This window comes from Pelophylax lessonae (assembly GCF_965119305.1).
Source record: "Pelophylax lessonae genome assembly, chromosome: 4".
Classification (NCBI taxonomy): domain Eukaryota; kingdom Metazoa; phylum Chordata; class Amphibia; order Anura; family Ranidae; genus Pelophylax; species Pelophylax lessonae.
In genome coordinates, this window is record NC_138771.1 from 469,750,380 (window position 1) to 470,038,737 (window position 288,358).

At 44.1% G+C, this 288,358-nt stretch overlaps 1 protein-coding gene across 2 annotated transcripts; it reads right to left on the minus strand.

The window, feature by feature from the left end:
- Positions 1–35,235: 35,235 nt before the first annotated feature.
- On the minus strand, positions 35,236–202,745 carry BLTP3B (bridge-like lipid transfer protein family member 3B). Of its 2 annotated transcripts, XM_082253146.1 has the most exons (21): positions 202,465–202,744; positions 148,034–148,196; positions 144,085–144,123; positions 141,730–141,821; positions 129,473–129,662; positions 126,742–126,882; positions 124,757–124,933; positions 119,336–119,516; positions 113,496–113,579; positions 105,644–105,820; positions 102,838–102,950; positions 100,651–100,792; positions 97,788–97,978; positions 86,449–87,827; positions 68,925–69,091; positions 59,348–59,490; positions 59,088–59,238; positions 50,748–51,010; positions 46,499–46,607; positions 45,340–45,548; positions 35,236–36,089 (listed from the first exon to the last, which is right to left on the minus strand). In XM_082253146.1, the coding sequence occupies exons 1-21, from the start codon at positions 202,506–202,508 to the stop codon at positions 35,967–35,969; spliced, it is 4,278 nt and encodes a 1,425-aa protein (XP_082109272.1). In that variant the 5' UTR covers positions 202,509–202,744; the 3' UTR covers positions 35,236–35,966. The 2 variants fall into 2 exon arrangements, with proteins under 2 accessions (XP_082109272.1, XP_082109273.1); XM_082253147.1 differs by lacking the exons at positions 35,236–36,089; positions 45,340–45,548 and adding an exon at positions 46,300–46,430 and having other exon boundaries at positions 46,463–46,607; positions 202,465–202,745.
- Positions 202,746–288,358: the final 85,613 nt, after the last annotated feature.

The window sequence follows — 288,358 nt, forward strand, 5'->3', positions numbered from 1 at the left end:
TATCTCAGGGACATCTTACCTTAACTTTACACTACGTTTTCTGCTCCTTGCCTGATTTATTCATCAGGGTGGCACCACTGCTTGACAGCCTGAATTTAAATGTGCCCAGGATGTGGAGGAGAATCCATGATCCTGGTAGCGAGGCCGCCTCTCAAAAAGTCAAAAGCCATTGATTTCTATCTGGCCCGTTTCCACTGCCGCGGCTTCGGTTGCGGCGACTTCAAAAGTAGTTCATGCACTACTTTTGAGCCGTCTTCAGTGCGACTTCCCTCTATAATGAGGGACAAGTCTCAGTGAAAGCCGCAAACAACTTAAGCTACGAAGTCGCGCTAGAAGTAGCACGACTTCGTAGCCGCACTAGTGGAAACCTAGCCTTAAGCAGATGACAGGTATTAAACCTTTGGGCTTTCGACCCAAAATGCCATAATCCAATTTAAGTACATTTTCTCTTTAAATCCTTTTATGGCCAGGTACGTATAGGCCATTGCGTTATTTCATCATGAGCCACACTGTAATGTTTCCTTTAACAACCAAGGTCAGAACAAAGCCTGACAGCAGAGAACAAAACAAATTAAACCTCAAGTAGCTTGAAGACGGGAAGTTCCATTATCGGAATCCGTAGGCAGCCTTGGGTCAGTCTATTTATAACTTCTTCATTTGTCCCCACTAATTTCCAATAGAATGCTTCTGTGTGGAGGGGTTGCTATTCCAGAGTGGGTGCCCATGCTGGCATGTACAAAAAAAGGGATTACTGATTATGTTTTCACATAAACAACTTCAAAGACCTCCGTCTTAGTAAAATGACTGGAATATTTGAAGGCTGGATCATTTTAACTAAATTTATACCACTAAGTTCTGCCGTTTTGGCAGCTATAAATGGCAAATCCACAAGCGCTAGAAAGTTTAAAGGGAATTAGGCTGGACAAGAATATTAAAGTAGCCTTTGAAGATTTAAGGTGCAGTCTGTCAACCTAGTCCTCTCTTCACTACCTAGTTGCATCATTCCTCTAGCTCTGGGAGTCATGCATTCAATTGTCATTTTTGCAAAGCATCATGGAACATGTAGTTCTACAGCAGCTGGAGGGCCGCAGTTGCCCAACTCTGAATTAGTAAGTCACAGATGTGGAGTAAGCATACGGAACAGGAGTTTGTAGTTTCAGTGGCTGCATGCTTGCTTGGGGTCAGTGGCTTCCTTGGTAATTAAATCCCAACTCAAACACATTTTTTGAATTGTATTTTTTCGAATTTTTAACAAAAGCTAGTTTCTGGAAAGTACAGTACATCATTCCAATAGGTATACATTTTAGGTTACATCAAACCAGTATACAGTAAATGTACATGAGGCAATGTCAACAGTTGGGTTACAATGAAGAGAGCCCATTGGGATCTTGACAGTTGGATATACAGAAGAAGTTCCAAAGTTCTCATAGCTGTCACCACAAATAACATTCTTGGAACATTTTCCTAGGTAAACAACATGTAAAAAAAGAAAAGGAAAAACAATTTGTAAGGATCTGCCTTCTAATAGCTGTGAGAATGTGAGCTGATAATTTTTTCGATAGGTCTAGAAAAAGGAGGCAGAAAAGGTAATGGATTGGGTTCAAAGGGAGTAATATACTCTTAACTTGTAGAAGGCTGTCAACCCTGTCCCAATATGCTTGTATCAAGGGAAATCCCCAGAAAATCTGATAAAGTGCACCAAATAATTGTGCACATCACAAAGAAACCATTTTGTATGTGTGGTAAGCAATTAGAAAGTGCTGAGGCAAGGTCTTATGATACCCAAGATGATAAGGCCAAAATGCCCCCCCCCCCCCCATTTTTGTGAACTTTCTCATCATCAAAGGTTGCAAGCCCTATCCTTTTTGCGCCCTCCTCCTGCTGAAGCACCTCTTCTGCAGTTGTTAGGGTTTATAGTCGTCCAACACACTCCCTGCATAGTGCTCCAATAAATTATATTTATATATATTTATAAAGCCGACCATACATGATGATGCAGTTTTCTTTTGGGCAACCATGAGTTGAAAATCATTTAATTCCCCTATTAATACAGCCAGTGTTGATGAGGGAATCCCTCCCGAGAGCTATTGTGTTCTCTCGGGGGGCCCTACCTGCAGGAGAACACAGTGATCATTGCTAGCGACTATAGCATTGCTAGCGGCAATAATAACATGTAAAAATCTGAGATGCTGGTTGTACATTGATGGATCAACTTCGGTACAATCAACTTTGCGATTGGATAGTTTGAATCTCGGCCAGTCTCTGTTGAACCCGAGATTCATCTAGAGCACTGTGCAGAGGGGGTGCCAGACAGGGTGAGTCTGACCACTGCTCCAATTATGCCAAATATGCAGCCTCTCAGCGAGTGGGCCTTGGCACTGAGCCGCTGTGTATTTGCGTGAACTGGGGTGAATGCAGCTGTGCCGAAAGTGTGTGCCCTGCGGGCTCCAAGGACAGTTTTTGGCGCCTAACAGAAAGCTCATGATCGCAACTGTGATTGGCCGTGACAGCCAATCACAGTGGTCACATGATCATAAACCTCGTCCCCCGGCATCTGAAACATTTTAAAGGGCTCGGAGGCACTGGCACATAGGGGTTAACAACATTCTTACTCCCTGAGCAGCACAGTTGAGAGGATCACTGTGCAGGGGGGGGGGGGTGTTAGACTGCTGGAATCCCAGACTACTCTGCAGCACTTCACCCTCACTGCATAACAAGACATTTAAAAAATGGCTTCAATTGAGTTTTAAGCCAGGATTGGGATACTCCGGCCAAAGTGTGAGCATCTTTCCTCAGATGTCCACACCACTATCTGTGTGATGCAGACATTTCCTATTGGCTGTCCAGCAATGGTGTCAATTTTAAGATCCAGAAGACTGAAGAGCAGATGATGTTTTAATGACTAGGGGTTGTTTGGCACAGACTCTAGACAAGTGGATGAGGGTCCGGCAAGGGACAAGGATGGCGGAATCAGTAAAAACATCTTCAAATACACACTTTTTTAATGTTAACATACATAGCTACATAGTAGAGTTAAAAAAAGACACAAGTCCATCTAGTTCAACCAATAAAAACCAAAAACACAACCATACAATCCCATATACACAATCCTACACTGACAGTTAATACAGAGGAAGGCAAAAAAAAACCCAGTAAAGCATGATCCAATTTTGCTCCAGCAGGGGAAAAAATTAGTGACCAGAAAAATGGCTATAGGTGGATAACGAAAACAGGACAGTACAAAAGGTTGTAACCAAGGACTATCCAGCTAAATAGGTTTCACCGACATTGTACTAATTCGATGCTAGCTCACCCAAACAGAGTCAAATGTCTCATTGCCAACATCCAATAGGATCAACATGAAACAGAAGAATCCCCCCCCCTCCCCCTGAGTGGCGGAACTTAGAGGGCAAGGAGAACATTAGTATTTCAAAATGATAAATTTAATAAATCATGTTTAAAACATAGAACATATTATAGACATACATTTATAACAAAACAGAATAGTATACAATGTAACATAGTACCACAATGGTTATACATGAGAGCTAACATATCCGAGTGGTTATAAGTCAAATTGATGCACTATTTTCCATCGCACCCAACGCGTTTCGGGGAATACCCTTCATCAGGGGTGTAGTATTAGGAAAAAGTGTGCATACATTGTTCTTCTGTCAAGAGAGTTTAAATATAAATGAAAAAATATACAAGTGACACATGACAATGCATTTACTGAAAAAGTCACAGCAGCGATATGTATTAAATTAGTAAATACCAAACTGCCAGGAGCAACGGACTAGTGGACATGTGAAAAAAAAAAGGATGTATTCCAATAGAAAGAAGACGGGGGATAAAAATAAGGAATAGATGGGGCAAAGTGCATCCCGGTTCTCTCCAAAAGCCCACAGATAGATATTATAGACACTATGAAAGGAAATCTAGTATTGTATGACCACAAAGCCAGGTGTAACTAAGATGAAACAGGCAACATGCCAAATCCATCAGTATGTCTAATGTATTCATATCCAAGAATCATAAGGAAATGGAAGGGAAAAAGAGACCGATTGTACCTTGACAGTCCGGTGGCCAAAATAGGAGGATGCTGAGGAATTTGTGCAGAGAAGTCACTTGATGCCAGAGATATTCAAACTAGTCAACTATAGTAAAAATAGGTGTTTGCCTGCCATTACATGGCGAGTGTCTTGCTGTGACTTGAGTACATACCAGTTTGGTATGTACTCATTTAATACATATCGCTGCTATGAGCGACTTTTTCAGTAAATGTATTATGTGTCACTTGTATATTTTTTCATTTATATTTAAACTCTCTTTACAGAAGAATAATGTATGCACTCTATTTCCTAATACTACACCCCTGATGAAGGGTATTACCCCGAAACGCGCTGGGTGCGATGGAAAACAGTGCATCAATTTGACTTATAACTAGGGTTGAGCGAACACCTAGATGTCCGTGTTCGACGGGTTCGGCCGAACTTTAAAAAAAAGTCCGGGTCCGTGTCCCGGACTTTTACCGAACTTTTCCCGGACACCGAACCCCATTGAAGTCAATGGGGACCCGAACTTTAAGGCACTAAAATGGCTCTAAAACACCAAAGGAAAGGGCTAGAGTGCTGCAAATGGCAGCAAAACGTAATTAAGAGCATGGCAAGTGCTCTGCAAACAAATGTGGATAGGGAAATAACTTAAAACAACAAAAAAAAAACAGAAAAATAAAACAATGTTCTTCTTCATCTCTGAAGGACGAGGCCCATATGGAGTAGGAGGGAGGTTGAGGTGGTGGTGGATGTGGCGGTGACATAGGCGTGCGCACAGGGTGTGCTGGGTGTGCCTGGGCACACCCTAATCACCTAGGGCACATAGCATTGCCAGTGAGGAGATGGGAAAGATCTCCCTGGGACCTGCTCTGCTCTATTTCTCCTTGCCTACAGGTACATGGCCCCGATACATTACTCTCCCTGCTGGCAAACACATGCATGTGTATTTCAACTTTGGGGTGCACACCTTAATGCAATAGGCTGCGCACACCTATGGGCGGTGTAGGTGGAAGCGGCGGTGGAGGAGGACCAGGGCCGGATTAACAGCATCATGGGCTTGGTGCTGAGGATTTTGAAGGGCCTTAAGGGCCGTGCCTTGCCATGCACCCAGAGGAGGAAGGGTGCAGCCATGCATGCCTAATTCAACATGGGATGCTGTCTCTGAAGCCCATAAACACATCCATGCATCGCCAACTGTCCCTCCTTGTCCGGCCTTCACGCTGTGTGGGGAGGTTCTGAGGGTGCTGCCTGGGGAAGCGAGCATAGAAGCCAGACTTCTGTGTTTACAAGTGACAGAAGAGCGGTAACAGTGAATATGGCCAACCCGGGGCCTATATAAAAGGTAGGGGCCTGGAGCTGCAGCTCCAATAGCCCCTACATTAATCTGGCCCTGAGGAGGAGGACGAGGTAGCCAACACTGCTTCTTTTCAAAAATTTTAAATGAGGGTACACCCCAAAAGAGTGAGAAAGAGCAAAAATGGAACAATGGGTGGGTAAGGTCGGTATCCATTGCTATTCTGCATAAGGTACGGAAAAGTCCCGTGGGATCCATGCCTGGTTCATTTTAATGAACGTGAGCTTGTCCACATTGTCTCTGGACAGGCGGCTGCGCTTGTCTGTTATAACGCCCCCAGCCGTGCTAAATACCCGTTCAGATAATACACTGGCTGCAGGGCACGCCAGCACCTCCAAGGCGTAAAGGGCAAGCTCAAGCCATGTGCCCAATTTGGAGACCCAGAAGTTGAAGGGGGCAGACCCGTCATTCACTACATGTAGGCGTGTGCACACATACTGCTCCACCATGTTGGTAAAATGCTGCCTCCTGCTAAGACGTTCCATCTGAGCTGCTGGTGCTGCTGTTTGTTGTGGCGTGCTGACAAAGCTTTTCCACATTTCGGCCATGCTAACCCTGCCTTCTGAGGTGCTGGCGGTGCCCTGGTTGCGTTGGCGACCTCCTCCTCCTCCTCCTCTGCCTTGTGCTTCCACTGTGGCCCCGCTGTCAGATGGGAATGCCAGCAGCATGGCGTCTACCAGCGTGCGCTTGTACTCGCGCATCTTGCGATCGCGCTCCAGTGAGTGAATTAAGGACGGTACGTTGTCCTTGTAACGGGGATCCAGCAGCGTGGCCACCCAGTAATCAGCACAAGTTAGAATGTGGGCAACTCGGCGGTCGTTGTGGAGACACTGCAGCATGTAATCGCTCATGTGTGCCAGGCTGCCCAGAGGCAACGAAAGGCTGTCCTCTGTGGGAGGTGTATCGTCCGTGTCCTCTGTATCCCCCCAGCCACGCACCAGTGATGGCCATGAGCTGGCCTGGGTGCCACCCTGCTGTGAACATGGTTCCATCTCCTCCTCCAGCTCCTCCTCCTCCTCATCCTCCAGAACTGTGCCCCTGCTGGACAATTGCGTCCCTGGCGTTTGCGTGTGCAGGAACCCACCCTCGGAGCCCCTTGCGAATGACTGCCCTGAAAGCCTTGGAAATGTTACCTCTTCATCCTCCTCCTCCTCCTCATCCTGTGCCACATCCTCTTCCATCATCGCCCGAATTGTTTTTTCAAGGAGGCATAGAAGTGGGATAGTTAAGCTGAGAACGGCGTCATTGCCACTGGCCATGTTGGTGGAGTACTCAAAACAGCGCAACAAGGCACACAGGTCTCGCATGGAGGCCCAGTTAAATTAAATAGCGGAATAGAAAATATGATCCAAAAAAAGTGTATGTATATCACACGTACACAACCACACTGGGCCCCAATTACTATTGTTTGTACCCCTAAAAGGCTAGATGAGGAGTAGGGGGAGTATGGAACAGGCAGCACCCTCAAACCTTCAGAAGTATGAGATGAACCCCAACAACTTGGAAAGGTGGATCTCTCTCACACGTACCGACACAGACTATCCCGCAATTCAATTGATCCTCAAAGGTTTTTATTGAATAGCGGAATAGGAAATATGATCAAAAAAAGTGTATGTATCTCGCACGTACACAACCACACTAGGCCCCAATTACTATTGTTTGTACCCCTAAAAGGCTAGATGAGGAGTAGGGGGGGTATGGAACAGGCAGCACCCTCAAACCTTCAGAAGTATGAGATGAACCCCAACAACTTGGAAAGGTGGATCTCTCTCACACGTACCGACACAGACTATCCCCCAATTTAACTGATCCCCAAAGGTTTTTGATTAAATAGCGGAATAGAAAATATGATCCAAAAAAAGTGTATGTATATCACACGTACACAACCACACTAGGCCCCAATTACTATTGTTTGTACCCCTAAAAGGCTAGATGAGGAGTAGGGGGGGTATGGAACAGGCAGCACCCTCAAACCTTCAGAAGTATGAGATGAACCCCAACAACTTGGAAAGGTGGATCTCTCTCACACGTACCGACACAGACTATCCCCCAATTTAACTGATCCCCAAAGGTTTTTGATTAAATAGCGGAATAGAAAATATGATCCCAAAAAAGTGTATGTATATCACACGTACACAACCACACTGGGCCCCAATTACTATTGTTTGTACCCCTAAAAGGCTAGATGAGGAGTAGGGGGAGTATGGAACAGGCAGCACCCTCAAACCTTCAGAAGTATGAGATGAACCCCAACAACTTGGAAAGGTGGATCTCTCTCACACGTACCAACACAGACTATCCCCCAATTTAACTGATCCCCAAAGGTTTTTGATTAAATAGCGGAATAGAAAATATGATCCAAAAAAAGTGTATGTATATCACACGTACACAACCACACTAGGCCCCAATTACTATTGTTTGTACCCCTAAAAGGCTAGATGAGGAGTAGGGGGAGTATGGAACAGGCAGCACCCTCAAACCTTCAGAAGTATGAGATGAACCCCAACAACTTGGAAAGGTGGATCTCTCTCACACGTACCGACACAGACTATCCCGCAATTCAATTGATCCTCAAAGGTTTTTATTGAATAGCGGAATAGGAAATATGATCAAAAAAAGTGTATGTATCTCGCACGTACACAACCACACTAGGCCCCAATTACTATTGTTTGTACCCCTAAAAGGCTAGATGAGGAGTAGGGGGGGTATGGAACAGGCAGCACCCTCAAACCTTCAGAAGTATGAGATGAACCCCAACAACTTGGAAAGGTGGATCTCTCTCACACGTACCAACACAGACTATCCCCCAATTTAACTGATCCCCAAAGGTTTTTGATTAAATAGCGGAATAGAAAATATGATCCCAAAAAAGTGTATGTATATCACACGTACACAACCACACTAGGCCCCAATTACTATTGTTTGTACCCCTAAAAGGCTAGGAGTAGGGGGAGTATGGAACAGGCAGCACCCTCAAACCTTCAGAAGTATGAGATGAACCCCAACAACTTGGAAAGGTGGATCTCTCTCACACGTACCAACACAGACTATCCCCCAATTTAACTGATCCCCAAAGGTTTTTGATTAAATAGCGGAATAGAAAATATGATCCCAAAAAAGTGTATGTATATCACACGTACACAACCACACTAGGCCCCAATTACTATTGTTTGTACCCCTAAAAGGCTAGGAGTAGGGGGAGTATGGAACAGGCAGCACCCTCAAACCTTCAGAAGTATGAGATGAACCCCAACAACTTGGAAAGGTGGATCTCTCTCACACGTACCAACACAGACTATCCCCCAATTTAACTGATCCCCAAAGGTTTTTGATTAAATAGCGGAATAGAAAATATGATCCCAAAAAAGTGTATGTATATCACACGTACACAACCACACTAGGCCCCAATTACTATTGTTTGTACCCCTAAAAGGCTAGGAGTAGGGGGAGTATGGAACAGGCAGCACCCTCAAACCTTCAGAAGTATGAGATGAACCCCAACAACTTGGAAAGGTGGATCTCTCTCACACGTACCAACACAGACTATCCCCCAATTTAACTGATCCCCAAAGGTTTTTGATTAAATAGCGGAATAGAAAATATGATCCCAAAAAAGTGTATGTATATCACACGTACACAACCACACTAGGCCCCAATTACTATTGTTTGTACCCCTAAAAGGCTAGGAGTAGGGGGAGTATGGAACAGGCAGCACCCTCAAACCTTCAGAAGTATGAGATGAACCCCAACAACTTGGAAAGGTGGATCTCTCTCACACGTACCAACACAGACTATCCCCCAATTTAACTGATCCCCAAAGGTTTTTGATTAAATAGCGGAATAGAAAATATGATCCCAAAAAAGTGTATGTATATCACACGTACACAACCACACTAGGCCCCAATTACTATTGTTTGTACCCCTAAAAGGCTAGGAGTAGGGGGAGTATGGAACAGGCAGCACCCTCAAACCTTCAGAAGTATGAGATGAACCCCAACAACTTGGAAAGGTGGATCTCTCTCACACGTACCAACACAGACTATCCCCCAATTTAACTGATCCCCAAAGGTTTTTGATTAAATAGCGGAATAGAAAATATGATCCCAAAAAAGTGTATGTATATCACACGTACACAACCACACTAGGCCCCAATTACTATTGTTTGTACCCCTAAAAGGCTAGGAGTAGGGGGAGTATGGAACAGGCAGCACCCTCAAACCTTCAGAAGTATGAGATGAACCCCAACAACTTGGAAAGGTGGATCTCTCTCACACGTACCAACACAGACTATCCCCCAATTTAACTGATCCCCAAAGGTTTTTGATTAAATAGCGGAATAGAAAATATGATCCCAAAAAAGTGTATGTATATCACACGTACACAACCACACTAGGCCCCAATTACTATTGTTTGTACCCCTAAAAGGCTAGGAGTAGGGGGAGTATGGAACAGGCAGCACCCTCAAACCTTCAGAAGTATGAGATGAACCCCAACAACTTGGAAAGGTGGATCTCTCTCACACGTACCAACACAGACTATCCCCCAATTTAACTGATCCCCAAAGGTTTTTGATTAAATAGCGGAATAGAAAATATGATCCCAAAAAAGTGTATGTATATCACACGTACACAACCACACTAGGCCCCAATTACTATTGTTTGTACCCCTAAAAGGCTAGATGAGGAGTAGGGGGAGTATGGAACAGGCAGCACCCTCAAACCTTCAGAAGTATGAGATTGTGTTCACTGTACCCCACAAAGATTGAGTTCACTGCACCCCACAATGATTGTGTTCACTGCACCCCACAAAGATTGTGTTCACTGCACCTCACAAAGATTGTGTTCACTGTACCCCCCAAAGATTGTGTTCACTGCACCCCACAAAGATTCTGTTCACTGTACCCCACAAAGATTGTGTTCACTGCACCCCAAAAAGATTGTGTTCACTGCACCCCAAAAAGGATGTTGTTCACTGCACCCCAAAAAGGATGTTGTTCACTCCACCCCAAAAAGATTGTGTTCACTGCACCCCACAAAGATTGTGTTCACTGCACCCCAAAAAGATTGTGTTCACTGCACCCCAAAAATGATTTTGTTCACTGCACCCCAAAAAGGATTTTGTTCACTGCACCCCAAAAAGGATGTTGTTCACTCCACCCCAAAAAGATTGTGTTCACTGCACCCCAAAAAGATTGTGTTCACTGCACCCCACAAAGGATTTTGTTCACTGCACCCCAAAAAGATTGTGTTCACTGCACCCCAAAAAGGATGTTGTTCACTGCACCCCAAAAAGGATTTTGTTCACTGCACCCCAAAAAGATTGTGTTCACTGCACCCCACAAAGGATTTTGTTCACTGCACACCAAAAAGGATTGTGTTCACTGCACCCCAAAAAGATTTTGTTCACTGCACCCCAAAAAGATTGTGTTCACTGCAGCCCAAAAAGATTGTGTTCACTGCAGCCCAAAAAGATTGTGTTCACTGCAGCCCAAAAAGATTGTGTTCACTGCAGCCCAAAAAGATTGTGTTCACTGCAGCTCACACACAGAAAAATGGATGTGGATCACTGACACCTGCCTATCTCCAATCCCACACCACACAGCAATATCGATTGTAGTTTGTAGAACACAGTTTCCCTAAAATTCAGCAGACTCTGTCCCTAACAGGATTGAGAAGAGATCGTAGATCAGGATTGAGTGCAGACCCCACCCCCCACACAGCAATATCGATTGTAGTTTGTAGAAGACACTGACCCTATAATTCAGCAGACTCTATCCCTAAAATGCCTACAACTCGCCCTGCCTAAACACTCCGACCTGTCCCTCAATTCTATCCGGACACAAATGGTTTTTTCCTGCCTATCTTTCCCTAATCAGCAGCCAGCACGTTGATGTGTGCTCTGTCCCTGAATCTAAGCAGCATAATGACGCCGCTGCGGCTGCCTCGAACTTATAAAGACTTGGTCACATGCTTCAGACGGCCAATCACAGCTACTGAGACATTTGCAGGCATGGCTGGGATGGCTTAAGGCACACCAGTTAAACGATTGTTGATTGGCTGTTGAAAGCCCGCCATGAAAAGAGCGCCAAAGCATGCAAAACCCGGAAATAAAACGACCGAACACGGATTTTTACCCGAACATACAGTAAAGTGTCCGTGTCCGTGTTCGGGTACAAAAAATCCAATTATTCGGTACGAACACGAATAATACAGTCCGTGTTCGCTCAACACTACTTATAACCACTCGGATTTGTTAGCTCTCATGTATATCCATTGTGGTACTATGTTACCTTGTATACTATTCTACTTTGTTATAAATGTATGTCTATAATATGTTCTATGTTTTTAACATAATTTATTAAATTTACAATTTTAAAATACTGATGTTCTCCTTGCCCTCAAAGTCCCGCCACTCAGGGGGGGATTATTTTTTTCCATGGCATTGTATTAATTACGTGCAGGCAGAGATCATATTTGGAATTTTATTATTGGGCAAACATACCCATAGATATAGAACAGAGTTCTGAATGTCCAACTGTGATTGTTTGTGACAACAATTGTGATTTAAAGCCCATCTCCACCTTTGGAACACCCCCCTTGGCCCCTGTCCTTTCCCCCAAGCGGAGGCAACTATTTGAAAAAAAAAAGTGCACATACCTTAAGGACCAATTTACATTCTTCAGTGAGCCTAAATGAATGGGCTGTCAATTCACTAAAACATCCCTAAAAGCTCTTGTGCCACAATATTTGTAACATAATGCACATGTAATGCCTTGTGCCATTCAAAACTATCGGCACACCATTGCAGCATGTAATAGGTTTGTTGCTGTGCTCAAAGCAATAGTCTAAATGGGCCTTTATTCTAGTCTTCTTGCTGGTTAAGTGAGTTGTCATTTTTTTTTGTTTCGAGTCTCACGGCAGTAGTGGGCGAAGTTTACTCCTGCACTGAATGGTGCACACATAATGATGCCCAATGAGACTGTGAGCCCAGGCCAGCATGATGGCACACCCCCAAAGGTTGTGTCCATGACATCCTGGACTTATAGGAGTAGAACCCTCTGGTCCACCCTTCCAGTAGGTTCATCTAAACCTCAGAATCTGGCAAGAACTTCTGCAGAACATTCCAGACATTTTAGGGATCAGAGAACTAGAACCAATGATAATGACTCACTTTCCTCAGTATTATACTATCGGGGAAGCATTTTTTCTTTAGTGGTCGCTCTAACGTAGCTCCAGGCACTTTACAAGAGGGCCAACACTCCACCCAGCCAGTGGGATGCTGCAGTCCAATGTGGCCTGCTTCAGTGGTGACCTTGACCTTCACCATGTTCTTCTTGTTCAGACCAACCACCCTTCCCCACAGAATCATCTCAAATTTGACACTGGCTATGCCATCATTTCCTTAGAAAGGACACCAGCCCAGCATACTCGTTTGCAGATAACAACCATGTCTTTTTAAATTTGTGTAGAAGCTATGTACATTATCAGCCATATGGTATTATATCTTAGCAGTGCTAAGTACAACAGTTTCCATGTAATAAAAAAGAACTGTTCTGTGTAGTCTATTTCTACAAAGGGGGCCCAAGCTTGCACTAGGAGGAGAGTATTTCCCATTTTTTCTCTTTCCCACTGAAGGGTAGTCCCACACTGCCCCCAAGGGAAAACACCACACCGCGCTACTGCATTGTGGTCCAGGAGTGGCCCAGTGGGTGTCACTCCACCACCAGCTCTGGACCCAATTACTTTGCATCCGTCTCAAGGCTTCCCACAGCCTCGTTATATATGCCTTCCTCAGCTAGGGTGATGGGACTTGAAGGGCCTTCTAGCAAGCCAATTTGAGACTACGCTAAAAAATTGGACTTACACCCTGTTACACCATGTGCCATTAGACACATTGTTATGGGCATTTGGCTTGTGAAAACAAGCATCCCTTTGTATAAGTGTTTTTATTGGTTTTAATTGTATAAAATAAAAAGCGTTAGTGCACTGTCTGGTGTGTCCTTTTGGTTTGTTCTATGTGCCTATCTAACGTTCTAGAGAAGGAGGAGTGACATCTATATACAGCCATGAAAGAGAGGGAGGGAAGGGACCTGGAGGAGAGTGATATTAGGCCCGCTTGATAAATAGGGGGTCGTGGGGGGCTGATGGGTGTGGTGTGCAGAGGGGAGCATGGGAACACAGACACTGGAGTGAATACTGCGCTTTAATTTTGAATAGCACTTTAAAGCACTGAAGACACTTTTGTGGAACTATACAGCACTTTATTGGACTCTCTGTTTTATATATATATATATATATATATATATATATATATACATGTTTATTTGAATGTAAATTGAATGGAAGGGATGCCTTATAGTACTGCCTCTGTATATCCAATTTGTGATATAGCTGTTGTATGTGATATTGCTACAGGGGAAGGTGTACCATAGTACTGTATAATGATTTTTGCACATAATGTTTTTATTGATATAGCAACTGATTTGACATCAGTGTTAAGTTAATATTGGTTTGGCACGGCATATTTTCTATAGGGAGAGGTGCATTATAGCACATTATGTTTGCACATTGAGTTTTTTAAGATATAGTTATAAACATAAAAAGGAAAGAATGCAGCACTTAAAAATCATAAGTGTTCACATACACCATAACACAAAATAGCAAAGTCATAAAAGTGAAAGTCCATAAATTTTATATCTTGATCATTGTCACCAGCAATATATACTAGCTGCTTTATAGAGCCCAAGCGCAGTGGTTATTATTCTTTTTATTTTTTTGAATGATGCCATTGTCAATTAACCTGGAAAATCCAGTGAAGGGGTGAACCTTTTGCAGAGAACAGTGGTGGACTGACAAGGTGAGTATTACAGCGAAAGCTGCTTTTTTATTTTAAATTAGACTTTTTTTTTTTTTTTTTAAACCAGCAGTTCTGCTTTAATGAGAATGCATGAATACATTCCTATTGTTACAATATACTATAAAAGTACAATTAAAAATGGTGTTTTATTTGAGCAGACTGACCACTCTGTTCAGAGTAGTGGTTACAAATTTTACAATTATTTTTTGATTCCCAAATTGTTTTAGTAAACCAGGAAATTAATAAGTTGCTTTCTGGTTGTCACACAGTGCAGAAGAAAGTTTTTTGTTCTCAATTATGCTACTTGCAAACTTAAATGTCTGGTGCCACCTAGAGGCAAGATCTAGAAAGACCGACATATGCATAGAAGAGTTAAAGAGGAAAAAAAGCTTCCTCTGTAACCTGTACCTATAGGTAAGCCTATGATAAGACTTACCTATAGGTACTGTAAATATCTCCTAAACATGCACCATTTAGGAGACATTTACTTTGCATACAGCCAGGGAAATCACTGGCACATGCGCTCTGAAGGAACGGCCGCCCGTGCCGTTCCTTCAGAGCCCTGTGCCGTGAATAGAGGCTCCTGCGCGGGAGTGACCTCATTGCGGCTCCGGCCAATCAGATGGCTGGAGGACGCGAAGCCGGAAGTAAGTCGGCTGAACATGTCGGCCTTGTCCCTGGCAAACGGGCAGCGATGCGGGGGCTTCGTTTTAAGGTAATTATTTCATAATGAGCTAGTATGCTATGCATACTAGCTCATTATGTCTTTGTCTTTCAGGTTTTTTTTTTCAGGTTTTTTTTTTTTTCTGAGGTTTACAACCTCTTTAAAGAGATTCTATTACCAATAGTGATGGGCTGAACACCCCCCTGTTTGGTTCGCACCAGAACATCTCTAACAGCGAAAAAGTTCTAGCGAACATCCAAACTCTAAGTCTATGGGACACAAACATGGAAAATCAAAAGTCCTCATTTTAAAGGCTTATATGCATGTTATTGCCAAAAAAATTGTATAGGGACCTGGGTACTGCCCTGGTGGACATGTACAGCATCAATCCAAAAAATGTTTTTAAAACTATCATTTTTAAAGGAGCAGTGATTTATTGATGCTTAACCAGTTCTGGACTGGAAGGATTTGCCCCCTTATTGACCAGGCCATTTTTGGCATTAGGAGGACATTGGGCACATCATCTTTGTTTGCCCCTTCCCTGCCCTTCTCCATCAGCACTGGTGGGGTTTGAGTACCATGACAGGTTTATTCTAACGCCCAGGGCAAGGATGTGGAACTGCGCCCCTTCCCCAACTATTAATGCATGTTGTAGAATGGGTTTACTGCCCTGTGGCTATTCTCTGCCCCTTGCCCAACTGTGCCCAGGGCAAGTGTCCCTCCTGCCCACACCTTTTCCCTGCCCTGAGTGAGGGAGAAAAGCTGTGGGAAAATAGAAACATTGCAATATTAGTGAGTTCCAGCATACTAAGATGTATTTGCTTCGGAAGAATAAATGACCTCTAACGTTGGGTGTCTTACGAGTGTGGATGGTGCTGTGTTTTGTAAAACTTTTAGTTTAGTTTGAAAATAATAATGGGGTTCCCCTTGGGTGCGGGACTTTAAAGGCAATAACCCATCACAAAGTAGACTCAAGTAATAAGAAAGTATAAATTTATTCAGTATAGTCAAAATAACATAATGAAAAAAGATAAAAACAAGAACAGTTGCAAATGAAATGCATGTGGCTATAATGTTACATCGCTTATGAGGAAAGATGAGAGGCGTGAGAGTTCCATATGATGAACTGACGCGTTTCGGACTTGGCCTTTTTCAGAGGTCAGTAGGAATGCATCTCAAACTATGAGTACGAGACAAAAAATGGATTTTTGTAAAATCTTACCGTAAAATCCTTTTCTCTTAAGCTCATTGACAGACGTAGTCCTCGTTGATTCAACACACTCGGTTATGCTGCCCTCTACAGGAGTAGGACTAGACAGGAAAGAAAACATTCTGGCCACACCCTAGGGGCAGACCCAGAGGGTATATCCTCTCACTTCCTGCTCTAGCAAATCAGTTATGTCACAAAGCAGTGTTTAGAGAATTTAACCCAACCCAACTCAAAAACAGAGGGGCGGGTACTACGTCTGTCAATGAGCTTAAGAGAAAAGGATTTTACGGTAAGATTTTACAAAAATCCATTTTTCTCTGTCGCTCATTGACAGACGTGGTCCTCGTTGATTCAGCACACTCGGGACGTCCCAAAGCAGTACCACAAATGAGGGGTGGGAAAATGGAAAACAAATCCATCTAGAAGGCCCAACAGGTGCCAACTAGAAGTTTCCAATGCTCATCAATTAAAGATGAGATTCAACAGAAAATTCCAACAGAAAACAACCCTCGAGGTAGACCACCGGTCTCCTCAAATTGTGGCCTGCAAACCTTGCGGCCAAATGAGGCATCCACCGATGCCATCACCTAAATCTTATAAAATTTTGTAAAGGTATATACCGACGACCAGGTGGCCGCCTTACATACCTGGACCACTGATGCCTGATGGCGGAAAGCCCAGGAGTACTGAGCGCTCGAGTGAAGTGCGCCCTAACAGGGAACGGAGGATTCCGACCCTTACTAGAATAAGCCTGTACCACCGTCTGTCTAATCCATTTGGAGATAGTCGCGGCAGATGCAGGCAACCCCTTTCTGGGGCCATCCGTGATCACAAAAAGTGAATCCGTCTTACGGAATGATTCCGTAGCCTTCAGGTATACCCTGATTGCCCGGACCACATCCAAGGAATGCAACGCATGTTCCTGATGATGATTGGGCTGAGGACACAAGGAAGGTAGTACAATATCTTCATACAGATGAAGCCTGAAACCACCTTTGGAAGAAAGGATGGCTTAGGATGAAGAACTACCTTATCCCTCTGAATCACTAAATATGGGGACTGGTCTGACAATGCAGCCAGTTCTGACACCCTGCGTGCAGAAGTAATAGCCACCAAGAAGGCCACCTTCTGGAATAAAGTAAACAAGGGAACCTCCCTGATGCTTTCAAAAGGAGGTTTCTTCAGAACCGACAACCAAATTAAAATCCCAGGGCGATAAGGGCGCGCGGACTGGTGGAGCCAGGTGCCGCACCCCCTGGATGAAATTCCGCACCAAGGACTTAATAGCCAAAGGCTTCTGAAAGAAGATTGCTAATGCTGAAACCTGACCCTTGATGGTGCTCAAGGCTAGTTTCTGCTCAACCCCCTTTCGCAGAAAGGCCAATATTCGGGTCACCGAATAGGTACGTGGAGGAATTTCTAAAGATTCGCACCACGCGATATACGTCTTCCATGTGCGATAATAGACCTTGCTGGAAGTCGCTTTCCCTGCTTTAATTAGCGTAGGAATAACTGAAGCTGACAACCCTCTGTCCTTCAGTACCTGGGTCTCAATGGCCAGGCCATTAAACCCAGCGATTGTAAAGCACAATGGAAGATCGGTCCTTGAGACAGCAGACACTCCCTGAGAAGAAGTTCCCAAGGAACGTTCGCGACTAGCATGTCCAAGTCGGCCGGACCGGCTTGACGAGGCTAGCCTAGAATTTCCAGGACAACTGGAGTTCCCTCCATCTCCATCCTGCGGAGAAATCTCAGCAGCAATCTGAGATGAGGAAATCCCTTTAATAGCTGACACTGCCTTTACAGGCCGTTCAGCGCTTCTGCTGCGTCCACTGGAGCATCGTGGGCGCGCGTTACCAATCTCCGCGCCTTCGGGATGCTGTGAAGAAGGCACAGATGGTGAAATCCTTGGCGAATGACTTACGTCATCACCCTGATATTGCCTGACTGGATCCGAACCAGGCTGCCCTAGAGCTATCTGGCCCTGGCAATCCGACAAAGTCTGATCGTTCTCTGTTCCCACACATTCTTTAGACACCTGATTCCTATCACGAGTGGTGATTTCTCCTGGTTAAACATTAGAGACCGAAGTCACCCGGCTAGAGGCTCCTTGGTCTGTCCGTTCAACCGGATCCGATTCTTGTGGGGAACTGATGCTAATCTTTGGAAAAGGTAAAGAAAATGATCTGTTCAGGGAACGGTAACTACCGCTCCCTGTAGTACTTACGCTGAACCAGCATTTTAACCACAGCACACGTCTGAGGATTACCGCTGACATAGATGCATGCCCTAATAGGGGGGTAGCATCCAAGGCTGCGTCACAGACAACCTGTAGTCCTTATATAATCTGTTCCATCAAAACAGATGTTGCCTGGGGGACACCTTTCCCCTTCAGGTCCTGGCGCACCAATCTCGCCCATTCCGTAAATGTCTGAGAACTAGATCAAATGACAATAACTGGTCTAAAGGCTGATCCTACCAGGGAAAGATAGTGCGGGACTCCGCTTCTACCTTCCGATCCACCGAATTCTTAAAGGACGAAGCGTCCTCCACTGAAAAAAACGTGGCTTTATTCAGTCTGGAAATAGGTGGATCCACCACTGGTGATACCGTCCATTTCTTAATGAGGGATTCCTCAAACGGATAGCGTCTAGTAATGCGCTTGGAACTAGTAAAGGTACGCTTAGAATGATCCCATACCTCTTTAATCTTTTTACCCAAACACTTGGGTAAAGAAAAAAACCTTCACCGTCCTGGTGGGTCTGCTAGTACCAAAGGGAAATTCCTTTTTATTTGCCTCTGCCGGAAAAACCTCAAGTCTTAAGGTTTCCCGAACCGCACAACTAGTGCGTCCACCAATGCTTCTTCCTGATTTATGGCGGAAGCATGAACGTTCTCCTCACTGTCTGAGGGAACCTTACCTGAGATAACAGCCCCTACAGAGGGGCCTGCAGCTGCAATAACCATCTCAGCATCTGAATCTGAAGTCTCAGACGATATAGGGGTAGGCGGGGGTTGCTTTCTTGACCCCCGTTTCTGACAGGCCGTCTCCACCCGAGCCACCAAAGACTTCAAAACTGCTGTGAATGCATCCATACTCTGCATCATACTCTGGTCCCGCGGCCCCCCCGAGGGAAACCGGTGGGGGTACCTGTGTGGCAGGGTCCATGATGATTCCAGATACTGCCCGGAAAAATCAATTTGCCAAAAAGAAATAAAACGCCCCTCAGTGTTGCCTGCTTAGGGACCCCTATAGAGCGAGAGAGAGAGATAGACCCCAAAGCTCACCACTTACTGCTCAGTTTCAAAATGCAACTTGTTTCAGCATTGTCTAGAACAGACAGGAAGTCTTTTGGCTGGCTTCCCGGGAAGAAAGGAGGCGGCTCCGCCCCTCTGTACGCCTTCCGGCGCCTCCCCTAGCTCCACGAGGTGTTTGGGTCACCTCAAACATGGCCGCCCCCATGCTGGAGACACGAGGCTACGCCAAAATGGCGGCCTCGTGCGAACTACCAGACAATGGCGGCCGCCTATACAGAATAGCGGCATGTCTGCAGAAGGATCTCGGCCTCACAACCCTTCACCCTCATGGTGGTCAGCGTGGTCGGCGGTACCGGACCCTGGCGGGCCGTATGCGGTCCGTGGCCGTCGGGAGGCATCTGCTTAGCTGGAGGAATGATCTGGAATGCAGTATACCTATCTAGACATCGCCCTGTGGCTTCTGACAGGTAGGATACTTTATACTATCACAGTAAAGTTCTAGTACTGCCACTGACTTCATCATTTTAACATCTTTGCAATTAGATTGTCAGCTCCCAAACCAAGCCTCCTGGCTTTTTGTTCACAAAAATCACACTCAAACAGGGGGATCTGTGACATGTTATAGGATAGAGGGAAGACCCATCCTTACCATTACAGCGAGGGGCCCGCGTTCACCACAAGACCCGTCAGGGGGAAAGGGGGAACATACTACTCACCATACCGGAACCAGGCGGGCGCCAACTCCTGACAGTACCCCTCTCCACCGAGGTGGGAGGGCAGTCGACCAGTACGGACGCCGTGACTCATGGTCTTAGGCATTTCGGCGAGACGTTTAACTCGCAGGGTCAGTCCCCGTCCAGTGGGACTATGTCGCCGCCGACCCAGCGCGGAGCTATGGCCTGCACGCGCTCGTAGGCTGAACTGGGGTGACCACTGGATCTCAACATCCAGCCCGTCGCCCAGTTCAGCTTTCTTTCTAGATCTCACAGGAACACTGGAGAAAAAAAGCTGTCTAAAAAATCTTTCCTGGCAGTCTCCATGGCAGCCTACGTGTGGGTTAACCCCGCCTCCTCTCCAATGGTATAGGACCCCCCTCTATAAATTTCAGCTTGCAGGCACAGCCAGTGTTCCTTTTTTGTCCTCCTCCAAGGACCAACTATTTGGATTATTTCCTGTTGGAATTTGGTCGGCTTACCTCAGAATGAAAAGTCGGTGTCTATGTCCAGGGCCCAGCCACGGGCGGGTGAGTGACATTTCAAAATCCCCTTTGGCTGATAACTGTGCGGTGCTTCGGATGGCCGACGGATATCCTGACAGGGTCTGAAGATTTGTCTCCTCCATGGCAGTGTTTTTGTTATGTTTGTTTGTCTCCAAACTATCTTTCTTTGCTATCCCTGGTGGCCCAATGGCGGCTGGAACGCTCCGTGCGTTCCAGCCATCTCCTTCCTGCTTCCCCTCCGCTCAGTCCGGCAGACGCATGCGCTGTATAGTAATGGAGCTCCGCTCGCTGCCTGCGCATGCGCACTTCGCCGCGATCGGAAGCGAGGCCTGGTCCGCGCATGCGCTCTTGCGATCACGGCCGGCCATCGCTGACGTCATCCTGGCGCGAAAATTTAAACGCCTGTCAGCTCCAGAGCATTTGGGAATGCACTGTGGGCATAGCGACGTCTTCCCGGTACCTTGTCCGTTTGTTTACCAGGTATGTGGGGACCGGATGCTGCATACCTTTTTGTGGTATGCAGGTGGGGGGGAGAGCGGTTGGATGCATATTAGGACAACACCTGAATGTTCCTTATTGCTTTGTAGTGATCCCTGTATGCTCTACTTCCTAGTGAGTTTGTGGTTTTGCCTGAAACATGGATCCTGCTTCACCGCCCTCTTGTGGCCAGCCCTCTCACAACAGGTGAGTGCTGGTACATTTAGAGGGATATGAAGGGAGGGATGCTGGCTCATGATTCATGGCTAAATCCTGTGTCTCCCTGGATTTCTCTTTCTCCCAGCTCCTCCAGGTCTGGTCAAGAAAGAGACCCTGTCAGGCCACGAAGAGAATCATCTTCAAGGTCAAGACGCCGTGAGTCTCCATCAGGGAGCAGACATGAGAGGAGACGCTCACATTCCTCCTCCAGACACCGCACACACCGCCACAGTAGCCATACGGCCCAGAGAGCCTGTTGGGGTTGTGGGGCGCATGTCCCGGAGGACAAGTCCCTTTGCGAGCCCTGTTTCGCTCGTGCAGCTGGTGAAAGAGAGTCTGAAGATCAGAGATTGGAATCCCTGGTGAAACGGATTGTCCAACAATCCATGAAAGAGTGGAATGCTAGTCCCACACCTGGATCCGCTACTCCCAGCTCTCCTGCTGATGCTCCTGAAGAGCAAGGTCCCTCTCAGCCAAGCTTCACTTCCGGGAAATCCTCAGAGAGCGATTCGGAAGAAGAGGAAGGTGCAGTTGGGGGTTTTGATTTTGCCCTTGTTGCACCTCTCATAAGAGCAGTCAAAGAGGCTCTGAAATGGGAAGATCCCAGTACCCCACAAGTAAAACAGAGAAGGTTTTTCAAACATTTGGGGAAAGAGCGGCTAAACTTTCCGCTCCTGTCAGAATTGAAGGATGTCATCCTAGAAGAGTGGAGTAAAGGGGACAGCAAGACCTCCTTATCCTCCAAACTGTCCAAGTTGTATCCTTTTAAATCGGAAGAAGTCAGTCACCTGGAATCAGCTCCTCTGGTTGATGCTGCAGTTTCCAGACTGGCTAAACACGTTACACTCCCGCTGGATAATGCGGTGTCCTTTAAAGACCCTCTGGATAGGAAGATGGACTTGGATTTAAAAAGAATTTATGTCACAGCCGGTGCGGCTTGTAGACCTGTGCTAGCACTAGCAGCCATGTCTAAGGCCATGGAAACCTGGGTTTCTGATGTTGAACTAAAATTAAGAAGTGTGTCTGAAGATGCAGTAGAGAACTCTCCTGTTCAGGAACTGAAGTTAGCTTCTGTGTTTCTTGGAGAAGCATCCATTGATGTGTTACGTCTCTTATCCAGATCCATGTTGGCTTCTGTCACAGCCAAACGGGCCCTGTGGTTGCGTCCCTGGCTGGCAGACCCAGCCTCTAAACAGGCTTGGTGCAAAATCCCTTTTGAAGGTTCCTCTTTATTTGGAAACAAATTGGATAATGCAATTACTAAAGTGACGGGTGGAAAGTCAGGTCTCCTTCCCCAAGATAGGCGCCTCTTTGGCCCTAAGAAGCAGCAACCAAGAAAGCAGTTTGCAGAGCGATCAAAGGATGCCCGCTCATATAGGCCTGGGCGAGATTACAGGAGAAATTGGAAGAGCAGCCAAGCATCCTCTCGTAAGCCGGTCAGAGGCTCAGCACCTTCCGGTCAAGAAACCTCGAAGTCCTTTTGAGATTGGGCCCGTTCAGACATGCCAGGTGGGGGCACGCCTGCTCCGCTTTCAGCGTGTCTGGGCGGCCTCAATCTCAGACTTCTGGACCATCAGGACAGTGTCCACAGGACACACATGGACTTTCTCAACAGATCCCGTGTCCAGATTTATTCCCACTCGCTTGCCTTCTCAGGACGAGAAAAGAAACGTTTTGCTCGACTATGTAAGCACTTTGGTAGCTCAGGGCGCAATAATTCCGGTGCCCGTGCAGGAAAGATTCCAAGGCGTATACTCGCCCCTCTTTCTAGTACAGAAGAAGAATGGATCCTGGCGCCCTGTGATAGATCTCACCTATCTCAACAGGTTCATCAAAAACGAAAAGTTCAAAATGGAAACCTTATCTACTATCCAGAAAGCAGTACTTCCAGGAGACTGGCTAGTGTCAATAGATCTCAAAGACGCGTATTTCCATGTGCCCATAGCAGTAAACTTCCACAAGTACCTTCGTTTCGCGGTAGAACATCAACACTTCCAGTTCATCTGCCTTCCTTTTGGCCTGTCCACATCCCCAAGGGTGTTTTCCAAGGTCCTTCTAGCTGTGGTGGCTCTAATCAGAACAAAGGGTGTACGTCTACATCACTACTTGGACGATCTTCTACTGTTGTCACAAGACCGGGATCAACTTTTGTTCCACAGGGACCTGGTCACTACAACTCTCATGGAGTTCGGGTGGTTGTTGAATCTTCAAAAAAGTCATCTGGAGCCCTCTCAACATCTGGTCTATCTAGGGGCTCAATTCAACACCGTTCAGAATACACTTTCTCTGCCTCTAGAGAAAATCCCGGTGGTTCGGGAGAGGATCCTTCCAGCCCTCTCATCCTCTTTTCTGACGGCATCCCAGTGTCTCAAGATCATCGGCACAATGGTCTCGACGGCCCCTATGGTCAAGTGGGCACTGTGGCGAATGCGGCCCTTTCAGAGGGGCTTCCTTCGGCAGTGGAATCCGGAAGATCACGATCAGCATATCTTTATTTCCCACAGCATGAGGAGCAGCTTATTTTGGTGGCTCCAACGCAAGAACCTGCTCAATTGCCATTCTCTAGTCCCCATCACATGGGTCATCATTACAACCGACGCCAGCAACTCTGGCTGGGGAGCCCATTGCATGACAGAGGTGGCTCAAGGGAAATGGCCCCCGCAAGCCCACTCCCCGGTTTCCAACGTCCTGGAGCTTCGTGCGGCTTTTCTAGCTCTTCAAGCTTTCCATCATCTAATAGAAGGCAAATCCGTACTTCTTCGAATGGACAACACCACGGCAGTGGCTTATGTGAAAAGACAGGGCGGTACCAGGAGTCTCTCCCTTCTTCAAGAAGTAGACCCAATCATGACATGGGCCCAAGCCCATCTGTCCAACATCTCGGCGGCCTACATTCCGGGGCCACAGAATGTTCAGGCAGATTTCCTTTCCAGAGTTCAGTTGAATCACAACGAGTGGTCTCTCCACATAGACTCATTCAAGTGGATTCTGTCCCTAGGGGTCTCACCAGAAGTAGACCTGTTTGCATCTCCATGCAACCACAAGCTAGTCCGGTACTTCACACGCAGCAAGTGTCACCAAGCATGCGGAACGGATGCTCTGACCGACAGATGGGAATTCAGCAGGGCATATGCTTTTCCCCCATTTCCCATCATCCTCAGATTTCTTCAGAGACTCCAAGCAGAAGATGTGGAGATCGTCATGGTTGCCCCTCACTGGCCGAACAGGCCCTGGTTCCCACTTCTCCTGCAACTCAGCTATCGGAGCCCGATTCCCCTGCCCATCAAACCAGACCTTCTCTCGCAGGGAACAACATTACACCCCTGCCCCGCCTTGCTCAGGTTAACGGTCTGGTTCTTGAGAGGGAGAGGTTGGAGTCACTCGGATGCCCTCCTGGGGCAATCCCTACTTTAATGAACTCTAGGAGACCTAGCACGAACAGAGTTTACTGTAGAGTCTGGTCTAGATTCTTGGTATTCACGTACCCGGAGGGAAATCATTCCCTGAATTTCGGAGTTCAAGAAGTCCTGAAGTTCCTTCAAGCAGGTCTGGATAAGTCCCTATCAGTTGGGACTCTCAGGGTGCAAATATCAGCCTTATCGGTGTTCTCAGGGTTCTCCTGGGCCAAGCATATACTCATACAACAATTCTTCAAAGGTGCGGTCAGACTCAGACCTCAGAGGAAGCCAAGGTTCCCAAAATGGGACCTTCCCCTTGTCCTTAACGTCCTTTCAAGATCTAGTTTGTCGGACTCCATTAAAGATCTTACCATTAAAACAGCCTTTTTAGTAGCAATCACTTCAGCTAAAAGAGTTTCTGAGATCAGTTCTCTTGGTTATAAAGAACCTTTTCTCACGTTTTTCCCGGACCGAGTAGTCCTAATTCCGATGCTCAATTCCAATCCGAAGGTATCATCGGTTTTTCATGAGAACCAGGAGATTGTACTTCCTACCTTTCGTTCTTCAGAGGATAATGAACCTCATCCCTTGGATGTAGGGAAAACTCTTACGGAATATCTCCAGTCAACGTCTTCTTTCAGACAATCGGATAATCTCTTCGTCCTTTTCTCAGGCAAGAATAGAGGGAAACGGGCCTCGTCAAGGTCCATTGCGGCCTGGATTGTGTCTGCCATTCAGCGAGCTTACTGTGTAGAGGGTTTGGCTCCTCCGGAGGCGGTGACAGCCCACTCGACGAGAAGCATCTCAACGTCCTGGGCGGCTTCACATCATGTTGCACCAGAAGTAGTCTGCAGAGCAGCTTCATGGTCTTCTGTAAATACGTTTATGACACATTATTGTGTGGAGCCAGCCTCCTTATCTTCAGTTAATTTTGGCTTGACTGTTTTGTCTGCTAATAATTTGAAGTAAAATTTGATTTGAAACATTCCCACCCGTGTGGTTTGGGCTAGTTATTTCCCACACGTAGGCTGCCATGGAGACTGCCAGGAAAACGGAAAATTCCTATCATACTTACCGTAATTTTCCTTTCCTGGTGGTCTCCATGGCAGCCGGAGTTCCCACCCTCTGGTCTTGGATTCGGCTAAGATATGGAACACTGGCTGTGCCTGCAAGCTGAAATTTATAGAGGGGGGTCCTATACCATTGGAGAGGAGGCGGGGTTAACCCACACGTAGGCTGCCATGGAGACCACCAGGAAAGGAAAATTACGGTAAGTATGATAGGAATTTTCCGTTTTTCTAAGAAAAAAATCCTGCCAGGACCGAAGATCCCAGCAAGGTATCTAGGTCCTTACTCCTAACTAGACAGAAAAAAACTGATTTGCTAGAGCAGGAAGTGAGAGGATATACCCTCTGGGACTGCCCCTAGGGTGTGGCCAGAACGTTTTCTTTCCTGTCTAGTCCTACTCCTGTAGAGGGCAGCATAACCGAGTGTGTTGAATCAACGAGGACTACGTCTGTCAATGAGCGACAGAGAAATATCAATAGAACATCATTGTGTATATATATATATATATATATATAGTTTGTAACAATACATTAGGTGTACAAGGCATCTTCTATATATGGGTTAGACCAAAATAGAGGGTCTTAATTGTTTTGTACAAAAAGACAAAAAAAAAAAAAGGGGGATATGAAACAACGTATATGCACCACTCATGCTGCTCAACGGGACGTATAAAGCCACTATTTAAAACAAGGCTGTCACGCATCCAAATGGAGGATCGCTGCAACTGATATAAAAAGGTATATATCCAATACTATTGGAACTTCAGCACACTGGCATTATACTCATACTGCCTATACTTCCTGATTCTCTACTTATGCATGGGGTTTTCCCTGGTGCCTTGCATAATTTTATCCTTATACCAATCCCAACACCCTCTTGCTCTATGTAGCGAACATAATTATTACCCTGCATCTTCTTTTCTTAATTCACATTCCCCCACTTTCTACATCATTTTTACTCTCATCCCTGGCACTCTATTACATTGTCCTTCTCTCAGTGTCCTCTCCACTTTTTGGCTAGTGGATTCACATCACCCCCCTCCCCTACCTCTCTTCTTTTAGTTACTATATCCCACACTCCTACCCATTGTTCCTTTATTTTAAGGAATCTCAGAGATATTATTTTCTCTACTTACTCAAGAGTCTCTCTTGCTATCAAGACCATCTTCCGGATATCTTACATCTCTACTTTGACTACAGTATGTATAACTAAAGAGAAGAGGTCTATTTGATCCTCTCTTTATGTCAATCATTTTACACATCTCCAGTATGTTTTTGAGTTTCATTCTCACATACTTACTTTCTTTTATTTCTTTCTCCCCAGACGCCCCCCTGGGACCACCTGAGATCCTCATGGGAATTAGCGCGGGATGGCCTCACTCTCCACGGAGTGATATATTACGCACATCCATCCTATACATTTTATTTTGCTTACTGGTGGCTTTTTCTCCCCTGGCTTTGGCAATTATATACCTTTTTATATCAGTTGCAGCAATCCTCCATTTCGATGCGCAACAACCTTGTTTTAAACAGTGGCTTTATACGTCCCGTTGAGCAGCATGAGTGGTGCGTATACGTTGTTTCATATCCCTCTTTTTTTTTTGTCTTTTTGTACAAAACAATTGAGATCCTCTATTTTGGTCTAACCCACATATAGCAGATGCCTTGTACGCCTAATTTATTGTTACAAACTATATATATATATATATATATATATATACACACAACTATGTTCTATTGATATTTTTTCTCATACTCATAGTTTGAGATGCATTCCTACTTACCTCTGAAAAAGGCCAAGTCCGAAACACGTCAGTTCATCATATGGAACTCTCACGCCTCTCATCTTTCCTCATAAGTGATTTAACATTATAGCCACATGCATTTCATTTGCAACTGTTCTTGTTTTTATCTTTTTTATTATGTTATTTTGATTATACTGAATAAATTTATACTTGCTTATTACTTGAGTCTACTTTGTGATGGGTTATTGCCTTTAAAGTCTTGCACCCAAGGAGAACCCCATTGTTATTTTCATGTTCTTAGGGATGTTGGCAATACCCATCTAAACCACCAGATCCGAACATCTCCATAGTTTAGTTTAGTTTGTTCACATTTTAGTATGGGGAGCCTCAAGATTGTCTATAATTTTCTAAAGTGGTTGTAAATAGTTGTATGCATTAAAATATAAAACCTTCTGTGTGCCACAGCCCCCCTAATACTTATCTGAAATCCATCTCAACCTAGCAATGTTGCATGAGAGACTCGACTGTCTGAGATTACCCTCCTCATTGGCTGAGACAGCTGTGCGGTGCCGTTGGCTCCCGCTGATGTCAATCAAAGTCAGTGACTGGACATAGGAAGCTGCGGCTCCGGCCCCCAAAGCAAACTGCTTGCTGTGGGAACAGAAGAGGAGATTCTGGGCTGCTCTGTGCAAATCTCACTTCACAGAGCAGGTAAGTATAACATGTTTACATTTTTTGACAAAAAAGGACTTTAGGCCTCTTTCACACTTGTGCGACTTGTCCTGTGACTTGGGACTACAAAGTCGCATGACGAGTCATACTCCACGATTTCCAATGAGTACTGTTCGTATCTGTGCGACTTCAACTATCAATGACTTCAAAGTAGTCCTTGCACTACTCTGGTCCGACTTTGATGCGCTTTGAGGTCCATAGACCTCAATATTACACAGGCATTGATAAAAGGTTGTGAAGGCGCCCAGCCCTAATTAAAAGATGTTAAAACCTGCTGCCCTTTTAATTGTTAAATAACAATAAATAGGTAAATAGATATATGGTAAAAAGGCGCTGGAAATCTTTAAAGTCCTGTATATATATATATATACTTGTAAAATAATTTAAAGTGTATATTTCTCAAGAAAATTCAATACAAATATCAATAGTGCAATATAAATTAAATAATTAGCAAAGTGCAAGTGCTATCCTACGATCGTGCAAAATATTTGCAAAAGGATTTTTACAGTGCTTACTTGTGCATCCGCAAAGATAAATAAAGTAGCAAAAATGATAAATATATTAAATCAAATATTGTGCCCACTATTATAGTGCTTAAAAGGGGTTAAAAAGTGCTTATAAATAATTAAATGGTAGTCCAAGTCAATTCATGCAGAAAAAATTATATAAATTCAATCGCTTGGATCCTTAGTGCTCCAGGTGATGGGGTGTGTCACTCGTTGCCTCTTACCAGATAAAAGCAGGTCGCAAGGACCCCCAACGCCTGTGATCCCTAAATTTAGGTGGATCAGACCTTTAATCGACTCCTTTCTCCAGAGTATCCTGCTCCTTACTCCTATTTGTGCGTTACTCGTACATATGAAGATACGGTCCGCATGTATAAAGACACATAAGATAGCCAGAAAATAGTGTAATACTGTTGGTTTTAATGGAAATACACAAAATAACAATAGTTGGCTTCTTACATTTAGTTGTGCCCTCCTGGCACTGGGCAATTTGTATTGATTGCTTGCGGGTATCAGGAAAAATCCTCCAAGGATCTGCAGTATCCCTCTTGTATCTCCTTTCCCCTGCTAGCATGCGGCGGTCGGCTTGCGTCCCAGCCTGCGTTTCAAATGCCCTTACTTCCTACTTTCGGGTTTAGCAGAGACCACCTGCTCTGAAGACGTCATCACGCTCTGACGAAACGCGCGTCAGGTGGAACGCACGCCGCACGCTTCCAGGTAGCCTGGTGGGACGCAAACCGGCAGTCGCCGTTACCCATTCCCAGGCAATCACCCAGAGCGGACGTGCTATTTGCTTTTTACTTGTATTTTACTTGTTTTTAACATTGGCAATAAAAACTACCATTTAACGGTACTGCACCATTAGAGCATTTTTTATTCTCCCCTGCAATTGGACTCTGAGGATTGGTCCCCAATTTCCAGGAGGCGAGGATCTTAGTGAGCCAGCAGTTAAATGAGGCTTTGTGAAGCCACAAGCTCGGAAGGTCTTGCTGCCGTATGGCAGTCAGGACCCACCAAATCCGGTGAGTTTGCACCCCTTATGCTTGAAGTTGCCGTTTTCACCAGCAATCTAAATATTGGATTCATCCCAATAGAACATTTCTGCACAAGAACACTTTATTTCTTTTGGACTTTCATTGCACGGATTACCCTTTGCTATATTTATACACAGTATTGCACTTCTCACTTTGTATTAATATTATTGCACAGTTTTACTTGTATTATTTAGTTTAGCCTTACAAGCTGGGTTAGTGTAGCCCCCCGATTCTTTTGTGAAGAATGAAGAGAAGAAATTATTTAACACTCCCACCTTCTCTCTGTCCTCTAAGGCCATATTTCCTTTGTCATCTTTTATGGGGCCAATGTGTTCTGGCCTCCCTTTCTTACTGTTTATATACTTAAAGAATTTCTTGGGGTTCTTATTACTCTCTTCCGCTTTATGTCTCTCGTGTTCTATTTTAGCCGCCTTGATTTCGTCTTTAAATTTCCTATTACACTCTTTGTAATGCTTGAATGCTGCCAATGACCCCTCAGTCTTGTATTTTTTGAAGGCCTTTTCTTTAGTATTAATATGCATTTTTATGTTGGAGTTTAGCCACCCAGGGTTTAGTTTTGCTCTTTTAAATTTATTTCCCTTTGGAATGCACTGGCCAATCCCTTTTGTTTAGTATGCTTTTTAAGCACTCCCATTTTTCCTCCGTGTTCTTTGTTCCCAGGGTTCTATCCCATTTGATATTTTCTAGCAGAGAGTGCAGTTTTTGGAAATTGGCTCTTTTGAAATTCAGTGTCTTTATATTACCCTTGTGTTTCCTATTACTATGATTAATACTGAAACTATGGTCACTGTTTGCTAAGTTGCGCCGTATCTCTATATCCGTGAGCAGGTCTGTATTGCTGGTAATCAGTAGGTCAAGTACCGCATTGTTTGTCGGTGCGTTCACCATCTGACTCATGAAATTGTCCTGCAAAACATTTAGTAACTGCCGAGCCTTGGCTGACTGTGCAGTTCCTTCTGCCCAGTCTATATCTGGATAATTAAAGTCCCCCATTATAATGACATTTCCCATCCTTGCTGCCAATCCTATCTGTAAAAGGAGGTCCGCCCCTCCTCCTCCCTCTGGTTGGGGGACCTATAACATACGCCCAGTATTACCTTCCCTATAGTGCCTTCCCTTTTAAGTTCTACCCATAGGGATTCTGCCTCATCCATAGCTGCATTATTATCATCCCTCATATTTACCTGTACACTGTTCTTAATATACAGACATACCCCTCCCCCTTTTTTACCTTCTCTATCCCTGCAATAAAGGGAATACCCCTGAATGGTCGCCATCCAATCATGAGCGCTGTCGAACCAAGTCTCTGTTATCCCCACAAAATCTAAGTCCTCCTCAAACATCAGCAGCTCCAGCTCTCCCATCTTGTTGGCCAGGCTTCTGGCATTGGTATACAAACCTCGTAATTTTGACCGGTTGCATATATCCTCGTTTGATGTTGTTTTTAGGCTGCTCTTGTGATTTTTCCCCATACCCACCTTAGGTTTAGGAGCTCTGAGCACCCTACCACTATCCCCAATTGTGCCCTCTTAATCTTGCTCCCCACTGGCTAATTCTACATCTGTACCCTCCCCCCCATCACCTAGTTTTAAAAGCCCCTCTAACTTTTTGGCCATCCTCTCACCCAGTACGGCTGCACCCTCCCCATTTAGGTGCAATCCGTCCCTACCAAAGAGCCGGTGGCCGACTGAGAAGTCAGCCCAGTTCTCCAGGAACCCGAAACCCTCCTTACTACACCAGCTCCTCAGCCACTTGTTAACTTTCCTAATCTCCCGCTGCCTCTCTGGTGTGGCTCGAGGTACAGGTAGTATTTCTGAAAATACTACCTTGGAGGTCCTACTCCTCAACTTAGCGCCTAAGTCCCTGAAATCGTTTAGGACTCTCAATCTTCCTCTGCCTATGTCATTGGTACCCACGTGTACCATGACAGCTGGGTCTTCCCCAGCCCCACCCAATAATCTGTCTACCCGATCTGTGATGTGCCGAACCCGAGCGCCCAGTAAACAGACTGTTCGGCGCTCACGGTCTTTGTGACAGATTGCACTGTCTGTCCTTCTAATGATTGAGTCCTCTACCACCAGCACCTGTCTTTCCTTTCCCTTTCTCCCAGCCTCACTGGAGGAGTTCTTCCCCTGGCAGCTAGGGGCGTCGCTCTGCTCCAGCAATGCTGGTCCCTGACTGGTTTCCCCAACATCACGCAACGGGGCGTATTTATTGGGGGTGCTTAGCAGAAACACAAGATCCCCCCCTACCCCTATCACAGAATGGCGATCTGTCTTGTTTACATAGGCAGACCACCATTCTACCTCTCTCAAGAACGATCGCCAGGTGCACGTTGATTGGCTCCCACTGTGTCCAATCACAGTGTGGGTGGCCAGGCCCCAGACGCACAAAATCACTTACAGGTATGTGATTTCGTGCAGGAGGGCCGCCCTGCTGCAGTATATCCTTGTGGGACGGTCCGGAAGAGGTTAATTATGCTTAAAGTGAAACAATAAAAATGAAAAATACCTTTACATAAATATTGTGCCTGGGGGTCCCCTTAATGTGGCTGTAAGGTGGTGCATCTGTAGCATGCATAAAACATGCTACAGCAAAAATGTAATTTCCAAAGAAAAAAAAAACGAGTCAAATCCCTTTTAAAAAGACTCGAGGTTACAATTGCCAGAAGTTGGCTATTGAAAATACTAAAAAAAAAAAAATGGCAAAGGCCCCCCCCCCCCCAGTCTTTTCCAGGCTCTTCGGGTCTGGTATGGATTTTTAACCACTTAGCAACTGTCCACCGCAGTTTTAGCCAGTGCGTGTGACCGGCAGCTCCGATGGCCGCCGACCTTTCGCGATCTCCTGCAGCTAACAGAGAAGGACAGACGGCTGATGTAAACACAGCCGTCTGTCATTCTCCCTTAGATGATCACAGAGGCTATGTGATCCTGCTATATAGGATCGCATGTCTCTGTGATCATCTCACAAATCACGCCCCTAGGGTCACATTTAACCCCTTGATCACCAGTACAGTTAACTCCTTCCCTGCCAGTGTCATTTTTACAGTAACAGTGCATATTTTTGCACCGATTACTGTAGTAATGTCACTGGTACCCCCAAAAGTGTCAAAAATTTCAGTTAGGGGTCCGATCTATCCACCGCAATGTCGCAGTCCTGAAAAAAATCGCCGCCGTGACTAGTAAAAAAAAACAAAAATTACATAAATCTTTCCCGTAGTTAGTAAACGCAATAACTTTTGCGCAAACCAATCAAAATACGGTTATTGCGATTTTTTTTTACCAAAAATATGTAGCAGAAAACAAATTGGCCTAAAATGTTAAAAAATTTTGATTTTTAAATTTTTTTTTTGAGCATTTCATATAAAAGAATGTGAAAAATATTGTTATTTTTTCAAAATTGTTGCTCTTTTTTTGCAAAAAATAAAAATCACACAGGTGATCAAATACCACCAAAAGAAAGCTCTATTTGTGGGGGAAAAAAGGACATGAATTTAGTTTGGGTACAGCGTCGCACGACCGTGCAATTGTCTGTTAAAATAATCGCAAAATAGGGCCTGGTCATTGAGCAGCCAAATCCTCCAGTCTTCTAGTGGTCAAGGGAAACCCCACGCCGAAAAAAAAAAATACGGGGACAAGGGCCTCTTCCCGACAACCCTGGGCTGTGTTTGTCGGTGTCTGCAAGGAGGGGGCTTATCGGAATCTGGAATCCCATTTAAAAAGGGGGCCCCCAGATCCCGGCCTCCCCGTATATGAATGGGTATCAGGTACATAGTAGCCCTACCCATTCACCAAAAAGTGTACAAAAGTAATAACCACACAAGACAGTTTTTGACAAATCCTTTATTAAAAAATAAAAAAAATAGCATCCGTTGATGTAAATCCATCATCAATAACGCCGACCTGAAAAAATATTAAAACAGTCTTGCCTCCTGCTGTATGCCCATTCCACACTTTGACATTTCTTATATAGGCAAGGGGCGGGCCACCTGGTTAGGTCACCCTGTGGCTCCACCCCCTTCTGACATCACACTTTTTGATGTTGTTCACAGCGCTTCACTTTTTCCACATTTTGTTATGTTACAGCCTTATTTTAAAATAGATTAAATTCATTATTTGCGAAGATGTCAAACAAACGTCTTTCACTTTGCCATAATGGGATATTGCTTGTAGAATTTTGAGGAAAATATTTAATTTAATCCATTTTGGAAAAAGGTGTAACATAACAAAATATGGAAAGAGTGAAGCGCTGTGAATACTTTCTTAGATGCACTGTACGTATTCCCAATTTTCAGGTTGTTCTCACCACATACCGAAGGCCGCATGGGCAATCCAGCAAATATATTACATGGGTACAGTCACAAGTTATGCATTTCTTAATCTCATACTTTTTACTAGTATAGTTACATAGTTGGTAAGGTTAAATAAAGAGTGTATAAGATTGAGTGGCTGTGTGTCTTCTTACACTCCCTGAGATTGACTAGCTTACTTGCTATGCTTGAATCACCATTAGGATATTTGTTTATTGCTATCATATCTCCTCTCAAGCGTCTCTTCTCAAAAGAGAATACGTTTAATGTTTGTAGTCCATCCTCGTAACTGAGGTCCTCCAGTCCCCTTATTAGCTTGGTCGCCCTTCTCTGGACTCTCTCCATTTCTAGTACATCCTTCCTGAGGATTGGTGACCAGAACTGGACAGACCCATAACAAGTATGGAGTTCCAACTTCAACAAATGCTTGCTTGTTCTGGGTCAGAAACATACTACATAGAGGAGCATGGATAAGGATAGTGGCCCAGAGCTTGCACCTGTAAAGCAAAGTTAGCAGTGGTGGCGCTTATGTTTCTGTCGTTATGGCTGCCCCTTAATACCAACTAAGGAACTAATGCATCCATTAACAAATGGCTTTTTCAGCAACAGAGAATAGGAGTTACAATAAAAAAAAAAAAAAAAAAAAAAAACACTGAAAACAAGATGCAAATGCATTGAATTATTTATTGATAGTGCAAATAAAATTTTAAAAATAATTCTTAAACAATAATAAAACAGATCTGCCTAAAGAGAATTATTATCTGATGTTATACCTTCCTTAAATAATTAAAACATTTCTTCCAAACTTTAATACTTTAAAAAAAAGTCAGAGCTTAAAGTGAACCCATGCAGGGCAAAGCAACAGATGCACTTAACTGCCTCCTCTTTAGCTGAACATATTCACCTTTTCTTTGCTTCCAGCTGCTCTAACTGGGCGACAGGTTAAAATACTCTATTTCCTGGTATGGGGAGCATTAGACTCACAGCCCCTTCCACCCATTTGACAGTGCTGGTGGAGGTCTGGGAGAGCCCTCAGCTCAGTGTAATCTCCAAATGAAGACCTGGATCTTATACAGAGCTTTCTCTCTTTGTTCCAGATAGCCAAATGGAGCTACAAGTAAGTGAAGGAAAGGTATGTGCAGTTGGGTAATTAGGTGGACCTGTTACTTTTCTCTCTATGGGCAAAGCACAGGTTCTCTTAAAAGGGGAACGCCAATAAGACTGTACTTGTAGTGTATGGTAAAGGAGAATATAAATTGAAGTCACGTCCATGCATTTTTTGTCACCTAAAAATTCTGAGGTGCAAAGCACCATCAACAACCATGGCCTGTGCCTCCAGCTCACTGCAATGGTCAGCAGTGACACCTATTGGAGTGAGATGGAAGAACAGACAGGCAGATCCCAGGACCATCCAGAGGTGAGTCTTTATGGCATTACCCTTTGACGTTTTCAGGATGACAATTAAGACAATGGAACTGCATGATTTTTCTTCTAAAGAAGGCTACATAAAACATGAAGTGTACATTCCTACAAACTTGTGCACGTGAACAAGTTGCTGTGACCCAAAGCCACCAATCGTATTTCCACACCCAGTAGAATGTAAATTCCAGATTGCTTTCTAAATATTTGGTTTCTGTGGGACACAAAAACTGCTCCGGGCACAGGTTTTAATATACATCCCTGCACAGCCTTAAACATCACGTCTACCCTTCTACTAACCAAGAAAAATAATCTTGGTGACTTCCGTTTTAGTCAATTTCTGGCCAAGATCATCTAATTGTTTCTGGAATTGACAGTTAACATATTCAGTCTTTTCATTTCATTCCAGTACAAAATCCAAGGCTACTTGATCAGGGTAAACCTCTTTATTTGATGAAGAAGGCTGTCCCTTTCCATGTGAGCCTCAGCAAGAGCCATCTTGGTTTTGGCCAGTTCGTGTTTAAGACATTCATTTTCTTCAAGGAGCTGCAAGAACAAAAACAAAGGAAGGCAATTAATATGATTTAGACTATATGCATTTTATAATACACTCCTGCTATGAGGACACTGCATATATAGTGTTTATTGTTTCTACAGACATAATTCAGAAGGGAGAGACAAAGATCCTTCCAGTGATGGCCGTGTATGTGCATTTTACATTATTTTTAATTACGCTACCTACGCTGCAAGATATGCAGCCTGATATTAAGCCTGTGATTTCCTACAGAAAGTGCTCTGCATAAAGATGTAAAGAAAACTCTGAGACAGGGAGAAGAAACATGTCACATGACTGACAGGCCATTTCTAACGGCACCCAAATGCACCATGCTAACAGACAACATGGGATATAGTGCACCAAAATGCCCAGTATTGCACTACTGTGTGTTTGTTTCTAGGTTACAAAAAAATAGTACAATCGTTTCCTCCCTTGCATGCTGCAATTTTGCATGTACCCACAGACACTAATTATGGTCTTTCTTAAATAGGCTTTGATTAAAGTGGTAGTAAACTCTCATTTCTTATTTTTACCTACAGGCAAGCTTATAATTAGGCTTACCTATAGGTAAAATGAATATCTACTAAACGTGCACCGTTTAGGAGATATTCAGGCGAGCAGCAGCCGGTGACGTCACAGACAAATGCGCTCTGAATGAATGCCATACCCGTACCATTCCTTCAGAGTGTGCCTTCAAGTCAGGAGACATCGGCCTGTTCAGAAAAAAAAAAAAACGAAAACAAGGACATTCGGCCTGTGTGTATGTCGGTCGGTCTGATAGAAGCTTCTGTAAGACGTGCATGCTGGAAAACCAGCAGCCAACCAACTCTAGATCAGTGCTCTCAGCCAATGGCAGAGATCGCTGATTGGTGTGTTCTGGCGGAGGGGCTTTTCCCTATAAGAACACAACAGCTCAGCGGGGAGATTGCTGCACTAATGTCAGATCATTAGTACAGCGTCTCCGAATGGATCCAACAGGTTTTTTTGTTCAACCCGCTGGCTTGTATAATAAAAAAAAAACCTTGTAGTGTGTACCTGGCTTTACTCTAAACTGGTAACCTGTAAAGCAGGGGTCCTCAAACTACGGCCCTCCAGCTGTTGTGGAATTACACATCCCATGAGGCATTGTAAAACTCTGATATTCACAGACATGACTAGGCATGATGGGAATTGTAGTTCCTGAACAATTGGAGGGCCATAGTTTGAAGACCCCTCCTGTAAAGGCTTTAACCACTTAAGCCCCGGAAGATTTTACCCCCTTCCTGACCAGGGCCTATTTTGCGATTCGGCACTGCGTGACTTTAACGGACAATTGCACGGTCGTGCGACGCTGTACCTAAACAAATTTGATTTCCTTTTTTTTCCCACAAACAGAGCTTTCTTTTGGTGGTATTTGATCACCTGTGCGATTTTTTGATCATGCGCTATAAACAAAAAAAGAGCCTCAATTTTGCAAAAATAACAATATTTTTCACATTTTTTTATATGAAATTCCCCCAAAAAAATGTAAAAATCAACATTTTTTAACATTTTCGGCCAATTTGTTTTATGCTACATATGTTTGGTAAAAAAAAAAAAAAATCGCAAAAAGCGTATTTTGATTGGTTTGCGCAAAAGTTATTGCGTTTACTAACAAAGGGAAAGATTTTGGTCATTTTTGTTGTTTTTTTTTTTTAACGCGTAATGGCGGCGATCTGCGATTTTTTTGCGGTACTGCGACATTGCGGCGGACAGATCGGACCCTTGACTGACATTTTTGGGGTTACCAGTGACATTTCTACAGTAATCAGTGCTATACATATGCACTGTTACTGTAAAATTACACTGGCAGTGAAGGGGTTAACTTTTTTTGAGAGGGAGGGGCTATGTGTGTCCCTAGGGGCGTGATTCTAACTGTGATTGGCTGTGGCTTGAGGTGTAGGAAAGTGATCAACGGTCCTACATAGTAGAACCGTATGATCACTATTTCTACACAGGGGAGAATGACAGGCGGCTTTGTTTACATTAGCCGCCTGCCTTTCTCCCTCTCCACCGATGATCGCGAGTGACCGGTGGACGATCGGGTCCGCCGGTCACACACGCGGGGGGCGCGGGAGCGCGCCTCCGGCGACGCGCGCTCGCTCCCTAAAGCCCTCACAGGCTAGCGACGTAGACCTACGTCGCTCTGCCTGTGAGGGGCTGACTGCCGCAGTAAATATACTGTGAGCAGTCGGCAAGCGGTTAAATTGAGATTTTAGGTACTGTAATAGGGCGCTGTTTCATGGGCATACACAATTTTTTAAAGTGTGACATGTTAGGTATCTTTTTACTTTTAGATTAAAAATCTTTTATATTTTACCAAAAAATCGGGTATTATAATGTGTTTGTGTGGAATAAAATTCATCAAAGTGTATTCTTTAAAAAAAATTGCATTTGAAAAACCTCAGTGCAAATACTATGTCACATAAAAAATTCTAACACCCACCATTTGTATCTCTAGGGCCTCGGCTTAAAAAAAATATACAGTGGGTACGGAAAGTATTCAGACCCCCTTAAATTTTTCACTCTTTGTTATATTGCAGTCATTTGCTAAAATCATTTAAGTTCATTCTTCTTCCTCATGAATGTACACATAGCACCCCATACTGACAGAAAAACACAGAATTGTTGACATTGTTGCAGATTTATTAAAAAAGAAAAACTGAAATATCACATGGTCCTAAGTATTCAGACCCTTTGCTGTGACACTCATATATTTAACTCAGGTGCTTTCCATTTCTTCTGATCATCCTTGAGATGGTTCTACACCTTCATTTGAGTCCAGCTGTGTTTGATTATACTGCTTGGACTTGATTAGGAAAGCCACACACCTGTCTATATAAGACCTTCCAGATCACAATGCATGTCAGAGCAAATGAGAATCATGAGGTCAAAGGAACTGCCTGAAGAGCTCAGAGACAGAATTGTGGCAAGGCACAGATCTGGCCAAGGTTACAAAAAGATTTCTGCTGCACTTAAGGTTCCTAAGAGCACAGTGGCCTCCATATTCCTCAAATGGAAGACGTTTGGGACGACCAGAACCCTTCCTAGAGCTGGCCGTCCGGCCAAACTGAGCTATCGGGGGAGAAGAGCCTTGGTGAGAGAGGTAAAGAAGAACCCAAAGATCACTGTGGCTGAGCTCCAGAGATGCAGTCAGGAGATGGGAGAAAGTTGCAGAAAGTCAACCATCACTGCAGCCCTCCACCAGTCGGGGCTTTATGGCAGAGTGGCCCGACGGAAGCCTCTCCTCAGTGTAAGACACATGAAAGCCCGCATGGAGTTTGCTAAAAAACACCTGAAGGACTCCAAGATGGTGAGAAATAAGATTCTCTGGTCTGATGAGACCAAAATAGAACTTTTTGGCCTTAATTCTAAGCGGTATGTGTGGAGAAAACCAGGCACTGCTCATCACCTGTCCAATACAGTCCCAACAGTGAAGCATGGTGGTGGCAGCATCATGCTGTGGGGGTGTTTTTCAGCTACAGGGACAGGACGACTGGTTGCAATCGAGGGAAAGATGAATGCGGCCAAGTACAGGGATATCCTGGACAAAAACCTTCTCCAGAGTGCTCTGGACCTCAGACTGGGCCGAAGGTTTACCTTCCAACAAGACAATGACCCTAAGCACACAGCTAAAATAACGAAGGAGTGGCTTCACAACAACTCCGTGACTGTTCTTGAATGGCCCAGCCAGAGCCCTGACTTAAACCCAATTGAGCATCTCTGGAGAGACCTAAAAATGGCTGTCCACCAACGTTTACCATCCAACCTGACAGAACTGGAGAGGATCTGCAAGGAGGAATGGCAGATGATCCCCAAATCCAGGTGTGAAAGACTTGTTGCATCTTTCCCAAAAAGACTCCTGGCTGTATTAGATCAAAAGGGGGCTTCTACTAAATACTGAGCAAAGGGTCTGAATACTTAGGACCATGTGATATTTCAGTTTTTCTTTTTTAATAAATCTGCAACAATGTCAACAATTCTGTGTTTTTCTGTCAGTATGGGGTGCTATGTGTACATTCATGAGGAAGAAGAATGAACTTAAATGATTTTAGCAAATGGCTGCAATATAACAAAGAGTGAAAAATTTAAGGGGGTCTGAATACTTTCCGTACCCACTGTATATTGTTTGGAGGTTCTAAGTAATTTTCTAGCAAAAAAATAAGTTTTAGCTAGAGAAACACTTTAAGTTATTAACTGTTGCCAGGATTGGGTGAGAGGAGGGATTTATACAAGGCAGAGGCACTAACTGGCTGCCAGCTGATCGGTTTCTAAACATGAAGGAAACAGTGAAATGGAGATGATCATTATCTGACAATGAGAGTTTATCTATGGAACACATTAGGACTTGATGCCTGGAAAGAAGCGGAAGAAAAAGGGCACTAGGAGGCCAGTCTATTAAATTAGAGCAATATTTGGAACACTTTGAGTTAGAAATTACACTTCTTTTCTCTAGAAAACTAAAACAAAGGACGTGATTGAATACTACATTTGACAGCTCCAATTTTGTTGCTTAAGCATACATTGGCTGCTTTTTTCTGCCTTAGAAAACATTTTTATTATCATGTTTTCAGGCCATTCCCAATCTAGTGTGCGAAAAACAGCATTGTAATCTGTGAAGTGTTTTTGCTCCTAAACCCTTGAGGATATCCTTTCTTTAGCTGGTTATATCCTATAATGCAATAAACACAGCAGGGTGAATTCGGAGCTACAGTGGGTGAGAACTTGAAAACCCGTGTCTTGCACGACAGGAAAAAAACAATTGTTTAATCTTAAAGTTGAATATCAGACAACACTTCTAAATACACAGATGAAATAAATGTGAGGGGGCTGTGTTACCTGGCAAACAATTAGCATTTCTATCTATTCAGTCCTGAGATTTACGCAGCAAGTCAGATGACCGCACTGGCTGAAACATATGCAGGAACAAAATGACAGTAAACTTTAGCACTTATAATCTTCGCGGATGTGTGATGTGCATATCCCAAGGAGCTGGATATCAGCTGAGGGGATGTCACATAAGCAAAGAATAAGAACGAATGCAGAAAAAATAAGGAATTAAAACGCAAAAAATGGAAATATGCAATCACGTTAAAGAAAAGGGGATGAAGGGATTGAGAAAAAGTGAATTTTATGGCAAAAGATCCACTATAAGAAATATGGTGGTGTAATTTCCCTGCCCTTAAGGCCCGTACACACGTGCAGATTGTCGGCCGAAAAGCTTCGGCCGACGACCGATCGGCCGATTTTCGGCTTGTTAGTATGATGCTTCCGACAGCGCACTTTCGGCCGAAAAGAATCTGTCATGCAAGCAGTAAAATTTTTGTATGCCGACACCAGAGCGGCCGATTGTTCGCCAGTCAATACAGAATTCGGCCGACAGACAGCAGATTTGCAAGACTGGGCATGCTCACAAAAGAAAAAACACAGGGAAAGTTAACCATCATATGACATCACTTCTGCAGTCGGCTGTAGTCGGCGGACAAAATTCTTGTGCAGTCTTTTGCACTTTTCAACAGACACGACAGCCCGGGGACAAAAGACGGCCGATCGTTCGGCCGACGATCGGTACGTGTGTACGGGGCTTTAGTCTACTGATTGGACAGTGAAGGAGCAGCAGCAGGCTTATGAGGTATTTTTCTGCACTCTGCTCCTGTCACCTTGCTGCTTATCAGGACAATTGCATGCAGCCGACCTGATTGGCTTCTAATCAGTGGCGTCTGGTGGTCAAAATTGCTGGGGGGGCGCAAACAGAAAAATGTAATAGGCATTGCTTTGCGGCAAAAAAAAGCTGTAAAAAATTGTGTGACTTTGAGGTCGCAAAAGTGTGAAAGGGGCCTTTAGTAATCAAGGTATAGTGTGCCCACTTCAATGCAGAGTGACCAACGTGCCCCCTTTCAATGCAGATAGACCAGCGTGCCCCCATTCAATGCAGAATGACCAGCGTGCCCCCCTTTCAATGCAGAATGACCAGCGTGCCCCCCTTTCAATGCAGAATGACCAGCATGCCCCCTTTCAATGCAGAATGACCAGCGTGCCCCCTTTCAATGCAGAATGACCAGCATGCCCCCATTCAATGCAGAGAGATCAGTGTGGCCCCTTTCAATGCAGAGAGACCAGCGTGCCCCCTTTCAATGCAGAGACCAGCGTGCCCCCTTTCAATGCAGAGAGACCAACGTGCCCCCTTTCAATGCAGAATGACCAGCGTGCCCCCTTTCAATGCAGAATGACCAGCGTGCCCCCACTCAATGCAGAAAGATCAGTGTGCCCCTTTCAATGCAGAGAGATCAGTGTGCCCCCTTTAAATGCAGAGAGATCAGTGTGCCCCCTTTCAATGCAGAGAGATCAGTGTGTCCCCTTTCAATGCAGAGAGATCAGTGTGCCCCCATTCAATGCAGAGTGTGCCCCCATTCAATGCAGAGAGATCAGTGTGCCCTCATTCAATGCAGAGAGATCAGTGTGCCCCCTTTTAATGCAGAGAGATCAGTGTGCCCCCTTTAAATGCAGAGAGATCAGTGTGCCCCCTTTCAATGCAGAGAGATCAGTGTGTCCCCTTTCAATGCAGAGAGATCAGTGTGCCCCCATTCAATGCAGAGTGTGCCCCCATTCAATGCAGAGAGATCAGTGTGCCCTCATTCAATGCAGAGAGATCAGTGTGCCCCCTTTTAATGCAGAGAGATCAGTGTGCCCCTTTTCAATGCAGAGAAATCAGTGTGCCACCTTTCAATGCAGAGAGATCAGTGTGCCCCCTTTCAATGCAGAGAGATCAGTGTGCCCCCTTTAAATGCAGAGAGATCAGTGTTCTCCCTTCAATGCAGAGATCAGTGTGCCCCCATTCAATGCAGAGAGATCAGTGTGCCCCCTTTCAATGCAGAGAGATCATCGAGCCCCCATTCAATGCAGAGTGACCAGCGCAGCGTGCCGTGCCCCCCCCCCCCCGAGACCAGTGCACTTACCTGCAGCTTCTCCGCAGTCCCCCAGCGTCTCCTCGAGTCCTCCCGCCTCCTCCTCGGCCAATGGCATGGTTTTGCCTTTTGGCCAATCAGGAAGCGGGTCTCGGACCCGCTTCCTGATTGGCCAGGAGGAGGATACATGTGACAATAGCGAATTTATATTGTCACACAATGGGTGGGCTTGGGGCGCACTGCTCTGCCCCTCAGGTCCACCCTTTTCTGAAGCCTATTAGAGCCTCTGGCTCTAATCAGGTGACTCAGAAAAAAAAAAACCCATTGAGCTCCCAACGCACCGGCCGCCACTGCTTCTAATGCTTTCTGCTGTATAGGGACTACAAGCAGGGCAGCCATCAGACATTTTAAGGCCCTGTATACAGCTTTAGGCCTGGGCCTGACCACCAACATTCCCCAGGGCCTGTCCACTAGCTGTCCCACCGAGTTTGCCCATTGGCCAGCCCACCGAGTCCTTCAGGGCATCAAATTTTAATTTTAACACACTTACAACTTAATATATGAAAATGAATTTAATCCATCAAAAAGTGAAATATGTTCAGCAAGGAGACAGACTAATCCAGTAAAAAGACATTCCAATCCAGCAAAGGGAGAGCCCCATACATTCAGCAAAAATACATCTCCATATAGTGATCAAAGAGACAGACTAATCCAGCAAAGAGACATGCTTATATAGCAGAGAAGCAGCCCAATCCAGCAAAGTGACAATTACAGCACAGGTCCACATCTAGCAACATTGTCGACCAATTTACCATTGTGATGGTCTAATAACTGGTCTCCAGACCAGTCCACCAAGAGCACTGAGCAGTCCTACAGGCTACGCACAGCGCAGCTCTTCCACATGGCTGAGGTGTGACTGGCATGGTAGCCAAACCAGCATCTGGTCTGCAGGGAGAGACGGAGTGCAGATGATATCACTCCGCCTTACCCCTGCAGCCGAAGTGAGCTGCATCGGCCCACTCCGCAGCTACTGTCACCGAACAATGTTCAGTTATTCCTGCTTTAGCAATTGCTAGTTACTAAAGCAGCAACAACTTGGTCTCATTGGTTGGGGCCCAGGTGGCCGGGCCCCTCGGAATGCCCAGGCCCCCTACATGTGTATGGGCTGACCCCCCTCCCCAATGGCAGCCCTGACTGCAAGAAGTCAAGACAGATTCAGGTACTTACACTGTAATAAAAATAAAAAAATAATAGATTTATTGATGTATTCATGGGTACAGATTTGTAATTTGAATATTTAATACTTGCACAGAGTTCACTGTTAAAAGGAAAACTGAAATCCCATTAAAATGCAAGAAGATATGGCAAGTTTATCTTCTCTGGTGATATAAATACGGCTGCTCACTGGGTAACATTTCTGAAGTGTGTTCCTAACTTTAGCAAGCAGCACAGAGACATAAATATTTCATTTCTAACTGCTGATTAATCTAGAGCGTTCCGCAAAGGGCGTCAATGTCCCCCAGGACACGAGAGGTGAACTAGGACTCAATCCGATCGTCTGATTAATCTGGAGCACTTCAAAGACATAAGTGATTTTTATGATAATTAATTTTGGACAAAGACTTCGCTGCTTAAGCAAACAGTTTTTTTGAGTGCGTTCACAATTTCCTATCTAACTTCTGAAGGATTTCTAAGTGCTCAGAAGATTAGCTCAGCATATTGCCGAGCTTCAGAACAGTTAAATTTTTATCATTAAAAGAAGATAAAGTAAGGATAATATTTAAGGGTCTATTGCAGCTAAAAACGGAAAATACGTGGATTTTTGGGGATTTAAAGAGGAAGTAAACCCTCCTCTACAACTTGTACCTATAGGTAAGCCTATGATAAGGCTTACCTATAGGTGCTGTAACTATCTCCTGAACATGCCCGTCTTCCGGGATCGCGGCATCCCGGCCATCTGATTGGCCGGAGCCGCAGTGACGTCACTCCCACGCACGCGTGCGAGAGCCGGCAGTCACGGCACGGGGCTCTGAAGGAACGGCCGCTCGTAGGGACAGAAAAGTTTAGAAAATATTTTTCTAGCTGGAGAATCTTCAGAATCCAACATTTCCAGGTATGACGGATTCCTTGCCCCGTTCCACTCAGTGGTTCCAACCTCTGGTCTTTACATCATTACCGTGTCTCAGAGTTTTATAAAAGTAACCACAGAGCACAGCAGGAGACTAAGAAGCTGACTGTGGAAGGCAAGAAAACTGCCTTTTCTGCAGGGTGCACGATAAGTAAATGTTTTTTCAGTGCTGCTTGCAGGACACCTTACCTGTTCTGTACTAATAGCCATTGCTTTCCGATTGAAGCTTTTATTCCCTTCTAGTGGTTCGGCCTGTACAGGGTTATCACAAAGTGTCTGTGTGCATTTTGTAGCGCTGCTTCTGTGCTGTATACTTTTGGTATTGTCACAGTTTATGGAACCTATATGGTTCAATTCTTTGTTATTTGAGGTGGAGCTAGTGCTTGCATCTGGATTACCTGTGAACAGGAAAGGAAAAAATAAGAAAAGAGAACAAGGAAAAATTACAGATTAAACCAAATCTACACTCAAAGCCATGTAAGCACCTTTTTTGGGGTATAAAATATGAGTTAAGAATACAGTTGTACATAAGGGTCTTGTTCACATGGACATACTACTGCGTAAGCTAGTGCTAGGACTGTGTTTGCCCACATGGGGATACAAAGGTTTTCCATCTACCCCCCTGCAGGAAGACCCAGTCATGTAAATGGGACACAATGGTTGCATGGACACAGACTCTGCGCTCAAATTGACAACCGTACGGGAGCACAGCCCCCAACACACATTGTCTGGGTTCAGCGCTGTTCACCTGCATAAGCAAGTTTTGCTTTTAGTTCTATTCTAAAGGAAACCTGCCATGAAAGAAGCATGAAGCCTTCTGTAGATGGCCATACGTTCTGAAAATACTAGTTACCTGGCTACTATGATATTGCGATTGGCTTCATGATATCTGAGTCACTGACCTGGAACACTTTTTATTAACACACATCTCCGTACATTGTCCTATAATAGCAAACTACAGTTTCTAGATGCATGGCTTCTTTTATTGGTAATATAACCCTCAGAATACAAGAATGGAGCAGTTGCAATTCCAGGTTTGATTACCAGGTGGCGCTGGCACAGAAATCACAAAATGTAGCTCCAGGCACAGCTACAACATGGAAATAGCATTTCTAGGCAGCCCCATTTGCTGGTCAAATATGTAATTGTGGGTACATTCATATATTACATCGAGCCCCAAGTCAAGCAAATACAACAGGAATTTAGCATTATACAAGGGCTGTGTTGGTGCAGTGACAAATGAAAGAGTCTCCATGTAAATGGGTTCTCTTTATCTGATCCTCCCTGATTAAAATAACACTGCAAGTCTGACCATTCCCAATACAGAAGGGAAAGAATGGAAACCTACCTCTGACACAAAATGATCCATCATCAGATCGCTCTACCAAGAGATTCTCGATATTGAACGTTAATGGCTCTGGCTGTTGCTCACTGTTGTTATTCCGTGGACTGTCATCCTAAAAGGCAAAAAGAGGCTTTAGAATTTAAGTGTAATACAATGGTCATTGCACAGACTACGACACATGTTGCCCATTTTACAGATTCAATGATATTATTTGGATATCTGTCCTGCCTTGGCCCAGGGCTCATGGGAGGCAGGAACAATGTGGCTGGGCATCATTTAACCCAACAGAACAGCAGGACTGGAGATGCTGCTGTTCTGTACAGAGCTGATTTTTTTTTTTTTTTTTTAAGATCTGCTGGGTGATCCACTAAACATTTTGTTTTTTTCCCAAGCAAAACACTTTGGCTTTAAAATATTATCTGGTGACTCTGCCATGAATTTCCTCAAGCAGGCATCTTCTCTAATAGGGCGACAACGCTATGTCCCCATCTAATAGGGTGACAACGCTATGTCCCCATCTCCAAAATGCCCTTTTGTGTTGCCAACCTGTCACACATTCGACTAAAGGAGACTACAAGTGGCTATTGTCACCATCAGAAAATATGACCCAATAAATGACATGCAGCCATCACTGATGTGTATGTAGACAGGATGAGGCTGCAAAAAGGCTTCACGGTGTTCAGTAGTGCTTAAGTGCAACAAAGGAGAAATAAAAGATTAAAAATATATATTTTATACATTTAAAACAACAAAAAAAGTCCATTATACAGTGCTTTAGCAAACCAATCATTGTTCAGTTACAGTTTATATCTACTTTAAAAAGACTACAGTTTCCCTTTAACACAGATTTATTTTTTTTACATTCCTCTACTATCTCTTGAACGTAAACCTTAATACTATACTTTCTCTTTACCATGAAATAAAGGCTCCCGATTGGCCTGCATGTTATGTATTCATGAGAGTTATTGGTAAGCAACGTATAGTATGCACCAGTGGTATATGCAATAAAACAAATTACACAGTAATAGAATAATCCATTATAGGTGGTGATTCATGGGTGTCCTCTATAAATATTACCTGTAGACGTGGCATCAGGAGATTCAGGAAACCACAGGGGTTTCACAGGTACTGGCCAATATACCGTAATAGATTTCTGCCTGTGGTGAATCATTTCTAATCTAATATCCCCAGCTTGCCAGAGAGGGGAATATCAAGAAGGATGCTTATTGTATTGCTGTAACTGCAGGATTTTTTTTAGTTACTATTTTGAAATGCCTAGCTGGTAATTTAAAGCTGAACCCAGGCAGATATCAGAAAACACAATTTAATCCAATAACATAATTTAAAGTGTATTTCCACTTTTGCAGTCAAATTTGAGAAACCCCCCACTCTATTTGTTATGTATTCCCAGTCACTCAGCATACCTAAAAATCTATTGGAAAAAAATATTTTTTACCTTTCTAGTTGTTTCTTTGGAGCAGGTATATACAGAAGACTTTATTAACAGCTTCAAATTGTTTAGAATAACTTGTAATTTACAAGTTTTTTTTAATGTGCATTAACATGCAATGTACCACCCAAGCGTGAGTTCTTTACCAGTGTTAGGACAGTTGGCATGAGCATCTATTTTACAACTGATAATGAGATCTGCCAGTACAGTACAGACAGGGTTAATAATGGTATACACAAGTCCCCAGCCCACCATAAACCAGAAAGCTGGATTGGAATTTCCAGCAATTAAAAAAAGTGAGCAGTAATTTTTAAATATTTATTTTAAGTTAAAGCAAAACTTTACCCAAAAGCGGAAGTACTTCTTTTCCTTCTACTCCGTTCACATAACAGGGTCCCAGAAGGCTAAGGGGCCATTCACAAATCACAGTGCAGCTTGCGCATGGGCAGTGAGCAGCCAACTGGGAAGACGCAAAGAGTCAGACCTCGCTGCCCACAGTTAAGATGCTGGTGCCAGGGACCAAAGACCAGTGAAGAAACCGGTTCAGATGAGAACAGAGCTGGATCCCTGGACAGGTGAGCATCTATTTATTTAAAGTCAGAAGCTACAGCTTTTGTAGCTGCTGGCTTTTAATTAAAAAATAAATAAAATAAAAAATGATTGAAGCTCCTCTTTGAACTATGGCTATGTGAATAGATACATGTAACAAAAGAAGTGTAATCACAATTTGGCTGCAAAAACGAAAATACATTTTTTAAAAACCACAATTAACGTCTTGCATGAAGTGTCAGTGCTGTAATTCAGTACAGACATATGCTGAAAATATGTTTATGGAGAGGATAGCACTGGGATGGCTGTATAAATGTAGGTGGCAGCGCCTTGACCAGGCCATACTGCTTAACTGCATTGGAGGTCAGGAATGTGGCTATGCTGTCTGGCATTGTATTGGAATCACTGGATGGGGCGAACAAAAATACAAATCATTTAGCAGGTAACATTCACACATATAGTATGTATGTCATTTCTCTATTTAGCCATTTGCCTGTAGTTAACATATCATTTTTTTTCACTGCTTCTTGCATTCGCACCCCTGGCCACTGTGGCTGAAAGGGGTGCAGTTGGGGTGGGGGTAGTAAAAGCACATCTTAATTATGGGGTTTTACAACCCCTAAACTGCAAATGAACCTTTACTGTTCTGAGCCCCATATAAGGCTGCTTTTACACTGATATGCTGCAGTTTACCTGCACCGTGGGTTAGCTGCACTTTGCCATAGACTTCTATTATATTCTACAGTGCACCAAACCTGCAGCTTTGTAATAGAAGTCTATGGCTAAGCGCAGCAAACCCGCAAGAAAGATGCAGGTAAACTGCACTGCACCTGTGGTGTGGGTAAACGGTAGCGTATCAGTGTGAAAGCAATCCTATACTATTATGCCCAGTGTATTACTTCACACTGACCTGAAGAGCTCTTCTTTCCTGCTTTAGGCACCACTCTGGAGACTGCGAGCCGGGATAAGAGGTGGAGTGCAGTTGGTATCACTCCACATGTGATAGGAGCCAGCACTACTGAGGAGACATCGGCTTATGTGGATCTTGCTCCCTACTACAGCTCCAACTTTACAAGTAGTCCCTCTGCATTGCACTCTATTTAATGCTCTGGGATGGTGGGGCAGCAAGCCCAGACCGCAACCTACCAGTCACCTGGCCGCAATCCACTGGTGGATCACGATTTACAGGTTGCTGACCCCTGATCTAAATCAACATATTACCATTATCGTATGTCATATATGCAAAGTTTAAACTGAGGATGGTGTTAATGGGTTCACTGTACTGAATATTTTAGGTCATCCATTTACTTGTTTTTATGTTTTTTTCCAATGGTTTTAATCATTTGTAATAAAATTCATGTGTTTTATCGAAAACTGTGTATGAGTAATTTTTTCTGAAGGCGAGAGAGCACCTTTAAAGTCCTACTTACTTCGATTTTTCTTTTTTCATGGTAAAAATAAGTGGAGACCCTCCAATTATTGAGTTAAGGTGTTTTGGTGAAGGGTACTGTTAATGATACAGCATTTACACAGATTGCGCACTTTCAACCTTGTGGAACAGTTCCCCTAACATAATTGTATGTCTGTACAAAAAGCTAGCTCCATTGGGTTTGGTGTGGGTGAACTTGTGTCCTGACCTAAACCCTACTGAACACCTTTGGGATGAATTGGATTGTGAGCCAGGCTTTCTTGTCCAGTACCTGACCTCACAAATTCTTCTTTAGCTGAAGGGGCCCATATTTCAACAGGCACACACAAAAAACCAGTGGAAAGCCTTCCTAGAAGAGTGAAGACAGTGTTATAGCAGCAAAGGAAGGCCAACTCCATAGTCATACCCATAGTTGGTACATAGCATGTACGGTTAGTGTGTTGCCATGTGCTGCATCGCATGTCTGTTAACAAGGTTTGCTGGGATGCCATTCAGAATGAACAACATTGCAAGAATCTTGCTGACATACTGTACATCAGAACGAATGGCACCGTTTGCATCAAACCCATGCAACACACATTTCGCTAATGCTAGTGTGACTGGGCCTATAATGTGTAAAAAGCCAATAAAAGGGACAGTTTATATATCTGCAATACCCTCATGAAAAAATAGGACAGCAACTGTAAAATAAAAAAAAAAAAACAGTGCAAGTCCCAAAAAACTACTTTTAGGTACACGTTACACAGGTATGTTGTTAATAAACATATATCAGAATTTCTCTTTAATTTACTGTTGGAAGTAGCAGTAAATGTTTTTCTATTAACCTGTAAATGTAGCCTGACTCTCTGAACCCTAATCTTCATTGGCATGACTTCAGCCACAGAGTCGTCTTCCACAAAATGACGGATATTTGCCAGAGTAGAGGTGAGGAACTCGGAGGTAAAATCTGTCACTTGGCACTGTAGGAATCCGTTCTCTGCTGCTAATAAAGAATACCGCTTAGCGCTAGGACCAGTCTCTAGTCTCAGGCTGATTTCAGGAGTAGTTTCTTTCTCTTCTATAGACGATGAGGACTTTTGATCAGAACCTGATTGAGAAAACAGAGAAATTAAAATTGATATTTGAAAATCCTCTAACAAAATCAAAATGTGCATGTTATTTCAGCTCAACAACTGTACACGCAAGGACACCCAGCCACTAAGGGGATGTGTGGCTTTTGCTCTGTGCGTCCCTCTTTCGCTGCCTGTGTAAGCGGTGCTCGAAATGCTGCGTGTAAAGCTATAGTAGAAGCACGCAGGAAGAACATATTAAACAGCGAGTGCGTCAATGTGGCCAGGGCACACTTTTGAACGTAAATGCAGTGAAGGATCTTTTTTTTTTTTTTTTTTTTTTAAGAAAAAAAACAGCAAATGGAAGTTCTATGATCCATTTTATAAACAAAAATGTCACTTTAAGTAAACATGCTGTTAGTAGTACTTTTGCGTCTATTAAGAAATAATGTAACATTTTTGTGCTTCTGTGTGGTCATTCCTCTTCTTATCGTGTCAAAACAGATTGGAACAGAACCAGGAATAAGTTCATTTCCCATGATGCAATGCAAGCTTTCCATGCTCTGCTGTCAGTCTGCATGAATGTAGAGTAGGGGGTATGCGTAAACACATCATGTCAAGTTGCAAATTAGCTGCTCTGCCACTGCAGGGAAAGTGCTAATTGACTGCTTTTAGTTATTTTAACAGTTTCTCATTTTAGAACAATATCCTGCTATTTAATTAGACCAGCACATTTAGGAAGTTACTTTTAGGCTTCTAAAAAGTGGCTGGTCGTGACACCTAAACCTTATCCTCGAAATGTATCTAAAACCTTTTTTTTTTTTTAACAGAGTTGGGAAAGGTTAGAAGCTGTTTGTTTTTTTTACTGCCATTTGTGCTATCTAGATTCACCCTCTCTATGTGTCCTGGTAATCACCAGAATTGGAAGGATTGTTCAAGATTTTGATTGACCTCCCACACAAGATAAATGGGAAAAAAATAAAAATTACACCAAAAGTAAACCTAAAATCAAGCTCCAGTTAAAAATCATACTTTCCCTTCCTTCCCCTGGCACTCCAGCCATTGAGAGAAGAGGCAGGAAGTCCTGACACGCTTGGTATCTGAGCAACTAATCACTAGGGCTGGCACTCTCTCCGTCCCCATGAGCTCGGTACCCGAACAGCCAATTACCAAAACTGGCCCTCTCTCCTCGCCCCCAAGAGAGCTCAGTACCTTAGTGTCCAATCACCAAGTTTCAGAACTGCCACATGGCAGAAAGGCGAGTCCCTCCTTCTGAAAATACAAGTTCCCTGGCTGTCATGCTCTCTCCCCACCTGCAAGAGCTTGGTAACTGAGTCCAACACTAGGTGGAGCTATGACCTTTGACCTCTGAGCGAATAAACTCCTGACCTTTGACCTTTAGGGTGTGTCCATGACCTGGGGTGGGTCCATGATCCATTTCCTGTGTCAAAACCATCCCCTGTGTCATTACCGGCAATAGGCAACCCTAACCCTAACCCCTAACCCTAACCCCTAACCCTAACCCCTAACCCTAACGCTGTCCCCAACCTCTAAGGGAGCTTGGTACCTGAGAAGCCAATCACCAAGGTTGGCATGCTCTCCCCACACCCAAAGCAGCTGGGTATCTATGCAGCCAATAACCAGGGTTCACACGATCTCCATGCCCCAAAGAACTTGGTACCTGAGTAGCCAATGACCAGAGTTGGCACCCTCTCCCCATACCCAAGAGAGCTGGGTACCTGAGCAGCCAGTCATTAGGGCTGGCACTTCCTGATCCCACTAAGAGCTTGGTACCTGAACAGCCAATCACCAGAGCTGGAACTCTCTCTCCACCTTAAGAGCTTGATACTTGAGCAGCCAATCACCTTTGCTGACATTCGCGCCTCGCCCCCAGGGGAGCTGAGAACCGGAGAGGATAATCACCAAACACTGGCACTTTTTCTTGGCACACAAGAGAGCTTGGTACCTGAGCATCCAGTCACCAGAGTTGGCATTCTCTCTCCCATCCCCAAAAGAGCTCAGTACCCAAGCAGCCAATCAACAGGGTTGGCATCATCCCCCCACCCCCAAGGGAGCTGCGTACCTTAGTGGCCAATCAACAATTGCCAGCACTGCCACATAGCAAAAAGGCGTGTCACTCCCTCTGAAAATACAAGTTCTCTGGCCGTCAAAATGACGGCCAGAGAACTTGTATGTAATGACGTCAAAAGATTTTGCATCATTGTACAGACACAAGCATGAAAATTAGAAGTTCTGACCTTGCCCTGACTTTACTTGCTGCAAGCTTGCTACAGGTCAGTTACTCAAAACACAGTGACATGGTTATTTCAGCATGGTGTCAGAAAACGGGATTTCCAGAGGGAAGACAATGACATTCTTTATACTTTACCAATTACAAACTGGAGGAACCTGTCACAGTCAATCAGAAGTCACCTTTCACTTGACAAATCACTGCTGAAAACCTAAATCTGCTTGGTTGGTGAGGATGCCCAGGCTGTGTTCTGTATTTTTATATGAAAGCTGTGCTTGTGTAGTTACAGAATGAGCCATGTTCAGTCACTTCCAATGAAACTCATCGGCTTTCTCTGCCTGTCCTGACAGATGGCTGTAAATATGCTTTTCCCATAATCCCTCACAATAGGCGTCTAAGGCAGTTTCTTCACAGATTAAAATAAGGCAATTGTTTTCACAAAGCTGTAATTCCTCTGGACTGTGCAATTTCTCTCCTGGATTTACTAGACCCCAAAACCGCTCACTGCAAAGGCTGGGAGATTAAATCTCACCCCTCCTCTACCGTTAATACAAGATCACATCTGGAGCTTTTAGTTTTAAAAAAATCTTGTACTTAGGAAAACTATAGTGGTTACGGGTCACTTTTATGTTGAGCAGCTTTATGTTCCAGTGGGGTTCGAACCACCTGTAGGATTGAATGAAGAGCGTACAATGCAGGCAATATTGACAAGCGGCTAGGAGGCTTCCTGGGCGATATCCCATCAAATTGGGGACAGGTAAGTATAAGTCTTGCATAGGGGCTGCTAACTTGACTCCCAAGAGTCCTCCCACACACTGTATTGCTATTCTAGTAATAAAAGCTGATTCTTGCAATAGGAACAAGCTATAAAAAAAAACAAAATGAATGTTGGGACATGATCTACCAGGAAGGCAGCGAGGTTTGGAGGTAAATTTTGGTCATGCCAGGATGGTCACCTTTAAAGTAGTTTTAAAGGGTATTTTTTATTTTTTTTTACATTTATGCATTCCCTGCATTAACGTAGAAAACACCCCACTACTTGCCCCCCCACCCCCATCCCTAACTACTTACCTGAGTCCTCTCTCAATTCAGTAATGTGCCTGGCTGCATCTCTTCTCTCCTTTCTTTCTCTTCTCACAGGACACACATGTAGCAGTGGAGGCATTGGCTCCTGCTGCTGTGAATCAAATCCTATAAGGAGGGAGTGGGCGCGTGGCTAAATCCATAGACGCACACAGACCAGCTCAGAATTTTGCCTGCACGGGTGCCCACATAGCACAGGGCTTGCTATGGGGGTATTCAGAGACGAGGAGCAGACAGCGTCCGCAGGGGACCACCAAAGAAAAGGCAAGAGATCAGTCTATTAAATCTCATTGTATAGTGCAGGTAAGTATATCATGTTTTTATTATAATTTTATAAACAAAATGTAGATTTTAATATCATTTTTACATGACTGCCAAGATATGCAACAGAAGCGAAAGTAAAAAGGATCTGAGAAAAACTATAAGGCTGCATTTGCACCTGAGCACAGCGATTTTCTGCCACTTTTGAGTGCTTTTGCACACATAAGCATTTCATAAGTGTATTTCAAATCACTTTACCTGTGTACCCTACCTGGGATTCAAAGCCATGACCCTATGATTGCACAACTGGCGCTATACCCCCTGCACCAACTCCAGAGTTGCTAAGCACCTTTTAAAACCTATAGTCATAGGTTTGAACCCCTAGGTAGGATACACATGTTAAATGATTGAAATAAAAAAAAAAAAAACAATTTCCGGGGTGCAGAGATACACACAGGTCGTACTGGATGTGGCAATGGACTCCTTGTCATATAGTCTGTACAGTTCTTTGTGAGTCAAAGGCTTCAGTTTTCTTGCGCTCCCCTCCTTAAAAAAAAAATTTACTGGTGCTCTGTTAAAGATGTGCCTATGGTGGTCTATACTGGAGCATTAGAACTTCCTGCTACCGGTGGTTGTACAGTTCATTCTCTCTATCCTGATCTTTTGTTAATGTAGCACCCTTGTCTTAAAGCAGGGTTGCTATTAAAATTTAGTTGCTGGGCAGTAACTAGCTTTGGCCGATTATAATACTAAGGTAAATTGGACTTTCTCTTAATCTGGGTTTGGCTGTGGTTCTCCCTTCTGTCAGTAGGTGGCACTGTTGCCTTTGACATTAGAGTGAGAAATACAGTTAAACAGGCTATTAATATATATGTCTCTCTTAGCCAATTACAGGGCAGCTGAGGCATGCTGGGAGAGAGTATTTATCTGGGGAAAGTCCAATGATCGCTCTCTTGCCGCCCGGACCAGTGCCATCTTAAGAGCATTAAAGGGCCCCGGGAAATGCAGTGCACTGGGGCCCCGCCTACACAATCACAGAGGAGAATACAAATGCAAACTACGGATAAAGCGATATTTATTGGTACAGCAGTGCCAGGCTAATGACAGCTTCCAAGTTGGGCGGCTGGGTCCGGTGAACACACACGGACAGGAGTCAGACTCGACTGTCCTTTGTGTTCCTGTTCCCGTGGAGGCAGACAGGCATTCCTGCAGTTGTAGGCTCCAAGTGGCCTAATAGCCGGGCAGGGCCAAAAGGCACTTCCCACCTTCGGTGGGATCCATACGGGATTCGGGACTAATGCTTGACTGGGGCTGGGGCTGGGTCGCTTGGCAGGTGGGGCCCCCGGGTAACTGCCCAGCATGTCCATTCGGTAAGATGGCCCTGGCCCAGACCCCCTTTGGGGTGGGTGTGTGCCACTATGCTGCTGCTGGGTAGGCCTGAAGCCTGGGGCCTAGCCACATGCCTGGGACTCTGCTGAGGAGAGCCAGTGATCTGCAGGAAAGTGAGCATCCACAGAGATCCAGCAACCTGTGTGAGTTACCTGCCTGTTTAATATAGAAGACAGCTGTCCAGCCAGTACAGACCACTAAAAGAGATTGGATCTTAGGGAGAGGAGCTCTTAGGGAGAGGAGCCTCCCAGATCAATCTGAAGTTTCATGGATACCGAAAGGGACTGTACTCAGGGGAAAGGAGATTCCTCCCAACACAGTCTAAACCTCAAGGTCTGTTATCCTGTACCGCTGTCTAAGTGCCTGTCAGTTTTGTAAACGGAGTCTGCCAATTTGACTGTTAGCTAAGGGTGTCCTGTGCCCTACCCCTCTCTCCCTTATCTTATTTTGTCCTGTTAAGAAGAAATAAAACTCTTCTGTTGTTTCAAGCATAAAAGTGACTGGCGACCATCCTTTCTTCTACTTGTATCATTACCCACCATGCCTGACAATCCACACCCACAGGATGTATATAGGCCCTCTCTGCCTCTGAGGGTCACCACCAGGCCCTAGGAGGCCCCAGGGGTCCGCTACATTAAAATAAAGAATTGAAAATAAAAAATAAAATAAGCATTGGGAATATAAAAAAAAAAAAAACAGGCAGTGTTCTAGTTTGTCCTAACCCCTTCAACTGCTACTTTTGCTAGACAGCGTACTCTGCACGTCGATATAAAATATAAAAATGAAAAAAAAAAATCATATCCTGAATGCTATCATTACATGTATTATTACCATACAGTGGTCAGAATGCATAATGTTTAGTGATAGTGGCCTTTAAGACATTCTCCGACCCAAAGGTTTCTATATCTCAGCCTACAGGGCATTTTTCAACTGCAGGTCTCTGCTGTACAAGAAATTCTGTAGCATGATGGACAATTACATATCGTTTGGCAGGTAGAAGAGTTCACATACTGTACATGTACTTTAAGGCTTTATGCACACTGGGCATTAAGCCACTGTGCATGAGATCCAAGCTGCTGGCAGCAGGGCTGAATGGTGCCTTCTACCAGCATGATGCCTTAATATGCATTTAACTGTACCTGGAGTGCTCTCATTTTCTTTTCCAATGTTTTTATTTGAATATTCAAAAAGGAAAAAACAAACCATGTTGTACAGACAATATAGAGAACGATTGTGGTTATCGTGCCACTATGTTCCTACATTTATATTTTAACATACAGTATGTATTATCTCTATCAAAATCTGTTTTTTGGCACTAATAAAAACATTGTCAGTATTGCGGAGAGTAACATCTAGGCGTTGACCTCAAGGAGGAGAAATATTGGTAGATTTTGTGGCCAGTCTTCTTGCCCTCCCCATAGAGCCAGCCTGTATATTCTTCATATTTAAAATATGAGGAAAACAATGAAAAGGAAAAACAAAATAAATTGGAAGGAAAAAGAGAAAAGACGGAACAGAAAAAGGTAAAGATGGGGTGTGAGGGTGTGATAGCATAGATTAGATTGATTTTCTTTAGGTTAGATTCAATTAGAGTAGGCTGCTCGCAATAGGCCCTCGGATGTGGCCAATATCGGTCCAACTCTGGGGTCCCCCTCCAAATATGCAATCCAAGAGCTCCAAACATTTTCAAAGAGCTTCACTTTTCCATTTAGTATTGCTGAAAGGCGTTCATTGACCATTATCAGGGATAATTTTGCCTTGAGCAGTTCATAAGGTATGACAGCCGACCTCCATGACCTCGTGATCACTATCCTTGCTGCTAGGAATATAAATCCGATTAGCAGTTTGGCATGTCTCGGGGCACTCCCCACTGCGCCCCCCCCCCCCCCAGCAGCGCCTGTTTTGGGGATTTTTGGAGATTGACCAGGGTCAGGGAATAGACAAAATTAAACACCCTAATCCAGTACTGCCTCATTTTGGGGCAGTGCAACCAAATTTGGAATGCCGTTCCCCTCTGGCCGCAACCACGGAAGCAGAGCCAAGAAGCTCCCCTTCTGGCTAGGACCATGTACCACTTTAAAAGAACCTTATAGTTTGCTTCAATGATAGAGGATAGAGGTGTTGATGAGGGCCCTGGAGGCGTTTTGTTGAAATATTTGCCATTCCTCTAATTCTAGCGATTCATTTAGGTCGGCTTCCCATTTCTCCATGAGTTCTCTCATTTTCTATGCGCAGTTTTCTTTAGGAAGATTGCTAAGCCTGGAGTGCCACCTAGTGGGCTTGAAGAGAACTTCTGGAGCCAGAGTAACTTTCAGATCCAAAGCCCTGATCTCAAATAAACTGAACACCAGTTGGAAGTGCTGGAATGTGAACCTACAGTAATAAACCAACATCAAAGCCAACATCTTTTTTTTTTTTTTTTAATGAGTTTTTTTTGAGAAAAGCGTGGCACTCACACAGTGATAGCATTTACATGGCTCAGGTATGTCCAAAAATCAAATTTATAGCATGCCCCCATTATCCTTTAGTAGTTGCAGACTGTAAAGGTAAATCATTGTAAAATAACAGGATTTTTGCCTTCGAGGCCACATTTTGCACACATTAGGGCAAACCAAAAGAATAACAAAAAAAAATAAAAATCCATGTTCTTGCAGGTAACAATATTACACCATTCAGTAGAAGCCTGACCTGAAAAACAGAAAATTTTTTCGGATCAGGCTGTCCTCAAAGCCAATTACCTGCAATAGCCTGTGGTGATCGCTGCTGGGTGCACTTTGGGTAATCTCTTGCTGTGCAGAGAGCCGCAAATAGCTGCGGCCGCTGGAAAACTGTCGTAATTGTGAAAAGGACCAGAGGCTGCACCTAGCCGCTTAGAGATGCAGCAGGAATCAGAAGATTTCGGCCGCTACAATTTACACTGGCCCTTATCGCTGGAGTGAATGTAGCCTTAGGGTTTACACATTAATGTGATCTTGTAGCCAGGTCTTATTTTAAAGCTCATTTAAAGTGCATCTTTTCTTAAATGTAAATGTTGACTGTCCATAGCCTGGCCACCGGATCACTTTTAAGTCTTCATCAGTTGGAAAATCAAGTGCGATATTACATAAATATATATGGAAAAATTCTCTTACTCATGTTGCGGTTGTTGAGGTATTGCCAAACGCTGACATTCCCAAGCTGTTTTGGAGCCACTTGATTCACTTGAAGGCAAATGGTGACATCTTCTCCCTTAATATCAATTGCACTGTTCACTCCATTTATTTTAAATACTACAACGGACATCTGCAGGGAAGCAATAAAAGGTTATCTAGGCACCAAAGTAACCTATGCATACACTAGAAGAAGGACAGTAGGGTCAGCTGGAAAAGAGGCCTAAGCCATGGACACCTACCAGCTCTTGCTTAGAGTCATTAGTGCTTTCATCAGCAGCACTGCCAACGTCCGGTGAGGAAACGCAGTACTCTTCATTCCTCAGTTCCACGCTGGCTGTGTCCACTGTGGACTGATAGTTCAAGGAGGAGAAGTCTTCCAGCCCTGATGTGATGAAATAAAAAAAATAAAAAAAAGGTTTCCAAAAGTAAAATCGGATAAAAATAAATTAAAAAAGAATTGGCACATCTCAGAGAAAATACGGATTTAGTATTAAAAGGGTGCAGCTAAGGCTTTAGTCATGTAGCCTACATAAGAGGGAAAAGCTAAATAATCAGCAGCTCTGCTTAAAATCTGGTTCTCACCTTTGGTGGAAAGCATGCGACTGATGTTGCATCGCTGATTACTTGACCAGCCAAGGCAAGAGAGCCAGGTACTGTAGTTTATACACAACAATTGATTAACAAACAATACCTCTCTTAGGTGTCCGTTTATCAAGCAGCGGTAAATTACCGCTGCCGACTTCTCCGGCATTCTCAGAGAAGATGGCTCTCCTCTGAGTCCCTGTTTATGAAACAGTGCAGATCGCTTCTCATTTTGAGGAATAAACCAATCTACAAACCCTTTGAACTGTGGAGAACGCCTCCTGTTAATATAATCTCGCGAGACATAGCGAGATTATCGTAACAGAAATTCAGTGAAACACAGAGGTGTCTGTATTTTAGGCAGTGGTGAATTACTGCTGCTGAGTATACGGGCATTCTCAGAGGAGACTGCTCTCCTCAGTACCTCACACTACACTGAATGAATAATAAAGGTAAAGTACCTCTACACAAATTATATATACACTATATAACCAAAAATATTGGGATGCCTGCCTTTACATGCACATGAACTTTAATGGCTGGGATGCCGTAGGGTTCAATATTGAGTTGGCCCACCCTTTGCACCTGTAACAGCTTCACCCCTTCTGGGAATATAAAAAAAAAAAGGAAACGGTAAAGCAGGTTAGAAACACACACATACATATACATATATATATATATATGTTTCTAGCCTGCTTCACCATTTTTTTTGGGGGGGGGGTTAGTAAAAGGCAGGGGGCTTTTTTACGGTCTTGGGGGGTCTGATTGAGGAAGAATAACCTTCCTTCATCCTCAGTTCTCTGGGGATTCTCTCTTCTCTCCTCGATTCTTCATGTCTGGGCTAGAGAATCTGGGAAAGAGAATTCTCAGCAAGATCGCCAGTGAGGTGCCGAGATTAAACCTTCATACATTGGATGTTTTCTGTTTCTGTCAATGACAGATTCTCTGTGTGCTGAGATGATCAGGGGAAAACATGATTATCCCAGTTTCATAAACTGCTAATGATCTGAGATAAGCTGCAATCATCAGGATCACAGCTCATCTCGGTTTCACAAACAGACACCTTAGTACCCTAAAGTTAAACTGTCACAGACAAATACCTTCTGAAATGTAGCTTTCACCATTGAAGATTCCCTAGGCGGCAGTAAACGTAGGTGAAAGACAATTTCCTGTAGAGACGACCAATCACCAGAACTCGCTCTGTAAGCACCATGCAACTGGTCGCCTGCACACATGTAGTTTTTCTTAATGCAACGATGACATCACTACTGTAGTCAGAACTGTCTTCGAAACAGGGACCCTGTATTCAAAGAGGCAGTTTTCTTTTAGGGGGGGAAAGCCAACAGTCAGACAGGGACCATAAAAAAATGGGATTTTTGAATTACCGTAAAATCCATTTCTCTGATCTTCATTGACGGACACAGCTCCTGATATTCTTAACCATTGGGTTTTACTGCCCCCCTACAGGAGTAGGACACTTGGCAGAAAAAAGTCTGGCTATGCCTATGGGCAGTCCCAGGGGGTATACTCCCTCTCTCTGCTATAGGTACTAAGTTTTGGTACAAGCAGTGTCAGAGAAAATACAACTCCATAGAGGGGTGGGTGCTGTGTCCGTCAATGAACACCAGAGAAATGGTTTTTACGGTAAGTCAAAATTCCCATTTTCTCTTTCGTTCATTGACGGACACAGCTCCTAATATTATTAACCATTGGGGACATCCCAAAGCAGTGTTAAACATGAGGGGGGGGGGCAACAGCAAAAAATTCCCAAGGCTAAAGACAGTAGCCAACCAGGCAACAGGGACTCAACCAAAACAACTGGAGCCCACCTGAAAAAAATTAATACAACCTCAAAGAGGACCAAGTCCTCTAAACAGCAGCCTGCAGAACCTTGCGGTCCAAAAGAGGCATCCGCAGATGCCAACATATCCACTTTATAGAACTTGTGAAAGTGTGCGCCGATGACCAGGTGGTCGCCTTGCAAACCTGCATCACTGACGCCTGATGACGGAAGGCCCAGGAGGCACTGAGCGCCCAAGTAGAGTGCGTCTGGATAGGAAAAGGAGGAACCTGACCCCTGATTAAATTGGCTTGAATCACCGTCTGTCTGATCCATCTGGGAATGGTTGTAGATGAAGCGGACAACCCTGTCCGAGACCCATCCGTAAGTACAAATACTGAGTCTCACTTCCTAAAACACTCCATGGCTGCCAGGTACACCCTAATTGCCCAAACCACATCCAAGGCATGCAAGGCAAATGTTTTGGCCTGGAACACATGGAAGGCAACAGAATGTCTTCATTAAAATGGAAATCAGAGACAAACTTTGGAAGGGATGACTGACAGGAGCGAAGAACCACCTTATCTCTGTGAACCACCAAATAAGGTGAACGACAGGATAACGCCAGCAGTCAACACAATGTGAGACAGCGTAAACAAGGGAATCTCCCGAAGAATCTCAAAGGTAAAATTCTGGAGGACCGAAAGCACCGAATTGAGGTCCCAAGGTGGCAACTGAGACCACACTGGAGGATCCAAATGGCGAACACCCTGAAAAAAAGTATGCACCAGAGAGTGTGTGGCCAAGGGTCATTGAAAGAAGACTGGCAAAGCTGACACCTGGCCAATTTCTGTTCAACTCCCCCATTAAAAGGAAAGTCAAGATCCGAGCCACCAAGAAAGAGTGAGGATGAACCCCAAGGGACTCACACCATGCGATGTACGTCTTGATGGTAGATTTCCTAGCTTTTAACAGTGTTGTCATCACCGATTCAGACCAACCCTTCAATACCTGTCTTTCAACAGCCAAGCCGTCAAAGCCAGCGACTGTAAATCAGGGTGAAAGATTGGCCTTTGGGACAGTGGATCCTCCCCGAGAGGAAGTTTCCAAGGAATGTCGGTGACCAGCTACACAAAGATCAGTGTACCAAGCCCGGCGAGGCCAGTCCAGGGCCATTAAGATGACCGGAAGCCCTTCTGCCTCGATCCTGCATAGAAGTCTTGAGAGAAGGGAAGATGTAAATCAGCCGATACTAACCCCACGGGGCCACCAGCGCGTCTGACAGAGGATCCCGTGACCGTGCCATGAACCTCTGCACCTTTGTAATGATCCGAGACACCAACAGATCCACCTCAGGGGTGCCGCACTGGAGACACAACTAATGAAATACCAGAGACTGTGGAGTCTTGTCCTATTTGATTAGAATATCCCTTGCAGGGACCTTATTTGGAACCGTGCAAATGGGACCTCCTCGAAGGTAGAAACCTTTAGGCCCTGCACTCGCATGCAAGTCCAGGGGAATGACCTTCTGCTGGACAGCAGGAGGGGAAATGAAGCCTGATTTTCTGGGGTTTGTCCAGAGGAAGGAGTACTCTGGCTAAGGGGGAGTCCAGAGTCAGACTAAGATAGTCTAGTTTCGTGGAAGGAACCAAGGCGTACTTCTTAAGATTCAGAATCCAGCCAAACTCCATCAGGGTCCGTATGGAGATCTCCAGGTTTTCCACAAGTAGGAGACTCTGCTCGCAGAAGAAGGTCATCCAAGTAGCCCAGGACCACGACCCCCTGCTGACGTAACAATGCTAGCACTGGGGCCAACACTTTTGTGAAGACCAGAGGAGCAGAGACGAGACCAATTGGTAACGCCACAAACTGATAATGCTTCTCTCCCACATCAAAGCGATGGAAGCGCTGGTGACCGGCACATATTGGAATGTGAAGGTGAGCATCCTTGATGTCGATGGAGGCAAGAAAATCCCCCTGATGCAGGGAAGCCACCACCATGTGAACAGACTCCATTCTGAACTTCTGCACCTGCACAAGCAGTTAAGCACCTTGAAGTTCTGGATTGGATGCACCTTGCCTTCCTTACTGGGGACTGTAAATAGGTTTGAGTAAAACCCCTGAAAATGTTCTGAAGTTGGAACTGGGACAATCACCCCTTGAAGTAAAAGGTCTTGCACCGCCCCAAAGCAAGCCTGCAAGCGGCCTGGGGACAGTCGCACATTGGAAGGAAAGAACCTCCCCTGGGAGTAAGAACGAAACTCAAACTTGTAGCCGGATCGTGTGACTTTGTGGACTCACTTGTCTTGTAATGGGGAAGTCCACGGGTCCGGGAACCAACAAAGATGTCCCCCCATCCCAGAAACGGGTAAGGGCGCACTTTCAAGCTGAAAGGGCCTTGTCCTTGGGTCTGGAGAAGTACGATTTGACTTGCCAGACCAAGTTCGCTTGGATCCTCCAGAGGAGACCCTGAAGGGCTTCGATCCCTTGTCAGTTGAGGAATGAAAAAAAACTTCTTATGAGCCTATAAGGAGGGCCCATGTCTACGATGAGGGTCCTTACCCTTAGTGGGCTGCGGAAGAAAATGTACTCTCCCCCCCCCCCCCCGTGAGACTTTTAATGTCGTCATCCAGGGTAGCTCCAAACAGGCAATCTCCTTGAAAGCATAGATCAATCAAGGCCTTTTTAGAAGTCTGGTCCGCAGACCAGCATTTGAGCCAAAAGACACGTCGAAGGTCCAATGTCAAAACAGAGAGCCGAGCCACTAGGTGAGCTGCATCCAAAGAGGCATCAAACTTCAGCCCCTGGCTGGACCAGATGGTCTGCCTGCTCAGCAAAGGCAGGGGGGAGCTGTTCTCCCTCCAGGTCACGGCGTAAAAGCTTAGCCCACTCGGTCAGAGTCTGCGACACCAGGGCAATGATGAATATATACTGTCAGCCAGATCCTTAAAGGTCAGGGACTCTTCAACCGGAATCATGGTTGCCTTGTTTAATCTGGAAACAGGAGGGTCCACCACCGGTGGAACAGTCCACTTCCTAAAAAGGGAATCCTCATAGGGGTATCACCTTGCAAAGCTGCTAGGGACCCCAAGGGGACACTTTGGTTGTCCCCACCCTTTAGTGACAATTCTGTCAAAATAGGTTACACCTTTGCCACTCTGGATGGCTTGTGAGTGCCAAAGGGGACCTGCGCCTCAGTCACAGCTGCGTCCTCCATATTTAAGGTCTCATGCACAGATACAATCAGTGCATCCCCCAGCACCTTTGTGTGCGCTGTTGCAGAAGTGGAGAAATCCTCTTCACTATCTGAGGATTCAGGGCGTGTGGTCGCAGACCCATGCAAGGTGACCCACGTCCACGGCGGCCGAATCAGATTTAGGATCTGAGGGGACAGATGAGGCAGGGGAAGGTGAGGGGCGCTTTTTTTTGCCAGCCCGTCGCCTAAAAGCTATCTCCACCCGGGACACAAAGGACTCCAGAACCGCTGTCAGTGCGTTGATGGATGGTTGAGACCCGTTGGGCTCCGCAGCCTCGGAGAGGGGATCAAGTGGGGAAATGTGCTCTAAAAGACTCCATGAGTCACCAGGGGGACCCCACAAAAAAGTGTTAAGCACTACTAAGGGACACCCACACCGCTCTGGCAGCACACCGGTTGCCAGTCACAGAGCCCAGACCAACCACACAGCCTCGGCAATAGTGGAGGGGGGGGGGTAGGATGGAGGGACAGGTGAGGTGGGTGCCTAACAGGAAGGAGGGGAACCCAGGGGTCTGACCATCCCATAGAGGGGCACGTGTCCACCCCAAAACCCTCCAGAGGGAGAGGAGCTACAGCTACATCAGGAGCTGTGTCCGTCAATGAATGGAAGAGAAAAACCTTTATTCCAAACAGGTAATGCCTGCTCTGTGAAATTGTTTTGACACACAGTGGGACTCTGCCCCGCCCCTGCTCCCGTGCCATTGCATTTGATTGACATCAGCGCGAGCCAATCGCTCCCACTGCTGTCAGTCTTTCCAATGAGAAGGGAAACAGCGTGCTCATGCACATAGCTGAATCAGATTAGCTCAAGTGAGGAAAAGATGGGGAGTGGGGGGCAGCTGCAGCACAGGTTTTTCACCTTAAGGCTTTAGAACCACTTCAATCATGATTAAGGTCTCCAGTGGCTGAAATGCATCAGCAGAGTTGTGCCTCATGGAGCTTTTTGTATGGTCCCTGTCTTGAGTACTGGCTTTTCTCTCATTTGGATGGACTGTAACGCCTTGCAGGAGCTGAACTTGCAGCATCAACTTTCTGCATGGCCCATATTAATTGCCTGGGTTGAGAGAAGTACGTTTTTTTTCCTTTATTCAGTTTTCTCCTTGGCTCTACACGCTTAGCTTCCCACTTATAGCTAGTTACTATTAGGGCTCATGGACATGGCTCAGTGGCGTCCTGGTTGCTAGGACCTAGGCCCCTGCCACCTTGCATCCTTGGTATTCAAGACCAATACCATACCTTTATAGTATACTGTGTTGCATGAAGTTTACAGGATCTGCAGCCAGTCCATGCAGAATTATTTAGCGATGCCAGGACTGTGACAGGACTAAGATTGGGTCTATGGCTGCATCCATCCCTGGTCTCATCAGCTTGATCGCAGGTTGTTTTGTATTAGTCTTCTCCTTCCTATTACAGCTTAGCCTACTTACCTCAGCCCAGTATTATCTTTGCTATTTCTGCCCCTACCCTTCTCCATTGCTTGTTGTCCCATATCTCTTTAGTTGTCTAGTTGTTTAGACCAGAGAGATGTACAGCAGCATGAGAATACTGCAATGTTCGTTCTCCCTGCTTTTAGTAATGTATTATTTCTGTCAGATTTTTATTCTGTGACAAGTGTGCCTGTAAACTTTTCCAGTGTTGTGTACACTAATAGAGAAGACAGGGGAGCGGTGTGCTCCTCCATCACCGTCTACACACATTCTCATGAGTCTGTGCAATCTTTGGGCACAGGACTCATGGGGAACATAGTTTTGACAGATGCCATAATTTGCTGTAAATTACATAAAACAGCCTTGTTGATCCCTACTCCTAGCTCCCAAGGGTAGAGGATTCCTTTTAGCCCTTGAGATGTCACAGATGAATGTCTCAGAAGAGGGACAAATAAATAAAACCAAAAAACAGGGGGCACTATACAGGGGAGGTAGGAGGCTAATTTCAGGTGCTGACTGGGGTTTACCTTAAATGCCAGCCATACACCAGTCGCAAAATCATTGAAACTTTTTTAAAAAACGAACACCTGGTCATGAGAGCAAACAATATTGCCATCATGTAATGACCAAATTTTGAACGCTAAATTGTTTAATGGACATAAATGAATCAGTTTATCATTATTTTTTTTTTTTTTTTTTGCTTCTGGATCACTTGTGCACAGTACTAACAGTTCAATTTGATTTCATTAACCTTTCAATTTATCGTCTGTTCAGCAGAAGTTTTCCACACTTTTCCTTCGATTTTTTTTTTTACTTTAAATTGTCACAACCGATTTTCGATTTGTGGCCATTAACTGGCTGAAAAACTAACAAACTGTCCAAATGACAGATTTTCGAATGATTTTTTTACCTAGTGTATGGGAACCATTAACAATGGTTTAAAGAAAAAAAAAAAAAAACGGCAATTACCTTGCCAAAAAAGGCTGCATAAAAACACTTGTATTAAGCGTTTTTGTGACGGCATTTAGCAGCTTCTTGCAGTGTTTAGGAGCTTTACACCGCATTCACACTGCAGCGGCACGACTTCGGTGGCGACCTGTGAAGTCGCGTGCAGCATGACTTCGGCGCGACTTGCACGGACTTCATAAAATGAATGTCTATGCAAGTCGCTCCAGGTCGCCCCGAGGTAGTACAGGAACCTTTTTCTAAGTCGGAGCGACTTGTGTCGCTCCTATTAGAACCGTTCCTGTACTAAACAATGGACCGCGACGGTGCGCGACTTGTCAGGCTGACCAAGTCGCCCGACAAGTCGTATTAGTGTGAATGGAGTCTTAGTATTTGTAAGCACTTTTACAACAAAACATGAAGAAAACAAATTTAGGAACGTTTATTGTTTTTTTTTTTGCCAGACCAAAGGGGTTTATTTCTGCCTCTAAACGCTGAGCTTAGAAATGCCTCCCTAATGTGCATGGACACATAGGATAACATTAGCTGCTTCTAGGAGGTATAAACAAAAATGCTTGAACGCCCCTAGAAGCAGCGTTTTTTTAAGCCAGTGTGCATGGACCCTAAAGCTGAAATTTAACCTGCTTACATTTTCCCTTCCCTGGTTCCCCCTTTTCCCCCACTCATCAAAATGCTAATTCAATTTTTAACTAAAACCATTCCATTTTTATTCCATACCTTATTTTAGACACAGAGACTTTTCTGCTGAGTCTCTGTGCTTTTCTATGCAATGCAGACAGATCATGGCTGGTGGAGGAGGCAGCAGGGTACATAGCTTTCTGAGGACATCACAGCAATCTGCCTCAGTATATAATGCAGAGATTTCATGCTACAACCCTTCCAACTTAGAATGCAGACAGTAAAGCCACACTTGTGCTCAGACCACAGATGTGCACCCTGTAGACAAGACTAATATAAAAGACCGGCAACACTGTGTGCTATGCTCATAAAAATCTTCTTTATTGTAAGCCCATCAGGAGTAAAAGAAATCCCACACACAGAAATCCCTGGTGGGCTGAAACGCGTCAACCCTGTGTATGGGAATGCTTTTACTCTTGATGAACTTTCAATACAGAAGATTTTTATGAGCATAGCCCATCATGTTGCAGGCCTTTTCATCTTGAATTCTGCATTAGTTTGCCTCTCAAGAGCCCTCAGGCCTAATGCAAGCAGTGGGCTGGATCTTGGGATTAATTATGCAAATGTCAACATGCCTTCATGCGTGGATGCCAGTCTGGAGGGGCAGACATTCTTAGCCAGACAGCTTATGCATGCAGACCGCCCTAGGTAATAATCACACGTGAAGCTGAGTCTATCTCTAAAAGATCTGCAATAAAATGAATGAAAGGGGCGGACCAGGTAGAGTAAGGATGGGGAGGAATGGGCTACATCAGGGATATGCAAACAGTGGCCCTCCAGCTGTTGCAGAACTACAAGTCCCATGAGGCATAGCAAGACTGACAGCCACAGGCATGACACCCAGAGGCATGATGGGACTTGTAGTTTTGCAACAACTGGAGGGCCACAGCTTGCATATCATTGGGCTACATGATGCAGGACAGACTAGGTTGCTTTTTTTGATGTTTACAGATCAACACAATACAAAGAAGGTAGTAATTGTATGTGCTGCAAAAAACAGTGTCAGTATTTCCCAGTGATCTGCTAAACATAAGGCAATCTTCACTCTGTAAAAGTGAGATTTTCCTTAAAGGATTACAAGCTAAATGATCAATGATTAGGTGTGGGCGTTTCAAACTTTTCCCTACCCGCCTCCATAGGGTCACTCCCATCGCTCTCCGCCAGGTGCTCTTCCAGCAGGTTGCTGTCTATGGAGATATTGTCCAGGGAGAACTGGGACGGGCTTCTCTTCATGTTCTTGTAAGAAACAGAGAAGGTAGGCAGGTTGGACGGACAGCGATCCTTAGGGATTCCACTTAACAAAAATACATGGAAACCAGGTTTCAAAAATCAAAACAAGTAACTTTGGAAAAAGCATAATTATAATAATAATAAAAGAAAAAACAAAAGTGGGTTATAGGAAGGAGAAATAAAAAAATAAAAAAAACAACAAATAATAATTAAAAAAAATATATCCGTTAAATCATATATATTTTTTATTTTTTAACAGACACAGAAAGCCTAAACATGCTTATGGGATCCCCTATCCTTTTATATTAAAACAGCATAAGATTATACATTCACTTTTAAATGGTATTTAACCCAAAAACAACAATTTATTATATTGCAGCTTACCGATTCGATGACGTGGTGAATGCATTCGTTTTCTTTTTTTAGGCTTTTTATTTTTTTCATTTTCACCTTGTGATCCGACCCATAAGTCTGTTATTTTTTAACTTGCTTTAACAGACCAGGCTCACCAGAAACATTATTTAACACTGACAGGGGCGCCTGCAATGGTCAACTTATGTAAAACCTTTATCCCCTCCCAAATAAATGTTGATGCAACTGCTTAAAGCAAAGTTCCACCCTATTTTTTCACTTTGGCCCCAGGCATTGCTTACCGCTATGCCATCAATGTTTAGGTTTTTTTTTTTCTAAAGTTTAATTCATTTTAGGCTTCCTGAAGTATTGCACTTCCGTATTGCAAGATACATCATATCCTCCTGTCCGCTGGCTCCTGGGATATGTGTGTCATCAATCCCGGGAGTCAATGGGCATCCTCCGCACCAGGTGCACCTCGCTTTCTTCACACTTCACAAGCGCAAGATCGGGAGGTGCATATTGGGTGTAGCCAGCTGCACCGCATCTTGGAAGAAATGCCCACACTGAAGATTGAAGCTTACAAGATCCAGAGGGGACAGTGAGTAACATAGAATTTACAAGGAACACAAACAATTACATATGTAGCTTATGCTGCATGGCATAAGCTGCAGCTATCACGGGGTGCTTAAAAAAAAAAAAAAAAACTGGAGCCCAGCTTTTCAAAAGGGTTAGCTGAAGTTCAGCTTTAAATTGTTAGGTAAAATATATTTTTTTTAAACTAAAATAACAAACATGTTATACTCACAGTGCAGTGGTATTGCACAGAGCGGCCCTGATCCCCCTCTTCTTGGTTCCGATCCCAGAGATCTTGGCTCCTCCTCTTCTTCGAGTGTCCCCATAGCAAGCTTCTTGCTATGGAGGCACACAGTATCTGCACGCTCCCGAACTGTGTTTTTTTGAAGCCCTGCTCCATAGACTTACACGGCAGGATTTCGCTCCACCCCCTACTTTCTCCTCACTGCATTTGATTGACAGCAGAACGAGCCAATGGCTCCTGCTGCTGCTCGAGTGCTATGTGAAGAGGAAGAGAGGGGAGAATAGATACAGCTGTGCAAACCACTGGATCTATTCTTCCCGATCTTCCCCTTCAAACAGGGAAGGGGGAGGACAGAGGAATAGAAAACATTTTTTACCTTAACCACTTCTGGACCGGAAGGGTTTGCCTCCTTAACCGCTTCCATACAGAGCAGTTAGACCCCCTTCCTGCCCAGACCAATTTTCAGCTTTCAGCACTCTCACACTTTGAATGACAATTGCTCAGTCATGCTACACTGTAACCAAACAAAATTTTTATCATTTTTTTCACACAAATAGAGCTTTCTTTTGGTGGTATTTGATCACAACTGGGGTTTTTTTTTTCATGATATAAGCAAAAAAATAGCAAAAATTTTGAAAAAAAAACACTTTTTTTTAGTTTCAATTATATAATTTTGCAAAAAATTATTTTTTCTTCATACATTTGGGCCAAAATTTATACTTCTACATATCTCTGGTAAAATTAAACCAAATTAGTGTATATTATTTAGTCTGTGTGAAAGTTATTGAGTCTAGAAGCTATGGTACCAATTACTGAAAATTGATCACACCAGGATAGTACAAATACCCCCCAAATGACCCCTTTTTGTAAAGTAGACAGTCCAAGGTATTTAGTAAGAGGCATGGTGAGTTTTTTGAAGTTATATTTTTTTCCCACAATTCTTGGGAAAATGAAGAAAAAAAATTTTGTTTCTTTTTTTTCCCAAAACGTTGTCAATTTATAAGCTATTTCTAACACATAGCATGTACACAGCAAAAATGACACCCCAAAATTCATTCTGCTACTCCTTCTGAGTATGGTGATACCACATGTGTGAGACTTTTACACAGCCTGGCCACAAAAAGAGACTCCACGTCCAAGTAGCACTATAAGGTGTTTTAGGAGCATAAATACACATAAAACTTTCTTACCTATCACATTTTTCAAGGCCCTAGAGCACCAATACAATGGAAAAGTCCACAAAATGACCCCATTTTGGAAAGCAAACACTCCAACGTATATTCTATGAGGCATTATGAGTCCTTTGAACATGTCATTTTTTTCCACAAGTTTTTGGAAAATGTGGGAAAAAAATAAAAACTTTTTTTTTTTTTTACACAAAGTTGTCAATTTATAGGATATTCCTAACACATAGCATGTACATAGCAAAAATGACACCCCAAAATACATTCTGCCACACCTCCTGAGTATGGCAATACCACATGTGTGAGACTTTTTCACAGCCTAGCCATATAGAGGGGCCCAACATCCAAGGAGCATCATCATGCCTCCTAGCCACTTGCCTAGGCCTATTTTTGACATTTGGTGTTTACAAGCTAAAATCAGTTGTTTTTGCTAGAAAACTACTTAGAACCCCAAAACATTATATATTTTTTTTTAGCAGAGACCCTAGAGAATAAAATGGTGATTATTGCAATATTTTTTATCACACCGTATTTGCGCAGCGGTCTTCCAAACGCAATTTTTTTGGAAAAAATTCCCTTTTTTGAATAAAAAAATAAGAAACCTGTAAAGTTAGCCCAATTTTTTTCCATAATGTGAAAGATAATGTTACGCCGAGTAAATAGATACCCAACATGTCATGCTTCAAAATTGCGCACGCTCACAGAATGGTGACAAACTTTGGTACTTAAAAATCCCCATAGGCAACATTTTAAAAATTTCTACAGGTTGCTATCTTAGAGTTACAGAGGAGGTCTCAATTTATTGCTCTTGCTCTAACGATCGCGACGATACCTCACATGTGTAGTTTGAACACTGTTTACATATGTGGGCGGGGTTTCCATATGCGTTCGCTTCTGCGCGCGAGCTCACGGGGACAGGGCGCTTTATTTTTTTTATTTTTTTTTTTTTTACTATTTATTTTATTTATTATTTTTTATTTTTACACTGTTTTTTTAAAAAAAAAATTGATCATTTTTATTTCTATTACAAGAAATGTAAACATTACTTGTAATAGAAAAAGGCACGACAGGACCTCTTTTTTGTGAGATCTGGGGTCAAAAAGTCCTCAGATCTCACAAGTACACTAAAAGATAGAAAAAAAAAAAAAAAAATTAAATAAAATGAGGAAAAAAAAAAAAGGGACCTTTAAACTGGTTGCTAGGCAACGACGTTTGCCGTAGCTCCGGTCCTCCAGGACCATAGAGTCGAGTGAGGGCAAGCTTGCCCTCACTCGACATCCTGTCTGTGAGGATCCGGGACCGGATAGTTTTCCCCGCTGCCGGCGGGTCCGGTAAGCGGGGAAAAGGACCAGAATGCGGTGGGGGGGGGGGCACCTCTTCCGCCACCCCGGAAGGGTCATCCCGCGGCGAGTCCGCCGCTGAGACCACCCTTATCAGAAAGCCAACCGTCCACCGTTTAAAAAAATATCTATATGCTGCCATAACACCGGTATTTAGGTTTAAACGGAGGACGTATATAATCCTTTTTGGACTTTGACATGGTGGCTGTATGAAGGGTGACAGGTACTCTGGTACTTTGCTGGGCAGGTGACAGGTACTCTGGTACTGATGAGCAAGTGGCAGGTACTCGAGTACTCCGATAGGCAGGTGACAGGTACTCGGGTACTCTTATGGGCAGGTGACAGGCAGGTGATAGGTACTGATGAGTAGTACTGATACTGATAGGTGATACTGATACTGTACTGATGGGTACAGATGATCAGTACTGATACTGATAGGTACTGATGGGTACTGATGAGTACTGATGAGTAGTGATGGGTACTGATGAGCAGGTGGCAAGTACTCGGGTACTTCAGGTGTCAGGTACTCGGATGAGCAGGTGGAAGGTACTCGGGTACTCTGATGGGTAGGTGACAGGTACTCGGGTACTCTGATGGGTAGGTGACAGGTACTCGGGTACTCCGATGACGGGTACTCCGGTGATGGGTACTCAAAGTACCAGAGTACCTGTCATCAGAGTACCAGTCCTCAGAGTACCCGAGTACCTGTCCTCAGAGTACCCGAGTACCTGTCCTCAGAGTACCCGAGTACCTGTCCTCAGAGTACCCGAGTACCTGTCACCAGCCCATCAGAGTACCCGAGTACCTGTCCTCAGAGTACCCGAGTACCTGTCCTCAGAGTACCCGAGTACCTGTCCTCAGAGTACCCGAGTACCTGTCACCAGCCCATCAGAGTACCCGAGTACCTGTCATCAGAGGACCTGATGAGCTGGTGACAGGTACTCGGGTACTTTGATGGGCTAGTGACAGGTGCTCTTTATTGGGAGGGGGGGGGCAATCAGTGTGTTTGGGGTGCACTGTACTTGGTAACTAGCTGTTACCACAATCTCACACGGTGACAGCTAGTTACCTGTTCTCTGTTGACATTTGTGACCGGCTGTGATTGGACACAGCCGGTCACGTGGTAAAGAGCCAATTTCATTGGCTCTTTACCTAGATCGGGGATGGGCACTGTCCGAGGGACGAGCCTCGTCCCCGATCGCCCCCGGGGGGGCGCGCATTGAGGAAGGAACGAGCGGCTCGCGCTGGAGCCGCTCATGTGATCGGCTGTGATTGACACAGCCGATCACGTGGTAAACAGCCAATTTCATTGGCTGTTTACCTTGATCGGGGTTGGGCTCAGTCCGAGGGACGAGCCTCACCCCCGATCGCCGCGCTGCGTGCCCCCGGGGGCGCGCAGTAGCGGCGAGACCGGGCGGACGTCATATGACGGCCGCCCGGATCGAAAAAGGATTCCTGCCGACGTCATTTTATAATGGCGCGGTAGGGAAGGGGTTAATGACAAGGCCAATTTTTGCAATTCGGCACTGAGTTACTTTAACTGACGATTGATGTCCTTTTTTTCCCCCCACAAGTAGAGCTTTCTTTCGGTGGTATTTGATCACCTGTGCTATTTTTATTTTTTGTGCTACAAACAAAAAAGAGCAACAATTCTGGAAAAGAAAAAATATATATTTTTCACTTTCAGCTGTATAACATTCCCCCCCCCCCCCCCCAAAAATGTAAAAAAAAAAAAAAAAAATCGCATTTTTTCATCCTCTTAGGCCAATATGTAATCTGCTACATATTTTTAGTAAAAAAAATCCCAATAAGCGTATTTTGATTATTTTTTGGTTTCGCAAACGAGGGGAAAGATTTATGTCATTTCTAATTTATTTATTTATTTTTACTAGTAATGGCAGTGATCTGCAATTTTTAGCGGGACTGTGACATTGCGGCAGACAGATCGGACCCTTAACTGATATTTTTTACACTTTTGGGGGGGAACAGTGACATTACTACAGTAATCAGTCCTAAAAATATGCACTGGTATTGTAATAATGACACTGACAGGGAAGGGGTTAACCCAGGGGTGATAAAAATGGTCCTAGGGGAGTGTTTTCTAACTGTATGGGGGAGGTATTTCTGGAATCAACACAGAGACCTGTGATCCTATATAGGAGGATCACAGGCTCTGTGTGTTCATTCCAGAGCTCTCGCTCAGCGGGGAGCGATCACAGGTGCCCAGTGGCAATCGCTGCTGCCGGTCCCATGGATCGGCTTCCCTGCTTCCTGATGGGAGCCAGCCTGCCACAGTATATCTGCAGCGGGCGGTCAGCAAGCAGTTAATGCAGGGAATGCATTAAAGTAGAAGTTTAGCCAAAAACGAAAAAACAAAATATTTGCGGCCACATTTTAACCACTTGCCGACTGCCTAACGCCGATCTACGTCGGCAGTCAGCCCCTCACAGGCAAAGTGACGTAGGGCTACGTCACTAGCTTGTGAGGGTCTAGGGAGCGAGCGCGCGCCCCCGGAGGCGCGCTCCCGCGTGGTCACGGACCCCCCCCCGCGCGTGTGACCGGCGGACCCGATGTCCGCCGGTCACTCTGCGATCGGCGGGGGAGAGGGAGAAAGTCAGGCGGCTTGTGTAAACAAGCTGCCTGTCATTCTCCCCTGTGTATGAAGGATGATCATTCGGTTCTACTATGTAGAACCGTTGATCACTCTTCATACATCTGAAGCCACAGCCAATCACAGTAGAAAGCATGCCCCTAGGGACACACATAGCCCCTCCCTTTCAAATAAAGTTAACCCCTTCACTAACTGTGTATTTTTACAGTAACAGTGCATATGTATAGCACTGATTACTGTAGAAATGTCACTGGTAACCCCAAAAGTGTCAAAAATGTCAGTCAAGGGTCCGATCTGTCCGCCGCAATGTCGCAGTACCGCAAAAAAAAAAAAATCGCAGATCGCCGCCATTACGTGTTAAAAAAAAAAACAACAAAAATGACAAAAATCTTTCGCTTTGTTAGTAAACGCGATAACTTTTGCGCAAACCAATCAAAATACGCTTTTTGCGATTTTTTTTACCAAACATAGGTAGCATAAAACAAATTGGCCGAAAATGTTAAAAAATGTTGATTTTTACATTTTTTTGGGGGGGAATTTCATATAAAAAAAATGTAAAAAATATTGTTATTTTTGCAAAATTGACGCTATTTTTTTGTTTATAGCGCATGATCAAAAAAAAAAATCGCACAGGTGATCAAATACCACCAAAAGAAAGCTCTGTTTGTGGGAAAAAAAGGACGCCAAATTCGTTTAGATACAGCGTCGCACGACCGCGCAATTGTCTGTTAAAGTCACGCAGTGCCGAATCGCAAAATACCCCCTGGTCGTTTAGCAGCCAAATCCTCCGGGGCTTAAGTGGTTAAAAATGGATTTTTGTAAAATCTTACCGTAAAATCCTTTTCTCTTAGCTCATTGACAGACGTAGTCCTCGGTGATACACCACCTTCGGGTTATGTTGCCTCCACAGGAGCAGGACTAGACAGGAAATTAAAAAGCTCTGGCCACACCCTAGGGGCAGTCCCAGAGGGTATATCCTCTCTCTCTCTGCCTCAGAAAATCAGTTATGTGAAAAGCAGTCTTTAGAGATTTTAACCCAACCCAACTCAAAAACAGAGGGGCGGGGACTACATCTGTCAATGAGCTAAGAGAAAAGGATTTTACGGTAAGATTTTACAAAAATCCATTTTTCTCTAGCGCTCATTGACAGACGTAGTCCTCGGTGATACACCACCTTCGGGACGTCCCAGAGCAGTATCACAAATGAGGGGTGGGAAAATGGAAATCAAATCCCAATCTAGAAGGCCCAACCGGTGCCAACTAGAAGTTTACAATGCTCATCCTTAATGATGAGACTCAACAAAAAAAGAGAAAATTTTTTATTTATTTTTTTTTTTTTTCAAACAGAAAAAAACCCTCGAGGTAGACCACCGGTCTCCTCAAATTGCGGCCTGCAAAACCTTGCGGCCAAATGAGGCATCCGCCGATGCCGTCACATCAATTTTATAGAATTTTGTAAAGGTATGTACCGACGACCAGGTGGCCGCCTTACATACCTGGACCACTGACGCCTGATGGCGAAAGGCCCAGGAAGTACTGAGCGCTCGAGTGGAGTGCGCCCTAACAGGGAACGGAGGACTCTGACCCTTAATAGAATAAGCCTGTACCACCGTTTGTCTAATCCATTTGGCAATGGTCGCGGCAGATGCAGGCAAACCCTTTCTGGGGCCATCCGTGATCACAAAAAGTGAATCCGTCTTACGGAATGATTCCGTAGCTTTCAGGTATACCCTGATTGCCCGAACCACATCTAAGGAATGCAACGCATGTTCCCGATGATGCTTGGGCTGAGGACACAAGGAAGGTAGTACAATATCTTCATTCAGATGAAAATCTGAAACCACCTTAGGAAGAAAAGATGGCTTAGGATGAAGTACTACCTTATCCCTATAAATCACTAGGTATGGGGACTGGCAAGATAATGCAGCCAGTTCTGACACCCTGCGAGCAGAAGTAATAGCCACCAAGAAGGCCACCTTCTGGGATAAAGTAAGCAAGGGAATCTCCCTGATGTTTTCAAAGGGAGGTTTCTGTAGAACCGACAAAACCAAATTAAGATCCCAGGGCGGTAAGGGCGCGCGGACTGGAGGAGCCAGGTGCCGCACCCCCTGGATGAAATTCCGCACCAAGGACTTGGTAGCTAAAGGTTTCTGAAAGAAGATTGCTAATGCTGAAACTTGACCCTTGATGGTGCTCAAGGCTAGCTTCTGCTCAACCCCTTGTTGCAAAAAGGCCAATATTCGAGTCACCGAATAGGTACGTGGAGGAAATCCTAAAGATTCGCACCACGCAATATAAGTCTTCCATGTGTGATAATAGACCTTGCTGGAAGTCGCTTTCCTTGCTTTAATAAGGGTAGGAATGACTGAAGTAGACAAACCTCTGTCCTTCAGTACTTGGGTCTCAATGGCCAGGCCATTAAACCCAGCGACTGTAAAGCATGATGGTAAATTGGTCCTTGAGACCACAGACACTCCCTGAGACGAAGTTCCCACGGAACGTCTGCGACTAGCATGTCCAAGTCGGCCAGGCCGGCTTGAGGAGGCCAGCCTAGAATTTCTAGGACCACTGGCGCTGATAGAATCTGAACCAGGCGTCCCTAGAGGTATCTGGCCCCGACCATCCGAGAAAGTCTGGTCGTTTTCTGTTCCCACACATTTATCAGATACCTGATTGTTATCAGGAAGGGTGATCTTTTCTGGTTGAACCTCAGGGACCGAAGTCACCCGACTAGAGGCTACTTGGCCTATCTGGTCAACCAGATCCGATTCCTGTGAGGTATAGGGACTAATCTTAGGAAAAGGTAAAGGAAAAGATCTATTCAGGGAACGGTAACTACCGCTTCCTGTAGTACTTAAATGTTGGAAGGGAAGAATCGCACCGGTAGTAGTGGTTGAAGCTCGATCTAATGTCCTGAATACCGGTGAAAACGTCCCCCCACCCTGAAACCGGGTGGGGGCGCACCTTCAGGCTGTGTACTCCTTTGCTTCGGGTTTGGCTGGGTTGGTCCTCTGCTTGTCTGACCAGCCCTTCTTGAACCCTCCTGGAGGAGTCTTGCCTTTCCCGCTAGTACCAGCCGGGCGCCCTTTATGGGCGGTAAAGAAAGGTCCTCGCTTGTTGCGAGGTCCCTTAGCTTTAGCAGCCTGTGGCAAAAAAGTGCTCTTGCCCCCAGTGGCATCCTTGATGATTTCATCTAGGTTGGCCCCAAATAGACGATTCCCCTGAAAAGGGAGATTTGTCAAGGTCTTTTTGGAACCTAGGTCAGCTGACCAGCATTTTAACCACAGCACACGTCTGAGGATCACCGCTGACATAGATGCATGCCCTAATAAGGGAGTAGTGTCCAAGGCTGCGTCACAGATAAACTGTAGCCCTTGTATAATCTGTTCCATCAAATCAGATGTCTCCTGGGGAATATCTTTTCCCCTAAGGTCTTGACGTACCATTTTCGCCCATTCCGTAAGTGTCTGGGAAACTAGACCAATAACAATTACTGGTCTAAATGCTGACCCTATCAGAGAGAAGATGGTGCGGGACTCTGCTTCCAACTTTCGATCCACCGGATCCTTAAAGGACGAAGTGTCCTCCACTGGGATAACCGTGGCTTTATTCAGCCTGGAAATAGGTGGATCCACCACTGGTGGTACCGTCCATTTCTTAATGATGGATTCCTCAAACGGATAGCGTCTAGCAATACGCTTGGAAATAGTAAAGGTACGTTTAGAATGCTCCCATTCTCCTTTTAATCTGATTACCGAAACATTTGGGTACAGGAAAAACCTTCACCGTTTTGATGGGCTTATTAGTACCAAAAGGAATGTCTGTTTCAGTTGCCTCTGCCGGTAAAGCCTCAAGTTTTAAGGTTTCCTGCACTGCCACAACTAGTGCGTCAACCAATGCTTCTTCCTGAATTATAGCAGGAGAAGAAGCGTCCTCCTCACTGTCTGAGGGGGCTTTACCTGGGATAACAGCCTTTGCAGAGGAACCTGCAACTGCAGTGACCATCTCTGAATCAGAGTCAGAGGTGTCAGATAGTATAAGGGTAGGCGGGGGTCGCTTCCTTGACCCCCGTCCCTGACAGGCCGCCTCCACCCAAGCCACCATAGACTCCAAAATTGCTGTAAATGACTCTACACTCTGTGCACCGGCGGGTCCCGTGGCCCCCTCGAGGGAAACAGGTGGGGGAATCTGTGTGGCAGGGTCCATGATAATTCCAGTCACTTCCTGGATAATATAATTCAAAAATAAAAAACTTTTTTTTTTTTTTTTTTCAGACCCCCAGCGCCACAAAAAGCCCCTTAGTGTTACCTGCTAGGGATCCCTATCGATCGAGAGAGAGAGAGAGATAGACCCCCAGGCTCACCACTTGATGCTCAGAGTTTAACTGCAACAGGTTACAGCGCTGTCTTGACAAACAGGAAGTCTTTTGGCTGGCTGCCCAGGAAGAAAGGAGGCGGCTCCGCCCCTCTGCACGCCTTCCGGCGCCTCCCCTAGCTCCACGAGGTGTTTGGATCACCTCAAACATGGCCGCCCCCATGCTGGAGACACGAGGCTACGCCAAAATGGCGGCTCGTGCGATCCAGCAAAAAAAATGGCGGCGGCCTGTACTGAATAGCGGTGTGCTGCAGGGCACACAACACTCTCTCTGCATGGGGATTTGGCGTGGTTGGCGGTACCGGCCCTGGCGGACCGCATGGCCATTCGGGAGGCCTGCTAATAGCTGGAGATCTGATTAGGAAGGCAGTCTACATATCCGTGGCTTCTGACTGGTAGGTAGCTTATTCTTATCACCGTAAGATTCCCAGAATGCCACAGATTATAATCTTTTTACATGTATACAATTAGATTGTTAGCTCCCAAACCAAGCCTCCTGGCTTTTTGCACATAAAATCACACTCAAAGTAGGAGGATCTGTGTCATTTATAGGATAGAGAGGGACTCTATCTTACCATACAGAGAGGGGCCCGCGTTCACCACAAGACCCGTCAGGGGAAAAGGGGGAACATACTACTCACCATACCGGAACCAGGCGGGCACCAACTCCTGACAGTACCCCTCTCCACCGGGGCGGGAGGGCTGTCGACCGATATGGACGCTGTGACTCATGGTCTTTGGCGTTTCAGCGAGACGTTTAACTCGCGGGGTCAGTCCTTTAAAGGGACTTTGTCGCGGCCGACCCAGCGCGGAGCTATGGCCTGCACGCGCTCGTAGGCTGAACTGGGGTGACCACCGGATCTCAACATCCAGCCCGTCGCCCAGTTCAGCTTTCTTGCTTGAAGATCTCACAGGAACACTGGAGAAAAAAAGCTGTCTAAAAAATCCTTTAAGAAAAAAATCTTGCCAGGACCTAAGATCCCAGCAAGGTATCTAGGTCCTTACTCCTAACTAGACAGAAAATAACTGATTTGCTGAGGCAGAGAGAGAGAGGATATACCCTCTGGGACTGCCCCTAGGGTGTGGCCAGAGCTTTTTAATTTCCTGTCTAGTCCTGCTCCTGTGGAGGCAACATAACCCGAAGGTGGTGTATCACCGAGGACTACGTCTGTCAATGAGCGCTAGAGAAAACTAATCTATCTAACCCTGTAAAGCAAAAATCCCTATACATACCTTTTCTGCAGCCAACCGGTCCGGTCCCACGCTGAGCTGTCAGCGGTGGCTTCACTGTGGAGGTGGGTGCAGAAGAGGCAGCCGACAACGAAAGCACCACAGTAAGTCTATGGGTGACGTCACTTCCCAGGCATTTCACAGCCATTGTCGGCTGTCTCTTCTACACAGCATCTGCTGCTGGAGACCAGAGCAGCTTCAGAAAAGGTATGTATAGGGATTTCTTCTTTACAGGGTTAGATACATTCGTTTTAGAATGTGTCTGCAAGTGATTTAGAGTTAGTTAGTTTTTGGTTTACCTTTGACTTTGAAGTTAAGTTCTGCCCCCCCTCCAAAAATTAAAAGTCAGTAGCTACTTCGGGATCACTTTGTGGCGGCCAAATCAGGCAGAAATGTGAGAAAATACCTTTTAAAACCAGGTACCCACTCCCCCCCCTCCCCCTAAAAGGTTCCAAATGTGGAAGCTGAGTGGGGGGGGGGGGGGCAGACAAGAGGAGCTTCCCCCCTTTTGTGTGGAGCTACACTTTAAGGTAAAAAGGTTTTTAGTTTTAGTATCAGTATATGTCCCATATAAATTTGTATTTGCATCTAAAGCTGGTCCTAGATCGATAGGAATGCACTTGGTTCAGCAGAATTGTGATCAACGTGCGCTCATCCCTACTGACCCAATGAGGTCAGTGTCTGATCAGTTTCTGTCGAAGGAACATACTGGAAAACCCTTGTAAATCAGCAGCTGAGGAGTATCACTGTCATAATACAGCATGGCAGCCAGGAGGGAGGGGGGGGTCAGGGCCATCTTACCGAATGGGCCCGCTGGGCAGTTGCCCGGGGGCCCCACTTGCCCAGCGACACAGCCAAGCATTAGTCCCTATTCCCGTGTGCATCCCACCGCCGAACTTAGCAGGTGGCAAGCACCTGTCGGCCCTGCACTGCTGTCAGGCCACTTGGGCCATGGAGGGGGACTCCACAACTGCAGGAATGCCTGTCCGCCTCCACGGGAACAGGCACACACAGGACAATCGAGTCTGACTCCCGTTTGTGTGTGTGTTCACCGGACCCAGCCGCCGAACTTGGAAGCTATCATTAGCCTGGCACTGCTGTACCAATAAATATCGCCTTATCAATAATTTGCATTTTTATTCTCGCGGGTGATTGTGTAGGCAGGTCCCCAGTGCACTGCATTGCCTGGGGCCCTTTCATGCTCTTAAGATGGCACTGGGGGGGGGGGGTCCCTCTATCCAATTCATGTGTGTAGATCAGTGGGCTCCAAACTGCGGCCCTTTGCTTGCCACTCTTTTTCCCACTGTTGCAAGATACTATTTCTCCCACTGACACCAACAATGCCGCACAATTCCTGCTACTGACAACAACAGAGCACTATTTCTCCCACTGACACCAATGATGGGGCACTATTTTTTCCCACTGATACCAATGATGGGGAACTGTTCCTCCCACTGACACCAATGATGGGGCACTATTCCTCCCACTGATACCAACAATGAGGCTCTATTCCTCCCACTGACACCAATGGTGAGGCACTATTCCTCCCACTGACACCAATAATGGGACACTATTCATCCCACTGACACCAACAATGAGGCTCTATTCCTCCCACTGACACCAATGATGGGGCACTGTTCCTCCCACTGACACCAATGATGGGGCACTATTCCTCCCACTGATACCAACAATGAGGCTCTATTCCTCCCACTGACACCAATGGTGAGGCACTATTCCTCCCACTGACACCAATAATGGGACACTATTCATCCCACTGACACCAACAATGAGGCTCTATTCCTCCCACTGATACCAATGATGGGGAACTGTTCCTCCCACTGACACCAATGATGGGGCACTATTCCTCCCACTGAAACCAACAATGAGGCTCTATTCCTCCCACTGACACCAATGGTGAGGCACTATTCCTCCCACTGACACCAATAATGGGACACTATTCATCCCACTGACACCAACAATGAGGCTCTATTTCTCCCACTGACACCAATGATGGGGCACTGTTCCTCCCACTGACACCAATGATGGGACACTATTCATCCCACTGACACCAACAATGAGGCTCTATTCCTCCCACTGACACCAATGGTGAGGCACTATTCCTCCCACTGACACCAATAATGGGACACTATTCCTTCTTTTAATGCCAAAGATGCGTTTTTTACTCCTACTGACACCAGGACAATTTCAACTCTCACTGGCCATAGTCCAGCCCCCCTAAAGTCTGAAGGACAGTAAAATGGCCCTTTGTTCAGAAAGTTTGGAGACCCCTGATGTAGATGGAGTTTTTTTTTTTTTTTCATTCAGCCCACTGGCCAGCTTAAAACTACCCTCTCCTCATATTGACAACTGCCGTTAGAAAGGGGTCTCTTTGCTCCTCCAGTGGGGTGCTGTCTGAGACAGGAAGTAGGTTACTGACTAGATCACAAGGTGGGAAAAAAAAAAAAAAAAACAACTAAAACTGAATGGTGCTGTGATATACAATCATTTATGGAAATGAAAAACAATGCAAGTAAGGATTTAAAATCTTAGAATTTTTTCTGTGCCTTTACCAGTAATTTTTTTTACGTTGGTGACAAGTTCTCTTTAATGTCTACAGTATAAAGCAACAGGCTCACTTTAAGGCCCCTTTCACATGATCGGATGTCCATTTTTCAGGCGGACCTGATTGGGCCACCCATTCTCCTCTATGGAGAGGCAGATGTCAGCAGAATGTGTCCGATGACACCCATCTGGCATCCAATCCGACAAGATACGGTGAAAACAGATGGATGGCGTTACATTCCATTTTCATCTGATCTCGCCATAGAGAAGAGCAGAACTCTGATAGGTCTGTCTCTGCCCATTGAGCAGAGACAGACCGAAAGGGGCCTTAAGGGTGTGTCTTGACAAAATAAAATCAAATATATTCAATAAATCTCCAACCAGTGTTACCTCCTTCCCAATACTTCCTATGAGCTACAGAACAGCCCCCCCCCTTGTGATTTTAGGATGAGGAAAAGGGGATGTTCTGTAGTCAGTCAGGACCTGGATCACCTGATGGTGGCATAGTTCTGGTGCCACCAATGGGTATCTCCCAGCAGCCAACAAATCCCAGTAATAGTCTCTACCTGATGCTGGCTGCTGGGAAGGCATATAACCCCTCCTCTAGCTTCCTTTTGTGAATCACTGTTTCACCTGTTATCCATATACCTGGTTGTTGATTATTCCTGATCCCTGCCATGATCCCGTGCCTGCCAAGTAACTGCATCCTACCTTGCTACCTCATATCTGCTCCCTGTGTTCCTGATCCCTGACTGTTCCTTGCATCTCCAGTCTTAACCTGTTTATCTGTGCTTCTCCTCTGTTTGTATCCTGTATAGTGTATTATAGTCAGTTTGCTAGTTTGGTTTTCTGTCACGTGGTTCACTATTCAAATATATTTTTAAGTTTGCCTTGTATACTGTTTGCTGTTGTTGGATGGTGTTTTGTTTCACTATTATTACATGTGATTGAACCATACTTGGTCTGATTCCTGCTTCACAGAGTGTAGCACACCGATCTGGTCATCCTTGTTGCTGGATACCTGCACTCAATTTCCTCATGGGCCTCATCAGCATATAAATTTATCCAGGGCTTTTTTTTCTCAGAGGATAGGGTTAGGAACGCAACCATGCCCCAGCCGAACCACATATTGTAGAACAGTGGGTGTCGCTAGATTACAGTGGGAAGATCGTAAAGGGGTAATAAACACTAGAATGTAAGAGTGCAGGCTTCAGGGGTGCGCTGTGCACAGAGTGCAGGCTTCAGGGGTGCTCTGTGCACAGAGTGCAGGCTTCAGAGGTGCGCTGTGCACAGAGTGCAGACTTCAGAGGTGCGCTGTGCACAGAGTGCAGACTTCAGAGGTGCGCTGTGCACAGAGTGCAGACTTCAGAGGTGCGCTGTGCACAGAGTGCAGACTTCAGAGGTTATTACACGTGTTTTCTAGGAGAAAAGTTCCTGTGTAATAATCAGTAAAATACTTGCGTATACATGAGTTTAAACGCATAAAGATGCGTATGTGTACATAATAATTAGCTTTTTCTCCTTTGTTTAGACTTATTTCCGTGCTTACAGAGATGTATACATGCATTTATACCCCAAGTTCGTAAAGCGCTTGCTCTTCGAGACAGACAAATCTGAATGCAGTGTATATTTATGTTCCATGTGTGAATAGCTCCATTGAAAACAATGCAGTTGTGTTTAGATTCGTAGTTAAAAAACACTTGCATGCCTTTTTTTTTTTTTTTTTTTTTACAGCCGTGTGAATAAAGCCTTAAATATTAAAATTGTTTAATTTATTAGAAGACTGCCTCTACATTCGGTACATGCATATTCGCCAGCACACCCTGGATCTTGCAAAAGCAGTCCAAAAGCTTTATTGCAAAAAAAAAAAATCACATAAAAAAAAATAGTGCAACATTTCGGAGCCACGCAGGAATCCTTCTCTAGGCATGTGATACAGTGCAAATAGTGAACAGAGATTTTATGTGAACATACCACCAATCAAAATCAATGCAAATTTGTGACACCTCCCTCTTGTGACATAATTTTACCGCCTGTTTTTGACTTAAGTACTCACATTACACAGAATACATGCCAATAATGTCAAATGTAAAGCCTTTATGAAACTGGGAAAACCCCAGTAAGTATAAGGATGTATTCAGTCCATGACGATCGGGTACATCAATAAGATGCACCCCAATGTCCTCTGATGAAAAGCAGAGCAGAGCGTCCCTGCTGCCAGGCAGCGCAACAAGGAGCCAATAACGGCATGCCACGTCGGCCGCTCATGTGAGGTCCGTAACGCCTCTCAGTGCTTGGCATCTTATTTTTATTTTTTCCACTTATTTTTATTTTATTTTATTTATTTTTTCATTTATTTTCCATGCATCTCATCTATTTCCTTTCCTCCTTGTACTTTTACACTTCCCTTCCCTGTTCCTTCTTATTCTCTCCATCACATAGATACCCCCTGATACTAACCTTCAATGAGCTGCCAAGTTCCACCACTGACTGTGACCTGACTGTGACCTGCGCTGCCTTCGGGGGCTCGGGGGGCAGTGGTGTATTGCGCATAAATAGTACTTTCTCCATAGGACCTAATGTAGATGCAGTAAAGTTCATATTCCCATTGCACTGCTCCTAAGTTGTCTAATCAGCAGGCTGAGGGGGAGGGCCTGGGACCAAGCTGTAATGCCTAACTGCAGTATGGGTCTGGTCCTAGTCTAGGCTTTTTTACATAGCTGCCTCAATGAGAAGATTAACGAAACAGAATTCCAAATCGTGTGTCAAGCAAGACAAGTCACATATAAGCATTTTGACTGTGTATTTTCCTGCTTGACTGGAACTACGCTTTTTTGAATATTATTAGGAACATAGTGAAAGTAGTTTGCATTTTGAGTTTACTGGACTTTTAATATAATTTTCTTTTGTTTGTTAAAAGTACATTGAACGAGTAAATCAAATTATTACCTTGTGTCAGTTTGTTTCTTCTGAGCCTCAGGGAACTGTATGCTGAGAAGTGGATCTAAAACAGGCTCTGCATCGGAGGCTTGAAGGTTAATAAGATTTTCTTCAAAATGGCTGACTGAACCGGACATGCTATCATCGCTATTGTGGGCGTCATCTAAATGGGCATCCTCTTTAACACCATTTACATTAACCAGCTGTCCCAAGACTCCATCATCTACCTTCAAAGAGGACCCTTCAACAGATCCTTCCAAACTTTCCATCCTTGGCTCAGTGTTATTAGGTAACTTTGATAGGCCAACATCCGGCAAGTCAATCCTTTTAGGTTCTAGAATTGCCCCAGAGTCACCACTGGCAGAATCAATGATTAAGTCAAGGGTTGAGTTACATATGCTATCTTCTTGTGTGCTCTCTGCTGGGGAAGCCCGTTTGTTTTCAGCAAGAGGACTTCCTTGTTGGGAAATGGGGCAGTTGGATGTATTTTCCTCTGGTAAAGGGTGCAATAATAAAGAAACCTCAGCACTTTTTAGCAGCAGACCAATGGACAGTTTGGTATCCTTAGCCGGTTTTCCAGTCACGCCCTCTACATCCTTCCGCAGATTGTCCATGACCTGCTTTAGTGATTCCTGCAGCAGCAATAAGAAAATATACTGGTAGTGATTCATTTGAGCACTCACATGTTTTTGAATATAAGCGAGGACCTGGATGTCTGCTTGGGGTGGTTCTTCAGGGGGTGGGACTGAAAAGCTACTGTCTAAGGACTGGGACTTCTGCAGTGGCAGACTCCGGCCATCCACATCTGTGCTATAGTATTGTTTTAAAAGTTTTTTTCGCTGCAGACGACCAGCAAAGTCTGTTGATTCGCTTTTGGAAAGGTTTACTAAAGTATCACCGTTGGAAACTATCTGTTTCTGAGACTGAGCGAAACGCGCAGGCTGGCAAACCCAGATGGAGAAGGGGAAGGAGTCAACAAAATTTACAGGTCGGCCTTTTCCGCTTTTAATCCCTTCATAGTCAACCCAAAACTGTGTGAAATGTATGGCCCAGATGTCCTTACCAGAGGATGTTTTCAACGCATTGGTGTCCAGCTTTGGTGCAACAAAACCTTTGTAGACATCATGCATTTTAGTGTCCTGCTCAAATGCATGTCTCTGAAATATGGGGTGCAGGAGGTCATTGCTGTCCTCTGAGCGAGGAAAGGAGGTGAATGCTTTGGAGAAGAAAGGGTAGTTTTTAAAGTCTTGGAATATGGCTTCAAGGTCTGAACGTCGACAGTTAGGGGACTGCCTTGTGTTGCTGGCGATCATTTCAGAAGTCTGGATGCTGATAGCAGTTGGCTGGTCATGGTGACAGTCCACCTTCTTTTGTGATGGTAAGATAACCTGTGTAAAAAAAAAAAGAAGAAGAAGAAAAGTCATTATAGAACTATATATTTCTATACAATCACCTATGTTTTTGCTCCTGTTTGAAAGAATAGTATCTAATCCTATGCTGCTTCTCCCTCTCCTATTTTGTTGTACAGGAACTGCAAGAGGCTAAATTCAAGCGAAATCAAGATATCCCCACTCCTTGCATTTAAATACATACATTAAAGTAGAATTTCAGGATAAACCCAACTAGCCTTGAAAATGCTCCCTCCCCTCTCCTACCATGCTGACACCTGTGTAAAAATATATACTGTACAGGTAGGTGCATCTCATAAAATTAGAATATCATCAAAAAAGTTTATTTCAGTAATTTACTTAAATAGTGAAATTCATATATATATATATATATATATATATATATATATATATATATATATATATCGATTCATTACACACAGAGTGATATATTTCAAGCATTTTTTTCTTTTAATTTTGAGGAATATGGCTTACAGCTAGTGAAAAACTGAATTTTTGTAAGAACTTACCATAAAATCCTTTTCTCTGAAGTTCGACAGACGCAGCTCTGCTTAATCATAGGCTACAGGGTTATACTTCTTCCATTAGGGATAGGCACAAGGCGTAAAAAAAGCTTGTGCATGCCTATAGGGGCTGTGACAGCAAGCATAACCCCTCAGGCTCTGCTATACTCAGAAAAAAGACCCCATAACTCAAAAGTAGAGGGGTGGGGGCTATGTCTGTCGAACTTCAGAGAAAAAGATTTTATGGTAAGTTCTTAAAAAGATCCAGCTTTCTCTATCGTTCATCGACAGATGCAGCTCTGCTTAATCATAGACTATAGGGATGTTCCAAAGCAGTACAAAACATGAGGGGTGGGAACAAGACCGGAATGAAAAACCTGAATGCCCCAATTGCCAAAACTTAGCCAACCAGGTAAAACAGAGCTCAACCAGAAACAACAGGAGCTCCCCTGAAACAACAAACTCTCAAAGAGAAACAAAAAAAGGGGGTTCTCTCTTAAACCGCAGCCTGCACAAAATTGCAGCCGAAAAAAGCATCCACTGATGCCATCACATCTACCTTGCAGAATTTTATAAAGGTATGCACAGACGACCAAGTTGCGGCCTTGCAAACTTGTAGCACCGACGCCTGATGGTGAAAATGGTGAAAAGCCCAGGAGGCAGTCAGGGCTCTAGTAGAATGTGCCTTCACTGGAAAAGGAGGGATCTGACCCTTCAGTGAATAGGCCTGTACCACTGTCTGTCTGATCCATCTGGAAATGGTTGCAGCAGATGCAGCTAGTCCTTTACGGGGTAAGTAAAAAAAGAGCGTCCAGTTTTCTGAGGACGCAGTGGTCTGTAAGTAAACCCTGATACCCCAGACCACATCCAAAGAATGTAAAACATACTCCTTAGGATGCTGAGGTTTAGGGCAAAGGGAAGGCAGTACAATGTCTTCATTATAATGAAAATCAGAAACCACCTTAGGAAGAAACGACTGATTAGGTCAAAGAACCACCTTATCTCTGTGAACCACCAGATAAGGTGAGCAGCAAGACAACGCCGCCAATTCAGATACTCTGCAGGCAGAAGTGATTGCTGCCAAGAAGGCAACCTTCTGAGATAAAGCAAGCAGCGAAATCTCCCGAATTTTCTCAAAAGGAGGCTTTTGAAGAACAAACCACACCAAATTGAGATCCCATGGGGGTAACGAGGATCGCCGCAGAGGCACAAAATGGTGCACACCTTGAATAAACATCCGGATAAGGGTATGCATGGCTAATGGGCGTTGATAATAGATAGCCAAAGCCGAAACTTGGCCTTTGATAGTACCCAAGGCCAACCGCTGTTCAACCCCTTTCTGTAGAAAAGCCAAAACCCTGGAGATAGAAAACATGCGAGGGTGCACTTTCCCTGTCACTAAGCAGAACAAACTGAGTATAGCAGAGCCTGAGAGGTTATGCTTGCTGGGACAGCCCCTATAGGTGTGGACAAGCTTTTTTTTCCTCCTAGTGCCTATCCCTAATGGGAGGAGAATAACCCTGTAGTCTAAAATTAAGCAGAGCTGCGTCTGTAGATGAACAATAGAGAAACCCAAAATTCAGTATTTTAGACAATTTGAATATTACATAAGACTAATAAAAAAAAAAAAAAGAATGTTTAATACAGAAATGGTGGCTTACTAAAAAGTATGTCCATATAAGGTATACAGTAGTATGCACTCAATACTTGGTAGGGTCTCCTTTTGCATAAATTACGGCATCAATGTGGCATGGTATGGAGACGAGCCAAGTCCTACTGGAAAATGAAATCAGCATCTCCATAATGCTGGTTAGCAGAGGGAAGCATGAAGTGCTCTAGAATTTCCTAGTAGAGGGCTGCGCTGACTTTGGACTTGATAAAACACTGTGGACCAACACCAGCAGATCTTCACACTGGACCTCATGCAACTTGGTTTCTGTGCTTCTTCACTCTTCCCCCAGACTCTGGGACCTTGATTTCAAAATGAAACACAACATTTTCTACAGTCCGTGATGACTGAGCAAACTTGCCTGACCTAAGCCCCATAGAGAATCTTCGGGGTATTGTCGAGAGAAAAAAATAGACACCAAACCCAACAATGCAGATCAAAGAAACTTGGGCTTCCATAACACCACAGCAGGGCCATACCGGCTGATCGCTCCATGCCACACCGCATTGATGAGTGCATACTGTTCTGTACATGGGTACACTTTTCAGTAAGCCAACATTTCCTAATAAAAACCCTTTTTTTTTTATTGGTCTTATGTAATATTCAAATTTTCAGAGACACTGAATTTTGGGTTTTCACTAGCTGTAAGCCATAATCATCAAAATTAAAAGAAAGAAATGCTTGAAATATATCACTGTGTGTGTAACACATCTATATAAAGTATAGGAGTTTCACTTTTTAAATTGAATTACTGAAATTAACTTTTTGATGATATTCCAATTTTATGAAATGCACCTGTATATAATTACCCATTTCCAGCCTGCTTCAGTCTGGTCACGTGACCGGCTATGCTGACTATAGGCTTTTTACTATGTGATCAGCTGTGTCCAATCACAGCTCATCACATGGTAACCAGGAAGTGCCATTTATCGGCTTTTCCTGCACGAGAAGAGGGGTCTGCGCTAATAATCAGGGCATTGATTATCAGTGCAGACCCATCAAGGGGGTCCACTAGAGCCCACCAGGGAGGCCCAATAGAGCCCACCAGGGATGCCAACCCGTGACCACCAGGGAAGCTAATCAGTGCCCATTAGGGATGCCAATCATTAATGCTTGTCAGTGCCTCCTCCTTAGTGCTGCCTATTGGTGCCATCTATTAGTGCCGCCCGTCATTGCCACCAATTAGTGCTGCCTATGAGTGTCCATCAGTGCCGCCTATGAGTGCCCATCAGTGCCACCCATCAGTACTGCCTATGAGTGCCCATCAGTGCCGCCTATCAGTGCCCATCAATGCCACCCATCAGTGCCACCGACGAGTGCCCATCAGTGCTGCTTATCAGTGCTGCCTATCAGTGCTGCATATCAATGCCACCCATCAGTGCCTATCAATGTTGCTTATCAGTGTCGCCTATCAGTGCTCATCAGTGCTGCATATTAGTGCCTTATCAGTGCCACCTTCTCAGTGCCTATCAGTGCAGCCTCATCAGTGAAGGAGAAAACATACTTATTTACAACATTTTTGGCCTTCTTTGTTTAGCAAAAAAAATAAAAAACCTAGTGGTGATCAAATACAACCAAAAGACAGCTCTATTTTTGGGGGGAAAAAATGATACAAAATGTTGTTTGGGTACCGTGTTGCATGACCGCGTAACTGTCATTGGCCTGGGCAGGAAGGGGGTGAATGTGCCATGTATTGAAGTGGTTAATCAGGGCTTGCAGCAAATGGCTGCAAGCACTGATCTATGAATTTTGGTTGGGGAGCCTCCCTGTTGTCAAAATTCAATAGAACAGAAGGTAAGATTACCGCACCAACATAGCTTGTGTTGGTACAGGGATCTGTCAGGTGTTTTCTGTTCAACCCACTGGCTGAAACCAAAAAAAAAATGGTCAGTGTGTACAAGCTTCAAAAATGTGCGTTTCAGAGCTCTAAAACAATTCCTTCCTCAGGCAACACTATGAGAAATCGATGAGTTGCTATATATGACTTTTGGAAGTATTCACAACAGTGTCATCCATTTCTAAATCATCCTATCCAGGAACCAACTGAATTGTATCACATATCCTACGGAAATCACCAAGTCACTATTTTGCTCTCAAGAGCATCATAAGGGACATTAGTAGCAGTCTGGTCACACTAAGGCGTCCATTTAAAAAAGGTATTCAAACAAGATTCACACTGTTTTTCAATTAAAACCTGCCTCTTTGTTTATATAGCCAGAGATTTCTGGCCAGCAAATGAATGGGCCCGAATGACATTACTGTTGCCACATTCCATAACAGCCACTGACAGGAAGCAAACATTCACATAAAAGTAGTAGAACTACTGCTACAACAAAGGACGTTAGGCCCCCACTGAACAAGTAAAAATCCAGCATACGGACAAAGAGCCGAAGATTAATCTGAACACCTTGAACTCATCCCTACCCCAAAATGAACCACAATAAAAAAAATTTTATAGCAGATCTATGATACAGTAAGTCATACCTTATTAAGATACAAATCAACCTTCATTAAAATAAAATTGTTTTAGACAAGACAAAAATCCTGCATTTTAGGGCCTATCTCAGCATGGATTAGGCGTCTAACGACTTTGGAGAATATTTGCTCCAGTAAGAAGCCACATAGACACCTCATCTCTACCATCTACAGTTCCATTTTATCTTCCAGTCTCATCTCTGAACTCCCAGCATGTCAGGCTTGGACAAAAGAACTGCACTGTGACTTCTCTGACGCTGATTGGGAGACTATATGCACTTTGAAGGGTGCGTTGAATGTCGCTATTCGAGAAAACGGGTTGAAGATTCTTTCACAATGGTATCGGACAATGGCAGGTGATGCAGTATATACGATACAGAGGGCTTGGATAGCCCAGGACCTTGGGTCCATATAACTGGAATATATGTTTGTGTAACCCCCTTTCCTGCCTGTAATACTTTCTCAGCCTGAAGAGAGGTTAACGCGGTCGTCATATTTGACCTGTATCCCGAGGATATACTTCTTACCAAGTGCACAGAGGAAGTTGTCTGGCTCCCGGATTATAGTTATGGTGATTATCGTAATGTGAATGCTAGATTTATTGCATCTGGGAGTGAATGTACACATAAGGACGAATAATTTAGGAAGAGGACATCCACCTGCTGAGGGGTGATTTTACCCCAAGAGGCTACAGTGGAACTATCCCCAGAAGCCTTGCCTTTGATGAAGTAGTCGGGACCCAGCATATCGGACTCGGTGCAAGAAAAATATACCCTTGAGGTCTATTTGAGGTCTATTTTAGACTTTATATGGTGAATATGGAAGCAATATCTTCCGAACGGCATATGTATCGCTGCAGCCCTGTCGCTTAATACCGGTCACTGCTAAGAAGGAAACATCGGTTTGTTATGGTCTCTCAGGCCCTGAGGAAGCCTTGAGCGAAACGCGTCGGCTTGCTGGGGACCTACCGTGACCGAACTCAGCTTGAGACCCATCTTCCCTCCTATACAGGCTTTGTCTTTTGGCTTTAATCCCTATGGGATATGTTTCTAGACCAACAGTGACATTATATGTTTTGATTTTATCTGTATGTCAGTGTGTTGCAATTATACATGCATGGTAGCCCATGCGTGTCTTTTATTCTCTTTATGTATCAATAAAATGTATTTTTGGTTTTATAATTAGTTTTGTCTCTGATCCTTCTACTCCCACTGGCCCGCAAAGCCCCGCCTTTTCTATCCCAAGTTTTTTTCATTTATTAAAAATCATGGAGGCTTTTCAGCACTGCCAGGCCTCTCTGACCATGCAAATTGATTTAGTCCGGATGGACTTGTCATTCTTGAAGCAGGACATTCATAATCTCTGACATAGGGTCACTAACGCTGAATAGCGCATTGGTGGTTTAGAAGATGTCACACGTCCTTTACAAGCCTCAGTTACTGATCTGCGAAAGAGCCAAGATGCCACTATAGATAAAATGACCGATTTGGAGGATCGCCTAAGGTGCAACAATCTCCACTTTTTGTGGTTTCCGGAAAGCTCAGAAGGTAAAAATCCTGAATCTTTTATGGAATACTGGTTAACATCTACGTTTGGTGCTTCCACATTTTCCTCATTATTTGCTATAGAAAGGGCTCACAGGGTTCCCCTGCGTCCTTTACCGCCAGGCGTGCCTCCTCGCCATATATACTCATTAAATTGCTACATTTTGGAGGTAAGGAGGCAGTTCCGAGAGCTGCCAGAGAAAAAGGCTGAGTCTCAATAAACAGCAACACAATCACTATATTTCCCGACTTCTCTGCGGCTACACAAAAACAAAGCGCAACTTTTCTTTCAATCAAGAGGAGGCTACGTGATCTACAGCTACCCTATAGTAAGCTCTACCCTGCGCAGCTGCGCATCATCTACCAAGGGAAATCTCACTTCTTTACTGATCCAAAAGATGCAACGCACTGGATGGACACCTTAGGTCCGCAAGAATTACCTCGCACCAACCGCCATCAGTCTTCCTGATCTGAGGTTTCGTGAGCATCCCTCTACATGGAGCTTATTATACCGTTTGTCCTCTGGGAGCAATGCTACATAAAGAGGACAATGTTTTGATCCTACAAATATTATGCTCTGCTGTTTTTGTCATGGCTGCCTAGATCCTGTAGTGTATGTGCTCAGATACACAATATTTGGCTGACACGTCACTTTAGAATATGATTTGGCTGAACATCCCCCCCCCCTTTATAATCTCTGAGCGGATTGGGGATGCACTGTTTACTGTTGCACTGTTGAGTCCCCCCCCCCTTTTTTTTCCTTTATACGGACCGTGTCTGCAAGACTGAACCATGTTCCCTCTGCTATGCATTCTTCGTTTTGGGAATGAAGCTCCCAAGTGTTTGGGTTTTGGGGCCGGGAGGGTCAGGGTAGTTTTTGTTTTGTGGGACTTTTTTTGTTCTCTCAATTTATTTATTATTTCCATGTCTTTCCATTTATTAGATTTAATTCTGCATTCTTCTTATTGGTATCTATGATACAACTGATGGCTATACTTGCGTATCTTATTACGGTTGTCTAATGCATTACTCTGGTATTATCCTTCAATGAAACTGTATAATGCTTACTCGTGTCTACATTACGTTTGCTCTCGTGGAACGTCAGAGGGCTCAACTCTAAAGAGATGTTCGACTACCTGGTCCGGCATAACCCGCATGTGATTCTTCTCCAGGAAACACATCTGCAAGGCTCTAGAGTTATGGCACTACATGAGTTACATGCGAAAATAGCCTACACTATTCATTCCATTTACTCCACATATGCTCATGGTACTTCTGTACTAACAGCTAAATCTGCCCCAATAACTCTAAAACATTAAAACTGACACTGGGTGCTGTTTTGTACTCCTTCTCCTTGAAATCCTAGGTAAACCATACACCATGGTTAACCTATATATTCCACCGCCATTTACAAAAATGTTATTTGACCGCATTATGAGAGTAGTGTTGGAAGTCGCTGAAGGTCCCCTGATAATGGCTGTGGATTTCAAAACAGTCCTTAATAATTCCCTTGATAGATTTGGTGGATCTATGTCACCCCATACTCCTTTAGGCTCATATTTGGACAGATTTGATCTGGTAGATTCCTAGAGATGGAAGCATGCTTCGGTACAAGAGTACTCCTGCTATTCTGATACCTATGGTACATTGTCACGTATTGATTTATGTTTGCTTTCTCAGGAAATGCTCAGTATGGTGACTGCCATTAGATAACTCCCCAGAGCAGTATCCGACCAGTCTCCTTTATTGGTGGATCTTAGTTAATTTAGGATTTGGAGGCTGAGCCCCCTATGGTTTGCTGAATCAGCAGTGACAGATCAAGTGCTTCTTTAAATGAATTCATATTGGGCTACTAACAAAAATAATGCCTTCATACCTATAACCTGAAATGCCTTTAAGGCCACTATGCGTGGCACGTTTTCAGCAGCTATTGAACAGGCCGGTAAGGCATCCCAGTCTGAATTGGTGGACGTGGAGCGTGAACTTCATGTTGCAAAGGCTCAACTGCCACCCCTACGCCTGACACCTATGCTAACTGGAGGCACAAAGCCAGAATGTTGGATTTAGTACGCCAAGAACGTACACAGAAAAAACTACTATATCAGAATCAATGTATTTTTGAATTCGGAGGCAAGAGCAGTCGCCTGCTGGCATATCTCTCTAGACCTGATTTTCAGTCCTGTACTACTCCCATAATTAAAAACTCTGAAGGAGTCCTGGTGGAACAAACTAATGACCTCGCACCTCTCCTGCAGCTGCGGCACCCCCCTTGTCTCTGCCCCCACCTTGTCTCTGTGGTCGACAGCAGAGAGGACAGAAATCCTTTGCCAGATCCTGCACTCCTCTGTGCAGCTGTAGAAAGGCTCCTCTTTGCCCCCCCCAGGACATGGGGTGCTCTGGACATCTAATCCTACAGATATAACCGGCCCTTTGAGGGCAACCATAATGCTGATGCGGCCCGCAATGAAATGGAGTTTGACACCCCTGACATAGTGGAAGCTTTTGTCACATTTTATTCCACCTTCCTACCAGAGCTCACTATAACATAGTAGAAATAGAGGACTACTTATTTGATATTCACCTCCCTAAGTTTTTGGAAAGCCAAACTTTGCTGTTGGACGCTCCTTTAACATATGAAGAAATCGGGAAAGCTAGAAATCTTTCGCACACAATAAAACGCCTGGTCTGGACGGATTCCCAGTAGAGTGGTATACACACTATAGGGAGATTCTAATTCCACATCTGCTTTGAGTATATAATTATGCTAATGTTGAGCATATAGGATTACAGTAATGGTTTATATCTCCATCAATGAAAAGAGTTAAAAAAATAAATAAAAATACCACACTAAGCAGGAAAGCACACCATGGTCAGTACTCTAGCTGTGCTGGAAACTCAGCCTGCTCTCCTCCATTGATCAGACTTGCCCTGACACCGCCTCCCTGCACAGCCTTTCACTGGGTTGAGAAGTTCAGTATACTGCTGTTTCTCCTCCCCCAGTGCTTATGCAGCTGAGAGCAGAGGGAATGTGATCACTTATAAAAAGGGAAAAATGTATTTATAAAGGTTTTTTATACCCATACACAAATGTTTTGCCTTTCATTTTTATCTGAATAGGTTGTTTAACAAGGTGATCATTTACAATCACCTTAGGTTAGAGACAGCCAAGCAAATAGAACTTTCAGAAGGAGGTCATCATTAGCAGGCCCTGGTATTTCTTTAATGACTGGTCTGCTTTAAAGTTCTGCACCTTTAGCTCCCAGCCACTACACTGGTTCCCATCACTGAATAGGTCTACTTTAGGCTCATAGCATAAGGTCTGCAGTGGTTAGCGTGGTCCTAAACATACACAGAAAGTAGTTTTATGGGGATTACAGTAAGCCAAATGAGATCTAGCTTGCAATCTGATCCAACACATCCAAAACAAAAATACATGATGTAGGAAAGCAATTTTTTTTTTATTTACAACTTAATTTGTAGTTCTCCTTTAAGCATCTCAATTCCCTTGTGTTTGGCACAATCAAAAAGCGCCCCTGGATAGAAAATGCCCCGCATTTCCCGTAATCACATTGGCAAAATAAGAATAGATTTTATAACATCATTATAAGTTACCATGCTGTGCTCTCATAAAATATACATAGTAAGTAAATATCATTCATGCATGGATTAGAGGAACAGCCTGGAATATCAGACTGAATTATTCAGCAGTGTTTGTTCTCCCTGCAATAACCTAAGATCGGAGAATTACCTTCAGCATCAGACCGTCCACCCGAACGTCAATGTGCTCATCGTTGGAGCTGTCACTGAGTTTGTACATAGCCATGAACTGGTCGACGCTCTGCCTCAAGTCCAGAATGAACTGGTTTAGCCACAGGATGCTCCTTTCATCCACAGTGATCTGCAGTGCATTCAGCTGTACATAGAGGTTGGAACTTGGAACTAAGAAAAAAATCATAAGTGCTTTCATTATAACAGTTAAGTCAAATCCAAAAAAGTCAGCTGTATACAGTATGTTTGGATCACTATATACCTGTATATTAGCTAACTCTGTAGCTAGTAATGAATCAATCACACAGACATCATAGGACATACTTAAAGCAACCATGTGCGTAAACTGAAACACCCAATAAAAATGTTACCTGAAAAAAAGATAGTGGAGGTTTACTGCTTCTGCCACCTGTACTGGTGCTCCATTTAAGAGAATTCGCCAGCTGAAGCCTTTTTCAGAAACCCACACATCTGGAAGAGTTTATTCCTTGGTCCCCTGCAACGATCCGTGGTTTCTACCACTGACCCCCTCATCACTGCAGGATACAACTGTGATGTACTTGTCAATTGGAGGACTTCCTGATTGTTGCAGGGGACCAGGAGATGGACACTCCCGAAAGAGGGTTTTACGATGATTCCTCTTCAACAGCGTGCAGAGGCACGGGTGGGTTTTAGGAGGTAAGTATCCTCTATCTTCTTTACAGGTACAGGTTTTGTGTGAGTTTCAGTTTGCTGAAAAGGTAATCTGCACTATTAACACATCTTAATGCCCTGCATATATCAAGGCCAGTCAAGCACGTTCCCAAATGTATATTTTAACATTTTTGCATTGCTATCTCCTATGGGAAGATCTCATTGCAAGCACATGTCAAGGGATGCTGGAAATGTCCTTTGTCACATACCAATGGAACAAGGGGCTTTGTCTCTTCTCCCCCTTTTTTTTTTTTTTTTTAAAGTGTTCAACTACCAGTTAACAGTAACAGAACAGTTAATTTCTACCACAAAAGCAACTATTGTTTGAAATATGAAGCTTGACAGCTGTTATGCTATGAGGCTTGTTATTGTAGGCTGGGTTCACTATGGAAAACAGGGGTTATCAAGCAGAAGTTAAATGAGGTTACAGAGCTAGGAAAAACTTTAGTAGATCAAAACTACTAATGGAAAAGTTCCTACATCCTACCATGCAATGCATACACAGCAACTACAATTCTGTAAATAAAAACGGTATATGAAGTTTTTCTATTAGTTTCATTTTATCTTTCTATATTATAGTTTCCTTCTAAACTACTGTACTTATATGTAGTTTTTATATTTGCTTCTTGCCTCTTCTTACGTTAGTTGGGGTTTTCCTTGGAACCCCCTGAGTAATAAAAATTATATATAAAAGGTTTAGAGTGAACAGGTTTGTATTAAGCCCAGCAAAAAGTTTATTATATACCAGGTCTGAAAATATAGTCAATGTTTTTCAGGGGCTCACGACTGCCCCTTCATCAGGGTTGTAGCGCTAGAAAGCATAAAACATTATATACAGTATAGAGAAAAGCCAAACAAAACCCATTGGATACTTTTCCAATAGGTATTGTTAGGCTATTCTCTTATTTACATTTGGCTTTATGTTGCTTAGCCCTTTAGCACTTATGAAGGGGAAATTGTGATTACCAGAAACGTGTTAGCCATCAACAGGTTAGGGGAAGGTGATGGATTAAACTGCATTGCTTAAAAGCAGTAGAGAAAATTGAGGACATGGGCTTATTTATACTACCTGGCATGACTGCCAGGTACACCAGCCTCTTGTGTCACTCTGTGTCCTCACACCAGCTGTCACCACTACCATGGATGTTGGACAAGAGAAGTCCCCTTTCCAGCTCAATCTGTAGGTACGTGACACTTTTTTTTTTTTTTTTAGATATGGCATGTAAACAGCAAGACTTTAGTAATACGCACTATGGAAAATGCTTTGCAAGATTAATTTTTGTGTGATCTCTTGCAATTTAGTGTAGCAGCTCTTTGTCACACACTTGCAAGCTGGTTAGATCATCACACATGATGTTCATTGAGATTTATGTGATCATAACTATATTAATTTTTGGATTAAAATATATCTAAACCCAAAAACAAAAATGTAATGTATTGCAAATTACCAGTCCTTAGATGAGGTGGTCTCTTTTTTTTTTTTTTTTTTGCGTTTTCTGTAATTACAGGAAAATTCAAAATACCTCCTTGTCACCTCCTGTGGACTGGACTGAACTCTCAAAGAATGTAATCAGCTTTCCAAAATATCTTCTGTAAACTACAGAACACCCCCCTCCCTACATAATAGTGATTTAAAGAGGGGGAGGGTTTTTTTGCCTAAAGTTAAAATGCTGCTTCTCCATAGATATGCCACAGTGTCACCCTTGGACAAAAAGTTTTATAGTTTCATAGTTGGTCAGGCTGAAAAAAAGTCCATCTATTTCAACCAACAGAAAAAAAAAGAAAGAAATAGAAAACCTCCATATACACAATCCTATAGCCACAGGTGGTTCAGAGGGAGGCAAGTGTTACTGGAAGGATCAGCAGGTCAAAATAAAGGAAAAAAAAAAAGTAAAAAAGAAAACCAATGCAGCCAGTAAATTGCAATATATTATATTATATATTATACTTCTGTTTTTGGGTTTAGATACATTTTTTCAGAATGTCTTGATTACATAAAATAGTCAAACTTCTATTTCCATCTATACAGATCAAGAATTGACTCACACATTTACACAGCTTCACTATAAATGTGCTCATCTGTCATCCAAAAATTGTCTTTTAGAGTAAGAATATATGAGGAAAATACGATGATATATGACAAGTCTTACTGGGGAAATTCTTTCCATCTGGGAAATAATATTCAGTAAATTCAATATGAATCGCAGACATTTCCTGAGGAAGATACAAGCTCTTCTTATTGCAGGAAATCATAGTTTTAGGGGACGACCGGCATTGATCTGCTGTGGATACCTGAAAGACAGTTATTTATTACATTGTCATCACAGAAGTCAGAGCCTGCACAATATTACATCTTCCCTACAGGAAATCTGTAGAAAATATTGGAAAAGTAAATGAGAAGAAACGGAGAGGGGTGATGGATGGAGGAGGTGGAGTGGAGAAATGGAGAAAGAGACGCAGAAGGAGCAATAAGTAAGGAAAAAGAAAGAGTGACAACAGGGAAGATGGCAGAAAGCAAGGGGATGAGGAGAGGAGAAAAGGGTAATGAGATCAACAGGGGGAGGAGGGAGAGCACGCAAAAGGGGGGGGGGGTGAGGAGCGAAAGTGCACGGGGTAGAGAGAAGAGAGAGCACTTTGGGGGGGGGGGAGAGAAAGAGCCTATGGGGGGAGGGGGAGCGAGACAGAGCATGGGGGGGGGGAGAGAGAGCATATGTTCAAGTGAGGGAGGAAAGGCGAGAGAACACGGGGTGGAGAAGGAGAGAGAGCAAGTTGGAGAGTGCAGTGGGAGTAGAGAGCATGCAGTTGGAGCAGAGAAAGCGCTCAGTTAGAGCAGAGAAAGCGCTCAGTTAGAGCAGAGAAAGCGCTCAGTTAGAGCAGAGAAAGCGCTCAGTTAGAGCAGAGAAAGCGCAGCTGGAGCAGAGAGTGCGCGACGGGAGCAGAGAGTGCGCGACGGGAGCAGAGAGTGCGCGACGGGAGCAGAGAGTGCGCGACGGGAGCAGAGAGTGCGCGACGGGAGCAGAGAGTGCGCGACGGGAGCAGAGAGTGCGCGACGGGAGCAGAGAGTGCGAACAAGGCAAGATGAAAAGGGAGCACATAAGGGGAACAGGAGGGCACAAGTGGAGGAGGTATAGTGTAAAGGAAGAAAAAGAACAAGAGGAGCAAAGAGAAAGTGGGGGGAGAGAGCGTGAGAAGAGAAGAAAGTGCACAAGGGAGAAAGGAGCACACAAGGGAAGCAGGAGCACATTATGGAAGGAGGGATAGTGTAACGCTGGTAGCATATGGCTTAGGTTCAGGTTCAGATCCATTCTGTGGATAGGGGAATGTGCCCTGCTGTACTATTGTATTCTAACAGCGTGTCTCTTCTGCTGTCAGAGTACACAGAACAGTGCTGCAGCCATTTTTCTTTAACAACAGCTCTGTTTAACAGAAATTGATTGGTAGATCGATTTCTGATGAAGAGCAGTGGCTAGTCGGTGCTGAACTGGCACAATTTTGATCCATTTATGACCAGCTTAAAGGAAGTAGAGAACGCACAAGAGTAGTAGAGAGCACGTGTGAGAGCAGGAGAAAGCACAAGACAGTGGGAGAGAGAATAAGGGTGGGCAAAGTTAAATGGCATGAAAAACAGAGAAGAGATGAACAGAAGGAATGAAAAAAAAAAAAAATCTGCTGTAAAAGTACTATTATCTGGAGGTTCATCTTGCTTTGGACCCCATTTATCCCTAATAGTTCTGTGTATGAGATACAGAAGTTTGAGTTTAGGATGATGCCATTTATTGGAGAATTAAAAAGATTGTAGTGCATCTTGTTTTCTGTGTATTGCCAAATGTTTTAGGTATGCCAAGGTTAGCCCCTGTGTGGGTGGCGGGCGCTAGTTTTTTGTAAGCTGTTCTGAAAATCGACAATAAAAAGATGAAAAAAAAATATTGTAGTGCAAGTTGTCAAGGCACACTGGCCTCTACTTTAGGTAGCGTCTGCACTGCATTTTTTTCAGGTACCCAATAAATGGTGTTCTTATAAATGGAAATATCTACTTTTGTTGATCGCTTACACAGTACAATGCTCTTCTGCTATGTATAAGATAAAAAGACCATCTGCAGATATGAAATGAAAGGTGTGATCATGTAATGAATGCATCTGTTAGTGTGTGCGCTCAGTCTGTTCTTGCTTCTGTTTCACTCCCACTTGGTCAAGGATTTCAGCTCTAGTGACAAACATCCAGATCTTTCAGATTCAGATATATGCAGCTATTCTCATGAATTGGCAACTTATAAATGCATTTTACCGCTTGCCTTGGGTTTCACCTCAAACTTGAGCAGATTACTTTTTTAGCTTACCTGGTAAATATTAAAATCAGCCAACCGAACCACAAAGGAACTGGACATCAGTTTTGATTTAGGCAGCTCCAGAGATGCTGTGGGTGAAGAGACCCTAATGCCAGAATCTGAACCTATAAATAAAAGTCAAAGTTATATTCATCCAATAATCTTAGAATAATTGAACTTGATGAAGTATTCTGTTACACTGGACCACAAACAAGATTGGCCGTAGACCAGCAAGAAGAGCGGTTTCAGTAGAGCAGTCACAACAATCAGAAATGGTCGAGAGAAACACCACAGGACCCAGGACAAGTACTACACCATGTTATCTCATACGTTATAAAAATTATCATTAGCCTTCATTTACACCTGCGGCTGGGGGGGGGGGGGGGGGGAACAGTAAAAATGCTGAACTACGTTTTTTGCCACCTGTCAACTTCCACCACCCACTTAAAAAGGGTTGTAAAGCCACTTTGTATTCTTAATATAATCCCCTGTGTTTCATTACATTATGTGCCCAAGTGTATGTGCTTTAAAAAAAATGTGTAGGTTTACACCTTATTTCAGAGTGCCGCTCGGCGCTCACGTGACCGCCAGCCGCTCTCCTCTGCAATCTGAGGACTACAGCAGGAGGGACTGACAATCCCTCGATGACACTAGCCAGGAGGAGAGCGGCAGCTGGTCAGATGAGCACCGATTTGAAATAAGGAATAAACCTACATATTTTGTATAAAGCACACTGGGGCACATAACGTAATGGAACACAGGGGATTATATTGGGAAAACACCGTTATTATAGCAGCGGGAGGGGGCACTGACACTAGAGAGAGAGAGGATAGACAGCAGGCTGATAGAGGCATGTCAACTGACCGAGGTGTCAGGGCTCAGCAGCCATGATAAATGTGGTCAGTTTACAGTGGGAAGGGCAGCACCAGGCAGGATCAGCCAGGTATTTTAGATCAGCGGTTCTCAACTCCTGTCCTCAGGACCCACTAACAGGCCAGAATTTAAGTATTACCTTCGGGAGATGCAGACTAGAATACTGCAATCACTGAGCAGCAAATTATATCACCTGTGATGTATTTCAGTTGTCTTACAAACCTGGCCTGTTAGTGGGTCCTGAGGACAGTAGTTGAGAACCACTGTTTTAGGTGATACGAAGGGCCAAATTACACAGCACAAGCACTTAGCTGTTATTCGTGCTTTAAAAAGGAACAGGATCAATTTTTCTTTTCTGGGCAATAGGCAGCAGGCGGGGATGTGTACATGCTGTGGCCGCAATGCTTTGCTTCCATAGCAAAGTTCACCTGACATGTAGCGATCGGCGGGTGGCAAGCCCACTAAATGCTACGCAGTCAAGCAAATGGGAAAATGCTGCAAACACCCTGCAACCGTGTGCAATGCAAGTGTTTGCAGTGCGTTTGTTTGCAAAAATTGGGTTAAATCAGGCAGTGAGGAGTAGCATTGCTTCCTCACCGTCTGTCAGTAGCTTCTGAAATGCAATCTGAATGCAGATCAGGCTTCACAGAAAAGGGATGTTTAGAGGCATGTCTGAATCTACCCTTAGATCCCAGCTTAGAAAAGGGAGGGAGGGGGGGGGGGGGAGTTTAGGGGAAGCAATGTTTGTTAATATTAAAAAGAGATGTATGGGTATTTTTTTATTTTTTATTCTTACTTACCTAGGTGTATTCAGCATTGGTCTGATGCTAAATCTGTCCCCTGCCGCCTCTACACTGAGAACCAATCGATCAAACACCGCCGATCGCTCGGTTCTCACGGCTCCGTGAGCAGAGAGCTGGTGACTGTCAGTCACCGGATCTCTACCCTGCCTTCCTGCGCTCACTGGAGGGGTGGACTGTGGAGGGGTGGACTGCGGAGGGGTGGACTGCGGAGGGGTGGACTGCGGTGGGGTGGACTGCGGAGGGGTGGACTGCGGAGGGGTGGACTGCGGAGGGGTGGACTGCGGAGGGGTGGACTGCGGAGGGGTGGACTGCGGAGGGGTGGACTGCGGTGGGGTGGACTGCGGTGGGGTGGACTGCGGTGGGGTGGACTGCGGTGGGGTGGACTGCGGTGGGGTGGACTGCGGTGGGGTGGACTGCGGTGGGGTGGACTGCGGAGGGGTGGACTGCGGAGGGGTGGACTGCGGAGGGGTGGACTGCGGAGGGGTGGACTGCGGAGGGGTGGACTGCGGAGGGGGTCAGGCTCTCAGTGGCTCGCGTGGCAGGCATGTGTGCGGATCCCGACGCTATGGTCGGGATGACGCCTGAGCCTGGTTCAACTCTGTGACGTCAGCAGAGAGCGAACTTCATCCCGCTGTCTGCTGAAAACAGGTCACAGGAGTGCAAGACGAACTGCACTCCACAGGAGAAGTACAGCCAAACTAGTTTTGGCTGTACTTCTCCTTTAAGATATTTAAAGACTAGGTTTAGTTAAAAATAAAAATCAGTGCAAGGGACGTTACTCTTCCTCCTCTGATCCTGCCCTACCCCTGCCTCCATGATCATCTGATGCAGCGAGTGTTATTAGAGCTGAGGGAGATGTGACAGGATATCATCAAGAGTGCCCAACTATACCCGCCCTTTCCACCCCCTCCTCCATTCATAGAAGCTGTACTATAGCTTCTATGAATGACAAACGATCAATGAAAGAAGGACAGGCAGATGAATAAAAGGTCATAAAAGTCAGGTATTCGTGTACAGTGGCCGGAAGTTAGAGTGCGTTTCAGTAGCAAACACAAGTAAAACTAGTTAAAAAAAAAAAAAGCCATGCACATTTAAAAAAGTACATGTTATTCTATTGCATTTTGTTCTGTTTAACAACTTACCTCCATATTGCTGGGACACGTTGGGCATGGTTTTAATAGGTGAACTGGAGCTGTGATCTTTCACCGCTTGTTTCAGCATGTCTACATTGCATTTAAATTCTTGAAGCAGCTCCTGTGCCCAGGAACATCTGGTTTTTGTGGCATCCCCATAGTGCATCCAGTGGCAGCAGCTGTCTTCTGTTATAATATGAGAGAACATGATTAGATGCCAGGACCTTTAGAAGCAGGCCTATGGTAATCACGGTAAGGTAAAACGTTACTACCTGTGAAGTCAAGTTGGATTTATATAACTGCCCAATATTAGAATATACTGCCTACGGTAACTAATCACATTTTCCTATTTACTATCAGTGCAGCATAGGGGGAACAAAACACAGAATCTGGTTGCTATAAACAATTGTTCTTTAACCACTTGACCTCCGGAAGATTTACCTCCCTTCATAACTAGGACCTTTTTTGAGATACGGCACTGCGTTACTTTAACTGGCAATTGCGCGTTCGTGCGACACTGTACCCAAATAAAGTGTATGTCCCTTTTTTCTCACAAATAGAGCTTTCCTTTGGTAGTATTTTCTCACCTCTGGGTTTTTTATTTTTTGCGCTAGAAACAGAAAACGACTGACAATTTTGTGAAAAAATAAAAACATTTTTTATTTTCGGCTTTAAAACCCATCCAATAAAAAAATGTAAAACATCAAATTTCATCAATTTAGGTCAATATGTATTCTTCTACATATTTTTGGCAAAAGAGATCCCAATAAGCGTATATTGATTGGTTTGCGCAAATGTTAGAGCATCTACAAACTATAGGATATATTTTTTTTTTTTACTAGCAATGGCGGCGATCAGCAACTTATAGTGGGACTGCGATATTGCAGCCGACTAATCGGACACCTAACTGACACTTTTTTGGGGACCAGTGACATTATTACAGTGATTAGGGCTAAAAAAATGCACTGTCACTGTACTAATGACACTGGCAGGGAAGGTGTTATCATCAGGGGCAATCAAAGGGGTAACTGTGTGCCTGACCAGTGCTTTACTACTGCGGGGGAGGTGTTTTTACTAGTAGAAGACATGGATCAGTGTTTCGGCTCTACAGGGACACAGGATTCATGCCTTCTGTACTGACAGAATGACAATCTGCCTTGTTTACATAGGCATACTGGCATTCTGTCAGTGTATTGAACGATCAGCGGGTCCCAGCGGACATCCGCCCTGCAGGACACACTGATCAGCTCCTGCTGTGTAAAATCACAGCGGGAAAGAACCGCCGGCAGGTCGCACCCACGCCAAACACCCGGAGGTGCAGAATGACACACACATTATATATATATATATATATATCACAGCCATCCTGTAGCAGTAAATATGCTATTGTATTTAGACAATATATACTTCTACCGGAGTTCATCTTAAAAACGCACATTTAACACACCTGAGCACCTTTACAATATTCAGGCAAATCAAGTAGGAAAGCAATAAAAAGGCACATTTGTAAACATGCCCATTAGTAACGTCGGTATGTAATCAAATTAAAAAATTGTAAAATCTGAGTGAAACTGATAGATACGCAATGTAGGGTTCTCTTTGGAAATCACCTATCCAGCTGGGGAGAGGCCCTAAAATCCCCCCCACAGTAATAGATCTTAATTGGGTCACTACTTTTAGTTTCAAAGGGTCAAATTTGTAGATTTACGTTCTCGAATCTGGTGTACCAATATAAAGCAAAAGGAATAACAGTAAGAAAAGCAAGCTAATTTGCATGTAGGCACTTCCAAAATTTCCTAAAGCTTATCGCCACCTGAGAGCTCTACAAGAATACTCAAACATTTCATCGGTTCAAATTTACTGCTCGAGGGCTAAGAAGCTATCTGCAGATGACTTTAAACACGTCAATATTTATAACAAAGAAAGCTTCTCCAACAGCCTGTTAAATATGCATGCTCGCAGCTTCCAATCAACTGAATGCAGGTTGGAATAAATCTCTATGACTTTAGGTGAATGCAAATGCACAGCTGGCATAAAGGGATGATTTGCATAGCTTTGCACACAATCCTTAATGGTTTAGTGCACCTTTAGAACATGCATCCTTCAGCTACTCCCCCTCCCCTAACTAAAGCGGACTATTTTCTTAATATTTATACTTGCCTTAACCTAAAAACTCCAGTGATGTTCACTGTGCCAGCCACTGAGCCTCTTCTCCAAGAAGTGCCCAGTGTGCCCCAGCTACATAGTTTGGAATGAAACATAGAAACATAACATAGAATGTGTCGGCAGCTTTGTGGAACAAAGACACTAGTGCATCCAGTTTAACCTGAGCGTGTGTGTGCGACAAATGTTTTCAATGTCCCTGTGCATTGTGTTTGCTAATAAACACATCTAAGGCTGGGTTCACACATATGCAGCCGCGCTTTCAGTGCGGTTCTGTTCACCAGTTCAGTGCAAATTAAGGTGCAAATTTTTACCTAAAAATCGCACCTGAACCGGACCCAAAAACACACAGGACCCTTTTTAAAATGTGTGAACCGGCTCCATTGAAAGCCTGCCCGATTCATGCTATGTGAATTGGATGCAGTTATAAATGCATCCATTTCGTATATAAGTGAACTGAGCCTAAAAGTCTGTTGAACTTATCTACACTCTCCGCTGACCCTGCCAGCTGTCGAAGGAAGTGCCACATTCTTACCGCCCCAACAGTAAAAACCCCTAACACAGTTTCACGTCCCTGATTATTGTGTGTGAGTAACTAAGATTGAAAAGTTTCCTCCCAATGCGAAAGTCACCTTTTAAGGATTTGTATAACACTATCAGATCCTCTCTTAGGCATTGCTTCTCCAGGGAAAATAAGTTTAACGTTTGTAGTCGTTCTTCCTAACTGAGGTCCTTTAGCCTCTTATTAGCTTTGTTGCCCTTCTCTGGGCTCTCTCCAGTTCAAGCACATTGTTGCCCTTCTCTGGACTCCCTCCAATATTGAACCTCATCTGTCATATAGCTGCCCAAGCCACTTTAACTAGTTCTTTTTGTAAAGTTGATAAATTCTGTTGTAAAGTTTTTGCCCTGATTAGTTTTGTATCGTCAGTAAACGCTGGGATTGATTTATCTCATCCTCTATATCATTTGAACAAATTACAAAATTGGTTTCAGGACAGGGCACCTCACTTATGCCTCCACACCATTCATAAAATATGCAATTACTACCTTGTGGAAATGCTCCTGTAACCAGTTTTCTATCCAGCTACATACCATGTTATTACCAAAAGACCCTTTTTGTAAAAGTAATTATTTGTGGTGTATTGTATCAAATGTCTTAGGGATATCTTTATATTCTACATCCACAATCTCACCTCCTCACAGCATGATAAAATGTTGGTCTGGCAAGAACATTTCTTCATATAACCAGGTTTGTTACCACTAATGATACTATTTTCATCAGCAAATTCTTGGATAAGATCCCTTATCATTCCTTCTTATAGTTTACATACTATTGACGTTAGTCTGACTAGTCTGCAGTTTCCAGGTAAACATCTTGGCTTTTTTTAAATATTAGCATCACATTTTTTTTTGGCCAATCTGCTGGTACCATTCCAGTGAGTAAGCAGTCCTTAAAAACTAAGAACAGTGGTCTGGCTATAACGTGGCTAAATTCTTTGAGGACTCTTGGGTGTAAGCCATTCAGACCTGGTTTTTTGTTTTTTAGTCTTTTTTGAACACCGGTTAAACTTACTGTTGACAGGCTTTTCAATAAAATGATAAAAAGCCCATAGCATGCATGTTCAGGGGTTGCACTTGTCTGCTGGGAAGATTTTAAAGTTTAGAAAGTGATGTATTGGTTGGGGCTGGACCCTAATCTGACAAGTGCTTCTCAAATCAACAAGACCAGCAGAGGTCACCATAAAAATAATACTTAAATGTGGTTGAAAGATAAGAGCACCACAGATGTTTTAGCAAGCCCAATAAATCTTTGTTACAGTAAAGTAACAGAAGTAGCCAAAGCGTTTCAGGAGCTCACCAGTCCCCCTTCATCAAGGCTGTTGATCTTACCAGTGCTCTCTTGTTCTGGGATGTGTGTGATTTAACAGGGAGTGTTTCCTGTAGTGTAATTGCATGGATTCCAGAAGGGAAGAGTACTTACAGGATCAACAGTGACCCCCGGAAACATGTTGTTCATTTTGTGACTTCTGGCCCGTACACACAATCCGAAAATCGGACAACAGATCGTTCCTTTTTTTTGCATGCTAGTCGCATATCGAAAATGGAAAAGTTACTAAAGTTAAATAAATTCTGTTACGATAAAAGTTTGGAAGGGATATAAATGTGTTGTAATATATTTGTATTGTATTTTCGGACGACAACTGTACTGAATAAACGAAAATTGTACGATCTGGTATCGTACGAGAAACATTTTCGTGCTTGTCCGATCGAATAATAAATCGGACGAACTGTCATGATCAGCTCTTGAAAGCTCTGTACTAACGATCCGATTATCGTACGATTGTTTCAAAAGTGGTATTTTTCGTCTGATTTTCAGATCCTGTGTACAGGCCATTACTGTGGCAAGTAAACATCATCTAGACTTGCTAAAATATCCATGGCACTCTCATCTTTCAACCAAGTGTCAAGAAGATTTTGTAGGCTGTACAGAGTGCATCAGGCAACCCAATATAGGGACAGTACCCTGCAATATAGAAAAGTATATGCTCACAACTGGAGAGTGCAAAAATACTTTTTTTTTTATCTATGATGGAAAAACTGAAATAGATAAACTAGTAAGGCAATAAACTGAATGAATATGCAATAAGAAAGCAAATCCAAAGTGTTTGTAAACGTTCACACAACAGTGGAAAGGCAAATGTTTTCCCCACCCCCCAAACAGGATTTCCTTCTGTTAATTACTATTCTGCAATCCACTGCTGCCTCCAGGTAACAGATATGAAGAGGTGCATAAAAAAGGTCTTTAGGCCCCTTTCACACTTGTGCGACCTAAAAGTTGCACGATTTTGTTGCCGTGATTTAGACTTCAAGCAATGACTATGTCTTTGGACCTCAAAACGCATTAAAAATCGACCCAAAGTAGTGCAGGGATAACTTTGAAGTCGTTGCGTCTTGAAGTCGTACAGATATGAACGGTAATCATTGGAAATCATGGAGTACGACTTGTCATGCGACTTTGCAGTCCCAAATTGCAGGACAAGTCGAACAAGTGTGAAAGGGGCCTTAGATTATACAGTTCTTTGAGTTTTTTATATATTATAGAGTTTTTTTGAAAGGCAGCCTGCAGAGGAACTGCAAACATCTGTCCCGGAGTATAATTAAGGAGAGTTTTGGTGTACAGGTGCAAAGTCAATGCCTTTAGATGTGCTTGCTTATTGCCTAGATCATCAATTTATGGTTAGAGGTTCAAAAGGGATCAAAATGCGCTCCTCTACAATATAAAGTATTTTGAAGTACAACCTTGCCTTCTTAAAGAGGAGGAAGCTTTTACATTTAATCATTTAACATTTACATTTTACAGCCCTGAAGAAGGGGGAGCAATTCCCCTGAAACGTGTTGGTCTAGGTTTCATATCAACACTTAACCCCCAACCCTATTACCCTACTACATCAAACCTGTACCATGTGCTACCTACTATGTGAGTTTACCACACAAACACCTCTCTACCACTGCTTCTAGGGAACTTCTAGATGGTAGAAATGATTGTATAAGGGCTACAAATGTATTACATTTAATTGATATAAGGAACAACATAGTTAAACTTTATCTCTGAGATGTATTTATTTCTTTACCTCTCATCAGGTAAATTGTATTTAATTTTATGATTCATCTATGTTAACCTCCTAAAATTCCTTGGTTTAGCTGAGAGAGGGGTGCATATTCTGTGTATGCAATGCTCTCTTTCAGGATTTATATGCTACAATTGGCTAACCATATAATTCTTTAGATAGCATTGTATATGCTGCAAAAAGCCCCCTTGCATGGAATTATAAGATAACACAGAAAATTGCGGGGGCGAAAAAACTAAATTCAGGGAAAAGCCTGAAACTATATTACTGAGTACTCCCAGAACAAGCAGGAAACATTTTAGAGGAAAACAAATAAATGTTTTAGCATTTTGAATGCCTGATACAGTATCTTGAAAAACTATTTATACCCCATGAAATTTTACACATTTTTGTATTTTATTGGGATTTTATGTGATAGACACAAAGTTATAAATTGTTTTTAAAATGTTTGCAAATATGTGAAAATGTGGCGTGCTTTTGTATTCAGCCCCCCCCCCCCTGGGTCATTATTTTGTTGAACCACCTTTCGCTGCAATTACACCTGCAAGTCTTTTTGGGGATGTCTCTACCAGCTTTGTACATCTGAAAAGTGAAATTTTTGCCCATTCTTTGCAAAATAGCTCAACTTCTGTCAGATTGGATAGAGAGCGTTTGTAAACAGCAATTTTCAAGTCTTGCCACAGATTCTCAATTGGATTTAGGTCTAGACTTTGACTGGGCCATTCTAACACATGAATATGCTTTAATCTAAACCATTCCATTGTAGCTCTGGTTGTATGTTTAGGGTCGTCGTCCTGGTGGAATGTGAACCTCCACCTCAGTCTCAAGTCTTTTGCAGACTCTAACAAGTTTTCATCTAAGATTGCCCTGTATTTGGCTCCATCCATGTTTCCATCAACTCTGACCAGATTTCCTGTCCCTGCTGAAGAAAAGCATCCCCACAACATAATGCTGCCACCATCCATGTTTCACGGTGGGGATGTTGTGTTCAGGGTGATGTGCAGTGTTAGTTTCCAGCCACAGATATAGTTTTGCTTTTAGGCCACAAAGTTAAATTTTGGTCTTATCTGACCAGAACACCTTCTTGCACATGTTTGCTGTGTCCCCCACAGGGCTTCTCGCAAACTGCAAAATGGACTTCTTTTGACTTTCTTCTTGCCACTCTTCCATAAAGCCCAGATTTGGGGAGTGCACGACTAATAGTTGTCCTGTAGACAGATTTTCCCACCTGAGCTGTGGATCTCTACAGCTCCTCCAGAGTTACCACGGGCCTCTTGGTTGCTTCTCTGACTAATACTCTCCTTGCCTGGCCCTTCAGTTTAGGCGGACGGCCATGTCTTGGTAGGTTTGCAGTTGTGCCATACTTTTTCCATTTTCAGATGATGGATTGAACAGTGCTCTGTGAGACGTTCAAAGCTTGGGATTTTGTTTTAGAGCCTAACCCTGCTTTAAACTTCTCCACAACTTTATTCCTGACCTGTCGGGGGTGTTCCTTGGCCTTCATGATGCTGTTTGTTCACTAAGGTTCTCTAACAAACCTCTGAGGGCTTCACAGAACAGCTGTATTTATACCGAGAATAAATTACAGGTGGACTCTATTTACGAATTAGGTGAATTCTGAAGGTAATTGCTTCCACTAGATTTTAGTTAGGGGTATCAGAGTAAAAGGGGGCTGAATACAAATGTACGTCACACTTTTCAGATATTTGTAAAAAAATTTGGAAAGCCATTTATCATTTTCCTTCCACTTCACAATTATGTGCCACTTTGTGTTGGTCTATCACAAAAAATCTAAATAAAATACATTTATGTTTTTGGTTGTAACATGACAAAATGGGGTATGAATACTTTTTCAAGGCACTGTATATCAATAAATAAAGACTAAAGGCTTCATTCTACACGGGCATGCTTAAGTATACACACGTGTACAGGCTGTGTTTGCCAGCTAGACTAGATTGAGAACAGTTTTATTTGAATGTGTTTTTATTAATCTACTTGGCCTGCCTGCCAAACCGGTATATGTACAGTAAATTCCATAACAGACTAGCACAAGCTACACAAAGACGCACCTTCTCTGTGATAAGGATAGTAGTCAACGGTCAGCTGACTAAAGGATAACTGCATAGCGCCCCCAGTGATCCTCCGATCCAGCACTGTAAAACAGAAGTGTGTGGTCACAATGTGTATCACATAAAAACCATACTTCCACAACCAGAAGGAAGCTGACAAAAGGTTTGATCATCTCATGGAAGTAATAATATAACAAGTTACTGTACTTTTATTAATCAAAGCAGAACCTCTTAGCAGATACCTCTTTTTTTTTTTGTACAGCTGCAGAACTGCACCTCAAAATACATAAATATAAAAAATAATATTACATTTTACATTTATTCTGATTATTTTTGCCTTCCCTGGTCCCCCTGCACTTATCAACGTGCTTAATAAATAATTCAAATAAACATTTTAGCTTTCATTAAATACCCTATTTTAGACCCATTGATGTCATTACTAGGTCTCTGTGCTTCACAAAGCAATACAACCAGATCATGGCAGGTGGGAGGGGCCAGCAGCGTGCTGCAAATAGCTTTTTTCATTTTGGATAAATTGAAAGTGTACCTGTCAGGTTTTATTAGGGTCTGTGCCCCTGCTGAGAAAATTCACCATCTATTTGTCTTCGTAACCATTGTTTCGGAGACAAAGTATTGGGAAATCCAAAAATTTACATTTGTAATTAAAAGAATAGAGGGAAAATCTTCGAATGAGGACACCTGCTTGGGTGACAACTGTCTAAGAGGGGAATTCCCCTTACTTGGGAAAGATTATCATCCTGGTTTAACCATTCTCTCAATTAACCACAATGCAGAACTGTAAAAGTGATCAGGCGGCTTTACAGCCCGAGAGGCAAAGCGCTAAAAAGCTAGAAAAAAGTGTCAGCTCCAGAATGGGCTGGAGTTGTTTTATACAGCGATTTAGCATTTTTTGTTGGGTGGTTTTTTTTTTTTTTACGGGACATAATTATTACAGAGCATTTCCTCCTGTATCTAAAGTGAAATGCTAAATCGGGGATAGGCAACATATTGAGCACAGCGTGCTGAAAATTGTTTTCAAAGAAATGGAGAGTGCCAGCTACATTAAAAAAAAGGCCAACTTCACATACTAAATGACGAAAAGGAATTTTTGTAAAGTAAATCCTGTAAACTACTTGAATATTAGTAAGAAATTAATATTGAGTTTTGCACCTTCACATCTCACATCACCCCAAATTCCCGCACCATCACTCTTCATCACCCCCAATTCTTGCACCTTCAGATCTCAAATTTTTGAACCTTCAAATCTCAAATACTCACCTTCAAACCTCAGATCAGCCCAATTCCTGCAACTTCACACTTCAGATCACCCCAATAATACACATTTAAACCTCAGATCCCCATATCCTGCACCATCTCATATCACCTCAATTCCTGCAACATCACACCTTAGATCAGACTATTTCTGTACCTTCAGACCTCAAATAAGCCTAATTCCTTGCACCTTCACACCTCAGATCACACCAATACTTGCACATTCACACCTCAGATCAGCCCCAATTTCTGCACCTTCACACCTCAGATCAGCCCCAATTTCTGCACCTTCACACCTCAGATCAGCCCCAATTTCTGCACCTTCACACCTCAGATCAGCCCCAATTTCTGCACCTTCACACCTCAGATCAGCCCCAATTTCTGCACCTTCACACATCAGATCAGTCCCAGAGTTCCTGCACATCTAAATTAGTAGTTCCCAATAGCTAATTAAATACCAGTCCAAAATGAGAGTGGGCAGATTGGAGCATCCAACTCAACACCAGGACAAGATCTAACCTGTCTAATGTGGAGGTGCAGTAAAAAATGTCAAGAGGGCAGAGGAAAGGAGGTCATTAGTTTTTAGGGCAGTGTACAGAGGCCAGCATGGCAGAGAATAAGAAGTCCGCAAAGCAGAGGATGGGGTCAGTAAGGTTGAGAACAGGGCTAGCAGGGCAGAGGCAAGGAGGTCAGCAGGGCAGGTATGGGACAGGGGGTCAGCAGGGCGGGTATGGAATGGGGGGGGTCAGCAGGGCGGGCATGAGACGGGGGGGGGGTCAGCAGGGCCAGGGGCGGACTGGCCTGGGGGGAAAGGTGGCAATTTCCCCCTGGGCCGCCTGGATTCACTGTAAATGGGCCGCTGTGCTGGCAGCGCAGAGCTGCACATGTCCGGTACTGGTGGTGTGCTACTGCTCGGGCGGCTCCAGCGCGGGGTTAACAGAGTGGAGGAGCAGTGACAGAACGCCTCTCTCACTCACTGCAGCGCAGCTACGAGCCGATCGTCCTGTGACAGGGCTGAGAGTGTTGTATCCCTGCAGAGCACAGCCCTTCCCCCCTCCTCTACACAAATGGGAGAACAGATCTGCTCTGTCTTCTCCCGCCCCTCTCTCCCTGTGCACGCTGGAAACTTCAGATCCTAAACATGAGGCATCCGACAGTCACATCCTAAACATGAATCTGCTGACTGAGCCAGTGAGGCTGCTGCTGGGACTGTACAAGTGAGTGAGCTGTGACCACACTCTCCCCTCTTTACTCTTTCTTCCTACTCTGTCTCTCCAGAATGCCTCTCCCCCAGCCTTGTTTAACCACTTGCCTACTGGACACTGTCACCCCCTTCTTGCTCAGGCCAATTTTCAGCTTTCAGCGCTGTCCCTCTTGGAATGAAAATTGCGCGGTCATGCTACACTGTACCTATATGACAGTTTTATCATTTTTTTTCCCCCACACACAATTCAAGCTTTCTGTTGGTGATGTTTGCTTAAAAAAAAAAAAAAAAAAAAAATTTTTAACCACTTGCCAACCAACCGCCACATTTATACAGTGGCAGGTCAGCAGGTTACCATGTACGGCGGTCCACAGGAGCGATCCTGGGGACGTGTGCCCACTCGCCAGCAGGATAGCCAATCCATGGGGGCCAGCAGCCACAATTGCCACCAGGCGCCCGCAATCACTCCCCTTGGAGAGAGAACGGCGGTCTGCTGTTGTAACACGGCAGACCGTTGTTCTCTCAGAAATCAATACAGAGCTCCTATTATCTCCCTTTTTAGGAACACAGGTCTCTGTGTTCATTTCACAATACCATCCCCTCTAACAGTTAGAAAACACCCCTTAGGCTCACACTAAACCCTTTGATCGCCCCAGGGTTAACTCCTTCCCTGCCAGTGTCATTATTACAGTAACAGTGCATATTTTTAGCACTGATTACTGTAGTAATGTCACTGGTCCCCTCAAAAGTGTCAAAAATGTCAGTTAGGAGTCCGATCTGTCCGCCGCAATGTCACAGTCCCGCTAAAAATTGCTGATTGCCGCCATGAATAGTAAAAAAATTAAAACAAATAAAAATGACATAAATATTTCCCCTAGTTTGTAGACATGATAACTTTTGCATAAATCAATCAAAATACACTAATTGGGATTTTTTTTTACCAAAAATATGTAGCAGAATAGAAATTGGCCTAAAATTATGAAAAATTTTGATTTTAATTTTTTTTTTAATTGGGAATGTTATATAGCAGAAAGTGAAAAATATACATTTTTATTTTTTTTTGCAGAATTGTTACTCTTTTTTTGTTTATAGCACAAAAAAATGTATTTGGGTACAGCATTGCACGACCGCGCAATCGTCAGTTAAAGTAACACAGTACCGAATTGCAAAAAATGGCCTGGTCCTTAAGGGGGCAAAACCTTCCTGTCCAGAAGTGGATAAAATGTTTTTCTAGGTAGCACTGATGTGGAGGCACTAATATGCCTCACTTATCGGGACTGATGTGGAGGCACTAATATGCCGCACTGATGGGCACTGATAGGCACTGATAGGTAGCACTGATGTGGAGGCATTAATATGCCGCACTGATGGGCGGCACTGATAAGCAGTACTAGCAAGACATTGTGTTGCTCCAGGACAAAAAGCCTCCGTTCAAAGTTCAGCCTCAGAAAGGAAATTCAGGTGCACGCCCTGGTTTCAACAGAAGCATATGGAAGAAATGGACTGGATAGTGGCACTCCAAAAAAATGAACCATTTATTGAAGAAAAAAAAGATACAAAAATACATGAAGGATGATCATACCATAGCGGAGATGATGACACTGGCAGCTAACGCATTTCACACCCAAGCTGGTGCTTAGTCATAGCATGATTGGAGTGCCGCCATCCAGTCCATTTCTTCCACATGATAAGCAGTACTGTTATGCACTGATGCAATGATGGGCAGCACTGATGAGCAGGCACTGATGGGCACTGAAAGGCAGCACTGATTGGTGTCACTGATAGACACAGACTGGCGTCACCTGCTGGGCAATGCTGAGGCTGCACTGTAATGCTGTGCTCTGATTACCTGTACAGGTCTCCCCTGCGAGGATGCTGCTAATCTGGCTCTCCACATTTACACGTGATCGGCTGTGATTGGACACATAATGAGTTGCTGCATTGGCTCTTCAACAGATCGGGGTCATGCCATGTCATATATGTCTTGCTTCATAACATCAATACCCAATATAAAACCAGGTGGGCATGGATGGAGAGCTGATTCAGTGGTTCAACGGGCCACTTGAGTAGACTTGCCCTCCAGGCCTAAGGCTGCCAGCCCTCCCCTGAGCAGGGCGGGCATGAGACGGGGAGGGTCAGCAGGGCGGGCATGAGACGGGGAGGGTCAGCAGGGCGGGCATGAGACGGGGAGGGTCAGCAGGGCGGGCATGAGACCGGGGGTCTGCAGGGCGGGCATGGGACCGGGGGTCAGGAGGGCAGAGGATGTAATCAGGAGGGCAGAGGATGTAGTCAGCAGGGCACAGGACATGGGTCAGCAGGGCACAGGACATGGGCCAGCAGGGCACAGGACATGGGCCAGCAGGGCACAGGACATGGGCCAGCAGGGCACAGGACATGGGCCAGCAGGGTAAAGGTCATTGGCCAGCAGGGCAAACGATGGGGTATGAGGGCATAGAACAGAGGTCAGTAGGGCAGAGCATGGGGTCGGAAAGGCATAGGACAGGGGTCAGCAGGGTATATGATGGGGTAAGCATGACAGAGGATGGGGTCATCAAAGGACAGAGGTCAGTAGGGCAGAGCATGGGGTCAGCTAGGCATAGAAAGGGGTCAACAATGCAGAGCATGGGGTCAGCTAAGCAGAGGATGAGGTCACTGCTGACAGGGCACTCACCAGTGCTGCTCCTCCCTACATTTTACACAGCAGAGATTAGATTCTCTTACAGACACAACCTTGATCTGCACAGTGATTAGCTGGCCGTTGCAGCTGTGCGGTCTTTAAAATCTGAGAATTTCACAGGTCAGAGCTTCAACCGCCGACTATCAACTGCATAGAAGCAGGTGGTGTCTGGGAAAACCAACAGATTTCAGTGCTCCGCATGGGAGGAGGAGCTTAATGAACCTGGGCTCAGCATCCATGGTGGGGGAGGGTGGGGCACCACCTGGGGAGGTTGGGGCACCACCCCCTAGATCCAGCGGTCCTCAACACAGCTTCAAAGTTAGCTGCAGGCCAGCTGAGTGAGTTGGTGGGGAATGGAAATTAAGTGATAAAAACACACTGTGCTCCCTCCTGTGTAGCTAGCCGCAACCGCCGGCCAGCTTTACTAATGTTGGCAGGCTTCCCTTGCATGCCATCATCAATGCGGCTGCGTGCCATATCTGGCACGCATGCCAGGGGTTGCCGACCCCTGAGCTATAAACAAACTTTTTAAACATCTAGGTTTTCAGTTTTAGCTTACCAAGGATTTGTATATTTTAACAATGTAGCCATTTGCATATAGTTTTAACTTAAAAGTGCTTTGTACACCACAGTGCACAGGAAGTTCCAGGCCTAGGATGAGGCACTGATGGCATGAAGTGTGCTCACCTTTCTCCTTGGAGTGAATGTCATCACAGATGTGCAGGTCCAGGTGGGAGATGAGTAGGTGATAGGAGGTTTCCTTCACATCAAAGTCTCGGAATAGCTTTAGGATGGCCTGGTTCTGCTCAGCGGTTGTGGTTGACTGTTGGGTCTTCACCTGCTGGGAGCTTGTAGGAGGTGTCCAGCTCTGAAAAAGTAAACCCTGTATAAAAACTTTTGTTCTACATACCTCGAGGAGCCCATCGATCAGGCAGTTGTTTTTGTTTAACCAGCAGTTGTTTTTTGTTTAAAAAATGTACTTGATTCCCATCCATGCACTCGATGTGGATGGGGGAATCCTCCCCACTGAGCTTTTGTATTCTGACAGTGAGGAGACTTCCCCACCATCAGAATACACTAATCAGAATTGCAGGCTATAGCCTGCAGCACTGATTAAGCAGGGAAAATTTAACATGGTGGTGGTACATAAGTTAATTGGTAGATCCACTTCTGTACAACCTCCCTGCCCATACATGGATGGAAATCAGGCTGGTTGGCGCCTGCTGATTTGGCTGAATTTCGATCCCTGTATGAAACAGGAATTGCTGTGCCTGGTAGGAACTCCAGGCAAGTAAAGTTGCAACATAGTCACAAAAAAATAATTTTCCTAAAGTGACACAAAACAATATCCTTATTCCCCAAAATTAAAGAAGACATGTGGGAAACAGAAAAAAAAAAAAAAACTCTATGGCTGCAGCTTCGGTGTGATACTGAAGCTGTCCCCCACTTTCTCTAAGCCCGAGAACTGAGCGATGACATGAAAGTTGATCGCTCAGTTCTCGGTCAGCTCTAAGTCGAGATCGGTAACATCAGTCACTGCTCTGTGCTCTGCTCCTCCAGGGCTCATTGGAGTGTTGGGCAGGTCGAGCTTAGACTCCCAGGGGCGCGATGAGTGGCCAAGCCAGCTCCCGCTCCCTGTGACATTATTGCTGGGATCCCTCCAGAGCCTGGAGTGACATCAGATGACAGTGGGCTTTATCCTGCTGTTGGCTGATTCTGGGTCACAGGAGTGCAAAAGTATATATATGTAAAGCTTTGGCTATACTTCCCTTTTATTCAAACACATTCACTATTCTTTGGCTCTGTAAACAATTTTTTTATAGAATTGTTTACTACCATGCTGTTATTCCTCTTTGTAACATCCTCTTTTGAGCTCTGGAACCTCTCCACTCCACCTCACTTTTGTTTGTTTGGAACAAGCATTGCATGTTAGTTACAGTCATGTGCACTGCTCTATGCACACTACAAGTCTCATAGTGCATAGTTCTTACTCCATCAGCTTCCGAGGATGTCAACGTAATGACGAAACATGTAAAGCTGACGGATACACTACCACGGACATCTAACCCGGAGTGACACGCACGCCGACTCCATCCGCCTGCCGATTGCCGGACTGTAACTGTGTTAGGAGAGTAAACATCAGACACACGGTAAAAGTGCATATAGCGAACACTGTGCGGTCCAAACAGTTAGCAGGATTCGTTCACAACTTTTATTAAAACAATACTAGTTTAAAAAGCATTAACGAATTCTATGTGGAGTCCTTTGTCTTTGCCCAAGCTTTGTAGGAGGCGCTGATGCAAAGGACGCTATTTGCAGTGGACCCCAAGTCCTGGAGTCTTCTTGTATGCAGCTGATGGTTTTGTTGCAATAAGGCTCAAGTGAATTAATTCATCCGGCAAGCCCCCACCTTCCCCATGGGGTGTATTTGGTGTTAAGAGGTTCTCACCACCAATATTCTTCTGCATGCCTGGGAATGTATATGGACTGGTATAAGGCATAGCACAGGAAAAAGGACTGATTTGCTATTTGCACAGAGCACTGGAGCACTTGATTTAGGTTTTTAATTATATACACTTTATAAAGTGATATTGTTTACACACATATGCACTTTAGATTATTATTAATTGAAGATCATTATTCACTACTGCTGCTAAGTGGTATATATTTTTGCACTTTATATATTGCACATTATTTATTGATACTAGTATGCATTTGGTATAATCATATATATATTTAAAACACAATAGAATTACTGCGCTGCTGGTTCTGGTATTATCCATCTAGGTAGTGAGCAAAAGAGGGTGACTACTTTCCTACAGTCAGTGAGACCATGGAGAACAAAATGTAGCCACCCCCTCTGTCACAGTCGTTTTTTTAGGTTCTTGGAAGGGGATATAGTCATGTCCACAGTGGGGTTAAAACATTTGATAGAGATAACAATCAGTGTAGTACGATTTAACATTTGCACTGGTAACATTTTTAGGCCCTAAGAGAAAGTGGCCACCCTCTAAAAGGAAATTAGATCACAGCAGCAAACAAATAAAAAATAAAATAAAAAATGTAATTTGGTGATTTGGAGGGGATCTAGAGCAACCCGAGTTTATTGCCACTTTAAGAAAACTGCATACAAAGATGCAGCATGCAATACAAAGCTCAAAATAGATTTCAAGTTTGCATACATTTTATTGTTCCTGCTCTAAAATAACTTTCTTTTTCAGTTACCACTTTTCTTATGTAAGGAACCGTCCACATCTCGTGTAGCAGGAACAAGCATTCCAGTTCATGGCTTTTGTATTCACTAGATGGGCTGCCCTATGCATGGTTGTCACCCAAAATAAGCTTCAGCTCCTTTTTGGTCAAAAAGTTTTGCACAAAGGTATGTCCTGTCGCAATTTCTGTGCGATTATGTCCTGAGATAATCTCAGCAAATTCATACCACGTTTAAGATGCCATTAAGCATGAATGCCATCCAAAGGCGCTTTACTGCTATTTGGAATTGCAATTCCAAAATGACCAAGTGTGAATGGGGCCTAACTGTCTTATGCACAGGAATGATACACAGACTTTGAAAAGTCAGTTGGTGCCATGCCACATTTTTTAACGGAGCACCTAGCCAAGAATAGTGCTTTCCTCTGGTGGAACCAATAGAAGACGATTTAACTTCTGCTCAGAGATGCAAGCGCTTATTCCTCTCTGCTGTCCTGCTTTGTATTACATACACATATCTGTATATAGAGTATACATATCATATATACAAATCTTCTGGTTTAGCACCACTGTAGCAAAGTCCCTGGACTGAAAAAAACCTTGGTTCTAGGAAACCAGAAGATTTGTATCTGTATATATGATACAAAGTGGAACCTTAGAGAGGAATAAACACCATCATCTGAGTAGAAGCTCAAAAGTTTCCATCTGGTGTAGTGTTCTAGGTGAGCTGCTATGGAGCAAACACATTGCAGAAATCACTTTTAAGGCCGGTTTACACTATCCACATGTTAAAACGATCGGTTTTAGTGTGTGGGCTGGTATCAAGGCAGTGAGGGGGTAATAAAGAGTGTTTTTTTGCTTTTTTGGGCATGTACAAATGTACACTCCATTCAAGCCTCTACAGAGCAGCTGGGAGGAATGCCCTGTGGCAGGGTGACCAGTGGTGCCACCTGATTCGAAAAAATGAAGCATGTCTGCATTTTACTGCACATCACTGCAGTATTGTAAGTTGAATGGGCACTTAGAAAACAATTATTTTGTATGTGCCCTAGTGGTGATCTGTGTTGTCCTGTGCAGAACAACAAAGGTCACCGCATATAGTCTATGAACAAGTCCTCGTGGTTTGTAGAAAAATGTTTTTTACCCAGCTTTTCTACTTAGCATGGAATGCAGGTTGCTAAAGTATGCCGATCAAGAGGGACACAGAAAAAACAAGCTTCATATAATCTAATCTAGTGTTTCTCAACCTTTTTTCAGTCAAGGCACCCTCTAAAATTATGGACAGTCTTGACACACCCCATTCTAAAATGTAAAAAACTATTCTAATAATTTTACATAATACATCAACACCCACACACATAGGACACCCAATGTTAGAGGTGATTTTCTTTCTTCCAAACCCAATACATTTTTGCACACAGGTACAGACTAGTATTCCAATGTTTCTCTTCTCCCTCAGTTTTTCTCCATCAGCCAGCTAATGTGATCCCAGCACTGACAGAGAGGGGCAGGGGAAGATCAAACAAGGATGCTGTGCAGACGACTGACATTCTCCCTATCAACTGGTGACATCATTGGTTGTTAGGATGCCGGCAGCTAGAAGGTCATTATGGTGCACAATGAAAACCTGTGGCTTTGTGTAATTTAAAGGCAGGTTTCATCCACCTGCTGGCTTTTATACAACTTTTGGGTAATTTTTAGGCATTTTGCCAAGGCACCTCTGAAGAAATCTCAAAGCACCCTGGGGTGTCTGGGCACCCTGGTTGAAAAAGGCTGATCTGATCTTATATAATAGGTATAACGCCTTAAAATATAGGTGGGGGTAGAGCTTAGATCCACCTTGGTGTGGGAGTATATGTTTTGTAAAAGATAGTGGAATGGTGTTCATACCTTGTAGGACTTTAAAGGTGTGGGTTTTTTTGTGCTGATCTAATCTTACCGCACTCATTACTGCCTTCTAGTGGACTAATTTCTTCTTACAGGCTGCATTACCTTACTTGTAGCAACCTACTTTTCATTGTGATTGTTGTACAATGTTTCACTACTGGCAGCAAGGACGGTTGAATGTTAAAGCAGAACTTCATCCAAAAGGGGATCCCCCCCCCCCTTAGTTTTCAGAAGTACCTGCTCCCACTTCCGCTGGAATCGCCTAGGCAATTTCGCTGGAAAAAATTTTCAATACTCCTTCCCCCCCACCGTTATGGGACACGTAACAGGTCCCAGAAGGCTGTGGGTCCAATCACAAGGCGCAGTGCGGCTCACACATACACAATGTGGAGCCAGCTATGAAGTTGCAAGGAGTCACAGCAGGCTTTCCACGGTCAAGATGCCGGTGGAGGAAACCCAAAGACTGATGAAGAACCGTCCCAGGTGAGGATCTCTGGACAGGTGAGTGTGTGTTAATTAAAAGCCAGCAGAAACTCCTAATTTGACAGGCTGTTTGAACAAAAGTTGATTGGTGAATTGACTTCTGTACAACTAGAATACGCATACATGGATCAAAATTAAACCAAGTCAGTAGGGACTGGCAAAATTTAAATCCATGTATGGCTGGCTTTAGTGACTGACAGCACTATCAAACTGTGACCAAGTGGTTGATGCCATGTAGCACTGTGTTCACACGTTCATATACCCCCCAAGGATGCAAGCTACATGGAGTCCGCATTGCTCTTCCTTGTTGGTATAAGCTTCACTCCACAAGCATTTGCCCTCAAGAGTGTGAGTGTGTCTGTGATATGGTTATCAGACTGTCAGCTCATTCGGGAGCAGGAACTGATGTAACAGCCTATTTACTTTGTAAAGCACTAAAGCACTGCAGATTTTTTTTTTTGTACAATAAAGTCACTGAAGTGACACTTTACACCAGCACTGATAGCTAGGATAGGGTAGTGCAGTCACCTGTGTGGGCTCTGCGGTTCTGGCCATGCTTTTCCTCTGCTCCGTTGACCTTTCTATTGCTTCACTAAGAGATTTAGCGTACTGAACCATGGCCTTCAACTGCGAGTCCGTCAGCACCCATAATAAGTCGTCCAGGATCAGCACCAGCTTCGAGGCTACTACATTACAGTCTTTAAGCTGTTGAGAACAAGGAATACCATAAGCAAGCATGATGGTGTCAGTAATAAAAGCACCTTAAAAAGGAATCTATAGATTTTTACTTTTTGAAAAAAAAAATATATATATATATATATATATATATATACACACTGTATGTTCATGTGACCAGGGAATACAAAAAACGTCATCAACAAATGCTAATATTTTAAAAACATTTCTGTATACAGATTGTAAAAAATAAATTAAAAATGAAGCAGCCTATTCTATGCAAACTTATTAATGGTAAATGTAACCAATACAAGTAACTATATCAAAATCTTTATTTTAAAATAGAAAATAGAGCAGCCATATCTGTGTTCTGTATACGCCGGCTCTCCTTCCTGCTTATTAGTGTTGCGCAAAGGCTTCAAAGACAACTCTACCTTCATACAGTTTTCCTGGAGCTAAAGAAACCTCTCTTCCTCTGCCCTAGATGCCTTCTGATCTGAATCAGACGACTGCAGCCTGCAGGAATCTTCAAAGCCTTAGGCTGAAATTATTCCTTCCCCTGGTCATGCTTGCAGAGTAGATCATCAGAGATGTCTTCGGGACTATCCGCAGACAAGACACAGGAGATGCTTGGGAGACATTCCACTAAAACTCTAGGGGGATCTAATGTGCAGCAGGAATAAAGGACAATATTAGCCCAAGGTCCTGAAGATTCATGTAGGCAGCAATTCCCCAATAAAGGTTAGTATGCATCTAGGGAAGGAGAGGGTTGTTTTAGGTCATAAGGGGCAAAAACAAGATAGCTTTCCTTACATTTTTGTCGCCAGGGTAGAAATGGAGGCAAACAATACTAAAACTACTCTTTTTAGCAGAGCTGGGGGAAGTATGAACCTCTGTCAGGTTTCAATATTGTTTGTAACTCTGGTGGGCACATTCTTATTAACTTCCTGTGTGGTCATAAGAACCGTAAGTGAAAAGAACTCTCCTAAGGTTGGACACAAATAGTAAAAAAAATACCATACATCATTTCTACCTCTTCCATTTTGTTCTACCCCTTCCTTTTTTTATACTTAATTTTCTCACAAAAGGTGTCAAAGCGACACTGCCATCCCCAAAAAATCTTATAGCAGTTGCCTCCAAATTAAGTAATATACCGCTAGGGACTCCCCTACCTTCCCCCCCTTGGACCCCTATGTCATCACAGGGCTCATCAGTGACACAGAGGTTTGGGAATGGTACCACAGCACAAGGCAGAGGAAAAAGACATCTGACACTCCCAGAAGTGTCAAGGTCGAGTCTGACATAGGCTGCAGCACTTAAATGGTGGACTGGTAGGAGACAGAGACCACCCTACAGCAGGGAACATCTATTAAGTTTTTTTGTTGGGGTGGGATATTGACATTGACGCTTTAAGAGTTGGTGCTCCAGTAGATGCCTGCTCAGGTCTCTCAATATTGAGGGCTACGTAAATAAAATTACTAATCAACATCAGGCACTCTCTGGCATGCATGACTTTTGTCCTTCCCTTTTGGCTCCTAGTACCAAAGGCAGGAAAAGAGCCTCACATAAGGCAATAAAGCCTGGGTAGCTGACAGTACTGGCCTTCCCATTGTGACCTTGAGAGTCAAAGTGCAACCACAGTGAGTCAAATAAATGCTAAAGAGAAAATAAAACACAACTGCTACATAAAATGACCACTATATGAACACACTCTGATTTTCCATCTATAAATGAATGCCACAACAAGAACATTTTACAGAGATCTGTTCAAAGAGAGAGACAGATGGTGGAACACAGATTCTGCATCTTGCAATAAAACAAGGAACGTTCGCACTCACTCTCCTCTTCAGTGTGACTCTAATTTTGGACTGATTGGTGATAAGCCGGACAGGGGCGCTCATTATTTCATGATCGGAACTTTGAATGGCGTCTGCTTCTATCCGAATCATCTGCCAGTTTATCTCTTTGAACGTCAACACCTTAGGAAAGAAGAAAGAAAATCTCATTAGCTAATTTCACACTTGTCAAATCTGAAATTGTAGCGCTGTGGGCTAACCTACACACACGTTACACTTGTTACAGTAGAGTACTTTTGCTCCAAAATGGGTTCTAAAGCCTAAACTATTGTTAACCTAATGCATTAGAATAAAAAATGTTTAGGTGGAATTATCACTCCCGTGGCTCCTGTGAGGAGGAAGTGGGGGGGGGGGCTGTGACATCTATCTAATGGACACAGGCAGCATGGCTTGGGATAGAGCCCGCGTGAGTGCCCCCATAGCAAGTGGTTTGCAATGGGGCACTCACAGAACAGGAAGAGTCACTAGGGGATCCCAGAAGAGGAGGTTTGACTCTAGTAGTTCAGGCCTAATTACTGAAGCCTGAGGGTCAGCATGGCATGTGAACCTTGGTGGCCTCTATGACTTCTTCATGAACGAATAGATATAAGCCATTCCTACAAAAAAAAAAAAAAAAAAGAACCAGACTACCAGCATGCAGTCCATATTATGGCTGCCTCTTCTATGGTGTAGATGTGACCAACAATCTAATGCTTGAATAAGCGCCAATGTGTGCCAAATCTGCAGCCCAAGGGTCACACTGGGCAGGCCCTCAGGTTACATTGCTCGGTATTCAGTGCTACCGATCATGATTAATGTGTGACCTAGAAACATTTCTGGAACTTCGCTGTCATTCTGTGTCATGTACCTAGCAAGGTGGTCCCGAGAATGTACTCTCTGTAGCACCATATGTGAAAAGGGAACTGCCTGATTGTGCTTAAGAACCTGCCCTGCCAGAACCAGAACTCAAGCAGGTGGAAGAATATTCAGAATGGCTTCTGCAGGTTAAATGGTTATTTTTTTTATTTTACTCTTATTTTTTGTAATGTGCATTCAACATTTTTGTTTATTTCTCATTGATCTCAATGAATCTTGCTGTAGGAGAAATCAAATGTGTGGACAGTGGTTTTCAGATGGCTACAAGGAACACAAAAGTGGGAGTAATGGTTTGTAACCTTTTTTTAGCAGTTCAATGTAGCACCTCTCCAGTCCCTGTTGATCTCCTGCAGCATGTCTGCAGTCTTTGGCCATCTCCAAGATAAGATATGAAATCACTAGCACTCCAAAGTGAAGCACGTAATGCCTCAGAAGAAAATGTTTTACTATTTTTGGTGGGATTAGGACATCATCAGGACGTCATGGGACTGGGGGGTGTGTTACATGGGTTGCTATAGGCTATACCAGGATATACACAGTATGTGTTTATTGTCACTATGTTACCTTGAAACGCACAAAATGTCAGTATTTGACTTATGTAAACGTATCAATAAGAGATATGTATCTGTATAGAGAATTGAGGACTTTGCACCACGTAATCTCCCATCATCTCCTCTAGGATGTGTCCAGTCTCTAAACACTCCTGTAGCTTAAATTATTGAACCCTTCCACGCTATGCCTAGAAAGAACTACCCCCATACAAATAATATAAACCAATCCCAAAAGTGGAAATCAGCGCTAAAGTAGCAATCTAAAAATAACCGCGCACAATGAGGCAATAAATTAAGATAGTGAAGACACAATCTCCAACAGGTAGAGCTCTAAATACTAACCCAAACACACTCAAAATATAAACAATGCTGCAATTTACTAAACACAAAAATATAAAATGTTCCAATATGCCAAAGCATGTGTTACAAATCATAAATATTCTAAAATTACAGTCTTCTTAAAAAGATAAAAATAAAAAAAGGTAAGTAAATGAAAAAGTATAAAGTCCCCTCCAAGCCTATTGTGTACAAGGCTTGGTTTGTTGCAACATTTTATATTTTTCTGTTTGGTATATTGCAACATGGTGTAGGTTTTGTAGCAGCGTGTGTTTGGGTTAATATTTAACACTTTACCTGTGGGCGATTGTGGTTTCACCATCTTTATTCATTGCCACACTCCTGTAGAATGTCTGCAGTCTTTAACCAACTCCTGCTGCATGCTTCCAGTCTCTGGCCATCTTCTTTAGTATGTGCCCACCTTTAAACCACTTATATAGCTTGTGTGCAATCTCTGTCCATCTCTTGCAATATGTCCTCGGTCTCTGACTGTCTCCTGTAGACTCTCTGCAGTTTCTATTTAAATGTGAAATTACTACAGTGCAATGGGTATTGTGGATCCTAGTCTCAGCTGGCTTTTCATAAACTACAAGAATTATGTAGGAATGGATACGACAGAGCTATGGAGTCACATCATTCTGCCCAGAGTCACCATCACAGCTTCTTAGAAGGTGGCAGACCCCCCCCAAAAAAAAAAAACCCCACCATTGCAGAGATTTTGGTGTACAGGTCTATTGTGTCTCTTCTGGCTTCAACATTGCCTGGTTCTGATGAGCTCAGCTGGAAAAAGGCACCTTTGGGTGCAATGGATTTCAAGGTGGCAGCATAGTCTGGATTGGTGGAACATATCTATTTGCTGAAAAAACCAACACACATATGTGTCCAGGCCAGTCACGTGAAGGGTGTATTCTCGAACCCAGGTGCAAAATCGAAAAAATGTAGAACATTCACTCCAATTTGCTTTATCTTACCTCTCCACGCTGCGGGTCTTGTATTCGAGTGAAACGCAGATCACTAAGTTGCCAATTGGCATTGACACTGTATATTCTTAGCTGGGACAACTCAAATGAAGCATTGAATGCCTTGGCTTTCATGCGGATGACGATGGAATTGACAGACAGGGAGATTCCTTCTACTACTTTTTCTGCAAAACCATATTCACTGGAAGATAAATGAAAAAAGTAGTCAAATATAAGATAAAAAATGGAAGTCTGAAAATTGACATAACAGAAATTAACATTATTTTAGGCTACTTTATTGCTCTTTATTGTGTGTAAGACTGGCTTCTTCAACATGTCAAGACTAACGCTGTCTACAGCATCCTGATCTTAAACAAAATGTATGAAGGTAATATGGTACTGGAACTCTACAGAATGGATCATGATAACATAGCTCTGGGCTTCTGTTCAATTGCCTGCTGCAGCAATGTTAAATAACCAGTACTTCCAGGTATGTACAAACACATGGCGCTCTCACCTAAAGTATAACTAAAGGCAAAACTTTTTTTTTTTAAGTTTTGGAAACAGTGGAGAGGAATTAGAACACCTGTCAGTTTTTATTACTGTCTGTGCCCCCATTAAAGTGGTAATATACTACGCTTTTTAACTTTTACCTACAGGTAAGCCTATAATAAGGCTTACCTGTAGGTAAAATAAATATCTCCTAAACCTGCACGGTTTAGGAGATTTTCACCCTGCATGCAGCTGCTGAAACCAGCGGTGCATGCGCTCTGAAGGTCTGGCGTATCTTGCCGGAACCTTCAGAGCCCCTTGCTGGAAAGTGAACTCCAGCGTGCACAGTGCCGGAGCTGCCGAATCGGAAGAGGCGCCGAAGGAACATGTCTGCTCCCTCTGCGGTGTCCGGGCGACCGTGTCGGGGGTTCGTTCTAAGGTAAGTATTTCAAAATGTGCTAGTATGCAATGCACATTATGCCTTTGTCCTGCAGGGATACCAGCGCTTTATGGAGATTCACACTCTCCATTTGATCTGTTTACCATTATCATTGAAAGTAATAGAGGGGAAATCATCCAATGAGGACACTAGTTCTGGTTACCTGGGGGTCCCCAAGGAATTCCTTTAATTTGCAGGAATTTCCTCTCACTTCCTGTTTGGCTATGGGACAGGAAATGAAGGGAAATCTTCACAATGGGACACAGATGGCGAAAAAAAATCTGACAGGAGTTAGAATCCTCTCGTTCTCCATCCAAAATGAAAAGAAAAAAAGTTTTGCCTATAGTTTTACTTTAAGGTGACTCACTGTGGGAATAGGTTCTTCAACCCCTTTGCTAAAAAGATTGCATAAACTGTATCTTCCTGGAAGATTTCTGTGACCACCATGTTTTCCTAAAAAGTCAGTCCACCCATAAGTGATAATTTTGCTAAAAAGTGGAACCTAATTAACTTGTAAACCTTTCCTATATGTTTGGGGTGTTGTTTTAAAGGTCTGTTCTAGTGTGACAATGCTGATCCTCCATGGATACAGTACAGGGAGAGTAGGAGCTGCCATCATAGGACAGGAATAGTATTACAAGAAAAGATTACCAGGCGACAAAGGAAAAACCTCCTGAAAAATAATTAAAATTAATTTAGCCACCACACCTAATAACTGGTAAACTGCAATATCACCTTTTTTTCTTGTTTTTTTTGGGTTACATTTTATTCAAGCCCAAAACCAAACAAAAAGCCAATAAAACTCCAAGACTGTACTCAGACTCCTAACATATTTTTATTTAATAGTGCACAGTGCTATAAAACTGGCTAGTAACACATTTGATTTCCAAACTCATGATAAACCAACAGCATAAAGCATACATCCTTATTTGCAGCATAAACACAGCGATAATACAGGCTTGATTAACAGCCCAGGTGGCAGTGTGGCATTTCAGGCTGACAAATCGCCCCACAGTGACATCAATCAGAACAAAGCTATATTCATTCAGAAAATATATTCTGTCCTCCGCAGCAAAAGCTCCATTTGTTACAGTAATATTTTCTACATGGAGACTGTGGGATGTATAATTCTATTTTACTAGTAAGATTGGGTCCTTCTCTGTTAACATCAGAAGACAATGAAAGATTTCATTACTGAAAATATCAGAAAGAACAGTAGGGATGCTTGTAACAACCCTTTATTTTAGTGCAGATAAGAAGCTGGAAGGAGAAAATTATTAAAGCTCCCTTCACACTAGCGCAACTTCTAAGTCGCACAATTTCCAGTGCGACTTTGATGCCACTTTACACTTAATGGATCTAAGTCGCACCAATATAGTGCAGGCACCTTTTCAAAGTCGATGCAACTTTAAGTCTCACCGGTTTGAATGGGTGCCAGTAAAAATAATGGTGTGCGACTTTTCATGTGATTTTGGTGTCCAAAGTTGCATGAAAAATTAAAAACAAGTGTGAATTGAGCCTTAAGCCCAACTCCACTTTTTAAAAATAAACTGCCCAGCACTGGTAAAAAAATAAAAATATACGATTTTTGTATTCCCAATAGTGCTGAACGATAGTCGATGTGATATCGACTATCGTTCTGCGGGCGTGGGTGATATTCATATCGCCGAAGACGCGATATTTAGCATAGGCAGGGAGGCAAGGAGAAGTCAGGATTCGGGGGGAGGAGGAGGACTCACAGTGCTGGCAGCCGACACATCCATTTTGCTTTCGGCTGTGATCGGAACTCCGCCCCTCCAGCCCGATGCAATCCAGCCCTCCCAACTCTGCCTCTAGTATCCAGCCGACCATTATTTCGCCCTGCTCCGCCCATTGTCTCTCCTGGCTGCATCGGGGGCGGGATCAGGCTGTAATGTTTTGTAAATAGATTGAATGGAGAGACAATGGGCGGAGTAATGGTCGGCTGGAGACTTAGAGGCAGAGCTGGGAGGGCTGGATTGCATGGCGGTGGAGAGGCTGCAGAGCGCTACAATGCAAAGCAGCAGGAGAGGGGGGAGAGACGTCCGGAGCATGGCGGTGGAGCACCGGGGGACAAAGGCTGCTACCGTACTACTGCTGGGACACTTCACTCAGCCCACTTCCTCTACACTCCGGCTCTGACACAAGGCTCGGGCTGTCCGGGCGGGAGAAGTTCTACAAGTGTGGAGGATCCCCTGGCGGAGAGCTGAGCTCTGCTCACTGATCCCTCCTCCGGAGACTGTCCGGGAGAAATATTGCGATATATCGTTAAAAACCAAATATCGCAATGTACTTTTTTCCCCAATATCGTGCAGCCCTAATTCCCAATATAATCCTTTTTATTGCATTCGTTGAAGAACATAAAGTCTTTAACCTTCAGGTTATACTGCCGTCTACAGAAGGACTGGACGCTGGCAAACAAAAAACAACTGCAGGCCAGTTCATGATAATCTCTCCTACTACCAGCATGCTTTCGTTATATAGCAAAGAATACAGAGGGTGTAGGCAGGTTGAAATGCATACAGTTTCCAGCAGCCAACCCAGGCAGAGGAAAAGGTAAGCATTTTTGGCATAGTTCATGGCCTAAAACCGATAAGACCAGCGAGTAGTAATTGCCCTTCAGAGACTGCTGTAGAAGACAGTGTGTAGTGTAGTGTGACAGTGTGAAGACACTGGGAGCCAAGGACAGCATCCACGCCATGAACAACGCCTGTATAGACTCACACTTCACGGAGGTATGCCCGGGCCACTACATCATGTTAGTTAGGATTAGGGAAAGGACATTGTTCATGCTGTATAATCATGCTGCATTTCAACAGTGAAGTAATGTTAACCATTCTGCACAAACAAAATGGCCCCTGCCCCCACCTAGAACTGGCCTTCACAGCAAGGAGCATATGGAAGGGCAACAAATGCAAGACAAAACCAGAAAAATTCCCACCAGTCTGCTTACCAACCAAATTAAACTGTCTAACAGTATGGGTTAAAAACGGGTTTAGTTAGCACACATTTGCAAACGCATGCGTAAGCTTCAGGGCCACTTCACGGCACCCTGTATTACCTGCAGTCCTAACTCCTGTAAATCTATGAGAGTCTCCACAGTGGAAGCACATGCATTCTAATGGATAGATAGGGGGCAGGTGGGCCTGGAGGTAGCCCAATCCTCAAAAGGCACAGGGGCACAATGGACACCCAGCACATAGCACAATGGCAGCAAATATTGACAATTTGGCCCCAAATTGGACAATGTCACTTAGGGGTGTACTCACTTTTATTGCCAGCAGTTTTGACAATAATGGCTGTGTGTTGAGTTATTTTGAGGGGACAGAAAATTGACACTATAGTACAAGCTGTACACTCACTACTTTACATTGTAGCAAAGTGTAATTTCTTCAGTGTTGTCACATGAAAAAATATAATAAAATATTTACAAAAATGTGAGGGGTGTACTCACTTTTGTGAGATACTGTATGACTCATGGGTACACCATGCCTGTAAAATGTGTGTGAAGTTGTATTGCCTTTTGTTTGCAAAGAGATGAATGCTGAATACCCATACAGGTTTCACACCATGTACAATGCTCTGCAAAACAGCGCACCAGCCTTTCCTCTCTTCTTGACATTAAACGGAATGCTAAAGTATGCGTATCCATGTCCGTAAATATGCATAGTCACGTTTGTTTTATCAAGTCAGACACACCAGTTAGACAGTGGATGCCATAATCAAATATTTGCACTGCGATTGTAAAAACATTAGATTAACTAGTCCTAGAGTGCTCATGCACCAAAGAGTTCTTAAAGTTTAAATTCTGCTCTGTACAGTATAAGGCCAAAGGTTAATGGACACCTGAAGATTACATCTATACGAGCTTGTTGGCCACTAGGTGGCTTGGTTTCTGATATGATAAAGTATAGGGAAAGCTGTAATTGGAGTTGGGCCTATTTTGGAGAAAACCTTCCTCTAGTGATGTAATGGGTGGAGTTAGTGCCATATAAGCGCCAGGATGGGAAGGGCCTAGTGAGATAGGGCATGGAAGCAAAACACCCCAGAGCTCCTAGGATGTAATCGGCTACTAACCTAAGGGATCTCTATGGGGCTGAAACCCCAGGCAAGGTGGTTCAGAACTCCGTAGAAACAGCTGTATTTGCCCTGACTCTTTACAGACTCCTATGGTTCATGAGTGAGGTGTGAAATGCCTTTTGGGCAAATAGTCCTCAGATGGGAGTACTAATTCACCTGGGAATGAGTGTGTCATCTGGGACTGTGAATGGCTGGGAAGAGCTATGGAAGGGACATTGGGAGACTGGCAATACCAATTTACTAATGAGGGCACCTTGATTATGCTCGGTGGTAGAAACTGGATGCTGTAGACTTAGTATACATGCGAGAAATGGTAACAATCATGGGGTGCTCCCAACGAGAGGAGGTGCAAAGGGAAGGTTGACAACTACAGAATGTCTACTCCTGTGTATGGCGTTCCATGTTAATTAAATCTGTTAGTATGTCAAGGCGATGTCAGATGTCACGGAAACCTTGCAAAGTTACCATAAAGTGTGGAAAATGCATTTGGGTGTAGACCTTCCTTTTTTCCCCAAATATTAAGGCCCATGACCGGGAATATTGTCACAAAGAAAGTGCAGTGCTCTCCTTTAATAAAGTGCATTCAAATTATAGTACATAATTAAATATCTGAAAACTGTGTAAAAATCATCTATATATAATAAATGTACGTGAGTCCATCTTTTCTTTTAAATAGATTTTATATATATATATATATATATATATATATATATATATATATATATATATATAAAATTACTCTTCAGTAATTCCTCTTATCACCACAGTGCCCTTCAACCAAACTATGGGAGTCTACTCACCTGCTTGAATGGACCTCACTAATTAACTAGTAGCCTGAACCTTTGAGAAAGCCCATTGGGCGCTATGCGTTAGGTGGTCAGTGACGTAATCACGCTGGGACTAGGGTGAGTTTTATATGCAGAAAATTGTATTGTGAAACGCTTGTTTTTTTACTTCTTAAATGCGAGTGGATTTTTATATTGAAATACATGCTTTTTTTGCGATTTGCACTATGGTTCTTTCCTTTTGCCTCCGATATGATTGACACCACGCTGGGAGCCACCAATTTTTTTTTTTTGGGGGGGGGGGGGGGAGTGGGAATGGTGCCACTTATAACACTGCAAAATGCATATAGACCTATAGACCTAGTTTTAATTCAAGCAGGTGAGAAGACACCCATAGGTGGGGTTAAGGGCACTGTGGTGATCAGGGGCAATTACTGAAGTGTTTCTGGTGTATGGGACTGCACTGAATCAATGGACATTGAATCATTTATTGGACTGTATATATATTTAAAAGAAAAGATGGACTCACATAAATTTTTTTTTTTATTTACATAATTTTTACACTGTTTTCAGATATTTATTTATGCACTATATTGAATGCACTTTATTGAAGAGCACTGCACTTTTTGAGACTATATATTTATTGCATTTTGTACAGGTGGTTGGATGCATAGTGGTGCTAGTTGCTTCCTATAGTACAGTATATAGAGTTGAGTAATAGGTGGTTTATACACCGGGATAGTGCAGAAAGTTTTTTCACATTTCTATAACGAGGGATGTCATGAGCAGACCTACAGCCAGGAGGGTGTCACAATATGGTAGAGAGTTTATCTATAGCAGGTGGATAGCTGTGTTGTGAAAATGTTATTGCGGACATTTCTTTAGGATGTATTTTCTTTTGTTAAATTGCCATAATGTCTCCCAGTGTCAGTTTACCAGTAATTGCTATGCACAGTGATTATTGCTTTAACTGGCATTGAGAAAAGGCCCGTTGGTGAAAACCTTCCATTAGATGGGATAGCATAATACTTGTAGCTTGATTGCAGCGCAAGGAGAGTCTATCGCACAAATATATACCCGCCATCCGGGGCCCCGTCTATTTACTGTGGAGATGTGTTTGTGATGTAGAATTCTTATAGTTTTACCAAGATTAATGGATGGCGTCTTTCAGTCATATTTGATCCATATGACTGAAATACTGCTGCTATTGTCTTATGCAGATATAATAAAGTCTCATCGACTGGAACAAATAGCATGGTCACTATTAAATATGGTTTTCTATTAACTATATTTGATGGGATCCACTAACAGGTAATGAGTCCGTGTTTGTGAATGAGCACAGCCAAGTCCATAAGATGGCAGCAATTTCTGCTCATCTCTGCACATGTCTGTGTTTTTACATAAACACTGACTCTTCGTTCCTATTGTACTTTTTGAATGTATACATGTTCTGTGATTGGTGGTCTTGAAGCCACTCTCTGTAACCCCCTTTGTTCACTTGCTGTAAATATACCAAGCCCTGCTCTGAAGGTCAGACTCCCACAGGAAGCTCACACACAGCACAGACCACACACACCCATTCATGCATGCAGACACACAGACATTCACAGAAGCACACAGAGACTGGACTGACACACACACACAACCACGCGCTCTCACACACATATACATACCCAGAGAGAGAACAGACAGGCAGATAGCATCAATATGACCCAGCGTGTCTGTACCTTTTTTGTTGCCAAGTGCTTGGTAAACCTTATGCCAAAGAGCGGTACATTTGTACTTTTCAGTACAAGCGATTAATGGCGTTTGGTGCGTATTACTATCCACCAGTGCGCTTTTCAGTGCACTGAGCGGGTTTCTATGCTCCAAGCTCTATTAATTTTCACAACAGCTGTCCTATCCAAGAAAAAGCAGGATGGAACTTGTACAGTTTGGTGCCAACATTTAGCCAATCGTGAGCCCCCTTCCAAACCTATCGGACATCCCAATCGAAAACCACAAGCATAGACAGGGAGTTGGTCCCCTTTCATACAAGAACATGGAGTGTCTCTGAACTATTTACCACTTCTGGACCCAAAGGTTTTACTCCCTTAAAGCGGGTTTCCACTCATTTTTGTGTTTATTAAAAGTCAGCAGCTACAAAAAGTGTAGCTGCTGACTTTTAATAAACACACATTCACCTGTCCCACGGTCCAAAGATGCGGCCGCCCGAAGCCTAGCTCGTCTCCCTCTCCGCTCAGGGGCACCGGCATCTCTAGTGTGGACACCTGGCAGCTTGCGGCTTCACAGCCGGGTGTGCACCGCGCGAGTCGCGCTGCATGTTGTGAATGGCCAGGCAATCTTCTAGGACCTGTGACGTGTCCCAGAAGATTACAGGGAGTGAGGGGGAGAGAAGAACTTCCTCTTGAGGCGCATAGGCAACCGGCGCGGAAGTGGGAGCAGGTACCTGTCAAAACAAGGTACCTGCCCCCCCCCCCCCCCCCAAAAAAAAAAAAATGACATGCCAAATGTGGCATGTCAGGGGGTCAGGAGTATTTGAAGTGGAAGTTCCCCTTTTGACAGAACTAACTGCACTCCTGTGTTACATAGGAGATGTCCAAAAAAGCTTTGGCCATACTTCTCCTTTATTGCAAAACGGTAAAATGTACCTTACTATCTGTCCTACTAACCCTTTTCCCTCAAAATTTACCTGATGCCTATAACTGCTCCTATGTTGTCTCGGATACAGCACCACTCCCCTCACTTCCTGGTCTCCTGCTACTGTCAGTCATACGACTGTAAGGAACAGGGGCGTGGCTTAACTGTGCAGTGTTTGTCTATGGACACACACACAGCTCTGCTTGGGAACACACACGCACTGGTGCCTCCTTATCACCAGCTTGCCAAGGAGGAACCTAAAGGAGGAAAGAGCGGACAGCGCCGGCAGGAGACTTCCAGGGAACTGTGGTTCATGCCACACACAGCGGATGGAGTGTACCCGGGTTAATTCACACACAGTAGAGAAGCATGGTCCCCTCTGTGTGCACTGTGTTCCAAAAGGGGCTGTGGTTACAACAGCAGCAAGGCTGGATGGAGGGAGTAGCCACAAAACTGACCACGGAAGATATCAGTACACTGTGCATTTATCATGGTGTCCTGTTAATTCCTGCATCGCACCCATTGAGAACTAGATTTAAAAAGAACACATATCTTGAATCTTATTTTTTGGGGAAACATACTGTACTTTTCCACTAAAGTGGAATGTTACGTGAAACATAAAAATGTGTAAACAGCTCTTCAATACAGAAGACACACTATGGGGTTGATTTATTAAAACTGGAGAGTGCAAAATCTAGTGCAGCTCTGCATAGAAACCAATCAGCTTTGATTTTATTTTATTTTTTTTTGTCAAATCTGAATTGAAACGCTGATTGGCTACCATGCAGAGCTGCGCCAGATCTTGCACTCTTCAGTTTTAGTAAATCAACCCCTAGGTCTCTTCTACATTAATCTATTCTATTCTTACCTGCCTGTACGCACGCACAACTCAGTGTATAATTTTGGCATCTGCGGAGATGAACGAACTCAAAAGCTAATGAGTCTAGTTTTGTTTTGACAGGATGCGGACGTGCTAGGATTTCAAATTTGAAGGCCCAGAACTTTCTGGTCATTTGTTGACCGTCTATCGAAATAAAAATCTATTTGGGTCATTAGGAATTATCATAGGGAGGGCTACCTTCTTCCTAACTCAAACGGTTTGTGTGTTGTAAATAAACTTATGTACCAGAAGTTCAAATTACAACAGGCTATTTACAGCTTAGTAAATCACTGCCAATAAATAAAAAAAAAAAAAAAAAACAACCCTGGACAGAAGCTTCTAGTACAACATTTGCTAGATGCAAATGACTAGTATCAAATGTTCATATGAAATATATACAGTATTTACCTAAATAGTAGGAAAGATATTTATAAAAATGTATCAGTCTTGTACTCAAGCACATCCTCTTGAAATATTCAATGTGTTCTTTGTAAACATATACTGTATAAAGCCAAGCTCTTCGCAGAGGTTCAGAGTACACACAGATTATTCACAGTTCTTGGCCTTACAATCAAAGATCCATAGCAAAGACATTAAAGTGGTACACCAGGCTGATTTAAAATGACTTAATTCAGATCTGTACTCATTATTATAACATTATGATTTTTTTAATGCAAGCAGGCAGGGAAAATCATCAGCAGGAGTGAATCAGCTGCAGTTGTGTTGCACGGAGCATGTTGAAGGAGAAAGAAAGCTTACAGCTGATCTAGCTCATCAGTGTGCTGCTTCTCCTTTCATTGTCTAGTCAAAGGCTGAGGGATGGGGAGAAGACCTGAAAATGTTCCTGAATTGTAGCAGAAAAATCAGGTCTCCTGTCCTGCCAGAAAGGGAGGTGCTTCTTACCATGGCTGTGTAAATCTCAGGACTGGATGGACAGAAATACAAATCATTCAGCAGGTATAACGGCTCATACACACACACACACACATATACATATATATATATATATATATATATATATATATATACACACACACACACACACACACACAGTTGGGTCCATAAATATTGGGATATTGACACAATTCAAATCTTTTTGTCTCTATACACCACCACAATGGATTTGAAATGAAACAAGATGTGCTTTAACTGCAGACTTTCAGCTATTATATTTGAGGGTATTTACATCCAAAATCAGGTGAAAGGTGTAGGAATTACAACAGTTTGTATATGTGCCTCCCACTTTTTAAGGGACCAAAAGTAATGGGACAATTGGCTGCTCAGCTGTTCCATGGCCAGGTGTGTGTTATTCCCTCCTTATCCCATTTACAAAGAGCAGATAAAAGGTCCAGAGTTCATTTAAAGTGTGTTATTTGGATTTGGAATCTGTTGCTGTCAACTCTCAATATGAGATCCGAAGAGCTGTCACTATCAGTGAAGCAAACCATAATTAGGCTGAAAAAAAAAAACCAAACCCATCAGAGAGATAGCAAAAATATTAGGTGTGGCCAAATCAACTGTTTGGAACATTCTTAAAAAGAAAGAATGCGCCGGTGAGCTCAGCAACACCAAAAGACCCGGAAGACCACGGTAAACAACTGTGGTGGATGACCAAAGAATTCTTTCCCTGGTGAAGAAAACACCCTTCACAACAGTTGGCCAGATCAAGAACACTCTCTAGGAGGTAGGTGTATGTGTGTCAAAGTCAACAATTAAGAGAAGACTTCACCAGAGTGAATACAGAGGGTTCACCACAAGATGTCAACCACTGGTAAGCCTCAAAAACAGGAAGGCCAGATTAGAGTTTGCCAAACATCTAAAAAAGCCTTCACAGTTCTGGAACAACATCCTATGGACAGATGAGACCAAGATCAACTTGTACCAGAGTGATGGGAAGAGAAGAGTATGGAGAAAGAAAGGAACTGCTCATGATCCAAAGCATACCACCTCATCAGTGAAGCATGTTGATGGTAATGTCATGGCGTGGGCATGTATGGCTGCCAATGGAACTGGTTCTCTTGTATTTATGGATGATGTGACTGCTGACAAAAGCAGCAGGATGAATTCTTAAGTGTTCCGGGCAATATTATCTGATCCTATTCAGCCAAATGCTTCAGAACTCATTGGACGGCACTTCACAGTGCAGATGGACAATGACCCGAAGCATACTGCGAAAGCAACCAAAGAGTTTTTTAAGGGAAATAAGTGGAATGTTATGCAATGGCCAAGTCAATCACCTGACCTGAATCCGATTGAGCATGCATTTCACTTGCTGAAGACAAAACTGAAGGGAAAATTCCCCAAGAACAAGCAGGAACTGAAGACAGTTGCAGCAGAGGCTTGGCAGAGCATCACCAGGGATGAAACCCAGCGTCTGGTGATGTCTATGCGTTCCAGACGTCAGGCTGTAATTGACTGCAAAGGATTTGCAACCAAGTATTAAAAAGTGAAAGTTTGATTTTTGATTGTTAATCTGTCCCATTACTTTTGGTCCCTTAAAAAGTGGGAGGCACATATACAAACTGTTGTAATTCCTACACCGTTCACCTGATTTGGATGTAAATACCCTCAAATTAAAGCTGAAAGTCTGCAGTTAAAGTACATCTTGTTTGTTGCATTTCAAATCCATTGTGGTCGTGTATAGAGCCAAAAAGATTAGAATTGTGTCAATGTCCCAATATGTATGGACCTGACGGTGTGTATATATATATATATATCTATCTCAAACTGTCTTCCTTGAGTTTTTAAGACAAAAGACCCAATTTTGGATGGCTATAGACAAGTTTCACCATTATGTTTTTGGATAGTGAGAAGAAGCCCACATGAACACGAGGGAGAACAAAACAACAGCAAATAAATGTGTCTGGTGGGAGTTGAACTCCAGTGCTGAGAGAACTGGCCATAGAATACTATGCCAACATCAAGTGCCACTCACCTTTGCCCTGAAGCAGTGACCAATGGTGAGGGTCCATTACACGCACGTGGCTCATCACATGTGCTCATTTCCATGATGACTTTGTCCAAGGACTAAAATACATACATTTAAATTCAGTTTCAATAACTTTAAAATATTACACCACACACAATCATAACACATCAGCAAAACATTGTGAACTGAGAATGCCTGTGTGAACAAGGCGTATGCTGTATCTTTATTAAAGTGGTTGTAAATGTCAGACATGAAATTTGAACACAGCATATCCCTTCATAGTGTGTTCTTGTCTCAGTTAAGAGCACTAAGTGTCACTATTGTCTACTGCTTCCTTCCTGTCCTATCAGCATGAGTCACTTCTGACAAGTTTTCCTGACACCAAGAGAAAAATGGTGACAAGGGAGGCACCGCCAGTTGATTGACAGCCTCAGCTCTGTTTCTGTGTGCAGGGAGGTGTGTCCGTTTCCTCCAATCAGAGCTCTCCTCACTGAGCTCTGCAGAGTATAACTTAGGCTCTCCGCCCCCTTTTTCCTGAACTATCAGACAAGCTTTAAAATTGAACACATGTAGAGAAGAGAGAACTGCAGATAGACAGGTACAACTTATGTTGGAGGATTTGCATCATCTCTCCATCACCTGAGACTAGTCACTTCACTGGGTATATGTGAGGGTTTACAACCACTTTAAGTCCCGGTTCACATATATGCAATGCGGGAACCCTGCAAATCCACTGCGGGTTCCCGCATCGCATTCAACTCACAGGCACTCCACACTGCCATATGCAAATCGTTGGGGATGTCAATACAACAGGACACCCCCAGATCAGTTTGCATATCACGGTGCGAACTGTCTGTTCAGACATAAATCGGATCGCATAGGTGTGAGCACCAATGAGATCCGATTCTGGTGCAGACCCAAAAAAAGGGTCCTGTGCGAGTTGTGTCCGAATCCAATGCAAATTCAGCCATACAATCTGTATGGCTGAATTGGCATAGCACAGACATCACATGTGATTTGCAGTGCAGTGCGCTGCGGATTACATGCGATGTCTGGTCATCGCATATATGTGAACTGGCACTTAGCGTACATCTGTGCAAAGTGTTTGCCCGTGTGGGTGGCACATGTGTTCCATGCATTTGCGTGCAGGCAGTCCCATTCATGTCTATTGGGACACAGCGGCTGCACAGACACAGCCACTGCTTTCCATCTGACATTTGTGTGTGGGTGCGTAGCCTCAAAACGCAGACAGTGCGAGTTTGGGGACACTCACCCACACAGGTGTCAGCTTGGGAGCAGTGGCTGCGGCCAAGCAGCTGCCGCACCCTAATAGACATGAATGAGAACACCTATGCATCCCATGTGAGCTAGCACGGCCCTTTGCACTAATGTACGGCTCTGTGAACGAGCCGGATTTGTTTTAGCTTTTAAAAGAGTGGGGAACAGTTAGAGCCTCTGGCAAGTTTAAATTGTCACCCATGCCTCACAGTGTTCTGCAGACACCTTATCATACCTAGATATATGAGATGTCACCAGGAGAACAGGATTCCCTGAATTCCATCCCTTAGCTAACCCACATTTTGTCTATTGTATCAGCTCACTGCACAGAAAAAGATATGAAGGCCTAGGGGAGTGCATTAACCCATAGATTACCCATTTATCACAAGCAACATTCTTATTGGTTGCTTCACTCAGAAATCAGTAGAATTGGCTTGAATAATGCACAAGTCATAAATAAAATCACCTCTCTTAGATTCTAAGCTCTTGTCAGCAGGGCCCTCCTAACCCTCTTTGCATTTTATTTTATTGTATTGTAACTGTACTGTCTCCCTTTTATATTGTAAAATGCTGCGTAAACTGTTGGCACTATATAAATCCTGTATAATATTAATAACCTAAATATGGTTTCCTAAGGACAATGCCATCACAGTGTGAATGCTGAACTAATGCTGACCAAACACGCATCAGTTCTGCATTTTCAGATTTGAACATAGATTTGCTTCACTGTGTTTTTAGATCTATTCTGATAATAGGATTTCCTGTTGATGTGGTATGTACAGCTTTTTTTCTCTTTATTGCATCTAAGTTCCGATGAATTTAATTTCCAGTTAATTTCTTTCAAATAATTTCTGCACACTCTTAATTGTTCAGTCTTGACTTACAACCTTTTATAACATCCAGCCTGTTCTGTGACTTTTTTCCCCCCCATTCAAGTGACGAAAAACTGCCAACATGAATGAAGTCTTTGTTTAATTTTTTTTTTTTACGTTTTGCATGGATTAAAAAGAAAATAAAAATTGGATTTAAATATGTGTAACACCAAAGTAAAAGAAGGACATCATATTAAAAAACAAAACTAACCAGACTTATTGGATGAGTCTTCAGCTTAGTCCATGGTATCTGCAAAACATTTAAAAGCATTAATAAGTCAGGGAATTATAAAGAAAAAAAAAAAAAAAGAAGATCACTGAAACATCTATTAAAAGAGCCATAATAAACATATATTCATATATTTTTTATTAATTTTATTTGGAAAAAATATGTTTAAATCTATTGGCCATATGAATACTTAGGGGTCTGTTTATAAAAACTAAAACACTTGCAGAAGACTAAAATGGGACTAAAACTAAAATGCCATTCTAGTCCTAAGACTAAGACTAAAACTAAATTGAAATTGCTGCCAAAATTAACACTGCTCTAATGGGGCACTTTTTCAGATAAAAACGCTCTGTCTGCAGGGAGGGGGGGGGTGGAATTATGGATGTTATGGATTCTGCAACTCTCCAATTGGGAAAAAAAAAACAGGAGATTAACCAACTCCGCTCCAGAAGGCTTTACCCCCTTCATGAGTAGGGCATTTCTTTCTATTCGGCACAGCGCTACTCTAACTGGAAATTGCAGTCATGAAACGCTGCACAAAAAATTAATTTATGTAATTTTTTCACACAAATAGAGCTTTCTTTTAGTGGTATTTGACCACCACTGGGTTTTTTTGTTTTTTCATAGAAAAAGAAAGGCCAATATTTTTGAAAAAAAAAAAAAATCTCTACTCTCTGTTATAAAACACATCCAATAAAATCAAATTCCTTCATAAATTTAGTTCAAAATGTATTCTGCTACATGTCTTTAGTAAAAAAAAAAAAAAAAAAAAAAAAAAATCCCAATAAGTGTATATTGATTGGTTTGATTGGAATTTATAGCAACTTCTAGTGGGAATGCGATAGTGCGGCTGACAATCTGACACTAACTGACACAGGATGGGAACCGACTAAATGACAGGACATCTCCAGTGATACTAATAGAGTGATCAATAATAATACAAAACACAGTCACTGTACTACTGACACTGGCTGGGAAGGGCTTAACATCTAGGGGCAAGCAAAGAAAAAGTTAACTGTGTGCCTAACTGTGTAATGTGTGCTTATTTTATTAAGAGATGTGGCTGAGAAAAAAAAAACAGCCACATCTCTGCTCTTTGTACAGAGCCCTGTGTTTTTATTAAACACAGGGCTCTGCCCTTTCACTCGATAAACCGATTAGCAGGTCCCGGGACTGGACGAGGACCTGCTAATCGACTTGTGCTTTAGCGAATTACATCATGTATGCGATCCAGTGCAGTAGGGCTGCCCTTCCTCAGTATAAGTGCAGTGGGTGGTCCGGATGTGGGTAAACCATTTCCTACTATATTCAAAATATTTTTTAAATGTTTTAGAGCTCCTTTACACCAAAATGCGGTGCGGGAAACCCGCATTCCGAGCGCACTAGGTATGCGATCTACTAAGGGTGTCTTTATATTTCTAATGACACCCCAAACGCAGATCGCAAATGCAGTGCGTTTGCCTGCACTGGATGGTACGGTACCGCAGTAACATGAGATTAGGTGTTGTGCATTTCTGAAAAGTAGCGCATGCATTCGATTCTCTGCGATCTAATGGGATTTTAGCCCATTCAAATAAATAGGCTGAAAAGCGCAGTGCACTGAGTAGCACAGGGATCGCACAGGAATGTGGACCTGTGCAGTTCCACTGTGATTCTGCAACTCTCCAATTGGAAAAAAAAAAAAACCAGGAGATTAACCGCCTCAGCTCTAGAAGGTTTTACCCCCTTCATGACCAGGGAATTTTTTGCCATTACTACTTTGCTATTTTTTGCTATTACTACTTTAACTGCAATTTGTTCAGGCATGCAACACTGTACGCAAATAAAACGTATGTAATTTTTTTTTCACACTAAGTCCTGGTTCACATTAGTTCGATCACAGTGATCGCATGTAATTCGGAGCGCACTGCTCCTAAAATTACATGCGATCTCTGTGCGGTGCAAATTCAGCCATACAGTTTGTATGGCTGAATTTGCACCGCAATCGCACTAAAAGACGCACAGGACCCTCTTTTTGGTCTGCAGCAGAATCGGATCGCATAGTGGTTTACACTAATGCGATTCGATTCTGTGCGAACTTACAGATCGCACTGCGATATGCGATCTTGTCTGGGGGTGTCGTTAACTTTTAATTGACACCCCCAGCGTATCGCATATGGCAGTGTGAACTGCCAGGGGTGTGGATGCGATGCAGGAACACGCTGTATATTCGCAGCATTCCCCCATCGCACAAATGTGAACTGGCACTGATAGAGCTTTCTTTTAGTGGTATTTAATCCTTAGTGGGGTTTTTTTTTTATTAAATATAAAACAAAAAAAAGCCAAAATATTTGGGAAAAAAACAATATATACTGGAACTTTTTTAAGCCCCCGTTCACATTAGGTCGCTCCGACTTCGGGGGGCGACCTGTGAAGTCGTGTGCAGCGCGACTTCGGCGCGACTTGCACAGACTTTATAACATGAATGTCTATGCAAGTCGCCTCCAGGTCGCCCCGAAGTAGTACAGGACCCTTTTTCTAAGTCGGAGCGACTTGTGTCACTCCTATTAGAATGGCTCCTGTACTACACAGTGGGAGTGCGAGGACCAAGTTGGATCAATGTGAATGGACACTTATACTACTAATGGCAGTGATCAGTGATTTATAGTGGGACTTTGATAGCGCGGCAGGCAAACTGGCACAGGATGGGGACTGACTGACCCTGACATCTCCAGTGACACTAAGGCTGACCATACATGTTCAATTTTCTTGTACAATTTTCTGTTAGATTTACCACAACCACATAATAGGAGGTCAAAGCTAAACAACACTTTTACTTGTATCCAATTAGGTAGGCTTTTGTACTACATAGTTGAAGGTAAATTTCAAAAAAAGTGTACAGAAAATTTTAAGAAAGTTGTACAACGTATGGCCAGCCTAATACAGTAGTCAGTGATAGTACTGTACACGGTCACTGTACTAATGACACTGGCTGAGAAGGGGTTAACAGCTAGGGGCAATCATAGGGTTAACTGTGTGCCTAAAAATGTGTAATGTGTGTAATATGTACTGTGTTTGCCTGCATCGGATCATACAGTTCCGCCGTACCACGACATTTGGTGTTGTGCATTTCTGAAATGTAGTATATGCATTAAATTTTCAGCGATCCAGTGCGATTTTAGCTCATTTAAATGAATAGGCTGAAAAGTGTACTGCTGCGCCTAAATCTGAATTTTGGGCAAATTACTAAAACCACACCTAAAGCACGTACATAGGGTTTTTATAATTCTGTTCAGTTATTTTTGTATTCCAGGCATTCCTGCCAGCCAGAAAAGCAAAAAGCTAGATATCCATTGCAGCTTTCCTGCAGTAGCACAGCTTATCTCTTCTATAAAGCTTATCTCTTTTGTGCATCTACCAAAGTACAAGGGGAAGGATCTGTGGCCTTCGGTCTTTTTACTCTCTCCGAACTGGGAGGGTGAGGGGGCCCTCTAGGGAAGAGCCAGAGTAAACCAAATAAAAAAAAATAACTGCCAGGTATTCTACTAAACCCTACCAAAGAAAAAAGTTTTGGCTCTAAAACTACTTTAAATGCAGACAAGCATTATAAAAACGTGGGAGGGAATTACAAGAATTATGAAATGGGCAGTTTCGCTGCTCTTTACAGGAAAGCAAAAAAAGGAAATACTGTGATTTACAGTTTCAACTTTATTTAAAGCTAAATTCTGTATAGGGAAATTTCAACATAAACGAACTTGACCATAAATCTGTAATGTAGTTCCTATTAGCTGGTTTGTATAGCAGAAAGTCTCTGAATAATCCAGTGTAGGTGCGTTAGGGAGCTGCACAATTTCCACATGGCACTGGCCAATGTCCTTGATCATCAATGTGACACCTGAAAAGAAATAATTTGGACTAGATAGGAGGAAGACACATGTTAAGTTTAACCAACCCGAATAGCAGCTTTGTTGCAGAAGACTTTGTTGATGGCGAGCCAGGTGGGGAGGTCAAGCATGTTCTGCAGCACATCTTCATCCAGCTCCAGGTTGGTCAGCTGGCCTTCTCCTTTAAGGGTGCTGAGATTGATCTTGTCGGGGGAAAGGTTCTTTGTGAACCTAGAAAAAGGGAAAGTACATTATTATTTCTGAACTGATGGGTTTAAAGGAATCTGCCTGTTTGAATGTACTGTGGCCAATCCCCCTCCCAAGCTGGACATACTCACATTTCCTTACCTCCCCAACTTCTCTTTCAGTCACTGGCAATGAGGAAGGAAGCAAGGAAAACCCCTCTGTAAGCTAGTTGTTCTCAGGGACGAGAACGGTCTCCCTGCCTTCATTTAACAGTGCTAGGTCAATTAACAAGCACCAGAGCTGTCACATGAGAAGAAGAGGAGTGGGTCACATGCACAGCCATATTGAAAAGTATTGGGTATTTTCTTTGCTCTAGGAGTTGACTGGAGCGGTGGGGTAGAGACAAAAAAGGTGGGTGTGCTTCAAGAATATAGCGAGTGGCTTTGCCTTGTGTGACTCGGGTTGACACTAGCTGCGGCTTGTTGCAGGGGTTCTGGCGAGTCCCTGTTCTCCATTTTAGGTGCAAATCAGGTCTGAAACAGAGCCAAAGATGCACAAGACCCTTTTCCAGTGCAAACCGCGGCCGCCCTGGAGGTGTGTGAACTGGCTCCATTGAGTGCTGATTACAGTCTCCTGCCATGCAAACTCGATACGGGGAAACCTGCATCCAAATCACATCAGTGTGAACCCAGCCTAAAGCATGGTTTGCTTTCAAGTGAACATTACCCTGAAAAAAAAAATCCTATTTTTCAACGACAAGAAAATCTGAGAAATTGTGAAAAGGAGCAGATAGCTCTACCTCTTCTCAACACACAGCTGAATAAGATACACCCTTCTAGCAGATACGGAAACATATTGCTTTTCAGTTATAAGCATAGCTCCCAACTGTCCTGATTTAGAGGGACTGTCCCTCTGTCCTCCTCCTTTGTCCCTCATTTTGGTCAGATCTATATAGTTGTATATAAAAATTCACTATCAAAAAGCGTTTTCAAGTGCTGAACCTTTGAACCATTTTCTAAACAGCTGCATTTGTACATTTCAAAAGCCGGTATAAAGTAATAGTAGCGGCAAAAAACAACACTTGTGGGCCTAACTAATTTTTTATGTATAATTCTCCTTTAAGGGGGGCGTGGCATGGGGGTGTGTCCTATGCCAACATGCTTTCTGCTAATAGGTGTCTCTCGTTGCCATCTCAAAACGTTGGGAGGTATGTGTGACAGGAACCGACCCACACCGTGCATGAGTGCTTCCGTCACTATACCACTTCCTCCAGTCTTGAACATAGATATCAGATAGTATAGCCGCATAACATACAAGACTAGCCGACAAATAGCTTGTATGAGATCTGGAACGCAGTACTGAACAAACTCACACAGAATATATACCCCACCAGGTCAGGTGCCTGATTATATTATTGTTTGCAGATGAAATTGTATATAGAAATATAATTAACATATCTAAGGAACAACCAACACAAACAGTATACTACTTGCCCACTAGCAACTAATAGCGGACAGTGATTTAATAATAATAGTTGAGCTAACTAGTCACTTAAACCAGCCTAGGTGGAGTGCACACAATACTAGCAGACAGACAAACAATAGGTGACACAAACCATGGAATCCACATCTAAGCAATGCTTTGATTATTCAGGAGTCATAGACTTCATGGCAACGGTCTACAACAGGCTGCAAGTCTCATGGTGTAAAGTGGGAATTAATCTTCAAATATTTTTTGAGATATATTGTTGATAAATATTACTGTCCCATTTGAAGTAATCCAAACCACATTCTCAGTGTCCATTAAATAGTTGTCCATCATTTTCTCGGTCACCCTGTGCCTCTAAGAGACACAGGCTGATTTACATGTAAGAGGGGCCTAGAGAACTGAGACGGGTTTCCCACCCTCTCTAAGGTAAGCTGGGTTCCATGTTCCATGGGCCCCCCCACCCAAAGTGACTCCCGGTTAAAAGAAGTCGAAAAGCAAACAGGCATTGCTAGGCTTTCTTATTAGAAAGCCTAGCATGTCTGTTAAAGACAGTGTCATGGATGAACTCTGCATTAAATATTTGGAATAAAAATAATGATTTTAAACAAGCATTAGCAAAAGGATATGAAACAGCATTTAAACATGTAAACACAAAAAAAACTGAAAAAACTAAACTAAAAACCATTTTAGTTCCTCTTTTGGCTTGGATCCTTTAACCAGAAAACACCTGTGCAGAAAGGACTACATGAAAAACGTAACAAAAATGACTGCAGGAGCGAACGTTCCTAAACTCTCATTGTGCACGTCTGGGTTCTTTTTTTTAAATTGTAAGTAAAATGGAATTCCACTACAGAGCAGGGAAGGGTTACAGTCTCTGTTAACCTTCTACTTCTGTCCCACCCCCTGCAAGGAATAAATGCTCATTTTTGTCTAGGCTCTAGGGTATCATTAAAAAGCATTTTTACTTACCTTATGTGTCATTCCCTCAGCAGCCAGTGTGCTACTCCTCTTCCCTCTGCTTTTTTTTTTTTTTAACCAGACCCCGGTGGTTTATGTCATAATGTGATAGTATGCACCACATATAAGTACATTATGACAGACTTATCTGTCAGATATAGCCCTCCGGCATTGAACCAGTGACATGTGCTTCCCACTTCGCCTGGTCTTCCTTCCGGATTCACTTACCGGGCCACAATGATGCCACTCCCATGCGAATGCGCACAGGAGTCACATCATGGCACAGAGCATTGCCGTAAATGCACGCTGACCTGTGCATGAGCAGCTTAGTGTAGATTGACAGCTGATAGGCAGGGAGAAGCATTTATGACAGAAGAGGCCAAAAAGGGTCATAAAAACCCTACCTGCTAGTATTTTTTTTAAAAATAATTAAAAATATCAGGACTGCTGAAAATTAGAAATGCAGGACTGCTGATCCTGCATTGCATGCGATTACGTCAAACTGCCTGAAAACGACAGAGCACCATCGGGGGTTAGTTGCATGGAATTGTGGACAAAGAAGAAGAGCACTAAAAGTTGTTCTAATGGCTGAAGTTTTTTTACCTGCATACTTAATATGCCTGAAGATAAAGAAATTCCTGTATCAATCTCCCCCCCAAAGCCCCACCCCCTTATACTTACCTGAGCCTAATCGCGATCCGGCGATGTGCACAAAAGCAGCAGCTCTCTCCATTCTGTCCCTCCGCATGGGGCAGATCTACAGCAGCGGGAGCCATTGACTGCTGTCTGCCATTGCTGTTGTCAACTAAACTCTGTGACAAGAGAGCAGGGACGGGGCCATGCCCCGTCGTCTGTGTCTGTGGACGCAGGCAGAAGGAGGTAGGAGTGAGCCTGCACAAGTGCCCCAACAAGTGCAGCTTCCTACAGGGGCAGTGGATAAAGAGGAGAAGCTATGAGTGCCGGCAGGGGACCGGAAAAGATGAAAAACTATAAAGGCAAAACTTTTTTTTTTCCATTTTGGATAGAGTAAGGGAGGGTTATAATCCCTGTAAGATTTTTTTTTTTTTTTTCGTTTCGCCCTCTATGTCCCAATGGGGGAGTTTCCTGTCCCATAGCCAAAACAGATAGTGATAGGAAATCACAATAAATTAAAGGATTTTCTTGGGGGCCCCGGGGTCACCAAATATAGTGTTTCCATTGGAAGATTTCCTCTCTATTCTTTTTCTGGGGTTCTGGGGGCAACCCAAAACTTGGGATTTTCTTTTACTTATAATCATAAATAGGACTGAAACTGAAAAAAAAAAAAGAAATAAATAAGTTTGGCCTTTAGTTATACTTTAAATACAACTAAAAGGAAAAACTCTCATTTTTTAGTTTTGGATAGAGTGGAGATAAATTAGAATGCTTGTCCATTTTTATTGTGGTCTGTTCCTCCCTATTAGGCCCCTTTCACACGGCTTTCCAATCAGGTCCGCCTGTCAGTTTTTCAGACGGACCTGATGGAATGCTCCATGCAGTCCTATGGAGCAGCAGATGTCAGCGGTGACCGGTGGCATCTCCACTGACACCCACTGCTCTACGATCCGATCGTCCGTGAAATCCAGACGCATGATAACCCTATTTTCCATCATCTGGAGGATCGGATCACATAGGATCGGATGAAAACAGACAGGCGGTTTGTTTTCATCCAATCTCCCATAGAGAGCGTAGATCTGACAGCTCCATTTCTGCAAAGTAAGCGGAGACGGACCTGTCATCCACCTGCTCAGCGGGGATCAACGGATCGATCTCCGCTGAGCAAAACAGAGTTTGCTGGGCGGAAAGCCCGTGTGAAGAAGGACCCTAAAGGAGATTGACCCTCTCTATTTGTCCTGTGTACCATGATCATTAGAAGTGAAAGTAACAGAAAATCCCAAATTTTGGGTTGTCGCCAGAAAAGTAGTAGAGGGGAAATCTTCCAATGGGGACACCAGTTCTGGTGACCTGGGGGCCACAAGGAATTCCCTTAATTTGCAGGGATTTCCTCTCACTTTCAGTTTGGCTATGAGACAAGAAGTGAAGGGAAATCTCCGCAAATGGGACACAGATGATGAAAAAAAAAAAAAAAAGGGACAGGGGTTATAACCCTTCCTTGCTCTATACAAAATGGAAATTATAGGCATTTTTTGCCTATAGTTCTACTTTAAATGTTCACACCATGTCCATTGAGCTGCTTTTTCGACACACCAGGTGTGAACAGGGCACACAGAAATTAATTATCCTCTATAAGCTTTGTTCACACCATACATGTGCAGTAGTGTGAAAAAAAATTGCAGCTCATCGGATATGGTGTAAAAAAAAAAAAAAAAAAAAAAAAAAACCCTATAAAAAAAGGGACATATCAATAATTAACACCTGGCAGAGGATCAGGCCTTTCCCCATTTTATCCAAACTAACTAAAAAATATTTTGCCTGGAGTTCCACTTTAAACTGTTCTATGAGTAGCAATATCAGTCACGTATGATTAGCACAGTTCATAACAGGAAACAAGTCTGCAATTAAAATTAAAAAAGGATCATCCCAGATTTGTCCTAAAATTAGCTGACTAAAACCAGTCCATCATCCTAATTAGAGGACTTGCAGGTTATGGGACAATCAGCTAATAGAATGTCTTAATATAAATGTCTGTTGTGGCTTCCAGTGTCACTGCAACAGATGAAGGTGAGAATGGATGAAAGGAAGAGCAGCTGGCATTACACCAAGCGATTTTCACTAGTGATGTTTTGCGTGTCTCTGCTGGTAATCAGATAATGTAATTTAGTCTCAGTAACACTATTTCCATCAGGATGGAAAGTCTCTGTATCTGATCAGTCCAGCTCCCTTTCCTTCACTCACTTAGTGCCGGTTCACTGCGGGTTCCCGCGTCGTACTCGACTCGCAGGCAGTTTACACTGCCATATGCAAACTGCTGGGAGCGTCAATACAAAGTTAACAGCGCCCCCAGATTAGTTCACATATCGCAGTGTGAACTGTCAGTTCGAACAGGAATCGGATCGCATAGGTGTGAACACCCATGTGATCAGATTCTGGTGCGGACCAAAAAAAGGGTCCAGCGCGACTCTGGCCAGAATGCAATGCAAGTTCAGCCATGCAATCTGTATGGCTGAATTTGCATCGCACAGACATCGCATGTAATTTGCACACCAGTGCGGTGTGAATCACATGCAATGTCTTACATCACATGTGTGTGCACGGGCACTTATACATCAAAATGCAGGGGGAGTGATGTTTAGGCACAACAGAAGAGAGCAGGGTTTCTCAACTGGGGTTCTGCAACAAGGCTACCATGGCAGCAGATTTATATTTGCCCAAAAGTAACTTTGGGGTTCCCCCAGCTGCTACTACTGATTGATCGAGAACCACCAGGCTGACGGATATCAGTTTAATGGTGTGCTCAAAGTTCTGTATGTAGCCTTCAGCACACTGAACCAGTAGCACGGGGCCAATAGCCTCGGTTTTGTCTTTCCCAGAACAGAGGCTATCGGAGCGGTGCTTTCAAAGTTTTCAACCTCCAGAGAATCCTTCAAAATTTTAACACATAAGGTAAAGTGAGTAAACAGTACTGTTTTGGCAAATGCAATGAGTTGTGAGAACTAGGCCCCAGGAGGCTCCTGTGTTGGGCTACAGGTGCACCATTCCTGGCAGCCTGTCAAACTCTATGCAAGGCAGACAGCTTAGGTCCACCCAAAAGAGGAAGCTCTCCTTGTTTGCTGCCTCCTCCCCCACATTTGGCACCTTTCGTGGGGGGGGTAACCGTTTTTTAACAGGTACCCGTACCCACTTCTGGGGGACCTCACCATGGCCTCACAATAGGGAGCTGAAGCCACAAGGTTTCACTGCCGATTTCCCTTACAAGGAATGATGGCAGCAGCACCCGAGAGCCGAATGAAAAGTCAGCTGGGGTGGTGACATCTCGGGATCCTTGGACAGGTAAGTGTCCTAATGTTAAAAGTCAGCAGCTACAGTGTTTGTGGCTGCTGACTTAATTTTTTGGTGGTGGGGGTGGCACTCCTCTAAGTTTTGTGCAGCTTGCACCCTGGGACGAATGCTCGAAAAACAAGCATTCTGAGTATTCACCCCGGGCATGTACTGTCTGTGTACTGTCATGCCACAGCATCTGTCAGCCTTTATTAGGAGTTTAAACGGGCTGCCGGCAATGGTGCAGGACAGTTCACCAGTGCCCTCTGCCTGCAGCTAAACGCCAGAGCCTCATGAACCAGGGTTAATGGCACTGTGATCATGAGCCTTATCGGCAATGATGGACATTTGTACACATGATAAACGTGCTGCCCTTTTTTATGGTAATGTATTTAGAACAGGCCAGATCATATTTTTAAGCAGCCCTCGACAGCCCTGATCACCAATGCAAAGTTACATTTTTTTCCCTACACACCAATGCAAAGTAAGGCATTGTGCACACTGCAGCTCATAAATGTTCATTTTACTGTTTTTGTGATTTGGGCATTCAGTTTTGTATTTACAGCATAGCGAGCTGTCCAAAACTATTGCACAACTCTTAGTGTCCATCCCAGTGATACAGGCATCACAAATGCATAAAAACAGTTGTCTAGACCTTCAGTCATGGAACCCTTTAAAAGTAAGCAAGATCTTGAGGCACCCCAGATTAAAATGTAAATAACCTAAATGTTACCCACCACCACCAACATGTGTGTCGGAGGAGTTGGAAAGATTAAATACTAGCTTCTGGTTAATCCCTACACAGTCAGATAATATTAACTGAAGCTCGCTCTTTCCTTTTTGCTGACCCATCTGGCAGTCATTCAGAGCCCTTCTCCTTCCGGCTGCATGCAGGAATCTCACCGTTTGGTTCTTTGGGTTCTGCATGCCCATTGGCGATGAGTAGAAAGATGGGCCATGGCGCAGCAGTGAAGTGTCTTGCAGCTCAAGTTGGTATTGCTGGCAGCGATTCTAGTACTCCTGGCACCCCAGGCTCTCTCTGTTCTCTGAGACTAAGGCTGCAGTCACATTTTTGGCGTGATGCTGCCCAAGATTTCAAAACGCCCAGGTGTGACTGACAAATCGCACAATGCCAAGTGGCACCTAAAATAGCAGTGCAGTGCTGCTGCGACTGTTGCACAAGCAATCGTCGAAAACTGCTTAGCGCGAAGCTTGTCATCCAAAAAAAAGTTCAGGAGCTTCATTTGGGCAACATGCTGCACGCAATGTGACAATCACGCTAGAAATGCACCGTGATTTTAGGAGTCATTCAAATGAATGGCATCTCAAAAGTGCATTGCGAGATTTATCATTTGCACCTAGGCGTTTTGAAATCATGGGCAGAATCGTGGCAAATTTTCCCGCAATTTAAAATGGTGTTAATGCAACCTTCGGTTCCCACAAGCCCATGGACTTGCGTAGTTGTCCCAGCCTTCTCAGTATCCCAGACCCTCTCTTGGTCTCCCAGAGTTGCGTAGCCATTATAATGGTCCTATACTCACAGGCTGCAGGTAGAGATGAGCTTGGGTGTGTTGGGAATCCAAGTGCCAACCCACCTGCCCGATTTCGCCAGGAAGCCTGCACTGCACACCGCTAATAACAGGCATTGAGACATTTCCCGTTCCGCAGCTGCACAGACCGCAAAATGTCTCACTGCCTGTGGTGAAGGGTGTGCAGTTTTGGATTCCTGGCAGGACTAGGCAGGTGGATTTTGACTAGGATCCCAAACACGTCCGAGCCCATCTCTAGCTGCAGTCCTGCAGTAAGAACTAGACACAGGATTGAAGGGTCCATCCCATCCAAGACCCTTACTTTGGTGCTTTCCAGCTCCAGGCCTCGATCCAGGCTTACAGAACCTGACGAAAACTGAAATCCCAGTCTTCGCAAAACACAGAAACAATAGTCTGAAACTTCAAATTCAGCCTTAGTGCGAATCCTATATCATTCCTATATCCATTTCCTAAAGTCAGACCATGGCAGGTCCTTGTACTGTCATAGGTGATACATGCACTATTATATGGGCATTATCATTTAGAAAACAAGCTTCTCTGAAAACTGCATACAAAACAGTAAGTATCTTTTTTTACCACTTCTTGCTAAATTGCATATACTGTAGGTGTATACAGCCTTGGAGGTTGAACTGAATCTATTTTATCTGAATCCACCTGAACCAGGTGGAAATGTGATCACAAATACTACACGCATGCTTAAGCCTTGTTGAAACAACACGGATATTGGCACAAGTTTTCCAAAGCCCTGGAAACGTTAATATTTCCTGTGTCCCCTTGGTATGCATTTTAGGATATGTAGGTGATATAATGCTAGATGTGGAGAGACAATTAGCATTTTCTTGTGCTCTATCTATAGCCTGTAAAATGATCCAACAGTGTTGGAAATCAGATACCAACCTTGTTTTACAAAGTGGAAACTGACAAATTGCTTGCATGGGGGGGGATGCCTAGAAGTTGGAAAAGCCAAGGGGTTTTATGGAAAAACCCCTGGAAAATAAGGGGGTTTTGCTGTCTGTAATAATTTTTATTTTTTCACGTCAGAGATAAAATTTGCTTGGGATGAAAGCAAGCCTGTGCTTTACCCATGCAGGACAAAGCAACAGGTCCCCCTCCCCAGCAACACATACTTATCTTCGCTCTCCCACTGCTTTAGCCAGACTCCAGAAGCAAAGTAAAATACTCTGCACATGTGTGTATGGTGGAGCGTGTGTATGGTGGAGCATGTAAAAACACTGGTGCATGGAGATTGGTCCAATGCTGTCACATGGGGTAAAGCGAGGAACCTCAGTCCTATTTAGGCTCTGACTGAGGTGACTCTGAGCTTACACAGGGCTTCCTTTAACTGCTCTCTGCTGCTGAACAGAGTGGCAGGTTAGTAAAGGAAAGGGAAGTACATAACAGAAGACAATACTGACTTAAAGTAGAAGGTAAAACTAAAATCTGTAAATCTACTTTATAGTAGGTAAGGTTGAATAAAGACAATAGTCCATCCAGTTCAACCTGTGTAGGTGTATGTGTGTCAATGTCGATAATCATTTCCCATATCCCTGTATGTTGTGTTCACTAAGATGCACACCCAAGAGTCTTTCAAAAATTTCAATACTCCCCGCTGACACCACCAATTGTGGAAGAGAGTTTCACATCCTTATTGCCCTGACAATGAACAAACCCCTACACAACTTAAGGGTAAACCACTTTTACTCCAATCTCATTGTGTGGCCCTGTGTCCTACATTCCCTGAGACTGAAAAGTTTTTCTTCCTACGCTGGGATCCCTATTGAGGTATTTGTATACCGCTATCATATCTCCTCTCAAGCATCTCTTCCCTAGTAAGAATAAATTTAGTGCTTGTATTCGCACTTGCAATCTTAGACTAACCTATCAAGCCCTGTAAAGAGAAAATCGCCATACCTACCTTTTCTGCAGCCGCTCCAGTCTGGTCCCAAGCTGAGCTGTCAGTGCTTCTCTGTGGAGGCGGGTGCAGAGGAGGCAGCTGACAACGGAAGCCCCATAGTAACTCTATGGGTGATGTCACTCCCCAGGCATTTCACAGCTGTTGTCAGCTCAGTGTCCTGCACAGAGCTTCCGCCGCTGGAGACCTGACCGGATCGGCTTCAGGAAAATGTTTATCGATTTCTTCTTTACAGGGCTATATAGGTTAGTCTTAGATTGTGCATGCAAGTAGATTTACAGACTTTAGTTTTAGGGTGAACTAATTTAAAGCGGTTGTAAACTCAATTAAAAAAAAAATAAAAAAAAAACAACCTGCAAGACAAAGGCATAATGAGCTAGTATGCATCGCATACTAGCCCATTATGTGTAACTTACCTTAAAACGAAGCCCCGACACGGACCCCCGGACATCGCTGCGGGCGCTGCCATGGTCCCTCGTCGTCTCTTCCGGGTTCGGCGGCTCCGGCGCGCTGATTGGCTTACCTGTAGGTCAAAGTGTCAAAAAGCGGGATACTACCGCTTTAAAGCTGAATTTCAGGCACAAAAACATTTCTCTAAATATAAACTCTCAACAGCTACAAAGGATATAAATCCACTTCATGTGAAAGGCGAGTCAAAAACTAACTTGGCCTATTCTATGTTCCCTTTACATACCTATTCTGAAGTTACTCCGGCCCAGTCATAGGATCTCTCCAGCGCTGGCTTCAATGTAGAGGAGAGATTGCCAACAACAGCTGCAGAGCCTTGGGGATGACGTCACCCACAGGCCTACTATGGAGGCATCTGCTGTCAGTTGTCCCTCCTTTACACTGAAGTGCTGGAACCTGGTCGTGTGACTTTAGAATAGATAAAGTATAGACATCTTTTCTTTTACAGGATATATAGAATAGGCTTAGAATAGGGGTGGAAATAGCTTTTAAGCTTAGTTAGTTTTTGACTTCCCTTTTAACTAGGGAAGGCCCAGGAGGCACCAAGTGTTTGAGTAGAGTGCTCCTTGACAGGGAAAGGAGGCACTTGACCCTTGATATAATAGGCCTAAATAACCATCTGCCCAATCAATCTGGAAATGGTCACAGAGGAAGCGAAAAAAACCCTGAGGCCCATCCGTGAGCACAAATAGGGAGTCTGACTTTCTAAAAGTCTCCGTAGCTGCCAGGTACACCCTAATTACCCAGACCATTTTCAAGGCAAGCAAGGCAATTTCCTTCAGATGTTTCGGACTGGTACACAGGGAAGGCAACACAATGTCTTTATTCAAATGAAAATCAGAGACAATCTTTGGGAGGAACGACGGACAGGGGCAAAAAACCACCTTATCTCTGTGAATCACCAAGTGAGGTGAACGACAGGAGAACCCTGCATGCAGAGGAAGTTAGCCACCAAAAATGCCACCTTCTGAGACAGCGTAAGCAAGGGAATCTCCCAAAGATTCTCAAAAGGAGGCTTTTGGGAGGACTGAAAATGACCAAATTGAGGTCCCAAGGTGGCAACAGAGACCTCACTGGAAGAACCAAATGTTGGACATCCTGAAGAAAGTTACGCACCAGGGAGTGTGTGGCCAAGGGTTTTTGGAAGAAGAACGCCAAAGCTGACACCTGGTACTCAAGGCCAATTTCTGTTCAACTCCCCCGTTAAAGAAAGGTCAAGATCTGAGCTCCCGAGAAGGAGCGTGGATGAACCCTTAAGAGACTCGCACCACGCAATGCAAATCTTCCACGTACTATGTTAGATCTTCCTAGAAGTAGATTTTCTAGCTTTTAACAGCGTTGGAATCACCGACTCAGATAAACCTCTATCCCTCAGCACCTGGCATTCAACAGCCAAGCTATCAAAGCCAGCGACTGCAAAGCAGGATGGAAGATTGGTCATTGGGTTAGCAGATCCTCCCTGAGAGGAAGCTTCCAAGGAATGTCGGCGACCAGCCGCACCAGATCAAGCTGGAAACCGGATTGTCCACCTCCGGTGGAACAGTCCACTTCTTAATAATGGACTCCTCATAGGGGTAATGCTTAGTAAATCGCTTAGGGGATGCTTTGGTCGTCCCTTCTCGTTAGCGACAATTCTGTCAAAATAGGCAGGGAAAGGAAACACCTTTGCTCCTCTGGATGGCTTGTGAGTGCCAAAGGGACCTTCGACACAGCTGTATCCTCCATCTTCAAGGTCTCACGCACAGATACAATCAGTGCTTCCACCAGCGCCTTTCTGCACGCGGTTGCAGATGTGAGGGAATCCTCTTCCCTACCCGAGAATTCAGGGCGCCTGTTTTTTTTTTTTTTCTAGCCCGTCGCCCGAAGGCCACCTCCACCCGGGACAAAAAACTCCAGGACCGCTGTCAGTGCATCGATGGATGGTTGGGACCGGAGGGCCCCACAGCCTCAGAGAGGCGATCAGGTAGGGAGAGGTGCTCCAAAGACATCATTAATCACCAGGGATAACCCACAAAAAGTGGAAAACAGTGCAAAGGGAAAACCCCCACCGCGCTGGCAGCACCACCCAGTCACCAGGCACAAAGCACCAAGCGATCCCCAGCAGCGAGGGAGAGAACCCCATCAGACTCACCACCCAGAAGAAGCCACCAGGATAATCTGCACTCCACGTGCCGCAATCAGGAAGTGAAAAGATCCAGGAGTCAGCACCAGGGGATGAGGACAGGCTCCCACCACCAAAATCGCCACCCACAGGGCTCCACTGTCATGCCGCAGCTATTTTCAAAGGCAAACCACCGCAAAATGGCCACCGGACAACACAAACAAGGCTACCGTGCATAGAAACACACAGGCTACAGCAAAACAGCGGCCTCACGTGGCACCTTGAGGCTCTCACAGACCCAAAAGGGATCCCTAGGCCTCAAGGACAGGCCCAGACAGGATTGGGGGCCCTGGCAGGAGCCCCCGCCAGGTACAATTCCCCCTGCACAGCAATCATCTGGTCGCCGGTGGCGCATCCCACTGGCCCCATCACCAGCATAACGCCCTGCCCCCACCCCAGGAGGTGGATCAGACCACCCACACAGCCCCAGCATAAGTAGAGGGGTGAGGGTGGGGGGACAGATGAAAGGGGGTGCCTGACGGAAAGGAGAGGAACCCGGGGGTCAGACTGTTCCAAAAAGGGGGCCCACATCCACCCCAAAACCCTCCAGGGGGGGGACAGCTACTCACCATACCAGGAACAAGACGGGCACCGCTCCAGACAGAACCTCTCACTATCGAAATGTGGGGCTGTTGGCCAGGTGGAACCCTGCGACTCAGGCCGAGACCCGGTCGTATGTGACCTCACGAGGTGGGGCTAGGTCGCAGTCGAACCTAGAGCAGAGCTTAGGTCTGCGCGTGCTCGCTGGCCAGACTGGGGTGACCACTGGATCTAGATTAGTGATCGACCGATATCGGTTTTTCGTTGCCGTTACCGATATTTTGGCCAATGCATATCGGTATCGGCCGATATGCACCGGTATTTTCGTACATTTAAAAAAAAATTTGTATTTTTATTTTTTTTTCTTGACAGGTACTCTTGTGGAGGGATCTGGAAGTCTGAAAGACCCCAAACCCCTCCTCTGCACTTAAAAGCATTCAAAACGCCAAGTTTTGTTTGGAATGCTGTCTTTTTTTATTTTGCCGCCAGTACCCAGAAGTGATGTCATGACATCACTTCCGGGTTTTTGCATGGAGACCCGATCAGAGCCGAATGTAGCCTTGATCGGGGCTTCGGCGGCCGTGCAGGCTGGTTGCCCGGGTCTCTGAACAGAAGACCCGGGCGAGCCGTGGAAGGGGGGCGGGAGGGGGATGTCCCCTCCCGCTCCTTGTAATGGCAGCCGAGCGGCTTCTCAGCCGCATCGGTTGTCAATACAAGACAGTCGACCCTCGGCTATGGACGCCGGTACCAGGGTAATGCCTCTAGCTGCAGGCATCACTCCGGTACAAGCACTTTCCCGAAATATCGGTAACCTCCGGGGCTGATTCCGATATATCAGGAAAAGTGCATATCAGCCCTTGATATATAGGCTTTGCCGATAATCGGTCGTTCCCTAATCTAGATCATCCATCCCGTCACCCAGTCCGGCAGTTGATTGTAGATCTCACAGGAAAAAAAAACAGGAGAAAAAAATTAAATCTAAAAAAAAAAAAAAGGAAAAAAAAAAATGCCAGGACCAGAGATCCCAGCAAGGAACTAGGTCCTTACTCCTGACTAGGCAGAAAAAAAACTGGAGTACTTATAGCAGGGAGAGGGAGTATACCCCCCTGGGACTGCCCATAGGCGTAGCCAGATTATTTTCTGCCTTGTGTCCAACTCCTGTAGGGGGCAGTATAACCCAATGGTTATAAAGATCAGGAGCTGTGTCCGTCAATGAACAAAAGAGAAATTCGATTTTACCCTTAACTATGCAGTGTAAGCCGTAACAAATTGGTTAGATTTAGAATGTATTGTTTCGGCAATCCCTCACACTACATATTTGATGGTTGAAAGGAGACTGCACAAAATGTCAATTAAGACTGTAAAGACCGTTCCTTGCTTTATCCTCCTACCGTTTACATAAGCCAGAGCAGAACACACAGTCTTGTGCCAGATCAGTGATGTGCCGGGTCACTGCCACCTGTCACCAGGTCACTGTGCACGTGCCAAGAGGTGAAAACAGAGCATACCAAAACAGAGCTTTAAACACAGAAGAGTGGAAAAAACAAACAGACCAAGCTTTCCAAGCAACCAGTCAGATAGAAGGCGACAGTTTTAGCAAAGTTTAGAAAAAAAGTAGGTCAGGGACTGATCACCGGGTTAAATAAGCAGAGGTAAGTGACTGCTGACTTCTGTTTTAAAGTACACCTGGCAAAGGTAATGCATGTAGCTGTGCATCATTTTATCTTCCAACGTACCCTGAAAATGGTCCTTATGGCCATTTCACACAGGAGTGACCAGGACCATAAAGGTTTGCGATGATGAATGTAAAAAAAAAGCAGAGAAACAGCTCTAGATCAGATCTAGGTAAAAATGCATTAGTGGAGGGACAGGGTGGGTTTAACTAGGTCAGGGGAAACTTTGTATTCAGAAAATATTGGTTGTGTGAAAAGTTTTTTTTTTTCTAAAAAGTCCGTCTGTGGTTTAACCCTTTTTGGTGTTCAAGTAAAGCCGATGACTTCTACATATTTACAGTATGAACCTCCCTATTCCACGCACCTCTGCTGATTGAACTATTTAAACTCCTTGCACCTGCCTGAGAATACCAGAAAGTACCCGGCCATACATGGGTCGAACTTTTAAAGAATTTTCTTTTGAAAATCTTATGTAAGAATTTTTGTTCTAATTTGCACCATTAGTGGGCTGCATGAACGGCCGATTTTCGTACGGCCATCGAATTTGAGTAATCAGGCATGTTGGAAATTTGGAAATGATGATTTTCTGATCATTGATGGCTGAATCGTGAGAGAAATCGAAAAAGAAATACGCATAAGTGCAAGAAAAGAAATTTCCTAGAAAAAAAAAAAAAGAAGAAGATTATCAGCCACGAAAATTCTTTTCTGTAGCAACATGAAGTAAAATGTTGGTCGAATTTCGAAATTAAAGCGGAGTTCCTGTAATTTTTGTGATCATTAAAGGTCAGCAGCTAAAAAACTGTAAAAGCTGACTTTTTATAAACGCACCCTCACCTGTCCCACAATGCAGCGGTGCACTCACCCCTGCCGTTTTCACACTCTGTCCTCCCTCTGCGGCATCTACACTTTAAGCACAGGGCTGTGACAGCTTGCGGCTTCACAGCAGTGTGCCCACATGCGCGAGTGGCGCTGTGCTCTGTGCATGGTCCCAAAGGCTTCTAGGACTTGCCTGATCCATCTGGAGATGGTAGCCGAAGAAGCGGCCAGCCTTTTCCTTGGTCCGTCCGTAACCACAAAAGCAAGTCTGACCTCCGAAAGACTTGCACGAACCACATCCAAGGTATGCAAAGCAAATTCCCTGGGATGAGCCAGCTTGGGACCCAAGGAAGGCAACACAATGTCCTCATTCAAACAGAAGTCAGAGACAACTTTGGGCAGGAATGATGCACAGGGACGTGGACAGGGACGAAGAATCACTTTATCCCTATGAACCACTAAATAGGGACTGCAAAAGGATAATGCCGCTAATTCCGATACCATGCAGGCCGAGGTAATAGCCACCAAGAATGTCACCTTCTGGGATAGCATAGGCAAGGGAATCTTCCGAAAATTCTCAAATAGAGGTCCTGGAGAACCAAAAGCACTAAATTTAAATCCCATGGCGGCAAAAGAGACCGTACAGGTGGAGCCACATGTCGAACCCCCTAAATGAAGGTACAAACTAAAGAGTGCGTGGCTAGGGAGGTCGCTGAAAGAAGATTGCCAGGGCAGACACCTGGCCCTTGATGGTACTCGAGGTCAACTTTTGATCAATGCCCTGCCCTGTTGAAGAAAGGTTAAGATCCGAGCCACAGAAAAGGATTGAGGATGTGTGCCAATCGCCTCACACCAGGAAATGTACGCTTTCCACGTAGGATGGTATATCTTGCTGGAAGACTTCCCCGCCTTCACCATAGTAGGGATCACTGATTAAGACAGCCCTCTACCCCTCAGTACCTGGCTTTCAATAGCTAAGCCATTAAAACCAGTGACTGTTAAGCCAGATGGTAGATAAGCCCTTGGGACAACTGGTCTTCTCTGAGAGGAAGCCCCAAGGGACGTTCATGGCCACCAGACTGATTGGAAGATCCTCGCCCTTGATTCCTCGCAGGAATTGCAGAAGATGCCTGAGCTGAGGATGATACTGACCTTACCGTGGCCCTTGGACGCCTGCGCACATCTGCCAGAGGAACCTATGACCTCGCCACGAACCTCGGTATCATCCTATGCAGCCAGGGATAGAAAATATTCTCATGCTCGGTGCCCAGTGCCAGCGGCCATCATCCCTGATCAGTGTATACAAAAGAGTTCCCCTTGAGGTATGGGACTATAAATGCCGCTAGACACTGTATACTATATAAAAAATACTTTATTGGTACAGAAAAACATATAATGAAAACACAATATGGGAAGAAACACAAATACACATACAGGGCATTAAAATTGCATGCATTTGACAGACCGAATACCGAACCAAGATGTGGACACCTAGGTACATAGGGCAATCGTGGAACCGGAACCGACCCTACGCGTTTCGGGCGTGAAAGCCCTTCCTCAGGGGTCACCCAGAGTTACCATATAGAGCACCTAGTGTATCTAGAAAAATAAAGCAGTTTAGTAAATTGTAAAGCAAGTATCTGTGTAGTTGCATATCTCCTAGTGTATCTAGGAAAACAAAATTGCTTTGATATACTTTCAAACAGACATTTGTACAACTATATATACACAGGTCGACAGTTGTAAAATCTGTCTTTCAATATCAGCTCTATGAGGATCGACCTACCCTTTGTGTCCAACCAATGGATTGGATCGATCTGTCGGATAAAAACGGTATTGCTACCGTGTGGAGGGATGCCCAAATTTTCCCAAAGCCCGGACAGGGCATGGAGCTCCGTACGAGTATGAAGAGTATAGTAGCTACTATACTCTTCATACTCGTACGGAGCTCCATGCCCTGTCCGGGCTTTGGGAAAATTTGGGCATCCCTCCACACGGTAGCAATACCGTTTTTATCCGACAGATCGATCCAATCCATTGGTTGGACACAAAGGGTAGGTCGATCCTCATAGAGCTGATATTGAAAGACAGATTTTACAACTGTCGACCTGTGTATATATAGTTGTACAAATGTCTGTTTGAAAGTATATCAAAGCAATTTTGTTTTCCTAGATACACTAGGAGATATGCAACTACACAGATACTTGCTTTACAATTTACTAAACTGCTTTATTTTTCTAGATACACTAGGTGCTCTATATGGTAACTCTGGGTGACCCCTGAGGAAGGGCTTTCACGCCCGAAACGCGTAGGGTCGGTTCCGGTTCCACGATTGCCCTATGTACCTAGGTGTCCACATCTTGGTTCGGTATTCGGTCTGTCAAATGCATGCAATTTTAATGCCCTGTATGTGTATTTGTGTTTCTTCCCATATTGTGTTTTCATTATATGTTTTTCTGTACCAATAAAGTATTTTTTATATAGTATACAGTGTCTAGCGGCATTTATAGTCCCATACCTCAAGGGGAACTCTTTTGTATATCATCCTATGCAGCCGAACCTGCTAAAGGAGCTGCATGTAGAACTGTGCAAACAGAACTGTCTTGAAGGTGGAAACCACCAGACTCAGAACCTGTATGCAAAATGGGAGAGCGAATTATCTGTGTGAAAGCAGGCAGTGAATCATGGCCTTTGGTTCCTGAAGTTTGTCCAAAGGAAGGACTACCCTGGTCAGAATTAGAATCAGACGTAGGTAAATCAATTTTCTGAACAGGAATAGGGGGGGGACCTTAGGTAGTTCGGTGAGGGCAGATCTTCATGCCGAAGGGGTATTGTCTGTGGGTCAGGAGAAGCTAGCGCTAGGCTTACCAGACCAAGGATGCTTGGAACCTCCCGGGGAAGATTTGAAAGATCTATTTCCCTAATTATCCGTCCCAGAAGCACAAAATAATTTTCTATGTGCGGAGAAGGAGGACCCCCCCCCCCCATCTGCGACAAGGCTCCTTTCCACTATGGCAGGAAGGTACTCTACCCCCCCCCCCCCCGTGATACCCTTAATGATGTCATCCAGGGTAGCCCCAAACAGGCGTTTGCCTTGAAAGGGCAGATCAATGAGAGCTCTCTTAGAGGCTTGGTCTGCAAGCCAATTTTTAAGCCCAGGCACGCGCATAATCACCACGCCTGAAATAGAAAGTTTGGACAGCACAGGAGCTGTATCCAAAGCTACATCACAAATAAACTGCAGCCCATGCACCAACTGGTCTGCTAAATCAACATAAGCAGTGGGGACTAGTCCACTTTTTTAAAAGTAAGTCCTCAAAAGGGTAACGTACAGCTAAATTGTTTGGGGACAACAAAGGGCAATTTAGGTTGTTCCCATTCCTTACAGGAAAACTGGTCAAAATAAGGCACATAAGGAAACAACTTTGGAGTGCGAGTTGATTTAGGCGTACTAAACGACACAGCCACGTCCATGGCTACATCAGCCGCATCCTCCATTTTTGAAGTCTCACGCACTGCAGTGATACGTGCGTCTACCAGCACTTTTTAATTCGCTGCTGCGACCATGGAGGAATCATCATCACTATCGGATGGATCTGGGGGTGTGATATTAAGCCCTCCTGGATCATCGACGGTATCAGGCTCAGAATCAGATGAGACAGACTGGGCAGGGAAAAGCAGGGGGATGCTTCTTCCTGGGCCTTTGCCCACACGCCACTTCCACCTGGGACACTAAGAACTGCAGGACCACTGTCAGTGCAACCATGAGAAGCTGGGGTTCCGAGGGACCTGCCACCTCCATGAGGGGATCAGTGGGAGAGATGTGACTCTGAGGCTCCATAAGGAAAGGAAGACAGTACAGTACAAAAACAATCTTTTGGCAAAACTAAAATGATCCCCCAAGGCTCAGGGTACCTATCGGCAGAGAGAGAGAGATAACAGGGACCCCCAAGGACTCACCCTACTGATCGCAGGAGTGCAGAGTATTCGGACCCAGCGTCACCATGGACGCCATCCCTGTTCATATGTCCCAGGCACAGGAAGAGGAAACTGAAGAGGAAGAGGAGGAGCTTCGGCATCCCCACGAGGCTTCGGTCATTTCCAGCGTCTACCGGACTAATGGAAAAGGGCCCCCCGTGACATCATTGGGCTACACAAACATGGCCGCCAGCTGGAGACCAGCCAGACTAAGGTAAAATGGCCCCCGTGACATCATTGGGCTACACAAACTTGGCCGCCAACTGGAAACCAGCCAGGCTATGGGAAAATGGCCGCCATCAGCTACAGCATGCTGCCAGGATCTTCACTGTGCCCTTTGCAATGCTGCACCATCTGCAAGGGGACCCCCTCCTGAAGGTAGGACACACTTTAGGGGAGAGACTCCACTGCGCACTCTGCACTGGTCTCTGCACTGGGACCCCCTGCACTATCCCCACACTGCAAACAGTGGGGCATGCACCTAGGAGTCTCCTACACCGGGACCCCTCCAGACTGCAGGGGTCTCTGCTGCATCCTTTGCCCTGGGACTCCCACCAGACTCCAAGCCCAGACAGCGGGGAGTGAGGGAAGCCCAGCTCACTGAGGAATTTTTAAGGATGGGAGGAGGGACCGTTCCTGGAGGTTACCCACGAACACCCCATAAAAAAAAAAAAAGCCAAAAAAGGGGAGGGGGGGGGGGGGGACTGTATTTACCTTTCCATGGTGTGGGTAACATTTCAGACAGAATCCTCGCCACCAAAGTAGGGGAGATGTCGGCCAAGGGATCGCTGCGATTCAGACCCAAACCCAGTCGTACGCAACCCTACGAGATGTTTACCTTGCGGCCAGCCTCTGTCCGTGAGGCTATGTTGCGGCCGACCTAGTGCGTAGCTGCGGTCTGCACGCGCTCGCCGGCTGCCGGGCTAGACCCGGCAGTTGATTGTAGATCTCCCGAGAGAACAAAAAAAGATGTAAGGAAGGAGAAAAAAAAATGCTAGGACCAGAGATCCCAGCAAGGAGCCTGGCTTCTTACTCCTGACTAGACAGATTAAAACTGATTACCTAGAGCAGAGAGGAGGGGGGGGGGGGTTATTAACCAGCTGAGGATGGCCCATGGGCAAAACCAGGTGTTGTTTGTTCTGCCTAGTCCTACTCCTGGAGGAGGCAATATAACCCAGAAGTTAGGATTTGTCCGTCAATTATTTTTCAGCTGATTTTTTTTTTAAATTTATTTATTTATTTTTATGTGTTTTGTTACTTTCTTCAGTGTTGCACAACAAAACAATGCACAACACTGAAAAACATTTTTACCCTTTTGCAAATAAATTTGCCATCTTCTGCACCACAAACATTTTAGTGTAATTTTATTAAGAGTTATAGAATAAAATCTATACCTTTTATTTACAGTAAAATTACTTAAACAGATAAAAAAAAAAAAAACATATACATACATACTATGTTTTCCCTTTTTTTATTTATATTCCCCATAAGATTTTAAGAAGAATTTTTGCAAAAGACAATGTTTAGTTACTTTCTTCAGTGTTGCATAACAAAACCGCACATCTTCACATACATACATATACACACACACACACACACACACACACACACACCCTCATATATAATTTTCCATAGGATATTAGAAAGAATTTTTGCAAAAGACAATGTTTAGTGTTCACACCCATGCGATCCAATTCTGTAAATCGCACTGCGTTTTGCAAACTGATGACGGGACGTCGTTAACATACCCCTTAAATCGGATTACTCAGGAATCAGTTCGCATTAACATTTTTGCGATCTTGATGCGGTGCGAATTTGCAGCTAATTCGGACCGCATCTAGTGCGGAATAACCTGCAGAATAATTACAAAAACTATTTACTGACTAATATTGCACCAGATGCTTTCAAAGAACACAGGTCAGTCACATCACGTTTATTTTTACTCATATGGTTTGTAGATAAACAAAGCAAAAGTAATTCAATAAAAGCCAAACCAAATTAAATAAAATCCTATCAAGTATAATATTTAAATGCGCACAGTGGCTGTCCAGAAGCAGAAAACAGTCAGCGTTTTTTCTTCCAGACTTCGCTTTGTCAACACACTCGCGGCGCTGTGTCAACTGCAATTGGTGGAGTTAATTAAAAGCAGTTCCTCTGCAAGATCGCGATAGGCTGCCGATGTCCAACTTGGAGAAATAAAAACTTTGTGCCAGCCCGGCTTTAGGAATGCTGAGATGTAAAGAACTGAAAATAATAAATTAACCTCTGCATAAGCAGAGAGAACCCCAACACACGACTAGAGGATTGTATGATGGCAACATCCACCAAAAGGCAAAGGATCACTTTAGCAAGAAGTTTTGTAGTATAACTGTATGTATGGCGTTAAAGGGTATCTCCAGTCAAAATGTTTTTTCTTGGTTTTGCATAGAGTCAGGAAGGGTTACGGCCCCTGTCAGATTTTCACTGCTATTTGGGACTCCAGTGCTGCGATTAAAGTGGAATTCAAGGTTAACGCAAACTATTCTTAAAAATGCTCCCTCCCCCTCCTCCTACCTATCCCTTTCTAAACGCTGTAAAAAAGATCTGTATACTCAGGGCTTTTTTTCTCAGAGAATAGGTGCAGGAACTCCCTCTTTTGGACTTAACCCTTGTCTCCGCCCCTACCTACCTGCGTGAACCGCTCCTTGGTTCCACCCACTACCCACCTCCCAATACCATCTCTTTTAGAAAATACAGAACAAAGTAACATTTGTGGTACTAAGTAATTTGTATGGAATTTGTCAATGATAACAAAAAAGCAGTAAAATAGATCCCATTCAGCCAACAACAATATATCTCCCAGCAACAATAGATCCAGCCAGAAACAATGTGCCCTCAGCAGCAACAACAGATCTCCCAGCAGCCAGCATCAATAGACTGCTGCCTAAACAGTAGATCCCTCCCAGCAACAACTGACCCCTCAGCAACATAAGACCCACCCCAGCAACAATGGACCCCCCCTGCAAAACGAGATCTCTTCCAGAGACAATAGATCCCCCAGCAGCCACACTAGATATTGCCAGCAGCAATAAATCCTCCTGCAGGAATAGATCCCCTCCAGCAACAATAGGTTCCTCAGCAGCCAGCATCAATAGACAGTGTAGCACAACCCAGCACTCCTTGCCATTACATACATTCAGTGCTGGAGGTGCCGAAACTGCGTTCCCCCGCGTTCCCGCTGAAAAAAAGCCCTGTGTATACTTATTCTGTTTAGTATGGAGTCACATGATCCTGCGCATTCCAGGAGCTGTGGCATCACCAATAGACTCCAGCCATTGTTGGTGCTACTGCCTCTTCCCTGCAGCCACCACTCACTGACAAAGAGGAGCCAGAGCTGTGGGATCATGTGTATACAGGTTTGCCTGGACTGGATCGCAAGGTACAGTAGTACCATGCAAGCTGGTTGCCGTGCGTTTTATAAAAGTAGTGAAGGTCCGACATGTCTTCATCCCATTCAAATGAATGGGCGTAAATCGCATTGCACCCAGAACGCATGTGAACTGCATAGGAACGCACTGTGCAATTCATGGTGTGAACCAGCCCTAAAGTGGGGTACACACTATAAGCAAATCGGGCGTATACTCATTGTTTCCTCGTTGCTTCACAGCAAATCGAAACTAATGAACGAAAATGCATACGAAAAATTCTTGTACGACGAAGGCTTTTATTTTTGTTGTTTCTGATCATGCGCAGTCTTTCTTTTCTGATTTTTGTGGTACGAAAATTGTACAAAAACGATACACATTAAAACGAAAATCGTTCAGTTCCCGTACGAGAAAAATTTTGGAGCATGTCCCTTTGGGAATTTTCGTACAAAAAAAATAAAATAAAAAAATCGGCTGTCGAAAGTGGTGTACGCTCTAAACAAAATTCATACAAAGTCTTCTGGACCAAAATTCTTGCCCGATTTTTTTTATAGTGTGTACGAGCCTTTAGTCTTGGTCTGGAGTTCCACTTTAACTCTTTTCTTGTGGGGGCCATGCAGGCTCACACCACGACCAGTTTGGCAGGCTTGATGTGATCTATCAAGGCTGCTTTTTTATATTACACGGATTTAAATCATCTTATCCGGTTACTCTCTCTAGATCAGCCATATTCAACCAATTCTATTTATCCAAGTGATGTACTGCCTTTTTGGGCTTCCCCACCCCTGGTGTGTTGCCCCAGTTGCCGGGTAGACCTGGATGTGACCATTTTGGACTAAACACTTGGTACCTCTGTTCGTACGATCTCTTTAAGAAGCCAATGATTGGCGAAACGCGTAGAGATCAAGATCAATATATTCTATATACCAGCCGGGTACACCTATGTTTATGGATGTTTTTAATAACTTTATTTGCATACATATGTGGTGTACATGAGGTGGATTGTGACGGGTTAACCAAGCTTTATTTCCATTGGGAAATACAGGTCATACATGTTAATAACGGTTTTAAACCATTTTTTGAAATTGTATTATAAATATACTTGTAATTTTAGATTAATATTTTGTGTACTCCCTTCTCTGGGGTTATAATGTGGCAATCTAAAAAGTCATATTTTTCTGCTGACATTTTAGACAGGAAGGGGAACAGCAACAGAAATAAAAATGGTTTTCATTAGCAGAGTAAGGGGATGGATAGAGACGCTGTTTTGGATTCATATACCACCATTTATTATTTCACCACATTTTTTTTTTTACTTAGACTAGATTTGCTTGGTTTTACAACTGTTGCCCAGTATATATTTAAAGTTACTGCCAGCACACAAGGTACAGAGTGTCCTTCTAGTTTACCATGTTTTATTGTGTTGCACTGAGATGACATTTTTGATGCTATCTCTAATGTATGAATTGTGCGGAGCTTTAAGTATAACTATAGGCAATTTTTTTTTTTTCATTTCAGATAGAGCAAGGTTATAACCCCCGTCAATATTTTTTATTTTTTTTGCCATCTGTTCCCCTATTGTGGATATTTACCCTAACTTCCTGTCCTGTTCCCCTATTGCGGATATTTACCCTCACTTCCTGTCCTGTTCCCCTATTGCGGATATTTACCCTCACTTCCTGTCCTGTTCCCCTATTGTGGATATTTACCCTAACTTCCTGTCCTGTTCCCCTATTGCGGATATTTACCCTCACTTCCTGTCCTGTTCCCCTATTGTGGATATTTACCCTCACTTCCTGTCCCATAGTCAAACAAAAAATGAGAGGAAATTAAGGGAATTTCTTGGGACCCCCAGGTCACCAGAACTAGCGTCCCCATTGGAAGATTTCCCATCATATACCTTTCTGGGGACAACCCAAATTTGGGATTTTCTGTTACTTTCATTTCCAATGATAATGGTAAACAGGACAAATAGAGAGGGGGGGGTCTCCTTAACACAGACAGCAATAAAAATGGATTTGGGATTTTCTTTTGGGAAAATGGGAATGGAATGAAATATATTTTTAGGATATGACTGGCTGTGATTTGATTTTCAGATTATCTGTATGTATATGTATCAGGGGTCAGGGGCATGCTTCGGATGGAGAGGGGCCCTCAGTACACCTGGATGCCAAGGTGTGAGCATACCCCATCAGTAAACATAAGTAGAAATAAATAAGTTCTTCACCACAAAAATTGTTATATCTTTTCAGGTGTGCCGCAAAATTTTTAGATCTTTTTGGTGCGCCGCAAGACAAAAAAGTTTGAGAAACACTGGTCTGAACAATTCCCTCCAATTCCTGGAGGGGAGTGCTTATCGGCTCTAAAGTGAAACCCCCAATGAAGTTTTTTTTTGTAGGTTATCTTAGTTACCCCATGTTAGTCTCCTCAGTGTTCATAAGCTCTTGCAGTGATGTGTGTGTCATTGTGCCCGATGCATTGAATGGGGAGTGTTCAGAGGCAAAGGTTAGGAAACATAATCCAACGCAAGCGTCACTGTTTATCTCTTTTTACAATCCTTTAGCAATTCTAGTAACAGTTCACTGAGGTTTTTTCCCTACTCTTCCCCCTGCTTCCTCGTTAACACAATTTTTCTGTAATTGCCCAGATGCTGCATAACCTTTTGGCTGGAAGACACCCAGCATCATTTCTGGCCATAGAAGGATCGGAATTCAGCTGGTTCGGTGGGGATCGGTCAAATTTCGATACATGTGCGACTGTCCCAGTTCGGCAGAAGTCTTTCATTCGATCTACTTATGTCAAACAGACAAGCTGGAAAACTTTTGCGCTCAGGGTACACCAGCCAAGAGTCTGCAGCGGGGTGGGGGAGGGATTCTTCCTTCTACCTCACTTCTACGGATGAAGGAATCTCTTCTTTTTTTGCTGCTGGCTGAACAAAAAAAGCAAAGAAAAAAACATCTGTGGCTAGCTAATGCAGGCAATCACATCTACACCAACAGACTACAGGAGATGAAGACATGACACACTGCAGTCCAGAAGCAGTGGTGTGGGTCACACAAAATTCTGTGATTTGTGTGTTGGTTTTGTCCTCCCAAAAGCTGGAACTAAATTGGGGAGCCAAAGGACAGCAGTTGGTCACACTACAGTTGCTTTGCTGCACTTTTGATGTCAAGTACAAAGGCTCAATAAAAACTGAAAAAAAATAAAATAAAAAAAGTGTGTAGCTATTAGAAGGGTGCCTTTTTTTATCCCCGAGTTAACCTTTAAAGAAGAACTAAACTCTGGAAGCGTAAACGCAAAGGACTAAATACCAGTATTGCCTGTGGTCTCAGGACACCATCTTGACAGAGGCAGGGCTTTGCTTCCCCAAGTCAGAGCCTCCAGCAAAGAGAACTATAAGCAGTACCATTGACAAAATATTGTTAATTTATACCTATAGTATTGCTACTCCTAACTAGGGATGATCGAACGGTTCGGGTCGACCATCGGTTCGACCCGAACATTGGGTGTTCGAAATTCGGCCGAATTCCGAACTTTTTGCTGAAAAAGTTCGGAATTCGGCAACCAGAACCGACCAAAATGCAATGGGACAGGAAATGGGCTTTAAAAGCCCGTGATTGGACCAGAACCATTAGTAAAAGCCAATTGAGGGGGCAGGAGAATGCTACGAATGTGATTGGAGTGACTAGGGGGTCCAGAGGCCAATCATTAGTGAATACGCCCCCCAGTATATAAGATAGCCCCGCCAAATTCCTAGCATTGTAATACAGGGATGTGGAAGAGAGTGCAAGCAGTTCTGTTACTTCTGCTTCAAAAGTGTCATTTAGCAATTATTAGTGTGAGGAAAGGGATATCTAGTGTAGTTAGGGTGCTATTTTCCACTTTAGTTAGCTTCAAAAATCTAGTTTCTGTAGGGAAAGTGTTAAGTGCCAGGGTGACCGTAGTGTAGTGTAGGGTGAACTGACTCTGACTGCTATGGCAGGGTGACCAAACCCTTCCATTTCAGGGTGACCGCTATAGAGAAGGGTGACTTATAGAACAGGGATATGGCTTCTCGCCGGTCAGCCTGCTTTTTGCTGTAGGCGTTTATAGGGCTTTTTTGAGGACATGTTTGGAGTCAGGCATGACGTCTGAACTTCTGTATAGGGGTATATATACACACACATGTATGTATATATACACCTACACATATATAGGTGTGAAAATAGCAGAACACTATGCTTGTGCTAATGAAATAATTAACAGGCATATGGCTCCGCTCCTATCACACCTATATAGGTGTATAAATACATATAAGTGTGTGTATATATATATATATATATATATATATATACACCCCTATACAGAAGTTCAGATGTTTTGCCTGCCTCCAAAGACCCACAAAAATACCCAAAAAAACGCCCAGGTGTGTTATTGCAGGCGTTTTTTTTGGGCATTTTTGGGGGTCTTTGGAGGCAGGCAAAACATCTGAACTTCTGTATAGGGGTATATATATATATATATATATATATATATATATATATATATATATATATATATACACACACACACACACACACACTTATATGTATTTATACACATATATAGGTGTAAAAGAAGAGAAGCCATATGGGTGTTAATTATTTCATTAGCGCAAGCATAGTGTTCTGCTACTTTCACACCTATATATGTGTATATATACATATAAGTGTGTGTGTATATATACCCCTACACAGAAGTTCTGATGTTATGCCTGCCTCCAATAACCCCCAAAAAATGCCCAAAAAAACGCTTGCTACAAAACCGGCAAGGTGTGAAAATAGCGGAGCCATATCCCTGTTCTATAAGTGACCTAAGAGAAACAATCTTTTTTTTTCTGGTTCTGGACATGCTACAGAGCTGAAACTTCACAGGTACACTTTTTAGACCCCCCAGACACTAAATCCAAAGAAATCTCTTTTTTTTTTTTTTTTTTCAATAATTTTTTCAATAATTGGCTCTCTATCAAAAATGATAATTTTTAAGAACTTTTTTTGTGTGATTAATAGTCTCTGGGGCATGAGCCAGAACCCTAGGCACTTTTTAGGGGCATTTATTGGGTTTTAGGGCTTCAAAATTGTGTTTTTTGATTACCGAAGTTCGGGCCCCATTGATTTCTATGGGGTTCTGAAATCCGGGCCGAACTTTATGGAAGTTCTGGTGTTCTGGTCGAACCGAACTTCTGAAAAGTTCGATCATCCCTACTCATAACTCAAACAGAAACCCAATTCCAAACAAACTTTCCCCTACCCCAATCTAATGTGGTAAAAGTCTTGACCCTTTCCATTCTCCTACAGCATTTGCCCTTATTATAGGGAACTATAACCCTTTGTTCTAATTCCTATATTTATTTAATCTTGTTCTTTAACTTGGTTGCTATTTTTATTTGTTCTAAATTTAACAGAAAATTTGAATCAACTGGTTATTGCTAGAGAACTGATAATTCCTCTCCGATCTCATTATAAACCTGATATAGGCAAAATAGGAGATGTATCTACTGTTCCATAGTTAGCAATACACCTACTTGAGATTATGCATTATGTATGCCAGACATTATTGTAGAATGCACTCCGTGTATCCGTTATTATGTAAGCTCTTTGATATCCAGAAATATAGAATTTGAAAAAAAAAAATAAAAAATTAAAAAAAAAATGACCATGGAACACCATCTCAGAAACAATGTTCGTGACAAAGAATCACTCCACTACTCCAAAAATATATTTATTTTAGTGATGTGTCTTTTATACTACAGTGATTCTTATTTCCACTGCTTTGAAAGCTAAATCTACTTTACAGCTGTAAACTGGATATTTACTACATTCTTTAGGCTCGGTTCACACTATTGCGATGCGGGAAGGCTGCGAATTCGCAGCCTGTACCCGCATCGCACACGCACCCCCGGCAGTTCACACTGCCATATGCGATCCGCTGGGGGTGTCAATGTAATCTTAACGACACCCCCAGTTTGATCGCATATCGCAGTGCGATCGTGCAGTTCGCACAGGATCGGATCGCACAAGTGTGAACCGCTGTGCGATCCGATCCTGATGCGGCAGCAAAAATGCCTCCTGTGAGTCTTTGCTGCGGGTGCGGTGCGAATTTAGCCATACAAACTGTATGGCTAAACTCGCACCGCACAGCTGATCGCATGTCATGTCGGAGCAGTGCGCTCCGACATGACATGCGAACCCGGCACACGCAGAAGTGTGAACCGGCTCTTAAAAAGGTGAAAGCACAATCAAAAAAATCTGACCTCAGGGATGGCCCATAGCTTCTTTATCTACAAACCTGATTCTGCAGAAATATTCACAGATCTAAAATAGATTATAAAAAAGGAAGAACACAATCTGTCCCACTCTGACTTTGAATAATAAGCAGGCCAATTTTTTTTCAAACTTTTTTATGTATAGATTGAAACTTGAAAAGCTGTGAGCTCAAACACTAAAATCTCATAAGCATTATCATGTCATTTTAAATCATTTGGCATCTGCAGCTTTTATTAATATACACTATATTGTCAAAAGTATTGGTACACCTGCCTTTACACGCATATGAACTTTAATGGCATCCCAGTCTTAGTCCGTAGGGATCGATATTGAGTTGGCCCACCCTTTGTAGCTATAACAGCTTCAACTCTTCTGGGAAGGCTGTCCACAATGTTTAGGAGTGTGTCTATGGTAATGTTTGACCATTCTTCCAGAAGCCCATTTGTGAGATCAGGCACTGAGGTTGGACAAGAAGGCCTGGCCTCAGTCTCCGCTCTAACCCATCCCCAAGGTGCTCTATTGAGTTGAGGTGAGGACTCTGTGCAGACCAGTCAAGTTCCTCCACCCCAAACCCGCTCATTCATGTCCTTATGGACCTTGCTTTGTGCACTGGTCCAAATCATTTGGTGGAGGGGGGATTATGGTGTGGGCTTGTTTTTCAGGGATTGGGCTCAGCTACTTAGTTCCAGTGAAGGGAATTCTTAAGGTGTCAGCATACCAAGACATTTTGTACCATTTCATGCTCCCAACTTTGTGGAAACAGTTTGGGGATGGCCCCTTGTTGTTCCAACATGACTGTGCACCAGTGCACAAATCTTGGTACATAAAGATATGGATGAGCGAGTTTGGGGTAGAAGAACTTGACTGGCCTGCACAGAGTCCTGACCTCAACCTGATAGAACACCTTTGGGATGAATTAGGCCTTCTCGTCCAACATCAGTGCCTGACCTTAAAAATGCGCTTCTGGAAGAACGGTCAAACATTCACATAGACACACTAAAACCTTGTGGACAGCCTTCCCAGAAGAGTTGAAGCTGTTATAGCTGGAAATGGTGGGCCAACTCCATATTGAACCCTACGGACTAAGACTGGGATGCCATTAAAGTTCATGTACGTGTAAAGGCAGGTGTCCCAATACTTTTGACCATATAGTGTATGTCCTGGTGACTATGCTGACTTGTTTAGGCCCTTCCTGTTTTAGGGTGACAATGCTCTGTCCCTGTCTCCCTACTGTGCTCCTGTGTTGTCATCCTGTCACAGAGATTTCCAATGCAGACTACAATTAGCAAGGAGATCAGCATTATAAAAAAAAAAAAAAGTAATGCCCCTGTTCATTATACACAGTGCTTTATGAAAATAAATATCCAAGTATAAAGTTCATAAGAGGTGCTGGACCAGGATCCAGGAAGGTAAATAAATCTTGATGACTGAACCCAGGCAGCTCTACCACAAAATAGTCCCCCATCCCCTCCAAACAGCGTGCATCAGCTTCGACTAGAACATCTAAGTGAGATAAACAAAAGGCTTGGTTCACACTAGTGCGATTTTATATGCGACTTGAGTTGCACAAAATTGCATGACAAAGTAAATGACATTATTTTCTATAATGCCTATTCACATCAATGCAGCACAGCATGATGCGTTTTTGGAAAAGTGTCTGGTGCTACTTTGGAGTGATTGCAGCACTATTTTGTGCCCCATAGACTTCAAAGGCAATGCGTTTTTGCAAGTTGCTAAGGCTCCTTAACAGTCAGCATCCCGGCTTCTTCCCATACCAAAAACACAGTAGTATCAAAAACACATCAAAAATGCACTACATACTGTTCCAATGTGAAACTAGCCCTATGAGTCCATGCATATTTTACTGGTGATGAAACGTAGGCCACAGGAAGATAAAAAGTATCCAGTGCCAGGGCCCAGAAAATCTCCCGTTACCAAGGCCTAATCAAGAAAGGCCATAACGAATGTCTATGGACGTGTGCCAAATATCAGCATTCAAGTAATAAAACTCACAGTTACTGTTTAATAAAGAATCATTGATGGTAACTGCCAGAAGAACACCCCTCTCCAAAAATTCTCATTTAAGTCACAGTTTTATCACAGACTGTACTCAGTTTTATGAACTGTATGTTTAGTTTTAGTATCACAGACCGTACTGTAAGAGAAGCTCAGTTGGAATCAGGAGGCCATTTCATGTTCATGCTCATAATTAGAAGCAAATACTCAATACAGAACAGGTATGGGCGCACATGAGCAAACGTATTAGCGTGTGCACAAAAAGAAATGTGCATATGCGCACGCACACACACGTGCTGGCGTTAAACGGCCTAGTTATTCATCCTTTTTTATGGATAGTGTAGGACCCACTGATAATGGGGTACTTTGACGCAGTGGTGGGCTTGAGCACGATATGGCCATATGGTGGGACCAAACCCCCATTTTTATTTATGGATTGTCTCCATATTTGATAGTCATTTCTTTTGCATGGTTGCGCTATTCTTTTTTAATATACATGTTGCTTGGTCCATAGCTGTACCGGCTTTAGATATACATGTTCAGGGTTTGAGCCCCCAATTTTTTGCTTGTTTATTATGTATTCGGTCTGACCAGACTTCTGAGGTTGAGCACCCCACCCCCCACACACACCTGTATTCTATCAGAGTCCACTATCAAGTAGATATAGGAGGAGTCCCTTGTAGTGCATTAGCACATCCATCCCAGCAAGGAGTGTTGTCTCCAAGGGTTAGAGAGGCTGGATTCATCCTTTTTTATGGATAGTGTAGGACCCACTGATAATTGGGGTACTTTGACGCAGTGGTGGGCTTGAGCACGATATGGCCATATGGTGGGACTAAATCCCCATTTTTATTTATGGATTGTCTCCATATTTGATAGTCATTTCTTTTGCAAGGTTGCGCTATTCTTTTTTAATATACATGTTGCTTGGTCCATAGCTGCACCGGCTTTAGATATACATGTTCAGGGTTTGCTTCCCCAATTTTTTGCTTGTTTATTATGTATTCGGTCTAACCAGACTTCTGAGGTTGAGCATCCCATCCCCCACACACACCTGTACTCTATTGGTGTCCTCTATCAAGTAGATATAGGAGGAGTCCCCTGCAGTGCATTAGCACACCTTCCCAGCAAGGAGTGTTATCTCCAAGGGTTGGAGAGGGTTATGGATAGTGTAGGACCCACTGATAATGGGGTGCTTTGACGCAGTGGTGGGCTTGAGCACGATATGGCCATATGGTGGGACCAAATCCCCATTTTTATTTATGGATTGTCTCCATATTTGATAGTCATTTCCTTTGCATGTGTGCGCTATTCTTTTTTAATGTACTGTAAGAGAAGCTCAGTTGGAATCAGAAGGCCATTTCATGTTCAGGCTCATAATTTGAAGCAAATGCTCAATACAGAACAGGTATGGGCGCACATGAGCAAACGTATTAGCGTGTGCACAAAAAGAAATGTGCATTTGAGCACGCACACACACGTGCTGGCGTTAAACGTCCTAGTTAAGCTGAACTATGGCATGAACAGATTTCTGATTGGTCTTCAGCTAGTTCCTGTTTACCTGTGCCTTGACCTTCTATACCTGCCTACCCATGCTTGACCCGGCTTGCCCTTGACCAATCTCTGGATTCCCGCCTGCCTATTGTGACCTCGGCTTGTACTCCGATTCTGCTCCTGTCTTGTGCCCTGAGGCCCGACTGTTGATGACCTTTTGGCTTGTGTCCTGGCTACGCTCCTGCCTGCTGATCAAGCTTCACTGTGTTTCAGTTTCTGGTTCCTGCCTGGCGATCCTCGCTCACCTGTTTCCTGCAAACCTCAGCTGGTGCTGCCTGTTATACCGGTCCTCATGCCATTCGGTGTGCTCACACCTCCTGTCATCACTACCAGGGGTGTTGGACAAGAGGTGCAAGAGAAGCCCCCTCTACAGCTCGATCTCCACCAGGTATGTGACAAGTACTCAATCGTTTTTGTTTCAGGTGCTCTAATAACTACAATCACCTCAAATATGATGGAAAATATCAGAAAATAAATCCAGACTAATAATGGTCAGTTAATGTTGAAGTAGATCCATGTAGAAAGGAAGGATCTGAACAGCGGCGGTTGGTGCAAGATAATTTGGGGGGGGGGGGGGGGGCGGCCACACCCACACCCCCTGCGGGACGGCCAGCGAGACAGGCTGAATCTACGCTCATTAACCACTTTACTACCAGTCACGTAACCTCTACGTCATCAGACTTTGCGGGGTTATACCGGGATGATGCCTCTAGCTAGAGGCATCATCCCGGTACCGTTGTTTGAAGCCGGCGGTCGGCTTTCCGTCGGTAACGATCGATGCGGCTCGGGAGCCGCTCGATCGTTACCCGGGGGGGCGGGAGGGGACGTCCCCCCCCTCCCGCCGCCTTCCGTGGCTTTGCTCGGGGCTACCGTCCCACCGGGAGCCCCGAGCACCCAGCCGGCACGTCCGCCGGCTGGATGGAGTCCCGATGAATGCCGGAAACGGCATCGATCGGGTCTCCGATGACGTAACCCGGAGGCGGCGTCCATGACGTCACGTCCGGGTTACTGTGCTGCAAAAGGCGGCAGATTTGAAAAACGGCTGTATGCAAAAATGCCGTTTTCGGCGTTTTGCATACAGGGAAGTGTAGTGGAGGGGTCTAGGGTCTTTTAGACCCTCGATCCCTCCATAAAGAGTACCTGTCACGACATATTGCTGTCACCAGGGATGTTTACATTGCTTGTGACAGCAATAAAAGTGATCAGATTTTTTTTTTTTAAAAACCTGTAATAAAGTTTAAAAAAAAAGAAAAAATAAATAGGAAAAAAAAAAAAAAAAAAAAATTTAGCCGTCCCCGTCACCGTTAGCTCGCGCACAAAAAAAAACGTATACGCAAGTCGAGCCGCAAATGAAATCGCTGTTCAAACCACACATGTGAGGTATCGCCGCGATCGCCAGAGCGTGGGCAATAATTAAAAAAAAAGAGCTACACTCTAACTCTAAACTGGTAACCGTTAAATAAATTTAAAGCGTCGCAGATTGAGATCTCTATTGACCGTAGTTTGTCGCCATCCCACGGGGGGGCGCAATTTTAAACCGTAACATGTTTGGTATCTATTTACTCGGCGTGACATCATCTTTCACAATATACAAAAAAAATGGGCTAACTTTACTGTTTAGTATTTTTTAAATGCAGTGAAATGTGATTTTTCAAATTTTTTCCAAAAAAATGGCGTTTTAAAGACCGCTGCGCAAATACCGCGTGACAAAAAATTTTGCAATGACCGACATTTTATTCTCCAGAGTCTTTGCTAAAAAAATATATATAATGTTTGGGGGTTCTAAGTAGTTTTCTAGGAAAAAATACTGGTTTTAACTTGTGAACAAAAAGTGTCCGAAATAGGGCTGGGGCTAAAGTGGTTAAGCAGAGCAATATTGAGTATTTCACTCCTTATGCTGGTAGCTTTAGTAAATAGATATGATAGTAAATCATATTTACTTGCTTTAAAGTTTTTTTTTTTTTTTTTTTTTTTTCACATTTCTTCAGTTACTTCTTGGTTTCCAGACCTAGGCAAATGATGTCATACAGGAGTCTTTAGGAGGGGAGAATGGGCTTTCTCAGCTAAGCACACCCTCCTGCCTACATGCCTGAGTTAAGGGGCAAATAGATTCCAAGAAATAAAGGTTACATGAATCATCTGCCCTTACTCAAGATGGCCATGGCCAGAAATGCAAGGGGATATTTTTCAAAGTGATTTCTCCATAAAATACATCATGGAGACATGGATGGTAGAGTGAGTTTGTTTAGAATATTAACAATGAATTAAATAGTGCTTTTGGATTGCAGTGCTCAGATGCAGCATAGTTCCGCTTTAACGGGGTAAGAAGCCCAGCTTTAAAATCTTTAATCCTTTGTTAGGACAGTGTGCAAATCTAGTTTACACCTGATAATGAGATCTGCCAGCACAGGCAGGGTTAATTAGGGCAAACACAGTTCCCCTGCCTTCTCATAAACAAAGAGCACCAAGGCTGGGTACAAAAGAGCCGAAAATGGTGGTTTGGCAGGAACTGGGTGACTTTCAACCTGTGTACACAGCTCCCTGTCCAACTGAAGCCGGTCTCACCGCTGCCGTCTGTCGAACGAACATGCTGGAAAACCAGCATCCTATCAGAACTTGTAGCCAATGGCTGCGAGCACTGATCAGTGTGTTCTGATAGGAGCGCAGTCCCCCTTTCAGGACGCGTTAGCTCAGAGGGGGAGATCGCTACATTAACACTGCTTGTGTTAGAACGGCAATCTGTACGTTTCTTTTCGTTCAGCCTGCTGGGTTGAACGCAAAAAAAAAAAAAAAAAGCTTATAGGGTGTACCCCGCATAAGCAGAGGGTTAACATTTAAAATGTTAAGCTGTCTTTTTTTTTTTTTTTTTAAAGTGATTGTAAAAGGCATAAGGTTTTTTTTATCTTAATGCATTCTATGCATTAAGATAAAAAAGCCTTCTGTGTGCAGCAGCCCCCTTCAGCCCCTCTAATACTTACCTGAGGTCCCTCTAGATCCAGCGATGTTGCACAAGACACTCGGCTGGCCAAGACTCCCCTCCTCATTGGCTGAGACAGCAGCGCAGCGCCATTGGCTGCCGCTGCTGTCAATCAATGTCAGTCAGCCAATGAGGAGAGAAAGGAGGCGGGCCGGGCCGTGACTCCACGTCTGCATGGACACAGGGAGCTGTGGCTTGGCTCGGTGCCCCCATAGCAAGCTTCTTGCCTTAAGGGGAATTTATCAGGAGGGAGGGGCCCGGAGCACCGAAGAGGGACCCGAGAAGAGGAGGATCTGGGCTGCTCTGTGCAAAACCACTGCACAGAGTAGGTAAGTATAACATGCTTGAAAAAAAAAAAAGACTTTATAATCATTTTAAGTCATGCTATGTAAATTATAAAGTAGGTGTTATCGGACCCCTGCATGGGTACCGTGCCTTACATGCCTGTACGGGTGATCAGCTCGTTCCTGGTCTGAACCTTTGCACCGCTGTTTGTTGTAGTTGTTTTTCTATTGTTTATAACTCAATAAAAAGATTTTCAAAAAAAAAAAAGTAGGTGTTATCAGTGCCGGGACAAGGTCATCCAGCGCCCAGGGCAAAGATGACAAACTGCTCCCCCCTCCTTCCCTTAGGGTTAGGGTCAGAGTGCCCTCATCCCTGAAATAAATCATTGGGCCAAGGGCACCTGCCCTCCTGCCCACCCCTTGTCCCGACCCTGGGTGTTTTCCCAATTTGGCTGCAAAACTGGAAATACACTTTAAGGCAGATCTTAAAGCATCACAAAAGGAAAAAAAACTATTTAAGTAATTTTTAATATTTAAATCAAACTCCGCCATCCTTCCATGTCTCCATACTTTACTTTGTTGAGAAATCAAAAAAACACCCCCACTAGCCATCTTGAGTAAGGCCAAATGATTCATGCTGAATTTACTTCCTGGAATCCATCTGCCCTGCATGCATGCAGGAGGTTGTGCTTAGCTGAGAAAACCCCTCCTCTTCTCCTGAAGACTCCTGGGATGTATGACATTTGCCTAGGCAAGAAACCAGGAAGTAACTGAAGAAATACGTTTAAAAACAGGTAAATAGGATATATTTTTCTATCTATTTACTAATGCTAGCACCTAGCAGTATGAGGATTAAAAATCAATGTTAATTGGGAGAGTGAAATTCCACTTTAAGGTTAAGGGTTTATTAGGATAGGTTTTCACTATTATTCTGTCATACAGTATATACACAAAAAATACCAGCCATGCATAAATTGTAACTTTAAAATTCTCTCAAATAATCCCCTCTTTTGACTTTTAAATTCCTCCGTTAAACAGGTACAGAAATTCCCATCACGGTGCAACCACTAATGTCAAACACATTATATAAACTGAAGTACACGTGGGGTCGGTTAATCAGGCTGTGCGTGGTTTTATTTATAAAAGGTTAGAGATCAGATGAAAGCACACACCAGGCTGTAAATCTCACATAAGTCCAAAGTTCAACTAGCCAGTGATACCCAGATTTACAAGGAGATAAACACGCGTCATTCCTGCATTCACTGCTTTTGCTTTACAGTTCACCTTTTTTTAGACGTGACACAATAGAATGTCAGTTGGGTCAGTCCCACAACACAGCAGCATGACTAATCGATACTCGCTCGATTCCACCAGATCTTCCAAAGACTTTCCACATTTAAAGAATTAGGCTGATCAAACACCAGTAGAATTTTGTTTAAAAATTTAAATTTTCCAAAGGTTAGTTTGCTTTCACCTACAGTGGCGAGAAACTTTCAAGTGATTAGAAACCTTTTTTTTTGGTTTTCCTACAAAGAAAAAAAATGGTTATGTTTACCTGCTCTGTGCAATATTATTGCACAGAGCAGCCCCATTCTTCCTCTTCTGGGGTCACCCACCCACAATGTCTGCTCCTCCTTCTGCGCATGCACCGATAGCAAGTGGCTTGCTATGGGGGGGGGGGGGGGCACACGTGCAAGCAAGCTCCCAACCCGAGCTGTGTGCCATAGACACCCGCACCGTGGCGCGGCCATGCCCCCTGATTCCTCCTCTAAGGATCTGATTGACAGCAACTGGAGCCAATGGCCCCCGCGTCTATCAGTGCGGCCAATGAGAGCAGGGAGAGAACTGCAGCCGGGCACAGAGCTGGCTTGATACAGGAGTCAGGTTCATGTTAGGGAGAGGGGTGGAGGGGTTGGGCAGTGGAAGGTTTTTTACCTAATGCCGAGAATGCATTAAGGCGAAAAAAAAAAAAAAACCCTTAAAGAGGAAGTAAACCCTCCTCTGACACTTGTACCTATAGGTAAGCCTATGATAAGACTTACCTATAGGTACTGTAAATATCTCCTAAACATGTACTGTTTAGGAGATATTTACTTTGCATGCAGCCAGTGACATTACTGGCACATGCGCTCTGAAGGAACGGCCGCTCGTGCCGCTCCTTCAGAGCCCTGTGCCGCGACCATCAGCTCCCGCGCACAAGCGCGGGAGTGACGTCATCGCGGCTCCAGCCAATCAGATGGCCGGATGCCGCAAACCCGGAAGAAGGGTGACCAAAACATGTCACCCATGAGATAGGTGAGCGGGCGGCGCTGCGAGGCTTCGTTCTAAGGTAAGCATTTCATAATGAGCTGGTATGCGATGCATACTAGCTCATTATGTGTTTGTCTTTCAGGTGTTCATTTTTTTTTTTTTTTTAATTTCTGAGGTTTACAACCTCTTTAAAGAAGTAGAATGGAATATTTTTCTCAATGCGTTTGGGGGAAAAAAAAAAATAAAAAATCGAACATGTAATTACACTCGTTTGATACATCTCAGATTCCATTCAGATACCAGGTCTGGACAAAGTTTTAGGCTCCGTTCACATGTAGGCGTTTTGGGGCGTTTTTGGGGCGTTTTTCTGCTCTAGGATCAGCTCTCAAAACGCCCAACAAGACAAATCCTATTCATTTCAATGGCCCCTGTTCACATCTGAGCGTTTTGAAGCTGTATACAAAACGCCCAACGCTCAAAAAAGTACATGAGCTTCTTTTTGGGCAGATTACAGGCGTTTTCCATTGATCTCTATTGAATCTAAAAACGCCTGCACAAAAATCGCGGTAAAAATCGCGGTAAAATCGCGGTAAAAATCGCCGCAAAAATCACGGTAAAATCGCGGTAAAAAACGCGCGAAAAGCGCTACGCTCAGGTGTGAATGTAGCCTTAGGGGCTTTCAAACAAAATGCATGATTATTAAATTAATGATTAAACTAAGAGTCAATGAGAGCCGGAAAGAATGTCCTGATGAATGTTCGAACAAACACTTCTAACGCCAGGAAAAAGCAGCTGTAAAAACATGCTTTTAGTAGCTTTTTTTCCTGGCGTTATTGCATGTTTGGCCACGTTGCTTTTAGCAGCGTTTTTTCTTTCTCCATTCAAAGTCAATGGTTCCCTATGGGAACCTATTGATTTGAATGGAAGGCACATCGCAAGTGGGATCAGGATGATCCTACTTGTGGTGTGACTTGCGCTCCGAGAATCTTGAGGAGGAACTCCACGCAAAATTTGGGGAAAAAACGGCATTTCCCCCCCCCCCCCCCCCCAGGTTCCAAACCAAGCCCTTCGGGTCTGGTATGGATTTTGAGGTCCATACCAGACAGTCACAGAAAGGTTTGTAAAAACCTATCTCTAAACGTCACCTGTGCAGAGCGTCCAAACTCCTGTATTCACAATCCGGCAGAGCAAACTCCAAGCAAGGAACCCCAAGAGCTAGAGGAGAACACTGTAGTAGCAGTGTCTACTACACGGATTTCCAGCTTCAACAGGGATCCCACAGGTATGGTATATGTATAGTTACATTTAGTCCAATCTAGACCAATGTAACCATGTATTAAATATCAATACCGGAGATTATTCCTTAAAGTGGTTCTTAACCACTTAACCCCCGGAGGATTTGGCTGCTAAAAGACCAGGGGGTATTTTGCGATTCGGCACTGCGTGAATTTAACGGACAATTGCGCGGTCGTGCGACGCTGTACCTAAACGAATTTGACGTCCTTTTTTTCCCACAAACAGAGCTTTCTTTTGGTGGTATTTGATCACCTGTGTGATTTTTTGATCATGCGCTATAAACAAAAAAAGAGCGTCAATTTTGCAAAAATAACAATATTTTTCACATTTTTTTATATGAAATTCCCCAAAAAAAAAAAAAGTAAAAATCTAAATTTTTTAACATTTTCGGCCAATTTGTTTTATACTACATATGTTTGGTAAAAAAAAAAAAAATAAATAAATATCGCAAAAAGCGTATTTTGATTGGTTTGCGCAAAAGTTATCATGTTTACTAACAAAGGGAAAGATTTTTGTCATTTTTGTTGTTGTTTTTTTTAACGCGTAATGGCGGCGATCTGCGATTTTTTTTGCGGTACTGCGACATTGGGGCGGACAGATTGGACCCTTGACTGACATTTTAGACACTTTTGGGGTTACCAGTGACATTTCTACAGTAATCAGTGCTATATATATGCACTGTTACTGTAAAATTACACTGGCAGTGAAGGGGTTAACTTTATTTGAGAGGGAGGGGCTGTGTGTGTCCCTAGGGGCGTGATTCTAATTGATTGGCTGTGGCTAGAGCTGTAGGAACAATGATCAACGGTCCTACATAGTAGAACCGTATGATCAGTGTTTCTACACAGGGGAGAATGACAGGCGGCTTGTTTACACAGCCTGCCTGCCTTTCTCCCTCTCCCCCGACGATCGCAGAGTGACCGGTGGACATCGGGTCCGCTGGTCGCACGCGCGGGGGGGGGGGGGGGGTCCGTGACCGAGCGGGAGCGCGCCGTCGGCAGCGCGTGCTCGCACCCCAGAGCCTCACAGGCTAGTAACGTACCGATACGTCACTCTGCCTGTGAGGGGCTGGCCGCCATAGTATATGTACTTGTGGTGGTCGGCAAGCGGTTAAGCCACTATATTATATTTATACCATCCCATCTGTTATTTAACGATATGTGGCCCAGTGCCTGTGCTGTACAAAAACTATGCCAAATTTGTACCTTATCTCAGAGCGTCTCCTGGAAGGGGAGAAAATGAAAAAGAAAAAAAAAGGGGAGAAGGTAAAAAAAAAGAAGAAGGAGGAAAAGAAGAGAAGGGAAAAAAAAAGGAGGAGAAGAAGAGAAGGTTAAAAAAAAAAAAAAAAGGAGGAGAAGAAGAGAAGGTAAAAAAAAAAAAAAAAGAGGAGAAGAAGAGAAGGTAAAAAAAGGAGAAGAGAAGGCAAAAAAAAGGAGAAGAAGAGAAGAGAAGGTAAAAAAAAAAAAAAAGGAGAAGAAGAGAAGGAAAAAAAAAAAAGGAGGAGAAGAAGAGAAGGTTAAAAAAAAAAAAGAAGAAGAGAAGGTAAAAAAAAAAGGAGGAGAAGAAGAGAAGGTAAAAAAAGGAGAAGAGAAGGTAAAAAAAAGGAGAAGAAGAGAAGAGAAGGTAAAAAAAAAAAAGGAGGAGAAGAAGAGAAGGAAAAAAAAAAAAGGTGAAGAAGAAGAGAAGAAGAAGGAGAGGTGAGAATCAGGAAAAGAAGCTAGAATGGAGAAGACAACCTGTAAAAATATGTCTTATTTTTTTTTTAATATTTAAAAAAGGAAAACATGTGCTTTGCCCATCGAGGGCAAGTCCCATTAACAGCTCATGCACACCTTTGCTTCTCCACTACTCTATTCAGCTGCCACAATAGAAGGAAACACCTGGTACTTCTGGGTATGGGGATCATGTGACTTGTTTTTTCACATAATAGCACTGTGATTTACGGCTAGTCACTAAGGCATCCAGCCTGGTCACATGGAGCAGGGAGATTAGTACTCTTTCAGCTCCAAGTCTCAAAAGTTGTAAGTTACAAGCTCTTTCCTAACCATAATTATTTACTCTTGGCAAGGTAGGCCATTATTGTGAACCCATGCTTTGCCCTAATTGGGCAAAGGTTCACAAAAAGCAAATTTCAAACCCTGACTGCTGAAAAGAAAAAAAAAAAAAAAAGAAGTTTATTCTTTTCCTTTTACAGCTAACCTGAACCTAAACCTGTACATTCCATTTTTCATGGCCTATCTGAAAATATGATATATAATCGGAGATAAAACTGTGAAGGGGCCTTTGTGGAAGCAGTGACTGTGGGTGTCAGGCTTGCATTTCAATACATAAAAGTAGAGATGAAAATTGCTTTCTACACAAAGAATTGAGCTTGCTATAGGTGCAGTGGGGTGTTTCTGACAAGTGTTACATGGAACACAAGAAAAGGTTACTTTGTAGCTGTGACGTACAAACTCGCCCTTCATTTGCCCTTTTTTTTTTTACAAAGAATCGGTGTCACTGAACGGAGGAGACAGAATAAGGCCAGCCAGCAGGCCAAGCCTTGATTTTATCATACATTCTTTTACTGTTTAGAGTTGGCTGTCAATATCTATGCTGAAATCTGTTAACGATCAGCGTGTTAATGTTAACCAGACTAAGGAGTCCTGGAGTGCACTTATCTAATTTAAAAAAAAAAAAAAAAAGGCAGCAAAAAGTAGTCATGAAGGCCTTGTTCATGATGTGGGCTCAACATACATTGCCTGCACATGCTGAGAAAACTATGACTTGGGGGATGCAAGGGCATTTTAAAAAGGTATGTTCAGACATTAACCCAGGGGTAGGGAACCTATGGCTCGCGAGACAGACGTGGCTATTTTGATGGCTGCATCTGGCTTGCAGACAAAAAAAGGGGGGCGTGTCCGGACGTGAGCCGCGCTGGACGTGTAGTCACAGAGCTCCGCCGCGTCTACCACTCAATCCAGTGCCATCCGCATAGCTGTGCCCGGTGCCAAGGAGATTTCTGCACCCATCGACGGTACACTTTGTGGGCTACCCACCGCTACCCTCAGTTCGTCTCTGGGTGACCGGATTGCCGTGCTTCGGACCCCACGGCCTACCCGCGGTACCGCCGCCGGCTCGTGTGCTGTGCATCTGAGGGCCTTGGCAATGGCCCTTGGGTAAGGAGACCTGCCATCCACTCCTTGTGCCCCGACAGACACGATCTCCATCCCCTTTGACACCCGGGCACCCGCGGGAGCTGCCTCTCACATCCACTTCTGAGACCTTCAGCGGCCGGCCGCCATTTTCTCAGGGCCTATACTCACCTCCATTACTCACAGGCCTGCGGGCGCTTCAACACTCGGCCTCATTGCATACCTGCCTGCTCTGCTCTCTTCCCGACCGGATTCAAGGCACTTTCACACGGCTCCATCTACTCACTGTATAGCTGCGGCCCATGAATATGAATATTAACCACTTTAGGACCGGAGGATTTTCCTGCTTTACGTCCAGGCAACTTTTTGCAACTTGGCACTGTGCGACTTTAACTGACAATTGTGCGGTCATACAACGCCGTACTCAAACTAAATTTACGTCCTTTTTCTCCCCACAAACAGAGCTTTCTTTTGCAATATTAATAAAAAAAGAGCGACAATTTTGAAAAAAGAACAATATTTTTCTACTTCGACAATTAAAAAATATCCAATATATTAAATTTTTGTCATATATTTAGGCCAAAATGTATTTAGCTACATGTCTTTGACAAAAAAATTCTCAATGAGCGTATTTTTAACCGCTTTATGACCGGAAGGTTTTATCCCATTCCTGACCAGGCCATATTTTGCGATTCAGCACTGCATTACTTTAACAGACAATTGCGCGGTCGTGCGACACTGTACCCAAATTAATTTATATTAATTACAAAATTTATGTCCTTTTTTCCCCCTCAAATAGAGCTTTCTTTTGGTGGTATTTGATCACCTGTGTGATTTTTACTTTTTGCGCTATAAACAAAAAAAGAGCGACAATTTTGAAAAAATAACAATATTTTTCACATTTTTTTATATGAAATTCCCCTCAAAAAAATATATGTAAAAATCAAAAAATTTTAACATTTTAGGCCAATTTGTTTTCTGCTACATATGTTTGGTAAAAATCGCAATAAGCGTATTTTGATTGGTTTGCGCAAAAGTTATCGCAGCTACTAACTACGGGAAATTTATGTCATTTTTATTGTTTTTTTTTAACTAGTAATGGCGGCGATCTGCATTTTTGCGGGACTGCGACATTGCGGTGGACAGATCGGACCCATAACTGACATTTTTGACACTTTTGGGGGTACCAGTGACAATACTACAGTAATCAGTGCTATAACTATGCACTGTTACTGTAATAATGACACTGGCAGGGAAGGGGTTAACTTTGTTGGCGATCAAGGGGTTAATGTATGCCTGGTGCTTACTGACGTGTGTGGGGGGAGGGGACTGTGTGACACAGACACAGATCGCAGGTTCAGCTATGCTGAATCCTGTAATCTGTGACTGCCGGTCACATAGGAGATCCGCCCGATTTGTTTACACAAGCAGGCGGATCTCCTCACTTGATCCCCGACAATCGGGGAAGAGCGGCGGTGATCACTGCCTCTCCTCCCCTGGCCCGACTCCCGCTGTGTCTGAATACAGTGGGAGCGTGGCGCCCAATTTTTCAGTTTATTTTTTAACAAAGTTTGAAATATCCAATAAATTTCTTTCCACTTCATGATTGTGTCCCACTTGTTGTTGATTCTTCACAAAAAATTACAGTTTTATATCTTTATGTTTGAAGCCTGAAATGTGGCAAGAGGTCGCAAAGTTCAAAGGGGCCGAATACTTTCGCAAGGCACTGTATCTGTAAGACTAGATGTCAGGAGCACCCCATCATCTGAAGTTAAGAGTCCCCTACCCTCTGTTTCATCAGGATGCTCCCCTTGCGCTGCTTCGAGGAAGAAGATGGGGGGTGAGCTGGGAAGCAGAAAACGCAGGGTCTGGAGAAGGACCAGAGGAAGGCTGGAGTTAGCTGCTAAAGTCTGCTGAGACCAGGGGAGGCAGAGAGAAGTGCTACAGCTGCACAGAGAGGCGCCGGATCTGTAGGAGGAGTTCTGTCCTCCTCTTTGTACCCCACTGCTGACACAAGGTGGGGCCGGAGATGAGGGGGGTGCCGTAGCTGCAGGAGAGGTGCAAGGGCCACATGAAATGGCCTTGCGGGCCAGATTCGGCCCCCCGGGCTTGTGTTAGAGCATTCTGTAGAGCACATCAAGGACGTCAAACATTTTCTTCCCCATTTACCTTGTTCCTGTAGCGAGATACAGCTTGTATTAATCCTGATGACATAATCACCAGGCTTATCATTTTTTGCAGGAGCAGCTGCTGAGAGCATATTTCCTATAGGCATAGGCAATCGCTCCAAAATTACAAGTCTTCTTTTACACACATTGTGTTGGAAGGCTCTCCATTTTGGATTGAGTAAGGGAGGGTTATAACCCGTCAGTTTTTTTGCCATTTGTGTCCCATTGAGGGGATTTCCCTTCACTTCCTGTCCAAAAGCCAAAACAGGAAGTGAGAGAAAATTCCTGCAAATCAAAATAAACTCTTGGGGCTTTCCAGGTCACCAGACCCATTGGAAGATTTCCCCTCTATTACTGTTCTGAGGACAACCCCAAATTTGGGATTTTCTTTTACTTTCACTTTCAGTGATAATAGAGAGGACAAATAGAGAGGGTGAACAGGGGAAAAGACAGCAATAACAGTCAAAGCTACTTTGGTCCGAATGTGATGCAAATTCAGCCATGCATTTGCATCGTACAGACATCGCATGTAATTTGTACAGCAGTGCAGTGCAAATCACATGCGATGTCCCACATTGCATATGTGTAAACCGGCACTTATAGCTGCTGCCCGATGGACTTTTCAATTAGTCAAGCAAGGTTTCAGTCACTGAACAATGCCTACAACTTTAAAATCTGTGCCCCACACTTCAGGTCCATTAACGTTTACTGTTCCTTCAGTCCCCTTCCCCCACCACAAGGACAAAAAAAAACAGGTGAGCAGGTTTTCCAAAGTCATGCAGGTATGAAATGCACTTCTGTGTCTGAGCCCATGTAAACTCAGCCTAAAGCCGGCCAGAGACGGTTCAAATCTCTGCTGGTTCAGCAGGTACAGGCCGAGATTCGAACCACGTATGGGCAGGCTGATTGTACAAGTTAACCGCTTGCCGACCGCCGCACTACGTCGCTAGCCTGGGAGGGTCTAGGGAGCGAGCGCCCCCGGAGGCGCGCTCCCGTGCGGTCACGGACCCACCCGCGCATGTGACCGGCGGACCCGATGTCCGCCGGTCACTCGCGATCGTCCGTTAGAGCAAGAGAAAGGCAGGCGGCTAATGTAAACAAGCCGCCTGTCATTCTCCCCTGTGTAAAAATAGTGAACATACGGTTCTACTATGTAGGACCATTGATCACTGTTCCTACACCTCAAGCCACAGCCAATCACAGTTAGAATCACGCCCCTAGGGTCACACATAACCCCTCCCTCTCAAAAAAAGTTAACCCCTTCACTGCCAGTGTCATTTTACAGTAACAGTGCATATGTATAGCACTGATTACTGTAGTAATGTCACTGGTAATCCCAAAAGTGTCAAAAATGTCAGTCAAGGGTCCAATCTGTCCGCCGCAATGTCGCAGTACCGCAAAAATAAAAAAAAATAAATCGCAGATCGACGCCATTACGCGTTAAAAAAAAAAACAACAACAAAAATGACAAAAATCTTTCCCTTAGTTAGTAAACACGGTAACTTTTGCGCAAACCAATCAAAATATGCTTTTTGCAATTTTTTTTACCAAACATATGTAGCAGAAAACAAATTGGCCGAAAATGTTACATTTTGATTTTTACATTTTTTTGGGGGGGAATTTCATATATAAAAATGTGAAAAATATTGTTATTTTTGCAAAATTGATGCTCTTTTTTTGTTTATAGCGCAAAAAGTAAAAATCGCACAGGTGATCAAATACCACCAAAAGAAAGCTCTGTTTGTGGGAAAAAAAGGATGTCAAATTCGTTTACGTACAGCGTCGCACGACCGCGCAATTGTCAGTTAAAATCACGCAGTGCTGAATCGCAAAATAGGCCCTGGTCAGGAAGGGGGTAAAATCTTCCGGGGCTTAAGTGGTTAATGGTCAATCAACCAGCATGTCGTAAGTTTCATGCGATTATATCCAGTAACAATAATCATTGTGTTCTTCCAGCAGGGAAGCCCCCCCCCCCCCCGCGGAGGGATTCCCCCATTACCACTGTTGATGGGGGAATTGAGCGATTTTCTCTCTTGCAATGGTTGCAGCAAAGAAAAAAAAAAAAAAATCGCACTGTCTACGGCTGGATTTACCAATAGTTTTGTGGTTTGCTCATTGCTACGGTCTTCCTTTTGCATAGCGTGTTCTCTGTATGCATGAAAAGTGCCATCCATAACAAGTTCCCAAGTGTCACATAAAAATCCGCAATTCCTGCATCCTCACAAATATGAACGTCCTTGCTGCCTCTGCTTTTTCACAGCTAGCATTAACGCAGACCTATATTAAAGAGAAACTCCAGCGATTGTTTTTAGACTTTTAGACCGGGATAGGGTGGATTCCTGTCCAGTTTTCATTATTGTCGGTGTCCCCACTGGATGTATAACCCCCCACTTCCTGTTGCAAAGACACAAGTAACAAGTCTTCCCAAAGTGAGGGGAAATTCCACCTTTAACAGTGATCAACTGAGCAAATTGTCCCAATTGGAAAATTTCCCCTCACCTCCTGTTTTGGTGACAAGTTTAAAGGTTGCCTTTCCCCTAACTTTCTATTCCAGTGACAACATTCACTGTAACTAATGACTTGCTTTCCTACACCATACAAAATTAGACAACATAATTCATCTAAAATTTTACATTAAAGTGGTTGTAAACCTTTGATTTTTTTATTTTTATCTCTTTCATAACAAACACGTTATAGTTACCTGCTCTGTGCAATCATTTTGCACACAGCAGTCCCAACCCTCTTCTTCTGGGGTCCCCCGCCAGTGCTCTAGGTCCTTCCTCTTAATTGAGTGCCCCTTCGGAAAGCTGCTTTCCACGCAAGCACCCATGCAGGCTCGCTCCCGATTCCCGCTGCTGCATTCATTGACACAGACAGCGGGACTTGGCCCCGCCCCCCGCATCACAGCTTTTTATTGACAGCAGCGTGAGCCAATGGCTCTTTTTGCTATCAATCTGTCCAATGAGGAGAGCGACAGCGGCTGGATACGATGCGCTTGTGCACATCGCTGGATCAGGTCAGACTCAGGTAAGAAGAAGGGGGGAGGGGGGGTGCTGCAGCACAGAAGGTTTTTCACCTTAAAATAGAGTTCCAAAGTGGAACTTCCGCTTTAAGGCTTCCTGCCTGGCTCCTGTTTGTAAAATCAAGCTTTTGGGGAGGAGGGGGTTGGGGGGGAGTGGATACCCAATTTTGACAGGTAACTGCTCCCACTTCCGGTCCAGTCACCTAAGGTGATCAGAAGCAGAAGTTTTCCTTCCCAAAGTCTTCTGGGACACATTACAGACCCTAGAAGACTTTGAGACCAGTCAGAGAGCACAGCGCCACTCGCGGATGCGCAGTGGGCACCCAGCTGTGAAGCTGCAAGCTGTCACAGCCGGGTGCCCATAGTAGAGATGCCGGGGCAGCCGAGGAAGGACACAGGGAGAACACAGCTGGGGTGAGTGGATTGTGGGACAGGTGAGTGGCTGTTTATTAAAAGTCAGCAGCTAGAGTTTTTGTAGCTAATGACTTTTAATAAAGAAAAAAAAAAATTAGTGAAACTCCGCTTTTAAGTGATACTAAAGTCAATTTTTTTTGTTTGCTTAAAAATACCAATCATTATATACTCCCGTCCTTTGTGCAGGGCAGCCCAGATCCTCCTCTTCTCGGGTCCCTCTTCGCTGCCCTTGCCCCTCCCCCCCTGCTGTGTCCCCCCCAACAGCAGGCAGCTTGCTAGGGGGGCACCAGAGCCACTGCACTGTGTGTCCATTTAGATATGGAGCCACGGTCGCCAACGCCTCCCCTCTCTCCTCATTGGCTTACTGATTTTGTATGACAGCAGCAGGAACCAATGGCGCTCGCTGCTGTGTCTCAGCCAATCAGGAGGGAGAGTCCTGGGCAGTCGAGATTCCGATAAGCACCCTGCCCGCAGACTCCCACAACCACAGTCCAGGATTGTGGGGGAAGAGGCCCATCAATATGGGGACAAGGGGCTTTGGGGAGGAGGGGGGGTAGAAAATAGGGTTAAAACAAAAACTAAAAATGTAACATACTGCAGCTTACTGATCATTAGATGTGGTGGCCACATCAGTTTTCTGTTCTTTGGCTTATGTTTTGCCTCTGTATTCACCTGGTGATTTGACCGTAACACCACCTGTATTAGTGAGACAATTCTGGAGGAATGAGCACAGGATGCACAGCAGACAGCAGCATTGTCAGTCCGGGGGAGGATAGTGTTACACGCAGATTCAGATACATAAACAAACTGAAGCCAAACTCCAGCACTCACTCTTTACAATCAGTTTTCGCAAACTTGTTTTATCCTTTTGGGATAAAGGTTTTACATGAATAAATAAAGGCTGATCATTTTAATCACCCCTACCAGTGTTAAGTGATTTGTCTTATCCTTGTAAACTGATACATTTTGCTGGAGAGCTCGAGCTTGTAAAACACAGACTTGCTGACTGATGCAGCCGTCACATCTAAGAATTGGTAAACTGCAATATAATAAAAATGTTTGCTTTTGGGTTTAAGTGCCGGTTCATACTGGTGCGATGTGGGAACCCTGTGAATCCACTGCAGGTTCCCGCATCGCACCCGACTCGCAGGCAGTTCACACATATGCAAACTGCTAGGGGTGTCAATACAAAGTGAACCACACCCCCCAGATTAGTTTGTATATCGCAGTGCGTGTGTGAACACGCATGCGATCCGATTCTGGTGCGGACCAAAAAAAAAAAAGTCCTGTGTGACTTTGGTCTGAATGCGATGCGAATTCAGCTATGCAATCTATATGGCTGAATTTGCATCTCACAGACTTTGCATGTGATTTGCATAGCAGTGCGGGGCAAATCACATATGTGTGAAATGGCACTAAGCCCCTGTTCACACCGGTGCAACTTGTCATGTGATCTGACAGTTTAAAATTGCATGGCAAGTTGCACCCCCTTTTTGCGCCTATGGAACTATTCAAATCAGTGCAGCTCTGAACCTTTTTGCAGCTATACGAAAAAGGGTCCTGCACTATTTTTGGTGATTTCACGTGTGATTTGCATAGACATCTGTGCATGAAGTCGCACAGATATCGGCAAGCCACACATGAAATCGCACTGACCGGTGGCTTTGAAATTAAGAGTGAGCGGGTTGTATTACTAATTTAAAGTAAAAAAGAATACTGCTTAGTGGGCACCATATAGTATCCGCCCTTACCTATACCTGCAGAGTCACAGTGCATGCCAACGTCTATTGCTTCTGAGCTGTCTGGATCCCCTGCAGAAGTGATTCTCCTTAGCTATACCTTGCTCCCCCATCATCAGAGCCCCCGCTAATACCCTGTACTTCCAGGTATGGGGCAGATACATACAGCTCCCTAAAATGCATCTCCTGCTGCCAGAGTAGCCAATGGCTTGCATAGGAATTTCTGGATCTCCGGCAGCGGAAGCGTGAAGTACTGCAAAAAGGTTTTCCGAAGGGGAAAAAAAAAAGGAGAATCTAGAGCAATCTCTGTATAATTCATGGACTCTTAATTATTAATGCTTGTGGTATCCTAGGAAGTGATTCACTGCAATCTATAAACATGACTCGGAAATACCAGCCCTACCTGGAGAAACCACACAATAGTCGCATCCGTGCGCCTTCAGGTAGGCTGACACTTGGAGTCCTACCAGTTGTTTTCAAACAAATCGCCGTACACCACTAGTTTATCCAACCTGGTGTCATTATGTCATTAAAAATACCACAAACCTCTCTATGATACACATTTTTATAGTCTATTTATACCTTTAACTGCAAGGTGTGTGCACACCAATTTGAAATGTCGGTCCTCTTTAGTCATTCGTGCTCAGCAGTGCTGAACCAGAAATAAAAAGCTCTGCTCCCATGATAAACATACAAATTGTCCCTGCTGTAAAATGCTGGCAATCCACACATAGATCCCTGTTTGCTATAAAGCAATCTTTCTGATGGATTCTAGCAATTATCAACCAGGCCCGGGCTGTGTAGACAGCTATAACAAAAGTGCAGCGGAGAGCTCCTTTATTAACGTTCTTCACTGACAACTGTAAAAGATGATTTTCATAAGGAGACACAAATCCATAATTAGGAATTATTACAAGAAAAGACGTATTATTAATGAGAGAATAAGGTATTAGCTGTATTACTCTTGGAGACTGTAAGCCATACAGAACACTTTACGTTGTACATTGAATTATCGCTATTGGGGGGATCCTGTACAATGTTGTCATTGTCGCATAGAGAAAAGATACCTACAGGGAACCCTCAGGCCAACCGGCTGTTCGGGGTCAGAATTAGCAATTGTTTATAAGCTGCTCTACAACCTTAGCTGATGCTCCCTGGGTGAATCTGCTCAGGGGACAGCTTGTTAGGTGCAACTAGTTCTTCCAGCAATTCCTAACAGAACGAGGTGCCAGGAAGGTGACCCATAAACCTTAAAGAGGGCTTTGATGATAGCACAAAAACTCCTCAGGTGTGCCAAAATGTAAGTCCCTTGAGGATGCTTTACAAATGCCACAAAAGCTGCTGCCAGAGGGATACAAAATCCTGGGGGTGCCAAAAAGGTGGCAGATTGACCCCCTGGGGCTACCTGGGGAACAGCGTGCAGCCCCAAGTGCGGCACACAGACTTCCACATCCAGGACTGCCAAAAGGGGGGCACACACAGCATCCACGACAGCCAACAGGGGGGCACACACAGCATCGTCAACAGCCAAAAGGGGGGCACACACAGCATCGTCGACAGCCAACAGGGGGGCACACACAGCATCGCCGACAGCCAACAGGGGGTCACACACAGCATCGCCGACAGCCAACAGGGGGTCACACACAGCATCGCCGACAGCCAACAGGGGGTCACACACAGCATCGTCGACAGCCAACAGGGGGGCACACACAGCATCGTCGACCGACAACAGGGGGGGCACACACAGCATCGTCGACCGCCAAAACAGGAAGCACACAGACCATCCAGGACAGCCACAAGGGGGGCACACGGACCATCCAGGACAGCCACAAGGGGGGCACACGGACCATCCAGGACAGCCACAAGGGGGGCACACGGACCATCCAGGACAGCCACAAGGGGGGCACACGGACCATCCAGGACAGCCACAAGGGGGGCACACGGACCATCCAGGACAGCCACAAGGGGGGCACACAGACCATCCAGGACAGCCACAAGGGGGGCACACAGACCATCCAGGACAGCCACAAGGGGGGCACACAGACCATCCAGGACAGCCACAAGGGGGGCACACAGACCATCCAGGACAGCCACAAGGGGGGCACACAGACCATCCAGGACAGCCACAAGGGGGGCACACAGACCATCCAGGACAGCCACAAGGGGGGCACACAGACCATCCAGGACAGCCACAAGGGGGGCACACAGACCATCCAGGACAGCCACAAGGGGGGCACACAGACCATCCAGGACAGCCACAAGGGGGGCACACAGACCATCCAGGACAGCAACAAGGGGGGCACACAGACCATCCAGGACAGCAACAAGGGGGGCACACAGACCATCCAGGACAGCCACAAGGGGGGCACACAGACCATCCAGGACAGCCACAAGCGGGGCACACAGACCATCCAGGACAGCCACAAGGGGGGCACACCGACCATCCAGGACAGCCACAAGGGGGGCACACCGACCATCCAGGACAGCCACAAGGGGGGCACACAGACCATCCAGGATAGCCGAATGGGGCGGGTGGGGGAGAGACACAGACCCCTGGCAGTGCCAGAATAGCAAAACGTAGACATGAGCTATACCTCAACAGTGATACAGTGAAAGGAGTATCATAGCAATGGTACATGGGCAGGTAGGTAAACCAGTATTACTATTCCGATTTCAGCCAACACAAAGAAAACCTGAGATTAATCTTTCCCCTCCATAATTTAGATCAGATTTCATTATGCTAGCATCTACACCACCCAAGAATACAAAAAAGCAAAACAAGACCTTTGCACATTCACGTTAGCGAGAGGCCAGACAGCACTCCTCAATGACATCATGTTTTTTAAACAGATCTGGCAGACATGAACCCACAGCCAAGCCCAAGAAACCTGACCCATACCGGAGAGTCTAAAAAACATCCAAAACATTATCATTATAAAGCCAAACTGATAATCTCGCAAAGTTCAGATTCCTAGACAGTGAGCGACAACCCAATCTTGGTCCTGGGTGATGCCAGCCCTGGGATGGAGCCATTGGCATCAGAGCAAGCTCGCCACGAATAAAGACACCTCACCAACTGCTTAACTCGTGCTGGAGGGCTGGGTCAGACCTTGTGAATTTAAAACAGGGCAAAAAACGGGCAATTGCCTTGCCCCTGTATACAAAATTGTTTCAAATTTAGTTTCTCTTTTTAAAGTGTATCTTGGGAAGCAATATTTTGCCTGCCATTATTTATAAAAGCCTTTCCTAAGTCTAAAGCTAATTTTTGGTGGCCCAAGCCAACCATACATGGAACACTCTCTTAAGTAAGGTTATGATTTCATGTATGTGACCTCATAACGACGTTTGATTACGCATTTGTTAAATTGAAAGTAAACTACTTCAACAGTTATTTATTTGTTAGTTCCGGATAAAAGTCAACTACCGAGGGAATGTCATGTAGAGGTAGGTCTAGGTATACAGACTTTGATTTACCGTGTATTTTATATCCTGTGTATAGGGAGGGGTGCCACCAAACTTAAAGTGCCCCGGGGCCCCCCAAGGTCTAAATCTTGCCCTGTCTACGAAGACAGGTTACAGAAGGGTTAATCTCTGGATAGCTGTCATCTCTCTCCGCCTCTTCTAACATGCCTGGCTGTAGTAAACTCCTCCAAAAATAAAACACGAAAAAGGGCGAGGAAGGAAATAATTGATCAGAGGATTCCTCTGGCGTAGGCGAGCGATAACAAGGTGACAGGGGACCTTGGGCACGCCAGACACCGCCAGTCACAGATGTCACCCTTGGACCCTCAAACCCCACAGCGTGACATCATGTTTACGAAGCCCATTCCAATTTCCTGTTGTCACGTCACCCTCCCACTTAAATATACAGCTGAGCAAAACACAATGTCATACTTTCCCCCCCAGCAATAAAAAATGTCCATTCCCTTTAACCCTTTCAGCACCCATCACCACCACCATTTCGCCCCTTGTGCCCTTTGCCTTTAGTGCTGCTGGCATCGCCCTCCCACACCTCTTAGGAGTCTTTGGACTCTATTATCAAATCTCCCCTATAAATGATTTAGGATCAGTTCTTTCTAACCCTATTTATAGGGAGCTGCGAGAAAGCAGACCGGCTGCGTTTCAAAGCGCGGTCACCCCCAGAAACCAGCCAGATGTGACCTCATGTGTGCGCACACGCAAGGCGACCGCTGATGGGTTGCTAGGGGTTTCTGCAGCACCCGGCAAAGCCACGAGGTGGACGAGAAGGATCACAATAATAGAAAACAGACCTGGAGAGATGTTTCAGGATTTGCTTCTTGATAATCCCAGCCATGGTGCAGGGGGAAGAGGGCAGGATCAGCAGCAGAAGAGGAGGAGAGTCCTAGGGGGGATCCACATCTAGACACAGGGCTCTGCCTGTCCCTCCATAGTCACACAGAGGGGACAGGCTCCGGGTAGGGGGGCTCAGAGACACGGTGTCCAGGGGGAAGAGGCAGCACACACCATCACACAGCGTCCATCTTAGCTGCACCATCACCTAGAGACAGGCAGCAGGAGGAGGTGCACAGTGACTCATGGAGGGAGGGAGGGTGGAGGAGAGGCTGCACAATGGCAGGGGGAGGATAATAACCCTTTCATGGTCTGAGCTGCTGCTAGGGGTGGGGGGGAGCATTGCACAGCCTCCCACTCCCCCTGACTTTTCCTCTTGGAACTTACACTATATATTGAGATATATATTTATAAATACAGACACTTCTCGTTTAAAGACTTACCTGTTTAACCACTTTACCACCGGAGGATTTTGCTGTCTTACGTCCAGGCCACTTTTTGCGATTCGGCGCTGTGCGACTTTAACTGACAATTGCGCGATCATGCAACGCTGTACCCAAACGAAATTTACATCCTTTTTTTCCCACAAATAGAGCTTTATTTTGGTGGTATTTGATCACCTGTGCGATTTTCATTTTTTGCGATATTAATTAAAAAATGCGACAATTTTGAAAAAATAACAATATTTTTCTACTTTGACAGTTAAAAAATATCCAATATATTCAATTTTTGTCATATATTTAGGCCAAAATGTATTTAGCTACATGTCTTTGACAAAAAAATTCTCAATGAGCGTATTTTTAACCGCTTTATGACCGGAAGGTTTTACCCCATTCCTGACCAGGCCATATTTTGCGATTCGGCACTGCGTTACTTTAACGGACAATTGCGCGGTCGTGCAACGCTCTACCCAAATTAAATTTATGTCCTTTTTTTCCCCACAAATAGAGCTTTCTTTTGGTGGTATTTGATCACCTGTGCAATTTTTACTTTTTGCGCTATAAACAAAAAAAGAGCGACAATTTTGAAAAAATAACAATATTTTTCACATTTTTTTATATGAAATTCCCCCCAAAAAAATTTAAAAATCAAAATTTTTTATCATTTTAGGCCAATTTGTTTTCTGCTACATATTTATGGTAAAAAAAAAAATCGCAATAAGCGTATTTTGATTGGTTTGCGCAAAAGTTATTGCGTTTACTAACTAAGGGAAAGATTTCTGTCATTTTTGGTGTTTTTTTTTAACGAGTAATGGCGGCGATCTGCGATTTTTTTGCGGGACTGCGACATTGTGGCGGACAGATCGGACCCTTTGCTGACATTTTTGACACTTTTGGGGGTACCAGTGACATTACTACAATAATCAGTGCTATACATATGCACTGTTACTGTAAAAATTACACTGGCAGGGAAGGGGTTCGTTTTTATTGGAGAGGGAGGGGTTAATGTATGCCTGGTGCTTACTGACGTGTGGGGGGGAGGTGACTGAGTGACACAGGGACAGATCGCAGGTTCAGCTATGCTGAACCCTGCAATCTGACCCTGCCTGTCACTTAGGAGGATTTCCACACTAGATCCCCGACGATCGGGGAAGAGCAGCGGCGATCGCCACCGCTCCTCTCCTGGCCCGACTCCCGCTGTAACTGCGCCGCCCACAAGGGGAGGAGTCCAGCGACGTTGGTCTACGTCGCTGGAGGATAATGAGCCACATTGCCGCAGTAGCAGCAATGTGAGCGGGGGTAAAGGGGTTAACGACCGCTCAGACTTACGACCTGCTTTTTGGGCACTGTACATCATTATATTGTACAGTACTGTGCAGGATTTTTGCTGTTTATATTTTTGTTTTCTGTACTTATCCAAATTAAAACAATGTTATTGAGTTGGAGTTTTGGGTTTAGACTTTTTTTTTTTCAGAATACAGTACAGTAGTTAAGAATGCTTAAAATATTGATTACTTGTGGCTCCTCCTTTAACAACCAACAACCTGGTCGCTGGAACGGAACCTGGTCGTTAAGAGCCGGTTCACACTACCACGACTCAAAATCGCCCCGACTTTGGGCGACTTAGAAGTCGTCCCGTGCAGCACGACTTCATCGCGGCTTGCAAACGACTTCTCATAATAGAAGTCAATGCAAGTCGCTCCAACTTCGCCCAAAAGTAGTGCAGGAACCTTTTTCTAAGTGATTAGAACGGTTCCATTGCACAGCATGGAGCGCTACTTGTCAGACGACCAATTCGCCTGACAAGTCGGAGTAGTGTGAACCGGCTCTAATGCCCCATACACACGTGCAGATTATCTGCAGACTTTTGTCTGCAGACTTACCAAAACCATATAATATGAGGTCAAACCTAAACACAAAGATAATCTGCACGCGTGTATGGGGCATAAGTGAGGAGAGCCTGTATATATATTAGATCAAAACATTTTTTTTATTAAAATAAATAAAAATAAATACCGTAATAAACACTAAAAAAATGTATAGATATTACATCATAACAAAAATTAGATTGATATATTTATACTATTAAATACACAAGTGTCACATTACTCTAAACTTTCCATACCAGCTCCTCAACTATATCAACACTAAAATCATTTTTAATGAAAAAAAATTGTATTTATTTATTTAAATACATGTTAAATAAAATAATGTCTAATATAAAAAAAAATATTTTATTATATAAATATAAATAAATAAATATATATTTAAAAATATATGCACTACTGGATTTGAAAAAGTGTCATATTGCTTTAAACTTTCCTTCCAAGCTCCTCAACTCTATTCCTTCATTCTGCATTCGCACCTGAGCACAGCGACCTTACCGTGTCGTTCTGACACGACAAACCGCCAATGTAGCTCATGTTCATTTTTTTGGCACTGAGCCAAGTGCGTTTTGCAATGCACGTTTTTGGGTGTTTTTGGCACAATGAAACACGGAACTGCTACCCGCGTTTGGGGTGCCATAAAGAACTAATGGTGCCGCAAATGCAATGTGCATTTGCAACGTTTTTCGCCCATTTCCGGAAACGCGTTTGCGCCCACACTTAGGTGTGAATGCAGCCATTTCACACTAGCAAATCTCCCAACTTTTTGACGTGGGAACGAGGGACACCTATTAGCAAAAGTAGTTGGTTAATAGGGCACACCCCCTGCCACACCCCCTTAAAGGAGAATTATACAAAAAAATGATTAGTTAAAGTGGTTGTAAAGGTAGAAGGTTTTTTTTACCTGAGTGCATTCTATGCATTAAAGCGGAATTCCACCCAGAAGTGGATCTTTTGCTTCAAGGCCTCCCTGACTCCTGTTTGTGAAACTGAGCTTTTGGGGAGAAGGGGGGGGGGGGGCAGATACCAGATTTTGACAGGTACCTACTCCCACGTTCTCCTTCCCAAAGTCTTCTGGGACACATGACAGGTCCTAGAAGACTGAGGGACCAGTCACAGAGCACAGTGCAACGCCGCTCACGCATGCAAAGTGGGCACTGTGGAGCTGCAAGCTGTCATAGCCAGGTACCCGTAGTAGAGATGCCGGGGCTGCCTAGGGAGGACACGGGGAGACATAGCTTGGGTGATTACACCGCAGGATTGTGGGACAGGTGAGTGGGTGTTTATTAAAAGTCAGCAGCACTTACAGGTGCTTTTTTTTACCATTAATATTTTTTATACTGGCTTTTGAAATTTACAAATGCAGCAATTTAGAAATTGGATGAAAGGTTCAACAATAGGAAACACTTTTTGAAAGATAATTATTGCATTTGATACTGTATATAACTATATAGACCAGATGACCAAAATGAGGAACAAATGAGGAGGAAAGAGGGACAGAGGGACTTTGTTCCAAATCAGGGACACTTCCCTTTAAATCAGGGACGATTGGGAGCTGTTGGGAGCTATGCAATAGCAGCGTTGGACTTGTGCTGGCACAACTCTTAACGCCCCTTTTTTTTCTTTTAAATATATTTATATATATATATATACATATATATATATATATGTATATATATATATGAGAGAATTATATTTCTGCTTTAATAAATAATATTAAATAAAAGTAATAAACCATATCTCAAAAAACATATATATATATATATATATATATATATATATATATATATATATATATATATATATATATATATATATTGTATATATATTAATACAATTGCAAAAATGTCACATTGCACTAAACCAGCTTTTCTCAGCCAGGGTTCCTCCAAAGGTTGCTGGTGGTTCCTTCAGCAAGAAGCAATTTCTGCCTCCCAGTTATACAGTTGTTACTGGAACAAGAATAGAATGGAAAATGTGTAATAGGGGCAACTATTCCAAAGTCAGCTGTTGAAAGATGGCCAACCATACACGCTCCAATAAATGATGGATTTCTTTTCCGATTAATCCCTTCTGATAAGAATAGTCGATCCATTCCATTGATATACCACACACAGGAAAGTAGATTTCAATTGATAGTTGATAGGATGGTAACTTGCAATCACAAATTATTGATCATATCTATCTCCACAGTGCAATCCCATAATACGATCTATGGAAATACGATCATATTCATGAACAAAGTATCTTAGTGCTGGCAATTAATGCAAAAAAATTGATGCTATTCCGCCGTGGCTGATCTACTCAGTTTGATAAAATCCAATCAAAATTTAGTCTGAATTGATCAAAAGGGAAGTTATGGCTATTCAATTGTTTGTGAATTCAATTGTTGTTTTCAAGAGGATAATATACCTCCTTTCTGATCTGCAAGCTACCCACAACCATGTGTAATGCAAGGTCTGCTTTCAGTGTTAAAGTGGATCTCTTTTTTCACTTTACAAACAACTGACATCTGACAATATCCAACAACTTTTTATATTTATTAGGGAGTTCACGAGCTTCTGGCAAGTGACAGTGCCTAGGCAGCGATGATATCATTGGTCTGCTGCAGGCAGGAGAAAACATTTTCTCAGTCTCCTCTATCCCAATGATCACTCAAACTGTAGCATGTACTGTACCTTTGTAACTAGTTAAAAAGTAAGAGACTGCAGCAGGGGCAAATCTATGTCAGACATTTGAAACACAGCCAAGAACTGCACAGGCACCAGGCTTTTTATGATGGTATAATCTATGATCCATTCTTTCAGCCCAAAAATAAGATGCTGACCCTGGATAATGTCTGAACAAATATAGTGTGATCATTTTGGAGAGAAAAGCAGATGAAGGCATTGTAAGGGGGAGTACTTTGATCTCAGTGAGAGGTAATAAATACCCAGGTTACAATTACACAATTCTTAGCTTGTGATACAGTTACTCAAAGCCAAGCATACATAAACCTAATGAGGGACATTTCAGGGAGATCGTGCCCTGCCCAGCAAAAAGTGAGTTTAGCCAATCATGATCAGGGGAGGGGCTTAAGGGCCATGGTTAAACAAAACATGGGCTTCCTTGTACCTATAAAAAATGGTTTGATTGCTGTGCCACAAGCTGGAGTCTCCAGTTTGAACCAACCCTTAGTAAGACAGATTCGAGAGAGGGAAGGATCAACTGTTATATGGAAGGACGGATCACTATGGTATAAGGAAGAAAGGTAGGAAAGATTACAATGGCAAATGGAAGGAAGGAAGGATCACTGTGGCACATGGAAGGCAGGAAGGATCACTATGGTACATGGAAGGCAGAAAGGATCAATATGACACATGAAAGGCAGAAAAGATCACTAAAGCACATGGAAGGCAGGAAGGATCACTTTGGCATATGGAAGGCAGGAAGAATCACTAAGGCTCATGAATGGCAGGAAGGATCAGTTTGGTACATGAAGGCAGGAAGGATCACTATGGCACATGGAAGGCAGGAAGGATCACTATGGCATATGGATGGCAGGAAGGATAATTATGGTACATGGAAGGCAATAAGGATCGCTATGTCACATGAAAAGCAAGAAGGAGCACCAAGGCACATAGAAGGCATGAAGGATCACTATGGCACATGGAAGGCAGGAAAGATCAATATGGCACATTGAAGGCAGGAAGGATCACTATGGCACATGGAAGGACGAATCATAATGGCACATGGAAGGCAGGAGAGATCACTATGTCACATGGAAGGCCGGAAGCATTAATAAGGCACATGAAAGGTAGGAGGAATCACTATGGTACATTGAAGGCAGGAAGGATCACTATGTCACATGGAAGGCAGGAAGGATCACTAAGGCACATGGAAAGAAAGAGGAAAGAGAGGGGTGAGATCAGTCACAGACTTCTACTTACCTGAAGCTGTCTGTTCTCCCAAGGCTCAGGCAGTGACATCCTGTGCACTGCTTCAAAATTCCCACCCACACAGCCCCTTCACAGCCACAGGATTGACTGAGCGGGTTTGTGGCTTGTGGGCAGACACAGAGAAACATGGGGAGGAGGTGGAGCAGGTCTATCTTTCCTCCTCTCTCATTCTGTAGAGCGGGAGGGCGACCTGGCGGGCAGAAGAGCGGGCGGGGGAGATGGGGGCTGTACTGGCTGGGCACTGAGCAAGTCTCAGCTTTAGCGCAACACACACTGATAACTGGAGTCAACTGCCAGAACTTGTTCTGGCACTGGGCTCTGCTACAGGATTCAGCCCGGATTCTGGTACGGTCAGGTTAAGCATTAGAGGGTAAAAGTGAAGGTATTGGTTGGGGTTATGAATTAGGTGATGGAGGGGGAGAGCTAAAGCTGAACTCCAGGCAAACCAGATTAATAAAATACATAAGAGAACATTATCTGCTATAGCAGAGCTCAAAATTTCAAGTCCGGAGCTTCTAGCCAGGCCTTTAAGGGTTAATCGCCACCATTTACCCCACTCAACCTCTACCCTGCCCCGCCCCTAATTACACCCTCATAAATTATCTCATGAAATGACACTGTTAAATGTTTTATGCAGAATTTAGTTGCAAAAAACTGAATTTTTGTAAAATCTTACCTGTAAAATTCCTTTCTCTGAGTCCTCCGACAGTCGCCGCTGCCTCTAAGTCATCACTGTTGGGTATTGACTTCCGCTCCGCAGGAGTAGCTAGGCATAAAGACTTAGTCAAAAGAACAAAGGCATTTGCATATACACACCCATGGGGGCTGTCCCATCTGGTCAATACCCCCCTGCAGTGACCACTCCAAACTCAGTTTGGTAGCATAGCAGTAGGTAATAAGAACACAACCCCAAAAGAGGGGCGGGGCCGGCGACTGTCGGAGGACTCAGAGAAAGGAATTTTACAGGTAAGATTTTACAAAAATTCAGTTTTCTCTTACGTCCTCCGACAGTTGCCGCCGCCTCTAAGTCATCACTGTTGGGATGTCCCAAAGCAGTATAGACATGAGGGATGGGAGACGCAACCGTAGAGAAGGCAACGCAGTACCCACAGCAGAGAAAGGAATCTTACATGCACTGTAAGAGAACCTTCTGGGCAACAGAAAAACAATGCTCAACAGGAGCAACAGCCCAGGAAAGCAAATACCAACAGCCAGGGACCCATAAAACAACAAGGGTCCTTCATGGCACTGCCGAGAACCTTGCGGCCAAAGGAAGCATCAGCTGATGCCAGAACATCTACTTTGTAGAACCTGGAAAAAGTGTGCACGACGACCAAGTCGCAGCCTTGCACACCTGGGCCACCGAGGCCCGATGCCAATAGGCCCAGGACGATCTGGTAGAGTGCGCCTTAACAGGGAAGGGCGGAACCCGTTCCTTCAAGGCGTAAGCCTGTTCAATGGTCTGTCTGATTCATTTGGCAATAGTCGCTGCAGACGCAGCCATGCCCTTCCGAGGTCCCTCAGGGAGGACAAAGGATTCCATAGACGACAGGTAAACCCTGATTGCCCTGACAACATCCAAGGAATGCAGAGCAACCTCCTTAGAATGCTTAGGCTTCGTACAACGCGAAGGCAGGACAATGTCCTCATTAATGTGGAACTCAGAGACCACCTTAGGAAGAAAGGAGGGATGCGGACGCAAGACCACCTTATCCCGGTGAATCACCAAGTACGGCAAGATAACGCTGCCAGTTCCGACACCCTGTGAGCCGAAGTGATCGCCACCAAAAAGGCAACCTTCTTAGACAGCAGAGGCAACGATATATCCCAAATGTTTTCAAAGGGAGCACGCTGTAACACGGACAGAACCAAGTTCAAGTCCCATGGAGGTAAGGACTCCTTCCTGGGAGGAGCCAAATGTCGCACACCTTGAATGAAGGTGCGAACCAGAGAATGAGATGCCACAGGGCGTTGGAAAAGAATAGCCAGTGCGGACACCTGGCCCTTGATCGTGGCCAGCGCCAGGCACTGGTCCACACCAGACTGGAGGAAGGCCAACACTCTCGACACCGAGTACGAGCGAGGGGAGAACCCCCTGGACTCACACCAGGCGAAATAAGCCTTCCAGGTACGGTAATAGATTTTACCAGAGGAGGTTTTCCTAGCCTTGACAAGGGTAGGAATGACCTCAGAGGAGAGACCCCTGCCCCTCAGGACCTGGGTCTCAACAGCCAGGCCGTTAGAGGCAGTCACCACGGAGACGCCACTGCCAGGTGAACAACGTCAGCGTACCAGGACCGGCGTGGCCAGTCCGGAGCCACCAGAATCACCAGGTGCGGTGCCGAGGCTAACCTGCGGAGGAACCTGGATAGCAACTGAATCGGAGGAAAGGCATACATCAGACGATACTGATGCCACGGGGGCCATCGAGGCGTCCGCCAGCGGATCGCGCGTTCTTGCCACGAACCTTTCCACCTTTCGGTTTAGCCGAGATGCGAACAGATCCACGTCCGGGGATCCCCACTTTGCACACAGCATTTGGAAGACCTCCGGGTGTAGGGACCATTCCCCCTGATCCAGGGTCTGGCGGCTCAGATAGTCGGCCTGCCAATTCTCCACACCCGGAATGTGAACTGCTGAGATCGCCGGGACATGAGTCTCGGCCCAAGACAGAATGTCGGTCACCTCCCGGGCCGCCCGAGCACTCCTGGTGCCCCCTTGGTGGTTGATGTAAGCCACCGCGGTAGCATTGTCCATCTGTACCCGGACAGGGCGGGCCCACAGACGGTCCGACCACTGGAAGAGACAGAGTTTTATCGCACGCAATTCCAGCACATTTATCGGGAGGGAGGATTCCTCCTCCGACCAAGTGCCCTGGGCAGACAAGTTGCCCAGGACTCCACCCCAGCCCGACAGGCTGGCATCCGTGGTAATCACCCTCCACACCAACGGACGGAAGGACTTGCCTTCCGCCACCGACGGGGACTGGAGCCACTACAGAAGAGCCAATCTGGTCTGACGACTCAAGGAGACCCTCAGATCCAGGGACTGAGGCAGTCTGTCCCACCTGGCCAGGATCTCCGCCTGGAGAGCCCGCGAGTGAAACTGAGCAAAGGCCGACACCATCAACCCCAGGCCCCGCATACAGGTCCTGAGTGACGAGAACGGGTTGTCCCTGAGGGACCTGAGCTCGTCCTGCAAGGTCCGGAGCTTGTCCTCTGGCAAGAACACCTTTGCCTGAGCAGAGTCCAGAACCATTCCCAGATAGGGAAGATGAACCGATGGAGACAACGCCGATTTCTGAACGTTGATGGTCCATCCAAACTCCTGGAGCGTCTGTACCGTGGTGGACAGATCGCGCACAAGGTCCTGGCTGGCACGTGATCTCAGAAGTAGATCGTCCAGGTAACCCAAGACCGCAATGCCCTGTGCCCTTAGCAGGCCCAGAACTGGCGCCAACACCTTGGTTAAAAACCCTTGGTGCCGAAGCGAGACTGAAAGGTAACGCCACAAACTGGTAGTGGTCCTCTGCAATAGCAAACCGAAGGCACCGCTGATGACCCTCGAAAATGGGAATGTGCAGGTACGCATGTTTTAGATCTATCGAGGCCAGGAACTCCCCTGGACTCAGGGAGGCCACCACCAAACGGAGAGACTTCATATGGAACTTCCGAACGCGCACGAAACGGTTCAGCTCTTTCAGGTCCAGAATAGGACGCACTTTGCCCTCCTTTCTGGGCACAGTGAACAGATTTGAATAAAACCCACCGAAACCTGTCCAGATGAGGCACCGGGACAATCACCCCCTGAGCAAGAAGGTCCTGTACCGCTTGGTGCAGGTCCTGCAGACGCCCCGGAGGCAAATGAAGATTTGAGGGAAAGAATCTGTCCGCCGGCCGGGAAAGGAATTCGATCTTGTACCCCGATCGAATGATTTCTTGAACCCACCTGTCCGGAATCCGGAGCAGCCAAGGTTGGAGGAAACCGCGAAAACGCCCCCCCACCCCTGAAATGGGTGAGGGTGCCCCTTCAGGCAGAGGCGGACTGACCCGCCGAGCCGGCATTGCCTGACTTCTGCTTACCCGCCCAGGGCTTCTTCTGGTTGCCCTGAGCCCTGAAGGGCTTGCCCTTGGAATTGGTTCCGAAAGGCACGAAAGGACCCCTGAGTTGATCTAGGCGCAGAACCCCGCTTGCCTCGAAAGGACTTGTTCTTCGGGTTCTGGGGCAGCATGGTGCTCTTGCCTCCCGTGACGCCTTTCACCAGGGTATCCAACGCCTCGCCAAAAAGGCGAGATCCAGCATAGGGAAAATCAGCAACTGTTTTCCCTGAGGACTGGTCAGCTGATCAGCTCTTCAGCCAGATCAGTCGTCGGTTAAGTACCGCAACACTAGACAGGCGTACTACTAAAGGGGCTTCATTCAAGGCCGCATCACACAAATACATGATTCCTTGGTGAATTTGATCCACCATTTCCAGCTGGGCAGGCGGAACATCATCAGACACGAGGTTGCTCCTAAGCACCTTAGTCCAATCAGCCACCGCCTGAGCCACCAAAACGGACGCGAAAACAGGTTTGAGCAACGAGCCCGCCACCGTATAGGAATGGCGTGCTAGAGACTCCAACCGCCGGTCCGTGGGATCCCAGAAAACCGGGGTATCCTCAGAAGGAACCAAGGTAGCCTTGTTTAACACGGCCACAGTGTGATCCACCTGTGGAGGCACACACCATCGTGATTCCGTAGCCGGCGCAAAGGGATAAAGCAATTTGAACCGGCTAGGTACCAGAAATGGACGTTTTAACGTGCGCCACATTTCATTAACAGTGTAATGAAACTCAGCTGGGCAGGACTGGGCTCATCCTCCAAATGTAGTGTTTCCTTTACAGAAACAATCAATTCATCCATAGTCGCTCGCTCTTCAGGCGACCCCGGGGAGGAGGTATCAACCCCCTCCACCTCCCCAGCGGGTCCAAGGATGAGCGGGACCCTGAAAAGGGCACGCTCGCAGCAGCAGCAGCCATATCACCATCTGAATCAGAGGAGAGAAACAATCTGGGCCTCTTTTTAGCAGCACGTTCAGCCATCAGCAATTCCATATTTGACACCAAAGTCGCCACTACAGCGGCCAAATCAGGACTCAGAGGGGCCACAGGATAACTGGGGACCCCCACCAGAGCTGGAGGGAATTTGCTGTCCTGAGAATCCATTGCTCAAGGTTACAAAACACCAGTGCAAGAAAGTTTGTACTGCCCCTTTAAGACCACCGCTACAGCTACAGTGACAAAGACCCCCAAACAGGAGAAGAAAAAAACTGAGCCAGAAGCGACAATACAGAAAGATATTGAGAGCGATAACCTGCAGAGCCCCGCAGAGTGTTGCCACCGATGTCCTGCTTCAGAGGAAAAGGAAGAGCTGCTAGAGTAGGCTGAACTTATAGGCTGCATGACTCAGGGAAAATGGCTGCCCCACAGGATTGCATGGAAGGCTCCGCCTAAAATGGCCGCCGGACATGCAGTCGGAACGATCGTCCTGCTACCGCAAAATGGCGGCGGATGGCGCCAAAACAGCATGAAGTATTGCCCATAGAGAAGCCAAACATGCCTGCCCATACCTAAAATGACAGACCGCGCGGATTTACCCCGCTGCGGCCGCCACACACACAGTCTGCACCCCCAACAAGCACCGATGTGACACAGGGAAGGGGACCCCCAAAAACATACAGCACCGCAGCCCATGAACAAGCGATCCCCGCAGGGACCGCATCAGGGAGTCACACAGGCACAGACATGGGGGACACACAGCAACACAGGACTGCCACCCCAGACAAAGGCCCCACATAGAAGTACTTACCTGTACCAGATGGCGTGGGGTGCCTCTATGAACGGAAAGCTGCTGTCCGCATCTGACAGGGAGTGCCGTTAGCCAGGGACATGACACTGCAGCATCGCAGATGTGTCCAGTGAGGTAGCCACCTCACGGCTGCATCCCTGCTGCGAGCAGGGATGGGTCGTTCATAGTACCACGGCTGAATGCTCGATGGCGGGCTGGGGGTCCATCTGACCCTCTGCCCTGGAGAACCAGGGCGGTCAGTCCGAATCCCAGCACCGCATGATCCATCTTCATCAGAAGATCCGACTAAAAACTGACAAAATAAACAGCTAGTAAAGTAAGAAAAAACTGAAATTTTCAAAGAAAATCAAATAAAAGATTAGTTAGGCTGAGACTGTAGCCTCAGCACAGGGAATCCTAACTACTCCTGATGCTAGGCAGAAAGAAACTGAGTTGGGAGTGGTCACTGCAGGGGGGTATTGACCAGATGGGACAGCCCCCATGGGTGTGTATATGCAAATGCCTTTGTTCTTTTGACTAAGTCTTTATGCCTAGCTACTCCTGCGGAGCGGAAGTCAATACCCAACAGTGATGACTTAGAGGCGGCGGCGACTGTCGGAGGACGTAAGAGAAATAACTATTTGCAACAACTTTATCAGTGCCCAAGAATGCAGCCTATCAGTCAGGGCCGGCCCTACCATGGGTCCCGGTGGGACCATGGGATTCAGGCGGCACTTAGAGAGGGGAGGTCCCCGGCCGCCTCTTCTCTGCTTCGGCTCATACTCAGTCAAAAAAAAAAGTTACGCAGCCGGCCTGACATGCACACTGCGCATGCGCCGCCGCTGCTCGGAAAAGCCTGTACATGTTCGGCTATTTCCGGGACAGGCTTTCCCGAGCGGCGGCGGCGCATGCGCGGTGACGTGTTGGCGCCGGGCGGTGCCATTTTTAAATCCTAAGGCACCTTTAGGAACAAGTAAGTGAGACTCATCCACAGCCACACTACCTGCCATTATGCGGGGCTGCGGGCATACTACAGAAGATACAGTGCTGCGGGCATGGTACATGCCCGCAGCACTGCATCTCCTGTAGTATGCCTGCAGCCCCGCATTCTCCTGTACCATGCCCGCAGCCCCGCATTCTCCTGTACCATGCCCGCAGCCCCGCATTCTCCTGCACCATGCCCAAAGCCCCGCATTCTCCTGCACCGTGCATGCAGCTCCGCATTCTCCTGCACCATGCCCGCAGCCCCGCATTCTCCAGCACAATGCCTGAAGCCCCGCATTCTCCAGCACCGTGCATGCAACTCCGCATTCTCCTGCACCATGCCCGCAGCCCCGCATTCTTCTGCACCATGCCCACAGCCCCGCATTCTCCTGCACCACGCCCGCAGACCCGCATTCTCCTGCACCATGCCCGAAGACCCGCATTCTCCTGCTCCATGCCCGCAGCCCCGCATTCTCCTGTACCATGCCCGCAGCCCCGCATTCTCCTGTACCATGCCCGCAGCCCCACATTCTCCTGTACCATGCCCGCAGCTCTGCATTCTCCTGCACCATGCCCGCAGCCCCGCATTCTCCTGTACCATGCCCACAGCCCCGCATTCTCCTGTACCATGCCCGCAGCCCCGCATTCTCCTGTACCATGCCTGCAGCTCTGCATTCTCCTGTACCACGACCGCAGACCTGCATTCTCCTGTACCATGCCCGCAGCCCTGCATTCTCCTGTACCATGCCCGCAGCCCTGCAGGGCACTGTGGCACTATAGACAGGAGAAAGCCTGGTGCGCTCATCTGCCCAGTGTCTACTGCTCTGTCCTGCTCCTGCTGTCACTCCGTACACACTCACACCCCTCTGACTGCTTTCATAGCCCTATAGAATGTGGGGGCCTTTTGGAGGGCGTGAATTTTTTTTGGGGGGAGGGGGGCAGCATTTCATTCTTGGACCCAGGCAGCACAATGTCTTGGGCCAGCCCTGCTATCAGTGCCCATCAGTGCAGCCTATCAGTTCCCACCATTACAGCATCATTAGTGCCGCCTCATCAGTGCAGTATCATCAGTGGCCATCAATGCAGCCTAACCAGTGCCCATCAATGCAGCCTGATCAGTGCCCATCAATGCAGCCACACCATTGCCCATCAGCACAGCGTCACCAATGCCCATCAGCACAGCCTCACCAGTGCCAATCAGCACAGCTTCACCAGTGTCCATCAATGCAGCCTCACCAGTGCCCATCAATGAGCCTCACCAGTGCCCATTAGTGCAGTTTTACCAGTGCCCATCAATGCAGCCTCACCAGTGCCCATCAATGCCCATCAATGCAGCCTCACCTGTGCCCATTAGCGCAGCCTCACCAGTGCCCATCGATGCCCATCAATGCAGCCTTACCAGTTCCCATCAATGCAGCCTAATAAGTGCCCATCAATGCAGCCTGATCAGTGCCCATCGGTGCCCAACAATGCAGCCTTACCAGTGCCCATCAATGCAGCTTTACCAATGCCCATCAATGCAGCCTCACCAGTGCTCATCAGCACAGCCTCATTAGTTCCCACTAATGCAGCCTCACCAGTGCCCATCAATGCAGCCTCACCAGTGCCCATCAATGCAGCCTCACTTATGCCCATCAATGCCACCTTATCAGTGCCCATCAATGCCTATAAATGCAGCCTTACCAGTGCCCATCAATGCCCATCATTGCAGTCTGATCGGTGCCCATCAATGCAGCCTCATCAGTGCCCATCAGCTCAGCCTGACCAGTGCAGGGAATTAGAGAGAGGAGTGGAAGAGGAGAGCCATCCAGATCATAACAGAGCGGGAATTGTCGCCGTGACAGCTTTGATTTGAATCGCGCTGCGCTTGCAGTCACACAAAGTCCTGCCTCCTGGACTGCCTCCTATGATAGATGTTACACGTCTTGGCAGCATTGGACCAGTGTGCTGTCTATCAAAGGAGCCAGTTCAGGAGGCAGGGCTTTGTTTGACTGCGAGCACCACGCAATTCAAATCAAAGCTGTCACAGCAGGCAATTCCCGCTCTGTGTGATGATCCAGTCGGCTCTCCTTTTTCTCTCCTTTCTCTTCCCCTATACGATTGCTGGGAAAAAAGCTCCCATTTAACACTGCCTCCCCTCCTCCGAGGTAGCCCCACACTCGCCCTCAAGCTTTTTCCACTCGCAAAATGCGAGCAGGTGAGTGAAAATTTTGAGGGTTGTGCTAAAGGATTTGTTTTTGTGTCCATCCTTTCCTGAGATTTGCACAACTCTGCTACACTGGAGAGCCGTATCTAACAGGGCAGGAGACCTGATTTTTGGAAGAATTAGAACCCCTGTCAAGTTTTTATTGCTGTGTCCCTGTTAGTGAGATTCACCCTCTTCATTTGTCGCGTTTACCGTTATTACTGAGAATGAAAGTGAAAGAAAATCCCAAATTTGGGTTGTTACCAGAAGAGGTTTACAATATAAATCTTCCAATAGGGACACTAATTCTGTTGACAATCAGGGATTCCCTCTCTTTGAAGGGATTCACACTTCTGTTTAGCATATGGGACAGGAAGTGAAAAAAAATCTCCCCAATGGGACAAAGATGGGCAAAAAATGACAGGGGTTGTGCCCCTCTCCTACCCTATCCAAAATGAAGAAAAAAAAGAAAGGTTTTGCCTTTGGGTCTATCTTAATGATGAAGTGATGAATATAGAGCTGCCTTTATTTGCATCTTTTATATCTGCCTGGGGTTCAGAATTAAGGCATTATTGTTAGGGTTAAGCTAGGGGCTTTGGTATAGGAGGTGTGAAAGCACCCATTTTGCGTGGGATAGAATTTAAGGGGCTTCAAGTTGAGCTTTTACTCTCTGTGGCTAGAATGACTAGCAGTGATCAGAACGCGTGGCATAAATAGTGTATTTGACACATGGGACATGTTATTTTTTTAACAACCCCCTCTATAAGTCCAAATTATTTTCAGTAATAATCATAAAATTAAAACAACTAGTAATAACATCTAGAAACGAAACATGAATCGCACATGAATGCACTGTACGTTCCTGTAAGATTCATATGCGATCCAGGTGCAGTGCAATTTCAGCCATAATCATTGGATTTGGCTGAAATCGCACCAGACCACACCAAAAGAATTGCATGCAATACTTTATAAAACACACAGCAACGGGATCTGGCGCTGGCAAACATATTGCATTTGCGACCTACATTTGGAGTATCATTAACACTGACACCCACTGCAGACTGAAAGTGCAGGGTGTTTTGAAAGCAGTGCGGGAAATGCGCATAGAACGTGGGCTTCCTACACCACGTTATGGTCAGAAGTGGTCCTGATAAAGTATAACATTTTCCTTATCTTAATGTGGAATTAAACCCAGAAAATGTTAAAAACACTGACAGGCAGGGTTTTTTTTTTTTTTTGAGGACCCTATTTATCATAAATGCTCCCCTTGTCTGTCAGCAGTAATATACACTGAGCTGCACATGCGCAGCTCGGCATACATCTACAGCACCGCTTTATGCTACGATGATGTGACTCCCGTTTGCATGTGCTGGAATGGCGTTATCGCTGTCCGGCCATTCAAGCAGCTAAACAGACAGAACCTGGAAAGAAGACCGGGAGAAGTTGGATGCACCCTGAACCAAAGTGTAAACAGCTGGATGTTACATGTTTATGTTCTATTAAAAGCTTCTCTTGTTTTCAATTGATGTCTATGGGTAAATTTCTATGTTAGAATAATGCGCCGTTTAGTTGTGTTTGCCCTGCTGTGGAGGTACTCCTTGGAAGGTAAGGGTTAACCCTGTTGGCCAGGTTTTCCCCCGGCTTTTTGGGGAAATACTGCCCTCTGCTGGGGCAAACACATAAAAAGAAGGGAACCATCTCCCAGGGGTGCCGCACTTAGTAAGGCAGCTGGGGGTACGGTTCTAGGTCTCCCCACTTATAGAACAGAATGCTGCTAAGAATGTGACCTTCTTCCTGCACTTAACCACCTCCTGTGGGAACCCATTTGGGGTTCCAGGGATATGAACTTATGCCACTGCTAAATGGACTTGAAGACTTAAAAGGACTTTCTCACCTAATTAAGGTATGGCTACCTCATGGGGCAATCAGGGGCACCAGTGGACTAACAAAGGGGCATTTACAGTAGAAGAACATATACAGGAATGTATATTAAAGATTACCTGCCAGTGGTTTGGGATTAATGAGGGAGACAATTGCCCCAGACCCCCTTTTAGAAGGCCCCCCATACAAATATATAAAAATAAAAAATCTGAATTTGTTGGGAAGTAATATCTTGGCTGCATTTATCTGTAAAAGTTATTTATATTTTTATCAGTTTTAAATACATTTTAGTGGCTCAAGTGATCCACGCATAGAGCGCTTTAAGGAAGGTAGCCTAGATGTGTGCATGGGTATACAACATCATTTTGATGTTGTGTCAAGAATTTTCAAAATGTGTGACTGTAACTGAAAAAATAAACCAACTCCATAGTTATCGATAGACAATAGGGTTTCTATAGTGTGGGTGACTGAGACACTATAGCACCACATCCCTTGAGATTCAAGCAAAATAATTAATAATGTAATTTTTGAAGGGTCCTGAGATTTATACACTTGTACATCAAATATCATAGAATAAAAACTCCAATTTATTGATTTGCAATGTTGAAAAAAAAATTCTAATTAAAATATATATATATATATATATATATATATATGTATACATTTGTTACATGGTCATTGATATATTCATTTGTGTGGCGATATGACAATATGAACTCCCAACATGTTTCGTCCACTGGAGCTTCTTCAGGGAATTTGATAGCTGTTAGTATTCTAAAAGCCTTCACACTTATTGTTAATCAAAAATAGGCTTATCCGCTCAGTGTCAAAGAGTGGAGGTTTGTGTGACCACAGGAGGTACAATAGGACCAAAAATGTGTAATGTCCTAAATAATCACGTGGGGGCGCCCAATACCCAAACAGGGAGCAACAACCAGTCTTAGGGTCCTTTCACACGGCCGCTCCGCTGCTTTCCGTGTGTCCGCAAGTCATCCTATTTTTTTGCGGATGATTTGCGGACATCAATGTAAGTGAATGGCACTGCGGATGTCAGCGGAATACCATCCGCTGACATCCGATTTTCCTCCTTTCAGTTCTGTTCCGTTTTTTGGAACGGAACAGAACCCCATTTTTCCATCCGTGTAAAAAACGTAAAGGAAGGAAAATCGGATGTCAGCGGTGTCATCCGCTGACATCCGCAGTGCCATATACTTACATTATGTCCGCATATCATCCGCAAACGGATGGGATGATATGCGGGCACACGGAGCGGATGACAGAAATGTCATCCGCTCCGTGGAAAAAAAAATAAAAAAAGTCCCGCAGCGGACCTTTCACACGGAGCGGCCGTGTGAAAGGAGCCTTATACAGATTATGAAGTTGTCTGTATATTGTGCAGGTCGCCCACGTGGCTCCAGCAGATGTGGCTTTTTGCTAGATTCCCCCATCAACACAGTCAGTGTTAATGGGGGAATCTTTCCGGCTGTGCTATTGTAATCCAACAGTTGGAGGTTTCCCAGCCTTCAGAATACAATGATCACTGTCTGCAGCTACAGCCACTGGTAGAGATTGAGGTAGAAGAAAAATTGAACAGGCAGGCTGGTCATACTGAAGTAGATAGATCGATCAACTTCAGTACAACCAGTCTGTCCATAAATTCTTGTTGAACTGAACACATTTTGTTCCATCTAAGGCCGCTGTTAGTGTAGATAAACGTAGAAATTTGCACTGACAGGTTCGGAGTTTAATATTGTTGTGTAAATTGCTAAATCAGCCATTCTTATCTATGGAAACTAAAAGGTAATAGCAGCGGTGGGACAGGGTCATCCAGTGCCCAGGGCAAAGATGGCAAACTGTTGCTTCAGACATGTGGCTTTCTTAAAAGCGATACACGCTGCATCACTTTTCGGAGGGCCTTTGACAGGAGGCGAAATGTAGCCTCCCCACTGCCTAATTTAACTCTGAAAATGTCATCCTACTGTGCTGCTTGGAGACTGGCCCCATTCACTTGAATGGATTGTGTAAAGCTCTGGGCGGTTGCATTTACTTTTTCAAGTGGGGCAGTAAAAGCAGGCAGTTGAGTCACAGTTTTACTGCCCCCTAGTCACACCTCCCCACCCAAGCTGCAAAGGCAACCATACGGAGGTATTTACATGCCATGACTGCAATTATTTGCATCACAGCATATCAAAAATGTTTCCCCAACAAGTACATTGGGAAGTACCACCCAAAAAAATTCAGGAGAGACTTAGGCCTCATGCACGCAGGATGTAAAAAATGCTGCTTTTACAGGTGTTTGACTTTTTTTTCCAGCCTGTATCACACCTCTATGTTAGCCTATGTGTCCATGCACACATAGGAGTTTACAGGCATATTAGAAAAAGAATGTTTGGAGTATGAAAAAAAAAAAACGCTAGCGTGTTCGGGAGAGGAACTTTTGGGTAGAGAAAATGCTGATCGCTGAAGAAAAAAACATGCCTAAGTGCATGTAAATGCGCCTAAACGCTAGGCATGTTTAGCGCCTGAGTGTTTATTCATTGGAGTAGCCAGAATAAATTAATAGTATGAATGCCCAAATGCTTGACACGCCCAAATGTGCATAAGTGTGCCTAAACTCCTGTACATAACACGTTTTTAGGCACTTTTTTTAAGCTGCTTCTGTCCGGGAGAGGAATAAATCATCCTCTGTGCATGAGGTGTTAGGTGTATTCTCTGCCACAACAGGCTGCTATTGAAGGAAGGAGAGGGCAGAACCCTTTCTCCAGCAGTTATCAAGGCTAGCTGCTTCTATGGGCTCGTTTACACTAGAAACTGCATGTAACGGATCAACCAACACCCCAACTGGGCACCTCCGTTGACGGATGCTCCTAGTGCTTCCCGAGGGCTCCAATCACTCCACCAGACACCATAACCGCCTCAGACCCCACAAACCGCCGCAGCTTGGTTAGGGTCTTGCTGTCTCCTACCCACCCTGGCCTACGACAAGGCTCCAGGTTCCCGTGGGTGAACCTCTCTTTCCCCAGAGAGTGCAGCAGAACAAGCTCTTACACAAGCTCTTACAAGAGCTTAGTGAATATCCAAGGGAGTATGGAGGACATAGAAATCCCTTGTAGCCGATTCCCCCAATGAGAGACAGGACTCTAGATTGAGATTGAAGTATAACTCAACTTTATTGAACAAGAAACAGACTTTTATACAGTTCCCCCCCCCCCCCCACAAGGTTACCGCCCAGGTGGACCTTGATGAAAACAGGTCCTGACATTCACAATCCAATGAAAACAGAGTTTTACACTCTCATACAGTGTACACAATCCCTCCCCTCTGCCTGATTACAGAAGCATATGCAGATGAAAGTGTATACAGGAACTAAACAAATTATCTAGCCATCTGGACAGAACAATGTGAGGTCATTAACATTTAACAAAGAGACAGGTAAACTTTAACACAATACACATTCCATTTCAATACACAAACAATAGGGAAGCTGGTCTGGCATGCAGGGACATGGAATACACACATTATCTAAGAGTCAGACTTCATGGCAATTGTCTATAACAGTCTAAGTCTCCCAGTGTAAAATAGGATTAAATCTTCATATTTCTATATGAAGATATTGCTGACAAATATTGCTGTCCCATCTGAAGCAATTCAAACCATTAAGTATCTGCTCCTCACCTCCAGTGACGGTGAATACCATCACACTGCACATCTACTACACATTTTTTCCTTGAATTTTAAGTGTGTTTTTATCATACACATGCAATTGATGCACGTTTACATTAGTTGAGGTGCATTTTTCTATCTGCATTTGTCCTGTGAAGTAATTTCCCTCTTCTATCTTTCCCTGGCCCTAGGATTACCTTGAATCTAAGTGTAGCGTGTAAGTAGTTTTAATAGATGGAGCAAAGTGGCGACTTACAGGAACATAGTTAAAAAGCGTTCATCGGGTTCCTGTAAGTTGCCACTTTGCTGCATCTATTTACTACTTGTATGCTACACTTAGATGGTGCTGCCTTCTTTCCTCTCTTGTATTTCAGTGTCTTTTAGCTCTCCAGAGCAGCAGCCACAGTGTTAAGCTCATTGGACTTTGTTGTTGTCTTTTCCAATCATCATTGCCCCTTTCTGATCTATGGAACTTTTGGGACTTTGCTTTTAGTGAGCCAGATCCCCCCCCCTCCCCTTACCTTGATTTTGGACTGTCTGTGTACTTGGAGTGCAGTCAAAGATGCATCCAACTGCATCCCACTGCGTTAGGTGTGAATGGGCTCTTACAGTGATGCTGCAGTCACGCGCCTGGGGCATGTGCTCCTTCTGCCCTCCTTCAGCTCAGCAATATAGCCATGTTCCTTGTAATTTGTCTTATCTAAAATCTACTTGGAGTTTTGCCGGCATGTATTTACATAGATAAAGTGCCTTGCGAAAGTATTCGACCCCCTTGAACTTTGCGACCTTTTGCCACATTTCAGGCTTCAAACATAAAGATATAAAACTGTAATTTTTTGTGAAGAATCAACAACAAATGGGACACAATCATGAAGTGGAACGAAATTTATTGGATATTTCAAACTTTGTTAACAGATAAAAAACTGAAAAATTGGGCGTGCAAAATTATTCAGCCCCTTTACTTTCAGTGCAGCAAACTCTCTCCAGAAGTTCAGTGAGGATCTCTGAATGATCCAATGTTGACCTAAATTACTAATGATGATAAATAGAATCCACCTGTGTGTAATCAAGTCTCCGTATAAATGCACCTGCACTGTGATAGTCTCAGAGGTCCGTTTAAAGCGCAGAGAGCATCATGAAGAACAAGGAACACACCAGGCAGGTCCGAGATACTGTTGTGGAGAAGTTTAAAGCCGGATTTGGATACAAAAAGATTTCCCAAGCTTTAAACATCCCAAGGAGCACTGTGCAAGCGATAATATTGAAATGGAAGGAGTATCAGACCACTGCAAATCTACGAAGACCTGGCCGTCCCTCTAAACTTTCAGCTCATACAAGGAGAAGACTGATCAGAGATGCAGCCAAGAGGCCCATGATCACCCTGGATGAACTGCAGAGATCTACAGCTGAGGTGGGAGACTCTGTCCATAGGACAACAATCAGTCTTATAGTGCACAAATCTGGCCTTTATGGAAGAGTGGCAAGAAGAAAGCCATTTCTTAAAGATATCCATAAAATGTGTTGTTTAAAGTTTGCCACAAGCCACCTGGGAGACACACCAAACATGTGGAAGAAGGTGCTCTGGTCAGATGAAACCAAAATCAAACTTTTTGGCAACAATGCAAAACGTTATGTTTGGTGTAAAAGCAACACAGCTCATCACCCTAAACACACCATCCCCACTGTCAAACATGGTGGTGGCAGCATCATGGTTTGGGCCTGCTTTTCTTCAGCAGGGACAGGGAAGATGGTTAAAATTGATGGGAAGATGGATGGAGCCAAATACAGGACCATTCTGGAAGAAAACCTGATGGAGTCTGCAAAAGACCTGAGACTGGGACAGAGATTTGTCTTCCAACAAGACAATGATCCAAAACATAAAGCAAAATCTACAATGGAATGGTTCACAAATAAACATATCCAGGTGTTAGAATGGCCAAGTCAAAGTCCAGACCTGAATCCAATCGAGAATCTGTGGAAAGAACTGAAAACTGCTGTTCACAAACGCTCTCCATCCAACCTCACTGAGCACCAGCTGTTTTGCAAGGAGGAATGGGCAAAAATTTCAGTCTCTCGATTTGCAAAACTGATAGAGACATACCCCAAGCGACTTACAGCTGTAATCGCAACAAAAGGTGGTGCTACAAAGTATTAACTTAAGGGGGCTGAATAATTTTGCACGCCCAATTTTTCAGTTTTTTATTTGTTAAAAAAGTTTGAAATATCCAATAAATTTTGTTCCACTTCATGATTGTGTCCCACTTGTTGTTTATTCTTTACAAAAAATTACAGTTTTATATCTTTATGTTTGAAGCCTGAAATGTGGCAAAAGGTCGCAAAGTTCAAGGGGGCCGAATACTTTAGCAAGGCACTGTACATCATGTATTTTCATCAACTATATAACTCTTTTTCTTTGTATGTGTATAACTTTTCAGTTCTAGTGTGTAAATTTGTTGATCTGCTGTGTATTTTTATTCTTCAATTCTTTTAATACCTGTGTATGAGGGGCCCAGTGAACCTGAAGTGCCCTGGTCCCCCAAGGTTTTATTCCTGCTCTGCCTGGCAGTTTCTACCTCCAATCTCAAAGTTCCCACTCCAGTTCCCTGCCTGGGCAGACTGCCACATTCCTCACTACTTGTCAGACAGCTACTGCTAGTGAGAGTGGCACTGTGTCTCTTGGGACCTGACAACTCAGGTGTGTGCCCTATTAGTTGTCTACCAGTCAGCTGCCACAGTCACATATCCAGCACAGCATTTCACTCTGCAGAGGGAGAGAGCTGTGCTAGTGATAAAAGGTAAGCGGGAGTCAGTGTAAGGGCTCATGCAAATTGACTTAGTTTTACAACATAAAACACAGGCTCTTGCTGGCAGCAGGATCCTGCACTTTAGAGCAGAGTTCCACCCAAAAGTGGAAGCTCCGCTTATCTGTGTCTCCCCCCCCCCCTCTGGTGCCACATTTGGCACCTTTCGGGTGTTTTTGACAGGTACTTGTCCCCACTTCCGTCGGACCTCGCTGCTACATCAGAGGTTTGGCCCCCCTCCTCCTTCCCCCGCCAGCGGACCATTCAGAAAGTGCAGGGGGCTTCCCGCATGCACAGTAGGGAGTCGGCTGTGAAGCCACAAGGATTAATTTCCGGTTTCCCTTACAGGCTTTGGCGGTGGCAGCACCCAAGAGCTGATGGAAACATTGGCTGGGGTGCCGACATCGCTGGATTCCAGGACAGGTAAGTGTCCTAAAATTAAAAGTCAGCAGCTACTGTATGTGTAATTTTTTTCCATGGGGGGGCTTTAAAGATCCTCAGGCTGCATCAAAAAAAAATAAACGTCAGCAGCTACAAATACTGTAGACGCTGACTTTTATTAAAAAGGACACTAACCTGTCCAAGGATCCAGGGCCATCCTCACCCGGGCTCATTCTTCACTGGTCTTCTGGCCCCCAACGCTGGCATATTTACTAAGGGAAGCCCGCTCCATGAGCAGCACTATACTTTGTGAACAGTCCCGTTCCCAAAGGATGGGGGCAACTTCTGAAATGGGAGTGGGCACCTGCAAAACCAGGTACCCGCTCCCCCCCCCCAAAAAAAAAAAAAAATTATCTAAAAGTGATAGAGGAGAGAGCAAGGAGGCGGAAAAGAGGAACTTCCTTTTATGGTTGAAGTTCCACTTTAAGGTGTCCAAACCCTGTATGAATATAATGTTTGTTTCACATTTACATGCATACAAGCATACAGCATTAATGCAGCCTATTGATTGCTCAGAATCAGGCGGCTATTGCCACCTAGCGCCCTTTGTTGCTAGATCACAGACACAGTGGCGTTGGGAGGGGGGCTGACCTGGGCTATAGCCCTTAGTGGGACCCCAAAAAGCCACGAGTCTCGTATTGCTCATTGAGAATTGTTAGCCCCAAGTACCAAGGCCTGGTAGGCCAGGAACTTGGGGCTATATTATGCAGTTTGCACACATCCAGGGCCATACTGGCCAACTAGGATAGCAGGAAATCTCCCGCAAGGCCGCCTCCCCTGGGGCCGCTTTGAGCTGTGGCTGCAGCAGGGCCGATCCTGGGTGACCTGAGAGCCGAAGCTCAAGTGCGAGAGTCTTCCGGTATAATAATGCTATGGAGCAGGTATTAAATTATTTCCAGGGCTGATTTTTTTTCCCAATCCGATCCTGCACACATCACAGCTCACTGACCAGGCAGTTCCCAGAGCGAGAATAGCAGAAACCAAATAAATAATTCATTCGGGAGAGGGGGGCCGGTTTCACTGGCATTAGTGTGGCCTCCATCCAGTTTCAGTGCCGGCTTAATAGTCTGTTTTAAAGCCTTCCATCCCTCCGCATTGGGCAGGGGTGAGGAGGGCATTGGGTGGAGCTTGGGCTGGACTTACTTTAAAATGTGGGAGTGGTTATCAAATTTAGCTTCCGGTGTAACGTGAGAATTACCTACCCCGTGAGAAAAACCTACCCTCGTCACTTCCTGCCAGGAACAGCTGAGCAGCGCAGCAGTGCGCATGCTCACAGCCCCGGATACGTAAAGGAGCAGCTGAGGATCAGACTAGTGCGCATGCGCACTAGTATGAAACGATCACGGTGTCCGTGAAAAAAACCTACCCACGCGGCGGTTACATTTAAACAGCTGTGCTGCAATATGAGTCATCTCCGCTCCTGTCCCTGTCACTACTCTGATCTGGGCTAGTAAATATAAAAGCGTCTCTTGGCTCCGTGATTTATATTTTCATACACCCGCCGCCGCTTTTATATTTACTAGGGACAGGAGCGGAGATGATTCATGTTGCAGCACAGCTGTTTTAATGTAACCACCGCGTTACACGCAGTGTCATGCAACCGGAAGTGACGAGGGTAGGTTTTTCTCACGGGTAGGTAATTCTCACGGAACACCGGGCTGAAGCCCCGGGTCTTTTTCCCACCTAGCAACACCCCTGCACAAACAGCTCTTGTATTCGAACATTTGCACTGTACATACGTCAAGGTTGCACAAACATTTTCATGCATACAGCAGTTGATGTTCTGTGCATTGTGGACTACTGAACAGACCTGGAAGAAATACACAAAGCAAACAAACCTGCATGGCACCAGAAATCTGCTGATCACTGGTGTAATGCTTTACAGCATGGGTGTCCAACCTTTTGGCTTCTCGGGGCCACATTAAGTGTAGAGAAATTTTCTCGGGCCGCATATAAAATATATACTATAGTTAAGGTATATAAGTAATAAAATGCCGCTGCACCATTCCCGTGCCGCCACGCCCCCCCCCCCCCCGCACTAATTTAACACAACTAGAGGACGATCAAATGAAATGGAATCAGTATACAGAGCCCCCAACCTGACTTCCTTCCTCCCTAGCAAAAAAAAAATTGTCAGGGGGCAGTGGGCTGCATTGCCTGGGGTTTCCGGGCCGCAGGTTGGACATGCCTGCTTTACAGGCTCCAAAAAAGAATAATAATAAATGCACATTTTTTTACCTGCAAAAAAATGTGCATTTATTATTGTTTCTAAAAATTGAACTTATCCTTTAATAAGTATTGACATTTATATAGTGGCAACAATTTATGCATAGAATGCATCAAGATAAAAAACCTTCCTGACTTTACAACTCCTTTAAGTCAGGAGCCAGTTACCCTATCAGGATGTCGTAGAGTGAAAGAGGAAAACACTGGAATACTCAGAGAAAACCCACACAAGCACAGGCAGAAAACGCAAGCTCCATACAGATAGTGCCCTGGCCAGGATTCAAACCAAGGATGTCAGTGCTGCAAGACAAAAGTGCTAATGACCGTCAGCTTTAAATGAGACTCATGTCCATAGAATGTGAATGGAAGCCAGACTACATGACAAAGAAGAGACTCTAAGTTTAGATCAGGGCCATTTCCTGTGGCAGATTCAGGACGATTGGCATAGCTGGTAGCAGATGGCACAGTTCTTTGAGTTGTTCCAGTGGGAGCTATAGCCAAGAATCTGCAAACTAGGACAGAAGTTGCAAGAGAGGCCTTGAAGTAGTGAAGAAGATACTTGCTGATACAAAGACTCTTTATTATTTACATGTATCCTTTCCCCTAATTGTATCCTTACTTCACATTCCAGATAAATAGAAGCAGCCCTATGCGCCGGTTCACATTGCAGCGACGCTACTTCGCACCGCGACCTCCGAGGAGCGGCCGCCACGGACTTCATAACATTGAAGTCTATGGCGGTCGCCTCCAGGTCGCCCCAAAGAAGCTCCAGACCCTTTTTCTAGGTCGGAGCGACTTGTGTCGCTCCTATTAGAACGGGTCCGCAGCTTCCCTATGGGAGGCGACCTGTGAGGCGACCTGGTCGCCTCACAGGTCGCCCTAGTGTGAACTGGCACTTATACCAGCAGATGCACATATCAAGCTGAAACAAATCAAATTTATAAAGAAAGTAAAAGACAATGAACAAAAACACCATGACTGAACCTATAGCCCCATACAGATGATGAGAAAACTGGGTGCTCACTGAAAAAAAAACCTGGGTGATCAGCTGGTGTTCCTCAATGTTTTACAGCAATTCGGAACCGAGGATAGAAATAATATGCGAAAATTTTCGTATCACAAAGGCTTTTTTTTTTGTTATTTGTTGTTTCTGATCATGCGCAGTCTTTCGTATCTGATATTTTTTGTACAAAAATGGTACACATTAAATGAAAATCATGATTGCTGAGAAGCATAGGCTCATTCATGATCAACTAATAAACAGTGTTAATTTTGACATCAAATTTTGATTTAGTTTTAGTTATATTCTTTTGACTAGAGTCCCATTTTAATTTTAGTCGTCTTAATTGTTTTAGTTTTAGTTGTAATTTTGTCAATTAAAATCTCCAGTACATTTAGTCATCTAAAATTGAATTAGTTAATATTTAAAGCGGAGTTCCAACCTAATTTTTTACTTTACTGATTCCAGCAGTGATAGGTATGTTAACCACTTGCCGTCTGCTCACTCGAGCTCTACTGCGGCAAAGTGGTTCGTTATCGTCTGGCGACGTAGACCTACGTCGCTAGACACTCCCCTTTCTCGGCGGCGTGCGTGCGGTGCCGGAGGCTCGCTCCCGCTGTATTCAGTCACAGCGGGAGTCGGGCCAGGGGAGGAGCAGCGGTGATCGCCGCTGCTCTTCCCCGATCGTCGGGGAATCGAGTGTGGAGATCCGCCTGCTTGTGTAAACACAAGCGGGCGGATCTCCTAAGTGACAGGCAGGGTCAGAGTGCAAGGTTCAGCATAGCTGAACCCTCGATCTGTCCTTGTGTCACTCAGTCACCTCCCCCCCCCCCCCCCACACGTTAGTAAGCACCAGGCATACATTAACCCCTCCCTCTCCAATAAAATTAACCCCTTCCCTGCCAGTGTCATTTTTACAGTAACAGTGCATATATATAGCACTGATTACTGCAGTAATGTCACTGGTACCCCCAAAAGTGTCAAAAATGTCAGTCAAGGGTCCGATCTGTCCGCCGCAATGTCGCAGTCCCGCAAAAAAAAATTGCAGATCGCCGCCATTACTCGTTAAAAAAAAAAACACCAAAAATGACAAAAATCTTTCCCTTAGTTAGTAAACGCAATAACTTTTGCGCAAACCAATCAAAATACGCTTATTGTGATTTTTTTTTACCAAACATATGTAGCAGAAAACAAATTGGCCAAAAATGTAAAAAAATTTTCATTTATAAAAAAAATGTGAAAAATATTGTTGTTTTTTCAAAATTTACGCTCTTTTTTTGTTTATAGCGCAAAAAGTTAAAATCGCACAGGTGATCAAATACCACCAAAAGAAAGCTCTGTTTGTGGGAAAAAAAGGACGTAAATTTCGTTTGGGTATGGCGTTGCACGACCGCGCAATTGTCAGTTAAATTCGCACAGTGCCGAATCGCAAAAAGTGGCTCAGACGTAAGACAGCAAAATCCTTCAGTGGTAAAGTGGTTAAAAAAGAATTGGGCTATAAGATTTTTTTTTTTGGGGTCCCTTACCTTATTTTGGAGGATAGTTTGTTATACTTCCTCCTTCTGCGGCCGCGGCACCGGACGTCACTTCCGGCTTTGCATTGCGTCTTGGGAGATGTTTGTCATCAATCCCAGGAGGCAATAGGCATCGCCGGACGCTCCTCTCATGCACTGAAATCAGTAAGAAGGACACAGCAGCTTCAGATGCCCACAATGGAGATTGCCGCGCTCTCTAAGCATGTTTAAAAGTAGGAATTTCTATACCATCAAATACTGTACTAGTTATAAATTTGAGAATAGTGCATCGCTATATATTAGTATTAAAGGGGTATTTTTATTTTTAAAAAAGTATTTTCGTCCAGAACTCTGCTTTAATGCATTATTTAAGCATTTCTTTGGAATTACCAAACTCATATACTCTTGGAGTAAAATTCTAATAACATGTTATTATTTCTGGTAGTAAGGGTTGAACATGCACTACACAGACACAGACGTTGTAATCTATAACCTCTTTATAAATAAAACCAAGTTTCATAAACAAATATATTGTAAAAAACAAAAAACTGTAAACTCTATTGACTGTAATGCCATTGCACATATTACCTGAATATATTACCAACAATAAATATTAACCACTTGACCACTGAGCCTATTTTTTACCCTTTTTGTTTACAAGATTAAATCAGTATTTTTTGCTAGAAAAATACTTAAAACCCCCAAACATTATATATATTTTTTAGCAAAGACTCTGGAGAATAAAATGGCGGTCATTGCAATATTTTTTGTCATGCGGTATTTGTGCAGCGGTCTTTCAAACGCCATTTTTTTGGAAAAATTACGAAAAATCACATTTCACTGCATTTAAAAAAAAACTAAACAGTAAAGTTAGCCCATTTTTTTTTTTTGTATATTGTGAAAGATGATGTCACGCCGAGTAAATAGATACCCAACATGTTACGGTTTAAAATTGCGCATACCCACGGAATGGCGACAAACTACGGTCAATAAAAATCTCCATAGGCGAAGTTTTAAAAATTTTTAACAGTTACCAGTTTAGAGTTTATGGAAGAGCCCTGGGGCCATCATAAAAAAAAATTTGAGTTTGAATTTTTTTTTTTACAGAATTCTGAGTTTGAAAGTCAGAATTCTGAGATTAAAAGTCAGAATTCTGACTTTGAAACTCAGAATTCTGAGATTAAATGTCAGAATTCTGAGTTTGAAAGTCAGAATTCTGAGATTAAAAGTCAGAATTCTGAGTTTAAAAAGACAGAATTCTGAGATTAAAAGTCAGAATTCTGAGTTTAAAAGTCAGAATTCTGAGATTAAAAGTCAGAATTCTGAGATTAAAAGACAGAATTCTGAGATTAAAAGTCAGAATTCTGAGATTAAAAGTCAGAATTCTGAGTTTAAAAAGTCAGAATTCTGAGTTTAAAAGTCAGAATTCTGAGATTAAAAGACAGAATTCTGAGATTAAAAGTCAGAATTCTGAGTTTAAAAGTCAGAATTCTGACTTTGAAAGTCAGAATTCTGAGATTAAAAGTCAGAATTCTGAGTTTAAAAAGACAGAATTCTGAGATTAAAAGTCAGAATTCTGAGTTTAAAAGTCAGAATTCTGAGATTATTAATACAGTAGTCTCTATTATGATGATTTTAGAACCAATAAGGAATAATGTAGTTACAGCCATAGATCATCTTTCTGCAGACATACATATCTTCTGCTCTGTAAGATTTGTAAATCTATCCTAGTTACAGCAAACAGTATATATAGGGAAGCAGGGCAGTGCTGGGCTCTGTGGTTCCTCTACTGTATTTAAACCTCCTCATTTCACCGTCATCTTCCTTCTCTGCCATCTGCTTCGTCATAAAGAGCCATGCAGAAAATGTGTGTGTCATCAATGTGTGTCAATCATAGCAGTTCCTTGTCTGGACAATACAGCTTTCTAACACAAACCTATCCCATACCAAACATGACAGCTCTAATTGTAACAGACCTGAGGTGATAGCCTGGTGGGTAGGGTGGCAGGTTTATGGTGTTGAAGGTTCTGAGTTCGAGCCCAGGTGTCTCTTCCTTTTTAGATTATATATAAACTTTAAATATATTGATATTAAACCTTTTTACATTATTTATTTATATATATATATAAACTTTAAATATATTGGTATTATCGTTAACATATTTTGAAATATAAGGTAAAAAAGAGCCATGTGTGTGTCTGTGTGTGTGTGTGTGTAAATGGGGGGGGGGGGGGGGGCGGGGTGGGGGTCACAGCTCTGTGTGTTTTCAGCTTCCATAGATAGCAGAACACAATTGGCACAGTTACAGCATATATACAGCTTTGTTACAGACAATTGCCTCATATTCTTTATGACACACTGTAACTAAGCTTATAGCTTAGTGGTTAGAGCAGCAGGTTCTCAGTTAGCAGGGTGTGGGTTCTAGCCCAAGTGGGGACAACTTACTATATTTAAACTTATTTTAACATATGTGTTTAAAAGTCAGAATTCTGAGATTAAAAGTCAGAATTCTGAGTTTAAAAAGTCAGAATTCTGACTTTTAATCTCAGAATTCTGACTTTTAATCTCAGAATTCTGTCTTTTTAAACTCAGAATTCTGACTTTTAAACTCAGAATTCTGACTTTTAATCTCAGAATTCTGTCTTTTTAAACTCGGAATTCTGACTTTTTAAACTCAGAATTCTGACTTTCAATCTCAGAATTCTGACTTTCAAAGTCAGAATTCTGACTTTTAATCTCAGAATTCTGACTTTTTAAACTCGGAATTCTGACTTTTTAAACTCAGAGTTCTGACTTTCAATCTCAGAATTCTGACTTTCAATCTCAGAATTCTGACTTTCAAAGTCAGAATTCTGACTTTTAATCTCAGAATTCTGACTTTTAAACTCAGAATTCTGTCTTTTTAAACTCAGAATTCTGACTTTTAATCTCAGAATTCTGACTTTTAATCTCAGAATTCTGTCTTTTTAAACTCAGAATTCTGACTTTTAATCTCAGAATTCTGACTTTTAAACTCAGAATTCTGACTTTTAATCTCAGAATTCTGTCTTTTTAAACTCGGAATTCTGACTTTTTAAACTCAGAATTCTGACTTTCAAAGTCAGAATTCTGACTTTTAATCTCAGAATTCTGACTTTTTAAACTCGGAATTCTGACTTTTTAAACTCAGAATTCTGACTTTCAATCTCAGAATTCTGACTTTCAATCTCAGAATTCTGACTTTCAAAGTCAGAATTCTGACTTTTAATCTCAGAATTCTGACTTTTAATCTCAGAATTCTGTCTTTTTAAACACATATGTTAAAATAAGTTTAAATGTAGCAAGGTGTCCCCACTTGGGCTAGAACTCATAACCTGCTCACTGGGAACCTGCTGCTCTAACCACCAAGCTATAAGCTTAGTTACAGATTATTGTAAAGAATATGAGACAATTGTCTGTAACAAAGCTGTATATATGCTGTAACTGTGCTGCCAATTGTGTTCTGCTATCTATGGAAGCTGAAAACACACAGAGCTGTGACCCCCCCCCCCCCCCCCCCATTTACACACACACACACACACACAGACACACACGGCTCTTTTTTACCTTATATTTCAAAATATGTTAACGATAATACCAATATATTTAAAGTTTATATTTATATATATATATATATATAAATAAATAATGTAAAAAGGTTTAATATCAATATATTTAAAGTTTATATATAATCTAAAAAGGAAAAGACACCTGGACTCGAACTCGGAACCTTCAACACCATAGACCTGTCACCCTACCCACCAGGCTATCACCTCAGGTCTGCTACATTTAGAGCTTTCATGTTTCGTATGGGATAAATGTCTGTCAGAAAGCTGTATTGTCCAGACAAGGAACTGCTATGATTGACACACATTGATGACACACACATTTTCTGCATGGCTCTTTATGACGAAGCAGATGGCAGAGAAGGAAGATGACAGTGAAATGAGGAGGTTTAAATACAGTAGAGGAACCACAGAGCCCAGCACTGCCCTGCTTCCCTATATATACTGTTTGCTGTAACTAGGATAGATTTACAAATCTTACAGAGCAGAAGATATGTATGTCTGCAGAAAGATAATCTATGGCTGTAACTACATTATTCCTTATTGGTTCTAAAATCATCATAATAGAGACTACTGTATTAATAATCTCAGAATTCTGACTTTTAAACTCAGAATTCTGACTTTTAATCTCAGAATTCTGTCTTTTTAAACTCAGAATTCTGACTTTTAATCTCAGAATTCTGACTTTCAAAGTCAGAATTCTGACTTTTAAACTCAGAATTCTGACTTTTAATCTCAGAATTCTGTCTTTTAATCTCAGAATTCTGACTTTTAAACTCAGAATTCTGACTTTTAATCTCAGAATTCTGACTTTTAATCTCAGAATTCTGTCTTTTAATCTCAGAATTCTGTCTTTTAATCTCAGAATTCTGACTTTTAATCTCAGAATTCTGTCTTTTTAAACTCAGAATTCTGACTTTTAATCTCAGAATTCTGACTTTCAAACTCAGAATTCTGACATTTAATCTCAGAATTCTGAGTTTCAAAGTCAGAATTCTGACTTTTAATCTCAGAATTCTGAATTTCAAACTCAGAATTCTGTAAAAAAAAAAAATTCAAACTCAAATTTTTTTTTATGATGGCCCCAGGGCTCTTCCATAAGAGTTAGAGTGTAGCTCTTTTTTTTAAATTATTGCTCACGCTCTGTTGATCGCGGCGATACCTCACATGTGTGGTTTGAACAGAGATTTCATTTGTGGTGCGACTTCCATATACGTTTTCTTTAATGCGCGAGCTAACGGCGACGGGGGCGGCTAAATTTTTTTTTTCCTATTTATTTTATTTTTTTTTTTTTAATTTTAACACAGGTTTTTAAAAAAAAATAAAAAATGTGATCACTTTTATTGCTGTCACAAGCAATGTAAACATCACTTGTGACAGCAATATGCAGTGAAGGGATTGAGGGTCTAAAAGACCCTAGACCCCTCCACTACACTTTCATGTATTCAAAACGCCGAAAACTGCATTTTTTAATACATTCACTTTTTGAATCTGCCGCCTTTAGCAGCAGAATAACCCGGACATGACGTCATGGACGCCACCTTCGGGTTACGTCATCGGAGACACGATTGAAGCCACTTCCGGCTTTGGTCGGGACTCCATCCAGCCAGTGGACGTGTGCCGGCTGGGTGCTCAGGGGGCTCCCGGTGGGACGGGAGACCCGGGCAAAGCCGAGGAAGGCGGCAGGAGGGGGGGGGGCTCGCCGGGGTAACGCCCTCCTGCTCGCCGGGGTAACGATCGAGTGGCTCACGAGCCGAATCGGTCATTACCGCCGGAAAGCTGACCGCTGGCTCTAAAAAACAGTACCGGGTTGATGCCTCTAGCTTGAGGCATCACCCCGGTACAACAACGCAAAGTCAGCCGATGTAGGTCGATGTAGGTCTACGTGGCTAGACGTTAAGTGGTTAACAAAAAAAAAGAGAAAAGCCTTTTTCTTAATTTTCTTTTCTTTTAGCAGCTTAGAAGATGCCCCCTACATATTCTTATGTGGTAGTGCAGTGGTAATTTTGACATCAAATTTCAATTTAGTTTTAGTCATAGTCTTTTAACTAAAATGCCATTTTAGTTTTAGTCGTATTTTAGTCATCTCAATTCTTTTAGTTTTTTTTTTTTTTTTTACAAAATTCTTTTAGTTTTAGTCGTATTTTACTTGACTAAAATAGTATTAATTTAGTCGACGAAAATGTTTTCGTCAATGAAATTAACATTGCTAATAAACCAATACCTTTCCCCCCAAAAAGACACGGAAGGTGATTAAGTTGGAAATAGGGCCAGGCCACAGCTTTATTGAACTGTGCAAAAGTAACAACTTTCCAAATGTACCAAACAACAATGCCAGTCACAGTTATACCGTGAGCAGCCATAAAACAAACTCACACAGTCTATGAGGCCTGTCCTTACCAGCAGTGCCAGACAGACATTAGACTGACCCCAGAATTTAACTTGAGGGCATAGCCCATAAAGCAACATCAATTGCTGGCAAGGTCAAAACTGCCAATAAAGCTGTGACAAAACATCACAACGTACGGGTGGGTTGTCAACTCTTGTGATAGCTGAATCTCCTCAGAGCAGTTGGATGTGCCCCAGCGTAGCCTTTTCCTAGAGTTCAGGCTCCACCCAGTCACCTCAGGTCTTTGTAGCCAATCCCAAGAAAGCTACTTAACTTCCCTTTTAGGTTTACACCCACAGTGATGTCATGCTTCCAGCAGTCAAGGCTCCCTTTACCTAAAGGAGGTTCAAGGGGCTTTCATTCATTCTGTTCCCATACCAGAAACATTGTGGAATTTGCCCCTTCAGAAATTATCGTTCATAAGGTCAGAATCGGCTGTCAAAAGTTGTGTATACACGATCAGAAAATTGTACGATCGTTCCTTGGACAAAAATATTTGCCTGTTTTTCTTATAGTGTTATGGGGCATAAGACTGTTGTTTTATTTCCTTTGTTCCATTAGTATTGATTTACTATGTTAACCTCAACAATAAACATCTCTTATTTGCTCTCATTTGGTTTGTTAAATATACATTTGATCCTGCCAGAAATCTTGTCAGCTGATGACTTTCTGTCCTCTAACTACATGACACCTTCCCTCTATGTCAGGGATTCCAAAACTATGGCCCTGCAGCTGTTGCAGAACCACACATCCCATGAGGCATTGTAAAACTCTGACATTCACATACATGACTAGGCATGATGGGAATTGTAGTTCCTCAACAACTGGAGGGCCGTAGTTTGGGAATCCCTGCTCTATGTTATGGAGAAGAGGAGGTGTTGTATAGTCCATGTCCTAGGGCAGTGATTGCAAACCTTGGCACCCCAGATGTTTGGGAACTACTTTTTCCATGATGCTCAACTACATTGCAGAGTGCATGAGCATCATAGGAAATGTAGTTCCAAAACATCTGGGGTGCCAAAGTTCACCATCACTGTCCTAGGGTAACAAGCTGCTTCTTCGTTGGTACCATACAGCAGGGATTCCCAAACTATGGCCCTCCAGTTGTTCAGGAACTACAATTCCCATCATGCCTAGTCATGTATGTGAATGTCAGAGTTTTACAACGCCTCATGGGATGTGTAGTTCTGCGACAGCTGCAGGGCCGGAGTTTGGGAATCCCTGCCGTACAGTGAGTGAATGTTGCCTCATGAGGCTAGGAAGTGTGTTACTGGCAGGATTAGCAGGTGAAAACAAAGGAAAAAAGATTAAAAAAAGAAAACTAGTGAAACCAACACATCTAACTAGGATTAGTAAATTGCAATAAATTAGGTTTTTGTTTTTGGGTTTAGATACACTTTAACCACTAGCGCACTGCCTCCCCTGCTCGTCAACGGGGAAGCCGATGCGTGTGTCAGGCGGCTCCGATTGCCGCCTGAGACTCTCGATCATTCCCAAAAGAGGCAGAAGGACGGTCGGCTGTTGTAAACACAGCCGACCATCCTTCTCCCTTGGATGATCACAGAGCTCATGTGATCCTTCTAGATAGGATCACATGTCTCTATGGTCATTGTAACGTGAGAATTACCTACCCCGTGAGAAAAACCTACCCTCGCCACTTCCGGCCAGGAACAGCTGAGCAGCGCAGCACTGCGCATGCTCACAGCCCCGGATACCTAATGAAAGAGCTGAGGACCTGACTAGTGCGCATGCGCACTAGTAGGAAATTATCACGGTGTCCGTGAAAAAAACCTACCCACCCCACGCTTACATTAAAACAAGTGTGCTGCAATATAAGTCATTTCCGCTCCTGTGCTTGTCACTCCCCTGATCTTGGCTAGTAAATATAAAAGTGGGTCTCGGCTCCGTGATTTATGTTCTCATACACCCGCCGCCGCTTTTATATTTACTAGCCGAGATGAGGGAAGTGACCGGGATAGGAGTGGTGATCACTCGTATTGCAGCACAGCTGTTTTAATGTAAACGCCGAATTACATACAGTGCCGTGCAACTGGAAGTGACGAGGGTAGGTTTTTCTCACGGGTAGGTAATTCTCACGGAACACCATCTCAGAAGCCCAACCCCCATACAGTTAGAATCACAACCCTAGGGACACACTTAACCCCTTGATCACTAATAAAGTTAACCCCTTCCCTGCCAGTGTCATTTTTACAGTAACAGTGCATATGTATAGCACTGATTACTGTAGTAGTTATTAGTAATTTGCTAGAAGTGCATGACTGACTCATTGGTGATAAAAAAAAATCTAAGGTTTATCCCTCTCTTTTTTTTTTTTAAGCTCCCTGTGTTGGTCTCTTTTCTCCGGTCTCTGAGGATTGATGTGATCTTTCGGCCTCCTGGACTGGTTTTAGCCTCCCTTTTATGATTTCTCTGCCATACTATCCTGCTTTTTCTTCTCAGAAATACCCATGATCATACTTGACATCTTCAACATTTCTGTTAAAGTGAAACTTACCTCCGGCCATATATTTTTTTGCCTGTTACCTGTATTGCTGGGTTACCTCATAACATATTCACCTACACAGCAAAATATTATCCTGCTGTGTTAAACTGTTCAGACGACATATCATATCACTCGTGCCACCGTTTTGGTCCTCTTCAACTGTCTGCCTCTTCCATGTTTGGACAGCCAGTTGCCAAAGATGCTTTATGTGCCTGGTCTTACAGCTCCCTGATAGATATGATGTGTGCATGTAGGACTGCAGGACCAAGGCCATAATGCTAGTGGGGAGGGGGGCTGGAGGAAAATAAATAAATAAATAAACACAAGACAAAAAAAAATTTAGAAATTGGTGAGCGTTTAACGAGAACAAACTCCTTTTTGGGAAATAAGTTCCACTTTAACGTTAAAGTGGAGTTCTGGCCTATTTTGCAACTTTAGTGATTCCTGGAATGCTCGCTATGCTGATCAACAATTGGGCATTTTCAATTTTCTTCGGTGGTCCATTACCTTTTTTTCAGGGCATTTTTGATTGTACTTCCTCCTTCTCCCCGCTCTGTGGCCGCGGCCACCGACATCACTTCCGCCTTTGCATTGCATCCTGGGAGCTGTTTCTCATCACTCCCAGGAGGCTGAAATCAGGAAGAACTCCCAGAACACTCCCTGGGATCAGGAAGAAGGACACAGCAGATTACACTGCGGCTTCAGATGCCCACATCCAAGATGGCCGCGCCCAGACATAGTTTTTAAAAGTAAGATTTTGACTAAAATCCAATACCGTACACCTTATAAGTATGAGAATAGCGGTTCTGTAAAGGGCGATGGATTAGTATTATAGGGGTATTTTTAGTTAAAAAAAGCTATTTGAGGCCGGAACTCGGCTTTAACACTCTAGCTACCTCTCAACTCCTCAGCCTAATCTCCTCTTTTGATCTAACACAATGGACACACTTCTACTAACTCTAATGGCAACACTCTTGATCATGTATTCTCCCACCTCTGTACTCCTTGCAGCCTCTCCAACATTTCTTTTCCTCTCTCTGATCACCTTAGCTTCACTTTGTCCTCGTCTCCAACCTCTGATTCTTCCAACCGACAAATAGTTGCCCATAGAAACCTTCCCCACTTTAACCCTTCTCAACAGACTAACTCTCTGTGACAAAATGATGATCATCACAGAGGACAAGGGGGCACGCTTTACGCCTAGAGGAAATTAAATTTAATCTCTAAATACGGAAAGATTTCTTCACAGTAAGAGCTGTGAAAATGGGGAATAGACTCCCTCAAGAGCTGGTTCTGGCCAAAAAAGCCCTGGATTCTTTCCCAAATATATATAACATAACAGGGTACTAACATTTATATTTAAAGTTGGTTCAGGGAACATCTGATTGCCTATTGGGGGATCAGGGAGGATTTTTTTCCCATGCTGAAGCAAATTGGATAATGCTTTGCTGGGGTTTTTTGCCTTGCTATGGATCAACTGTGGATTGTGTATATGGGATTGTATATATTTTTTCTCTTTTATTGGTTGAACTAGATGGAATTGTGTCTTTTTTCAACCTAACTATGTAAAATACCACACCTGTTATGCCCCAGCCTTGCCATTTGTGTCCTCAACAGCTCACTCTCATCCTCTCTGGAAACACTTGTTTTCCTTACTATGCACAGAACAAGGCCCAAACAGTTATAACCATTGCAAACAGATGTAGCTCCCCTCTGACATTCTGGAGGCATGAAGGCACCTCCAGAAGCAGTGGGCGGACCAGAATTTTTACGCCAGGGCTGATTCTATGGCTAAAACAGGGGACTGAGAAAAAATGGCACCAGTCACTTCTGTCTTTACAAAGTTTTATTGCAGAATGATTAAGCAGATGAGGGTTAGGGGTTCCAGATATCATAGCAGATCACTTACAGACTCTCCATATCCAGATCCATGTCTAGCTTCACAGTGCTGATCCGGCGACACTGTAGGCAGTAACTTAGCTAATTTATAGACTTTGCTCTCTCCATTTCGTAGGCTCAGTCACTTCAGGCCAATCTCTGAATTCAGCACATTAGGATCCACACAGGCTATTGGGCTTAAAGGCAGAGCTCAACCCAGCAGCCTCCTCAGCCTGGGAAAAGAAAGCGAGCACATGTCCTGTTCCAAATATTTATATCCTTCCCCAGGATGCATCAGCAGCCTGAATCTCCTACTGGTTTGGCTGAAGGAAATATAATTATTCATAACTCAATCTTGTTTACGAAATCACATTCTATTGCCAGTGGCACCAGTAACACCTACTGGCAGCAGTAAGAAATCTGAACCCAACTGAAACATAGAAAAAACAGGTAAAAAAACTACAATCAGTCTGGGCTGACTACAGCCCAGTCAAAAACTACATTTAACTAGTAGCCCCTGTTTAGGACAGGGGGGCTATACTGATAACACAAAAGTATCAAAAGACATAGCTGTACTCCTGAGCAACTGTGGTGTTCAACTAAATCCCAGCAGGACTTCCTGTAGAAATCTGCCCTCTTATTAAAAATGAGATTGAAGGGATTCATGATGAGATATCCACTGTCCAGATATTGCACCCAACTAATATGCCATGTTTACCACCACATTACTTCCCTCTTATAGCCCTTTTACCATAGAGGAGGTTGTTAAACTTTTTTTCTAATGCCCACCTGCCCCTGGACCCTGTTCTCTCACAGCTACCAAGGTCACCCTCTTTCTCTATTTTATGGACATCTTTCCCAACTGGTCACTCCTCCTACTTAAAAAGTCTTCACCGGGCCTCACCAGTGTAAACAACCTAAGACCTATCTCCTTGCTCCCATTTACCTCCAAACTCCTAGAACCCCCAGTCTACAAGCTACCACCTCACTGATAACAACCTTATTGACCCCTTTTCAGTCTGGCTTTTGCCTGCAACATTCAACTGAAACTGCCCTAATAAAAATCACATTCCACTTACTATCTATTAAAACCAATATCAACTGGTCCGTACTCTTACACCTTTGTGCTATATTTGATACAGTAGGCCACACCACTTCTCCATCTCAGTATTTCCAAAACTGACTACCCCACCACCACCGCCATGAATCTCATATAAGAATAATATGTAATGAAGCTCATTTTCATTTTTAGACCTTTCTTGTGCAGAGCTGCTTTTCCATTTGAATGCAGTTCCATGTGTTTTAATTGAAAACTTATTGTTTGACAAGAACACCCATAAGCATGAACCCTAAACAAGTTCTTTGTACATACTCGAATACAAATGAGAACTGGATACATAAAATAGGTTGGCTGAGACAGTTGGAAGCATAATGAGACAATGACGTCCTGTAAACAGCTTTCCAACATTCTCAGCACTTAATGATGATGCACAGGCTATACATGTTGAATAATATTAGGAATATGACATTAGAGAATTACGTGGTGTGACTCATGAAATTCCACAATTTTATGTCTGTCTTAATTAATAGGTGACAGTTCCAGTTAGGAATTGAATGTGTACATTCAACACAGTGGCCATTTACACAGGAACAGCACAGGTTGGGAGATATTTGATTCACAAGGTGCTTCTGTATAATTAAACATTTTCTTTTAACAGCAGCACAGGGCATTTATCTTGGGCTGCATGTAATTTAAAGCAGATAGAAATAACACAAATAAATGTACCCCTGTATTCATCATATTGACATTAAACTTTGGTTGCAGAAAATATATAAATCTCCGAGGATGTATTTGTAGCTCAAAAAGTACCTTTTATTGCTTTCAGCCTTCTTCAAATGTCCAAATTCCTTTTTTTGCTACTGACTTCCTGTTAGAAGGTGGCTATATTTGTTCTCCATGGTCCCAATGTATGCAGTAAAGTATCCACCTTTCCTTGCTAACTCCTGAGATGGACTATGGACTAGTGATCGACCAATATCGGATTTTCATTGCCGATAACGATACCGATATTTTGGCCACTGAATATTTTTTTTATTTTTACACTTGACAGGTACTGTTGTGGAGGGATCTGGGGGTCTAAAAGACCCCAAACCCCTCCTTCGCACTTAAAAGCATTCAAAACAGCCAAGTTTGTCTGTTTTGAATGCTGTAATTTTTTTTTTTTATCTGGCGCTGAATATCGGGAAGTGATGTCATGACACCACTCCCGGGTTTTTACATAAAGACCCGATCAGAGCCGAATGCGGCTTTGATCGGGGCTTCTCTTTGGCGGCCGGTGGGACGGGAGACCCGGGCGAGCCACAGGAGAGGGGGGGACATCCCCTCCAGCTCCTTGTAATGACAGCCAAGCGGCTTCTCAGCCGCATCGGTTGTCATTACAACAGAGCCGACCGTCGGCTATGGATGCCGGTACCCGGATGATGCCTCTAGCTGCAGGCATCACTCCGGTACAGCACTTTTCCGAAATATCGGTAACTTCAGGGGCCGATTCCGATATATCGGGGAAAGTGCAGATCGGCCCTCGATATATCGGCTGTGCCGATAATCGGTCGATCCCTACTATGGACCATGGACTATGGGATTTGTAGTGCACATAGAGCAGCGCACATGATCACAGCTAACGTGCACTTCCAAACAGAAGTGAGGGAATGACGTTGTAAGGAAGCATAAAGCGATTTAATTAAAACAGATTGCAGGATCATTAAGTAGTGGATGTGTATGGATTATGTTTGGAGAATAGGAATATCATCCCTTTAACCCTTCCCCACATATGCAGCCTCACTGAAGTGGATCTTCTTTCTTAGTACAATATATGTGCATACCTGTGTTTGTACTAGTAGCGTGCTGTATAGTGCGCTCCCAGCACAATGACTGAGCTTTCGTTGTCAGTTCCAGGTCTGGTATTAGCAATCGTGAGCCAGGAGGTCACATGAGTGCTGAGATGGCCTGCAATTGGCTATCACAGTAATCAGGCACTGTACAGTCTACCCCCCACTCTTTTTACTCTTGAATACAGAAAAAGATATATTGCATCTTTTTCTCCTTGTTAAAGGAGAAGATTGTTAAAAAAAAAAATGTAAAATAGCAAAATAAAGATAAAATCGCTAGATCAGGGTTTGACCTAGGTCAGTGTCAGAGATAGAGTCAAGGTTAGGGGCAAAGGTCATGGTCAGTGTGTTTTAGGGAGGATTTTGTTTTTATCAGTGTCTATAATTTAGGTAGGAAAAAAAAAAGCAGAATGCACACAACTGTTTCTGGGGCCTACTACAGGTATGCGATGGGACAAGCGCAAAACTTTTTCTCGTACAATACTAGATCATATGATTTTCATTTAATCAGTACAGTTGTCGCTCAAAAATACAAATACACTACAACACTTTACATCACTTCCGAATTTTAATTCTGTCTTACAAGAATTTTCATCACTTAAACTCTTCATTTTCAATATGAAATTAGCATGCTAAACATAAAAAAAAAAAAAAAACGACAATCATTCGTCCGATAATCTCATCATATGTACCAGGCATTAGACTTTGCACACCTTTTCTTTTGATGTACCTGAAATATGTTTAGCTGATTTGAACTGAAACTTCAGTAAGGCTTTAGGCCCACATTTACGTTGGACTGATTTAACATGTCGAATGGCATGTCAAATCTGAGCGTATTGCCGGCAATGGCACTGTTCAAATCGGTGCAACGACGACTTTGCGCCGCCACACTGATTCCAAAAAGTCGTTTCTGCACTACTTTTGGTGACTTCGGGGGGTGATTTCAATAGGCATCTGTGCAGGAAACCGCACAGATGTCTGTGAAATTTCCCCCGAAGTCGGACTGTTTTTATTGCGGTCTGTGTCACTGTTTGGGGAATTTACTCTCTCTTTTTGTACTGGTGACCACTGGCACTGACTAAAGTAGAAAATGCAAAATTCTGAGTTGTCACCAGAACAGAAACAGAGTGGAAATTTTCCAGTCATAACAGGTATTTTGGTGACAACAGTCTAACAAGGGATTAAACTGCACTTTGGAGAGATTTCAGGCTTTTTCTGTTGCATGTAAATCTCCTCAACAGGACACGAGTCTTTACTCCCAAGGACTCAGGTACTGTGTTGAAGCCACCTATGAATCTTCTGATCTTTCCTGCCACTCAAAGCAACACTTGAAGAGGAGAGCTATTTATCTACAAAATCATTCAATACCCTCTTCATAATCTTGAAAATGAAATAACCTCCTCAGCAAACCTATCCAGGATTGTTTCTGGATGGAAAAGCTCTTATAACTCAGATTTTAAGGCCTCATGCACACTGGACTTTTTACAGCTGCTCCTATGGGTGTCAGGCAGTTTATTTGCAGTTAAAAAATGCCTCTCTATTTTATTTTATGTGTCCATGCACACGTAGGCTTTTAGGAGCTGTAAGTGGCATAGGTGTTTTCAAGCTGCAAAAAAACCCAGGGCCAGTGCGTTCTAGAGCAGCAGCGTTACAGCTGTAAAACACTTGATGCGGCTAAACGCATGCATACAGTGTTAAGCCACATCAAGCGTTTTATAAGCTGTAGTAACTGAATTTGGGAGTGGAAAATAGAAGAAGGCAGAGAATTGCTGCTAAAATCTAACGTGGCTAAATGCGCATTAACGCCAATGCAATGTGTTTCTAAAAGCAAATTTTTACAGCTGCTTTTTCCTGGCGTCAGTACTGGCTTTTCAGATCCTTTTTTTAAACACCCTGTGTGCATGAGGCCTTACAGATACAGCTAAATGAACCATTGCCAGGGCTTGAAATACCCCACTCTGAGCGTTGGAAAGGTCACAGGTTGAATCAATGGCCCCATTGAGCGAAACACGTTGGGGGCATGGCTTGGTGAAAGCCCAGGCTGAGGTTGTCTCTCTCATACCACCATAGGACTCAGTGGATCTCTTCCTGCCTTGCTCAATAAGAAGCTGACATCTAACCTAGATAACAAACACAATCGCTTCATGAAATTTTGGCAACCCTGGATATCTTGTGGATACCATGCCGGTTCACACATATGCAATGTCAGACATCGCATGTGATTCTTAGTGCATTGCTCTGCAAACCACATGCAATGTCTGTGTGTTGCAAATTCAGCCATACAGATTGTGTGGCTGAATTTGCATTGCATTTGGACCAAAGTCGCACAGGAACCTTTTTTTTTTTTTTATTCCGCGCCAGATTTGAATTGCATGGGTGTTAGCATCTATGCAATCCGATTCATGTCCGAACTGACAGTTCACACTGCGATATGCAAACTGATCAATACAAAGTTAACGACACCCCCAGTGATTCGCATATGGCAGTGTGAACTGCCTGTGAGTTGAGTGCGATGCGGGAACCCGCAGTGGATTTGCAGGGTTCCCACATCGCATATGTGTGAACTGGCACTTAAAGGGTAACTCCACTTTTGTTGAGAAAAAAAAACATTCCCCTCTGGGTGATCTCTGTACATTACAAGTATTTTAACAAACTTTGTTGCATATTCCTACCTTTTGTTATTCTGAAGAAATTATTGTTCATTCCTCTGTGCTAAGTGGGTATAATGGGAGTGGTTTCATAATTTACAATCAGCTGTGGTAGTTGCTGGGCACTAATGAGGAAAGCTGCTGGGCTTGTATCCCTTTAGACATGTTCCTATTGGGAGTATCTCACCAAAAATGACATTTTTGTTCCAGGGGATGCCACAAATCTGACTTGTATCTTAGGCAATTTTTTTGTACACTTTTCCTTTAGATTTACCTTAAACTATGTAGTGCAAGGGTCTGCCTAATTGGATACAATTAAAAATGGATTTTTGTAAAATCTTACCGTAAAATCCTTTTCTCTTAAGCTCATTGACAGACGTAGTCCTCGTTGATTAACAACAACTCGGGTTATGCTGCCCTCTACAGGAGTAGGACTAGACAGGAAAGAAAACGTTTTGGCCACACCCTAGGGGCAGTCCCAGAGGGTATATCCTCTCACTTCCTGCTACAGAAAATCAGTTATGTCACAAAGCAGTGTTTAGAGAATTTAACCCAACCCAACTCAAAACAGAGGGGCGGGTACTACGTCTGTCAATGAGCTTAAGAGAAAAGGATTTTACGGTAAGATTTTACAAAAATCCATTTTTCTCTGTCCTCGTTGATTAACAACAACTCGGGACGTCCCAAAGCAGTACCACAAATGACGGGTGGGATGACAGAAATCAAAATCCAGAAGGCCCAACCGGAGCCAACCAGAAGCATCAAGGACTCATCGAGCAAAAAGATGAGACCTAAGTGAAATACCCAACAAACCCTTGAGGTAGACCAACAGTCTCCTCAGATTGCGGCCTGCAGAACCTTGTGGCCAAAAGAGGCATCTGACGATGCCATCACATCAACTTAATAAAATGTTGTAAAGGTATGAACCGACGATCAAGTCATCGCCTTGAAAACCTGGATCGCTGACGCCTGATGGCGGAAGACCCAGGAGACACTAGGCGCCCGAGTAGAGTGCGCCTTAACAGGGAACAGAGGATTGCGACCCTTAATAGAATAAGCCTGTACCACCGTCTGACTGATCCATCTAGATATGGTCGCGGCAGACACAGGCAACCCCCTTCAAGGGCTATCCGTGATCACAAAAAGTGAGTCCGTCTTACGAAAACAAGTTCGTAGTAGTCAAGTGTATCCTTCTGAACCCCATCCAAGGAGTGTAATGCAAACTCCCAAGGATGGCTAGTCTTAGGACACGGGGAAGGTAACACAATATTTTTATTCAGATGAAAACTCTGAACCACTTAGGAAGGAAGGATGGATTTGGAAGAAGAACCACCTTATCCCTATGAACCACCAGATATGGGGAACGTCAAGATAATGCGGCCAGTTCTGACACCCTGTGTGCAGAAGTAATGGCCACCAAGAAGGCCACCTTCTGGGAAAATGTAAGCAAGGGAATCTCCCTAATGTCTTCAAGAGAAGTTTCTGAAGAGCCGACCACACTAAATTAAGATCCCAGGCGGTAAGGGTGCGCGCACTGGCGGAGCCAGATGTCGCACCCCCTGGATGAAATTCCGCACCAAGGAATGATTAGCCAAAGGTTTCTGAAAGCAGATTGCTAACGCTGAAACCTGACCCTTGATAGTGCTCAAGGACAGTTTCTGCTCAACCCCTTGTTGCAGACAGACCAAGATTCGGGTCACCGAATAGGTATGTGGGGGAAATCCAAAAAGATTCACACCACGCAATATAAGACTTCCATGTGCTGGAAGTCGCTTTCCTTGCTTTAACTAGAGGTAGGAATAACTGAAGCTGACACTCCCTTGTCCTTCAGTACCTGGGTCTCAATGGCCAGGCCATTAAGCCAGAGATTGTAAAGCAAGATGGAAGATCGGTCCCTGAGACCGCAAATCCTCCCTGAGAGGAAGCCTCCAAGAAGCGTCCGCAACTAGCCTCACCAAGTCGGCGTACCAGGCTCGACGAGGCCAATCCGGAATTTCCAGAATGACTGGAATTCCCTCCACCTCTATCCTGCGAAGAAGTTCCCGCAGTAACTTGAGAGGATGGAAGGCATACAGTAGCTGATACTGCCCCCACGGGGCGGTCAGCGTTTCTGCTGCGTCCGCTAGAGGATCGCGGGTGCGAGCTACAAACCTCCGCACCTTCCTGTTGAGCCAAGGTGCCAACAGATCCACATCCGGGGTGCCCCAATGAAGGGACAGCTAGTGAAAAAAACCTCTGGATGAAGAGGCCATACCCCTTGATCCAGAATCTGACGGCTGAAATAATCTGCCTGCCGATTTCCCACCCCCGGAGTGAACACTGCGGGGAGATCCGGAACAAACCGTTCCGTCCAACAAAAGCGATTGGATCCGAATCGGGCTGCTCTAGAGCTGCTCGGTCCAGTAAATCAGACAAAATCTGATCGCTCTCAGTTCCGATACCCTATTGGTAACCTGGATACTATCGGAAGGAAAGACTTCCCCTGGTTGAGCATCGGAGGCTCCCTGGTCCGCTCGCCCAACCGGATCCGATTGTCCAGGAAATCGGAATTCTGATTCCATAAGGAAAGAATCTCCTTCAGGAGAATTCGGGTATGAGACTGGGTATACGGTACTGCCTCTAAGAAGGCCACCATCCTTCCCAGCCAATTGAGGGACAGCAACATCCGAATCGTTGACTGAACCTTCTAGAGTCTCCCCGCAAGGAGAAACCCTCTTGCCCAGGATGTATCCAACCTTAGGCCCAGATAGTTCAGTCTCCTGGTGGGAACCAGGGATGTGGGAAAGCGAAGAAAAGCGCTGATGTCCTGCAATGATGGGGATATAAAGATAGGCATCCTAAATGTCTATGGACGCCAGGAATCCCCCTGATGCAGGGAGGCCACCACTGTATGGATGGACTCTATTTTTCCCCAAGTCCAGAATTGGACGCACCTTGCCCTCTTTCCTGGGCATTGTGAACAGGTTCGAATAGAACCCCTGAAACCGTTAAATGTTAGAAGGGAAGAATCGCACCGGTGGAAGTGATCGAAACTCGATCCTGTATCCTGACCATATGACCTAGCGAACCCCTTAGTCCGGGGTTCTGGCACGCCATGGATCCGGAAACCGGTGAAGACCTCCCCCCACCCCAGAGATGGGTAGGGGCGCATCAGGCTGTATTTTTCAGGTTTGGCTGAGCCGGACCTTTTGTTTAGCCGACCAGCGCCCTTTGAAACCCCTCTAAAGGGGCTTTGGAGGGTTTCGCCTTATCGCCCGCCCTCGCGGAACGAACAACTCCTCATGAGCAGAAAGGGAAGGTCCTCGTTGGCTACGAGGTCCTCTTTAACCTAACAGTCTGTGGCAAGACAGCAGGTGGTACCGTCTATCCTTTAAAGAGGGATTCCTCAAACGGATAGCGCCTGCCATGCGTTAGGAAATAACAGGGGTTCGTTTCAAAACGACCCCATTTGGGTAAAGGAAAATCCTTCGCCCTTTTGGTAGGCTAACAAGTACCAAAAAGGAATTTCAGTCTCAGCTACCTCTGCCGGTGTAACCTCAAGACTAAAGGTTTCCCGGACGGACACAACTAGTGCATCCACCACTCTTGTGCTATGGCGGAGGCAGAAACGTTCTCCTCACTGCTGCGGAGACATTATCTGAGACAACAGCCCCATAAGAGGGACCTGCAGCTGCATTGACCAGCTCCGAATCCGTATCTGAAGTATCAGATAAACAATAGGGGTAGGCGGGGGTCGCTTCTTGACCCCCGTCCCTGACAGGCCACTTCCACCCGGGATACCAAAGACTCCAAAACTGCCGATAATGCATTAAAAACAAGTGGGGTACTGGAGGGTCCTGCGGCCACCTTGAGGGGATCAGGTGGGGATACATATGCGGCAGGGTCAATGATTATACAAGACACTAGCCAGCGACAAAAAATGACAAAGTAAAAAACTTTTTTTTTTTTGTGTCCCCCAGTCGCAACAGCGCCCCTCAGTGTTACCTGCCTTTTTGGACCCCAGAGAGAGAGAGAGAGAGAGACCCCAAGGCTCATCCCTGATGCACAGAAGTTTTCATCAGCTTGCTCAGTGCTGTCCTGTTACAAACAGGAAGTCTTTGGCCCTATTTCCTGGGTAAAGGAGGCGGCTCCGCCCCTTAACACGCCTACCGGCGCCTCCCCCTGGCTCCACGAGGTGTTTGGTCACCTCAAACATGGCCGCCCCCATGCTGGAGACACGAGGCTACGCCAATATGGCGGCCTTGTGTGCTCTGCAAGAAAATGGCGGCGGCCTGTTAGGATAGCGGCGGCTTAGCAGCGGCCTGCGGGACGCTGTATTCGGCCTAGCGGCCTGCGGGAGTGCATCGGCCCCCCAAATTTCACCCTGGATGGTGATCAGCCTGGCCGGCGGTACCGGACTCTGGCGGGCCGCATGCGGTCCGTGCCTGCCTTTGCTGGAGGAATGCGATCTGGACTGCAGTTATACATGCATAGACATCGCCCTGTGAACACCTCTGACAGGTAAGATACCTTATGCTACCACAGTAATGTTCTAGTACTGCCACTGACTTCAGTCATTTTACAGTTTTGAAATGACATTAGATTGTCAGCTCCCAAACCAAGCCTCCTGGTTTCTTGTTCACAAAAATCACACTCAAATAGGGGGATCTGTGACATGTTATAGGATAGAGGGGAGACCCATCCTTACCATTTCAGAGAGGGGTCCGCGTTCACCACAAAACCCGTCAGGGGGAAAAGGGGGAACATACTACTCACCATACCGGAACCAGGCGGGCGCCAACTCCTGACAGTACCCCTCTCCACCGGGGTGGGAGGGCTGTCGACCAATACGGACGCCGTGACTCATGGTCATTGGCATTTAAGCGAGACGTTTAACTCGCAGGGTCAGTCCCCGTCCAGTGGGACTATGTCGCGGCCGACCCAGCGCGGAGCTATGGCCTGCATGCGCTCGTAGGCTGAACTGGGGTGACCACTGGATCTCAACATCCAGCCCGTCGCCCAGTTCCAGCTTTCTTGCTTGAAGATCTCACAGGAACACTGGAGAAAAAAAGCTGTCTAAAAATCTTCTAAGAAAAAAATCCTGCCAGGACCGAAGATCCTAGCAAGGTATCTAGGTCCTTACTCCTAACTAGACAGAAAAAAAACTGATTTGCTGTAGCAGGAAGTGAGAGGATATACCCTCTGGGACTGCCCCTAGGGTGTGGCCAGAACGTTTTCTTTCCTGTCTAGTCCTACTCCTGTAGAGGGCAGCATAACCCGAGTTGTTGTTAATCAACGAGGACTACGTCTGTCAATGAGCGACAGAGAAAAGTTGTTTAGTTGTGACCTCATATTATATGGCTTTTGGTAAATATAAAGGAAAATTGTACAAGGGAAGTTGAACATGTATGGCCAGCCTTAGTGTAGATTTCTGGGAAAAATCAGTGAGCCAATCACACAAGCAAGAAATTATATTTTTGGGGTGTGGTTAGTACACATTCTGTGTACAGAACAGCTCCAGGTAGCCATATTGCATTGCATTTTCAGAAAATGACAGCGGCTGCAGATTGAAAAGGAAAGGTATTTTTTAATAACATTCACTTAAAGCGGAGTTCCAGGCAGAAACATTTTTTTTACCTAAAAATACCTCCAGGACAGTCAGGGCTAGTGCATTTAAGCAACAATAGCCTCTGAACTGTCCCCTGTTTCACTTACCTGTAAGAAGAAATACTTACCTTGAAAATGTCTTGTCCAGCGCTGCCATCTCAGGTGTGGGCAGCTGAAGCCGGAGCGTCCCTCTTCGTGTCCTCTTCGGTGACGTCGGAGTCCCAGAATGCCCTGCTCATTACTTCCGGCGCAGGCGTGTCATCCTTGAACAGCTTCTGGGCATGCCCAGAAGCTGTTCAGCACAGGGAATGACGCGCCTGAACGGAAAGTGATGAGTGACTCCAGTGCAGGCGCATTAACTCCTGGGATCAATGACGCTCATCTCCCAGGAGTCAATGCAAGGAAGAAGTGACGTCGCGGACCGGAGGAAGAGGAAGGAAGGTAAGTATATTTTCATTTAAATCAAGGTAAGTGAAACAAAAAAAAATGTTGAATTATCCAATTCTTTTTCCAATTCTTTTTCAGGTTCATCTAAGCTAGCGGACGGTGCAAAGATAGTTTTTAGGGTGGAACTCCGCTTTAAAATTTGACTTGTGTCGCAATTGTATACGCTATATTGTTTTTTCTTTATTTGCAATTTTTTTCCCCATGAAAGTGGAGTTACCCTTTAAAGCCTACCGATTGCCAAGCCATATTACTCTCAATACTGGATAACACTGGATAACACCTGGGGCTCTCACAATGAACCCTCTTTTCTCTGTTCTTCTCATCTCTCTCTTTCTTGCTCTTGGATGCCCTCCCTTTCATATCTCCACTACTCTTATACTCCCGGACCTCCTCTCAACCAATACCCAAATTGTTTTTACTGGCTTGGTACCAGCTCTCAGATCCGAAGAAGTAAAAAACTTTTTTTATTTTGCATAATCTGTTTTATTATATTTGTACATTATACATACAGAATCAGTGGTGACTGGTGCTCCATTGGCCGGGGGGCGGCAGACGGACCACACCATAACCCCCCCCCCGACCCCACCAGCCCGCACACTGGTTGCCAGCTCACTCACCCTGGACATGTAGAGGGTGGAGGGCAGTCAGCAGCAGCGGCGGCTTCCCCCTTGCTCGGTCTCCTTAGTCTCGGCAGTCAGCAGCTGCGGCTTTCCCCTCGCTCGGTCTCCTGAGTCTCGTCAGTCAGCGGTGGCGGCTTTCCCCTCGCTCGGTCTCCTGAGTCTCGTCAGTCAGCGGTGGCGGCTTTCCCCTCGCTCGGTCTCCTGCGTCTCCTCACTCCTCCCTCCTCCTCCTCGGCCAATGGCATGGCTTCTCCTTTCGGCCAATTGGGAAACGGGTCTCAGGACCCGCTTCCTGATTGGCCAGGAGGAGAATCAGTGTGATAATAGCGAATATTAATTCGCTATTGTCACACAACTGAGTGGGCTCGGGGCGCAGTGCTCTGCACCCCAAGCCAACCCTTTTTTGAAGCCTATTAGAGCCTCTGGCTCTAATCACATGCTTAAAAAAAAAAACCATTGAAATCCATACGTCTGGCGCCCTGCATGTAGATTAGGGGGCCGGACGCATGGATGGAATAGCTGCCCCTGCAAGAATAAAGAAACCTTGTGTCAATGATTCCAGTGTTGTAGACAATGATTGACCTTTGATAAAATCATTTTTGATGACACGCATCAGCCTTTGCCTTATGCAGCCAGGAATCTTCAGCCAGGAGAGAAGATTAATTTCATCTGACCCTCTGACCGCAAACTTGAACATCCACTATTGCAGTTTGAAGATCTGCAGGATCCGCAGGACATTGTATGAGCCTATCTGACCCTTTTGTCATATGGCAAGTTGGGTCCATTTGTTCCGGTGAGCGCAATTGTTTTCCTTTCCTGTTGGTGTTGGGATCTGATGTCCTCTGTGGATCACACACATTGCCCTGGAATTATAAAATCACATTTTCTCACTTGGGACTTTTTAGATATCTTATTCACATTAATTACTATATTTGATTTAACATACATCTTTATTGAGTATATTTTTTTCATAGCGCTGCGCGTTATTTTTATGTAGACAATGATTGCACAGTATGAGAAAGGGCATATAGTACACACAGATGCATTGTAGTGCCATAGACAGCAGATAGAATGAGCGCGTAAATACATCAAGGGCTGTAACTTTATTGAGAGAACCCCAAGTATCGCACAGTGCCTTAATACATCAAAAAATGTAATTTACCAATGAAAAAGGAAATGTAGCAACAAGGGAGGGAAGATAACCGAAAGAAAAATTACCAAGAAAAACGGTGGCAAGGACACATACAGTCTCTTTAATTTACATAATTAGTGCAACAACCGCTTGCAACAGGTTTCACATGTGTGTCAAAGTAGGTGAAACCCATCCATTACCTCAAACAGTACTCCAGGCTTGCGGGACTTGTCTATTTCAAAAGAATAATAAAAGGGGTCTTCAAAAAGTTTCCGCCCTGAATGGGTGGCACTGGACTACCTCCCACACAAAATTCTGTATACAGCAATACTGCACGTGAATGACAAAGCACTGAAAACAAGATGACAAATGGGCCCAGGTTGCACTATGTGTTTATGCTTTGTGATCTTTTGTCTTACACCAGGTTGTTATCCGTACTGTGTAACCAGACTCTCTGTCGCTATCTTACAACTAATTTGTATTATTGTTGTCACTTATTTTTTCATGGCATACCGAATGAAAAAAAAAAAGTTTCTGCATTTTTATTTTTTTTATTTTTAAAGTGGTTGTAAAGGCTGAAGGTTTTTAGAATGCATCAAGGTAAAAAGAATTATTTCCAAGACATAGTCTTTCTTTCTTCCCCTCCCCTTTTCTCCTTTATTTTTATTTTTTTGCCTTTTATCATGCCCTCTTTATTTCATATATTTCCTCTTATTGATTATTATTTGTATTTACACATTGTTATTTTGTTCATTATTTTTATGTTATATTGTATTTTATTGTTTACTAGTGTATATAACATCAAATATGTGGATCCTGAAGAAGCCCCAAAATCGGGCAAAACGCGTTGATCCAGATCCTTTTGCACCTGTATTTGAACTTGCTTATCCCGGTAATTAGGGTTAAATATATATGTTTGTGACAATGCTATTGCTTTATTGATTAATCTAGATAACTTTTAACATTTGATGTATTAATAAATTGATTATGTTTTTATCCATTTGTGATATCATTGGTAATTATTATACAACCTGTTACCTGTAACCTGCACTTTTTCTGCCATATCCTCCAAATGGAGGCGAGGTGGGGGCCTCCTTTATAACCTAGCTCTATTTGGGGATAGTGCCACGGTGTATTTTCCAATGCAGGGTCTCCCTCTACCTATTCATGTAAAAAACCTTCAGTGTGCAGCTCACCCCTCAGCCTCCCCTAATACTTATACCGATCTCGATCCAGCGATGTGCACGAGACCTGAGGCTCTCCCGGGTTTCTCTCTAGTGATTGGCTGAGATGCAGCAACAGGAGCCATTGGCTCCCGCTGCTGTCAATCAAAGCCAGCGAGGTGGGAGTGGGGGGGTGGGGCTGAGCTGCCCTCTCTGTGTCTTTGGATGCAGAGAGTTGGCTCGGGAGTGAGCACGCACGAGTGCGCCCACAGCTTGCTATGGGGGCACTCAGCAAGGGGGAGGGGCCCAGAGCGCCGGTGGGGGAACGGAAAAGAGGAGGATCGGGGCTGCTCTGTGCAAAACCACTTCACAGAGCCGATAAGTATAACATGTTTCTTTTTTTTTTTTTTGTTTAAATAAAATTTTTTCCTTTAAAATCACTTTAACCACTTTAACTCTAGGAAGATTTACCCCCTTTTCTGACCAGGTCATTTTTTGCGATATGGTACTTCGTTGCTGACAATTGAGCGTTCGTGCGACACTATACCCAAATAACATTTTGTCCTTTTTTCCCCACAAATAGAGCTTTATTTAGGTGATATTTGATCACCTTTGCGTTTTTCATTTTTTGCGCTATTAACATAAAACGACCGACAATTTTGGAAAAAAAAAAAACAATATTTTTTACTTTCTGCTATAAAACATATCCAACAAAAAAATTTATAAAATCTAATTTCTACATCAATTTGGGTCAATATGTATCCTGCTATATATTTTTGGTAAAAAAAAAATCCCAATAAGCCTATATTGATTGGTTTGCTCAAAAGTTATAGCGTCTACAAACTATGGGATATATTTATGGAATTGTTATTTATTTATTTTTTACTAGTAATGGCGGCGATCAGAAAATTATAGAGGGACTGCAATACTGTGGTTGACAAATCGGACACTAAAGCCCCGTACACACGTCCCGAATGTCGGCCGAATGATCGGCCGTCTTTTGTCCGGTGCTGTCCTGTCGGCTGAAAACTGCAAAAGACTGCACATGAATTTTGTCGGCCAACAACAGCCGACTGCAGAAGTGGTGTCATGTGATGGTTAACTTTCCGTGTGTTTTTTCTTTTCTGAGCATGCCCAGTCTTGCTAATCGGTTGTTTGTCGGCCGAATTCTGTACTGACTGGCGAACAATCGGCCGTTCTGGTGTTGGCCAACAAAAATTTTAATGCCTGCACACCCGATTCTGTTCGGCCGAAAAGTCGCAGTCGGTTGTAGGAAGCATCATACTAACAAGCTGACAATCGGCCGATCGTTCGGCGGCCGAATATTTACGGCCGACAATCGCTACGTGTGTACGGGGCTTAAATGACACTTTTGACACTTTTTTGGGGACTAGTGACACTAATACAGTGATCAGTGCTAAAAATATGCACTGTCACTGTACTAATGACACTGACTGGAAAGGGGTTAATATCAGGGGTGATCAAAGGGTTAACTGTGTGCCTAGCTAGTGTTTTAGTGTAGTGTGGGTGATGCTTTTACTAGGGGAAGGCATAGATCCATGTCCTGCTTTGCAGGAACACAGGATCCATGCCTTCCCTACTAACAGAATGGTAATCTGCTTTGTTTATATAGAAACACAGCTAGAGTGAGCCGCTAGCGGTGCACGCTTGCTCCCATTACCAGGAAGGGCAGGATCGTGTATATATACGTGATCCTGCGCAATGCGGCCACCCTGTAATAGGGCGGTCGGCATCTGGTTAATAGAGTTAAAAAAAGTGCTGAAACTTTTTGAAGAACCCTCGTACATCCAGCCCGACCAGATGTCTCAAAATGTATGCTGTTAGTCTCTAACTATGTAGACCAGGCATGTCCAACCTGTGGCCCGGGGGCTGCATGCGGCCCAGAACCGCAGGCAATGCGGCCCACTGCCCCCTGACATTTTTATTTTTTGCTGGGGAGGAAGGAAGTTGAGTCGGGGGCACGGCCACAGAGGCTGCCTCGGAGGGGATCATCCATTAGTTGTGTTAAATTAGTGCTGGGGGGTGGGCTTTAGCACGGGAAGGGCAAAGCGGCGTTTTATTACTTATATACCTTAACTATAGTATATATTTTATATGCGGTCCGAGAAAATTTCTCTACACTCAATGTGGCCCAGAGAAGCCAAAAGGTTGGACACCCATGATGTAGACCCAAACCTCACTGGGGTCCTGTACAAGTACATGAAAAACGAATAACACATCTTAGTTTCAGAACTAAATGAAGAGACATAAAAATGTCTTTTATCCAACAAATATGGGGATCTCTGTAAATAAAAGCTGGGATAGGCTGAGAATAGAACACTGAATAGTCGCAAAAAAAAAAAGTACATCTAAAAGGATTTTAGTCAAGAGGTTTTTTCTTTTTAAGAATAATAGTTGCCATTCGTGTCTGAAAATGTAATAACTGTATCAATTGTCACAAATGTTTTTACTTGTTTCATGATTTTACTTAAATTGTCCTACAGTTTCCCCACCCATATCTCTTGTTTCTTTAGTATTCACTTTTGTTAACCTCCTGTTCTTTTACCTGCATCTTTTAAATATTAACTTTGTCAGGTCTTGTTGTTACCTACGATCACCTAGGTTTCCTCCTGGAGAATATATATTTTATGTGCAGTAGATGTCACTTTCTGGTTTCACATATAAATGTAAACCCTACGGGTTCGTTTACGCATACTTTGCCCATGTGTGGTGGATTGTTTTTCAGAGGGTATTTGACAGGCAGTGGGGAAGCGTTATTTCACCTCCTCATAAGCTGTTTGAGCTCCTAAAAGCCTCCATCGCCATTCCACAACGGCCAATGGATGTGATGGGGTTAACTCTTGTCTTTGCAGCGGGGGGAGGGGCTATTGGGGGGTGGTAAAAAATGCAATTCAACCACATATTGTTACCACCCCTGATTTGAAGTGTAAGGCTCCATGCACACTAGTGTTTTTAAAGCTCCTAGAAACTATTAGCATTTTTTTTTTTGCTCCTAGAAGCTAGATAGTTTTATCCTGTGTGTCCATGTTCACTACTTTAGGCTATTAGCATTTTTTTAAAACTTTTTTCTAGAAGCAGAAAAAAAAATTGTTTTTGCAGAGTTTCTTGGAGCATTTTTTTTCCGCAGAAGCACTGCTAAATGCTACTAATTGCATTTTTTTTTTTTTTTTTTTAATGGAACTGCAAAAAACGCTAATAAAGCTAACACATGCTCCTAAATACTACTAAAATGCTACTAAAAAAAACTCTTTTACCAGCATTTTTTATCCAGCGTTTTTTTCCAGCATTTTTTTAACTTAAAGAACGTTAGTGTGCACTGCTTTGCAAATTACATGCGATGTCTGCGCATTGCAAATTCAGCCATACAGATTGTAAGGCTGAATTTGCATCGCATTCTGACCAAAGTCCCACAAGACCCTTTTTTTGGTCCGCACCAGAATTGGATCGCATGGGTGTTCACATCTATGGGATCCGATTCATGTCCGATTTGACAGTTCGCACTGCGATATGCGAACTGATCTGGGGGTGTCGTTAACTTTGTATTGACACCCCCAGCGATCGCATATGGCAGTGTGAACTGTCTGCGAGTCAAGTGTGATGCGGATGCACCTGCATCTGCAGTCAGTAGCGGCTGGTGCTCCATGGACCAGACGGGGGCGGCAGATGGACCACACCATACCCCCCTTCTCGGCCTTTTGGCTAAGATCAAGTGTAGTATCTGTTCTTATCAGTGTTGGAATGGAACCTGAAGGTTAGTATCGGTGGTGGCCGAAGTTAACCGGGGCGCTCTGGGCGTAACTGGAGGACCGGAGTAGGCCAAACCAGAGAAAGCCGGAGGGTTCCAATGCCTTCCTGATTTGAATGGGTCCGCCCCTACCAGTTTGAAGGGAGCGAGAAAACTGGATCTGCGGCCAGTTAGTACTGCTCCTGGATGTGATTGGTAAGGAACGGCGGTGGCGGTGGGGGAGCCTTTCCTCCTGGGTTGAATCTGGCCTTGCAAAAGGCTTGTCCCCAGTTGAAGGCAGGTTCTCCCTAAGCTGTCCAAAGTTCTGATGCCTCCTGGTAGGATAGGGCTACACTCGGTCTGGCCTTTGGGCCGGGGTAGAGAAAGCCCGTAGTGTATGTGCCCCTGGGGTGGCAGCCCAGGGGTGCCTTAATTCTCACTGGTGAGGGGCAGCTCGCCTTGAGTTTTTCGGCACCATGGTCACTGCACCTACGCACACTTTTTTAAGCACCTGCCTCTTGGGCAAGGCCTTTTGGCTTCGACCAGAGGAATTTTTATTCCGGCCGGAAGGCCTGCCTTTGTCTTTCACTTAGGCACTAATTCACCTCTCCACTCCCCTTTCCCCACCTTTTTGTTTGTGTGTATTTTTTCTTTGTAGTTTGTCACTTTTCTATCACCTTTTTTTCACCTGCACGACTTGTAGGGTGTGGGTCCTCGGGCCCTACCTTGAGTCTTGGGAGGGGGTGGATATGGCCTTTTGGCTTGGTCTGCCCTCTCTCATGGGGTCTCCCTTCGGGGGAGCCCCACTTAGTACTCGGTGGGGGCTGTTTCGGCAGTCCCCCTGAAGAACGGGGTCAGTCTGGTTTCGGCCAGACAGACCATGAGTACCTTAAATCCCTGTCAGGAGTCTTGCGCCCCGGGGGATCGAGGTTCGGGTCCTACCTCTTCGGAGGGAAGACCATTTGTTCGCACACCCTGTGCACTTTTTGTGTTCCTCACGTTTGTGTGTGTGCACTTTTTTATGCACCGGGTGAAGTCTTTTGAGTGTGTTTCACACGCTACGGGCTTTAAATTTTAAAAAAAATACCCCCCCCCCTGGGCCACACCAGCTCGCACACCATACCACACCGCACCCCCCTCCCCCCATTGCCGGCTCACTCACCCTGGACTGACGTGGAGGGCAGGCAGTGGCGGCGGTGGCTTCCCCCGGGGGCGGCTTTCCCTGCGTCTCCTCCCTCTTCCTTGGCCAACAGTATGGCCTCTCCTTTCGGCCAATCAGGAAACGGGTCTCAGCTTCCTGATTGGCTGGGGGGGGGGGGGGGAATCAGTGTGATAATAGCGAATATTAATTTGCTATTGTCACACAACTGGGTGTGCCCCACCATTTTTAAAGCCTGTTAGAGCCCCTGGCTCTAATCACGTGCTTAAAAAAAAAAAAAAAAACCCATTGGAATCCATGAGTCCGGCGCCCTGCATGTAGATTAGGAGGCCGGGGGGGGGGGGGCAGCGGCCCTGCGCCCCCAATGGACGGGCCGCCACTGTCTGCAGTGGATTCGCAAGGTTCCCGCATCGCATATGTGTGAACCGGAACTTAAAGCGGAGATCCACCCTGGGAAAGTTTTTTTTAATAAAAATACCCCTGGGACTGTCAGGGCTAGTGCATTCCACAATGGATAGCCTCTGATCTGTCCCGGGTTGCACTTAACTTTTAGAAGAAATAATTACCTTGAAAATGTATTGTCCAGCGCTGCATTCTCAGGTGTGGGCAGCTTGAAGCCAGCGCGATCCTCTTCTGCGTCCTTTTCCCTCTTCTTCGGTCCCCCGATGCACTGCACCGGCCCTGCCGTCACTTCCGGTGCCGCAGCATCATCCCTGCACAGCTTCTGGGCATGCCCAGAAGCTGTTCAGCAAGGTATGACGGCGCCTGCACCGGAACTAACGTCGGGGCCGGTGCAGGCGCATTGATTCCTGGGAGCGATGACGTTCAGCTCCCAGGAATCATTGCAAGCCAGGAAGTGACGAATCGCCGTGGCCGCCGAGGGGAGGAAGAGGAAGTAAGGTGAGTATATTTTCTTCTAAACAAGGTAAGTAAAAAAAAAAAAAAAAAATTGCGATTATCCATTTGTTTTTCAGGTGACCCGGAGCAAGAAGATGGAGGTAAATATAATTTTAGGGTGGAACTCCGCTTTAAGCTTTACTAATTAACAATTACTTTGCTACAGCAAAGAGTAATATACAGTGCCTTGCGAAAGTATTCGGCCCCCTTGAACTTTGCAACCTTTTGCCACATTTCAGGCTTCATACATAAAGATATAAAACTGTAATTTTTTGTGAAGAATCAACAAGTGGGACACAATCATGAAGTGGAACGAAATTTATTGGATATTTCAAACTTTTTTAACAAATAAAAAACTGAAAAATTGGGCTTGCAAAATTATTCAGCCCCCTTAAGTTAATACTTTGCAGCGCCACCTTTTGCTGAGATTACAGCTGTAAGTCGCTTGGGGTATGTCTCTATCAGTTTTGCACATCGAGAGACTGAAATTTTTGCCCATTCCTCCTTGCAAAACAGCTCGAGCTCAGTGAGGTTGGATGGAGAGCGTTTGTGAACAGCAGTTTTCAGTTCTTTCCACAGATTCTCGATTGGATTCAGGTCTGGACTTTGACTTGGCCATTCTAACACCTGGATATATTTATTTGTGAACCATTCCATTGTAGATTTTGCTTTATGTTTTGGATCATTGTCTTGTTGGAAGACAAATCTCCATCCCAGTCTCAGGTCTTTTGCAGACTCCATCAGGTTTTCTTCCAGAATGGTCCTGTATTTGGCTCCATCCATCTTCCCATCAATTTTAACCATCTTCCCTGTCCCTGCTGAAGAAAAGCAGGCCCAAACCATGATGCTGCCACCACCATGTTTGACAGTGGGTATGGTGTGTTCAGGGTGATGAGCTGTGTTGCTTTTAACGCCAAGCATAACGTTTTGCATTGTTGCCAAAAAGTTTGATTTTGGTTTCATCTGACCAGAGCACCTTCTTCCACATGTTTGGTGTGTCTCCCAGGTGGCTTGTGGCAAACTTTAAACGACACTTTTTATGGATATCTTTAAGAAATGGCTTTCTTCTTGCCACTCTTCCATAAAGGCCAGATTTGTGCCGTATACGACTGATTGTTGTCCTATGGACAGAGTCTCCCATCTCAGCTGTAGATCTCTGCAGTTCATCCAGAGTGATCATGGGCCTCTTGGCTGCATCTCTGATCAGTCTTCTCCTTGTATGAGCTGAAAGTTTAGAGGGACGGCCAAGTCTTCGTAGATTTGCAGTGGTCTGATACTCCTTCCATTTCAATATTATCGCTTGCACAGTGCTCCTTGGGATGTTTAAAGCTTGGGAAATCTTTTTGTATCCAAATCCGGCTTTAAACTTCTCCACAACAGTTTCTCGGACCTGCCTGGTGTGTTCCTTGTTCTTCATGATGCTCTCTGCGCTTTAAACGGACCTCTGAGACTATCACAGTGCAGGTGCATTTATACGGAGACTTGAATACACACAGGTGGATTCTATTTATCATCATTAGTCATTTAGGTCAACATTGGATCATTCAGAGATCCTCACTGAACTTCTGGAGAGAGTTTGCTGCACTGAAAGTAAAGGGGCTGAATAATTTTGCACGCCCAATTTTTCAGTTTTTTATTTGTTAACAAAGTTTGAAATATCCAATAAATTTTGTTCCACTTCATGATTGTGTCCCACTTGTTGTTGATTCTTCACAAAAAATTTCAGTTTTATATCTTTATGTTTGAAGCCTGAAATGTGGCAAAAGGTCGCAAAGTTCAAGGGGGCCGAATACTTTCACAAGGCACTGTAAACAATTGCCATGTTTTAAATATTGTTCTCACTTTGTTTCATTTTTTGTTATATACTGATGGCAGCCCTAAGCCTTTGGACTTTTGATTTCATTATGTACAGTATCAGTGCTGCTGGACCCCTGCAAAAAAACCTTCTTTACATGTATTTCAGTGATGGCTGCACAGCATTTTTCAGAGCTGGTTTTATAATGTGACAATAGTGGACCCTTCCTTAGCCTGGGTTCACACTATTGTGAACAAAAACATTGCATGTGATTCATACCGCATTGCTGTGGAAGACATCATCTATGGCGAAACGCGTCGGAAAGGCGTGCTGACGTCACCACGAGGTACCCGGAAGTAGGGCGGCCGCGTTCCATTGAACGAGCTGTGAACTAGCGCTATTGATGTCTACATGAATGTGAGTTTTTTACCGTATTTTAAATAAAGTGGTCTTTGAATACTACACTATTGTGGCCCCCTTTTCTTGCATATCCCTTTGGGAGAATTGGGCTTTGGACGTGATCGGGCTCTTTTATGGTGTTGGTGTACATTGCGGTTCCTTGCTGAAAACACAGATACCCAGAGAGAGACGCCACTATATCTGCAGGAATTCATTGATGCTTCTATCCTTTGTTTGATGCTTACTTACATACATCCGGGATCTGGTAAGCCTTTAGTGTGCTTGTAGCATGCAGCACATGCCGTGGATGAAGTCACAGTAATTGGTGGTGGACTCCTTTCCTGCACTCAGCACCCTACTTTGGATTTTGCTGTTCTTTTGGACTTTTATTTATTTATTATTTATTCATATATATATATCCAACACGATTTGTGTTAATGTTTTGGCATATTCATTACAGACACGTCATTGGTTTATATAATCACTTATTCACTTGTATTGGTTTATATAAGTTTTCATGTAAGTTTGATTTGTTATCAACACCTCAATTTAGCACGGCTTTCCTTTTACATATAGATCACATGTGATGTCTGTGCAATGCAAATTCAGCCATACAGATTGCATGGCTGAACTCACATCCTATTCACACTAAAATGCTGCAGGAACCTTTTTTTTCCCCTGCACTGGAATCGGATTGCATGGGTGTACACACCCATGCAATCCGATTCCTGTCCGAATTCACAGTTCGCAGTGCGATCCACGAACCGATCTGGGGGTATCATTACCTTTGTACTGACACCCGCAGCGGTTCGCAGAGGGCAGTGTGAACTGCCTGCGGGGGAGATGCGATGCGGGAACCTGCACTGGAATCGTGCTGGTTCCTGCATCGCGGTAGTGTGAACCCAGGCTTAGTGACATGTGCTTAACCACTTTAACACTAGCCACTGTGCTGCTACTGCAGCAAAGTGGCTCTTGTAGGTCTGACGACGTAGACCTACGTCGCCAGACTCCTCCCCCTGTAGGCGGCGCTCGCGCGCCGCCGGAGGCGCGCTCCCGCTGTTTTCATTCACAGCGGGAGTCGGGCCAGGGGAGGAGCGGCGGCGATCGCCGCTGCTCTGCCCCGATCGTCGGGGAATCCAGTTTGGAGATCTGCCCGCCTGTGTAAAAAGAGCGGGCGGATCTCCTAAGTGACAGGGAGTGACAGATCGGAGTGTTCAGCATAGCTGAACATCCGATCTGTCCCTGGCTCACTCAGTCACCTCCCCCCCCCCACACGTTAGTAAGCACCAGGCATACATTAACCCCTCCCTCTCCAATAAATTTAACCCCTTCCCTGCCAGTGTCATTTTTACAGTAACAGTGCATATTTATAGCACTGATTACTGCAGTAATGTCACTGGTACCCCCAAAAGTGTCAAAAATGTCAGTCAAGGGTCCGATCTGTCCGCCGCAATGTCGCAGTCCCGCAAAAAAAATCGTAGGATCGCCGCCATTACTCGTTAAAAAAAAAAAAACACCAAAAATGACATAAATCTTTCCCTTAGTTAGTAAACGCAATAACTTTTGTGCAAACCAATCAAAATACGCTTATTGCGATTTTTTTTACCAAACATGGGTAGCAGAAAACAAATTGGCCAAAAATTTAAAAAAATAGTTTTTTACATCTTTTTTGGGGGGAATTTCATATAAAAAAATGTTAAAAATATTGTTATTTTGTTTATAGCGCAAAAAGTAAAAATCGCACAGGTGATCAAACACCACCAAAAGAAAGCTCTGTTTGTGGGAAAAAAAGGACGTAAATTTCGTTTGGGTACGGCGTCGCATGACCGCGCAATTGTCAGTTAAAGTCGCACAGCACCGAATCGCAAAAAGTGGCCCAGACGTAAGACAGCAAAATGCTCTAGTGGTAAAGTGGTTAAAACAGACACTTGTATTCTCTGTCAGAAGCCTGTGCAACAAGGTGACAACATAGGAGCACAATTGATAGACAAGGACACAGTGTTGTCACTCTCTAACAAGAAATGCCTGAACAGAATCCTTCAAGGCAGGAGCACCAGTTATATCAATGTAAGCTGCAGGTTTAAAAGTATAGAAAATTTTTTTTTTTTTACATCTCTAAAAAAATGTTAAGCCTTTCCAGAGATCTTAGTAAGTGAATTATGTGCATCTATAGACAAATGTTTTTTTCCCCAGTCCTGGATGGAGTTGGAAAGGATCCCCTGTCAGGTTTTACTGCTATCCCAGACTCAGAGATTTCTTCTTACTTTCTGATCTGGTAACAGTTTTACCAGATAGTTAGTGAAGGGAATCCTCCAACAGCAACACAGACAGAGGTAAAAACAGAATACTAAGAACTTGTTTTAGGTTAAGTAGGGGAATGCTACAATGTGTCAGCTTTCTATTTTTGTTTGTTGTAAAACTATTTCCCACACTTCCTGTCTAGTATGTGTCACCAGGGCAGGAAGCGAGGGGAAATCTCTTTAACAGAGCCCCAGACAGCAGTAAACCCTGACTGTAGCTGGAGATCAACTTTAACCACTTGCCGACCAGCCGCTTTAGTTTTACTGCGGCAGGTCGGCTCTATTACACGAAACGACGTACCTGTACATCCCTAAAGACAGAATTCTACTTCAGAAGTGATGTTATGTGTTGGATTGTTTTGTATGTGTTCTTTCTTCTCTGAGCATGCCTAATCTTGCTCTTAAGATTTTTTTCCGTCGAAATCTGTACTAATGAGATGAAAATCAGACGATGATTTGATGAACGACAAAAATTTTATAGCCTGCACATCAGGATTTTGTCAGCCGAAAAGTCGGAGTTGGCTGTCGAAAGCACCATACTAACAATCCGAAAATCGAGAGATCGGTCGTCGGACGAATTTTCCCTACAGATTTTCTTATCGTGTGTACGGGCCTTTAGTGTAACAGATAGTGGGGGTGTGCGCACGCCGCCGGAGGCACTCACCTGCACTGATTGGCCAGAGGGGGAGCCAGTCATTGGGCCAGCGGATGCGATGTCTGCCAGCCACCCGTGATCGCTCCCCATGGAGTCAGAACGCCGGTAAACACGGTAGACCGCTGTTCTGTCACAGATGAACACAGGGATCCTGTGTTCCTCCTATTTAGGAACACAGTTCTCTGTGTTCATCCAGTGAGTCCATTCCCCACACAGTTAGAAAGCACCCCCTAGGGACACATTTAACCCTTTTATCAGCCCTGATGTTAACCCTATCCCTGTCAGAATCATTAGTACAGTAACAGTGCATATTGTTAGCACTGATTACTGTATTAGTGTTAACGGTCCCCTCAAAAGTGTCAAAAATGTCAGTTAGGTGTCCGATCTATCTGCCGCAATGTAGCAGTCCTGCTAAAAACCACTGATTGCCGCCATTACTAGTAAAAAAATAAATACATTTAAAAAAAAAAGACATAAATCTTTCCCCTAGTTTGTAGACGTGATAACTTTTGCACAAACCAATCAATATAAACTTATTGGGATTTTTTCCCCAAAAATATGTGGCAGAATACATAATAAATTGATGAAAAAAGTTGATTTTTAATTTTTTTTTGTGAGTGTTTTATAGCAGAAAGTAATTTTTTTTTTTTTCAGAATTGTCGCTCTTTTTTTAAATGTAGTGCAAAAAATAAAAATCGCAGAGGTGATCAAATACTATCAAAATAAATCTCTATTTGTGGGAAATAAGGACATCAATTTTATTTGGGTACAGCGTCGCACGACCGCGCAATTGTCAGTTAAAGTAACGCAGTGCCGTATAGCAAAAAATGGCCTGATCATTAAGGGGGTAAAACATTCCGTTTTAAGCAACAAATGACATATTGTTTTTAAAAGCCTGTCTTAAAGTGTTGCTAAACTCAGGAGCCTGCATTCACTATATCTGGTCTCCCACAGTACGCAGAACATGGAAATGCAATAGTTTTAGTAAATATAAACTGCTAAATACATTTTCTAATCAGCAGTATATAGCAGTCTTATGACTTCTATCAGTGTCTGGTTAAAGCTTGTAGGAGGAATTTAAATACTGCACTAAGCTGTCCTATGAGACTGCAAGACCCTTAACCCTCTGTCTGGACAGTGCTGATTGGCCCTGTGCTGATCACTTGCACTCTCCCAAGAAGAAAAAAAAAACACTAGCAAAACACCAAACTGAGCATGTGCAGCCTAACTCCGATGGCTCTGTACTATTTGGACCTGTTCTGGAGTCAGTGGAAGAAGAGGAGGATCTGTGCATACAGAATCAAACAGCCTTTTTACACAATGCAGAGGATTAACCTCTTAGGTTCCAGAGTGAGTATAACCAGCATGCTTTACTGCATATACAGACTGATTTTTCTGTTGTGGGTTTAGTAACACTTTACTTGTCCTTCAAAAAAATTGTAGCAAAAACAAAATGTGTAAGAAAAAAAATCTGTCAGCATATAGCCAGTTTGCATGAATACTTGAATTTTAACCGGATTCTAACAATAAAATCATATTTGTGATTTACTAATCTGGTACATGAAACAATCATTAAACATTTGCTGCCACCTGCTGGCTTTGAAGAACCTCTGACACTTTGTGAATGTAAACAGACGTGTCCAGTTCAAGCTTATGATATATAAACCACAAAATGTTTCCATTGTATACTGTCATAACATAGTGGGTGTCTTCATGTAACTGTAACTGCAAGTGCGGTGTGTATACTCCGTTTAAATCTCAAGATTCTATTTTTAAAACTCTGAATGCTGACTTTTAAACTCAGATTGAAATTTGGGTCACAGACTTCTGACTTTTATTCTCAGAATTCTAAATTTAAATCTCTTAATTCTGACTTAATCACATAGTTCTGACCTTTTATTAAATCAGAACTTTGAGATAATAAAGTCAAAATTCTGATATTTAAAGCGGTTTCATAGGCTGAAGAAATTTTTTTTTTTCATCTTAATGCATTCACTGCATTAGGTAAAAATGTGTGCAGCTGACCCCCAGCCCCTTGCCCCTTACCTGAGCCTGATCTCCATCTAGCGATGTGCATGAGAGCAGAGGCTTTCTTCGCTTTCTCCCTCCTCATTGGCTCAGAATCATAGCCAGTGAGGAGGGAGTGTGGTTCGGGAGCGAGTCTACATAGCAACTAAGTCTGCACATGTGCCCCCATAGCAACTGGCTTACTATGGGGGTACCCGCCAGGGGGGGAGCCGGGAACACCAGCGGGGAACCTGAGAAGAGGAGGATTAAGCCTGCTTTGTGCAAAACCAATGCACAGAGCAGGTAAGTATAACCTGTTTGTTTTTTTTAAAAAGTAAAAACTATTATAGGCTTACCTATAGGTACAAACATTAGAGGGAAGTTTACTTCCTCTTCAACTTATAAAAGCCTATATGAAGTTTTGCTATTGGGTTTAGATCTGTAAGGAAGAGCCCTTGGCCATCCTCAAAGAAATTCATGAAAACCAGATTTTGTGTTTAAAAATCAAATTAAAAATCAAAAGTCTGGGTTTGAATGTTAGAATTCTATGCCTAAAACTTTCTGAATTCTGACTTTTTTTTTTTCTTAGAATTCCGATCTAATTAAAAAACAGAATTCTGTGGTTAAGTTTAAAACTCTGGGATTAAAGGTCAGAATTCTGAATTTGAACACATGAACAATAAACCCCACAAGGCTTACCTACAGGTACTGTAAATATCTCCTAAACTTGCACTGTTTAGGAGATATTTACTGTATACTGCGCCGATGACGTGCAATACTCCAATTTGGTGGCAAAAAGACAATAATCTAGAGCAGCCATCACTAAATGGCGGCCCGCGGTCCATTGGCGGCCCGCACGATGCTTTCACCCGGACCGCGAGGCCGCCTCCTGTATTGATTCAATGGTTTGCTGGGACCGCGGGTGTCCCAGCAACCACTGACGTACTGTGTGCGCGCTGCGGCTCCCGGCCGGTGTCCTGTCGGGCCGCGAGTAGGGGCGTGACGTCACACGCGCGCCCCGCCCCCCGCTCCTGACTGCGGCTCCCATTCAGCCAGGCAGCGAGTTGGGGCGTGACATTATGTGCGCGCCCCGCCCCCCTGCTCGCGGCTTCTGGCTCGGCTCCTGGCTCCAGGTATGTGGAGCACAAGGGGAGAATGTAATGTGGCCATAGATGCACTTAAAGCGGATGGGAGGTTTTAAAAGTCTGCAGATTGATGGGCATATTTTGTAGTGCTCATTAGAGTGCCCCATAAAAAAAAATGTGCCCATCAGAGTGCCGTCCCTAAACATAAAATGTGCCCATCAGCATGCCCCTTATTTTATGTTAAGGGGCACTCTAATGGGCATATTTAATGTTATGGGGCACTCTAAAGGGCATATTTTATGTTAAGGGGCACTCTAATGGGCATATTTTATGTTAAGGGGCACTCTAATGGGCATATTTTATGTTAAGCGCAACGCTGATTTACACGTATTGTTTTGCCCATCAGAGTGCCCCCTAACATAAAATGTGCCCTTCAGAGTGCCCCCTAACATAAAATGTGCCCATCAGAGTGCCCCCTAACATAAAATATGCCCATCAGCGTGCCCCTTATTTTATGTTAAGGGTCACGCTGATGGGCCTATTTTATGCTAAGGGGCACTCTGATGGGCATATTTTATGTTAGGGGGCACGCTGATGGGCACATTTTATGTTAGGGGGCACGCTGATGGGCACATTTTATGTTAGGGGGCACTCTGATGGGCATATTTTATGCTAAGGGGCACTCTGATGGACACATTTTATGCTAAGGGGCACTCTGATGGGCATATTTAATGCTAAGGGGCACGCTGAGGAGCATATTTTATGTTAAGGGGCACTCTAATGGCCATATTTTATGTTAAGAGCAACGCTGATTTACACGTTTTGTTTTGCCCATCAGAGTGCAACCTAACATAAAATGTGCCCATCAGAGTGCCCCCTAACATAAAATGTGCCCATCAGAGTGCCCCCTAACATAAAATGTGCCCATCAGAGTGCCCCCTAACATAAAATGTGCCCATCAGAGTGCCCCCTAACATAAAATATGCCCATCAGAGTGCCCCCTAACATAAAATGTGTCCATCTGAGTGCCCCCTAACATAAAATATGCCCATCAGAGTGCCCCCTAACATAAAATATGCCCATCAGAGTGCCCACTAACATAAAATGTGCCCATCAGAGTGCCCCCTAACATAAAATGTGTCCATCTGAGTGCCCCCTAACATAAAATATGCCCATCAGCGTGTCCCTTATTTTATGTTAAGGGTCACGCTGATGAGCAAATTTTATGCTAAGGGCATATTTTATGTTAGGGGGCACTCTGATGGGCACATTTTATGTTAGGGGGCACTCTGATGGGCATATTTTATGTTAGGGGGCACTCGGATGGGCATATTTTATGTTAAGAGCAACGCTGATGGACACGTTTTGTTTTGCCATTCTTTCTGAGTCATAGCAAAGACTTCAGATTCGGACCTCGGCCCAAAGAAAATTTTAGCAACCGGACCTCCTTGAATTTTAATTCATTACCCCTGATCTAGAGTATACAATTGCGACACAAGTCATATTATGATTGAATGTTTTGAAAAATGACCTTTCCTTCAATCTACAGCCCTGTAATTTTCTGTAAACTGTAATGCAATATGGCTACCTAGAGGCGTTCTGTACACAGACCTGTACACAGAATTCACAGATTGTGTTACAGGCAGTAAAGGCAAAGAAAGAACTTTTCTCAATGGAGGAGGAGGGAGGAGCGGCAGTTCCTGATACAACTTTTCACAGCAGAGGTTTGTCTTGGAGTTACATACCACAGACAGCTAGCTTCCAATCATCATTCATGTGGAGCCATCTGTCAGTTTATAGTAAGCATTAAAGTGGAAGTAAACTTCCATCGATTGTTTGTGCCTATAGGTAAACCTGTAATAAGGCTTACATATAGGTACTGTAAATATCTCCTAAACGTGCACCGTTTAGGAGATATTTACTGTATATGCAGCCGATGACGTCATCTGCGCATGCGCTCTGAAAGAACAGCCGCCTGTGCCGTTTCTTAAGAGCCCTGTGCCGTGACAGGTGGCTCCCGCGCACATGCGTGGGAGTGATGTCACACCTGGAGTCTGCGGACCTGGAAGGAAGACTAGTGAAGATGGATGCAGCCTCCAGCAGTGACAACGAGGGCTTCGTTTGCAGGTTAGTTTCACATATTGTGCTAGTATGCAATGCATACCAGCACATTATGCCTTTACTGTGCAGGTCAGAAGAAAAAAAAAAAAAGGGCAGCCATTTACTTCCATTTTAAAGTAGTATTAAACCTAAAAACTAAAAATGTAATATATTGCAGCTTACCAATCGTTGGATGTGGTGGCTGTCAGGGCTGCTGATAGGGGGGGGACCACCAGTCCTCCTGTAGGGAGTCCGGGCACACAGGTGGGCCCCAACAGCAAGAGGAATTGGTGCAATTAGGTGGAGGGGCAATGAGGGGCAATTAGGAAGGAAGCCCTGTGTGGCTCATGGCAGCAGCTGAAAGCAAGTTTCTCCCCCCACCTGCCAGCTTTCAGCTCCTGCTGGAAGAGACATAGACACAGGGCATCGTTCCTGTATTTGCTTCTTCGACACCGATCCCCCTCCCTGTTCTGCCTGCTTCTGATCCCTCCCCTTCCCTGTGTGCCCCTCTTTCACTGTGCCAACTCCCCCCCCCCGCAGCGCTGCGGGCATCCCCATTGTAATAAATAATTTTAACAAATTGTAAAATAAAATAATTTTAAAAATTTTTAACATTTTTTAAAAAATATATAATTTTTTTTTTAAATGTAAAAAACAATTAAAGAGGGATAATTCACACAGGTTCTCTGTTATGTTTGAGTCCACTAATTATGATTTTAGTGTATTTTTATTGAAAATATTGTCTTGATATATTGGGGAGGGTGGGGCCCTGCTAGGTAGGCTGTACGGGGCTCTGTGATTTTTAACAGCAGCCCTGGTGGCTGCATTAGTTTTCTTTTTTAAGCTTTTTTCACCCGTGATCTGGCCAGTAATACACCTCCTGTATTAGGGTCCTTTCACACGAACAATCCGATCAGATCCGCCTGTCAGTTTTTTAGGGCGGATCTGATCGGATGCCCCATTCAGCCCTATGGGGCAGCAGATGTCAGCGGAGACATGTCCGCTGACACCCGCTGCCATCCGCATCCGATCCTGTCTGTGAAATCTGGATGGATGGAAACCCCATTTTCCATCCGTCCAGGGGATCGGATCAGATGGGATCGGAAGAGAGAGCGGACAGGTGGTCCGCTCTAATCCGATTCCCCATAGAGAGCAGCGGGGCTCTGACATCTCCCTCTCCGCACACAGTGCGGAGACAGAGCTGTCATCGCCTCTGAGTGAACAGAGACACCGGACAGCAACATTGTTAATCTAGGGAAAGCGGAGTGTTAGCTGTACTAGCAGATTTGGATACACTACCAAATTGAAGTCAAACTCCAGCTAACACTTTTCAGGCATTTACAGCAACAGTTATTTTTTTTTTTTTTTTTCGGATAAAGGTTTTACATAAATAAAAGCTGATCGTTGTAAGCACCCCCGTCAGTGATAAATGGTTTGTCTCAACCATCTAAGCACTACATTTGCAGGAGAGTTTGTTCTGTTGAATAACAACAGACTTACTAGCAGGATCACCAGATGATAATAAAGGAAAGAAAAAGAAAACGAATGCAGCCATCACAGCTAAGAATTGGTAAACTGCAAACGAAGTGTTTGCTTTTGGGTTTACCACTAAATTCTTCGTCTGTAGAGCTTCGGATGTTTGTTCTTGACTTATAGCTGTGTGTAATATTCATGTCTCCTTTTCTTCACCTGTAAAAAAAAAATACCATACTGCACTTAACCTCATGCTGAATATTATGTTAAATAAAATTTAATTAGTGTGTGAAGAAGACTTCATTGTTACATTTATTTACTTGTTGATGAACATAGTTTAACAAAGGCGTGCCTTTAGAAAAGTGGAAGACACTTTATTCTAATGGATATTATAGTATATGTAAACCCTCACCTTGTAAAACAACCCATTCAGTTTAAAATTAAAATAAAAGGGAAAACATTTGCTGTATACATTTAAAAAACATTATTGATTCCTTTATTTAGTGATTACATTCCCTCTATTCTCAGCTGCATAAGGAGGTCAGGGAGGAGAAGCAGCAGCTGCAGTTCATTGGTCTTCTCAGTGAATGGCTGGGGGGGGCGGGGGGGATGCTGTCAGCAGATTACTAATCATTGGAGGATTGGAGGAGAGCAGGCTGAGTTCCCAGCACAGCCAGAAAACTGACCATGGTGTGCTCTCATGTCTATTGTAGTCAGTTTAAAGTGGAGTTCCACCCTAATTTTATACTTACCTCCATCTTCTCGCTCCGGGTCACCTGAAAAAGAAATGGATAATCGCATTTTTTTTTTTTTTTTACTTACCTCGTAGCGAAGAAAATATACTTATCTTACTTCCTTCTTCCTCCTTCCTCGGCCGCGGCCCGTCGTCACTTCCTGGCTCTGCAATGATTCCTGGGAGCTGAACGTCATCGCTCCCAGGAATCATTGCGCCTGCACCGGCCCCGACGTCAGTCTGGGACGGCATGCCCAGAAGCTGTGGAGGGATGACGTGCGTGACCCGGAAGTGACGTCGGGGCCGGCGCAGGGCATCGTGGGACCGAAGAAGGCGGAAGAGGACGCCGAAGAGGATCTAGCTGGCTTCAAGCTGCCCACATCTGAGATGGCAGCGCTGGACAAGACGTTTTCAAGGTAAGTATTTGTCCTAACAGGTAAGTGCAACCCGGGACAGATCAGAGGCTAGCCATTGTGGAATGCACTAGCCCTGACTGTCCCGGGGGTATTTAAAAAAAAAAAAAAAAAAATCCAGGGTGGAACTCCACTTTAAAATAGGAAAGCAGAGGGACTGGCAGGAGCACCAGGGATTTCACATAAAGGAAGCAATACAAAGAGAACGGGATACTTTCTCATACAAGTACATGGTACAACAGGCACATATCAGGAATATGAAATGTTGGGTGTAAATTTTCTTTAACGTGGGCCTTTCAGTAACTTTTAAACTCTAAATGAAAAAATTCCTGATAATCCATAATATACAGCTACAGTATAATTAAAAAAAAAAAAAAAAAAACCTACTGCTTACCAATAAAAAGCTGTTATTTGGATTAAGTAAAGTGATGTTTCCTAGGCTGAGCTAGAATCATCAGTCTGCTGCAGGCAGGAGGAAACATTTCCTCAGTCTCCTCTCCCCCAAAGACTGGAATGCAACATTGTAGCCTTGTGGAAAATCACAGGTAGGGGTTCATCTGACATGTGTGTACACAACGAAAACCTGCAGCAGCACTGGGATTTACATTGTATCATCCTTGAGCCACCAACAGTTACACTTTAACAAGAAAAAATATATCTGATTCTAGGTCCACTCTAAAGTCAAGTACACGCGATCAGAAAATCATAAGAAAACGACCGCTTTGGAAGCGATCATACGATAATCTGATCGTTAGTACATAGATTTTCAGAGCTGATCACAATAGTTCGTCCGAAATTCTCTGAAGGGACAAGCACAACAATTTTTCTCGTATGATACCAGATCGTACTAATTTCGCTAAATCAGTACAGTATTTGTCCCAAAATACAATACAAATACAATGCAACAAATTACATCACTTTCAAATTTTTATTGTAGTATGAGAATTTTTTTGTAACTTTGTTAATCTCTTCATTTTCGATATAAGACTAGCAGGCATTCATTTGATAATCTCATTGTGTGTACCAGGCTTAAAGGGTAACTCCACTTTCGTGGTGAAAAAATAATAGCAAATAAAGAAAAAACAATATAGCGTATACAATTGCGACACAAGTCATATTGTAATTGAATGTTATTGAAATTTACCTTTCCTTTTCAATCTGCAGCTGTTGTTATTTTTTGAAAATGCAATGCAATATGGCTACCTGGAGCTGTTCTGTACACAGAATGTGTACTGACCACACCCCAGAAACATCATTTCCTGCTTGTGTGATTGGCTCACCAATTTTCCCAGAAACATGCCTAAGATACAAGTCAGATTTCTGGCATCCCCTGCAATAAAAATGTCATTTTTGGTGAGATACTCCCAAAAGGAACCCATCCAAAGGAATGCAGGCCCAGCAGATTTCCTCATTAGTGCTCTGCAGCTGCCACAGCTGATAGATAATTATGAAACCCCTCCCATTAGACCCACTCGGCACAGAGGAACAAACAGGGATTTCTTCAGAATAACAAAAGGTAGGAATCTGCAACAAATGTTGTCAAAATCCCTGCAATGTACAGAGATCACCCAGAGGAGAATGATTTTTTCTCAACAAAAGTGGAGTTACGCTTTAAGGCCTCATGCACACTGGATGTTTTTACAGCTGCTCCTAGGGGTGTCTGTCATTTTGTTTTTTTCCTGCCTCTAAACTCCCCTGCATGTTGTCCTATGTGCCCATATGCCCATGCACACATAGAATTTTAGCAGCATTTAGTGGCAGGAGAGTTTAGAGGCAGGCAAAAAAAAAAAAAACCCAGTGCGTCCAGGAGAAGCAGATTTTGGGCAAAAAAAACATTTAACGCTTGAGCATTAATTCATGTTAACGGCCAGAATAAATTCTTTATTCTGGCCAATGAAATTAATTAACGCCAAAACGCTTAACGCACCTAATCGCATTATACAATTTTACAAGCATCAGGCTTTTTTTTTTCATGCCAAAACTCTTCTGCCAGGAGGAAGGCTTCTATGAGAGTTTAGAAAATGTCCAGTGTGCATGAATTATATTGAAAGGTCCTCCAACTTTTCTCTACTACTTGTACAGATTCAGTTGACTGTCTGCAGACCACTCCATACATTGTGTGCCAGCATAAAGAAAGGTGCACCAATTCTTTTGAACGGCTTTTGATTGCTTTAGTTCCTTCTCACCCTGGTTATGCTGTCTTGTTGGGTCCAAAGCCCCACTCCATAGAAGCCATGGTTTCAATACACTGCACCGATGATGGCCAACAAGCCCAAAATAGCTGTATGCAGTTTGTAATAAATGGCTCTATAATATTTGAATGCACTATCCTCTATCGAAAAATGAGGGATGATCCTATTTTTAGTATATGTGATAGAATGAGGCATATGAATTCCTTTTAATCTAAGAAGGCTTTACTGTGCTACACACTGACTCATTTATTATTATTATTATTATTATTATTAACATACAGGATTTATATAGCGCCATAATTCACGCAGCACTTTACAACATTAGGGCAGAAAGGACAATTACAATACAATTTAATATAGTAGGAATCAGAGGGCCCTGTTTGTTAGAGCTTACAATCTAATAGGGAGGGTCAAGAGATACAAAAGGTAATAACTGGGGGGGATGGGCTGATGGAGAAAATAAAGCATATCCTGCTCCCGCTCAACAGTTGTTGAGCAGGAGCAGGATACGCTTCTCTGAAGTGAAGAGATTTCAGGGATTGTCTAAAAGTGGACAGTGTAGGAGGTAGTCAGACAGAATGGGGAAGGAAGTTCCAGAGGATGGGAGAGGCTCTGGAGAAGTCCTGGAGGTGAGCATGGGATGAGGTGACAAGGAAGCTAGAGAGCAGGGGGTCTTGGGATGAACAATTTGTTTGGTATTTTGGGACAAGCTTAGTGATGTAGCTGGGGGAGAGTTGTGGATGGCTTTGTAAGTTGTTGTTAGTATCCTGAATTCCATTTTTTGGGTGAGGAGAAGCCAGTGGAGGGATCGGCAGAGAGGGGTAGCAGTAGCAGATACAAGTTACAGGGCTTTTTGATTTTTTAAGGGCTCATTCACACAGGTAGCAGAGGGCAGTGAAAGCAGGCAATTGAGCTGTGGTTTTTACTGCCCTCCGACTGTCCACCTGAACTAGGGCATGTAGCTGCTCAGGGCTTCCCCATTGTCACAATGCTTTGCTTCATGGCTTCAGTGCTGCCACTAAACACAATCCATTTAAGTGAATGGGGTCTCATTGCAACAGCCCAGCAACTGCGTGCAATGTACACAGTTGTGGCACATAGGGTTGGCATTTTGCAGGTTAAAATTACATATTAACACCCTCCACCACAAACTTTGCTTTTCAGAGGCATAACAGTAATAGCCACATTTCACTGTTTCCTGTTTGGTTATACAGTACTGTCTTGACAAATAAAATAAAAAAACAGTTTAAAATATTAAGAAATGATTAGCAAGTATACATATCTATCGTTACCCCTGAAGGAGCCGCTGGAAATTGCCCATTTTCCTTTTCCCAGTAATTGCACCGCAGCCAGGCACACAATCACAGTCACTCTTTGCCTCAGAACACCCCTAGATTAGTTTTTTTATTGTTGTTTTTATTTTTGGAGTAACTGGGATAGGGTTGCGGGAATTAAGTAAAGAACTATGTACAGCTTGAGGCCAGTAAGCTTCCTTCTGTAGAGCTAAAGCAGAAGTTCTTGCACAAGCAAATTGTGGACTTTGTAGTAGAAGCGGTTAAAAAGGGTAAAAGCTTCTTCTTTAGAGCACCAAGAGCAGAGTCCCTTTACAAGACAAAAGACCAAAAGTCTCTAAGATCTCTTACAAGTCTGTACTCACAAATGTCCAGGGACGTTTGGTTTCCTCCTTCCAACATTCATGCGACACCTTTCTCCTGTGATACCAGACGAGATTTTCAGATGACAGCCCCTCAGTCAGCTCTCTGTATTTTCACAATCCAGGCCCTCAGGTTGCACAGGTTGCCCACAAACAGCAAGCACATGGCAGCGCTGCCCTGGAGAGCAGCAAGTCCTCCAGGCTGTGTTCCTCTCCTGAAGGAAAGGACCCAGCAGCTATGTGTCTCAGAATATTTATACAGACACCCAGCAGCCTTCAGAGCCACCCTCCCTGGGATTGGCCAGGGCTGTATAAATATTCATGCAGCTATTTGCATTGCTCCACACCTGTGTCCCAGAGGATTCTACAGCTCTGTGGAAAGCAGAGGAAGCAGTCAAACCAGCAATAGCTGAAACACTGAGCAGACCTAACTAATCACATGTAGCTGCACTGTTTACAGTGAGCACAACTACATTTACCTAACACATTACAGCCACACTGGTTACAGTGATGCAAGCTAAATTTACCTAACAACAAAAATACAGCTCCACTAAGCACAGTGAGCCAGCACTAAATCTACCTAATCCTAGCACCCTTCTAGGAGGATGCTACACATAGATATTTTTAGGGCTCCCAGAAATTAGGTACATGAAGTCACAGAAGGGACAGAGGCAATTGGAGACAATCAGAAGAAATAGGATACTGACAATCACATCTTAACCGCTTGACTCCCAAGCCGATTTTGACAATTGTCACATATATGTAAAAATCTAAATTTTTGATGGAACATTACTTAGAGCCCCCAAACCTTATATACATTTTTAGCAGAGGCTCTAGAAAATAAAATAGGAGGTGTTGCAATTCCTTATGTCACAAGGTATTTGCGCAGCAGTTTTACAAATAATATTTTTTTGGAAAAAATAAACTAATGAATTTTAATCCACACAAACACTATAAAGTACGCAATTTTTTAGCAAAATATAAAAGATGAAAGACTAAATAGATACCTAACATATCATGCTTTAAAATTTAGAGGGCAGGGATCACCACTGGCAGGAGAGAACAAGGGTCACTGGTGGATGGAGAGAAGACAGGGGTCACCGCTGGCAGGAGAGAGGACAGGGATTACTGCTGGAAGGACGTAGGACAGGGATCACAGCTGGCAGGAGAGAGGATGGGAATCATCACTGGCAGAAAAGAGGATAGGAATCAACGTTGGCAGGAGAGAGCACAAAGGTCACTGCTGGCAGGAGAGAGGACAGGAATCACCACTGGTAGGAGAGAGGACAGGGATCACCGCTGGCAAGAGAGAGGACAGGAATCACCACTGGCAGGGGAGAGGACAAGGGTCACTGCTGGCAGGACAGAGGACAGAAATCACTGCTGGCAGAGCAGACGACAAGAAACACCGCTGGCAGGAGGGAGGGCAGGAATTAGTGCTGGCAGGAGAGAGGACAAAGGCCACTGCTGGAAGAAGAGAGGACAGAGGTCACTGCTGGCAGGAGAGAGGACAGGGATCACTGCTGGCAGGAGAGTGGACAGGGATTGTCAGAGAATCCCTGTGAGACACCTGGCGCATAGATATGTGCACGTGCAGGGTATTTCCCAAGGAACAGGCGCATGCATGGCCGTGATTATTCACGAACGTGCATGTGCACAAGCACAATTACTCTTGGCACCAAACGGCTATTTAAAGGGATCCCATTCCCATTTCCTTTGCTGACTGATCTTCAGCTGTGCCCCGTGTCCTAATTGTTCCTGCATGTTCTCTCTGTTGCTGACTTGGCGTGTTCTTGACCTGACTTTGGATTCCGATTCTGCCTTGCTGTTCACCTTTGACCCGGCTCCGTTCCTGACTTTGGTTCTGCACATAACTTGGTACCTCGCTGCCCACCTGTTGACGACCCTGGGTTTTCTTGAGACTCAGTCTCCTATCAGGTACGTTACAGTATCAGTCAGCCAGTTATGTAGTCTAAAAAGGAGGCCTCTCCACTGGAGTACGTCTGCCAATCAATCTCTGCACTATCATACATCGTGCAAAGCCTGCAAAGAAAACTTGATCGCATGGAAGATCGGTTACCGGCCTATACAGAGGATTTGTCACTTCTGAACCCTCTTGCTTTCACAGATGAAGTTACTCAGAGTCCAGCACACCCTCCAGGGCTACTTTCCCCCCGGAACCTCGGGTTCCCTTCCCTGAACGCTTTTCCAGAGATCACAGGAAATTTCGGACTGTTTGTAATTCTTGTGAACTGTATTTTTTTGCCCCGCACCTTCTCTTCACAAGATTCTAAGGTGGGATTTATTATCTCGCTTCTTCAGGATAAAAAATACCAAAAAATGGCAACGCTGCTACAAATACAAAATAAGTGAAATAAAAAGTGAAATACTCTAGAACATTAAATAAATATACTCATATCTAAGTGCTAAAATATAAATAACTGACAATCAATGGTCAATATTCAAGTACAGCAAATACATAAATAAAAGTCCATGTAAGGTTCTCTCAGTGCTTTCATATTACGGAGGGGGGGTACAGATAGGATAGAAGTTGTATAGGTTGAGAGCGTGAAGGGTGTGGAGGAAGCTGTGTGTCAGCAGTAGTGAACCTAGAAGAGCTGCATACTGTGTCTCGTTAGGCATATAGGGCCAGGTGGTATTCCCTGAAGGAGAAGAGGGTGCAACCATAACTAGCAGAACAGAGTTAGCAGTCAGAAGGGTAATAAACAAAACATCACATACCATCATCCTTGTGGACTTCACTTTTTTCCTGATGGGATGTCATCTCCCAACGACGTTACCGGAGTCGCAAAGTCGTCCACCCGAGACGAGGATAAAGGGCGAGATGAGGATAAAGGGTCGGATGAGCCATCATCCGCCCCTCCGCAGGGGCTGTAGCGCTGAGCAGGACAACCGTGCGGGTCATGGTACTCACTCGGGGTAATGAGGAGGGTTGCACAAACCAGTGCAGCTCCGGTAAGGCTGTGAGGGTAGAAGTGAAAAAGACAATAAACATTAGTGAGAGAGCAGAACCAGGTATAACCTAGATATAGGCAAACTAAGATACAGACACATGAAACAACAAACTGGAAAGTTCGTGCCAGGCCATGTAGCATTTAACCACATCGACAAGGGCAGTCTGGTGCCGGGTGCGAGAGCAGTTCCTGGTAGGACAGGGAGATCCCAAAGAAGAGCATAGAGGTTGCCCTAAAGCTACTTAGAGGCATAACGAGGCCTTTTTGGGGAGTCCTTTCTGGGGCCGCACAAGTCTCTGGTTCCCGGGGAGCGGGAGGATGAGGATTAGGCCTGAGTCTCCATTGGAATATGCAAGTAAGCCTGCAGGTAATTTGCCGCTTCTTCCGGGTGCGAAAACGACTTGGTGAAACGGAGAACCGCTGGATAGGCCAAAGTGAATTTATTGCCTTTGTGAAAAAGCGTGGAGCAAATTGGTTGGAACGCCTTCCGTCGTCTTGCGTCCTCTTGAGAATAGTCAGCGAAAAGCAGAATTTTGTGGCCATCCAATTGTAATGATTTAGCATTCCTGAAGGATTTCAGCACAGCGACCCTGTCTGCATAATTAAGAAAGCGGGCATATAACCGGGCGTGGAGAACGCCTATCATTGGAGGGTAGACCCAGGCGGTGTGCCCTTTCCACTACACATGGAGCTGGGATCCCCAGGGCCTGGGGGACTTTTGAAGAGCAGTATTCCTCAAAAGCTGCATTGGTAACAGATTGCGAAACTCCGATAAAACGAAGATTGTTCCAGCGGGAACGATTTTCCAAATCCTCGAGTTTGTCCAAGATAAAGTGCTGAGTCTGGGCACAGCGTTGGTCATTAGCCATATTAGCCTGTATTTCTTCCTCCACCTCTGACATGCGGGATTCAAGCTCATTGATCCTTTTGGACTGCTCTCCCACTTCTTTGCGGAGCTGTATGATCCCTGCAGTGACTGCCCTGTCCACTGCTGAGGTGATGGTGGGGGATAAGAGAGCAGCCACTGCCTGAGCAATCCGGCGTACTGTTGTAAGATTCTGGTACCTCCGGTACCCTTAATCATCACTTTCCTCTGTAATGCGTCCCACCTTTCTCTTCAGGTGGTACGCATATACCTTTAAGAACGATGATGTCACTGCTGAGCGCCGCAGAGCGGCTATTTCAACCGCCGGCGGTCTCACTCACATTGTTCGTTCAACCTGCCTTGTTACCCACATGCTTTCAAGCCTGTCTCTCGATCGGAACCTCCAGCCATTCCCTTTACCTGGAGCAGACCGGAACCTCGCTACTGATCCCTGTATCTCGCTACCGGATCATTCCTCATCTACTGGACCTCTCTAAACTACTAACATTACAAGTGATAAGTACCCCGCAGGGGAACCCTCCATAACCTTATTGCACTATCTACCTATGCACATTAAGGACTGTTACTACCTATCTATACTATCATCTGCACAGTTACATAGATTGCTAGCTCTTCAGCCTACTACCATCTATCATCTGCACTGCTGCATAGATTGCTGGCTCTCCTGTCTACTACTATCTATCCTTGCACTGGGTTAGTCTATCCTGTATTTGTCATCTGCTGTCCTCACCACCTGTTAGCATACTCGATACTAACCTATCTGCATTCCTAATACCATCTTGAACTCTCCTATACAAACCCTATCAAGTGATTACCATCCTTGTCACTGTTCACACCTGTCCCTTCAGCACATCACCTTCCTACTATCATATACATACTATCACTCCAGGAACATCTCATTGAGTGTGTATATATCTGTATGTTGAAGCTGACAGGCCCACGGTGATGAGTCCTGGAGAGTTGGATCTGGTATTCAACACATCTCTACATGACTACTGAGTGGAGATTTTGCAGCTGTAAATCCAGCCTATACTAAAAACGCAGGAGCGTTACAACTGTGCATCCTCGGAGTCAGTGCAGAGGGAAAGAGTGGCATCAGCCATGACTCCGCCGGCCCCGCCGCATGGGGAGAAGTAGCGTCCGCCATATTGGATTCCTGTGGTGCCGGAACGATCGCGGCTGAGCGGGGTTCCCCAGGCGGCGGAGCTCCGTGGGTCACGAATCGATCCATCGCCTGTGCTGGGAGGAGGTGCGGGGAGCACAGAGGAGCTTCACTGCCAGCCGAGGGGGTGTTATAAGCCGTATTGGTACCCTGGTCAGTCCGGAGCCGCCGCTGCCACGTCTCTCACATCAGGCGCCGGAACCGGAAGTATCCTCTCAGTGCTTTAAGTGCTAGGTAAACATTGTTTAAGTGCTGCAAACATGCTCCAGTTCGTGCTCCCCTATGGTGACCCCACTAACCAGAAAGGTGAAGATCATACGCCTGGGATTATATAGGGGCCCTGGTCTCATACGAATGGCAGCTCATAGGGATATGTTGCTCCAGTATAGGATGCTTGGGTTGCCGTGTGGCACCGTGACTCAAAAATAAAGAGAGGGGATCTCCATAGTGAAGTATGTAAAACGATTTATTACAAAATAAAATATCCACTCACATTAAAAACTTCTGCTGTCCTCCTAAAAATGTGCGGTACGGTGGTTTCGGTGTACTTCCGGCGTGCGTTCCACCGACCAGAAGTGACGTGGTACGCTAAGGATTGGCTAGACGCGTTTCGCCCTCCCACAGGGCGTTATCAATAGCTAGTGTCCATAGCGTGCAATACAACTTATATTTGCATAACTCCACCCACTTCCCCTCTAATTAGTCCAAACGTAAGTTGTGTGTTCCGCTGGAAATATGTATACCGGACGTGTGTGACTAAGTGTATATCTAATTTATAAAAAGAAAATATATAATAATCTGGGTTTATTTATATTAGATTTGTAAAATATGTGCAAAACTGTATTAACCACTTGCCGACCGCCGCACGACTATCTACGTCGGCGGTCAGCCCCTCACAGGCAAACTAACGTAGGGCTACGTTGCTTGCTTGTGAGGGTCTAGGGAGCGAGCGCGCGCCCCCGGAGGCGCGCTCCCGCGTGGTCACGGACCCCCCCCGCGCGTGTGACCAGCGGACTCGATGTCCGCCGGCCACTCGGCGATCGGCGGGGGAGAGGGAGAATGTCAGGCAGCTTGTGTAAACAAGCTGCCTGTCATTCTCCTCGCTGCAAAGACACTGATCACATGGATCTACTGTGTCCTTACAGCTGAAGCCACAGCCAATCACAGTAGAAAGCACGCCCCTAGGGACACACACAGCCCCTCCCTCCCAAATAAAGTTAACCCCTTCACTACCAGTGTATTTTTACAGTAACAGTGCATATATATAGCACTGATTACTGTAGAAATGTCACTGGTAACCCCAAAAGTGTCAAAAATGTCAGTCAAGGGTCCGATCTGTCCGCCGCAATGTCGCAGTACCGCAAAAAAAATCGCAGATCGCCGCCATTACGCGTTAAAAAAAAAACAACAAAAATGACAAAAATCTTTCCCTTTGTTAGTAAACGCGATAACTTTTGCGCAAACCAATCAAAATACGCTTTTTGCGATTTTTTTTACCAAACATAGGTAGCATAAAACAAATTGGCCGAAAATGTTAAAAAATTTTGATTTTTACATTTTTTTTGGGGGGAATTTCATATAAAAAATGTGAAAAATATTGTTATTTTTGCAAAATTGATGCTCTTTTTTTGTTTATAGCGCGTGATCAAAAAATCGCACAGGTGATCAAATACCACCAAAAGAAAGCTCTGTTTGTGGGAAAAAAAGGACGCCAAATTCGTTTAGGTACAGCGTCGCACGACCGCGCAATTGTCCGTTAAATTCACGCAGTGCCGAATTGCAAAATACCCCCTGGTCGGAATGGGGGTAAAATCTTCCGGGGCTTAAGTGGTTAAATAATTTCATTTCTCTTCTGCTTTTGATGTAATGTATAATGCCATCTAGTGGCCAAAACGTAAATTTAAATTGAATTATCTTCCCTTAATAATGTTATGGATGGGATAATATTCCTAGATATTGTGCTATCAATATAACATATTATATCTAATAAAAACCACTATGACCTAATCAAGAGTAACATATATAAAAATATAAATACATATTTACAAGCATATGAAATAAATAAATATGCATATACTGTACATGAATCAACACACATTAAATATATTAAAAACATAATTATATCAAAAATTAATTATTAGTAATCATTTATAAAACAGTTAATGTCAATATCCACGTATAAACCCCTGGGCACCGTACTGCGAAGCTGGTGGATCCATTTAGAATGTGTCGGCAGATAAGAACCATTTGGCCCATCTAGTCTGCCCAATATATCTGAATCCTATGAATAGTCCCTGGCCCTATCTTATATGAAGGATAGCCTTATGCCTATCCCATGCATGCTTAAACTCCTTCACTGTATTTGCAGCTACCACTTCTGCAGGAAGGTTATTCCATGCATCCACTACTCTCTCAGTAAAGTAATACTTCCTCATATTACTTTTAAACCTTTGCCCCTCTAATTTAAAACTGTGTCCTCTTGTGGTAGTTTTTCTTCTTTTAAATATGCTCTCCTCCTTTACCGAGTTGATTCCCTTTATGTATTTAAAAGTTTGTATCATATCCCCTCTGTCTCTTCTTTCTTCCAAGCTATACATGTTAAGGTCCTTTAACCTTTCCTGGTAAGTTTTTTCCTGCAATCCATGTACTAGTTTAGTAGCTCTTCTCTGAACTCTCTCTAGAGTATCTATATCCTTCTGGAGATATGGCCTCCAGTACTGCGCACAATACTCCAAGTGAGGTCTCACCAGTGTTCTGTACAGCGGCATAAGCACTTCTCTCTTTCTACTGCTTATACCTCTCCCTATACATCCAAGCATTCTGCTGGCATTTCGTGCTGCTCTATTACATTGTCTTCCCACCTTTAAGTCTTCTGAAATAATTACTCCTAAATCCCTTTCCTCAGATACTGAGGTCAGGACTGTGTCAAATATTCTATATTCTGCCCTTGGATTTTTACGCCCCAGGTGCATTATCTTGCACTTATCCACATTAGATTTCAGTTGCCAGAGTTCTGACCATTTTTCTAGTTTTCCTAAATCCTTTTCCATTTGGCGTTTCCCTCCAGGAACATCAACCCTGTTACATATCTTTGTGTCATCAGCAAAAAGACAAACCTTACCATCGAGGCCTTTTGCAATATCACTTATGAAGATATTAAACAAAATTGGTCCCAGTACAGATCCCTGAGGTACCCCACTGGTAACATGACCTTGTTCTGAATGTTCTCCATTGACTACAACCCTCTGTTGTCTGTCACTCAGCCACTGCCTAATCCACTCAAACAATATGGGAGTCCATGCTCAATGACTGTAGTTTATTGATAAGTCTTCTATGTGGGACAGTGTCAAAAGCCTTACTAAAATCTAGATATGCAATGTCTACTGCACCTCCACTGTCTATTATTTTAGTCACCCAGTCAAAAAAATCTATAAGATTTGTTTGACATGATCTCCCTGAAGTAAACCCATGTTGTTTTTCATCTTGCAATCCATGGGATTTAAGATGTTCCACAATCCTATCCTTTAATAGGGTTTCCATTAATTTGCCTACTATTGATGTCAGACTCACTGGTCTATAGTTGCTCGATTCCTCCCTACTACCTTTCTTGTGAATGGGCACGACATTTGCCAATTTCCAATCTTCCGGGACGACTCCTGTTACTAATGATTGATTAAATAAATCTGTAATGGTTTTGCCAGCTCACCACTAAGCTCTTTTAATAATTGTGGGTGTATCTCATCGGGACCCTATGACTTATTTGTCTTCACTTTAGACAGCAATCTTAGAACGTCTTCCTCTGTAAAGACACATGCATCAAACGATTCATTAGTCATCCTTTCAAGTGGAGGTCCTTCTCCTTTTTCTTCTGTAAAAACTGAACAGAAGTATTCATTAAGGCAGTCGGCTAGCCCTTTATTCTCTTCTACATACCTTCCGTCCTTTGTTTTTAATTTAGTTATTCCTTGTTTTAATTTCCTTTTTTCATTTATATATCTGAAGAATGTCTTATCCCCCTTTTTCATTGACTGAGCTAGTTTTTCTTCTGCCTGTGCTTTAGAAGTTCTTATAACTTGCTTGGCCTCTTTCTGCCTAATCTTGTAGATTTCCTTATCTTCATTGCTCTGGGTTTTTTTATAATTACAAAATGCTAACTTTTTATTTTTAATGATTTGGGCCACTTCTGCTGAGTACCACAGTGGTCTCTTCCTTTTTTTGCTTTTACTGACAAGTCTAATGCAATTTTCTGTTGCCTTCAATAATGCACCTTTTAAGTAGTCCCATTTCTCCTGGACTCCATGTAATCCGTTCCAGTCTGATAAGGACTCATTTATGACTAATTTAATTTTAATTTAGTTTCGTTACGTGATACTGCCTGCTTCATGTTGGTGCCCCTCCTCTCCCCCAGTGTTTTTCTATTTTATCAATACCGCAGAATTTGAGTTTGCTTGGATCTGTATTGTGGTATATTCTAAAATGGTTGGAGAGATTATGCTTGCAGAATCTTTTACTGATGTTATTAACATGCTCCCTCAATCTTGTACGCAACTCTCTTGTGGATCTGCCTATATATTGTAAACCACATTCACATTCCAGT

What these genes read in the sequence shown, in the direction of transcription:
- BLTP3B (XM_082253146.1), bottom strand. Translation starts at nt 202,508, where the DNA reads ATGGCTGGGATTATCAAGAAGCAAATCCTGAAACATCTCTCCAG. An exon ending in GCAACAAAGCTGCTATTCGG is followed by an intron (nt 144,124 to 148,033) that starts GTTGGTTAAACT and finishes AATGTTTTGCAG; the next exon opens with ATACCATGGACTAAGCTGAA. An exon ending in AGACTCATCCAATAAGTCTG is followed by an intron (nt 141,822 to 144,084) that starts GTTAGTTTTGTT and finishes TATGTATTTTAG; the next exon opens with TCCTTGGACAAAGTCATCAT.